This window comes from Antechinus flavipes, chromosome 4 (assembly GCF_016432865.1).
Source record: "Antechinus flavipes isolate AdamAnt ecotype Samford, QLD, Australia chromosome 4, AdamAnt_v2, whole genome shotgun sequence".
Taxonomy (NCBI): Eukaryota; Metazoa; Chordata; class Mammalia; order Dasyuromorphia; family Dasyuridae; genus Antechinus; species Antechinus flavipes.
Window position 1 is genome coordinate 374,547,786 of NC_067401.1, and position 288,358 is coordinate 374,836,143.

Sequence of the window (288,358 nt, forward strand, 5' to 3'; positions counted from 1 at the left end):
ATATGCATAGGTAATTTTACAGCATTAACAATTGCCAACCTTTTGTTCCAATTTTTCCCTTTCTTCTCCCGACTTCCCTCCCTAGATGGCAGGATTCAAAATAAGTATACATGTCCAAACCATTATTTTGCTGTACAAAAAGAATAGGACTCTGAAATATTGTACAATTAGCCTGTGAAGGAAATCAAAAATGCAGGCATAGGCCACTTATTTTTAAAGATGAGAGGACTAAGACCTAAAGAGGGTGATTTTTCCAATATCACACAAATAGGAAAAGCTGGTACTCAAATCCAAGTTGTCTAACTCTAACTTCAGAATTTTTCCTGTCCTCAGAGATCATGCACTGGACAAATGCAAGAAAGAGACATAAGAGTTTTTGCTCCCAAAATATCAGCCTCCTCCTCCAGAGGCAGTATGATGTCTTAGAAAGAATGCTGGAGGCTTAAGTACACTGATGGATTTAATGTTCAGCCATTATTCAATAGGATCAAGAGTGAAGTAACTTCTCTCACCTCTTGGCAGAGAGGCCATGTACTATTTTCTATGAGATTATAGGCCATTTTTGGATGTGGTCAGATACGTATCTGTTTTATGTGATTGTTGATTTGTTACAAGGAAAAGTTTTTGTTTGGGGGAAGTGGAATTGGAGAAGAGGATAGTGATATTGAGGAAGGAAGGAAACAAGGAATAAAAAGGGAGGAAAGAAGGAGGAAAATAAAGGATAGGAAGGAAGGAAGGAAGAAAGGGAGGGAGGGAAGGAGGAGGGAGAAAAAAGAAGTAAGGAAGGATAGATGGAAATAAAAAAAAACAACAATATCAAAAAAAAAAACATTTAAAATTCATGTAGAACAGAAGGACGTTTACAAGCAGGATGGCTTTTAGAATTTCCATGTTGAATTTTGTATATATTTAAAAATAAAATTTGTGGCTTAATACATAAAACTCTATCTGTATATGGAAAAATATACAGGATTATGCAACGAGTATATTTTTATATATGTAAATGTTCATGTTGGTTGGTGTTTATCAAATTCAGCACAAAATAATTTTTAAGTATTTCAAATTTTTAAGTAATTTAAAATTTAAAATTTTAAACACCTACTATGTGTCAGGAACTTTGCTAAGCTCTAGGAATATAAAGAGGCAAAAAACTGACCCTTAACTTCAAGAAGCTCACAGTCTAATGAGGAAAGGAAACAAACTCCATGAAGTCTAAAATAAGGAAATATAGTGCCTTGATAAAGTTCATACAGCTAATAAGTGTCTGAGGGAGATTTTAAACTCAGATCTTCCTAATTCAAGTTCCTAACTTCCTAAGTCCAGTGTTCTAACCCCTACACCCCCCAGCCTCCATTTTGTACAAAGGCACTGGATGTAAGTATAATCACTTGTGGGCAGTGCCAGTAAAAAGGACAGAAGAGATATAGCAGTACTGGAAAGTTAACTTTCAAAATTTAAGTCAATACTTGGCTGGATCTATGATGGAGCATCAGATGTGGATGCTCCACCTAAATATTAGATCATAACTCATTCTTGCTTTCTCATCCTGGGTAACTCTTGTTCACTACCATAAGAAAGATAAGACAAAAATAATCTCTCACACGCAAAAATATCCTCATGTGCCTGGAATCCATTTTACTCATATTCTATCATCATCGCTTTTCTTTTCTTTCTTTTCTTTCCTTCTTTCTTTTTTTTTAAATTTTTTTTGGGTGGGGAACAAAAAAAGAGATCAGAGAAAGACCAGATTTGCTGCTTAGGATGGAGGGACCCATTATCTAAATGATAAAGAGAAATCAATCCTTATTTTACTTCTTTTCTCTATTAGGGAGAATGATCTTTGACATTAGAAAAATAGAACAAAAATGGTTAACTTGCAATTAAACATCCCCTCCCCCCCCCACAAATAGAGATAATAGCCAGAGAACAGCTAGCTGTTCCTTAGCTAAATGCAAATCACCAGACCTGAACCAACTACATCTGAAGTACTGAAAGACCTTCTAGATGTGGCGGCTGAGCTGCTCCTGATGATCTTTGATGTTTTCTCAATTTTCAGAGAGGGAATGAAAACAGATCGTTAAAACTATAAGCTAGGAGTTTGTTTCCCTTGTGGGCATGGGGATCAGGATATATGGAAAGTGTTATTAAAAGCTTTGTTTCAGACTATTGAGAAATAGAAAAGGTCACAGTGAAATTAAAATGCCAAGTTTGGTGCCAAAGAACAGATTTGAGAAGATAATTCTTCCTGATAATTTGCAAAAGTAAGGGCAGTGGTTTTGAGTCATTTTAGTTATGTATGATTATTTATGATTTATTTGGGGCTTTCTTGGTAGAGATGCAGTAGTGGTTTGCCATGTCCTACGCCAACTTATTTCACAGATGAGGAAACTGAAGCAGACAGGGTTAAGTGACTTGCCCAGGGTCACACAGCTAGTAAGTATCTAAAATCAGATTTGAACTCAGGAAAATAAATCTTTCTGATTTCAAGCCCAGTGCTTTACTATAATGCAATTCAGGTGATGTCAGATTTTTTTCAGTTGTTGGTTAGTTTTGCTGAACTTCTCCCCTCCATCCCTTATTATAAGAAATGGCTTTTTGGAAGGGTAAGGGATAGTAGAATGAGAAATGTATGGGTCATTAAAACAAAATGTCAAAAAATTATTCATTTTTTTTTGCTGAGGCAATTGGGGTTAAGTGATTTGCCCAGAGTCACAGCTAGGAAGCATTAAGTGTTTGAGACCAGATTTAAACTCAGATCCTCTGGACTTCAGGGCTGGTATTCTATTCACTGCACCAACTAGCTGCCCCTAAAAAAATTATCTTTAAAGAAAGAAAAGATGTGATAGAAAGAGTCATACGCACCTCGAGAGAGGGCTATGGGGACTGAATGTGGATCACAACTTAATGTTTTCACTCTTTTTATTGTTATTTGCTTGCATTTTGTTTTCTTATTTTCTTTACTTTTTGATCTGATTTTTCCTGTACAGCAAAATTGTGGAAATGTGTATAGAAGAATTGCACATGTTTAACATATTGGATTGCTTGCCATCTAGAGGAGGAGGTGGGGAGAAGAGAGGAAGAAAAAAATTGGAGCACAAGATTTTGCAAGGATGAATGTTGAAAAAATGCATGAAAACACGCATATGTCTTGAAGATTAAAGAGCTTTAAATTTAAAAAAGAAAGAAAAGACAGTGATGACTAAGAACAAATTATTGATTTCCTTTTTTAAACAAGACTGAGAGATATAGTTTAGTATATTTGGATTCCAACAAGATATTTGACAAAATTTCTTCTAATACGTTGGTATAAAAGGTGAACATGTACTTATATGGATTCGGAGCTGGGCAGACTCAAAATGTTGTGATCAAAGGATCAATATGGAGGGAGATCATTAGTTGGATGATTCAGGGATCTTTTCTTAGCCCTGTTCTGATTAACAATTTTTAACAATTATTGAATGAAGATATGGAAAATAAGCTTATGAAATTTGCAGATAAAATGAAGCTGAATAGTACACCTAACTTCTTGGGAAATCAAATAAGGTGTGTGTGTGTGTGTGTGTGTGTGTGTGTGTGTGTGTGTGTGTGTGTGTGTGTAAAACAAGAGTAGTGACGATAATAATAGCTGGTATTTATATAGCATCTACTATGTACCAGGTACTGTACTCAGTATTTTACAAATATTATCTCATTTCATCCTTACAACAACTCCAGGAGATTGATACAAAATGTGCCCTCACTTTACGGTTGAGGAAACTGAGGCAAACATGTTAAATGATTTAACCAGGCTCACACAGCAATAAGTGTCTGAGGCAGCATGAGAGTGATGCGGGAAAGCTTGCTTTCTAGATTCCCACCCTCTCCTAGTTAATAATGTAAATTGCCCTTTAACTCACAAATCCTGGTCCCTTTGAATTTCAATAGATCTGACCTGTTCCCAGCCCCACCCGGATATGAGCCAACTTTGGGGCTACACCCGAAAGCCCCGCGAGCTAAGTCTCCTATTATAAAAAGGCCACGCTGGGAACCCCTCTTGGCAGAGATTCCAAACATGGCTACCATGTGAGGACCCTCTGTCCACTGGACCCTCTGTCCAGTGCCCTCCTTATCTCTACCTTCGCCTATACCTTAACTTTGCTTATATAATAATAAACCTCTTTTATCAATCTAGCTCTCTGGGCCAATAAATGCTTTTATTGGGAACTCGCGCCGCTACTAGATCACCTTGCACTGAATCTGTACCCCAAACCTGCCACTAGACCTTAACCCTAATTTCATTTAGGTACCCCAAAGCTAGACCTCAACAAGAGCTCAGGCCTTTCTGACACCATAACCAGTACTTTATCCACTATGCCAAATGAGCTAAATCCAATAGGATAGATTTTAATAGAGATCAATGTAAATTCCTATGGGTTTGAAAAATCAACAACACAATTATAGGATGATTGAGGGAAAAGTTCATCACCAAAGAGACTTGAGGATTTAAATGAAGTACAGATTTGATATGAGTGTGATGTAACAGCTAAAAAAAAAATCAAATTGAGCTTCATTAAGAGAGACATAAGTTCTTAGACAATGAAATAGAGATTCTCTGTATTCTGAATTAATAGTTGTGTTCTGCCTTGGTTAGACTAATTTGGATTATTGTGTTAAGTTCTGAGCATTTTAGGAAGGATATCGATCTATTGGAGTCTATTCATGATGTGATCAGGATTGTGAGATATACAAAACTCACCATAAAGGATTCATTGAAGGAAATGGGGTTGTTTAGCCTGAAGGGGACATGCTTAGCCCAAAGGGACATGATGGCAGCCTTTAAGAATTCAAAGGGCTTTTCTATAAACATTAGATATGTTCTATTTGGTCCCAAAGAATAGAATTAGTACTAATACCTAAAAGAGGTCAGAATGAAGATTTTGGTATTAAAAAAATTCTCTCATTGCTGCCCTAGGGTAAAATGGGTTACTTAAAAAAAAAGTAGGATCAGCAATGACCTTCAGAATTATCCAGACTCATACCTTCATTTTATAGATAAGGAAGCTGAAAGTCAGAGAAGTGAAATTATTTTTCCAAGGACATATACTCACAACAGAGTTGGGATTAAAAACAAGCCCTTGGATTCCTAATATTAATAATAATACTAATAGCTAACATTTGTATGCACCAAGTACTTGACGATTATTATCTCATGATCTTAACAACAGCCCTAGGAGGTGGTTATTATCCCCATTCTAAAGGTGAGAAAATTGAGACAGAGATTGAGTGATCTTGCCCAAGATCATACAACTAATAAGTGTCTGAAACTAGATTTGAGTTCAGGTCTTCAAGTTGTTGAAGGAAAAAAAAGGGATCACTCAGGAGTTGGGCCAAATAAAAAGTTCAGGCTTCCTGTTACCACACTAGCTCTGAATCTGCTGCCCAGGAAAAGTGCAAAATCCAGAGAAGACATTTTCTGTGTCAAAGGAGTCATTCCTTCAAAGGAATAAACCAAGAATATGGTAACCTAGAATAGAAGCCTCTCTAAAAGAGGAAAAAAAAAATAACTAAGAATAGGAGAGAGTGTAATTTAGAATTAGGGAATTACACCTAGAATGGGGGGGAAAACCACCTAAATTCAGAATCACCTAGGATTAACAGAGAGACTTTTCAGTGGAATGCTTGCCTCTGGGGCTTTGGGGGAGGCTGTTCCCAGGAAACTGATATGAATCAAAGATGCAGCTCCCATGGCTCTTTGGTTGGGCCAGGACAATATATTTACTGTATAAAACAGAATTTTCTCTTTTCACTGATACTGCACCATTTACTATGTTTGTTGCTAAGGAACCACTTGCTATTTTCATATATCCCCAGGTGATAGGGTTGGTGAAGCAGAGAGATTTGGGTGAATGAACACGCCTGAACAGGAATAGGGACAGGAAAGGACTCCACTGTCATTCTTCATCCCAGATGTCTTCAAGTAGATAGAAAAGAAAAGAGGATCCTATGTTTAGTTCTAGGTCTCAAGACTGAAAGGCAGGAGGATTCTTGGGAGGAGGATATACCAGTGACCCACTTCATCCTGGGGCAGGTAAATAGGATGATCTCTCCCAATCAGGCAGCAAATTCCAAGGAAGCCAGGCTACTGAGCTGGCTTTGAAGGAATTTATGGCAACTGCTTCTTCCCTTCCATTAGAGGCATAAAAAGTGCAGGAAACATAGGTTTCCCGGCCAAAATGATAATAATGATCTGATTATGGATAAGAGAAGACTTTATTAATAAAAAAAGAAAGAACATTGTGGGATTTTATATGGATAATTTTGCTTACATTAAAATAAAAATTATTTGCTTTTTCATTTTTTGCTGAGGCAATTGGGGTTAGGTGACTTGCTCAGATCACGCAGAAATGATTTGCTTTTTAACAAAGCAAATGGTTACTTCATTCAATTTATAGACTTAAAGAATTGCCTGGGGGAAAGGAATTGCTTGAAACAATGAGGGTAAGAAACAGAGAGTATGCATGGAAGAATATAAACTCAGATCTTCCTTGATTCTGTGGTCTACACACTTCCTCAAGCTGTAATACATATGTTGAGATAATTGTTGCCTCTCTTATGTATTTCCTATTAATGATCATTATATCAAATATGTAGGAAAAGAAGTCTCTTACCACAAGGGATGGCCAAACACTAAGACTCTCCCTACCTCTTATTCAGTGAAAAGAAATGGTCCAGCGTTCACTAGCCCAGGATTTTCTAATAACATTTCAGCTAGAGTAAGAAAATGGGGGACATGCTACTAGAGGTGGTGTGGTTTAGTAAGACAAAGATAATTCAGTTGGCTTCAGGTGAAAGATAATTCAGGTGAATGTGAGGATTACTTAAGAGAAAAGATGGATATTTAAAATGTTTTTAGTTTTCTTGGAGAAGGCAGCCAAAAGTGATGGAGAATAATAAATAAAGAGAGCCCCAACCCCCACATTGGGAGATAGCCAGGAGAAATGCTCATCAATGAAAACTGAATATGAATAATAGCTCAGGACAAAAAATTAAAAAGTCTTCGTGGAAGTGAGTGAGCACATTCCAAAAGAAACAATAAGCCCTAAAGGGAGACTTCTAAAGACAGATTGAGAAGGTCTAGATCTAGGACAGATAAAGGAGTCTTTCTCTTGGGCTGGTCCAGTGAGGAGCAAAACTCTTCTGAAAAGAAGGCTCGGGCTAATCTGCACCCAGAGAAAGCTCTGTGGGGACTGAGGATAGATCACGTCATAGAATTTTCTCTCTTTTTGTTGTGTGCTTGCATTTTGGTTTTTTTCTCATTTTTTTTTCTTTTTTGATCAGTTTTCTTGTGCAGCAAGATAATTGTGGAAATATGTATAGGAGAACTGCACATTTTAAACATAGATTGGATTACTTGTTGTCTTAGGGGAGAGATGAGAAGAAGGGAGTAATAGGAGGAAGAGAAGAGAAAGAGAAGACCGTGTGTCCTCCCTGTGTAATCCTGGTCAAGTCACTTAGCCTCTGTATAGATTAGTTTCTTCATTTGTAAAATGGGGATAGTAATATCCACTTTTCAGGGTTGTCGTGATGATCAAATGAGATAATGTTTGTAGTACTTTGCAAGATGTAAAACAGTGTATTAATTCTAGCTATTATTTGTGTAGATAATAGTATTATGTTAATAATAAAATTATCATATATTAAAACAAGTCAGAAGCTAGGTGAAACAGTGGATGTAGTGCCAGGCCTGGAGTCAAAAAGACTCACCTTCCTGAGTTCAAATTTGGCTTCACACACTTACCTGAGTGACTCTGAGCAAGTCACTTAACTTTGCCTCAGTTTCCACATCTGTAAAATGAGCTGAAGAAGGAAATGAGAATTCACTCCAATATTTTTGCTGAGTAAACTAGAAATGGAATCACTATGAATTAGTCATGATTGAAAAACAACAAAAGAAGTCAGATTGAAGGAGAAGCTAAGAGAAGCTAGCTTCGGACACCTGTCATGCATAAAAGATCAGGATTAACTGAAATATTGTCTCAATCTCCCAGTATATTCTCCATAGTACTTTTAACAAGCAAGTCCCTTGAAGTTACTGCAAAGAAATGTAGGCTGTTTTGAATATGAAGAAGGATTTATTTGCTTCCATATAAATGAATTGGGAAGGCAGTTAGATGATGCAGTGGACAGAGCATCTGAAATCAGGAGTTCAAATCTGAACTCAAGCACTTAACATTTTCCATTTGTGTGAACCTGGGCAAGTCACTTAACCCCAATCACCTTAGCAACAAATAAATAAATTGAGTTTTGCAAAGAAAGGGTGGGAAGGGGTGAAAGATACCTGAAAATGGAAGAAGAAAAAATAGATGACTTCAGGTTTGTAATCATCTTTCCTAGAGTCTTGTTTTGTCAGATTCTCCAAGCAGTGACGGAAACTCTCACATTCTGACCACTTGCATCAAGAAAGCTGAACTAATTTCCCAAAAGCCAAGCCAGAGAGTGAGAGCCAAAGAGGCATTCACATACTCATAGATTTAGAACTCAAAAGAACCTTAGAGATCATTTCGCCCAAACTCCTTATTTTATAGATGGGTAAACAGGGTCAGACAAAATAAATCAGCCAAAAAGGTTGTATGGATAGTAAATTTCAGAGTTAGGATTTGAATCCAGATCTTTTGATTTGGGCATGCTGGTGGTATAATGTTTGACTCGGAATCAGGAAGACCTGATTTTCAATCTTACCTCAGATACTTAACCAGTTATGTGAGCTGTGTCCACCTCAGTTATCTCATCTGTAAAATGGGAATAATATTACCTACCTCAAGGAGATAACATATGTAAGGCAAATCTTAAAGCACTATTATATTAAAATATATGTTTCCAAATCCATCACTGTTTGTATTATACCACACTTTACTTCCATCCTCCACTGTTTCTCCCTTCATTCCTAATAACCCCATGGACCACTGGACAAATGCCTATCCCATCCCAATATGAACCATGTGTCTCAAAATCCAAGAAACATTCTGGTTCAGAAAGGGAAGGAACAAGAGTAAATTAGATAAAGTGTTTATTAGGAGCTTGTTATGTACCAGGCAATGTGTACCAAGGGCAGAGAAAGTAAATGCTATTTAATGACATTGTAGGTGATAATCAGATTTGGGTCACTAAATAGAGTTCTTTCTGCATTCATGAACCAGGCAGCTCTGCCTGACAAGTGAGAGCATCCAGTATTTCTACACAATTTAAGGATAATATCCCTTAACTAACCTGTGGGACGATCTTTCTGGGGAGGCCATGTGCTATCTCAGTTATATTTGATAGAGAGAGACTCTGAAATCTTTAGAGATGCTGTCAGCTAGATAATTGGATTCTCTGGGGCTAACTAATAGTGTGTGATTCTGGATAATCTCAGGGGAGGAAATGTACTTCAGAGATATAATATCATTGGCAACTGGACTTGGCATTCATTCATCCTGCTCCTGTCTTCCAAATATATCTCAATGGTCTTAAGATGCCCTATGGGCTCACTTTTGCCAAGACTTGTAGAGCATCCTTTGGAAAAGATGTAAATGTGGAGGTGGATGTGGTTCAGTATTTGCTTTACTAATCCTTCTAGCTTTTTTCTTCCCACATGAATTGTGAAAAACCTATTTTCCAACTTGTCAAATGCTGAAATATTTGGCCAAAGTTTATAGAATCTTGATCCATGGAGAAATTCCTAAAGAGAATAATTATCCTTATTCAAGAGATTGAATATATGTCTGACCAGCGGCAGAGGATTAGACCATATGACCTCCCCTGGAAGTCCTCTCAAAAATCCAAACAGAATTAATCACCCTAAAATTCTCATTAAACTCCTCTGTTCCTACTCTCTGCCTTACCTGGGAGATCCGTTACTACAGGTCCCTTTCCCTACTTGGCAAGGCTTGACAGTGGGTTTTTTCCTAATGCTGGTCATGCTTGATGTTTCTGCTTTCTTGTTTCATTTTGTGAAGTTTCATTTTCCTCATAATAAAAAAACTATTCTGAAATGCCAGCTCCAGCAGGTTGTGGGGAGGCAGTCATATCCACACTGTCAATCCAAACATCAAGGCTGCTCATTCCCTATGGCCAGGGTGACATCTCTCGAGACCTGACCCAGCTCCTATATCTCTCCTGCTTCCCACAAATTAAATCTCTCAGTCAAAAAGTTCCTCAAGGTCCAAAAAGAAAAACTTGGAATTTTCGCACACACATACACGTCCCTCCATTCCTTGATATTTCACCAATATTTTTATCATTAGAGGAACTTCTGGAGTTCTCTTTGAGCTTCCAAAAGAGATGACACATGTTGCAGATGACCAGTACATTAAAATGAGTAAATTGAAGCCCAGACAGTGGGATACATTTGTCTAGGATCACACTGGGGATAAAGGACAGAGTAGAGACCTAAGTCTCCTAACTCAAAATCCAATGTTGTTTCCACTAAAAAACACTGCCTTTTGTGATCTTTGATCTTTTGTGTAGGTCCGTCTTGTTTCGTCAATAAGACTATAAGCTCCTTGATTACAGGGATGGAGGCTTATATTTCTATGAAAGAAAAAATATTAATACTATATTCCAAGTTTTGGACATGTCTCACATGCCCTCCAATAACTCCAACAAATGGGGTAACATTTAAAGGAATCTTAAATAAGACAAAAGATCATGATATGAGGAACCCAGGAGAATTCATGGCTAGAGCACTGGGTCTGGAATCAAGAAAACTTGAGTTCAAATCTAACCTCAGACACTTCCTAAATATGTAACCTTGGATAAATCAATAACTTCTATCCAGATCAGTTTCCTCAGCTGCAAAATGGAGATCATGACAGCACCTATCTCCCAGAGTTGTTATAAGGATCAAATGAGATAACTGTAAATTGATTAATTGATGCTTGATAAATAATAACGTAGCTCCTTCTCCTTATCCATATTTTGAAATGAAGTTTGGAACTAACATTCCAAAACAATGATCTTTACTGGATTCCTTCCTTGACCACTCTCTCTATAGGCTGAAAAAAAGATTCCTCCTATGATTAATATCAACAGTCTTTTTTGGATGGAGGATGGGTGATACAATAGTTCTACATCATCACTTCAGGGGATGAGAAAAGAAACTGCCCTTAGTGAATCAATAGCCTAAACACTTCTGAGAGTAGGAAAAATGTGATTCTTAAATTGGAATTAAGGGGTTTTGACTGAAGGTTAGTTTCCATTCTTAATATAATTTTTGGAATTAGTATATTTTAATATACTTTTTGTTCTTGACTTAACATCATAGAAGACAAATTGAAAAGTTTTTAGATTAAATTGAAACGAGCTTACTTCTTAATAATTTTGATTGAACTAAGGGGGTTTTTAATATGTTTCCACACTTCTGGTGTCACTACCTCAAGCCTAATAGCTTTTATATAGTAGATAAGGGATGTATTGATGATACACTACTATTGACTGACAGAAAAGGAGAGCACGTTGTCAAGGAACATGGGATAAAATACATTTGAGAAGATAAAATGCATGTGTAGAGATGATCAAGCTGAAAGCTAAGCACAATATCGATCAATAAGTAAGGAGATGCATGGGACTTGAATTACTCAAATAGAATGGACTTAAGGGAAATTGTCATCTCTTTTTCTCTCAAAAATCCAGGGAAACTTCAAGGCTCAACTAATCCTTGCTTTCTCTATGAAAGAGCCAGTGGAAGAGGGACTTGTTGGATTTGAGGAAGAACTTCTTAATGCTACCTGAAACAGAAGTAGTAATAAAAAACACAATTATCTAGTGCTTTTAGAGTTACAAAATAATGTGTTGGGAATCGTTATCTTGAGCATGATCAAATTCCTGTATTATTCTTTCTTGCCTACCCTTTCACTCTCTGATCCTCTTCTCATTCCTCAGCCTTCTTTTCTTCAAAGTCCAGTTTTCCCTTTTCTTTATGATGTTTTCATAGTTTTCATTATGTGCTGAGTGAAGCAAGTGAAGAAAACATTGTACAGAATAACAGCAAGATTGTGTGATGATCAACTCTGATAGACTTAGCTGTTCTCAGCAATACACTGATCTAAGACAATTCTGATAGCCTTTGAATGGAAAATGGTATCTGCATCCAGAGAAAGAATTAGAGATGGAATGCAAAGCAAAGGGGACTTTTTTTTTCACTTTTTTGTTTCATTTGGGGAGGAGGATTTGTTTGTTTCTTGTGGTTTTCCCTTTTGTTCTGATTTTTCTTTCCCAACATAACTCATATGAAAATATATTAAAAATGAGTGTACATATATCGCCTAGATAGATAGATAAATAGCTGGATGGATGGTGGATGGATAGATGGATGGATAGAAAGAAAGAAAGAAAAGAAGAGAGAAAGAAAAGAAAAGAAAACCAAAGAAAAAAAGAAGTTTTTTACGTCTGTGGTATCCTCCAAGGAGGCACTGTATTTATTGATGCTTGTTAAGTTCCTAATACAAAGAGAGAATAGTGTGGTAAGCCAACAAAGTCTCTATCATCACAAATTATTGTTGTTTGTCCTTCCTTTTCTAAGAGAACCAATGACATCAGAGGATATTGTCTTGACTTGTACATGAATTGGATTTAAGTGAGGCAGGATCACACAAGTGTCTCCTATCATACAGTATGGCATAGTAGGAAGTGTGCTCTTTTGTTTCATTATACAAGAGACTTGGGTTTGAATCAGGATGTACTGGAGCTTTTACTTGCTCAGGAGAAGTGATTGTTAAATTTCCAGTGTGAGCATTTACATTTCAGAAACAGACAAATATTACAAATCAAGTCTTGAATCAAATTGTTTTGTTGATTGTCTCTAAACATGAGAAAGTGGAGAAAATGTTAATAATCCAGATTGAATTTAAAAAGGTGCCCAGCAATATTTTTTTCTGAGACAGCCTGTATTTAAAAATTGATCAGCACTGTTCTAGTTTGACTAATCAACTCCGATATTTGTCTTGTGACTTCGGGCAAGTCATTTTATCTAGACTCAATTTCCTCATCTGAAAAATGAGAACAATAATATATGCACTATCTCCTTCCTCGCATTGTTATGGGGAAGGCAATTTATACATCTTAAAATGCTGGAGCATCAGATTTGTTACTAAAAGACCTTGGTTGAAATCCTGGTTCTGCCGATCAGGATTGACTGACTATATGACTTTGGGGGCAATTAGATGGTACAGTCAAAAAAGTATGGGGGTCTGGAGTCAGGAATCCAGCCTCAGACATTTATTATCTGTGTGACCATGAGCAAGTCAATTAATCCTGAGGTATCCCCATCCCTCTCATTAATCCTGAGGATACCTCATCCCCTGAAATATTCAGGATAATAATAGCATTTAACAAGGTTTGTTATGAGTAGCCAGTGAAATAATAGCTAGGATTTCTTTCTTAAGGATTATGCCTTCAACCCAAACCAAACTGATCCTCACTGGTCAACAATAAGTCCTAGGCCAAGCCCCATTGGGTCACTGTTTGGGTCCTGATGGACTCAGATTGAATGTAAATCGCATTCTTTTCTGTTTTGGTCAGAAACCCTGAAGATCTACCTCTCCTGCATTAATTTTCTTATTTATTTAGATTTTTTTTGACTGGGTGAAAGAGGAAATTTTTTTTGTCTTAATTGATTGCTACTGGTCTTAATCACTAAATGAGTGCAGCCTCAGACAAACTGAGACCCGACTAATCGACTCTGATGTTTGTCTTGTGACTTCGGGCAAGTTGAAGACCTCAGCTTAAAAAGGTCAAGGTCTCCTATCTTATCCAGGGCCATCTCCAGTCCTCCTCATTTATATCTGGCCACTGGACCCATGGCTCCGGAGGAAAACGTGAGACAGATGACTTTGCCCTGCCCTTTCTCACTTAAATCCAGTCCCCTTTCATGTCATGGCATCCCCTCCCGGAAGTCACAGTTTTCTTCAAGAAGCAAGGACAAACAGGAACAAAGAAATAATAGTGCCAGCAAAGTGCCTGGCACATAGTAAGCATTAAATGTTAGCTGCTATTATTATCATCATTATATCTTTCTGAACTTTAGCTCCCTGGTCTGTAAAAGGCGCTGGCTGAATTAGCCTGCTTCCAGTTTTTTCCCCCAAGTCTAATTCCATGATCCTATGATCTCGTGTTCTACTGTAGAAATGTGAGTCATCATCATCATTATAATGGGAATCTAAAAGCAAATATATCAATAAATGTTTGTTGAACTGAATTGAATTTCAAAGGAACTGAATTAAGCACAGAGCCTTTCCTGTTGTCTGTATGTAATTCGTTAGGGAACTAAGAAGATTTTGCCACCCCCGATAAGTCTTTAAGCAATATCTTTTCTCTCCTTTTTTGGATCCTTTTGGGTTGATTTTCGTCACCACTGGATGTTCTCTTCCATTCAGGCCCCATATTCCCTATTGTTTAGCCCATGAATCATACAAAGCTCTTTGCAGAAAGCAGCAACAGTTTAACACCTCATGTTGAGTCAGTTTTAACAAAGTACAGCCTGAAATACTGTGAAACAATCATGAAGGTGACTCTTCCTGTACTGAACAGACAGTTTTTTCACACAAAAGAATGGGGCCAGAATGAGAATAGGTAGAATAGTGTTTAGAGCCCTGGCAAAAAGTCAAGAATATCTGAGTTTACATTCTGCCTCAGATGCTAACTGTATGATCTTTGAAAGTTTTTTTTTTTTTTTTAATCCTTAGCAGTCTGTTTCCTCATCTGTAAAATGGGATAATAGTAGCCCCTACCTCACAGAGTTGTTCTAAGGATCAAATAAGACAGCCTGTATAAAGCATTACATAAATGCTTTGTATGAAAAGTGCAGAAAACATAGGTCATGGATGATTAAAAAAAAAAAAAAAAACCAGAAGTTAATGAAGCTGAGCCTCTGGAGTTCACATTTTTAAAAGGAGGACAGAAGTAGATTAAGGAGGAAATACTTGGAAACCACCTCATGGCCTGGCAACAGGCCATTTTCCCAGTGAAGATCATGCTGCCCTTCAGAAAAGATTGAGCCTTCCTTGCAGAATTACTTCCTTCTCCTCTAATGTTACTTGGTATCTACTCTATAGACGTAGCTATTTATGTACAAATTGTTGCCCCCAAGAGAATATATGCTCCTTCAGGGCAGGAGCTCTTTTTACTTTTTATTTTATAAAACTAAAATTCCTCCTTCCCAATTCCCTGCCTCCATTTTTTCCTGGATGATTGCCCTGGAAGAATTGAAACAACCCAGAGGCTTTTGCCCAGTGATATTTATAGGCTATACCAGATATCAAGGGAATGCCAGATACCATCTGCACAGCTCCAACTCAAGCCTATCCACTGGGGATATCACAGATAAAGGAAATAGTGAAATCCTTCCCTTTTCTATTTGTGTACAAGAGAATGAATCGTACGTGAAGGTATGTATGGTGGGTGGAGATAAAGATAAAATGTGGAGTACAAATGGAAGGGAGAAGAATAAGAGCTAGAATAGAATATGGTCATACCCAGAAATTTATAATCTGGAAGTTTTGCTTTTTTAGTATGGGGGAGATATTACTGAAAGATTGGAGAATGAGAGCCAGCCTCTCCCTGCCTGACAATCTGAATATGGATCATATGGACCAGCAGGAAAGGTTGGGGGTGAGGGGTAGGAAATCATTCTCTCTCTCACTAAAGTCAGCAGAGAGCAAGAGATGATGATAAGACTTAGGAATGAGACTCTGCCAAAGAAGCCCTTTTATTAGGATTGTAAGTGATAGAGAGAAAAGGCCAAATTGGAGAGATTCCCTACAAATGATGAAGTCCTACAGAGGCCATTGATTGGGAAATGACATTGTGCTAATTACATGAAGCCCAAGAAAACTGCAAAGCCTCCTAAACTGATCCATAACTAGTCAAAAGAGTTTGATCTAACTACCAAGTAGATGAAGAATGCCTTATTGTCCAGACCAGTTAGATGGACAACCCACAGCGCTTGTTCATCAGTTCATGTCTTAGGAAGGCAGTGTTGATGGATAGTAACAGAGGTGTTCAAAAGAGGGGTGATTTAAAGTATATTGCTTTTGGACTGTTGAGTCATTGAGTTGCCTACTGGAATCCAGTTTGTTAAAAAAAATATTAGCTGGAATTTACATGGTGTTTTAAGGTTTATAAAATAACTTTACATTTATTAATCTTATTTGATCCTTAAAATTACTGGGTGAGGTAGATGCAATTTTTATTACCATTTAATAGATGGAGAAATTGAAGTTGAAAACTTAAGTGCTTTACCCAGGGTTACATAGCTAAAAAGTATCTGAGCTAGGATTTAAATCCATGTCTTTCTAACATCAGGTTTGACACTATATCCACTTAGTAGGTAAGTCTGTCTTTGAGAAAGGTATTTTAACTTTTTTAGATCTCAGTTCCCTCCTGTGTAAAATAAACTTATCCCATGAGTTGATTTCTAAGGCTTCTTTCAGCTCTAAACACTATGATCTTGTGGGTGAAACATGCAAACAAAAAGAAGAATGAAGAAAGAGAAAAAGGAGCAGGAAGAAGGGGAAGAAAAGAGGAGGAGGAAGAAGAACAGGAAAAAGAGGAGAAGGAGGAGGAAGAGCAGGAGGGGGAGGAGGAAGAGGAGAAGTAGAAGAAGAAGAAACAGCAGCAGAAGAAGAAGAAGAAGAAAGAAAGAACAAGAACAAGAAGAAGAAGAAAAAGAAGGAGGAAGAGAAGGAGGAAAGCAAGAAGAAGAAGCAGGAGGAGGAGGAAAGGAAGGAAGGAAGGAAAGAGATAAAGAAAAAGAAAGAAAGAAAGAAAGAGAAGGGGGGAGGGAAGGAGGAAAGAAGGAAGGAAGGATGAAAAGGAAAGAAGAACTGTTCTATGTAAAAGTTCATTTTATTCATATCAAAAAGTGATTCAGATATTCCAGAATGGGACACTTTGAGTACTTATGATGTATGAAGTCACTTCTCTCATTCCTCAGCTAATGCAGAAGTCTACCAAGTTCCCTTTGAGTTCCATCTTTCCATCAAGGGATTCCCTCTAGCAGACTGTCAGAACTCGTCCTTAATGTCAAAATGGGGCTGGTCCTCAGGCTTGAAGTTCCGGTTAGGGCTGCCATCATCATTTAGGATACGACGTGCTGTGTAGCCAACAATAGGATATTTGGCTTTGTATACATTAGTAAAGATATCATCCAGGGACTTCAGCTCTTCTTCTGTGAGTCCAGTCTGAATGAGGAAAAATACAAAAAATAAGACAGTTTAAAGGAAAAGGACTGATTTTATGTTGGGATTTCTCCTTTCTTTTTTTGCCCTCTCCACAAATCAATTGGTAAGGAAAAGAAACGTTTTGACAAAACCAAATATAGAAAAATTTTAAAATAAATGGCCATCCTTCACAGGCTAATTATATAGTATTTCAGAGTCTGATTCTTTTTGTACAGCAAAATAACGGTTTGGACATGTATACTTATTTTGTATTTAATTTATACTTTAACATATTTAACATGTATTGGTCATCCCACCATCTAGGAGAGGGGGTGGAGAGGAGGGGAAAAATTGGAACAAAAGGTTTGGCAATTGTCAATGCTGTAAAATTACCTATGCATATCACTTGTAAATAAAAAGCTATTAAAAATTTTAAAAAAATAAAAATAAATGTCCACTCCAGGATGTAAATAGTTGATATGTATAATATTGGGCTGGATATAAGATTACATTGTCGTAGAGAGTTCCTAATGAGGAAACTCCTTTTTACCAATGAAGACTATAATCTGTTTTGCAACTTACAGAGAGGATGGAGAGAAGAAATTAAAGCCAAAGTAAATGAATAATAAGGAATGGCTGAACAAAGTGTGGTATATCATTATATACAACTGGACTTTAACTAACAGGACAAAATAGAAAGTACATTGAAAATCAGTCTAGGGACTTAAAAGAAATTAGATAGTGGGCACATCCTCTGTTCTGAGAATTAGGCTCCTTTTAATGAAGTCTAACATCACAACTTATACTAATGGCTTAAAGAGATACTGGAAAATGAGGATGAGAATTGATGAAATTTTTGGAGAAGCAGCAAGATTTCTGAAGATGACAGGTTTGGGAAAGGGGATCTCAAAAATGACTTACAGTATCATGTGTGAGGTCTGCAGGATCTAAAGACATCTTGGCCACTCCTCTTGTAGAGTCTTTCCCAACCAGGGCATTGTATGGTGCTCCCCTCCCATAGAACTCTGTACCAGGAAAGAAGAAAGATTTACTGAACAAATAAATGTGTATCCTGAATGAGGTCAAAACTCATCAAAAAGAAATTATCAGCCTAGAGGTAGGGAAAACACGATATCCCAAAAGCAATGTACTAGGGAACATTTTGAACACTGTTGAAATAATAGTGTCTTATTATTTTATTAATATAGATTATATTTATGTCTATACTTATGTAATATTTTATACCCACCATTTCAAGTATGGACTAAGTTGAGTTTACATCTGAAACATCTACCAATCAATAAATTCAAAAGCAGTTATTAAACTTCTACTTTATTCCAAGTACTATGCAAAGGATTGAGGATGGAAAAGTGAAATCGTTCCTGCCCTCAAGGAGTTTGCATTCTAAGGGCAAAGAAAATATGCACACATATAGACAGATATTTAGAATATATTCAAGATAGTTTGGGGTGGCAGGGTACTAGAAGCTAGAGGATAAGAATTCCTATAGAAAGTGATACTTGATTCAAGTTTTAAAAGAGGCTAGAAGTTCCAAGAAGCAAAAGAGAAAAGGTAGAGTATTCCTGGAATGGGAGGTAACCAGTGAAAAGGCATAAAGATGTACAATATAACATAAGATAAAAAAAAAATATCAAGTAGGTTGTAATGGCTAGATCATAGAATATGTGAAGTAGAGGAAGAGGCTAGGTTGTAATGCCTGAGAGAGGAAGTCATATTTGATCCTATAAGTAAAAAGGAGTCACTAGAATTTATTGAGTAGAGGAATGACATAATTAGATTAATGCTTTAGCCTGGAAAATTTTATATTAATTGAAGCAAAGTGCAGTGAGCAGAACCAAGAAAACACTGTATACAGTAAAAGCAATATTGCAACAATGATCAACTGTGAAAGAATTAGTATTTGTTGTATTTATTGAAATAAAATCAATACAATTATCAATGACAGTTTCAAAGGACTCATGCTGAAAATAACTATTCATATCTAGGGAGAGAGCTGATGAACACTGAATTCAGATTGAAGCATACTTTTTTCACTTTATTTTTCTTGCCTTTTTTTTGTAACATGGTTAATATTGGAAATATAATTTCACAAATAGATTCTTTACCTTCTAATATATCACAATTTCTTTATAACATTTTCACTCTATCTAAGTACCTGAAATAAATTACATTCTATGAAGTATGTAGGTGATGTGGTAGACAAAGAACTAGATCTGAAATAAGGAATATCTGGGTTCAAATCCTGCCTTAGATACTTACTAGCCTGTTTCCTAATCTGTAAAATGGAGATAACAGTACCTTCCTCTTAGGATTGTTGTGAGAATTGAATGAGATAATATTTGCAAAGCATTTTGTAAACCATAAGGTATAATATAAACCTTAGTTTTTATTATGTATATAATATTATTATATTATTATATAATAATTATCAGACAGTTGAATTATGCCCCTTTTCTAAGGCGCATACACACACACACACATACACATGCGTACACACACATATATACTAAAGCAGATAAGTAAGGGTTAACTTGGATTGATCAAGTTAGAACCTAGTGTGAAAAAAATACTTTATTATTTATAAATTATATTATTTGAACTTAGCTTTATGTGATTAGAAAAGCTTACTGTAGAGGTCAGAGACATTTCTGGGAAGGCAGATTGTTCCAGGTATTTTTTAATCTTACTCAGATCTAGGGTCAACCCAAAGCTTGAGTTTTGAATTCCCTAAATGTGATTGTTTAAGCTTAGATTTCACTTTTGACCTTAATTTGATGTTAATTCTTACTGATATTCATCTCAATGAAACTCACCAGGAAATAGCCCCCTCTACAATATAGCTTAACTGCTGTGTGATTTATGTCATACTTGGAACCCTAATGCAAACCTGGCAGAGACTTGACTGAGTGTGTTCTTCTCTCTCCCCTAATAAATGATCCAAAAAAATTCTACAATTCTTTCAGATTTGGGAGTTTGTTCTTGTGACTAACACTAGCAAAGAATAAAAACTGAGTCTGGTCATGGAAGTCAGGAATTATAAATGTATATGGTACTTTATAATTACACAAAATTCTTTCATGATCCTCAACTACTATGGGAGATAGGCAGAGCAAATATTACCAACACTCCCATTTTATAGATGAGGAAAATGGTGGCAAGGTGGAGTGATCTGCCTATAATCACACAGCTGGAGGAACGAAATTTGAACTCATGTCTCCAATCTCTAGATCTTGTCCTCTGAATTATAAGTAACTTCCCAGCTCTTCTGTTGATTCTGTCTTCCAGCCCCTTCCCCCTTCTACTTCTATCTCCCAAAATTCTCATGAAAAGAGAAAATGCAAGGAACCATACAACTCACCCTTTCCAGAAGTGACATCAAATACTACCCCCTTCACTGCCAGGTAAATGGGCTGGTCTTCCTAGAAGGCAAGAAGAAGAGGTGAAAACCTTTTCCTGAAAAATCTAAGGAGTAGACATAAGATTTTAAAAGGTCTCACACCTCCATTGGCTAGGAAGGGCAATCATGTTATTCAGCACTCATCGTACATGTAAGAAATTCAATATGAGTATGACCAAGAATCTCTTCTTAAGGAACTCAATTCTAATCAAGGAGCTCTCATATATAACCATGCGTCCAGAATGATTGAAAAACACATGAGATGTTCTAGTGAGTACAAGCATTGAGTCTCTATCAGTGTTTTTTGAAAAATCATGGACAATGGAAAAAGTACTACAGGACTGGAGAATGACAAATGTTGTCTTGATTTTCAAAAGAGGAAAGATACCAAGAGACTGCAAATTATTGACCATTAACTCTGACTTTGTTTTCTGGTAAAATTCTAGGCCATTTAATTATAGGATTGACTAGTGGACGTCTGGGGGTGGAAAGAGCATAGGAGAACGATGATCTAAGGAGCTAGCATGACTAACCTTTTGGTAGGTAGGTGGTGCAATAGATAAGAGTCTCAGGCCTGAAATCAGGAAGACTTCTTCCTAAATTCAAATCAGACCTTAGATTACTTACTAACTGTATGACCCTGAGCAAGTCACTTAACCCTGTTTACCCCAGTTTCTTCATCTATAAAATGACCCGGAGAAGTAATAAACACAATCTAATTTCTTTTTTTTTTTGATATTACTAAATGAGTAAATCAAAAGAATATTGTAGATAAATATCTTAGCAAAGCATGAAATCTTTTTTTTCTATTCATTTGGACACAAGATAGAGAGATACGGGTTAGATGACTAGTATTGTTAGGTAGATTTGGAATTATTTGAAAGATTGGACTGCAAGAGTCATCATGAAAACATAAAGAATGCATGATTTTTGATGGTGTAAGGCTTTCTGGGTGTTGGAACTCCAATTCAGGAAGCTCAAAACTTAGTCTATTAGGGAGCTGCCTAAAGCACACAGAGGTTAAATGTAGTGTTATAATGAAGAAGAGCAGAAGAGAGGGAATGCTAGATGGCCCAGTGAATGGAGTACTTAGCTTGGAGTCTTTCTTACTCATCTTCCTCAGTTCAAATCTGACCTATGACACTTACTAGCTGTGTGACTTTAAGTAACCCTATTTATCTCAGTTCCTCATCCAACAAAAAAAAGGAGCTGGAGAACCAAATGGCAAACTACTCCACTATCTTTGCCAAGAAAACCCCAAATAGGATCACAGAGTGAAGAACATGATTGAAATGACTGAACACAACAACGAGCATAAGAGATGCAAGTAAAAACCAGTTCTTCTGAACTTTAAGCCCAGTGTTCTATCACCAATACCACACTGCCTCTCAGAAAGTTATTAATCATTACATGTAAGATGGGAAGTTAACCTCTACTGGAATGTCCAAGGGAACTGTCCTTGGTCCTAAGCTGTTTAACTACTTTTTTTGGACTTAGGTAAACACACTAATAATTTGCCTTTCAAATTTATAGATGGCACAAAGCTCAGAAAGATTGTGAACATGTTGGATGACACAATCAGAATTCAAATAAGTTTCAAGGGTTTGAATGTTAGATCAAATTTAAGAACAAATGTAAAGATTTCCACTTGGGTTCAAAATGGGATACTGAGTGGCAGGGAGGAGCCAAGGTAGTGGCTATAATGATCCTTTTAGAGCTAAAAGAACCAGGCAACCTGGATGAAAAAGGCCTCAAGATTATGGCATACAATGATAGAAAGTGAAGTGAATATGGAAAATTAAAGTCCTAAGGAGAAAATGAGAATAGTTTTCAGATATTTAAAGGACTATAGCCAAGAAAAGAGATTAGCCCTAAAAGGGAGAACTAGAAGTGATGAGTGGTGCTGCAGAAACATAGATTTAGGTTCAGTTTAAAGAAAAATTTTCTAATACTTCAAGCTATCCAAAAGTAGAATGGGTTTCCTTGAAGGTACTGGACTCCTTTTCTCTAGAGGTCTTCAAACAAAGAAGGATGATCACTTGTAGGGATGTGGTAGATAGGGTGCTAACAAGCAGAGAAGCCAAAATCTTTGAACATCACTATTCTTCTCTGTTAAATGTGAGAGGTTGTACTGAAGGATCTTTTGAGTCCTCTCATTTTATGAAAACCGTTAAGATTGAGAGTGCCTAAGAGCGAAAGTAATTACAGTGGGATTAAGCCAGAAAGTTTCTTGCCAGAGTGTGAGCTTGTGAAATTGATAGACATTAGGAGCAAAGCAGCAGGAGAAATGATAGACAAAGAAAAGAAGGTAATGTGATCTTTGATCAGGGGCTCACATTACATAACTAGGCCCATATAGAAGCATATTAAAAACAACTTTTTAGTTCCATGGAAATTATTAAGAAATAATATTTCTAAAGTTCTTTATAGACTTTTCCCTTTATGGAAGTCTGCAGAAGACTTAGCATAATAGCTGACAGTCCAGAGAATGGATCACGAGCAGTAGCCCAACTTAGTGCAATAAGTATCTCTTGCCTATCTCTCTAAGATCATTATTTCTCTCTTCCCCTAAAGGGTAAGATCCATGTCTTATCTGGATCTGATATATGCTTCTAATTTTCTTTCCCTCTGTTTCTAACTTTCTTTTCCCATTTCCTGAAAGGATTAAGGTATTAATTAAGGTAATAATTAAGGAATTGATCAGAGGGAGAAGGTTCCTTTGATTATTTCTGGTGAAGCTGTGGATAGAGCACTAGACTTGAAATTAGTAGAGCAAAGATGAAATTCTATCTCAGATACTTAACTTTTTGTGGTTCAGTCCTTTTTAAATCATGTCCAACTCTTCAAGACCTCATTTGGGGTTTTCTTGGCAGAGATCCTGAGATGGTTTCCATTTTCTTCTCCAGCTTATTTTACAGAGGAAGAAACAGGGTTAAATAACTTGCCCATATCATCCAAATAGTAGGTCAGATTTGAACTCAGGAAGATGAGTATTTTTGATTCCAGATCTAGTGCTCTATCCACTAGAGACTCCTTACTAGCTACATCACTTAACTGTGTGACAAGTCCCTTACAACATTTTAGCTTCAATTCATCATCTTGAAAACAGAGATAACAACAGCACTTATTTTTCAGGGCTATTGTGAGAATCAAATGAATTAATATATGTAAAGTGCTTTGCAATTACAGAGATGCTAATATGATTTAGCTTATGACCATGTTGAGGGGGGGGTGTCAAAGAAGGAATAATTTTAGGAGAATAGTTCGCAAAGTGAGTTTCCCAAAAAGATTAAATGAATATCAAATTGCTTACTGTCTTGGGGAGGGCAGAGGTAAGACGGGAGAGAGAAAGGATTTGGAAATCAAAATCTTAGAAAAATAAAAGTCTAAAACTATCTTTACATAAAATACTATTAAGGGGAAAAACAGTTTTAGTGATTATTATTCTATCAAAAAAAGTTAATCCCAAATCAAGGGGGAAAATGCTATTGTGATCTTTTCCTTATTCAAGATTCCTTTAAAAAGTTATTTCAAATGGTATTGGAAACATGTCCAAGGATACAGGGATTATTCTAGGTTGGACACTTCTCTCTTTACCCTCTTCTCTACTTATCTATACATCTTTCAATATAGAATAATGTGAAATTAAATTTTTAGAATTGTGTCTGTACAGGAAAAGATAATAACAAATGTTAGAGGGAATGTGGGAAAACTGGGACACTGATGCATTGTTGGTGGAATTGTGAAATTCTGGAGAGCAATTTGGAACTATCTCAAAAAGTTATCAAACTGTGCTACCCTTTGACCACCAGTGTTTCTATTGGGCTTATATCCCAAAGAGATCTTAAAGGAAGGAAAGGGACCCACATGTGCAAAAATGTTTGTGGCAGCCCTCTTTGTAATGGGTAGAACCTGGAAACTGAATGGATGCCCCTCAGTAAGAGAATGGCTGAATAAGTCATAGTATATGAATGTTATGGAATATTATTGTTCTGTAAGAAACGGTTAGCAGGATGATTTCAGAGAGGCTTGGAGAGACTTACATGAACTCATGCTAAGTGAAGTGAGCAGAACCAGGAGATTATTATACATGGCAACAACAAGACTATACAATGATCAATTCTGATGGATGTGGCTCTCTTCAATAATGAAATGATTCAGAGCAGTTCTAATTTTTTAGTGATGAAGAGAGCCCATCTATACCCAGAGAAAGGTCCATGGAAATGAGTGTGGACCACAACATAACATTTTCACTCTTTCTGTTATTGTTTGCTTGCATTTCTGTTTTCCTTCTCAGGTTTTTTTTTTCTTTCTAGATCCAATTTTTCTTGTGCAATAAGATCACTACATAAATATGTATACATATATTGGATTTAACATATAATTTAATATATTTAACATGTATTGAACTACCTGCCTTCTAGGGAAGGTGGGGGGAAAAGAGGGGATAGTTTGGAACAGAAAGTTGTGTAAGAGTCAATGATGAAAAAATTATCCATGCATATGTTTTGTAAATAAAAAGATATAATAAAACATTTTTAAAAAATATCTCTGATATTTAACATGTATAGGACTGCTTGCCATCTGGGGGTGGGGATGGAGGGAGGGAGGGGAAAAATCAGAACAGAAGTGAGTGCAAGGGATAATGTTAAAAAATTACCCTGACATGGGTTCTGTCAATAAAAAGTTATTTAAAAAAAAGGGGGGGGGGAGGGCAACATCATCTCTAAAAAATAAAAAAAAATTAAAAAAATAAAAATGTGTCTGGAAGACGGGTCTAAAACGCAGAACATAGCAATCATATTTTTTTCTTATAATATCCAAGAAAGTATGATGGAGAGCCCTATCATCACTAATGACATGTGATTAATTACTTCCTTTCTGACTTATGCCTGAATTCATTTCTGTATTCAGTAAACATTAATTAAGTACCTACTGCATCTAAAGCACTAAATGTGTGATCACTCCTCCCAATTATATTTATAACAACATCAACAAGTCAAAGAACAAGCATTTATTAAATGCTTCCTAGGAACCAAGCTCTGTATTAGGTGCTAGAGATAGAAAAATAGAGTAAGTCCCTGATCTGTAGGAACTTACATTTTACTAGAATAAATGACTTGTATACGTATAAGTATATAGAAGTCATATGTAAAATAAACACAATACAAGGTAATTTGGGGGACAGGACAATAGTTAACTAAGGGATCAAGAAACATGGGAGGTGATACTTGAGCTGAACTTTAAAGGAAATTAGGGATCCTAAATGACAGGTATAGGAGCGAGGTAGATGTAGACATAGGGCTTGATCATGGGGCTCCAGAAAAAGTCCATGAGACAGAAACAAATCTAAGATAAATCTATTAAGTTATATAGTTACTTTGAAGAAAGGAATTCTCATACCAACAAAATTATAGGTCTTTGACACATTGACTTATTATTAATAGACAGCCAGGTGTGCAGTACATAGAGTATTCAGCCTTAAGTCAGGAAGATGTGAGTTCAAATCCAATCTCAGACACTTAGTAGTTGTGTGACTCTATGTCAATGAGCCTTTAATCAGCCTTAGTTTCCTCATCAATAAAATGAGGATATTAATAGTAGCCACATTCCAGGTTTATTGTAATGAAGTGAGGATATTTGTGAGGATAAAATGAGCTATTTACAAGTATTTCATTTTGCAAACTTTTAAGTGTTATATGAATGCTCTGTTGTTCAGTCATTTATCTGGGTTCAATTCTTTGTGACCCCATGGACTATTGCACACCAGTCCTTTCCATGGAGTTTTCTTGGCAAAGGTCCTGGAGTAATTTACCATTTTTTTCTCTAATAGGTTAAAACAAGCTTGTCTAGGGTCACTCACCTAGTGACTATCTGAGAATGAATTTGAACTCTGGTCTTACTACCTCCAGGCCCAGCTCTCTATCCACTGAGCCAGTTAGCTGATTACATAAATGCTAGCTATTATTAATAATTACCATAGTTGTGGGTAAAATAGAGGATGTTGTTCTTTCCTTTATGATTAAAAAAAAATCACAGAGGAACCAAAATCAGGTGCCTAAATCGTTAGTCAGAGAAATCAGTGTCCTCTGAAAATAAGTAGACCTCTCAAATGTTAGAGCTGAAAGGTGATTTACAGACTGTCATCTAGTCCTCTCATTTTTGTAAAAATGAAAATTAGTCAAGTATATTTAATTTTATAAGGACCATTCCTGACAACCACCCTGAGTAGAAGTATTATAATTCCTATTTTTCATCTGTGGAAATCAAAGTTCAATGTTAAATGATTTGTCCATGATCTCAAAATTAATAAATGACAGAGTTGAAACTTGATTGAACTCAGATCTCCTGATTTCAAGATCAGTACCAGCATTTTAGAATATGAGAGCTTTCTTTTTCTAGGATGGGAGAGTTCCCTGATTCCCTAATCAAGGGCATATAGGCTTTCCCCAGAGAAGTATTATCATGTAATGTACTACACATTTTGTCTGCTTAAGACAGTCACAAATCCCTAGGGAACAATCACCCTCTCTCCATTCTCCATACCTGCATTTAACTACTAAAGTTTATGTCCTTGTTTGACTAAACTGTCAGTAGTTTGTACCAACAGTAGATTTGGCAGCCCTTTTCTCCCTCTCCAGCAATGCCTTGGGAGGGTAAGTAAAGAATGTGGTGATAGCAGGTTGAACAGTGACAAGATAGAATGGCTACAGGCCAAGGTTGAGGGGATAATGGCTTAGTACAAGAAAGAATACAGGAAATAATGGGGTGAAAAAAACTGATTCATTGATACTAGTCTCCAAAGCATAGTCATAAGAGAGAGATATTGAGACAGGGGCCTTGGCAAGGACTCACAAATTGTAGGCACTTTGCCTCTTGATGTGTCCTCAGACAGGCCCTAACCACTGACAATTAGTGTATAAATCTCATACTCCTCTTTTTTCCTCCTCAAAAGAATGGAAATGGAGCTTTCTACCCCTTCCTCTTCAGAAATTACTTAATTTCTACCTAATGTAGAATGCAGATATTTATTCTCACTTTTTTTTTTTTTGTATCTGATTTCATCCTGCATTTTATCACTGAATTTGCCTTATGCCTGTCCACAATAGTACTTTCTGAATAAATAAGCCTTTATTGTACTAGCTAAAATTCAACTTTGGAAAATTTCTAAGTTTTGTTCATTTAAACAAGTGACCCTTTCCCATATTGCTGGAGATTTCAGGAAAAAGGGCAATAAGTACAACCAGAGAGTGGAGTTCCTAGTTTGAGATAGACAAGATCATAGTATAGGAAAATGCCATTTACTCAGGATAAATATTTAATTGCAATATTAATTCAGATATTGATGGCTAGTTTCAGTCAGCCTCCCAGAACCATAAGATCCCAGAATTAAAAAAGATGTAGGATATTGCACAGTCTAACTGACACAATTTACAGATGAAGAAAACTGAACAAGTGATTTACAAGCCAGGACTTGTAAGCAAACCATGTTGCTTCCCTATTATACCAACTCTGCTTATTTCAATATTATAATACATTATCCACTAGAACTAGACCAATGTCAAGTCAAATCATTAAGAATATATTAAGAATGAGGGCAGTTAGGTGGTGCAGTGAATAAAGCACCAGCCCCAAAGTCAGGAAAGAAAGAAAGAAAGAGAGAGAGAGAGAGAGAGAGGGTGGGGGTGGAGGGAGGGAGGGAAGGAAGAAGAGAGAGAGGAAGAGAAAATATTAAGGACTTACTATGTGCGCTGGATTAATTTAAGCATGGTCCCTGAAACAGACAATTGCCAACATTGACATTTTTCTGTCAGAAGTAGGTTGGGGAGAGAAGATCTAATGTTGAGAAGCCAGAAGTTAGGCCAGAAATAATCTATTTCTCTGACTGGGTAAATGCCACTTCATGATCCCCTTAACAAATTCTATTCATATTTAGCTTCCTGCAAGATGATTATAGCTGTAGTTCTACTCTCTGCAGATAATGGATAATATCTTGTCTTAGGATGAAAAGACTAAGAGGGTAGTCAGCAGGCTTTACTCCCCCAAATCTAATCTCTTCTCAACATCTGTTTTGCTTAATAGGCTGATTCTTCCCTCATCCTTTTTTCTCCACCATCTCACTAAGACAGGAAAAATATCATTCATCAGTCAGTGACATATCAAGTGAATCTCCTACATCTGGGGAAATTGTTAAGAAACTAAATAGCCTGCCTATTCACCAAAGATCACTACCACTGGTAATTTGCAAAAGAAGCACTTCCTACTCCCTCCCCCTTGCCTTCACTGTTAATATTCCACCCTTATCTTCATTAGCACATGAACAATTGGCAAATTTAGAAATTATCCTGTTAATCATATTGTTCTTCAATTCCAAAAGCTAAATAATTAATAAAAGTTATGCTTTCTCCTCTGATCAAAAAGCACTCACTAAGCTTGGTTAACTGATATGAAATGCAAGACTTATCAGATGCAGTTTCATGGGTGAAAAATCTACTGATTCAAGTTTGATAGGATTCAATTGAAGTCAACCATTTATTTTTTTTCCAATAGCATTTCATTTTTCCAAATACATATAAAGCCAGCCCTTTATTAAATGATTTCTAAATGCAAGGTACTGTTCTAAATGCTGGGATACAGAGATGAAAAAAAAAAAACACAAGAAAAAGGACAGTCTCTGCTTTCAAAGGGACTACAATTTAATAAAGGATGCAAGTCTACAAGTTTCACAATGTAGAAAGTAATGAGAGCATAAAAGAGATCCAATAAAATAGCAGTAAAAAAGGATTACTTTCACCAAGGAGATCAGAGATTATTTCTTTGAGGACTCAGAATTGTTTCCAGCCTAAACAAAGAAAACTTCATGAGTTTGCTAAATGTTCTTCCCAAAGAGATGCATTAACTCTAGCCCCAGACAAATGTAAATACCATACAATCCTATTGCCAAGGTGAATCAATCAATCAGTCAATAAGTACTTACTACTCACTGTGCTAGGAACTAGGAATACAAAGACAAAAGTGGTACAAAAGCTGATATGCCAGTGAAGCTAATTATTTTAGATACCCAAAATGAAAAGTGTATTCAATTCTATAGCAGAACTGATCCAGAAATTTATGATGATAAAATAAATAACAGAACCTGCCTAGTACCTTTAATCCAAAAGCAATTAGTTAACACACATTTGTTAAATGCCTAATGTGTGTCTCACAATTAACTCTCACATCTAATATTCTTCCAAGACAAATGTCTCCAAAAGTTATTCTTATATTGCTATCATTCCACTATTTCCAAATGTGACCTTATCACTCTCTACTATACAAATTTTTAATATCTTGCCAGACTTGTCCTTTATCTAAACTATGCTCACTTCTGCCACTTAACTTGCTGCTTCCCATTCTCATCCTCCAACATCCATAGAATACTAATCTTTTATCCTCAACTCCTCTCTCCTAATCCAAAATCTTTCAAAAACTAACCCAATTCCTATCTTTGCCATGAAGCATTTTTGTACTATAATATTCCTTGAACTTACCCTTTTCTGAATTCCTATTGTATTTATTGTCTAAAATAGTGGTTCTTATTTTTTTATTGTTGTTCAGATGTTTTGGGAATTTTCTTGGGAAAGTTACTGGAGTGGTTGCCATTTCCTTCTCCAGCATCATTTTACAAATGAGGAAAGTGACTTGCCCAGGGTCACACATATCTGAGGTCACATTAGAATTCAGGACCATATCTTCTTGATTCCAGACCTAGCACACTATCCTCTATACTACCTACATGCCAGCCTTAGTGGTTGCTTAAACTGGATCATCAAACAACTTTAATTTGTAATTTAACGTCCACTCACCCCCCCCCACACACAGATCCAACATTACAGTCTGAACCAATTCCTAAAGTATAGTTATATGTCATTATTGTCATTGTTTTTCTGTACACTGCACTACAGCTGCTCCTTCCATCTCTTCTGTCACTATATAAGCATACTTGTCAGCTGTGTGATCAAGTGATGGAGATATTAGGAATGTTTGTGTTCCAGGGCAAATGTCAGATGGTTTGAAAATCGTGATCACTGGATGCATGCTCCTTAATTAAAAGTCATTTTGAAACTATCACTGACCATCAGAAATGTTCTGTATAAGCAAATCATATATTATCTATTGTAATTTTAAGTTGCTATCAGATTTAAACTTAGGTTTGGCTTATTAGTTACTTAGTTACTATTCATGCTTTGCTTATTAATTACTGTTGTGTGAATTTTTAAGTGATCTATTTGGCAACATTAGTTAGTGAATTTCTATAAGTATACAGCTGGGGTGCTAGTGGTAGAAAAGAAGAAAATCATGTCTGATGAGATTCTTTCCTTATATAGATTAGCTTATATTTAAACTGTTAAAATGCAGCAATATCTGCAATTTCACTTTAAGAGCATTTATCATTTAAGGCAGTGTTTGTCATTAACCAGTGGAAGAGTATGCATTTTATATATTATAAATCATCTGGTAAGGTAGCTAAAAGCAAAAAATAAATCTCCATCTCTCAGCAAGAAATTTTCCTTTTGTAAAAATTTCCTATCATTTTTTATCTCATATACAAGAAAGGATTTTCATTTTATTTTTGCTATAAATCAAAATACAGAAACAAAGTCAATGTAGAACCAGATTTGACTTTTTGTTGTTAAACCAAATATTGTAAACTTCTCTTCAAATAAAAGTCTAACATCAAAATTAAGTTTACAAGTGATCATTGTATTATTTTAAATATCTTTAAAGTTATAACATATCATTAAAATTGATATTTATATTCAACAAAATTTGTAAAAAAATTAATATGAAATCTCACAGATAATACATGAGATTTTCTGAATTAATTCTTTTAATTCTTATAGGATGTCTCAGAAAATATTTGTAATTACTTTATAATTTGTTTTATAATTTTATATTTAGCTTTCATAATTATAAATAGAACAAATGTTACAATTCATATGCTATGCTATGCAAATGCAGAATTGAATTAGTCCAAAAGAAATGGAACATGTGCAGAATTAGAGAAGCCACCTCAAATGTTCATATGGACTACTTATATCCGACCTGTGGCACAGCTTAGGTTGGTCTGATCAGCCACAGTTGGATACACTGTAACTTTAACATAGTGATGTCATTTTGGGCCTTTTTGAGAAGGAAGGACGGACAATAATCAGCCAACCAACCAATTATATGTAACATAATGTACATTTTAATTTAAAGCTTTGGAGGGCAAAAGATAACATTGTGGGGTAAGTACTTGATGAATAAATCTAAAAAGACAAACTGCATATTAAATTACTCTAGAGTTCACAGCATATTTTTGTTATTATTGAAAATAGTTCATGGAACAAACAACATTGGTAATCACTGTTCTAGTTCAGGGCCTTGTAGACGTACGTAAATGTTTAATCAATATTTGTTCAAATGAATATAGGTCTTAATTTAAGGTGCTACTAAGTCCATTTTATAGATGAGCAAACTGAGGCTGAGAGAGGTTAAATGATTTACCCTGTAGCCAGTGGCACACATCTGGTGTCTAAAGATAGATTTGAACTCAGATCTTGCCCTCCCCATGTCATTGCCTATACCTTTCCAGTACTGAACACAACTTTGTTAGGAGCTAAGTTTGGATGACTTAGGCTGGATCACCCAATGCCTTGGCAGGACAGTCAGCCTGTTCTGGAACTCTGGCATTACCTACCACACCAAGAGATGGATTGAAGATTTACTGGGAGATTGGGGGATTGCAAGGAGAGCCTGAATTATAATAAAAATCTTAAGCAGTTATTTTATGGATGTGTGTATATTATTATGAATCAGTTTAAATGATAGAGGAGGGAAGAGGCAGATAGTCCCCCCAAATTCCATGTGGACAAAGCATTTATTAAGCCCCAACTATATAGCAGGCACTGTGTCGAGGGTTAGGAGATATTAAGAAAGGCAACACAGTCACTTCTCTCAAAGAGCAGAATCTAATGGACATTCAAGTCTAATGTACACACGTGGAGGGGGCAACATGCAAGTAACTATGTACAAACAAAATAGTCCCAAGACAAAACGGACATCAAAAACAGAAGGAAGATATTAGCTTTAAGGCTGAATACGGAAAGTTGTTGGGTGTTTTTTTTTTTTTTTTTTTTTTTAATACAAGATGGGATTTTATCCAGGACTTGAAGGAAATCAGAAAAGTCGGACGGCAGAGATGTTGAACTCCCCTCATTTAAGTGAGGTCCAGAGAAAGGGGCGGAGCTACTTGCCCAAAGAATTCACCCAAGGAATTAGTGATCCCGGACCAGAGGCCAGGAGATTACTGAGGTTTCACCAGGAGAAGAGGATTTCAGACACAGAATGAAGCCTCCCCTAGAAACAGATTTGCTCCTTCTCCTTTCTCCCTCCCTTAGGGGCCCGGGACTCAGTTTATGGCTAACAGTCTCCTCCTCCCTAAGTCAGCCGCGGGAAGTCCCGCCTCTTGGTTCTCGACTGGACCCAGCCCCAGCAGCTCGCTGACTCTCTGTCACCTCTCCCGTAGCCCCCAGTCTCCCATCCCCTCCCCCTTCCCCACCAGGACCAGGAGCCCTGGGCAGGGCTGTCGATCAGTCTGTCAGTTCTTGGGTCTGTCTGTCTGTGCTCACTCCCCTCGTCCGGTCCCGTCCCGCCCCCTCTGCTACCTCCTCCCCGCCGTAGCGGGCCAGCTCCTCCTCCGTAAAGAGTCGCACCGGGGGCCCGCGCTCCGGGGTGCGCGGCGTCTGCTGGGCCTGGACGGAGGCCAAGTTCAAGGCCAGCACCGTGGGCAACAGAAACTGCCAGAGGCGCGGCCTTCTCCGCAGCCCCCGAGCCGCCATCGTGAGGAGGGGAGAGGTCAGGCTGGGAAGGAGAGGCTCAGGCTGGCCGAACCGGGAGAGCCAGAGGCTCCCAGCCCCGCCCCGGCCCGCCTCTCTCGCGTCCGGCCCCTCGCTACCTCCCCACCTTAGATCTGGCCCAGCTTTCCACCCCGCCCCATCCCGAGCTGGAAGGAATTTAGATTTCAGCTGGTCCCAAACCCTCCCAACCCTCCCTTTCTGTTTCTCACACCTGGAAAGGCCAGAGACGGGACTGGGTGAGAGAGTCTGTCTGGCATGCGGGATTCACAGTCTGAATGAGTGCCTTTTATTTAGTTTCATTTAGTTGTGTGAAGTTAGTTGGACCAAAAGATCTCTTAAGTGTCTTAGTTTCTCCACCTCCAAAATGAGGATAATAATGGTTACGAGGTGTTGTGAAATAATAAATGCTCTTTACAATTGCTATATAAATGAGTTAATATTGTCCAAGGTCACACAGCGAACTATTGATAAACTCAAGATTTCCTAACCTCAGTTCTGTGTTCCTTTCACTTCATCTCTACCTTTGCCAAAGTACAAGGAAGTGAAAAGATTACATAGAAGAGTAATGCATTGAGATATTGTGTATATTAAAAGAATATGAAAATCTATCTCTTTATGTTTTTTAATACACTGATATAATGTTTGTTATGTTGGATACTTAAGGTATTTTTTTTTGGGGGGTGTCTAGATTTGTGATTTCATTGGTACAAGGTACTCCTAGGGAGGACACTTCCTCTGCCAATAGGAATTGACCATTTTGCAACTTGAAAACCTAAGAGTTGCCTTCAGTTCACTGAAAGGGTTAAGTGATTTGGCAAGGAATACATAGCTAATGTGTCTCAAGCAGGGCTTGAATGTATGGTTTCTTGCCTACAAGGTAGGCTCTCTGTCCATTACCTGAATAATATTCTGTATGATAGTCACATGTTTTATACATGTGTGTATGTATACATACATACAAATATGAGAGAGAGAGAGAGACAGACAGACAGACAGACAGAGACAGAGACAGAGAGACATTCGGTATATACAGTATATATATATACACATCCAGATATACATACATATATGTATGTGTTGATAGATACACAGATCAGATCAAGATTTATTCTCTATTTGGGGGACTATTAAGTCTTTTTTAGAGAAAATAAATCGTAGGTTTCTGTTACCTACCTCCCATCAATTTAGGATCATTCATTCTGTATCTGTCACTTACAGGTCTATCACCTCTGTCAGAAAAGGTGCTTCATCATTGGTTTTGGGGAATCAGTGTTAGTCATTGCATTGACCAGAGAATTCTTAAATCTTTCAAAGCCATTTGTCTTTCTGGTATTGTTGTTGTATACATTTTGTTTTCCTGGTTTTGCTCCTTTCACTCTGGATCAGTGCATACAACTTTTTCCAGGTTTCTCTTTCATTAATTCTTCCAGCACAATCGTTTTCCATTACATTCCTATGCTCATTCCCCAATTGTTGGGGCTTGTGAAATTTTTTACCTTTGTCTAGGCAGCAAAAATAACTTCTTTGGGTTTTGCTCACAGGGTAGTTTTGCTGTGTAAACCTGAAGGTGCTATGTAAATATGAGATAGTCCTATTATTTTCTCTTTAATAAAACAACTACCTAGTTAAATGTAGAGTCCTTCATATAAGACTCTAAAGGCTACTTTGTAATCTGGAACTGTTGACTTGAATGATTTTATATAACTAGATCAGTGGAATTTCTGGATTAAAAAAAAAACAACAATCAGCCTCAAAGTCATATTGCCTGAAAATAAAATCTTCCCCTAAGATATACTGACTGATTAAGGGCTTTGTCAATGTCAGTCTTCTCTCAAAGGGTCTGCCTATTATTGATTTTCATATTTGATTTCATTAGCTACCTGCTGTGCAAAGAGCTTATGGTATTAAACTGAGCAATTTCTCTGTCCCACATGCTGTCCTTGGCTTTATTAAAAGATATTTTTCTATTATAAACTTAATAACCACTTACAAAAACAATCAAATAAACATACAGAACAAATAAGCATAATTAAATAAGCCAAATAAATTTAGAAAACTAGAGGCAAATACTCCCATAAAACCCTTGACCTTGAATATAGAAGACTCAAAGGAATGAAAAATGAACTCAAACACTCAATAGGTCCTGTGATCTCATTAATAACTTCCGACAATTATGCCATGCATTAACCAACCATGATTGACCATCTGTGTTTTTGACTCTTGTGTGTGAATGTTCATTTAAATTTGCCACTTGGGGGTCCACCCAATATGCTAAATTTCTAATGACATCTAACATTCTCAATATCTAATGACAAAAAGAGGATACCAACAGCATCTTCCCAGGTTCACTAATCCTTCTTTTCTTCCTATCATGCATTTCCTTGATGACTGACATATTTTACTCCCATTCTATAAAGTTCTTCATTGCTAACATTTGGCAGACTTCTTATACCCACTATCTGTCTCTCTCCATTGCCTTCTGATAGAAACTATTTTAATTTTTTGGAAACTATTAAATTTCTTGTTCTTTTGTAAAGGGCAAGAAAAGGTGAATAGAATAAGCATTTATTAAGCACCTAATAAGTGTCAGGCACTGTTTGTACAAAGAAGCTAAATAATTAACTACAGAGAAACTATATACAGGATAAAATGGCAATAATCAACAGAGGGAATGCATTAGAATTTTTTATTTTTAATAGCTTTTTCTTCCAAATACATGCAAAGATAGTTTTCAGCATTCACCTTTACAAAACCTTCTGTTCCAAATTTTTCTTTCTCTCTCCCCACTACTTCTCTCACAGACAGAAACAGTCCAATATAGGTTAAACAATATGAAATTCTTGTACATACATTTCCATATTCATCATGCTACACAAGAAAAGTCACATCAAAAGGTGAAAGAAAAAAAAAAAACAAGCAACAACAAAGTGAAAATATTGTTTTGAACCATAATCAGTCTCCATAGTCTGTAATGTCATGGTTAGCTTTCTGGAGGTCTCGGGACCAGCTTTGGTCTCAGCAGAATAATCACCACAAGAATAGTCAGGAGTAAAGTCCATAGTCTTTATTATCTCCTTTGCTTGGCTAGCTTTCTGGGGACCTTCAGATGGGCCTTGGTTTTCTTAGTGGAGGAATATAGAAGGAAGGAGAGCCACCAGAGGCTGGTCAAGTCTTCTCTGTCTCTGGCTGAGTTTGTCCCCAGCTTATATACTCTTATTACAATTTCATTGTTGCAGTATACCGAGGATAAACCAATCATTATATCACTAGGGAACCATTATTTGTTGTAAGAGTAAGTCAATTATACTGAACTAGAGAACTATTAATCACCAGATTAACTAGATAACCATTGTCTTATCAATTCCACTGAGTTAACACCTTTCTTTTGTTTTAGAACATAGGTGGTCATGCCCTTCCTGACTTCTCAGAAAGGGAGATGAAAAGACCAAAAAGGAGATGATCACACCCTTCTGATGTCTCAGGAATGGAGATGAATACACCAAAGGGAAATGGGGAGTCCAACCAGATTTCGTTAGCGGGTTTTTGAAGGATTTTTACTAGAAACAGATATGCACAAACCCATCAGCATGGGAGGTATTACACAAACACATAGCAATAATGCACAGACTCTTAGTGATGACTCTCCCCACAGCCAGTGCAGGCTCAATGTGGTGTAACAAACATGAATTGTACATGCAAGCACTGATATAACAAACAATATAAATCAACATGGTTTTGTAAAAGATTTCCAGAAGTCCTAGATTCTCAACATTCTGAGGCCCAATGGAAGCCTCTGTTGCATTTTGGACATGGGGTTTTGGGTCTTATTTTCTCACCCTGTCTTCTCACTTTATCTCTATGCCAGCATTGAGTTTTCAGATGCCCTACTTTACCACACTGAAAACATCAATGAGTTTCTCTGGAAGACCTTTGCCAAGAGGGATCCTGTCTTTCCATGTTCTGCATCATAGCCTGAGTATAAAAGGCATTTGTGTCCACTGTGGCACAGCATCTTATGATCTCTTCTAAAGAAGTATCTTTGTGTAGTCCCCATATAATTCTTCTACAAACCTCATTAGCACTTTCCTTAGCCAGTTGTCTTATCATAATTCCTGTAGTTGCATTTTCTCCAGTTGTTCATATGACAGCTGTTTGCAGACATCCTACAAAATCAGCAAAAGGTTCATTTGGACCTTGCTCTATTTTCATGAAGGCTTCCCCTCTGTCTTGCTTACCTGGGATAAAGCCCCATGCTTTTATAGCAGTAGAAGCAATTTGCTCATGTGCTGCTATAAGGTAATTTGTGCTGAAGCGTCTGCATAATGACCTATACCTCTAGTTGATTAAAGGTGACTGGTATATTAACCCTAGTTTGCCCATTTTGTTGGGCTTGTATTCTACATAGTTCACTATATTCCAAAAGCCACAACAAGTTTTGTCCAGGTTCTAAACATGTCCTTGATATAGATTTCAATCACTAGGGGGTTAAAATTTCAAAAGCTAAATTCTTTAATACCACCTTAACATAAGATGATGTAGCCCCATAAAGAGTACAACCCTTTTTCAGGTCTTTGATAATTTTCAGATCAAAAGGAGTGTATCTTCTCCTGGCTTGACCTGAAGAATCAAATTCTTCAATCACAGGATATGCTTTTATTCTTAAATCAGATATATCCTGTCCTTCTTTTTTAGCTTTAACAAGTACCTTTTCTAATTGTGTCATAAGGGGTGGACAAAGCTGCTGCATGGGTGGTGCTGATTGTGTCACTGCCCCTCCCCTCCTCCTTCTCCCTCCACCCATGAAGGGTTAATTGAGGGAGGAGAGTCAGGGGATAGGGAATGCCCTCATGGCTCCTGCTGTGAAGCACCACACTCCTTAATTTCATCAGCATTGTACTTAACTCCTTTCTTTTCTAATTCTTTATGCTTTTCAGTTGTTTTATCAGTACCATCCCCCTTCTCCTCTTTCTTCTTTTTCCTTATTCTGTAACTTATGTAATTCCCTAAAGCCAATTGTATTTATTATGTTGTATATATAGAATGTTTCTTCAGGAATTGAATCAGGACCATTATCATTGTAATATTCAATTAGTTGCTCTCCTACTGGTTTCCATTTATCTCCCTCAAATTCTTCTCCCTTGGAGAACCAAGGAGATATGTATTGTAAGGTTTCTAAAAGTCCAATGATCTGCTTCCAAGTTACAATCAAACCTTGGTTCTTTATTAGCTTAACTATGCATTCTACACACTTCCCTTGGGATGGGGAAGGTTCTTTTCTAAGCTTTTGTCCCATTTCCGATGAAACACTAGTTTAGCCCTTTCCAAAGTTTCCTGCTTGTCTATTTTTGTACTCATCCTATTTCTGGGTCATGGGGACTTCTTCTCTGAATTCATGATTGTTTCAGTCAAATTGCTGAGTGTAAAATCCTTAGGTCCACATTCAGGCACCAAATGTAATGTTCTGGTTAGCTTTATGGAGGTCGCAGGACAAGCCTTGGTCTCAGCAGAAAAATCACCACAAGAATAGTCAGGAATAAAGTCCATAGTCTTTATTATCTCCTTTGCCTGGGGCCAGGCTAGCTTTCTGGGGAACTTCAGATGGGCCTTGGTCTTCTTAATGGAAGAATGCAGGAGGCAGGAGACAGGAGAGCCACCAAAGGCTGGCCAAGTCTTCTCTGTCTCTGGCTGAGTTTGTCCCCAGTTTATATACTCTATTACAATTTCATTGTTGCAGTATACCAAGTATAAACCAATCATTATATCACTAGGGAACCATTATTTGTTGTAAGAGTAAGTCAATTATACTGAACTAGAGAACTATTAATCACCTTGCTAAACTAGATAACCATTGTATTATCAATTCCACTGAGTTAACACCTTTCTCCAGAGTTCTGGCCCTTTACAATAGTCTTCTCTCTGGATGCAGATGGCTTTTTCCATCAAAATCTATTGGAATTTCTTTGAATCACCTCATTGATGAAAAGAGCAAGTCCATCACAGTTGATGATCACAAAATCTTAGTTGTTACTATGTACAATGTTCTGGTAGTTCAGCTCACTTCACTTATCATCAGTTCATCTAAGTAATCAGCTCATCATTTCTTATGGAACAATAATATTCCATTACATTCATATATAATTTATTCAGCTATTCCCCAACTGATGGGTATCCACTCAATATCCAATTCCTTGCTATTACAATGCTCAGACATTTTTGCCCATATGGGTCTTTTCCCTTTTTTTTTTTTTTTTTTTTAATGATTTCTTTGGGATTCAGATCCAGTAGAAAGACTGCTGGATAAAAAGGTATACACAGTTTCATAGCCTTTGGGGCATAGGGGAAGGTATTCAAATTAAGGAAACTGGGAAAGTAAATAAGGAAATTTAGGAATTGGGGAAAACTTCTTGTAGATGGTGGAATCTTTACTGGAACTTGAAGGCAGTCAGGTTAAAGGATGCAGATGAAGAGAGATAGCATTCCAGGCATAGGAGGCAAATGGGAGGATAGAGATGGAAGATGGTCTGAGGAATAGCAAGGTGTGCAGGGTCATGAGATCTTAGAAAACAAGAGGGTGGTGGTATAAAGTATAAGAAGAGAGAAATGATATGGAGGCAGATTTTGTAGGGTTTTGAATTTCAAAGAGCAGGTTTTCTATTTGATTTTGGAGGAGATAGGTAATTACTGAAATTTATTGAGTGGTGACCAGGAGGGAAGAGTGACATGAGCAGACCTGTACTTTAGAAAGATCACTTTGACACTCAATGGAAGATGAATTAGATAGCAGACACTTGTAGACAGACCAATCAAGAGGCTATTTCAATAGCTGATATGTGAGGTGATAAATCAGGGTGATTGGCAGTATCAGGAGGAAAAAGGGTATATATTTGAGAGATGGCATGAAAATAAAATCCACAGGCTTTGACAACAGATTAGATATTGGGGGTAGGGAGTAGGAATTTGAGAGTAAGAAGTTAAGGATGACCCCAAATTATCAGCCTAGGTGACTGGGAAGATGGAAGTACAATCAAGAATATTAGAGAAGTTAGAAACAGAGGGGTTTTTTTGGAGAATATAATGAGTTCAGTTTTGGGGATGTTGAGAAGTAAAATTATAAATTAGTAGAGAGATAAGGGTAGATGAATAGATTTGAGATGTACAAAACTTAGTCTTTCTTTTCCTCTCTTCCTCTGGCTCTAAACAACATGCAGGTCTATTTCTTTTTTAAAATCTATTTACCTATTGTTCCAAATTCTGTCCCCAGGGCTCAAACAAAATGTACAAATAGACTGGGCAATGAGTAGCAGTAACTGCCTTAAGAACAAATTCAATTAAGGTAATGTTAGGGTAAAGGACAATTAGTCCCTGGTTTTACTTGGACGAGATGGCCTATTTAGAGCCAAATACCTTCCAATTCCTTTTTCATATAACTGCCCTTTAAAAACTTGAAAATAATTACAATATTGAATTTTTTAAAAGTCTTCTGTTTTTCAGACCTCCTCTGGATATTCTTCTAGCTTAACAATTTCTTTCTTAACTCAATTTAAAAAAGGAATATTTAAAATTATTTTTACATGTAACTGAGGAAAGAAAATATTATTTAAAAAAGAAAATGTTAAACTTTCTTGCCTAAACTATGGTATCTTGAACTGAATACAGTATTCCACTTGTGATCTTTAACCAGGTGTCAGTCACAGTGCTAAGTGCTGGGGATGTATAGAAAGGCTAGAGGAAGTCTCTGCCCTCCAGGTAGTATCACCTCTTTATTTAGAGTCGCCTAAGAAGGAGAAAAGATATAAAAATCAAGGTCTACTAGCTTTGTGACATCACTTCTCTTGAGACCTTCCTCTGTTGATTGATTTACTTATTTTAATAAAATGGGAAGTCGGGGTAGAAAGGATGATCTCAAAGAGCCTTTCCAGCGCTAACCTTCTGCCATTTCCCCAAATTGTGCTGACTGCTTGTCCATTTAGAAAGGAAGAAGCTAATTCTTGTTGTGCATCCAAATGTGCGCGGGGCAAGGGGAGTTGCCTTCCCACACTGGAAGGCGCGGGGATGCAGGTCTGCAGCTGCAGCGGGCACAGAGCTGCATTCATTAAGGTATAAGCGGCCAACTATCTGCGGCTCTTCGGTGAAGCCTCGGACAAGAACACAAAGAAAGGCCATTCATTCCCCGCTCTATGAGAGCGCTCGCTTGTTATCTCTGAGGACTGAGGCGGGAAGATGTGGCCACAGAGTTTCAATGTAGCCACAGGGGCAACCTCAAAGTTCTCTCAGAGCAAGTGAGACTCCAGAGTTAAAGCTTGCACCCTCGGGGCACGCTGAGGTTTGCAGGCATTTGAAATTGCAAGATGCTAACATACTTCCGACTTGGGTACTCCCTTTCCCTCCAGCGCGCATTCAGCTCTCGGATTTCTCCGTTCCCCTGCAAAAAAAAAAAAGTGTAGAAGGCCTGTCCTTGCGCAACAACTGACCCAGTTCCTTCCTGTGCGGCACTTAGCCTCTGAATCTCCACCCCCCCCCCATGGAGGACTACATTTCCCAGCAGCCTCTGAAATCAGTCCTCCTTCAGCCCCGACAGTCGCCTTCAGGCGAGGCGCATGCGCCTCAGAGCTTCCCGGGGGGCCGGCACTCCCGGGAAGGTTCTGTTGAACCCGTTTACCCGGGCACTGTTCACTGTTGCTGCTGCTTGCGGTCCTTGCGGTCCTCCTCCTCCTCCTCCTCCTCCTCCTCCTCTCCTCTGGGGAGCACTGCTGGCTCCGGGCTTCAGCATCTCTTTCAATCGATGCCATGATCAGGGAGGAGCTGTCTTCATCTTATCAAGAGGTACTGGGAGCCGGGGCGAAAGAAAAGTTTATGTGATGGCGGGGGAAGGGGGGGGGGGGTTGTAGGTTTCACCTTCTGCAGCACGAGTTGCCACGGGAGTGGGGGGGAGTCGGGGGGGAGCTGGGAGGAAGGACGAAGAAAAGTGCAGAAGAACTCCGTGTGTCCCCGCTTGCTGGGACAGCTGGGGAGCTCCAGCCCTAAGAGCATAACCAGCAGGTGAATGATTCACGCATCTCCGGCGCGGAGAGAAGCTCCGCGACCTGCCGTCGGGGCGGGATGTTGGTGAGAAGTGCCCTTTCCTCTGCTGCCATTGGGACCAGATGGCGTGCCCCCTCTCCTCCCAGGACCTTCGGGCTCCTGGCCAGGCTGGGGAGGAGGGGAATGAGGGGAGCACCCTGCGCCCGCATTAACTTCTTGCGAGAGCTTTCGCCCTTACACTCCCTCCCTCACGGGAGACACCCACACACCCAGCTTTAACTACCACCTCTGTGCGGGTGATTGCCGAGTTTTGTTCTTCAGCCCTGGGTCTTCTTCTTGCCTTCCTTCCCAGGGTCTGCTGGAAGGACTTTTTCCCATTTGGATGGCTCAGCGGCACTGCAAGCTTTCCGGAGCCACACTCACCATCCTCCCCTCCCCCAAACCTGCTCATCCTCCCGACTTCCCTTTTTCCACAGTGGTATCACTGTTCTGAGGGTCACCCAACCTTGAAACCTCAGTGTCAGCCGTGGATCACTCCTTCTTTCTCCTTTCCCCTCCCTCCCCTCCTCCATCTGTAGTCAGCTCGTGGCCAGGATCTCTTAATTAATTTGTTCTTCCTCCCAAACATCTCTCTTCGTGGTTGACTTGACTTTTCTTTTCCCATTATCCACATCCATGCCTCTTGTTACTTCATCAGAATGTGGCTCTCTAGCCTTTTAATTTCAACCCCATACTTCGTCCTCTCCTTCCCCCAATCCATCCTTCACATTACACGTGCAAGATTGATTTTCCTAAAAAGGCAGGTTGGTATGTTTTGACACATACCTGGTATGATTGTGAGCAAGTCCCTTAATTTCTGTCTATTCTAGACTGCTCCGTAAGACTTTAAGTTACAGAAAAGGTAAAACTCTGCTGTGATAGAGAGAATTTCCTTACCATGGAATTCATTATTAAAGAAATTACTGGTCCAGTTTATTTTCCTCTGCAGATCTTATAATTTTACTTCTATGCTCAAAAAACTTCAATGGCTAGTCATTACTTCTTTTATATGTATGTGTATACATATATATACATATGCATATACATGTTATTAAAGCGTTTTATTTTCAAAACATATGCATGGATAATTTTCAACATTCACCCTTGCAAAACCTTGTGTTCCAAATTTTTTTCCCTCCTTTCTCCCCACTCCCTCCCCTGGATGGCAAGTAATCCAATAGATGTTAAACATGTGCAATTCTTCTGTACATATTTCCACAATTATCATGCTACACAAGAAAAATCAGATCAAAAAGGGAAAAAATGAGAAAGAAAAAAAAATTCAAGCAAATGATAACAAAAAAGGTGAAAAATACTATGTTGTGATCCACATTCAATCCCCACAATCATCTCTCTAGACACAGATGGCTCTCTCCATCACAAGTCCATGGGAACTGCTGGCCATTACTTCTTGAACAAAATTATAACAACTTGCCTGAAATTCAAGATGTCCTTGCCAAGTCAACCTTATCTCCCCATTTCTCTACACATATACATTCAGTTCAGTTTTAGGCAAATTGATCTGCTGGTTCTTCCTCAGAGATTCTTGTTCTGAGATTCACATAAGAGAAAAAAACAATTTGGAGAACTGTCTATATAATTTTTGCCTACACTGAGAGAATTTAGCTTGAGGTTACAACATTTGCTGAATGCAGATTTCTTTGGGCTGGGTCATATGAATGAGTGAGTATGTTTAGAACTTGCTTTCAGAAAGTGTGTGTAGAACTTTGTTGGGGGTTGGGGTCTAGAAGATTGTGGGAGAGGAAAGGGGCCAGCAGCTCTTGGGCAGGTCCTCCAGTGCTGCTGTGGCCGAGACCTAAATAAGCAACTGAAACCCTACTATTCTTTAGGTGCAGTGTGAGATGGAGTGTGATCTACCAAAGAGAGAACCAGTCTTGGAAATTAGGAAGTTCCTTAACAATTGAATGTCTCATACTATGATTTGCTAATCTCATTAATGAAAAGAGTTTTTATACTTCTATGGATCCAGTTCTGTTCTGATCATTAGACAGACAACCATCTCAGCTGTTTCCTTAAGTCTCTGTAAATCCTCAGCTGTGGGCAGGCCTTCTTTCTGTCCCAGGCCCCTCTTTCTATCTTCCTTAATCAGCCTTCCTAATCTCTTTTCAGTTGCTCTCATACTTTGTTTCTCATTTTTAAAAATAAGTAAAAATTGTCAAGGTGACTTGAATTCATGTAGAATCTTAAAAATTCAGAGAAATTTCTCATGTCATTTTGTCATTTTGATGAGAATCAATATGATATGGGGACTAGAGAGTTGGTCTTGAAGATCCAAAGTCCTGCCTATGATACATAAGTTTGTGACCTTAGAAGCAGCTGAGTGGTGCAGTGGATAGAACTGGGCAAATGACTTAACTTTTATCTGCCTCTGTTTCCTCAACTGTAAAATAGGGATAACAGAACCTACCGCCCAGGGCTGTGGTGAGGATTAAATGAGACATTTGGAAGACACTTAACACAGTTCCTACTACATAGGAGGGGCTTAACAAATGCTTGTTCACTTCCCTTTCATTCTCCTGGGCAAGTTATGTAACAGCTTAGTGCTCATTGCTCTAGGCAACTTTAAGTTGCCAAGAAGGTGCTGATTGGAATCTGTAGAGGGAGTTTCCTCACCTGGGAATTCTTTATACTAGTGAAAACATCAGTCCTTATCCCTATCCTTCTGATAGCCCTGCAGTATGAGAAGGGAAGTTTTTTGTCTGTGTCATATAAAGAATTCAATCTGGAGAAAATTTTTGGGGTACATGATAGCTTTTTTAACATGTAAAGAGCTACCACATATTAAAAAATATATTAGACTTGCTTTATATTATTAATCCAGAAACAAGCCTGGATAGGAATTTCTAAGAGATGAAATTCAGCTTAAGATAAGAAAAAACTTCTGTCTTTTAGATCTGGCCAACAATGGAATGGTCAATTTGTACTGAATGGTGATCCCTTGGTCACTGGAAATACTCAAGCAGAGGCTATTCCAATATATATATTTTAAATTTTAAACTTTTTTTCTTTTTTATGTAGTATTTTATTTTTCTAAATACATGCAAAGGTAGTTTTCGACATTCACCTTAGCAAAACCTTCTGTTCCAAATTTTTCTCCCTTTCTTCCCACTCTTTCCCTCCTCAAAACAGCTAGCAATTTGATATAGGTTAAACATGTGCCATTTGCAGAAGATATTTTTGCAATGAGTAATTTAGAACAGATAATTTCTAAGAATCCTTCCAATTCTTAAGATTTTTTTTTATGACATAATGCATGGTGATATATTATGTACCTATGGAAAAATCTATGTGGTGCATTGAATGGAAAAAACACTGAATTTGGGAATTAGATGATTGGAAGAGAATATCTGCTCTGGAAGTTACTAGCCAGATGACTGGAAAATGAGGATGATAATATTTGTTCTACCTATCTAATTAGACTGTATAAAAGTCCCTTTTTAGTATTTTAAGACTGACATAGTAATGCTGGGGGATTGGTAGGGTATTATTCCCATTTTGCAAATGAAAAACTGAAGCTCAGAATTAAAGTGCCGAGTTCAAGGTCATCCCATTAGAGCTGGGATTCAGTCCCAGTGCTTCTAGCTACACATCCAATGCTTTTTGCACCATTACAAGGGTGAAGGGGAGGGGCCCTCAGGCAGGCCACTTGTGAGATGGTAAGTTTCCTCTCACTATAGATCCTTTGCTTGATGATATTTCTCTCCTAGCTAAATGAAGATCTGGATCAAGTGGTTGAGAACTCAGACAGAACGGAGGAAAACGAAAGGAAGGAATCCAAAGACAAAGGCTCAGGCATTTTGCCAGGTGAGTTGGGGAATGATAAGGGATATCCAGGATAAGGGACAGGTGTCTTTAGGTGTCTTTATGACTTTGTTGTGAAAAATCTTCACTACAGCCTGCAGAAGGCATTGAGAGCAATAGGAACCCTGGTTAAGACACTAGGGGCCAGGCAGTGGCTCCAAGTGGATACCTGAATATCTTCACCTGCCTCTGGTGTCTGGTTGCTTCTGTCCCAGATGGGGCTCTTGTTACGAGCCCCATTGGGGAGATCCCTGTTCCCCTATTTCTGAAGCTATACATATTTAACAAAGTTGTGCAGACATGGGCAATGCTATCCCTTTTGTCTAGCTGTGTCTCACACTCAAGGTTGGGTTGATCTTCCCCAAAGCCATATGGGGAAACTCAGTGATACCAGGCCATTTGGTAGAGTATCTAGAAATTCAGAGATTTTCCACTGCCTCCATCTTGCTAATGGGTTACTCCTCAGCGTGCCTTTCAGGGCACATGGGCCAATCCCCTTTAATTCTCTTCAGACATCACTCAGTATCAGAGTTCTTAACCTTCTGTAAGTCATGAACCCCCTTGAGCAGTCTGGTGGACTCTATGGACCCCTTCTTAGAATAATGTTCTTAACTGTGTAAAATATATAGAAGGTTACAGAAAAAAAATTATATTCGAATGCAGTTATTTAAATATTAAAAAGAAAAAGGCTCATGGACTCCAGGTTAAGAACTCCTAAGAATAGGAAGGGATCTGGCCTTGGAGTCAAGAGCTCTTGTTCAAATTTTATCTCTTGGCACTAGCTGTGGGATCAGGTCCTTGAGCCCTAGTTTCCTTATCTTATAACGTGGGATAGTAACCCTGACACTCTGTATCTTACAGGGTTGTTGTAAGAAAAACTGCTTTGTAAACCTTAAAGTGCTGGAAGAATATGAGTACTTATCTCTCGGATGGGTACACTTGCAGCCTGCTAGGCAAGTCAGTTGACATGTGATAGTCTTGGCTTTTCTTAAGTTTCTGAATAAGTTTAAGCTAAACTTGATGCTCTTTCTTCCTGTACCTGAATCAGGGAGGGTAGTGAAGTGGCAAAGTCTATGAAGTCAGTGGCTGTTATGCCCTTAGTTAGGAAAGGCTCTCTAGAGGAGGTACGCCTTGTCCACTCACTTTCCTGAAAGGAGCAGGATCCATTGGTTTCTCAGGGACCTGAGATACAGGAGAGAATCACAGAATCTCAAAAGCTCAGCATTGAAAGGGATCTCAGAGACTGTCTAGTCCTGTACTAGATGCCCAGCACATCATCATGAAGATCTCCAGTAATGACAAACTCAACTGCCTTCTGGGACAGCTTGTTTTATTTTTGAATAGTTCTAATTGTTGTGAACTCTGGCTTTAAATTAAGCTCCAAATATATTTTGGCTTTCCCTTATTAGTCCTAGTACTGTTCTCGTGACCAAAAAAAAAAAAAAAATCAAGTTTAATCCTTTCTTTTTAAAATTTTGTTCTTTCATTTGAACATTAGCACTAGAAAGAATGGAACACAAAAAGAGGATTGGATAAGAAACCATGAACCTTCATTTTACACACACACACACACACACACACACACACACACACACACACACACATTATTCCATATCTAATTCTCTTTCCAGCCCTTCAAGTACTTGAATACAGATAGCATATTTTCCCTAAGTCTTCCCAAGACTAACATTATTTATTCCTTCAACTGATACTTAAATGGTATGGTTTTCCAGTTTTTTCTTGGTCACCATCCTCAAAGTCCTCCAATTTATCCATGCCCTTCTTAAAATTTGGTGCACAGAAGTGAACAGAGCACTCCCAAATGTACAAATAAACTCTCAAGCTCCTCTGAAGAACTGGAATCGACTGTGAGACACGGGAGACACTGGGGTAGGACCATCCAGCATGGTGAGCCCGCATGAAAGACATTGGACCAAACCCTGAAGCCCTTTCTTACACTAAATTGCCAAGTACTGCAGAGAGCACAACCCCAGTGAGTTTGCCACATGATTCTAAAGCCTTTGCCTAAAACGCTGTTTTATGGAGAACTTAAGTAAAGAAGATGCTCACGCAGAGGGCAGAAGAAGTGATACAGTGCCATTCTTCAGGGCATCGATTGCTTGACAGGGGAGATGCTGGCAAAGGACCATCCAGCATCGCACACCTGCATCAAAGAAGGTATTGTTTTCTGTGAGCAAAGCAGAATTGCAGAAGCTCAAAAGAAAGGAGAGAAGAGCAAATTTAGAGACATCTTTACAATTTTCATCTGGACTATTTGTGCCCAATCTGGGGGAAGAGCCTTCCGTGCTCATTTTGGTCTGATCAGCCACATATTGGACACACTGTAACTCAACCAACAGAGTAATGTCATTCTGAATCTCTTTGAAAATGAAGGACCACAGCTTACCAGCCGACTCCCGATGTGATCTGAGCAGGTTAAAAGCGAGTGTCATTATTACATCCTTTAGTATCCACGCTTCAGAGCGTCAGAGCAGCCTAAAATTTAGCCCTCTCATGACACTTAGGCTATATAGCATAGAGAGACTCATACTGAACTGGCAGCTACATTAAAACAAAGAAAAAAATTCGACTTGAATTGCTCTCCAAATACTCCTCATCCTGTTTGTATGAAAGGGACATTTTTTTTTAACCCACTAAAAGAATGTGTGAACATGCTAGGCTGAATCCATAGGAAGGTATTTCTTTTGTGTTTTCTTTTATTGAAGGGACAGACTAGTCAGGAAGAGATTGTAGGGAATTTTAGCGTCTGTAGCCTTCAGTCTCCATGTTTAAGGTTCCAGGGCACTATACAGACTGTCAGAGCAGGAAGTGAAGTCCCAGGCTGACATCTTCTACTTTCAGATCTGGAGTGTTATCTAGGAAGTTCCACTGACAGCCAAGATCCCTGTTTCCTGCCTTTAGGAGACAAAAGTCTGCCTTAATTTTTTTTTGGAGAATAGAAGTAGACACTATCAAGATTATTGTCAGAGATGGGAGACTTGGAGATCAGAGATGGCCGGGAGGTTCTTGGAAGGATGTGGATTCTTTCTGAAATGACTTTGTATTTATTTTCTTTTAAAAATATGTTTTTATCCAAATTTAGAAATTAAAACTGAGTCCCTAGTGTTGAATATAGAAAAATAGTTGGAGAATTAATCTACTTAATTAACCGTAGAGATAATGGTCCTAAAACATTTTCCAGGTTACTTGAATAAAAGTCCTTTTTGGTCTTCTTTAAAAAAATTGTTTTTAGTTATTTCATTAAACATTTCCTAATTATATATAAAAAGTTAACATTCATTTAAAAAATCTTAAGTTTCAAATTCTCTTCTTCCTTCCCTGAGAAGGCAAGCAATTTGATACTGATTATAATGTGAAGTCATGCAAAACATATTTCCATATTAGCCATGCTGCAAAAGAAAACACAGACAAAAAAAAGAAGCCAAGGAAAAAAAAAATAAAAATTGGATCCTTCAATCTGCATTCAGAATTCATCGATTTTCTTCCTGGAAGTAGATAGCATTTTTCATGATAGGAAATTTGAATGGTCTTCTATTTACTTTCAGAAGGCTCCATATTTATTTATCTGTGCATTTCACTGTCATCCTTTTTCACCAAATAAAATGTGAATTTTTCTAGAGTAAGACTGTTTCATCTTTGAGCCTCCAGCATTTATCACAGTGCCTTGCATATAGTAAGTGCTTAATAAATGCATGTCAGATTGAATCTAGCAATTCAGTTGTTGTTTATTCTTTTGTTGCTATTGTTTAGGGAGCTATTTCTTATAATAAAGATTTTTTTTTAAAGGAAAAGAAAGTTCAGGAAAACTAATTGACATAATAAAAAAATTCTGATATTATATTCAGTGTGCCCCACCTTTGTACTCTACATCTGAAGGAAAAAAAAACAGCAGATCTTTGTATGGATGGCTTTCCTTTTTGGGGGAGCTGAGCTTGATCACTATAATTTTGAAGCATTCAGTTTTGATTTGGTTGTCACTGTTATTATTGCATTTACATAGTTGTTATTACATCAACATTGTCACAGTCATTATGGATGTCATTTTTCTGGCTCTGGTTGTTTTTTTTTTTAATATCTTTTTAAATATTCCCATATTTCTTGGTATTCATCATGTTGATGGTTTTTTACAACATAATAATATTCTATGTCATTGATACTGTGTATCTCTCAGTGCCACCTAAACTATTCCTCAGTTGATAGGTATTTGCTTTATTTCCAACTATTTGCTTTCACTAAAAGTACTGCTCTCAATATTTTGATATATATGGGACCTTTCTTTAATTATGGACTTGATTTGGGTCAATTGTCTAGCAACCTCAAGGTCAAAGAATATGGACATTTTAATCATTTTCTCAGCAATTAAATTTAATTAAAAAAACTTTTCTTATTTGAAACTTTTTGTTATTGGGTCATTTCACTTATGTCTGGATCTCTGTGTTTTTTTTGTTTTTTTTGTTTGTTTGTTTGTTTTGTTTTGTTTTTGCCAAAGATACTGGAGTAATTTGCCATTTCCTTCTCCAATTCATTTTACAAATGGGAAAACTGAGGCAAATAGGGTTAAGTGACTTGCTCAGAGTCATACAACTACTAAATGTCTCAGGGCAGATTTGAACTTAGGTCTTCTCTGACTCTAGAGCTGGCACTCTATCCACTGTGTCACCTAGGGCCCCTATTTGAAGCTTATAAATATTAGTAAAATATACATTTCTGTATATAAAATACAGCATCAAATTGCAAATTTCTATCATTTTCAGTTTGATTTTCTTTTAAAATACACAAGTTCAACATATATCTTTCAAAATTGTCCTACTAATTTGTGATTCTTTTTGTCTCCTCTGTGCATTTTTCAAAAAGACTTTGATGAGTTTTCCTTCATTCCTTCCTTACTTTTCTTCCTTCTTTCCTTCTTCGCTCTCTTTCTCCCCACCTTCCTTTCCCTTTTTTCTACCCCATTCTTAATCCTGACTCTCTCCCATCTTTTTACACACACACACACACACACACACACACACACACACACACCCCATCCAGGTAAGAAATATTTAGCAAGTCAAATGAAGAGATATTTATCAAATGCCTACTGTGTTCATTGCTCTGTGCTAGGTGCTGAGAGACATATAGAGATACATTATAATGACTATAATAGTTGACATAATTGCACATATAATTTGCCATGTTGTTTTGCATACATCATCTCATTGTGAGATAGATACTATGGGTATTATTATCTCCATTTCCTATTTACCCATTTTACAGACACAGAACATTTTCTAGATGAAGATGCAGATGAGTAGCTCAGAGAAGTTTATATTATTTTCCCATAGATGAGATTCAAACACAGATTTTCCTAACTCTCCATCTTGTACTCTCTCCACTGTGTCATTCTCTATGATTTAACTTTTCTGGATCTTAGTTTCTTCAACTGTAAAATGAGGGGGTTGGACTAGTTGGTCTCTGTGGCTCCTTCCAGCTCCAAGTCCATGAATTTGTGATTCATGTTGCCTCAAGAAATAAAGACAATCAGAACAATGTATGTAATAATCATCAAGCTCATGTTCCCGACTTTGAGCTTCCCTTCTGAGAATCTTAGATCTCTTTACTCCCACGAAAAAGAGATTCTTAGTTTCTGTAGTTATAATCAAGAAGCATTTACATAGCTTTGGCTGTTGGTAGATGATACAATACAATGTTTGCACTTGAGAAACTTTCAGTCTTGTTTGGGAGATAAGATAGGCTACAAAATATATACTGTCATAGTACTGGCACTGGCCATAAATGCTATAGGAGTTCATCGGGTCACAGATTTAAAACTAGAAGGGACCTTTTTAAAAGGGACTATTTAGTTTACTCCCTACATTTTATAAATGAGGAAACAAAAGTTAGGTGAATTACCAAAAAAGTTCCAGTTTGTACTCTTAAGTCCATCCATCACCTCTCTATCAGGAGATCTGTAATATTTTTCAACACAGTCCCTTTAGAATCATTGTTGATAATTTTGTTGATCAGAAACCCTAAATCTTTTGAAGTTAATTGTTTTTATATTTTTAGTGCATAAATTCTCCTGGTTTTTCCTCATTTCACTCAGCTTCAGTTCATACAAATCTTTCCAACTGAAACCATCTCCTCTGTCATTTCTTAAAACATTAATAATATTCTATCACATTTATATTTTTGTAATCTGTTCAGCCATTTCCCAATTTATGGCTAATCCCTTTGTTTTCCAATTATTTGTCACTAAGAAGAGTTGCTCTAAATACTTTTGAATATATGGGTCATTTTCTTCTTTCTTTGATCTCTTTGTGATATAGACATATCATAATGATATACCTCAAAGAGGTTGCACAATTTATGTTTTGAGATCAGAGATCTAAATTACTTTCCGAATGGTTGGACTTATTAATCATTAGCTATTATTATTATTTTTAAATAGTATTTTTCCAGTTACTTGTAAAGACAACTTGATGTATTGTTGGTTGAGATAGCCACAAATAAAGCTATGCTTTCCATATTTCTTTCTTTCTTTCTTTCTTTTTTTTGATAAATAGTGTTGTTTTTTCCAATTACATGTAAAGATAGTTTTCAACATTCATTTTCTTTTTTATTTATTTATTTTAATTTTGATTTTTTTTATTTTTTTAAACTTTTTATTGACAGAACCCATGCCAGGGTAATTTTTTACAGCATTATCCCTTGCACTCACTTCTGTTCTGATTTTTCCCCTCCCTCCCTTTACCCCCTCTCTCCCAGATGGCAAGCAGTCCTTTATATGTTAAATAGGTTACAGTATATCCTAGATACATTATATGTGTGCAGAACCGAACAGTTCTCTTGTTGCACAGGGAGAATTGGATTCAGAAGGTATAAATAACCCGAGAAGAAAAACAGAAACAACATTCATTTTCAATAAAATTTTGAGTTTCAGATTTTTTCTACCTCCTTCCCTAAGACAGCAAGTAGTCTAATATAGGTTATACATATGCAGTCATGTAAACATATTTCCACATTAGTCATGTTGTGAAAGAAGAAACAGAAAAAAGGGACAAGAACACAAAAATCTCACCCAAAGAGAAAAGGGTATGCTTCCATCTATATGCAGACTCCATAGACCTTTTTCTGGATGTAAATAGTATTTTCCATCATGAGTCTTTTAGAAAAGACAATTTTCAACATTCATTTTCTTATGAGATTCTGAGTTCCAAATTTTTCTTTCTCCTTTCCTGCTCCCCCGCCAAGACAGCAAACAATTTAATATAGGTTATACATGTGCAATTTTGTAAAACATATTTCTACATTAGTCATGTTGAATCACTAGCTATTAATATAATTTTTATTAACTAGTGAGAAAAAAGCTTGGCAGGGTGGTTTGTGGCCAGGCTGTGGGTGGTCTTGAATAGTTAAGGATTTGGATATTATCCTGTAGGCTAGAAAGTGTAGCATTGAAATGGCTGACTCTGATCCTAGGTGAAATCAAAAGGAAGCTGTTGGCCTGGGAACATAGAAAGGCATTTGGTGTTGAGGATAAATGGTAGGTTCAATAAGTGGGAGAAGCAAAAAGTTTGGAGGTTAGAATAAAAGCCTTCACTTTCTTGTCTCCTTTCATTTATTCAACAAGAGTTATTAATTAAAAAAAACTGTTAAAATGTCTTTATATGTCATTGGGGACGTGAAATATTTTTTTTAAAAAGAGTTTATTAAATTTTATATGGTAGGCACTTGATGCTTGGGTTACAGAGACAAACACAAATAGCCTAAAGGAACTTGTAGTGTATTGGAATGAAACAACAGGTACTCAGATAAATAAACATGAAGCAGCGTTGGATGGAGGAGGGGAGGATATTAACTACTGATCTTGGTGGATCATAGTAGTCCTTATGTAGGAGGGTTTGAGATAGGCCATGAAGGAAACTAGGAATTCTGTGAAATTGGGTGAAGAGGGAGCATTTTGGATGGATGGCAGCCTTTCCATGTACCAGGCACTCTGGTGGAACAGCACAGGTACTCAGGACAGTAGAGGGTCTTTGTGTACATGGAGAACATGAAGAAAACTAATCAATGTGTAGTGAACATAGAAGTATAGGCCCTGAGCCAGATTGTCAAAAGTTTTGCTACTCAAAGGAGTTTTTATTTTATCTTAGATCTAGTAGGGAAACCATTGGAGTTTCTTGAATAGGGGACTGGAAAATCAGTTGTTCCAAGTAAAGAGGAAGTCTCCAGAATGACTTTGCCAATAGGTGGCTAAAATGAAGCCAAGATGAATAATAATGACAATAATTTACATTTACATAGTGTTTTAAGGTTGACAAGGAATTTTCCTCACAATCACAGTGTGAGGAAGGTAGTTTAAGTCTTAATATCCTCATCTTACAGATGAGTAAACTGAGTCTTGAAAAGTGACTTTTATGTGACTTGTCCATGGTCATAAGCTAATAAGCATTGGAACCACAATTGGAGACGACAGTCTCCAGGTTCCAAATCCAATGTCCTTTTCACTAGCCCACTAAAGTTAAGGAGTGACTGTCATTGATGGGTTTTTGAAGCCTCAGAGAATGACAGCAGGAGACAGGAAGGTATTAAAGAAGGAAAACTCAAATGGGAAGAGCTCATTCATCAAAGCTGCCTTTTGGTTCTCCCTAATCTTTAACATAATAAGTGAGGAAGCTTCATCCAAAGTGCTGCTGCTGCTACCTCTAGGAAAGGAAACTTTGGGGAGCCTCACTTCTCTTATCTCAGATATAGGGGAAAACGCTGCTTCATCCCTTAGCTCTTCCAAAACAAACTTATGATTTCCCCTGAAGAAACTGTACCAGATAACTATGGAAAAATAGAACAAAACAAAACAAAATGCAAAAGTATAGAAATGGTTGAATTTATAGAGCATAAAGATCTTATCATCCTATAATTATGATGGATTATAACTGGTAGAGTTCTATGTTCTGCGGCATCTCTTTCTGTCTGCATTCTTATCAGATTTCTGTTACTGGTATTTTTAAGAGTCACAGTGTGCAAGTCATTGTTTTGATTTTATTTTCTTTGATCCATATGTATTTTCTCACATTTCATTGTATTTTTTACATTTATTATTTTTAAAATAATGTTGCATTAATGTCACAATTAATTCTATCCATCCAAAATTCTCTTCCTCCTTTCCTGACCTCACAGAATCCCCAGTTTCCTTCAAGGCCTAACTCAAGCCCTCCTAAGGACCACTATTATCCACCAAGATCAGTAGCTAGTGTCATCTCTTCCTCCATCCAAAGGTGCTTCATGTTTATTTATCTGAGTGCCTGTTTGTTTCATTCCAACACAATGCAAGTTTCTTTAGGGTAGAAATCATTTTGTGTTTGTCTCTGTTACCCGAGCATCAAGCATGTGCCTAGCATATAAAACTAGCGTCTAGTTTTTCATTTTTAAAGTAAGGTTATTATATTGATATTTTATAATAAATCATTTATTTCCTTTTAAATGACATATTCAGGAGACTGACCTGGTAGTGAAATCACTTACTCAAACGGAATAATCAGTTTTGTAACTCACTGCAAGTTAGCTCTCAAAAAGATTGCAGAATTTGTACTTCCACCAACAATCTAATAGTATGCTTTGACCCCTCCAAAGTTTATCATTCTTAGCTGTCTTTGCTGGTTTGAGAGTATTAGGTAGTTTATTTTATATAAATTATCCTGGTTATTACCCCCCAAAATCTGAAGTTTTTCTAGAGATTTCCTAAATCCCTGCATCGTAGGTATGGAATATCCAAAATGCCTTAACTGTATCATGATTAAAGATAGCTTATATCAATGGTTCTTTTAAACCCCAAGGGTAAAAATTTCAGTCCTTTTGAGGGCTAGTTACTTTTCCTCAGTTTTTATGGTCATAGGCTTTTTGCCTATGTATTATATACATCATTTTTCATATGGAGAACCACATGGGTAAGTACAAGTGTATCTGTGCAGTTATTCTCTACAGTTGGGAAGATGACTCACAATTGAATTACCTTATGATTAGGTGGATTAGGAGTATCTTTTTCTGTATATGAGGGACAGTCTTTTCATCATGACTTTGTCATCTCCAGTCCTAGACAGCGAATCTGTCATCAACAGCATCCGCTTCAGCAAGGCCTGCCTAAAGAATGTGTTTTCAGTGCTGTTAATCTTCATTTACCTGCTGCTCATGGCCGTGGCTGTCTTCTTGGTCTACCAGACCATCACTGATTTCCGGGAGAAGCTCAAGCATCCGGTCATGTCTGTCTCCTACAAGGAGGTGGATCGTTACGATGCACCAGGTAAGGCTTGTTCCCAACTCTTGTTGCCAGTTTGTCATTTAGTTCCCTAATCTCAAAAATATGATTGAGCTGAAAGATCTTTAAACAACTAAAATCTGACACTAAAATTCTGTGGTTTTCCTATTGAGTGCATAAGGAAGTAGCTTGGTATAATTAAAAGATCATTGAATTTGGATTCAAATTTTGGCTTTGTTTTTACTCTTTCTTGATTTGGGGCAGATTATTCCACTTTTTGTGCCTCAGTTTTCTTATCTGTGAAATGAGAAGATTACACTCTATGTGATCTCTAACATTCCTTCTAGTTCAAAATCTCATGATACTAGGGGTACCAGAGATGAAGGGAATCGGTATGTTGGAGGTAAAATGTTACATAGAGAAGGAAAGGAAGAAAAACCACTATAAATTTAAACTAAAATCACTTATGACTTTTTTATGACTCTTCTTGAAGAGGAGAGAGGTATTTTGGAGAGGAAATATTACTGCTTAACTTTTAAGCAATGATGATAGAGCAGAGCCACAGGTGCTGTCCGATAAGTAAGGGTAAGAGAAAAGAATTATGGTGGTCAGTGACTTTCTGTTTAGGGTATTGATGATAACAGTAAAAGTCTGCTACCTACCTGGATGCAAGACTGATAAAAAGCCTCCCAAGGCCTCTCAGAAGAGATTACTACATTATAAATGGCAAAAATGCTGCTGGAAGGAACCTACAAAGCATTGCCAAGATGACAAAGTTTGGGCCAGAGAAAGAAAATCAGAAGAGTTCAGCAGGTATTTTCATTAGCGCTCACCACTGAAAGTAAAGGTTACAAGGAAAGAAAAAAAGATCTTACTTGGGAAACAAACAGGCTAAGATGATGATGTCTGTGAATGAGATTCAGATTTCTGGAACCAAGGCTTAAAATAGAGCTTTGACAGGCTACGGGACACCTGTGTGGTGCAGTGATTAGAGTACTGGACCTGGAGTCAGGAAGACTTTTCCATTAGACATTAGATACTTAACAGCTGTGTGATCCTGGGAAAGTTCCTTAATTAACTCTGTTTGCCTCCGTTTCCTTGTTGGAGGAGGAAATGGCGAACCCCTCCAGTATCTTTGCTAAGAAAACCCCAAATGGGGTCACAAAGAGTCATATATGATTGAAAATCTTTGAAAACCAATGGCAAATGATAGGCTACTGACCAGAAACGAAAAGAATAAAAAAGAATAAATAATAATTAAATGCAAAGTCATGGGAGGAGGGCACTAGAAGTTGGGGGGGAATGGAGAAGTGCTTCATGTAGGGTCTTAAAGGAAGGGAAAGCTCAGTTGAAGCAGGAATCAAATCCAGATATGGGGGATAGCCAGTATGAAGGTACAGAACTGGAAGATAGAGTGCCATGGGTTAGGAACAGAGACAAGACAAATTGCATTGGATTAAGGCAGGAAAGATAAATTGGGGTCAGACTGTGAAAAGCTTTACAAGCAAAACAGGAATTTGTGGTTTTTATCCTAGAGGCATTAGGGAGGAAGAACAGAGAAGTTAATAACTTCTAGACTTGTTTGAACAATAATTTCATCCTTCACTAGGTGGGGGAACAAACAAGGGAGGAAATTCCATACTAGATCAGTCTCACTAACTCATCTCCCTTACATTAGAAGCTGGGACTCTGCCCCTGTCACCCCCAGGCTCTGATAGTTGAACTTTTCCTTTGTCTTGTCTAGAAGCAGACTTCTAAGTTCTTTCTGCTATTTTTCATACCATATCCACTCACTCTCTCATCCCTTTTTTGTGTTATTTCTCTCCTTAGAATATAAGGTCCTTGAAGATAGGGACTGTCTTGCTTTCTTATTGTTGTATCCCCAGCCCGTTGTAGATAGTAAGTGCTTGGTAAATAGTTTATCTACCTATTTATTCCAGGAGAAATGCTGTAGGCAGTGGCGCTCAGCCTCTGTCCTAGACTTTGCCTTTGTCTTGTTCTGGTTAGGCAGCATGGTGTAGTGAGCAAAATGGTGATAGAGTCAGGAGGAAGCGTAGATTCTGCCGTAGATCTCTAACATCAGTAAACTCTTTTAACAGCCTCGAGTCTCAATTTCCTCATCTGTGAAATAATATTTACACTATTTATTTCACAGGGTTGTTGTCAAAGAAAAAGTAAGTTTTAAAAATTTTTACATAAATGTGAGTTATTGCTATTTGGCCACCTCCCTCCCATATCTACCTTTCTTCTCCTCCTTTCTCTGCCTTTCTCCACCTTTCTCCTTCCTTCTTCTTCCTTTCTCCTTTTTTTTTTTTTTTTTTTTTGGCTTGCTTATAGTCACACAGTATTTTTATTATTATTTTAATCAAGAATGCATCCTTTTTTAAACTGATAACTATGTCTCTTTCCATGAGGCAAGTAGACAGTTCTGCTCCACTGTGGCAGAATGTGGGGAAAATCTGTGGCCTCTGGAGCTCTTTGGCTCTTATGTTCAGTTAAGGTGTATTACAATGATGTGGGAGACAACTTACAAGTTCTTGAGTGCTGATTATTGAATTTTTAGTGTGACCATGTACATTTTGTAAATTGGCAAATGCTACAATCCAGGAATTAATTTATTATTTTGTTGATTTCTAGACTTAAGAAAGTGATAGAGTATATGTTAAACTTAATTTGATTAAAGTTAAAAGTGTGTTTTGTTGCAGTTTTTTTTACCCCTAGAAAACTGATTATTAAACATTTACCAACACACCTCTGATGTAATGCCAAATTACAGGGCATCAACTTTTCAGGCAAAGTGTTTGTATCTGATCCCATGACCAAATAATTTTGGAGAAGTCTGAGGCAACTTTTATGCAGTCCCAAGATCATGGATTTAGAATTGGAAGGGATTTCCATGACGAGCTAATTCACCTCCTTCTTTTTGGAGGAGTAACAAATAAGTCAAGCACAATTAACCCCCAAGTTTGATCATATCCAAAAATGTGAGTTTCATTCAGCATATTTAGTCTATTGACTTCCTTTTGGGAGGAGAGTACCATTCTTTATTATGGCTGATTTTTATAGCGATCAGGGTTCTTAAGTTCAAAATTGCTCATTTTCATGTTATTATAGTATCAATTGTTCTGGTTCTGCTCACTTCATTCTGCTTCACTCTTCTCAATTTTCTCAGAAACTGTTCATTTTGGGAGCACAATACTATTCCATTACATTATTAGACACTAATTTGTTTAGTCATTTGCTAATAGATGGGCATCTCCTTAAATTTCAAGGTTTTGCTATTACAAAAAAAGTTAAATATTTTTATATATATTGATCTTTTCTCTCTTTCTTTGCCCTTCTGAGGCATTGGCCTAGCAGTGGTATTGCTGGGTCAAAGAATATTGACAGTTTAGTGACCTTTTGTGTATAGATCCAAATTGTTTTACAAAATGACTGGACCACTCACTCCATGATAGGAAAGGTGATGAACTAAAAATACAGAGACATACATTTTTGGGGTGGTACTGAGAATTTTGGGGGGCTATGTAGGGCTTTAATTTGAAGGTTTTTAGTTTTTGGTTTGTTGTTTTTTGGCTATCATTTGAGTGTAAAGTAGGACTTTCATTTGAAAAGTTTTTGTTTTTTAATTTTTTCATATTACTGAATGGAGATTTGTGGGAGGGATAATTTTTTTTAAATGCTTAAAAAAAAACCAGACTGTTTAAATCAATTCACAACTTCACCCACACAACACAAGTATGTTTGCCTGTTTCTGGCCTATTTCTGACATGTGCCATTCTCCCCATTTTTCTTTTTTTGTCAATCTGATGAGTATGAGGTGGAGCTTCAAAGTTTCTTTAATTTGCATTACTCTGATTATTAGTTATTTTGGGCATTTTCCCATATAACTATAGATAGCATGGATTTCTTCTGAACTTTCTGTTCATACCCTTTTTATATAGATGAAGAAACTCAGGCCCAGGAGGTAATTAAATAAGGTCATAAAGCTGACAAGCATCAGATAATATTTGAACTTTCCTGGGTCATGAATGACATCTCTCTCAGCATTTGTAGAAACAATAACTTAATGGAAAGACTGTTAGATTTGGAGCTCAAAAGATGGAAGTTTCAATGCTGTCCCTGATACTAGCTGTCTGTCCTGGGCAAATCATGTAGTTTCTTCATCTGTGAAATGGGCATATTAATACTTGTACGTATATCACACTAGTGCATCATGGAAAGCATTGTCATCCTTAAGGTGTTTTGGGAATTAGTGATGGTAGTAATAGCAGTAGGAAGGGAGTTTCTTCAGTTTCAGACCCTGAGTCTTTCAGGCAGGACTGTATTTTTTGATTTTTCATAGGGTTGTTCAATATAACTTGCTGATAGCGAAAAGTACAAGAAAATTAAGGGGCCGAACCTGGGGCCCTGAGGATTTCTGATTTTTGCTTTTCTCCATTTTATCTTATTTTTCCCAATTCAGGTATTGCCCTGTATCCTGGGCAGGCTCAGTTGTTAAGCTGTAAGCACCATTATGACGTCATCCCCCCTTTGAACAGACCCGGGCAGCCAGGAGACGTGGACTGTACCACCAAGAGGATTAATTACACGGACCCTTTCTCCAACCAAACCATGGTAACCCTTCTTGGGGCTGGTTCAAGAGCCAAGTCAGCCTGAGAAATCCAGGGAACCCTTTTTCCAGTCCAGGTTCTGAGAGGCTGATTTCTCAGGTTTTGTTGGATGGGCCCCTGTTTTCCTAATAATGTCCTCCATGAGGGCAGAAAATGGAATTAAATGGGCATGTAGCTCCAGCAAGACCCCTAATATTGGGTGATGAAGGGAAATTTGTTCCAGGTCTCTCCTAACCATGACCAAATAAACTTGTGAATGGCTCCTGATGAGATACCACCTTGTCTGAGGACAGGTAGAAAGGGCTTCCCTTGAGAATACAATGTTCTTTTGCAAATGTCATTCCTCTGCCTCAGTGGTTAATTCTTTAAAATGTCAGTGAGTGTGTTGGAGAAGGGCAGTGGTGAGAAGATTTGGACGTCATTGAGAGAAGGACTTAAAAAATGGAGGCTGATTTCTTGGGATTCTTTTGGGTGGATTTCCTCTTAAGGCATTCATGGACTTATTTGATTCTCATAACAATTCTAAGAGCTAGATACAATTATCATCTCCATTCGACAGTTGAAGAAATGGAGGCAAATAGCAGATAATTGCCCAGAGAGTCACATAGCTAGTAAGTGTCTGAGGCTGAATTCAGATCTTCCTGATTACAAGCCTGGTTCTTAATTTATTGGACTTCCCAGGTTCTAGATGTCTAGATTACAAGGTATTACTATTATTTAGTACTTGTAGCACCTAGTACTACATGGTATTAATATTAAGGCAAATATTTTTCTTATCTCCATTTTACATGTGAGAGAGAGTGAAGGTGCACAGAAGTTTTAGGACTTTCTTATGGTCACAGCTTATGTGACCATAATCAGTTCTTTTCCGACTGTTGCCTCATGTATATATTTTTATTTCCTTAATAAATTGTCCATTCTTTATGTCCAATGATTGTTTAATATTTCTATTTTCCTGGTGGTTAACATAGAGCTCTACCCACTATAAATATACAATAAATATTTCAAATTGATGTCTTTGGTTTTTACATCACCTACATCAATTTGCCAGTCAATAAATATTTATTAAACACTTCCTATGTTCCACTAGGAATACAAATACAAGTAGAAAGAAAGTCTTTCCTTTCAAGGGGGAGATTCTCCTCATTTTACAATTTACAATACAGAAATAAAAGCTAAAAAGGAGAATGGAGGTTCCTGGGAGCATAGTAGAAAAAGTCCAAAGGAAAGAAGACATGACTGAAATGGATGTTCTGGGGGGAGGGCAGGAGGAGAGGCATCCAATTGGAGGGAGAGGCAAGAGGGAAAGGAATGAGCTTCCAGGATGAAGTAAAATCTACATTTACGAATGGATTTCCCCCTTGTCTCCCCAGAAAGCCGTCTTTTAAAATAAAGAATATTAACTGACATTGTCCTAATCTGATAGAATGTGCCCTATTCTGCAACCATAGTTCCCCACCTCTATGAAATAGGGAAGAAGGCCCATTTTCTCCTTCCTTCTTCAAGGCCAAACTTGATCATTCCTTATAATTGTATAGTTTCCCATTTATTGTTATTCTTTTCCTTTATATTGTTGTGATTTGGAGGTATACAGTTTTCTAATTCATAATATCACTAGATGTTCTAGAAGAAACCTCAGATGCCTTGTAGTTCAACACCCTCATTTTCCTCAGGCAGAAACTGAGGTCCAGACTGGGTGCCTTGCCCCAGCTCACACAAGCGTGGGCAGCAGAGGCAGGACCCTTGAGAGTCGTGGCTGAGTTCTTGACTTTACTTCTGCTCATAGAAGTCTTTCTTTGCTTCTCTTTGTATTCATTGCATCTGATGGGCCAGAAATATTCCAGTGCATTCATGTGTTGTTTAGCAATTCCAGGTTTAGGTAGGCTTCTGCCAGCTGAGTAATTTCATGTGCTTCCTGACTTTACTTGAATTATAGGGATGAAGTAGAGAGGGAAAAGTAGGTGGATAATTCCTGAATGGAGTAGGATGTTGCCTGAAGAAGGTAACGGAGAAGCAGAAGAGCCATAGCTTTCTTCTCCATCCCCATCCTCTCACCTTCATCTCCTCCACCTCTGACTCCTACCTTTCTTCCTTTCTTTGCTCTAGAAATATGCTCTGATTGTCCAGGGACCCCGGGAAGTAAAGAAGAGGGAGCTGGTCTTCCTTCAATTTCGCCTGAATGAAACCAGTGAGGACTTCAGTGCCATTGATTACCTCCTCTTCTCTTCTTTCCAGGAGTTTGTGCGGAGGTAGGGCTGTGCTGGGCTCTGCTAGGTTTGGTGGCTGGGCTGTGGTGAGCTGGGTTGGGCTGCATTGGATTGGGTTAGACTGGGTTGGGCTGGGTTGGGTTGGGTTGGGTTGGGTTGGGTTCAGTTGAACTAGGCTGGGCTGGGCTGGTAAATTAGACTGGGCTGGGCTGGGTTGAATTGGGTTAAGTGGGAGAGGCTGGGCTGAGTTGGGTTGGATTGAGATGGGTCAGTAAGTTGAGTCTAGGCATCTTCATAGCAGATCTGGTGCCCTCCATGAAATTGCTGGATTAAAAACTGATCTGGAAGTGCTAGAAGGAACAATTATCTGGATGAGCAACTTTTCTTCTTCTTTTTTAGCTTTTATAAGATATGTGCATGGGTAATTTTTCAGCATTGACAGTTGCAAATCCTTTTGTTCCAACTTTTCCCCTCCTTTCCCCCATCCCCTCCCTCAGATGGCAGGTTGACCAATACATATTAAATATGTTAAAGTATATGATAAATACAATATGTGTATACATGTCCAAAGTTATTTTGCTGTACAAAAAGAATTGGACTTTGAAATAGTGTACAATTAACCTATGAAGGAAATCAAAAATGCAGGCGGACAAAAATATAGGGATTGGGAATTCTATGTAGTGGTTCATCATCATCTCCCAGAGTTCTTTCGCTGGGTGTAGCTGGTTCAGTTCATTACTGTTCTATTGGAACTGATTTGGTTCATCTCGTTGTTGAAGATGGCCACGTCCATCAGAATTGATCATCATATAATATTGTTGCTGTATATAATGATCTCCTGATCCTGCTCATTTCACTCAGCATCAGTTCATGTAAGTCTCTCCAGGCCTTTCTGAAATCATCCTGTTGGTCATTTCTTACCAAACAATAATATTCCAATAACATTCATATACCACAATTTATTCAACCATTCTCCAATTGATGGGCATCCACTCAGTTTCCAGTTTCTAGCCACTACAAACAGGGCTGCCACAAATATTCTTGCACATACAGGTCCCTTTCCCTTCTTTAATATCTCTTTGGGATATAAGCCCAGTAGTAACACTGCTGGGTCAAAGGTTTGATAACTTTTTGAGCATAATTCCAAATTTGAGCAACTTATCTTCTCTGGCTTTCTTTAGAAACAGAATTCCAAGGCCAGAGGAGGACCTTGAGAGGTCCATTCCCCTTCCTCTACACCAAACCTTCTAAAAATCTGATCTTGGCAGTGACTGTAATCACAACTAAACTACAGAGTTGTATACAGGTGACAGGGAAATTAGTGAGAAGTAGGATGCCATATTTGTTCTGCCAAATCCAGTAGGATCCTTGATTGGCTCAGCCACCCCCTTATTCCCAAGTAACTCTTGTCATATTTCTCAACAGGTGTGAGGAAAGAATACATGGGGGGAGATATCTATTTTATTTTTTCCCAATTTTAGAAAGTTTTGAACTTAATTATCAGCTAAAATAAGCACTTCCCTGTACATAATAAAATGGAAAGAGATGGTTGTCCATGAAACTGGGAATCTCTGTCATGTACAACTTATTTTCTTTTTACATATATAAGTTTGACATGTTATTTTCAGAGCTGTCCTTCATGTCTGTGATTCCTTCTGGCTTCCCTTCTGTTCTCTTCTGTGCATTTGAAAAACATGTTTCAATGTCCCTCCTTTTCTTTTCTTTTTGGTGATTCAATTCCTAGCTCTTACCATTTTTTCTCCTATCCTAATTGAGAAAAAAAGAAAAAGAAAGCCTTAGTAACAAGTATCATATTCAGGCAAAACAAATTCCCTCAGTGGCTTTATCAGAAATCTGAAGATGTTTCACATTTCATAACTTGAGTCTGTCACCTCTGTGTCACAAGGCAGGTAGTGTATTTCATCATTGGTCCTTTGGGATTATGTGCCATGGAAGTAAAGATGTCCAGCAGAAGTTAGAACTGTGGGACCAGGGTTTAGGAGAGAAGATATAATAAAGATCTGAGAGTCATTTTGGTACAAAGGATAATTAAATTCCTAGAAGCTGATGAGATCACTGAGGAAGACATCCTGACAGTGCTCTGGAGTATAGCTACATGATAAAAAAAAAATTAATCAAAAATTCTGTAAAGGAACAATGAGACATGTAGAAGACAGGATAATAAGTCCTGAAATCATGCTGTGTGAGGATCAGCTTTAAAACAAAACAAAACAGGGCATATGTAGCTAAGTGGAGAAAAGAGAAGACTTGGCAGGAGCCTTGAACTATCAGATAGAAAAGAAATTAAACTTGTGTTTGACTACAGAAGACTGTACTAAGAGCACTAGGTGAATCTGAGAGAAGTAGATTTAGATTTAGAATTTAATTTGAAGGATCTTAGAGTACATCCAGTTCAGTCCTTTTATTTTTACAGGTCAAACTGGTAGAAAGAGGGAGAACCAGCATACAAAACGAGTTCCTCTAATTCCAAATTCAGTATTCTTTATACAGTATCATAGTTGAAGTAAGGAAAAACTCCCTGTTAAAGCCATCCACAAATGAAATGGGCTGCCTTGGAAGGGACTAGAAGGAAGGGAGAAGGAGTTTCTTTGGAGTGGATATAGGTTGTTGGTTCTGGATGCTTCCATTTTTCTCTCAGGAGTAGAGATCAAGTAGGAATTAAAACCTGGCTTTGCTGTTGAGTGGTCCTGGGTTATTTATATAATTTTTTTTCTCTGTAAAGTAGGAAATTTGAATGAGATGATTGCCAAAATCCTTTCTGTTTTTTAATTCTATAAATAAATCTGGCCATTTTTCCCCATCTCACTTTTCCCCTTCCTTCCAAGCCCAGACAAAGTACGCTTCATGCAGGACTGTGAGAGTGCCTATTCCAGCTGGAAGTTCTCTGGAGGTTTCCGGACCTGGGTCAAAATGTCACTTGTGAAGACGAAAGAAGAAGATGGACGGGAAGCTGTGGAGTTCCGGCAGGAGGTAGTTGATTTTAGGTTTCCTTCAGCACGGATTCTGCCTTGGGCAATGATAGGGGCCTCCCTGGTAGGGGACCTCTGGTGGGTGACCATGTGCACTTCTTACCATTTGGCCACTGTCATCAAAAACAAGTTACCAGTGTAATTGAGAGATCTCAAACCTATTAAAGAGTCCCTGATAAAGTCCCTGATAAAGAGAAAAAAATATACCTCCTTTTTTTGCAAAGGTAGCAAATGATATAGAATATTGGATATATTGCCAGGCTCAGTTGATTGAACTGTTTTTTTTTTCCCTCACTTATAAGAAATGGCCTGATGTGGAGAATAGGGAGGGATTTATGTGCAAATGAAAGTGATGTAAAAGCAAAAGATATTGTTAAAAAAATTTAAAGTAATTAATATTTTTTGCTTTTTGCTCATTATGGTTTCCCCCAGTATCTTTTCCCTCTCTCTCTCAGAAAGTTATCTGATATAAAATAGTATTTTTAAAAAATAAAAAAGGGAAATGAAGAGGGGAAAGAATCAGCATAATATCAATGGATTGAAGATAGATGTAGCAGCACCTCTGGATCTTTCACCTTATGAGGGGTGGAGTGGAAGTGTTCTCTCATCTCTCTTCATTCAGGTCATGCTTGAGCTTTATAGTTTTGCTACATTCATTTTTGTGTGTGTTTGTGTGTGTGCTTGTTAAGGTTCTTTCCATTTACATTGTTGTTGTCATCATGTCTGTTGTTTTCTTGGGTCTGGTTACTTCATTCTGCATCAGTTCATGTAGAAATATATTTCCATGCTTCTCTATATTCATCACATTCATCATTGTTTATAGCACGGTAATATTCTATTACATTCATTTACAACAATTTAGCTATTCTTTGTTTCCAATTCTTTGCTATAACAAAGTATCTGAGGACTTCTTACAATTGCCATTTTTGTCACTTTTAAGAGTATGAGGTATTTTAATTTGCATTTCTCTTATTAGTGATTTGAAGTATTTTTTGCATTTCTTCTTTTAAATAGTGTTCATGTCCTTTGATTACTTGTCTTTTGAGGAATGAATGTTAGTATTATATACATACGTTTTTTATACACACACGTATGTATAAATTTATGGAAAGTGCGTATATGCCCATCAACTGGGGAATGGCTAAATAAGTTATAGTATATGAAAGTAATAGAATATTATTGTTCTATAAAAAATGATTTTAGAAAGGCCTGAAAAAATATACATGAACTGATGCTGAGTAAAATAAGTAGAGCCAGGAGTACAGTATACACAGTAGTAACAAGATTGTATGATGATCAGCTATGAAAGATTTGATTCTTTTCTCAGAAGTTTAGTGATCCAAGGCAATCCCATTAAACTTTGGATAGAAAAATGAAAAAAAAAGTGTATATATATATATATATATATATATATATAAACATATATTTATATATAAACTTATATATTTTATATATTTATAAATTTTTATATATTTAAAATTCTCAGAAAGACTTGATACAAGTTAAGAACAAAACTTAATATAAAAAATCCATGAAGGGTGGGTTGCAAATGTTTTCTCACATCTCTTCATTCAAATCATGCTTGAGCTTTATAGTTTTGTTCCATTCATTGTTGGGTGTGTGTGTGTGTGTGTGTGTGTGTGTGTGTGTGTGTGTGTGCTTGTTAGTGTTCTTTTCATTTACCTTATTGTAGTCATCTTGAATATTGTTTTCTTGGCTCTGCTTACTTCATTCTGCATCATTTCATGTAGAAATATATTTCCATGACTTTCTGTATTCATCACATTCATCATTACTTACAGCACAGTAATATTTTATTACATTCATTTACCACCATTTATTGAGCTATTCTACTTTGTTTCCAATTCTTTGCTACAACAAAAAGTATTCTCAAAAGAAGAAACCAGGACAGACTTTTTGAAGGAAATGGCACTTAAATTGAGCTATGAAGATCACTGAGGATTTCAGGAAGTAAAGGGAAAATATTTATTTCCAGCAGGGGATATAGCAAGGCAAAGGCATGGAGGCAAAAGTTGGACTGCTGTATATGAGAAATAGCAATCAGGCCAGTTTGGCTAGGATGTAAAAAATATATAAAGTATTAAAGTTGAGTGAATATAGAGTCAGCAACAATTCAAATATCTTCTTTGTGTCAAACACTTGCTAAATTTTAGGGAGTAAATCAAAGTGTGGAGTAGAATATAATCAACTTGAACAAATAGACCAAAACCAAATTCTGCATAGCTTTCGTTGTCAAACAGTGGAACGTATTTTATCCTTGTCTATAAGGAATAACCAAAGCTTCTTGAACTAGAGTGTGATATAGACAGACCTGTGTTATAGGAAAACCAGTTTTTCAGCATCTTGCAGCCATGTGGAAGATGGATTGGGCAGGGACAACAACTGGACACTTGACTGCCCTTTCCATACTCTATAATCCAGTAACATTAAGCTGGGCTTTTCCTTGAACAAAACACTCATCTCCTGACTCCATGCCTTATCGTTGGCTGTCTCCTCTGCCGGGGATACTCTCCTTCCTCTTCTCCCCATCCTGGCTTCCTTCAAGGCCTCAATTGATTCCTCCTGCCAGAAGTCTTTCTTAGTCTCTTGACAGCCTACTCTTCCCTCTGAGACTCCATTTATCCATTCTCTCATCCACTGGAATGGGAGTTCTTTGAGAGTTAATCAAGTCCGTGTCTGCTTTTCTTTCTATTCCCAGTGCTTAATGCTGATCTGATATATAGTAAATCTCATGTTTGTTGACTGACCCCAGCACTGTATGGAGGGGTGAATCTGATATGAGTAGAGGGACTATTGAAGAGTTGAAATCTCTGAGATTTGGCTTCAGTTTAAAGATTGTAATAATGCAGATTTTAGCCTGGCACAGTGCTAGCCTGTAACCTTTGCTTCTGGGGAGGCTCTCTTGACCCTGAGCTCTGGAGCGTTAAGTTGTAGTGGGCAGTGGGTGATAGGTGTCCATACTAGGTAATAATTCATTCCTAGGAAAGAAGGAACCACAGAAGGGGCCAAACAGCCTGTGTTAGAAACAGGTCAAAGTTTCTCTGTTGATCAGCAGTGAGATTGAACCTATGTTGCAGCATATTGGGCCTGGGAGAGAGGGGGAGAGCCTGAAAATTTGGATTTTGAATCCTTCTGTTGTACTTTACTGGGGCTGAGATGAGACGAGATACTTAAGAGACCTCAAAAGTAGTAGGAAAGGAAAGGTGAGGGAGAACCCGAGGGAAGAAAGGTGCATAAAGAGATAGTAAATATTAACTCTGCTTTCTGTCCTTCCAGACAAGCGTGGTGAACTACATTGACCAGAGGCCAGCAGAGGAAAGAAGTGTCCAGCTGTTCTTTGTGGTCTTTGAGTGGAAAGATCCCTTTATTCAGAAAGTCCAGGATGTAAGTCATGTTTGATTCACAGCTCTCTGTACATGTGGGGATGCAGCTTCCTTTCCTTGGGCAAAATGGTCTCATTTTGTACTTTTTATATTCTAACTTCATCCTGTTGGATGTAATCTAGAAAACACTAGGGGAAAAAATCCAAAGTGACTACTGCCTATGGCAGAGCAGAAAAGTACAGATCATTGAGTAGAGGTTAGGGAGGGAGCAGAAGCCAAAGTTTTGCTTAAATGAGAGATTATGAACCAGTGCCCCTCGTCAGGGTTGGCTGAGAGTCCAGATGCTCACCTCTGGCGTTGAGCGAAGATGGGGGGAGGATGGATGGGTGCTGAAGCTGGAGCCAGGAAGAGCCTTACAGCTCCAAGTGTCTGATGCCTTCCTCACTCACAAGTTGTATGACCTGGAACAGTGCCATAGTGTACAGTGTGCTGGACCTGGAGTCAGGGAGATACTGAGTTCAAATCCAGCCTCAGATCCATCCTAGTTGGGGTGATCCTGGGCAAGTCACTTCCTCCTGCTTGCCTGTTTCCTCATCTGTAAAATGGGCTGGAGAAGGAAGTGGCAAATTACTCCAGTATCTTTGCCAAGAAAACCCCAAATGGTGTCACAAGAATCAGACATAACTGAAATGACTGTGTGACTAGAGCAAGTCACTTCACCTCAACGTGCCTTAGCTTCCTTCTCTTTGAAACAGGTAGAATAGTAACACCTATCTCTGACTGTTGTAAGGATCAAATCAAGATAGCAAGTGTCAGTTATTTTGCAGCAGACGCCATATTATCATCATCACAGCATCTCTGAGTTCTCACTTTAGCATTTGTAAAGTGAGGGAGTTTGACCAGACCAATCAGTGAACACGTATTTATTAAGCTTCTACTGTGGGTCAGAAGTACTGTGCTAGATTCAAATATAATGAATCAGACAATCCCTACAGACAAGGAGCTCATAGTCTAAGGGAGATGTATCTATATAGTTTATGATTTACAAAGCTTTTTTCATACCAAGTTTCATTTAATTCTCTCTACTTCTTTGTGACTTAGAGTGTCATTATAAACTTAATAAAAATAATCTTTAAAGTTTGCAAAATACTTTACATATATTGTTATCCCACTGATCCTCACAACACTACAGAAAGGTAGGTGTTATCATTCCATTTTTATAGATGGAGGAAACTGAGGTACATTGAGATTAAGTGACTTGCTCAGGATGTACACAGGTAGGAAGTATCTGAGGGGAGAGAGGAATTTATTCGGCTCTTCCTGAATACCAATCCCATTCTTTATCCACTGTACTTACCACCTGGCTGCCCGGAGAGTTTCATCCAAGGATTTGCTACAAGAGGACAGATCAATTCTCAGAGCAGTCCCCAAAGAAAACAATTGCTAGATCAGAGAGAGACCTTCTACAGACCGCTCTGCTTTCCTGAATTGTCTGAGCATGATGTGTCTCATCTTGTGCAGTCAGCAGAAGCAGAGCCATCCATCCATCAAAATAGAATGCTTGATGGAGAAGTTAGAATCTTAATGGTCTAGAAACAATGAATGTGCCCAGCAGCATATTATGTAGGTCAATAGCTTGGCAGAAGGTGTGAAAAGTAATCGGAATGTTTATATGCATAATTTTTGAAAAACTAATTATTTTTGGAACCAAATAATGATGAGTAATTGGGCAAATTTGGGAATCTTAGAAAGATAATAAGAAAGTAGGTTGTGAAGACTGAATAAACATTTGAGAACCAGTTTGAATACCAATTCCTTTATGCAGAATAGGGCCTCGACCTTTAATTTCATTAGTACAGGGAACTCCCATGGAAAAACTCCTAGCCCATGCCTTCTCTGTAATTTATAATCTTATATACGTGTTGCCTGCCACCTTTGTCTAGGGTCACACAGCCCTTTGTGTTTGAGACAGAAGTTGCAAGCTGGTCTTCAAAGACGGGCTCTTCATTCATGATGTCAGAGTGCCCTTCATAAAGAAATGCTGTTATCTGCAGTACAGATTTGCTCATGGTGATCTCGACTCCTCTAGTTAACTAAATTCCAAAATTGTGATCCATCATGTTAATCAGATTTAAAAAGTAGTTCCATGTCTCGTTAAATGACTTTAATATTTAAGCAAGTGGTGTGTGAACTGAGACAGTTTGTTCTAAATATGGCTTAAGGGAAAAATGAAAATTGGTTGGACCAAATAAGGCAGAAGTGGGGAACCTTTTTTCTGTCAAGTACCATTTGAGTATTTATAACATCATTCACAAGTCATGCAAAATTATCAACTTATAGAGAAACTCAAGTAGTAGGAGGTGCTCGTATCTAGCTTTCAGCTTATCACTGCCTATAGTTACCTTGGCAAATCATTTATCCAGTCTTTCGTGACTCATCAACTGGACTTTCCCCACCCCTGATATAAGGAGAGCTATTGAATCAAGTACTATTCCAAATTAGAAAGCATTTATTAAAAAGCAATTATATCATTCTAAGTTTTAGCTGTTACTCAGACTAAAATTTACTTTTAAAAATCAGTCTTATTTGTAACAATATTAGGTGGCTTGACTTTTTTTTTTTTTAAATAATGTATCTCAAAAGTCTTAATGTAATGTTAAGCTTTAATAGCTTCAAAAGTATAAATGCTATATTAAAAAATATCCTTTGGAATTTTATTTAAATTTCTTTTTAAAAATTTTTTTGGATAATTAAATTTTAATAAGAGGGTTTACTTCCCCCCTCTGTCAGTATATTTTGACATTTTCTTCACCTTAGATCAGAGACTGTGAGTAGAGTAGAGGAGGTCCTTTTCTCTGGGTCACTTCATTCATCTGATATGTTCTCAATTAAAACTTTTTCTTGTAGGGTCAACATTCAAAACTGTTATCTGTGTGTCCAGAGATCATTCTCTTGATAATCTTAAGGTTATGATTACAAATTCAATCTTTTCAGTCACTGAGTAGCAGCTGATGAAAGTGTTTATAAAGTTCAAAAATCAACTAGGGAGGGCCACATAGAACACAAAATTGTGAATAAGTGGAATTTATTAAGAAGCATTAATATCTTAAAACTTTGGATGATTTAGTAGTCAATTTTTAAAGTTTATGGTAAAATAATAGTATATATATTACATTATATATACTATATATTATATTATGCATCATCACATACTATATGTTATATATTACTATATTATTATGTATTACACATGCTATATTATATATACTACATATACTATATATGTCATATATACTGCATGTTATATTACTATATTGTATTAGCATATACTATACTTATCACATATTATATATGTCTATATATTATGGTATTGTTACTGTATACTATACAATATGTTATATATGTTACATACTATATATTATATATTACTACATATGCTATATGCTGTTATATACTATGTATTATATTACTATATGCTATGTCATATTACTATACACTATATCATATACTATATATGTGGATTATATGGTTATATATAATATATAGCATATAACATAGTTATATACTGTGTGTTACTTTATACTATATGCTACATAATATATATACATTTACTATATAATATATATAATACTATGTACAATATATACATATATACCATTTATTACATACAAATATTATATTGTGTTATATCATGATACTATGTTTTGTTATATACTACATTCTACATATTACATGATATATACTATATATTACATATTATATGTGCTATATATACTGTTATATACGATATATTATGTGTACTATATATAATATGCTATCGTTATATATTATATACACATATACATGCACTATAATTTATAGTATTAACTTTTGAAGTTATTTAAGCTTCAAATTAAGATTTTTAGGACACCCTGTACAATACAGTTTCACTCTAAGGATTTTAAAGTTTTATTTAAAATAAAGTGTTCCATTATTGCAGAAAATTTGCTAACCAACTATATCAAGCTCAACAATGTTGAGTGGTGGGCCAGCTTTACAAAGAGCTCTAACCATCCCACGTAACCTCATACCTGCTGCTGTAGCGCTGGTTTACCCACGAGTTCTTTTTCCTTACCCACGAGGCTCTTTTCAGGGAGTGTCCAGCAGACCATCGTGGCCAAAGTGTCTGGTGTGAAGTGCAAGGGGATGAGGGGAGATTTGCCAAGGGAAAAAAGCAAAGGTGAAAGCCAGACTCAGCGCTCAGCCTGCTGGATTAGCACCAACTTCAGGAAAGTTTTCAGAGGCCCTTACTTAATGAGACATGCCAAGGATTGTAGAACTAATTTAAAATTTTAATTAACCTTACATTAGGGCAACTAGGAGGAGCAGAAGGTACAGTGCCAGCCCCGGCATCAGGAAAACCTAATTCAAATTTAGCTTCAAAGACATTAGTTAGTGGTGTGACCCTCGAGGCAAAGCCCTTCCTCTCTGGTTGCCTAAGTTTCCACATCTTTAAAATGGGGATAACAGTATCACCTACCTCCCAAAGTTGTTATAAAGATCAAATGAGATGATATAAAGTGCTTTGCAAACCAAATGCTACATAATATAAAGGACTATATTCTTTTTATTGTCTTTATATTTGAAGGGAGCTAGGTGGTACAGTAAAATGCTGGGCCCGAGTTCAAATTTCGCTTCAGATACTAACTCTCTGATCCAGGTTAAGTCTTCGACCTGATTACCTCAGTTTCCTCATCTGTAAAATGAACTGCAGAAGGAAATGGCAAACCGCTCCAATATCTTTGCCAAGAAAGCCCCAAATGGGGTCACAAAGTCAGCTATGTCTGAAGCATTAACCAACAATTTTCTGTTTTTTAGATCATCACTGCCAACCCATGGAACACAATTGCTCTTCTTTGTGGGGCCTTCTTAGCATTATTCAAGGCGGCAGAGTTTGCCAAGCTAAGTGTGAAGTGGATGATCAAAATTCGAAAACGCTATCTGAAAAGGAAAAGTCAAGCAGCCAACCACATCAGCTGAAAGTGCGTCTGCACGATGGTGTTTACACACTGGGTAGAGCTGTGAACTTGAGGGATGCTAACACCCCAGCTGTGACCCGCCAGCTGGTCACCACTAACTCTGCATTTGCCTGAATGGATATTTGTTATGCTTAAGTGACAGTTTGGGAAAACCACCCTTCTGATTTGGCCCAAGAGGAGGCTGACTGGTGCTGAGGATAGATCCAAAGGCAACTCCTAAAGTTATTTAAATGTTTTAAGTTATTAATGAATCATCTAAAAATTGGACCAATTTGCAAATTGAGGTGGGAGTTCAGAGAGCTCAACCAATGACCAATTAATTGTGTAAGATGCTGTGACATGTCTTTCTCTGTGTTTGAGATGCACTTCGACACTCCTCAACGATTCTGATGGAACACAACTGCTTAAAAAGCCTGTAGTGAATTGGGGTCTCATTACTTAAGATGGTTATAAGTGCTCTGAGAAAATCAGATTTTTCTTTCCATTCACAAGAACAGCAGTTCTTAGACCTGAGTCTATGCACTTGTCCTACAGTACATTATTTCCCATCAACATGAGAATGTCAGCAGCTGACAAGCTTTTTCATGTGAAATATGAAGTGACATATTTTTAAAAGCTACTTGAAATGAGTGATTAAATATCTTCTGAATGACCATTCACTTAATTGTCTGAGCATTATATGACAATAGCTATACAAAAGCTTGAGGAAATAACTTTTACTTGACCCACAGAGACCCTTCCATGTAGTGAGGGAACAAATATTGTGGGGAGGAAGCAAACCCAGACAGTAGTGGGCTTTGAGGGCTAAATGCACAATTTGCTCAAACCACTCATTCATCTTGGGACTTCTCAAAAAAAAGTGTCAATTTCTTTGCTGATGAGGGAGAAATAGGTAACACTTTACCTTTACTTCCAGAATGATCCATTTCTTAGCTCAGCTACAGCCCATCCATGTCAGGAGGGAAGGGACAGTGACATCCTGTTCAAGCTGGCCCCCAGCAAGGCTCTACCAATGAACTGTGCTAACTCTATTCTCTGTATCCCTCACCATCCCATCTGTTTAAAATTCTCTTTACTGGTCTGGTCTGTGACTTTTAGTGCTTCTACTCCAGTGGATTGGGTCTCAGTGTTTAGTAGAGGAAGGGACTAAGTATTTAATGACATCTACTAGGTGCCAGTATCTGTGCCATAAATACTTTACAAAAATCCCGTCTGATCCTTACCAAAGTAGGGGCTATTATGATTCTCTTTTTACAGCTGAGGCAGACAGAGGCTGGCTGATTTGCCAAGGGTCACCCAGCTAGTAAGTTGTCTGAGGCTGGATTTGACTTCCTGACTCCAAATCCAGTGTTCTAATCCACTGTGCTACCGAGAAATGAATTTTACGAATAGACAATATCCGCATGACTTCTTGAAGTCTCTTCTAGTTACAAAAGAAATCATGGATCAAATTAGAACAGTTTCAAAATTTTCACCTTGCTATTGCCCTTCAAATGGTGAGAGGGAAGGGTGAGGAGTTCCAAATTGATGATAAGTGGGTCACATTTGTCTAGTGTCCAAAAAGAAAATGAATTCTGTTTTTGACTAAGGAAGCCCATCTAAAAGAAACTATGCCCTTGCAATTTGTCTCCTCTACAAAAGCTTAAGAAAACAATCCCAGCTATGCTTTTTCCCCTACATCTTATTTTAAGGCAAACGCAGAGCCAAGCATACAATTTATTTCAAAAACACTTTTGAAAGCTTACATTAAAAGTACTAAAAGTAGCCTTGTTAGAAGTATTTTAGAAATAAATATCTTTTAAAGATGACAGTCACTTTAGTGTTGCTTAAAATTTAACAAAAACATGTTTCGAAGGCCACCTTGAATTGTGTTGCTGATATCATATAAAGTTCACAGAGACCTTTTAAAATGCATTTTTGATAGAATAAACTCTGGAGAATCAGGAAAGGGATACAAGCATCTTAGCTATTTAAAGAACAACACTGTTAAAACAATTAGCTACATAGCCAAGCCTGTACTGTAGTCCCTCTTCAAGTGGGGGGAAAAAAGTACTCCTCTTACCCTAAAATAGAAACTTTATAGAAAGGGAGCTTCCCAGCACGCAGAAGGATGAGGCTGCCTGCCTACCCTTTCTTCTTCTCTTGGAAGGTGGCTGCTGCTGCTGTTGCTGGCCCATCTCCTTCACACACACTTCTGTGGTTGGGAGGCACTCATTGAATTTTACTGTTAGTGCTGGTTGGCATTAAATGGGTATCTTTAGTTAAAACACTGAGTAAAAGCATTTTTAAATTTTACAAAGAATTCTACTCATAACAAGTGGACAGTGCATATTATTCCTATTTTACAGAGAGGAAAAAAGGGGAGAGGAAAGAGGGAAAAGATATTTATGTCCTACCTACTATATACCACACCCTGCTAAACTGTGAAAAATGGAGATTCAGAGAAGTCATTTGCCCAGGCTCACAGAGGTTCATGAGTGATGTGAGTGGGATTCAAATGAGACAATGGGAATTTAGGAAGACTGTTCTGGGACAATGAGCTGACTAAGAGAGGATGCCTGACACTTTCAAGAATGTGTTAAAGGGGACTGCTTCAGCAGGAAAAGGCAGCATCTTTTAAGCATCTGAGGGAAATTCACAAAGAAAGTTCACAAAGAAAATATGGCTTTTTATATGGGAAAAGGGGTTTTCTTAAGTCTTTTTTTGTGTCATGAACTCTCAATGTTTTAGCAGAAAGGAAACAAGTATTTATTGTCTTTATGAGTCATCACAAGGCACTGTACTAAGTGCTCTGCAAAAATTATTGCAATTAATCCTCACAACAATCCTATGAGGTAAGTGCTATGACTGTCCCCATTTTACAATGTCAGAATACTAAGGCAGACAGAAGTTAAGTGACTTGGCCAGGATCACACAGCAGTACTAGAGTATTCTGACTCTAGAGTCCTGTATTTTATCCACAGGGCCACCTAGCTACTATCCTTTAAATGTGTCAAACAAAATACATAGGATATTACAAGAAAAGCTAATTATATTGAAGTATGGTTATCAAACTATTAAAACAGAAATAAACATTTACATAGCATTTATTACTAGGTGCCAGGTACAGTGCTAAGTACTTTACAATTATTTCGTTTGATCTTTACAGTCACCTTGGGGACTAGGTGCTATTATTATCCTCATTTTGCAGTTGAGAAAAATGAGGCAGAATGAAGTGACTTGTCCACACAACTAGCAAGTGCCTGAGGCCAGATTTGAAATCCAATCTTCCTGACCTCAGCCTCAACACCCTCTTCCTCTGTGTCACACCTAGGTTCCCAGACTTCCAGTTAAGAATGCCTAGGAAGAGAATAATGGATACTTGAGGCAATTAAATAAAAACAAAAAAAATGACTTCTTATAAAAACAATCTGTGTTAACAGGGGAGCAATGGTTTGGACCACAACTTGTCTTCTATAAACACTAATTTTCAAATCAATTCATAGTCTCTTAAGTTCACATGGGCCATCTGAGGTGCTGGGGAGGGCACTGTAGGATTTTAAAATTTCCTACACATCCATTTACCAGAGTAAGCTCTGGTTGACAGCTGCTGATTACTGGCTCTAACTCTGACCCTTGGCAGCCAAATTTTTGTTTTGATAAACAGTATATATACCCACATGCTCCATCATCATTTTATCTTCTTACTTGTGTTCAGCTATTTTATCAAATAAATCTTGCTAGAGAATTCCAATCGGCAGTATTTCTAGAGCCTGGTGGAGTAGACAAAGATAACATACAACAAACTACAAACATAGACTTTATTAAATGCTGCTCAATCCCCCAGTGAAGATCTTCCATTACAAAACAGCTTTCTATGCAACCGCAAGAGATTGGAATGGTACTCTGATAACAAAAGATGTGAGAAATATCTGATCAAGTAAAAATATACGAGGCCCCCTAGAATCAATTTCTTGAATCTTCTATTTAGGAAGCATACTGCATTTCTTTTAAATAAAGCCAGGCAGTGATCATTAGAGCTCTGCACCCCCTACTGAGGGACCCCCCTAAGCCTCCATCAGTGTGATGGGAGGGGGAGAAAATGGAGAAAGGCAAGGAGGAAGGGCTCAGAGGCCCTGCCTTCAGCCCTGTGCTTCATGGGGAAGGGAAGAGGAGGAATGAATGAGAGGTAATGTCAGAGATCATGTCATCATCACTCTTCTACGAAGCTGCCTGCTGACCAGTGAATGTCATTAATGGGATGGCAGGTAAAAGGGGGATTTCTCCAGCTGACCACAAGGAACATTCTGGAGAATTTTGGTTTATTTTCCCAGCTTTTATTTCTAACTTGTGCTTTAAAAATATCACAATTTTTTTTCCTGGAAATTTTAAGTTTTTCACTCAAATTCCAGAATACAGTAATATCTTTAAGGACAAAAGGTAAAAGGGCAAGTTAGGCTATTCCTCCCTTTGTGTTACTGGAAGGAAAAAGAAGGAAAGGAAGGATTGTACCTTAGTTTTATTTTAGGAAATACTGCCTTTCCTATAACTCAACCAAGGTGTGCAGCAATGTGAAAAGCACATTTAAAAAATGTACATAGCTACTACATCTATGTGCAATGCAACACAATCAAAAAAAATTCAAGTCATAATTCTCACCACTCCCATAATTATCTCACTCATATCATGTATAATAAAAATTCATTCATTTCTGTGAAACTTCAGAAGTGACACAATAAATCAATGATTAGACAAAAAAGTTACAATATACTGTGGTCATGATGTAACATATGGCTATGTTTAGTCCACAAATTTTTCATTTACAGATGCCAGAAAAAAAATTGGCCTTTTAATTACATTATACTGTTGAGGTTTTTTCCTTTGCAAATTTTTACATATTTCAAAAAAGTGTATACAAAAAGTCTGCCTTTCAAGCAGAAGTCGTCATCATTTCATTTATTTGGCACTTGTACTGTTGAGTGCATTGTGCACATTGTGAGTACTGTTATGCTTTTCAGTCAAAGCTTTCTTTAACTTTAACTCCTCCAATTTTTTCCATAATTCTTCACGTTCCAATTCCTTTTTTTTCTCTCTGCAGAAAAGATAAAAAACAAATGTAAGCAGAAATGTTTAGACCAGTGCTAAGAGTAACATACCATGCATCAATACACCAATGATCAGAACAGACCTCATCCATGTTCACTTAACTGCCCTTTGATAAAGCATTTGAGTCCTATTATTTCCCAAATAAGATGCATCTGCCTCATCCCAAGCAACAAAAAAGTATGTGTGCTCATCTCATTTTTATAGCCCCAAAATGAAGCTTTTTTGGCAATGACTTATGTAACTTAACTGTCTTTTCTAGAAAGGAAATGCCCATCAAAAAAAAAAAAAAAAAAAAAAGGAAATGCCCATCTACTCTATGGAAGCTCTAGCTAATTTATCCCATGTAATTGTTTGTATGCATTTGCATGTTGTTTTTCCCATTAGACTGTTATAAAGCTCCTTGAAAGGAGGGCTGCTTTTTGACCTTTGTAACCCCACTGTCTAACATAAGACAGGCATTTATTAAATGGTTGTTGAATGGGTTGACTCAGAGTTAATGACATATCTGAGTTCCAACTTCCCAATAATGAATGGTGCTGATTTCAAAATATCATTTGTTAATAATTGATTTACTAAATCAATTACAAATAACTGCAAGAACAGTTCGAAAGAATATCCACGTTAAGCATGATGGAGAAATAGAAACAATCATGTGATGAGAGTATATTTTAAAGCATTCAGCTAGAAGGAAGAAATGGAAGATGATCCAAATAAATGAAAAGCAAATACAGTAAGTAAGTAATGATGGGGAAGCTTTAACTATTTGGGCATCAAGTTAGATCTCTTTTTCTTCTTTAAAAAAAAAAAAAAGCAAAACAATTGGGATAACTTGCCTTGCTGATAACTCCAGGATTCAGAAAGCAAGGCAAACCATGAAAAAGAAGAAGTTTTATTCTGGTGTTTCTAACCAGTAAGGAAACATTAGATACCAAAGTAAAAAGAGCACTATGGGTTCATTGAAAACACATTATTTAATCTTTCTGTGCCTCAGTTTCCTCATTTATAAAATTAGAATTAGACTAAATTGAAAATTTCTTTAAGCACTAAAGCAACGATTTTATATCATGCCAAAATAATCCCTTAAAAAAAAATATAATGATGTTACTAGACTGGATAGCTGTTCAAGGAAATGACAAGGTTAAGAGATATTAATGACAAGATGCAATATGGTGATTAATAAATCAATGTCAAATTGAAAGGTAGTTTTCTAGTGAAATATTTCAAGGATCTTCCTCTTGTTCCTGTTTAACCTTTTCATAAACGACTTGGCTGAAGGCACAGATGACACAAGAGCTTAGCAAATCTGGAAATGACCCAAAGCTCAGGAAGAGAATTAGCATCCTGGATGACAAAAATTAAAATTCCCCAAAAATTTTAGGCTAAAATGAAACAAATCTTATACAATGATATTTCATAAAGATGAATGTAGTCTTAGTTTTTAAATATTTAAGATGCTTAGAAAATCAATAGATTATATATAAAAGACCTGGAGTTTTAATGTATTAGAAATTCAACATGAGTCAACAGTGACAAACGGCAGTCAAAAACTAGGTTGCATTAATAGAAGCATACTGCTCCTGAATGAGAAATATGCTCATTTTACAATGCCATTCTCTAGTAGTTCACATTTCCACCAAAAAAAGGGGGCATTCCATCCTGTATTTTAAACCCAAGTTTTCTGTGGCCAAATTATTTTGGAGAAATGCTGACCTGTACACTGAAGTTTTATCTCTTCCAAGATATGACATAGTTTAGCTATTTCTAATTAGCATAAATTTATTAAAGTGAGATAGCACATGTGAAAATGATTAATGGGTGCTGTTTGGATAATTTTCTTTAGCTGAAAGTTCAAAATGCAACTAACTTTTCCATAAATACTATAAAATATATCTTCAGTACTCATTTTGGTCAGGATTAAATAGCATCCTGATATTTTCAATATGAGACACCTGAGGCTATGGAAACTTCAGTCATGTCATTTAAAATAATAAATACCTTTGCCTTTCAGCTTTGTATGAGCTCGTAAGATCATCAAAAAGCTTGCCATTCATCTCCATCAACGTTTTCAAGACATTGTATACTAGTGCCACAATAGTCCTAGAACAAAAAAATTCAGATCTGTTACTGATGTTGATAGATCATTTGGTTGAGTTAAACATGGTTATTTTCATTTCTGCTCTGTGTTTCATTCTGCTTGAGACACTGCACTTTCAGGAATAAAGGTGGAAGAAGTGAATTAAAAGTGCCCCCCTTTTCTAGCATTCTTGAATTCTACCATTCTAACCCATAATGCAGCCACTAGGAAGAAAAGAACAGTACTAACAAAAGGTTATTGAAGTCAAGAAGCTTATTATACAATAAACAAGAGACCTAATGTCAAACCTGAGACTTTGAATGGCCCATGTATGCTTAGAACTTAGGTAATATTGCTTCAAAAGTAAGAGAGAGGCCTACATATAATTAATTTTGATTTGTTAAAAGTTTTCTGTTCCACATACCTTGTGCTTTGAATAAATTAATAAAGCTTTGTTATCATTTTGAAGAGATAAGCACTCTATCTGAACATCCATCGAGCACCTATTAACTAGAATAGAGTGAATGTTGGATTTGGAGTTAGGGGATCATCAACTTAAGAGCTGAATGTGACCTTATGTGTCATTTCATTCAGTCCCTTGATCTAAAATCCCAATTTCACAGATTGTCTAGGATCATACAAGTAAGGCAATGGCAGAGCCAGTAAACCAGGCCTTCAACTCCAGAGATCTTTCTACTATTAGCATGCTTCTACTCTCAAACAATCTGGGGTTTCAAATCCTATTCTGCTTATAAGTAGCAGTGTGACCTTAGACAAATCCCTTCTTAGAGCATTAGTTTCTTCATCTGGAAAATTAAGAGGTTGGATTAAGTTATCTCCTTTTAACCAAGAAATCTATGATTCTATCATTTTAAAAGAGTATGAGATAATTCCTGCCTTCAAGGAGATATAATTACAGCAAGAAAAAAGACTAGAACATGTTAAAAAGAGACATACACAAAAACATCCAAAATTTTACAAAGATACATGTACAAGAAGAGGAAAGAAATGACTAAGATAAGCTGTGGTTAAAGAAGGTATACCAAATTTGATTAGGTTTTAAGTAAAATTTAAAGGCCAAATTAGAAAAAATACAAAAAGAAATACATACGGATTCCAGTGTTCTTTGGAAATTTTGTATAAACTGGCAAACATGATTGGAAGAATTTTATCAATATTTTCCTCAATCAAACTAAGAATATATTCATTATTCCAGAAGTACAATGCCCTTTCTGCAACCTGAAACAAATATATGGCAAGGTTAGAGCCAGAAGAAACAAAAAGGGCCAGCTTTTACATGAAATAGATTCACTGAAAATAAGTCATCAAACCTGGAAATGAGAACTTGACACACACTTGGATATCTGCTTAAAGAGAGGTTCTTCAATTTTTTTGAATTGTGTTGGCTCTATCACATCTAAGATTTCTTCAATTTCTCCTAAAAACATTACCTATGAGAAAAAGAAATAGTAAATATGATAAAACACTGACAATTAGAAATCATACCATTGACAGCATTCACTTATCAAATACAGGGGGAAAAAGTTTGAATTGCATTTACAAATAGAGGGGTAAATACAAAACCTAAAGAAATATTTTTATGAAGTACTGAAACTAACTGAAGACTAGCTAATGAAAAGACACAACTATTGGGGGGGTGGGAGTGGAATGGAATGTTTTTTGTCAAAATAAATATAAACTTATTGAGGTCGAAATATATTTTCTAAGATTTACCTCCTTCTGACTGCATGTTTTTGGCCAAAATTTCAGCAATCCTCTGATCACCTATGAAAAAGAAAAATTTTAATTGTAGGCAAATTTTTTTTTTAAACCAACCTAACAAACAGCTTCTAAATGGTACAATGAACATATTAGTACCAATTAACCATAAAAATTTTAACATGTGCTTAGACACAAATCTGACCAATAACACTCTTTTTATTTGTTTAATAATTTACAGCTAATTTGCTTTTATACATATTATCACATTCGATGTACTTAGAACAATCCTGTAAACTTGGTAGGGTAGTTGTTATTTTACACAATAAGAAAAACTCAGAGATTTTAAATGTTCTCCCCAAGCAAATAAACAGAAAACCAAGGAATTAAAACAAGGCTTTCTGACTCCAAGATTCCATTTGCTTTTCACACAACCTTTTCTGTGACCAGTGTGCTACCATTACCATGATGATGATGATGATGATGATCATACTAGTGTCATGATGGATAAACATATCTCAGTTAAAGACTTAATATATCACATGTTCCCTTTCCAATAAAATATCACTATGATCCTTTTAAAGAGATATAGAAATCAAGATTAATTTTAAGAATAAAAATTTAAGTTACTTAAATTTCAAATACAAATGTTTATGACAGCATCATACTTCATTTTCATTTTTTTGGCTCAAAATTAATTGAAAACAAGTGTCTAGATTTATTGGCAATTCACATAATATTGATATACTGGGGGGTTTTATGTAATTTTCCTTGAAATTTTCAAGCTCTTTACCAAAGATCAAATTTAATCAATAACCTTTTCTGCCTTTCATTTTTTTCCTGACTTGTAGTGGATTTTTTGGGGGGAGGATGAGAGGATAGCTGTTCAGTTATTGTAGTAAACCAGACATGGCTTTCTTTCACAGATTTTTAAGTACCTCCTTCCCTATCCCTACCCCCCACCAAGTTTCATTATGTCTCGCCAAAGATACAATTTGTTGAATCTTAATTTGCACCAACAAGCCATGTAATCAATTATCACTAGATATATCTTCATTCAGTACATGATACTAATTTGAAGACTTTATTAACCATAAGGCTTCATAAACATCATAACTTTAAAGCAAAGTAATATACCTTTGCTTTTTTATATGCAAAATAAAATTTTAACTAGATTGAGTTAGAAATATTTTTGCTGTTTGTATATACATTCTATTCCTTTTCCTTAAACCAGTTTTAAACTTCAAGAAGAGATCTCATTCTTAAACATTTTCATATCTTGTGTAGCATCTAGCTCAGTGATCTCTACATAGCAAACAAGTTAATAAATATTTATGAAACTACATAAAAATAAATGAAACTTCATTTTGAAACAATCTTTAAAATACATATATGCTACAGTCAATAAATATTTATTCTCAATCCACTATCCCTAGCAGCTGTTTTGTCTCCCTCCACCTTATCTTTTTTCCTCCATATCTCAAAATCATTTTCTTCAATCACCTCTTCTCCCTCCAGTATAAAAAGTTAGAGGGGGCTTTCTTCTTGTCAAACAAAGACCTTTGCTTGTGACTTTAGTCCCATCTTTAATCCCAACTCCTCCTTTAAAGATCCAATATTCCCCAGATCCTTCTGTTTTTCTCTTTCATTTTCTTCCTCTATTCTGACTTCTATCATTTTCCCTGTAAACCAGCTCATATGTTTTATCTTTCCTAAAAACACAATCCTTTGATCTTCAGTTACTTTTTTGGGTATATTAACACATTTTTCTAAGCTTCTGTTCAGTAGTAAATCTGTAGAATGATTGTCTCTAATGCTTCACCACCCACTCTTACTCTGATCAGGAATCTGGATTTCTTCCAGACCCATCACCTCACTAATACTACCCTCTCTCCAAGGTCACAAACGACTTTTTAATTGATAAATTAAATGGCCTTCTCCCCTCCCCCAGTCCTTATTAATCCTTGATCTTTCAGCAGTATTTGATAACACTAATGGCTCCTGCTTGCTACTCCTTAGATAGGCACTTAAGTATTTTTTATACATGAAGAAAAAACTTACAATTGGAGTAATTTTCATCATTTGAATTAATTCAGAAATATTCAAGAATAAAAAACGAATAGGATTATGCCCTGAGACAAACTTTGAAATCTACCTAGAGTAATATAAATAATTGTAACTTTTTTGGCATTTTTAGACCAGAAAAATATTTTTCTTAATGGGAAAGGAGAATGGAATCATATAAACTACTAAATAGTATTAAATAGCCTAAAATCCTCTATTTAAAACACACTATTAAAACTGTTTAAAATTGTACAAGTATAGGTGGAGGAGGGCACGGAATCTTTTCTTTTTTTTTTTTTGCTGAGGCAATTAGGGTTAAAAGTGACTTGCCCAGAGTCACACATCCAGGAAGTGTTAAGTGTCTGAGGTCAAATTTGAACTCAGGTCCTCCTGATTTCAGGGCTGGTGCTCTACCCACCTAGCTGTCTGTCCCAGAGGGCACAGAATCTAATTCTCTCTTCTCATTGATTAACCAATACTGCATCCAAACTCCAATATGATGATCCATATCTCTAAAAGTGACATTTGGTATTACCTTGAACCATATTTTGGGAAGGAAAGTTATGCTGTTTAAAACAGGTAATTACCTGTTTCTATTTAGAAAGGTTGCTGATAAACAGGAAAGATTCCAGAAGATCAATAAGGTTGATAAAAGGTCTTGAGGCCTTCTCATATGAGAACTGATTGGACGAATCAAAAATTTTTAATATGGAGGAGAAAAAGCTTGGGGAGGGTTGGGCCAGGGGTGTTTACACACATATTTTCAATTATTTGAAGAGCTGTCATATATAAGGATTTAACTTGTTCTCCTTGGTTCCAGTGGGGTTGACGTTGTAGAAAAGATAATTTGGGGCTCTGTAAAATGGTAAATTTTCTTTCCAAAGCATCCAAAAAAGCAGAATGGGACACCTTTGAAAGAGAGCTAGTACCTTCTTACTGGAACTTGGATGGATTAGATTTGCAATTATTGGTTAGGTTTAGGTACCAAATAGATGATTTCTGAGGGAGATCCTTTCCAATTCAGATTCTAAGATTCTGTACAAAATGTGCCCAAATATTATCCAAGCCCTACAAATAATGGGTTTTGAGAACAGCCACCAAAGGGGTGGGTTTTTTTTTTTTTTTTTAACAAGAACTCTATTTGACAACCAACAATGGGTTTTTAAATTTTGACATGGAAACTGGAATTTAAATTTATACAAATGCTTGCTACAAATTTCAAGCAAGGAAACCTAATTAAAGCCTGTGACTACAGATGGCAGCACTCCTAGTAAATATTAAGTATTTTTAAAACACATTAAGAACAAACAAAACCCTACCCTATTACCCCCACCCACCCAAAGAGGTTTTACACACATTAAATGAAATTGCTTTCTCTACTATTAATCCAGCACAAGGCTTGCTTTACTATGTGTGAGTGGGTGAATAGCTATTTAAAAGGTTTTCTCACTGTGAATGCTCTTGTGGATTTGGGTAAAGCACAAACCTCATAGTTCATTGCTGAATTTTATTTATATTCACACTGTATAGTTTATGTGGACTTAAGTGTATTTGTTAATATTTTTATTTTAACTTGTCATTTTAAAAAGTGCTTTTAGCTGTCTCCAAGATGAATTCTAAATAAAAAAAAAAAGTGGAGGTAGTAGAGAAATGATTCCTGTTGTTTTATGATGACAGTGTTAAAGTAATAATACTCAGTACTTTTAAAAAAATACATTTCAAAGTATACCTTTCTTTATTACATAAAGAAAAAGAAAATTCTAGTATTTTAAATACTCTTTTCCATAACCTTTTTATCTTATATGTTTTTGAATATAAAACACCAGATTTGCCTCTAAAGGTCAAATGGGTTTGCTGATTAAAAATAATAGGTTTGTCTTCATATTTGTTTTTTTCTTCATGTGTTTGAAAATACTCATATTTTTCTACTTCATGTTAATTATGTAGCTCTTGAATCAGAAGTAATTTATGAATTTAGTAATACAATATTATCAAATCCCATGACCTTTATTCCACCATCAATGTGCATTAGTTTCATTTTAGTCACAAATAGTAATTGAGATTTCTTAGTAAATACTGTTTAATTTACAATTAGAAATAGTACAATACTATCTCCATCAAGGATAAAAAATGTTTTTGTCTCTAAAGAATTAACTTGAATAATGGGTTCTGATTACAGAGGCAGGGAAGAATGCCACATTTTAAAAGTTACTTAAGAATTAACTGTAACTTAAATTTTTTTTTAAATTCTTAATTTCACTAATTTCCAATATACTACACATCACAATCACTTGATATAACCATCTAAAGGATCTTATTTTTTTTTTAAATCTACATTTTCATTATTCACACTAGTTGTTGCAAAGTTTTTAACTTTACATACAATTTTCCAGAAAAGTAAGCTTCATGTGCATTGCTAGCACCACACACAAACAATAATGTTGTTCTACTGAACACATAAAAATAGGTGAAACACTTACTGGTTCTGTTAGTGTTGTGTCCTTCTCCAGGAACTGTACAACACAATAGGCTAGCTAAAACACAAGTGACAATTATATGAATATTACTGTGCAAAAATATTTAATGATGTTTTAGAACATGAATTACTAAAAAGTATTATGAATTAACAGATGTTACTTTATTTTTATATATGCAAACTTCTAACATAACTAGCCACTTAATTTCTCAATCTCTGGAAATAAAAGTATTTTATACTATTTTCAAAGACACATTTTTCACTAAAAAAAGATTATGTTTTCATATTATATAGAAAATATTGAATTTTTGTCTGACAATATTCTATATATTATATTTTCTATATGACAAAATAAAATATAACAAAAAAGGCAAATACGAGATTTTAAAATACATTTCTTCTTAAGCCAATATTTCAATTTTACAGGCCATTTTAGTGACACGAGTATTTTGATTTCCAATATGTTTCAATATGCACATTTACCCAGTTTTTATGTCTTAACTGGAGGAGACCTGAGAAGCTAAGAAAAGTTAAAAAGTTTGTTCAACATTATATAACAGAGATCCCAGTAGAGATAGGATCTTGAACACAAATCTTTCTCATTTTAAAGCTGGCTCTATTCATTAGTGATTAAGTTGCATTCCATTATTCTGTGTGATATAATATGTGTGCATATTATAGGGCAATCTACCAAACTAACTAAATTTACTTAACACATTTTTGCTATCTATGTTGTACTTCAAAAGTCTATTATTAATTCATTCCATTTTTTTTCTTAACCTACCTGAGCATGAAACAAGGACAATCCTTTAGCAGTGTGCATAGGAATTAAAACCTTCATTAGAAACTGTTTGTGTTCTGCTTTCAGAGGCAGGGCAAAACCGTTGATAATACTGAAAAATATAAGCAGTAAAACTATAATAACTCTATATTCACATACGTGTAGTTTCATATATGTATAGTTAAAGTAGGCATTCATGTTTTCCAAGATAACGTCTTTTAAATTTACAGATTCGTGATTCAGTAACTGACAAATTACAAAGATTACTACTAACTTTGCCTTTAAGTCACTCAGTAATGTTTGATGATTGAGACTTGAAATTATCTTCCAAACATGCGCCACTCTCATTTAACAGATGAGAAAAATGAGGGTGAAGGAAATGAAATGTTTTACTCAAGGTCACATATGTGGTACTCTCTAGACACAATTTCCTTTTCTTAAAAACTTTTAGGATAATTAGTAACTTAATTTCTACTTGGACACAAATTTTGTTTCTTCAGAAATAAATAGGGTAAATTTTCCTTCAATTTTCAGTAATATCCCAAAATGATAAAATTATTTTTCTTTACTTTTTAGTTAATTTTTTTCAAAAAAAAATCTTTCATCTTTTCTTCCCTTCATCTTCTTCCCTACTCTTCCTCCCCACTACTGAGAAAGCAAGAACAACAAAATCCCTTTAACAAACAAGTACAATCAAGCAAAACAAACTTTCTCATTGGCCATGTCCACAAAAACAAAACAAAACAAAACAAAACAAAAATGTCTTAATCTACAATTTGCCTCATTAGTAGGTAGGTAGTTGGTCACTTCACTGATGATCCTGAGTAGTTCAAAGTTGATTGTCTTTGTGATCCTTTTGTAAGACTACTTCACTAGCAAAAAATTATAAATGCTGGAGGGACTATGGGAAAATCGGTACTTTGATGCACTGGTGGAGCTATGAACTGGGTCCGGCCATTTTGGAACTATACCCAAAATGCTATTAAACTGTGGCCCAATGATATACACTAAATTTTTACCCCTCAAAGAGATCCAACAAAAGAGAAAAGGGACGCATATGCATAAAAATATTTATGGCTGTTCTTTTAGTGGTGTCAAAGAATTGAAAACTGAGATAGTGCCCATTAACTGGGGAATGACTAAATCTATTATGTCATATAAATATGATAGAACACTGTTGTATTGTAAGAAATAAAAGGAAAGTCTTCAAAAATCCCTAGGAAGACTTATATGAAGTTATACAATAACAATAGTGTAAAAAATCAGTAACTTTGAAAAGACTTTGCAACTCTGAGCAACACAATAATGAACCACAATTCCAAAAGACTCATGATGAAGCACACTACTTCCAGATAGAGAAATGATGGCCCCAAAGTATAGACTAAGGCACTAATCTCTCCCCTCCCTTTCTCCTGTCCCTGTATAATTTGGCAATTATACACACACACATATACACACGTATGTACACACATACATTTTAAATGGTTTTTTATTGCTTTCTCAATGGTTGAGGGAAAGTAAACGAGGGAGATAAATTTGAAACTGAAAGTAAAATAGAATTTTAAAATACTGCTCTTATTATATAAATTGTTCTCCTAGTTGTGCTCATTTTATTCTATATCAGTTCATAAAAGTCTTTTTCAGTTTTTTAAAAAGGGTCTCCTCCACAATATCTTATAACAAGATATTACATTTATAAAATACAATTTTTTAGCTATTTTCCACTTAATAGTAATTCCTTCAGTTTCTACTTCTTCACCATCACAAAAAAAGATCCTATAATTATTTTTTTATATATAGGTCCCTTTTTCTTCTTTCTTTCATCAGAGTATCTTTAGCTGTGAACTACTTCCAAACATTGGGCTAAAATCCCCAAATGAGAAGAGCTATAATATTTATGAAATGAAAATAGAGTAAGTTACTTAAATTTATGACTTTAAGGCATTCCTATATCCTGCTGGATTAATATAGATTTTGATATATCTTTATTATAGTTGCAGAAGGAGATATATTTTTGAACATAGCCAAAAAGGGAATCTGTTTTGCTAGATTATATATATTTGTTACAAGGATTTTTTTTTCTTCACCAATGGGATAAGGGTGTAGGAAGAGAAAACAGATGTTAAAATTTTAAAAATACAATTTAATTGTAAAAATCTCCATCAATATTCTCTATAGTTCATTTTAATTCCTCCCCATATGCCTTTAACTTTGAATGAAATGATAGCATATAGGAAGGAGTATCTGGCAACTTAGAGGCTCAGGAAGGAAACATACCATAACCTCAAAAGCTAGATTTCTATTCTGCAACAGATTTTCTTACATGACCATGTTTCAAGTATCTGACCTCTATGATGCTATGTAATTGAAAAATCATACTTTGTGCCTTATTTTTAAACATGAAGCATTAAATTACTCCCTACTCCAATTTAAAATCATATTTCAAAAAGCATTTAAGATCTATTAATAAAATTTATCAAAAAGTGACATACCTTCCTAATATCTCAAGAAGTTCAGCAACACCATTAAAATGTTCTGTTTCATATATAAACCTGCATTTTAACAATTAAAAAGGAGGTATTATTAGTCAAGTAAATCAACAAAGTCAAACTAAAAGAAGAAAGTAGCAAGGAAGAAATCAATCTCTCATCAAAGACAATTAGTTGAAACAAATATGTTTCATCTTAGTGACATTATTTAAGACCAGTTGGGAGACCAATAGTCCTCTTATTATCAGAGAATATTCAAATTTAAATTCCTTCCAATGTTAAATGTGAAGGAATTCCTGATTTGGTTAAGAAATGTCTCATTTCTTATTAAATCACATCTATTTTTATCTTGATTCATTGAGAGAGCTATATCAACTTTAGAAGAAAATTTTAACTGAAATATTCAACTTCATTTAACAATGAAGAGGGAAGGATGAGTTTTATCAAATCAATTTTCAAAACAGGCAAGGAAATAACCCACAACTCAATATAATATCAGTTGCAATAAAGGCATTTTAAAACTCAATTGGTCTAATTCACAAAACTCAGGTTTCCACCCTATTCAAGTTAGGAATAAATTTAATTCCTCCAATATTTATTTATTGAATACCCTATACCCTCAGTACTTGTAAGATGTCGTAGATTCTCAAGAAGAGATAGGCATCCAAACTAAGAATGTCTTTGAGGAGTCGATATAACCCCCATCCCTCCCTCCCACCCCCCGGCTCAATTCTGTTCTTAGAAACTGCAAAGTGAAGATACAAATGTTTAATAGCAGGTAATTACTCCTCCATATTTAAAAAAAAAAAACAAAAAACCTCCCCAAATTCTAGCTTAGCACTAATTTTCCCCCCATCTATGATATCTTTCTTTTTTTTTCCTCAACAGATTTTTATTTTTCAAAATACATGCAAAGATAGTTTTCAACATTCACTCTTGCAAACCTTATATTCCAAATTTTTCTCCCTTCCTCCCCACTTTCCCCCTTCCCCACATAGCAAATAATCCAAGATAAGTTAAACTTACATTCTATTTTAATAAAATGAGTCACCCATCACCAGCTTCCATTTCTAAACAGTAGCAATAGAAACTTTTAATATATTTCAGTACCCATGTTAGAAAAATTAAAGTTTAATTTGATGTGGCCTTTACTTAGATGTCTAGCTTACAATAAAACATTAAGAATTCTTTTTAAAAAGCAAATATAAAGGGACAGTGAGGTGGTGCAATGGATAGAGCACCAGCCCTGAAGTCAGAAGGACCTGAGTTCAAATCTGGCCTCAGATACTTAACACTTCCAAGCTATGTGACCCTTGGCAAGTCACTTAACACAAATTACCTCAGCCAAAAAAAAAAAAAAAAAAAAAAGTGAATATAAAGTTCACAGGAAATTCTCATACTTATACTTTTTTCTGTTTAAATTGTACAATTAAAAGTTAGGGCTCTGATATTCCGTTATATAACAATATAACAAACTAAATACTTTTTATTTTAAATTTTATTAAAAATTGTATCAAAATAAATTATTGAATGCCTTGTGGCTTAGAGAGACTACTAAAAACTTCTTATTGTGTGTCAGAAAATTCTCTGGCTTTAGGCCTAATCTCTCTGTCCAACAACCTATTCACATCTTCTGCTTGGTATGTCCTTTCTACCATACCCCTTGTCTCTAGAATTCCCACAGCTGGAGTTTCCTTTCCCAGCCTTAAATTTTCTAATTTTCGTAATGACCAGTCTTCTCTCCCTATTTATGATATCAGAGGTAGGATATCAAAGACCACAAGTAAAATGAAATTCTTGATTCCCTGGCACAATTTCTGAATTGTCCTGAAAAATGGAGTGAAGAGGCCTCCAAGAGCACCATGGAGTTCCTCCTGCCCCATAACTGGAGACTGTCTCTTAGGCCTCAGTTTCACTTTGGAGGTTTTAGTCATAGTCCCAGTGTTGAGGGAGAAAGTCAGCATTTTCTCCTTCCTCCCATCTATACTCCTTTTAAGCACGATCTTCAACACTTTATATAAATATTTCTTAGCCAAAAGGAAAAAAGACTAAGTTTAAGAATTAGGGCTAGGATAGGTAATCCAAATATTTATGAGACTATTCTACTAAAAAGGTGAAAGGTAATATAGGAGATACATATGTGGATATATATTACTACTATAGTGAATTTCAAATATGACAAATATTAACATCACATTACATCTTCATTTTATCAAAAAATTACTTGGAAGCTATTAATTTGTATTTTTTTAATGCTCAAAAATTAACCTAAATGAAGTCTTAAGTAAAACAAATACTGTGCAAAGAAAGGAATAAGTTGTGCATATAATTAAGCATTTACCTGAGGAAAATGTTGTTAATCTGTTTTCTGATGAATGCTCTTAATCCAAGGAATTTCCCATAAATTCGATGCAGAACCGTCTTCAGGAAGTCACGCTCTCTGGGATCTTCACTATCAAAAAGCTCCAAGAGCTTTAAAAAAAATCTGAGAAATTACTTTTTAAAAAATAATCAAACTAAAAATTAACTCTACTTTTAATTACTAGATCATATTATTTAAGCAGAAACAATTTTCACACACCCCCCCCCACCTCCCCACCCCCCACCCCTGGGCTCAATTCTGTTCTTAGAAACTGCAAAGTGAAGATATACAAATGTTTAATAGCAGGTAATTACTCCTCCATATTTTCAAGAAAGGAAAAAAAGAAAAACCTCCCCAAATTCTAGTTTAGCACTAATTTCCCCCCATTTACGATATCTTTTTTTTTCTCAATAGATTTTTATTTTTCAAAATACATGCAAAGATAGTTTTTCAACATTCACTCTTGCAAAACCTTATGTTCCAAATTTTTCTCCCTATCTCCCCACTTTCCCTCTTCCCCACATAGCAGGTAATCCAAGATAGGTTAAACATGTACAATTCTTCTAAACATATTTCCACATTTATCATGATGCACAAGAAAACTCAGATCAAAAGGAGGAAAAAACGAGAAAGAAAAAAACAAACAAACAAACGATAACAAAAAGGTAAAAATACTATGTTGTGATCCACATTCAGTTCCCATAGTCCTCTTTGAATGCAGATGGCTGTCTCCATTCACAAGTCTATTGAAATTGGCCTGAATCAGCTATGATACCGTTCTATAAGGGTATGGTTTTTTTTTTTTTTTCCCTTATGCAATGCTGAAATCTAAACAAACCTTTTTTTGTTGTTGATGTATTTTTGAAGATAAGTTAAGACTATCTCTAGACTTAATGGATTTTTAGATTTAAAATTACTAAATAAAATTGTTTTAAAGTTTAGAAAATCTATACATTCAATCATCAAATTTATTGTAAAGTTTTATACATATAATAAAGGAAAGTAAAGGGGGGTACTGGTATAGGTATCACATTAGCACCTATTCTCAATTTTAGGGAGTCAGGAAGTCCCTGTGAATTCAGGATATAAGACCAGGGACAAACAGCATATATAACAAGTCTTCCTTACTTCCTTCCTTTCTCCCAAGGATGTCATACCCCCTCTAAGAGCTGTCAGAATTACACTAGTTTTACAGAAAAACATGAAAATGGCTAAATTTGTGTTCAAAACAAACATATTCAAACTCAAATTCCTGATGCAGAATCTTACACTAAAGGTAGGTACCTAAGGTACTAAGCAATGTTTACATTTTATTTTATTTATTTATTTGTTTTTGCTGAGGCAATTGGGGGGTTAAGTGACTTGCCCAGGGTCACACACAGCTAGAAGTATTAAGTGTCTGAGGTCAGATTTGAATTTCAGGGCTGGTACCTCTATATACCTGTACCATCTAGTTGCCCTGTAATGTTTACATTTTAGCAAAAAAACTACTAATATAATCACTAAGGTCATAAATTATTCCAAATCAACTGTAGATTTTATTTACACTTTAACCTCCTTGACCTAGTTATTCATTAAAACATGGAACTTTTTTTTTTTTCCAGATTATGAACATGACAAAGATGAGCTAGGTAAATATGTCTCTTCAGATATTTACCTATTAGCCTCTAAGTTTTATGAAGTTCTGGGTCTTAAAACTTGCCATATCTATTCACCTAGAATAGATACTTTGTTGTAGAGACTCACTAAAAACAAACATTCGAATTATGCAAATAAAGTTTAATCTCTATTTAGAGGGTACAGAGCTGAACAAAAAGTACCTCCCCTAAATGAAGCCAAATTCTGTTATAAACATCCATTCCTTTATATGAATCTTCTAGTATCATGTGGGTATAATACAAAGAGCCCTGGAAAGACCTTAAATCATGTGAATGATTTTATTTAAAATAAAGAAAAAACCTAGATGAGTCAGGAACTTCATGGGTCAGGAGATAGGAATTGACCAGAAGGCATTAAAAATGTCACCAAAGACTAATTTCAGGATCGTTCATAATGAAACGAACAAAAAAATAAATAAATCAAAAAAAATCTTTCATAATGAAAAAGATATTTAATCTCATTTTCACTTAAGACTTAAACGCTGAAAATATCTTTACATGATGGGTAGTTTCTAAATTTGGTTGACTTGTCAAACTTTTAGAATATAAACTATCTAGCCTTTATCTAGTCTTAAAACAAAAATGCTTAAAGCTAGTTTTAGATTGTATATAAGGTTCTTAGTTAATGTTACAGAACCAACTATCTTGTACAAATCCCAGAGACAAAAGATCATTTAGTTCAACTCCTTCATTTTAGAGATAGGCAAAGTGAGGAAGGAGAGAGAGAGAGAGAGAGAAGAATGTAACTTGCCCAGCATCACACAGGTTCTAAAGTAGCAAAGTTACGATTTGAATCCAGGTACTCTGAGACTCTACAATCTGGTGCTTTCCTTTACTGTACCCATGATGAATTCCAGGTTTTGAGTGAAATTATAATGGAGCCTGAAGTTAGACAGAGATATACAGTAGAAATTGCAAAAAATCAAGGTCTAGGTGAAAAAGAGGAAAGATTTGTTATTCAATGGAAAAGATAGAGATGAAAAGGAAGGAGAGTGAGTAGAGGAAAAAAGGGAGATAGAGGCAGAGCTGAAGAAAGAAGGGGGGAAGAGAAAAAGAGAAAGAGAGTCACAGAGAGACAGAGAGAGACAAAGACAGAGACAAAGAGACAGAAAGAGAGATGGGGAGGGGAAGACACAGAAAGACAGAGAAGGAGAAAGTCATAAAGCAACAGAGACAGGGGGGGAGAAGAAAGAGATCAGAAAGCAGGTGGGACTGACCACAAAATATATTTAAGGAAAGTTGAAATTACATTAAAGTTTTCATTTGGATGGAGGGGCCCAACCTGCCTACATAATAAAGGAAAGGTGTTTGTATATTAGTGTTTGGGTGCTGTTTTTTTCTGCATTTGTGGAAAGAAGTGCTTTCTGGCTTGGGAAGTAAAACTAACCTATAGCTATCACAGCCTAGCATTGTTCTTTAAGTTGGATGGGACAGAAAAGTCCTGCAATATCAGACTCTTATGTTAGATATGAAAGAACTACAGGAACTTGAGTTAATTTGACTCATTTTACAAGAAGTTCACCCTTTGTTCAAAGCCTTGCATTCTCAGACACTATTTTCCATCTGTTTCAATGATGAAATATCTCAGAACACAAATTTCAAGAAAGGGCATAACAGTCTTGTGAATAAAAAATACTATACCAAACTAATGTTTCTGAGAAACTAAACCAATCTTCTTGAATATGGTGTATATGTAGAGGGGAGTTTGAAATGTCCAAGTATGGACAGGAACATAGACCAAATGAAGTCAATTTACTATAGTATATATTTCACCTTATATTTAATACAACAATGTTAATTTCTAACCATCAAATGATTTAAAATACAAGAGTTTCTTACCTGCTGTACAAATTTCTGGTCAATATATCTCTTTGCAATACTTGGTTGGAAATCAGGACTCTCCAAAAATCTTAAGAAGAACTCGTATACCAACTATGACAGAAATTTAAAGGACAAGCAAGACTGTTATACAACTCCATTAAGATTCTATTTAATAGTAGAACATGCATGCAACACACGTAGCCTGGAGTGAACTTCAGAACTTAAAGATTCTAAAGAGAGAACAGAAGCTACCAACATGGATACACCAGGAAGCAATTAGAAGTAGCAGCAGGTATGAATGGAACCTGAAGATCATCTAGGTCATTAGTTCCCTGGAGGCATGACCACAAATCATTTTAAGAGATGACTAGTTATACTAAAGTTATACTCTCCTCTCCCCCCAATCCCTATACAGCTGCTACAGAGCCAATGAAATCTGTCCAGATCAAAGAACAAGCTGGTTGGGCAAGTAAACCAGAATGGGTACTTTTCAAAAATGTTGTAATATCTACTATAAGAGTTATTGGACCTACTTTTTAAAAGCAGCCTTTCATTCCATCCCAAAGGAAGACTATAAATACATATATCTTTTGAAAATCAGCAAGCTAGTTCGCCAATTGCATTAAATGGCAGGGTATTTATAAATATATAGTTGTTGTAAGAACCACATTTTTTAAATTATATCTTTTTATTGATAAAACATATGCATGGGTAATTTTTTGACATTGACCCTTGCAAAACCTTCTGTTCCAAATTTTCCCCTCCTTCGCCCCATCCCCTCCTGAAGGCAGGTAGTCCAATACATGTTAAATATGTTAAATTATATGTTAAATCCAATCTATGTATACATATCTATACAGTTATCTTGCTGCACAAGAAAAATCGGATCTAGAAAGAAAAAAAAAACCTGAGAAAGAAAACAAAAATGCAAGCAAACAATAACAGAAAGAGTGAAAATGCTATGTTGTGATCCACACTCAGTTCTCACAGTCCTCTCTGTGGGTGTGGATGGCTTTCTTCATTACTGGACAATTGGAACTGGTTTGAATCAACTCATTGTTGAAGAGAACCACGTCCATTAGAACTGAAGAACCATATATTTTTAAAAAGCAAATTTTTAATTAGGGTTTTATTAATATTGGTGTGGTTCTGCTTATACATTTATTTCCAGAAGTAAAACAGAGTTGTTTAAGTTGTATCAGTTTAAAGTTGAAAAAGAAAATTTCATTAAACAAATATTAGATATTAGTTTTGCCCTTGAGGTTAAGTGACTTGCCCAGGTTTATGGTCATTTCACTTCAGCATCATTTGTGGTTTTCTTGGCAAAGATACAAGAGTGATTTACCATTTCCTTTTCCAACTCATTTTAAAAATAAGGAAACTAAGGAAAACTGAATTAAGTGACTTGCACAGGGTCACACAACTAGTAAGTGTCTGAGGCAGGATTTGAACTCTGGAAGATGAGCCTTCTTGATTCCCAATCCCAGTGTTCTCTCCATTGTGCCACCTAGTTATTTGTTAATAATATTTTTTTTGCACAACTCAAGATGCTTCTGTATGTAAAAGAAAAAATTAATTATGTACAAGCTCAAGATCCTTCAGCTTCAACATTTTCCTCAAGTCACACATGCCCACTCAAGGGGAAAAAAATAATAGTTGAGAGGGAAATGCAGGAGGGATGAAAGATAAAGCATGGTGGGAAAGACTTTAAGGAACAGAATTCTCAATAATTGTTTCTTTAGAAAACAAGAAAATGTTAAGTGGGCAAAATTTTAAAGTTATCTATGAATTTAATAATCAGAATCTAAAAGATACAACAATGAGCAGAGAAAAAATATCATCACTTTGAATGATTCATAAATAGAATACAATTCTGTTTCACACCTGTATGTGAGGCCATGATGCCTCAAGAGTAGGCTCATCTTCTTCAGGATCAAAGTCTGGATTATCACTTGGAGGAAGAGTCCTGAAGATATTGACACTGATCTGTAAACAAAAACACATTTATAGACTTTAATTCTGTTAGATAAGTACAGTCTTACAATCAAAGGAGACTTATTTTTTAAGATTACTTTTAGATAACTCAGAAATTAAAAGCAGCTAGGTGGTACAGTGGATAGAGCACTGAAATTGAGTCAGGAAGAAATTCAAGATCAAATTGAGCTTTAACTATGCACCCCAAGGCCAAGTCACTTAACTCGGTCAGGTCAACCTTCCAATCCTGAAAATGGGGATAATAAAAGAACCTATCCCCAGGCAGTGTTAGGGACCAAGTGAGATAGTATTTCTAAAGGGTTTTGCAAATCTTAGTGGTAAAAGCTCAGAGTTAACTCCACAAGTTTATATGAAATTTAAAAAGAAACAACTTTCTCTTTTGAAAATCAAGATATCTTGCTTTCTTTTCCTCATATTTCTAATTTCTTTCTTTGACTTCATCAGATCTCAGATTCTAGACCCAAAGAGGTCTGGCCTTAGATTCTCCCTCCTATTCTCTGAATTACTACCACTTTCTTTCATTGTCCTGAAAAAGATGACACGAATCTTTAAAGTCAATAAGCATTTTATTAAGCACTTGCTAAAAACATGGGTATAATTCTCCAGTATGCCTCCTACTTCTCAAATATTTGACAAACTTTTTTCAGTGAACAGTATCATTCTTCAATTTGTACAGATGTCTAATTCCTATTTCTTTGAGAGTACTAACTTGGCTCATTTCCTTTGTCTCTCTTGCATCTAGCATAGGAGGCAATTTGGTCAATTAAATTCAATCTTTTTTAAACAGGAAAATTTCTTTTGTATCTTACCTCTACATTCACAAAGTCCTCTAGGGAAACAATATTTGGAGATAGCAAGTAAACTTTAACAAGAGATCAGAGGCTAATAAAATCCCCCTCCCCCAACCCCAAAAAAACAAACAAACAAAAAAAACCTTTGGTTAAGTAGGCAGATTAAATTACATAGTTATAACACCTCTCCTCCCTCCCCCCCCCCCCAAGTACAGACAAAGAAAACTAAACACCAGTGGACAGCACGGGCAAATAAGTAGAAGACCATGGATGCCAAATTCACTAAAAATTTCAGATGGATCACAATAAAGCAACAGGTCCCTGAGACTCCTGTTATTATTGATGAAGCATTCAATAAGTGACAAACACTCCAATATTGTTGCTAAAGAGATGGGATCATGAAAAGTCAGAGTCAATTGAAAACAACATCAATGGATCTTTTCCCACTAAAGTCAACAATATTAATGGAGAATATAGCTGTCTTCTTAGAAGCTATAAATATTTGCAAATCAAGTTCACTAAGACAAGGGAGAAATTTTTATTTTCTTCATCAGATTTTTATGAAAAAAATATAAGCAAAAATTACAGATCACAACATTTAGGACGGGAAGATCTGGAAAATACCTCATAGATCCGTCTATTCCTTTTATTTTAATAAGAATAAGAAGTTATTACTGTTCATTCATTTCAGTGGTGTCTAACTTTCCATGACCCCATTTGAGATTTTCCTGGCAAAGATAATGGAGTGCTTTAACATTTCCTTCTCCAGACCATTTTACAGATGAGGGAAATGAAGCAAACAGGGATAAGTGACTTGCCCAGAATCATACTGCTAGTGTCTGAGACTATGATTTAAATTCAGGTCCTTTTGACTCTAGGCTCAATGTTCTAAGCACTACACCACCCATTTTTACAGTTAAGGAAATGAGGCTCAGGGAAATAAAATAACTTGTTCATAATCACATAGTAAATAAGAGTCTGGATTCAAACATAAATCTTCTGAAAAACAAAAGCCAACACATGTTCTGGGACACCATGTTGTCTTAAATCAGGAAATCTTAACTTGAGGTCCATGGACTCCCCAAGAAGTCTATCGATAGATTTTGGGACAATCTATGAATGTATTTGAGAAAAGATTACATCATCCTGATTTTTCTGTAACCACTAACTAAAATTTAACCTTTCCTTCAATCATCAATGTAAGCATTAAATCATTATTCTAAGAAGCAGTTCACAGGATGCAGACTGTCAAAGAGATCCTTGACAGAATAAAGGATTAGGAACTCCTGCCTTAGATTTAGCTTTAGAATGAGTTCCTTATAAAAGATAAGAACAGTGCCTTTTAACAAACTCTTTGATAGAACATAATGCATAGTGAAAGAGTCCTTTCTAAACACACAGCAATTTTTATCAGATGTTCAATGAGTATTTTTATGGCACAAAAGTACATTATTATCACCAAAAGGCACATTTCTAAGGCAAAAGATTCGATTAATATTTATATGCTTTCCTTTTTTTTTTTTTTAAACCATCTTTGGACTTTAAGAGGGTCAAATTAATTTGAATTGGCATCTCTTGCCTCCCTATCTGTTGCTATTAAAATCACATTTGGGACATTTCTCTCCAATGCCAAAATGAAGAATTATTATTTAAGACTTTTAAAAAATTAAACTTTTTTTCTTTTTTAAAGAACAAAGATCTATTTTCTCTGTCTCCTACTTCACCTGCTCCACTGGAAAAAGAAGGGAAAAAAGAAAACAAAAAACAAAAACAAAATCTGTGCAACAAATATACTTAGTCAAGCAAAACAAATTCCTGCATTGTCCATGTCCAAAATAAATGCCTCAATCTGTACTATAAGTCCAATACCTGTTTTCAAGGGATAAGTAGCATATCATAATGAATCCTCTATAATTGTGTTAGAGCTCTTAAGTTTTTCAAAGTTGTTTGTCTTTACAATGTTCTTGCTTTGGTAAAAACAATTTTTCTGATTCTACTTAATTCACTCTGCTGTAGTTCACATGAGTTTTCTCAGGTTTTCTGAAAATACTCCTTTCATCACTGCTTATACTAAAATCACATGCTATTATATGTGTGTATTCATAATTTGTTCATAATTCCCAATTGATGAGCACCTTTTTGCAGTGCCCCTCCTGTCCTTCTCTCCCCCCAGAAGATGGAGATATTTAAAGATGGGAAGAACTTTGAAGACTAATATAGACTTTTGTCTCCCAACTTATATGCCTTATATTGTCTATGTGGTCTTTTAGCTTCTAATCTCTTCTTTTTTAACTCATTCATCTCTTTTCCGTTTTAATCTTTAAAAATGGAGCTGATGCAGCAACTGTTCTGATCAAAACTCTTCAGTGGCTCTTTATTGTGTACTGAATTAAGTACACTTATGCCTGGCCTAGTATATTCAAGGCCTTCTGAAATCTGTGGCACCTTACTTATCCATCTCTTTCCCATTATTGACTATCAAATCTCTTTCCCATTATTAACTATCAAGCCAAACTGTACTAAAATTCACTATGCACCAATATTTCTTGAGGTTTTCCCTTTTGTGCCTATGATCATACATTCCCTACGCCCAAAGGGTCCTATTCTACCTCTCATCTCTACCTGTTGAAATTGTACCAATTTTTCAAGATCCATTTCTGATGCCACCTCTTTCATGGAGCTTTCCTTGGTCACAGATAGAGAGACTTTGTCTTAAAAGTCATTGAAAGCACTTACATTCCAGCAACACCTAAACAACACAAGTTAGCATCTACAAGTTAGCAAGATTTGTATAAAAAGAAAGGAATCAGCTTTCTTCTCCACCCCACCTCCTCCCCCAGATAAATCCCTCCCTGATTGGCCTTTCCTCCTTCCTCAGGATTAGTTCTGGCAGCCTAGATGAGCTGGCATATGAGAATTCTATATTCTCTCCAATTTGTCTTAAATTGATTTGAGGATTCATACTATTGTTTCTATCTATATCACCCCAAAGTCCTAGCCAGGAGGCTCATTTCTTTCCCTCCACCATAAATACCAACAGGATGTCTAGATCTCTCCCACCCAATTATTTCATCCCAGAATTGACTAGATTAGATGATGCCCCCACAGGGAAGGGAATATTTTGTTTTGATAAACCCAATGCCAAGCACAGTAGATTAGCATATCATACTTTATCTACTTATCTTTCTAACTCCTTATCTCATGCACAAAAATTTAAGAGAAGATTGGACCAGATTATACCCAGCAAAAATTATTTTATCACTTCTCACACTTTTCATGTGCATTTATATTTATTTTGTAATTTACTTAGTGCTTGTTTTATATCATCCACCTAAGTGGGGAGAGGGAGGATGTTGGGATCTTTTACCAAGAAGGCACTTAGTGGGTACTTGATCTAATATCTAGTCTGTGAATGTGGATCACAACATAGTATTTTCACCTTTATTTTGTTGTTTGCTTGCTTCTTTTTTCTCTCATTTTTTTTCCTTTTTGACTGATTTTTCTTGTGCAGCATGATAAATGTGGAAATATATTTAGAAGAATTTCACATGTTTAGCCTCTATTGGATTACTTGCTGTCTAAGGGAGGGGGAAGGTGAGGAGGGAAGAGAAAAATTTGGAACACAAATTTTTGCAAGGGTGAATGTTGAAAACTATCTTTGTATGTATTTTGAAAAAGAAAAAGCTAATATTATTACAAAGAAATCTAGTCTAGTGTTTCCTAATTATTTGTCTTAAAGACGATTCATTATATCATAGTACATATAGACCACAAACAAGAGAGGAATCTGAATTAAGCCAGATATTAAAAGAGGCATTGTCACTTAAGAATAATCTAAATTTTAATTTATTTACATCTACTTGCTGCATTTAAATAACATATTTGAATTTAGGATTAAAAAGCACATCTAATTAACTGATAATTAATAGTCAATACTAAATAAGATGCTCAATAACAAAAGCAATATAATCCCATTTTGTTGATTTTACTCATTTAATAAAGAAGGAAGTAATCCAATGTATATGTATTTGAGATTTTAAGTTGCATGCTTTCAAAAATATTTCTTCATGCCATTTAGTTACTACCTGTTAATACTATTTAGTGTAAACAATTTCAAAGAAGCAGAGATCTTGGAGTTGGAAGGGGTCTTAAATCACATAATCCAACCAGTATTTGAACAAGAATTCCCCCTTTGACACATACTCCACAGGGTTACCCAGTTTTGGCAAGAAGACCAAAGACAGAGCAATACACTATATCTCAACAGGCAGCTCATTCCAGAATGTGGGGCTCCAAGGGTTAGGAAGCTCTTCCTTAAATGCTAATATTGCCCTCAGAGGCAAAGACAAAAAGCTAATCGCTTTTACATAAAACAGCCATTCAAATACCGGAAGACAGCCATCTCAGCCAGCCTCCCTCCCCATCCACCACTATCTCATCCTCACTCTTACTTTTCTTCTCCAGGTTAAAAATCCTCAATTTCTTCAAAGAACTTCATACAAAATGAACTTTACTATCTTGTCAATCTTTCTATATGCAAAATAAGAAAAAAAACAAGCAAGCAAACAACAAAAATGAAAATAATATAATATGATCACATTCATAGACTAGATGTTAAATCAAGCCCATTAAGTGCCTTCTTCGTAATAGATCTCACTCCTACCTCTCTCTTTGGTAGATGATACAAAACAAGCACAAGTTTTATGTTTCAATAATGATATTCTTTCCTTTCTCGTTTGGGTCCGAGTTCTATAAATTGTCAAATGAAAGAGCTGGACTAGATGGAAGTACTTTCTAATTTTAAAGTACTTGATGAGAGCTCATAAAATAGGTCCTAAGGACATAGTTACTAGGGGCCCTTAGAGATTAAGTAACTTGCTTGTGGTCACTCAGTTTATACTTGTCCGAGGCTGGCCAACCAGAAGTCTGACAAAAATTATGCATAGACACCCAGCTCAAATATACAGGAGGCAAAAATGAACCCAAGCTCTTTAAAACAAAAACAAAAACAAAATTCTAAGGACAAGCAGATCTTCATCCATTATAATTATTACTTATACTTTTTGTCATTTTTGTCCCTTTCCTCAATGTCCTAAGATTCTGGAGAAGTCAGAGGTCAAGTCTTCTTCAATCTTTGTAACTTCAGGTCATTTCGACAAATATTCAAAAACACAGAGATTCTTTAGACAAGGATCAAAGAAAACAGACTCTCAGATCAAGAAATTGACACTGCACTGGTGAGATGGGAGAGAGATAACCTATACAAGAATATGAAAGTACATACAAAATATGCAAAAAGTTACACAGAATAATTTCAAAAGATAAAGCACCAACAAATTAGAGGCTATTTTAAAGAATGTGGCAGAGCTGAGCAGTTATTTTAAAAAAACAAACAAACCAGATTCCATGAAGTACAAAGTACAGGTGAAGAAGGAGAGCAATATAGTCATAAAAGATCATCTAGACGCAAAAGTATGAAGGATCATGGCATGAGGTCCTGGGTAACTAGGTGGGGTTGGCAGAAGAAACCTGAAGTACTAATAAGATTAATCCCTGAGATAAATAGGGAAGGGAACTGATACAGATCAATTCAACCTTACAGTCCCATCTTCTGTGGAAGTCTTGTGTAGTCCCACCTTGCTGTATCCAGTCAGAAACCCAAGTTATTTCAAACTCCCAAGGTTAAATTTGTCAATGGGCTTAAGCCATTTTTGCTGAATCCCTTTTGGGTTAGCCCATCATTCTTCCTTATGCTATTTCTCTCCTCAACTCTCTCCCATGCCTCATGGTGGTGTTTCTCGTTCTTATAGCTAACTCTTAGAGTGCTAACTTCCTCCATGGATCTAGCCTGCCAATCAATGGCATACTCTTTTTTCCTTGGTCACCCTACTGCCCTCTCAATTCTATCTCATATTTACCATTCCTGGTATCTATTGTATCTTTTCATTTTTGTCTGAAATCTTTTTTCATAAATAAACCTACCTTTTGCCAAAGAAAACGGACATTGTGAAGTCTTCACATGACCAAAACCCATCATTTGGTGCCAATTGCTCTTCTCAATCTCAACCTTTGGTATTTGGTATGCCTATATCACTCTCATCATTAGTGCTGAACCACAAATATATTAACAGATGGAATGGAATGGAGGAATAACCAGTGGGCCAAATTGAATGGAATATGAGAATATGTGAAGGGAAGGAAAACATATAGTAAGCTTGATAAATGCTCACCATATTTTTCACTGAGGACAAAAAGCCTCTTTTTAAACTTTTGGCTTAGGTACCTTTAAACAAAATGTTCCTAACAAAATTTCAGCTAAATTCTAAAGAAGAAAATCTTATATTTTACAAGTAAATTATTAATTGAGCACTTCTTTTATTTAATAAATAGAAGTAAAACATGTCTACAAGATGAAGTTAACTTTGACAAACTCATCTTCAACTTCTTTTTTTAATGTTTTAAAATTTAAAATTTATTTTAAAATTAAAATGTGTATTTCAATATACACAGTATATAAAAAAGATTGTCTGTTAAAACTATGTCTCACTATTATGTATAACTTGCTTTTCTTAATCATTAAAATAAATTCAATATGTAACTTTCAAAGTTGTCCTACTTGTCTGTGATTCTTTCTGGTCTTCCTTCTGTTTTCTTCTGTAGCTGTAGCCAACTTCCAAGGTGACTGTTTGGATATATAAATTCTGAGATATTTGCTTTTTAAAAAAGGCAACTTTATTACTTGGGGCAGTTATATAGACATATTCATTTTAATCAGGGGGTAGGGTAAATATAAAAGAACATAAATCTAGGAGCTTACCATTTTCACTATATTAGAATATGTTGATTCAACAAGCACACCACGATTTGTTGAAACATACTCAATCAGTTCGTTCAGTGTTGCCCTTTTAATTTCTTTGCTTTTCAAGTCTGCAACAGAGTCCATGAAATCAAATAGTATGCAACACTGCTCTAACTTCTGACAGAAAAGTTCTTGTTGTTCATTTGAAGCGGCATCTAGAAACAGAAACAAGAAATTTCATCATCAGAACAAATGACAACATGATTATAAATAGTATAAATAAAACTCTAATATTTCAATGAAAATGGAATTTCAATTCTGAACTTTACACCTAATAATAAACAATTGAAATAACCAGCTCCATGACTAAAAGTTTTCAAGGAATTTTAAAACTGAATTATTATTTTCCATAGTACAAATAAGCCAATGAAACTATTCAGAATAATTAGAGATTTTAAAAGGTACTATTTTTCATATTGTCTTCCTACAAATGGTTTTCCTAGCAATGCAAAAGAGGTCTGTAGTTTTCTTAAACAGTCCAAATTTTTTCAAATTGTTAAAATTTCTTATGTGTTATTTGTAAATTGGAGGCTAGGGATCATGTCTTTTACTTCAAATAGTAGATTATTTAATCTAAAAATAATCATTCAACCCTTCCTCTTTACAGATTAAAAAAAAAAATGAGGTCCAAAGGTATGAAATATCATACCCCTCTCCACCTCATACAAGCCTATTGCTAGCTGGTCTTCTGACTAGTGGTAGAGATCTCTAACACCACCACAAGTACCTTTTTTTGATTCAATGAAAGCCTTTAAAATGATCTATTATTTCATTTAAGACAATGTAGTCTACAATCCCCAACAAGTGACTATCTTTCGCTTATCCCTACTGAATGAGAAGGTTTTTTCTTTTCATCAAGTCTAACTCTATATCTCTCAAAGTTCCAATTCACAGTCCAAGTTCACCTATTGACATAAAGTAAATGGAGTCTAATTCTCTTTTATATATGTCTTTCAAATAGCTAAAAATAGTCATCACAATGTACCCTATAGGTCTCCTCTTCTTTGAACTAAGCAGTCCTTCAGTGGATCCTTTTATGATGTGGTTTTCAGTTCCCTCACTAGCCTCACTGTCTTCCTCTGGATGCATGCCAATTTATTAGGGTCCTTCCTGAAATGTGTTATCTTGAACTTCAGTATAATATGTGGTGCTGAACATGGCAGAGTAGACTATCACTCGATATTATGCCTCGCCCCTCTTAAAGAAGATAAAGATGACATTGCTATTTTAGCTGCTGTATCACATTGATGACTCATATTGAGCTTGTAAGTCCATTAAAATCCAAATATATTTTTTCTCCATGAATGGTTGCCTAGCAACATTCTCACATCATGCACTTGGGTCCAAAAAACAATCACACAGAAAATTTTACATTTCTCCCTTTAAAAATTTCATTTTCTTGGATTTGACCCATTGTTTTAGATTACACAGGTCTTTTTGGATCCTATATCTGTTGTTCAATGAATTAGCTCAAACGTCCTATCTGCAAATTTTTTCTTATCTATATCTCATCATCCAATTGTTAAAACAAAAAACAACAACAACAACAACAAAAAAAAACATTGAGCAGAACACTGGCACATTCTACCACATAAACTCAATTAACATTCAATTAATCATTCCTTTACGCTGCTCATTCAACTACTTTTGAACCCACTTAATTCTAATACCATTCAGTCCACATCTCTCCATTTTGCCCATAATGGCATAATGGGAGTCTTTGTTAAATGTTTAAAAGTCTTGAATAGATTCTCTCCATCCTAGTTTTTGACAATTAAAGAGACTTTATTCCCCACCCCACAGCTTCCACCAGGGTATAATACAGGTGCCAATTTTATCTAAATTTTTTTTTCTAATTCATTTATTAACCCCCCACACACCCCTCTCCTCTCATAGCATTGTTTCATTTATATTTATACTATTTTAATTTATATTATATTTATTACTATAACATCTTTAGAATGGTGACTATATTTCTTTATCTTTCTATACCCAGCCCTCAGCACTAGTACATTGTGAATGGTTTAAAAATAACTATTACAAATTGAGTTTATGGCATCTGTGGATGAGTTCAAAAGGGAAAACAGAAGCTATAAATCTAGGACTTAGGATAGACAAAACTCCTGTGTAGTTTTCTTCCTTGGGTCTTTAGCTTCCTTAATCAGGTGCTCTTTTTGCATTCCTTTTTCATTCTTTTTATATCCCAACATACACAGGTTCCCTTAAAGGGTCAAAGTTCTTTTCATAAATCCTTCTCCATCATAGTGGAAACTAAGTGTCACAGAGGATTTATCTCCATTATACATGTCTAGCTGTCTTCTTCTGAGAAATAAAACGTAGCTATAACACCACTGATCCCAGGCTAAAATGGAAGCTTTCCAATCTATAATTTTCAAAAGTGGTTTTTAACTATAACATGAAACCATATAGTAAATAAACACTTTGTAGTCACCTCTGAAAAGCTGCCAAATCCTATGTTACTAAAATGTAGCACTTTTTCCTATATATACCCCATTTTATAAGTTGAGTAAGTGTGTATTAAATATCAAAAATATTCAAGCAGTCTTAGACACTAAGGGTTAGTAAAAGATGTGGCCTTTTTTTCTCATGGAATTTACAAGTTACTTGGGGGGGGGGGTGAGGTGCACCCATGGGAAAAGATTCTAAGCATGTAGCAAATTACTAATGCTAAATAAATTCGTGTGATAGGACTTTAGAAGGAGGAAATACCCACTTCTGATTGAAACAACGAAGGCTTCACACAAAAGTAGAATTTGAACTGGGCTTTAAAAATGATTGAGATTTAGATAGGCAGAAAAAGCATTCTAGGAAGGGAAAAAGCAGGGATAGAGGTACAAAGCATAAGGAATGTTCAAGGAATGATGAATAGACTACTCTGGCTACAACAGAAGGTTTACATAGGAAGAATGACATCAGAAATCTGATTTGTGGAGGGTTTTAACAGTTGGCTAAGAAAAGAGTTTGGACTTCAACTATGGGTAATGAGGAAGACAATGAAAACTTCTAAATAGAAAAGCAACATGATGAAATTGATTTAGAAAGATACAGTCATTCCAACATTCAATAGTTATACAAAAGGGATTAGATTTAAGTAAGGAGATCATAAAGTTATTGCAATTTATCCAGGCATATTATTATAAGGGGTCTAAACTAGGATAGTAGTAGAGATAATGGAAACACACACACACACACACACACACACACACAACACACACACACACACACACACTCACGCAATAATCAAAAGGTATTTGCCACCAATTGACTATAAGGATATTAACAAATAAAAAGTAAAAATCAAAGAACTCAGTTTTAAAGTGAGGTAATTGGGAGAATAGTGATAGCATTTATTAATGAAAATGATGAGTTCAGGAAGCTGAAGGTAGTTTAGGAAACAAGAGTGCTAACTTTTAGAAACTTTTAAAGTGACTACAGGACAGACAACTCAATGGAAGTTAATTAGCAAGTATCTGGAAATGCAAGGATGACATGTAGATTGGGATGAAGGATTTTAAGTACACCTTTGGGGATTTAAGAGAAGGATTTTGAGTTAAGTATGACTGACTAAAATCATTGAGGATAAAATAGAGAGGGTACAGAAGGCCAAGGCTTGGATGATGTCTACATTAAGAGACAGGAAAAGAAGGAATAATCAGAGAAATAAAGAACAGATATTGTATTATTGAAAGCAAGGGATGAGTTTTCCAAAGTTGGAGGATGGTCAATAAGACAATTACCATATAAAGACGTTAAGGAGAGAGAATGAGGGCTAAAGAACATTGCATGTGGTGATTATACTATCAGGGGCAACTTTTAAGAATAAAATTTTAGGAAAAGAGAAGAGTCAAAACACAAAGGAGTTGCTGAAACTGTAATAAGAACTGGTTTTCAACTATTGCTAATTGGGAATATTTCTCTGAGGTTCAAGACGTGCATAACAAAACAATATGGATATAACATTGGATATGAGGCTACAAATATAAGGTTCTGACCACTACCACGAAACTATAACTTTCCTTGGTCTGAACAAAGAATCAGAACACACATGATTTTTCCTAATTGTCTGTAAATTGTTTATAAAACATCATTAAAGGATTCTTTTAAATGGTGAACAGAAAATTTCTGTTCTTTTTGAAGATATGTTGCGGTGGCAGTTACTATTTTAAAAAATTCATATTATTTGTTCTTTTACATTGTCAATTTTTTTTTTAAATAAGACAGGAAAAAATTCATCAAAAACAACCAACACATTAAAAAAAAAAAACCTCATATTACATTTGGTGTTCTACATCTATGAACCCCTCTGTAAAAGAGTGCAGAGGTATGTCTTTTGATTTTTTTTAAATGTCTCTTCTTTGAGAACAAGTTTGATCTTTGTAATATTCAGTTTTAATTATTTTATAGTTCTTTGTATTTATGTTGTTATATATTGTCTGCCAGACTCTGCTTATTTTTCTTTTTATCAGTAATAATTCATTATAGTTTTAGACTGCTATTTGTTTAGCCATTCCCCAATTGACAGGTATTTTACTTTGTTTTTTTATTGGGCTACTACAAAAAAGTGTTACTTGTAAATAATGTAGTATATGTAGAACCTCTCTTTTTAGTTAATAATCTCCTAGGAATAAAACTCTAGAAGTGAAAAATTTAGGATTAAAAGGTATAGACATTTTAATCACTTTATTTGCATAAATTCAAAATGCTTCCCAGAATGGTTATACCAACACACAGCTCTCCACCAAGAATGCCTGCCTGGAATTCCATAATCCTTCCAGCACCAAGGTCCCTTAAAACTCTAATTCTATACATGATATTACATATTTGTTAAACAACCACACATTCATGATACCTTGTAAGATGGTCTCAGCTTTCTAGGAATTTCATTATCAAAATCTGTATCTCTACCTTTCAACAAATCTAGCAAATTTTTTTCAACTTAAATTATTTGCATCCTCTACACCAAAGCACCATTCTGACACTTCAGCAAAGTATAGAGGTCTCATGACCATGTCATTAGATTACAAGGTCTAGGAAACACCAGAAAAGTAAAAAAAATTTGAGCAATATAGTAGATAGGTAATAAAGTTTGGAGGAGTTTATCACCACAATAGTTGCTACTAATCTGAGCTAGAGCAGCCCGTGAAGTCTATAAGACAGATTGGGACTGTGAAAAGGAAAAAAAAGAAAAGATACTCATGGATAAAAATCACAGAATTTTAAAACCTCTGCTATTTCTAAGTAAGCATATTCATAATTACCCAGTAAGTGTATTCTTTACAAAGTACATATAAACTGGATTTCTATTTTTTAAAAAGTTAAACATCCAAGGAGTTCACCATTAGAAGACTCCTATGGTAGCAATTTATAAAGCAAAAATTTAAGTACCAAGAGGAAAAACCATCTGTGTCCTAGTCTCTTGATAATGGTAAGGCCCCTGTGTAGAACCTTAAGTCCAATATTTTATACTGTAAATGAATATTTGATGGGCTACAAGGAGATATACTCTTGTTATAACACTTTGTGATCATACTTCCTGATGATCATATTTGACAAAAGTAGATATCATCTCTAGAAGACATTTTCTTCATCTATAGATATCTAATCTCCCCTTCCAGATCTAAATACTATGATCCTCTGACATCAAACCAAATGCTGTATTTAGTTAACTATCCACTTTGAAATCAAAGCACTAAAAAAACAAACTAAACAAACAAAACAATTGCCTGTTCAGGGACCCTAATGCCCAAATGAAGGGAGGAATAAGACCTAAAAGGGGGCTTTTTCCCATCCTAGTAAATTTCTAGGACTTAATGGTATGGCCTCTACCTTAAAGGATTCCTAGGCTAGAAGACTTTTAATATATTACCTAATAAGCCAGTCCCACTAGAGTTCTTTTCAGCCAAGAAAAGAAAATCTTTCCTGGTCCTGGACTATTCAAAAAGCTCTGAGCTACATATTTCACTTTATTGTAAGTTCCTGATGGTATAATTCATCCTTTTAGGAAAGAGATCCCCACTTATTTCTAGCCTCAATTCAGCCACCTCCATACCCTCTTGATTTCTCTGATTAGAATCAGACTCATTGTTCATCATCCATCCATCCTTTTTCTTCTATTCCTCTCATCCCATTGCTCCTCTTCAGCTTGACTACTTCTCCTAGGATGTTTCAGCTCCCCTTATTTCATCTTGTCCTATAGAGTTTTATTTTCCTTCATACTGTATGATGCTCATATCTCTCAGTAACAACTTCCAAGCTGTCCAGTGCTAGTCCAGCTCTAATAAGTTGAAAGAAAAATATAGCTATACCAATACATTTCTAATATCTCCTGGTCCACTCATGCTCACACTCTACCTTGACAAAAAAGTCCTGAATGATGATGATGAAAATGTCAATGCCTAGATATTTGAGGAAATATTTGAACTCAGATCTTCTTTACACCAGCACATTAGACTACATAGCTGATAATTTAGTGTAATGGATAGACAAATTCTAGCCATTCTCAAAACTGGTGTGCCAAAGAAAGTACAGCTAGTATCTACTCTTCAGGCACTGATCACACTTCATTCATCAGAATTCTTCAGTGGTGCTTCAAATAAGCTGCTTCCACAGTCTCCTCTCCATTCCATTCCATTCTTCCCACAACTGAAAATCTGATATTTCTAAAGCATAAATAAGAACACTTCATTCCCCTGCTCAAATAGCTCTACATATTTCCTATTGATTCCAGGATGTGTTCTCAACTTGGAGTTTGTGAACTTTAAAAAACTTTTTTGGGGGGATAACTTTGTAATTTCACACATTTAAACAGATTGTTCTGAAGAGTCTATAGGTTTCAGGAAACTGCCAGAAGGGTCCAAAACACAAAACAGGTGAAGACCCCTTGCTCCAGGATAAAATACAAACTAAACATTTATATCAACATATTTTGTATATACTTAAATATTTAATGTTTTCTCCACTGATCCAATTTAAATTCCTTAAGGGCAAGGACTACCATTTTTGTCTTTATAATCCCAGTTCCTAGTATAGTGTGTCTGGGATATAGCACATACTTCATAAACGGAATTATATGTTCAACTTTATTATTGTAGTATCATCAAGTAATCAATGTTTCTTCAGTGATTATATATTTGGAAACTTACAAGGTACTTTGCTAGGCTGAGCATTTAATAGATGCTTTCAACAAAGGCCCATTATATAAAAGAAAACTGAATTTGACCACAAAAATAATGAATATTCTAGGAACAGTTATGTCACAGGTATTTTTCCTCAAAGAAAAAAAGATACCAAAGAGTCTGAAAAGTTAATTTTTTAAAATAGCCTAAAAACCCCAAAACAATTGTTTCACTATAAATATGAAGCTGTGTTTCATTTAAAAAATTCTTGTCCCAAGAATATGATGAAAACCAACATCCAAGCCTAACACATCTTTGAAATGTAAAAAAAACCAAAAACCATACCAAAACAAAACAAAACAAAAAAACTTTCTGGTGAAAGAATTATTTAAAAGAAAATCACTGGCCAATAAAACAAAAAAGAAAAGTGAGAAATGTTGGAGAGGATATGGGAAAATCGGGACACTATTACACTGTTGGTAGAGTGTACTATTCTGGAGAGCAATTTGAAACTGTGCCCAAAGGATCCCTTTCTATAGTGACAAAATATTGGAAATTGAAGGGATGTCTATCAACTGGGATATGGCTGAATGATCTGTGGTATATGAAAGTAATGGAGTACTACTTTGCAATAAGAAATAATAAACATGCAGATTTCAGAAAAACTTGGAAATATTTGTATTAATTAATATAAAATTAAATGAGCAGAACCAGGAAAGCATTGTATGTAGTATCAGAAACGATGTGGGATGACCAGCAATATAATGATCCAAGACAAGTACAAAAAACTCACAAAGGAAAATTCTATCCATAATCAGATAAAGAATTGATGGATTCTGAATACAGATCAAAACATTATTTTTTATTTTGTTCTTTTTGATCCTCCCCTCCTTTTGATCTGTTTTTTCTTTCATAATAGTGACTAATATGGAAATGTGTTTCTACATAGTAAGTAGTATATTATAAATGGGGAAAATATTTTTTAAAAAAAGAAAAAGAAAGAAAATCACAAAATAAAGCCTGAAACAGTTTTCTTACCCCCATATGAGAACCCTTAATATATCCAGCTCCCTCTATTATTAACATCCAATTCCCACTTCCCTCAGCAGACTGTTCATTAACATACTATCTGTGCTGCACAATTTAATGTTTTAAAATTATTTGACCAGGTAAGCTTTGATTCCCCCAAATATAAGATTAAAGATAAGGAAAGTGTTATTACTCTTTGTATTTTCATATTTGTTGAATAAATGTTATGTAACTGGGGGGGAAAAAGTGACACCAGAAACTACTTTGTCAGGTTCAATATACTTTACCTACTTTATAATTAGTTTTAAAATGGCTATAATCAAAATTAGAATTTTAATACATGAGTATTTAATATATGGGTGAACTTTATTTTAGTAGCATCGAGACAGGGAAGATCTAAGAGTAGGCTGAAACAGACCAAATGAGACAGACATAGACTAAGAAGAAAGATAAAGTGAAGGGCACAGAATTTTAGCTACCAGGCTGTTGGTCATCACTTTCAAGTTCATCTCACAAAACTCACAAACTTAAATTTGAATTATTTGGTAAGATCATAGAAAAGTGCATGAAGAAAGAAGTGTAGTCTTATAACCATTAAGTTTGGTTAGAGCTAACAAAGCAACATTTACTGAAATTCCATACTTTAAGCCAGTTGGTGTCAAATTCATTAGGTCTTTATCATTTATAAAGATCATTTATCATTTATAAAAAATTTTAAAATAAAAGTTTATGAAGATGGCTGGGTATTCACTTGTAAGAAGACAGAATTCTGCATTTTTATACATCAATAATTAAAGTCAAACATTCATTAAGGCCTAATTATGTGCAAGGCACTATGTCACAAAGGGATACTACTCCTCACCTGACTATTTTCAGCCACATATGGACAGAATCCTGAGCTTTCGCTCTTCTTTTATAAAGCACCATTTGTCACAGCAGCACTGCCATTTACAGACAAGAAGGGAACTACTGATAACATTCAGGCTCTGCACAAGCACATGATCAAAAGAACTAGCTTTTGAGGTAACCTAAGACTCTATGTTGGTCATTTTGGCTTTAAAACATCTATTCCTTCCTTCTCTAAAAGAGGTCCCTTGGTCTCTCATTCTGAATTAATGTATCCCATTCTTATTCTTTAGAAGAAAAACCTAAATATTGTTAGAAACAAACTCATTAGACAGTTACTAAAGGTCATAGATCAGACAAAACGTTTATTTGCTTCCTCTGAACTAGTTACAGTCCTTGAAAAAAAAAAATTTCAACTGTATTTGCCACATTAGTTAGTATAATATATTTCTATTCAGTTAACTCAAATTGATTTCTTGATTTTCCACATAACGACTATTTGTAGAATGCATATCAAGTGATTTAGGCTGCAACAGTTTGGTGATTTTAGACAATTAAAGCTACCCTAACTTAGCTGGGCCAAGTTTCCTATGCCCTGACTTTTTAACTATCTCCAAGGTTAATTTAGTCTTGCTACTCTGTCAATCTTTGGCACCCTTAAAAGTCTCAGCTAAGAGACCAAATGTGATACGGATTCATATGACATGAACGAGCCTTTACTAAGAACTAAAACAAAATTAATTCATATGAGCTATGTAATTATAGATATTTCTTAAAAAAGCAGTCCTTAATTTTAACTAGTAACTTAAAGGCATATGAAGTTATAAATATAACTATTAATTTCCACTAAATCAATATTATTTAGGTTTTAAAGATTTAATCTAAGTATTTATTGAAAATATGATTCTAGGCACTACTATGGAATAACAGGAGAAAAGAAATGTCACCCAGCAACTTAATGTAGTTAGGGAAAAGTTAGGAAGAAACTTCTGGATAGTCACAAAGCATCAGTTATCAAAAAGAACAAAATATGACAATATTCTGGGAAAAGACTTTTTTCTAAAGAGGTTTGTATTAATAAAGATGAGAAAGACATCAGAAGGCCCTGAATATTAGGCTCAAAATCTTGAAAATTTAAGATTCAAGCTATGCCAGGAGAAAAGGAAGTGTGTTGGGGGGGAGGGGAGAGGGGGGAAGAAAGGAGGGAGGGAAAGAGGGAGGAAAGGAGAGAGACTCAGAGAAGGGGAAGTGATGAGAGAAAAATTTAGCGTTCAATTTTTTAAAGTATGCCATTTAGAGAAAATACATAGAATCAAGGCCTACTTTAAAAGACTACTATTATTTAATATGTGATTCAACAGCATATTACATATGCATGATTGCAAGTGACAGAGGATTTTTAAAGGTTCACAGACTCACAGCTGGAAGGGACCTTAAGAGATCATTTAGTCCAAATCTCTTATCTTACAGATAAGGAAATGGTAGAAAGGTAAAATGATGTGCCCAAAGTACTACAGACAATAAAATTTGTAGAGCTTGGACTGGAACTCAAATATCCTATTTTCCAAAGTCAACTCTCCTTTGTTTGTTCCATGCTCCTTCTTACACATCTCTACTAGTTCTATCCAATTCACTTGCAAATCAAGACATTGCCTTCATTATGTCATTGGTCCTCTTCAAGAATAAAGGAAGAACAACAAAAACTAGTTCTATCTAAACTGCCTTTTCACTTACTCTTATTTGAATATATGAAGTCTGGTACCGTGTATCACCTAAATCTTTTCTCTGCCAAACCAAAAGTAACCCAATTGCTTTAAAAGAGTCTACTATGGTACATCCTTTCATCTTTCACCATTCTAATCTTCCTTTTGTGCATCCTTCTCCAGTTTACTTATGTCTTTCCAGAAAAGGGGACCTCAAACTGAAAACAATACATCAGATGAAACCTGATTAGGTTTCTTAACCTGATCCTCCTTGATTCTCATTCCGAATACTGTGCCTCTCAATTATACTCTAGTTTTAGTTTAGAGGTTTTTCAGTTTTATTTTTTGCTTCCATGTCACTATTGATACATATTGAGCTGTAAAGGACACCTCTCTCCCCTAGAACTTTTTCACAGGAACTATTTATTAGCCACATTTCATTTCTTCCATCTTATGCTTCTTAATATATGAAATGTACATTTCAATGGCACCTTGCAACAACTCTATGGGGTACATACTATAGACATGATCTACATTTATAGATGAGAAACAGGGACATGATCATATAGTTTGGCATGTAAGAAGCTAGATTAGAACTTGGTACCTTTGAAACTAAGTCCAACCTTTCATCCATTCAGTTACTCAAATAAAGCCTGTTCCTGTTCCTGATATATTGAGCAAAGAGCTTGGCATACAATAAGCATTTATATATTTGTAGAATATGCCATGAAATGATAAAATATAATTTTAAAAATTAAAACTTACATACAACATTTTATCATTTCCAAACCATTTAATGAATTTCTTACTATCAGCAAATTATATGTTAGATATGAATAAGTGCTATTCTTGCTCAGTCTGCTTTCCTATTAACAGAATCCACAATTGTAGAATGTGAAAATACTTAATTCCTTGCCAAGCAACAGACTCCTCCTCCAAAATTAAGAGATACTGAACAAGACAGATTTGTCACTTTGGAGGTGACAGAAGTAGTATAGTAAAATGAAATTTATAATAACTGACACAAAAAATTAATGACTTGCCAAAGGTCATTCATGAATTAATGTGAGTGAATCTTCAGGTTATACAAAGAAGATTCCTGAAGTAAATAACCTGCTTTCCTTAAGCAGATTTCCTTTGGTTTGTTGAATAAACTAGGGGAAAAAAAAAAAAAAAAGAATTTGTTTCAGGAATCTGAATTCATGCGACTTGATATGGCTCCCCAGTAAAGTATTGTGTTGAATACTTTTGACATTCTGCTCATGTTGAGGATATCCCAATGGTACTACTTCAGGTCTTGCCATTTTGGTAGCAATAAACCCCAGAGTAGTTAAGAGATTAATATCTGCTAAACCTATTTTTGCAACTAGCTGAGAAAATAAGAATATATTAAACATGATCACTAGAAGCAATAAGGTCACAGAAAGTAATAACCATAAAGTTCATAAAATTTCCTTATTAAAGTAGACTTTCTGAATTTCAAAATCAAACTGATATTTATTAAATATCAACACATAGATCTCCAATGCAATGCTTCTTTTCCAGAGGAAAAAAATTCTATTGATATTCTATAGTATTCTTAGGCTTGAAACTCAGTTTCTTTCATATTTGTCACTATGTATATGAGATTTACTAATGACTTTCAGTTTATATAAAATAATCTATACTCCCCCCAAAGGAACTTTATTTTTTTCCTAGTAAATTTATTTTTAATACACATTGCTTTATGAATCTCGGGAGAGACAAATCAAAGCAAATGGGAAAAAAACATGGGAGAGATTAAAAAAAAAAAACACCAGAAAAAAGAAGTGAACATAGCATGTGTTGATTCACATTCCAAGGGAACTTTTAAATTAAACAAAACTTAAATCACTGTCATTCAGTTGACTGTTTTGCTATAGGCAATTTTTTATTATACTCCAGCTTTAGTGACTAAAAAGTTATGTTTGTCAAAAATTTTAAAGAACTCTCTTCTCCCTTACCATAAATAATTATTTGATGTATTCTGAATTGCATATGGACTAAGCATACATAGTGCATCAAACTACTGGAGTTAAGAAAAACATTTATAAAGTATCCACTTGGAAAAGAGGTAAAACATACCAAAGAGAGAGAGAGAGAGAGAGAGAGAGAGAGAGAGAGAGAGAGAGAGAGAGAGAAAGATGCTCTCCCTATCCCCAAGGACATTGATAGGAAATAAAACATAACTAGAAAATAATAGATATTACTAAAAAGCAATGTGTGTGACACGATACAAACAGAATTATACATAAATGCAGGGGAAATGCACAGTAATTGTGATGAGAACTCAATGAAATTAACAGAGATTTTATTAATTAGAATGAATATGTATTATTTTACATAGACATTTTCTTAAATTCTTTTTGTAAATCAAATTATATTTGCTAACATACATTCCTTAATATAACTGAACACCAAAAATAAAAATAAAAAACACAGTAATTCCTTTAAAAAACAAATATATATCTATTTTTATAATTCTGTATTTTTTAAAAAGAATATAGTTTTTAAACCATATGATTCATTTATCAACTTTTATTCAAAATATATTCACTGAGTGCAACCTATATACAAAACAATGCAACTAATACAGGAACACACATTGTTAGAAGGGCCATTGATCTGGCTTCCAATAAAATAACAAAAACAAAAATAAACAAAAACAACACATACCCACATGAACACATATACTCTTACGATAACATACATTGGGTTATTCAGATGTTATTAATCTAATTTCTCTTAGTCTGATATTTAAACATGCAATTCCAAATTTCAAAATAATTTAAAACTAGTGTATTCAGGTTTGTTAATTTAAAAAACATGGCAAAAATAGAATGGCATTGCAAAATTATCTTGAGATTTAAAAAGAATGTTGGAGGGGGAAACTAAAGCAAACAAATGAAATTCTTTCATTTTTAAGATATTTGGGCCCTTAATTTGAGAATATCATTGGGAAGGATATTACAAAGTAGACTGAATTCAGCACTTTATCCTCAGAGTTTGCATTTTAGATAGGGAAGTGAAAGGAACATTCATGAAAATATTATTAATAATATATTCTAATTACATAAGGACTTGGTAAATCCAAAAGCTTTTTTCTATATTCTTGTGTTAGAGCAAGTACTATTGCATTTTTTTTACACATGTAGATAATGAGAAGTTAGGTGATTCCCCCCCACCCCCCATTGTCCTGTAAACCAGGACAAAAAATTTTGCATGGTATTAAATCAAAAGTACAGATAATATTTGAAATCAAAATTTTGAGGAAAAGAGAGATCACACTCTGGGAAATCAGATTAATAAGAAAGGTTTCCCAAAAATAGTTGCTAAACACTAGATCTTGAGAGAGGAATAGGATATTTAATTGCCAACAAGAGAGGAAAGAGAGCAAAAGTAGGGAAGTGAAAGAATATTGGATTAGAAGTAGGGGAATACAAAAGGGTAATAAGAAAAGCTTTAATGAGTAAAACAGGGTTAGATGATAGAGGGCAGACTCAGGAATTTGAATTTTATCTGTAACCAACTGGAAGCATTTTTTCTAAAACACAGAAATAACATGATTAAGCAATATTTGCAGGGATGTTAATCTAGCTAAAAGACCTTCAAAAATCTGACTTGCCACAAAGAGAAGATGAAGAAGTATCTTTCTTTCATATAGATAGATGAATATATATCCCTCTTCATTCCTACCTATTCTCTATATGGCTTATTTGAACACATTAATTTACTTATTAGCTCCTTGAGGGCAGGAGCAGTTTTTTTTTTTTTTAAATCTCTCCAGAGTTTAGCACAATTTCTGTCACCTATTAGGCACTTTAAAAAGTTTGAATGTGTATATGTGTATTATGATATTATTTGATAAAATTGGTGATCTTTTTCATCCTTTTGGAATTTTTAATACTCTTCTCAAAAGCATTAAAAAAGGGAGCTTACAAAACAATGGAAAATATTATAGACTATTGTACCACAATTGTATTGTGACAGAATAAATCTTCACTTACTGATTAATAAGGCTCTCTCAACCGTAGAAATATTTTGCAAAAAGTGCTCTATGCCCACATGTGTAGACTTAAACAAAAAACTTTGACAACTATAGAATGTCTACTTCAATGAACCATTGTATCATGAAGCTAAGAGTTGAAAGAGGCAAAAGACCGGCTTCAGCAATTCATGAAATATGACAAAGGGGCTGCCTTAATATTAGCAGTTTCCCTTTTACTTTGACAGTGACTAGAACAAAGAGACACAATACATAGACTTACTATACCAAAACACAGTTTTACTGATGGCATTCTTAAACTGTAGTTTTCATCCAGCAATGAAGAAGCCAAATGCAGGTACTAAAAAGACCATAAATACTTTGTTTTCAGGAGAGTGACAGTCTTAAACCTGTGTTTAGGAATACCTTTTTTGGGAACAATATGTAGCATTGGAAGGGGAGACTTGAGGAAGGGAAATAAATGAGGAGGCTAGCCATAGTCCTTGCAAGTGATTATGAGAAGTTGGGATTATAAATATATATAAATTTATATGTAAATATATAAATTGTTTCTTTGTATTTATATTCCTAGGTCCTACTCTACAGAACAAAGTAGGTATTTAATAAATTCTTACTGACTGAGCAATTGGGGTATTGGCCACATGAGTGGATATCAAAGGAAAAATTAATTAGCAAGATTTATTAACTGTTTGGATATATGGCATAAGGAAGAGTAAAGGATTAAGGAAATCTTAGTTTATGAAAAGAGGTGAAAGAAAAAATGATGGCATCCTCAAAAGAAATAGGGAAGTTAACAAGTGAGGTAGTTTTAGTAATAAAGATGAGGAGTTCTGTTTAGATCATGCTGAGTTTGAGAGAGAATATTAAGACATAAAAACTATCTCCAAAAGGCAGTTGGTGACTACAGGACTACAATTTAGGAGACATTGGGAAGCTAAAGATAAGAAGATTCTATGTACAACCCAATCTAACATATATAAATATTTTGGGTTGGGTTGACAGAGTTTAAATAAGCTACTGACTGCAAAAAAGCAAGATTAGAAAATAAACAAGATATACTTTTATCACCATTCAATCATTTTTGGGGGGAGAAATTTAGAAACATAAAATAATTGTAACAAGGTGGCCCCCCAAAAAAAGCCCCAAACTACCTCAACCAATTGTCATTTGTTCTCCTTTCTCTTTCTTTTTTATAGGGAAAACCAAGGCAATCATGAGCATCATTGGCTTAGCATACAAGCTTATTTGCAAAACATTACAGAAGGTGGTCACAGAAGACTATCAGAAATATTGTCTCAGAAAATAGCACAAAACTGTTGAGGAAAGAATAAGCTAATTGCATATCATATGACCCTGATAAATCCATTTATTCCCAGAACCCAAGATTTCGTGAAATTTTTGTAGTGACCTAGTCTTATTAGTAATCTATATTATATATAGATTCTTAGTGTCTCAGTACTCTGAACAATGTGAAAAAATGGCATTGATTTTTTAAGTATGAAGCTAGAAAAAGTAGCTAGATCTACCAAGATATAGACAGAGAAAAAAATCTTTGCAGAAGGTGACATAATTTTAAAGGTACTTGAGGAGTGATTTTCAAGTTCTCCCAAAATGGATAAGGTTCCAAAATAATTGGAAAGACCAGATGGTATTCTAACTGAAAAAGCAAACCAAGAAGATGTCAGCAACTACTAACCTATATGAATACTTTTCATTTTCATAGAAGCTTTGTCAGAACAGTCTATGCATGCATCAAGGCTATCCATGCTTCAGGGGCATATGCTGCATGAGAACAAGGAAAAAGGAAGATTTTATTTCTTTCCTTTAAAAAAATTATATTGACGCTTTTGTTTTTACATCATCTTCATTTCCAAATTATATACTTTCCCTTGCTCAGTGTACCAACCTTTATCATAAAGAATAAAAAGATGGAAAAAAGCAGTTCAGTAAAAGGAACCATTACATGAACAAAGTCTGACAATATACACAAAGTTTTGTATCGGGCTCTTATTTTATTTTTGCAAAGGCGGCAAGGAGGGACATATTTTCCTCTTTGCTTCAAGGACAAATTTGATCAGAATTTTTCTATAACAGCCATCTTTATAATCATACTATTGATACAGGCTTTTGAAACTCATTATGTCCAAACATTCATTTTTCCCAAACCTATCTCTCTTCTCAACTTCCCTATCTATTATAGGTGAAGGCCTTACTATTCTAATCACCCAGGTTAATAATTTTGGCATCAATTTTGTCTTTTTACTCTCTCATCCCCACTTTTCTAATGAGTTATCAAATCTTTTTTGATATCTCTATAACATGTGGTGTATATTCTCTTTCCCACTCACATAGCACCACCCTCCATTCATGAAGGTATTTATTATTTCTTGCCTTGATTACAGCTATAACTTCCTATCTGGTCTCTCTGTCTTAAATGTGTCTGTATTTCAATCCCTTTTCTATATCAAAATGGTTTTCCTAAAGTTCAGGTTTGACCATGTCACCCCCAAATTCCACTCAACAAACTAATATCAAATCTAAATTTCAGAATTTAAAGCTCTTCATAACCTGATACACATCTCTTTACCTTCCCAGTCTTTTTATACATTACTCCTTTTCTATGTACCATAAAGTTCAATCATTCTGATCTATTTGCTGTTTTTCAAATACCATACTTCATCTACTCTTCTTTGCACTAACTTCATGTCCAGAATGTTAAGTTTCTGTCTTCCTTCATAACTCAGTTCAAATGTCATCTTCTGCAAGAAACCTGTATCAGTCTCCCAGATGCTAGTATCTTCTAAGATTATTTTCCATCTATTCCCTATGTAACCAGTACGTACCTGTTCATATAGATTGTCTCCTAGTAAAACATAAACTCCCTGTTGCAATGATTATTTTTCTTTTTGATTTTTATTCCAGCACTTAGTAGTCTGATACATAGTACATCATAATTTTTTAATACTTGCTGAGTCATAAAAATAATATTTCTGCATTTATTATTGATTTATTTTTTAAATTAGTTAATACAAAATAAAGCATATACCTCATCATTTGCCTCACTTGATGTTTCTCTGACATGTTATCTTCATGATAAGTTTCATGACATTTAGTATAAACATTGAATAAGGCATAAAATAGAAATAGGTAAACTCTTCTAAGATATACACCAGTGTCATGAAAACTTTCTTGTAAAGAGTCTAAACAGAAGGATTCTCTATATAGCAATACTCTCTAAATACCTTTACTCAAAGATAACATGCATAAAATATTAAAAATCTCAATGGATTGAGTACTATATGGGCATTTGAATAGTTGGCATAACCATACACATTAAAAAAAAAAAAGCAAAGTGAATGGAAAATAACTATCACCCACTTTGTTATTCACATAACAGAATGATATGCAGAAAACTCTATAAAATTTAATATGCCAAAGAAATGGCATAAGAAAAGGGCATGGGACAAATCAGAAAATGTGTGAGGCCAGTTATGGAACAACAGATGGAGAATCTCATTCTTGCATTGGTGGCCTCTCAACATTAAAAGAATTATTAGAAAGTCTCTGATACATTAGGAAGTTCCTTTATGGTAGATTTATGGAATGATAAAATCAAAAGGAACAGGAAAGTTGTGATCTTCCCCATGTTGAGAATATTTACATCAATATCACTAATTCATTCAAGTATCATCCTTGAAAAAAAAATCATTTCTAATTACATTAATATGTTAATATGTATAGCACTAATTTCACTAAAGTTTTTTCTTGTGATTATTTCCAAGAGATGAAAGTTATCTCTGGATTCCTGAAAATTATGCCAATTGAATGCAAACTCTAAAAAGTTCTACCAATTTAGAAAGGCTTCAAATATGTGAGATATGTACAACAATTTAGTCTCTGTTATCTAACCTAGCTAAATTCACAGCAGTTCATAATCAACCTGGCTTTGATGATGAATTTTTCTGGTCACCTGAATTCAAGGGGGGGAAAATACTATGACACAGAGGAGTTGCAATCTGCATCAATGGAGAGAGAATCCACATTGATAAAATTGCACATCCTTCAAATAATGAAGAAATGATCAGCTACCACTATCTCCTTTTATTGTTGTAATTAAGCTAAACTAAGGAATTTAATAACAATAGTGTATGTAATACAAAAGAGCAAAAGCTCTGGCAGTGCAGAACAGAAAAGTGACAACCTGTATCAGGGGCCCCGTCTACCTAACTTCAACCCTAAGGAAAGGTCAATGAATGTATTCAATTTACAAATATATCCTTTTATTTCCACTTAGTGTCTCAAAGATCTTCCCTGAGCTTCTTCCCTAAGTACTTTGGGAATCTCAAAGTACTAAATAGAAAAACATTTCCATAGTCTAAGGGAACATAGATTTCTTCAACAAAGATATCCTAAAACAGGCTAGAGGCCAGAAAAGATGTAAAAGTAAAAATTATGGAGTAGTTGCTCCACCAAGTACTGCAGTCATAGTTACTCAAGTCCCAGACAAAAAAATTAATAAAGTTCTAGGCAACAGCAAATGGTTCAATATCAGAAAATATTATCATTTTATCAGTGGAAATGACATTAAAGATACATTGTGAACTTCTCCTGGCTCTGCTAAACCCTAAAAACTATGGGACTTTTTCATTTGACTTGCAGCTGAAACCTTCTATGTGTTTGTTTCCCTCTATTAGAATGTAAGCTACTTGCAAGCAAGAGCTGTCTTATTTTTCTGTTTGTATACTTAGCACAATGGCTCACATATACTAAGTGCTTAGTAAATCTTTTTCATTTGTTTATTCCAATCCTCAGGGAATTTACAATCCAGTAGGGAAAGACAAGGCACATTTATACAGTTAAAGGTGATATAATAGTAAGTTTATTTCCTTACCATACTTTGTTTTATTGAGTTGAGGAGATAGGGAAAGCGTTATGAAGAAACATTAGAACTAAATTTTTTTTTGGTACTTTTTTTTCCTTTGCTCTAATAAATGCTTTAATGAAGTCTTAGCTCTCTGCCAATATTACAAAATTCTGTTCTCCAGAGCCTAATGGTACTTTTTTTTCTTTTAATAACTTATTTTCAAAATACATGCAAAGATAGTTTTCAACAATCATCCTTGCAAAACTTTGTGCAGAACCAAATCTTGAAAGATGGTGACTATGTTAAAAGTCAGAAGTGAAGCAATGCAGGTATTCAGGGTAACAAATAATGGAAGCAAAAGGAAAGGCATAAAAATGCAGAGCATGTTCACTAGACAGCAAATAGTCCATCTTGTTTGGAGTATAGACTATGTGAGGGGAGAGAAGTATTAGATGCAATCGGAGAGCCTTAAAAATAGAATAAAAGTATCAAAATCTAATTTGGAAGGAATCTCAGAAAATATTTTGTATAATTCCCTATTTGAAATAGGGATCACTTCTACAACTGAAGTGATTATCCAGGTTCCCCCTACAGATATCCAGTGACAAGGAACCCATTACCTACCACAAAAGAGGACAAATCCATATCCTTTTTCTGAACAGCTCCATTTGCAAACTTTGCCTCACTGGAAAAAGAAAAAAAAAAAAAAAAGAAGAAGAAGAAGAATCTGCTTCCCTAGAACTTGCACTCACTGGTCCTACTTCTTTCCTCTTGGACCAAGTAGAATAACTCTAATCTCTTCTTTAAAAGAACTGTCTTCAAAGTGATAACTAAATATTTGAAAACAGCAAACATATCTTTCTGAAGTCTTTCTTTTCTCAGGATCAATAAGCCTTGGTATATGGCATGCATAATTTTTGTCACCTTCTTTTAGCTGTACATCAGCTTGTGAATCCTATTCTTAAAATATGGCACTTAGAACTAGACCCAAAATATGATCTGATCAAGTGCAAATACAGTGGGACTTCACCTACAGTTCTAGGGAAGCAGATTCTTCTTTTTTTTTTTTTTTTTTTTTTTTTCTTTTTCCAGTGAGGCAAAGTTTGCAAATGGAGCTGTTCAGAAAAAGGATATGGATTTGTCCTCTTTTGTGGTAGGTAATGGGTTCCTTGTCACTGGATATCTGTAGGGGGAACCTGGATAATCACTTCAGTTGTAGAAGTGATCTCTATTTCAAATAGGGAATTATACAAAATATTTTCTGAGATTCCTTCCAAATTAGATTTTGATACTTTTATTCTGTTTTTAAGGCTCTCCGATTGCATTGTTTTGGACTCTATATTTTTAGGAATGCAGCCTAAAAATACCTTAATTTCTTGATGTCTCATGTCAATTGAGATTTTAGCCCATTACCTCCCCACTGAATTTTTTCATGTCTAGTCATGTCTTCTTCATTCTGTATTTGTGAAGATGATTTAAAAAAAAAAATCTATTTACAGCAGTGAATGTTTAGCCATTAAATATTCTCTCCTTAGAGTCAGGCTATTGTTTTATGTTTTCAAGATCTGAAAAAGGGGGGCAAATGGCATAGGCAGCTAGGTGGCACAGTGTATAGAGTACCAGTTCTGGAGTCAGATGAATCTGAATTCAAATCTTGTCTCAGACACTTAATACTTACTTCATCAGAGCATGTCACAATATCACCCCCCAAAATATCTTCTGATTCCTAACTGTCATGTGATATATTCATTATTCTTCCAAATTTCCCATCAATCAATAAGCACGTAAGTTCTGCTTTTATTAAAATCGCTGATATCCATAAAGCACAAAACATCAAGATTTGGGGGGACCTTGAAGTTCATGAAGTATGTTACAAGATGTACTCTAACATATGCTTGGCAAGTAATTATTTAGCCTTTGCTTTAAGACCTCAAATGAAGTCTTTCTTGAGAGATAATCTATTCTCCATTTTGGAACATCTAATAATCTGGATTGCTATAAATAAAAACTTTCTAAGTCTGTTTTTCTAAGACGACCACATGTTTTATCATTTACGTCAAGTGATTTTAGCTATTTGGTAAAAATATATTTATTAAACTCTAGCATCCTCCTAGGACATTCTATAAAATTGTTTTTTTCTCAAAATATAACCCAGGCAAGCAGAACAAGTTTTAATTTTTAGCCAGGATGACAGCCCTTGAAAAGAGCTGTTGATTCTCTGTTGCTTTTTCCCTTTTTCTTCAATCAATCCTTATGTCACATAATTTCAAAGCCATTCATCATTCTGGCTGCCTTCTCTTGGATGTTCACCAGTTTATCAGTGCCCTTCCTAAAATGCGGCAACAGTAAATTTTTTATAGAGTTCTAAAGATGACAATCTTTAAATCAATAAAGCTTTTTTTTTTTTAATGTCACCTATGACAACATTAGCTTATTGGGCTACTATATTAACTACTAATTTATAATCTACTAATCTACTATCTCATATTTATGAAATTGATATTTTGATCCAAAGGTAAGACTTCATACTTCCACCCCAAAGTTTTATTTTTTAATTCATTTTATCATTTTAGTTTACATTATTGTTTAGACTGTTAAGAGAAATTAATTGTTATGGTCTAGAAAGATGATAATTCTACCATATCCTGTTGTAGTTATCCAATATCTGGACGGTTATATTCAATTGTTGGCACATTCAATTCAGTCCAATGTTCTAGTCAAGATTCTTTTGAATCCCAGACCTTGCATTCAAAATGTTAAGTTTTCCCCCTCCTAGCCTTCATGGCTTTTGCAACTTTTCTCTCTAGGAAAAGATAGTGATTTTAGCTATTTGGTGTGAAGGTATTCATTACACATTATCCCAGGAAATTCTAAAACAGAGATTAGTTCTTCTAGCATTCTGACACCTTTACATATTAACATTGGAAATTGGCTAAAATTATTTATTTGAAGGATCTCCCAAACCCTTGATTATAAACCAATCTTGTTAATAAAGAAACAATCATTAAAAGTGTGCCTCCTTCAAAACCATTTCTAGTTGGGAGAGGAAATGGCTAAAAAACCAATTACTACATTCTACCCACAGTTCTCAGGAAGCCAAGGACTTCCCTCATATATCCTTTGCCTGTTCAATGACTAATGAATTCTTAGATCTTTTTTCAAGTTATTTATGTTGGAGGAAAGAGGCAGCAGGATGGAAATAACTAGATCATCCCTAAAACAGGTTTATAGAGGCATGACTTAAAATAAAATAGTATTTTTTAACTGAAATGGTACTTGGAAAGCCTAACACACACTTTCAAGATTTGATTCCCTTTCTTCCCTGGGCAGCTATGTGAAATGGGTTACAGATCGCTATTTTTTTCTTTTACCAGAAATTATGAAAACATCAGGATGTGCCTCAAATAAGTCACTCAAGGTTTTGTTGGATTTTTTTTTGGTTAGATATTATGAGAACTCTTATTTATGACTGCATTTAACCAGAGGAGGAAGAAGAATTTTTAACTTGTCTGAATAAAGCTATTCAAAATTTTGTGTAAAAATGAAACTTCTTATAAACTTTTTTGGAACCTATCTTCATTATCAGACTTTTAAAAACACCAATTATACATATAGATTTTATTTTAAACATATTCTAAGATATTATGGGAATGGGAGAATGACAAGAAGATAGCTAATACAATGTCTCAACTCTTAGGACAACTATGCTGTCAAAGTTTCTAGCCTTATTGCAGCCAATTCCCAATTATTTGTAGTAATAGGCCTGGGGCATGTGTATAACTAAAATTTACAGAAAATCATAAAACCATCTGTTGGGTACAATCTATATGTTCTAAGGAGATAGAAACCTAAAGCAGTTCCAGTCAATTACAATTTGTCCTTCCAGTCTTCTTTTTCATGTGGTAAATTTACTTCAGTAAAAGACCCTAAAATTCCTAAGTGCTCTCCTTCCTCCCACCCTTCATCCTTAACTTTTGCATAGAAACCTAATAATTCAATATGGATGGCTTGATTTACTTGGTAAAATAACCACGTTTTAAATCATCTGTTAGGAAATGAGGAAAAGGAAGAGAGAATAGGCAAAAAAGATACAAGAGGAAAAAGATAAGAGGACAAAGTGATACATGAAATAGTAAGTTAATAGGTTTGATAAGAACAAAAATCTGCAACCAATTTCACATTTTACAATCCTACAAATGATTTGCTAAAGTCTATTACATTGTTTAGGTGGGAAGAACTCAAGTATAATGATAAGACTAGTGTTTGAATCTAACTCAGATAATGACTAATTGGCTGTTCTCCCAGGCAAATAACTTCTCTGAAAACTTTTCCTCTCAAGATGGTGGTAAAAATCAATCAAGAAAGAACTTACCAGTGAATGCTCTATAAATGTTTGAGGCCAGTCATACCATTATTTTATTGTCTTTTTGTAATGTAAATTTAAAAACAGGAAAACCTTCATAACAAAATGGCCATATTATTTTAAAAGCCTAATCTTAGTTTATTTTATATATTTTACTTAAAGTGCCTAGTAGAGAAGAAGGCTGAATTGATGGGCGGAAGACTTAGGTTCTAGCATCCATTGCCACTGAATGGCCATCTACAAAAGGAAGAGACTGCACTAGAACCTCCTAGTATTCAACTGGATTAATATTTTTATTTTTCTACCTTTTGATTTGAAAATTCAACTATTACCAATCAATATAAGTGAAAATGTAAAAAAAAAAAACATTTTTTTAAACTAAACTTTTAATAATCTGTATTTATTAAGGAGATTTAGAAAGGTAGCCTGAAGAGCTTGGCCTTGAAGCCAAAAAAACTGGATTCAAGTCCTCCTCCAGATATCTGCTGGCTAATGAGGAATTTCTAATGAGAAATTCACTGAACCAATGAAATCATACATCTAGGATCCATTTCCAATTAAGGAAAGTAGTATCACAGATAATTTAGACAACAAACTCTCAGAAAATAAGATAAAGGCTTTAAATTTGGCTTTCAAATACATAAGGAATCTGGGGATTATCCTTAAGATTTAAATTTTACATAGGCAATCAAATTTGTTGAATTTTTAATATTTCCTTAAGATTTAAATTTTACATAGGCAATCAAATTTGTTGAATTTTTAATATTTATACCAATTAGTTTCTGAAAGTAAACATCTCAAAAAGCAAGGAAATACTCGGATTTAGTAGTATCATCAGCACAGAGAAGTGTTTTTGAACAGAAAGGATATATATTTTCCTTAATATCCTTACAAAAAAATTTTCACCGAATTACTCATTTCCAACTGATACTCAAAAAAAAATTATTGTTTCTTAAACATAATATCCCATTTTTTTCATCAAATCTTCTCATTCTCTATCTCACAGTGAAGATTGAAATTCCCTACTCCAGTCATAATTCCCTATCTTTATGGTATCTTTATGGTAACTGGAAAGGGGGCAGGAAAGAGGAGAGAAAAAAAGACAGAAGGGAAAGAGATAGTGAGACAGATAGAGAAAAGTATACTGTAATGAAGACTGCAAAAATCCAAATAAATAATGCCAACGATATTAGAAATACCTTTTGGATATACATTTGAGAGTGTAAATAGCTGCCACATAGAAGATCCTGTCATCTTTCCCTAATTTATACTATCAGATGAGACACAGAGGGGACCTTACTTACAAAAGTTTAAAAATATATAAGCCAAATATTTAAAAAATGTAACTTAAAAGTTAAGAAGTACAGATTTACTAATGCAGCTGCTTAAGTATGGTGTGGGGAAACAAAGATAAAAATTCTCATACAATAAAGAATTCAAAATTTTTAAAACGAGTCTTTTGTGAACACTATTACCTGATTTTACACACACACACACACACACACACACACACACACACACACACACACACACACGTGTTAAAAAAACAAAACCCAAATCTAGTATATATAATCTCTCAAAACTTTTAAAAACAGGAAAATTTCATCAAGACATAGAAAGACTAAGATTTTATCAAGGCCATTAACAGATAAAACTCATTTCCTTCTTTAAAAAGTTAATTAGGTTGATTTCAAAGAACTGTAACAGTGATAATTATTAGAAACTGTTCTTGCTTAATTCTGTTTTACATTTAAGAAAAAATCGACAAATTTAATTCAGGATAATAATGTGATAGAAGAAAGAGAGTTAGTTGTTTGACAAGTATAATTTTACTTTTAAAACAAAAAAGGTACCAAATATTCCAAATGCTATTGCTCACATATTTGAAATTTGAAGTAGGATCTCCTATACAATTCATGCTACAAATTTTAGAACAAGCACTGTATCATAGCAACCAGCAATACCACCACAGTGACACGCTGAGGATGCAATCCAAGATTCTAATTTAAGAAACTGGCACGGAATATAGGACATGTCGCTTTTTTTGGCATCACCCCTAGAACGTTAATAACCAAGAGTCTAAAATCAGCTTTTATTTGATACTTTGGTGGATCAGGTTATAATAAAGTAACTTAGTGGAAACATTCAGTCTCAGATATTTTCTATGATTTTGATTAATATTGAAACTCAGTTTTAAGGCTTTTTTCCCTCACAAGTATTCAAAATCATTACAATTAAAAAACTATTGAATCTCACCAATATAGCAATTAAACTTGATGGTATCCAACCATAAGAAAACATGAGGGCAGTGTGGGACTCCCTATCACCCTAAACAAACTTTCCAGGGCATAAAATTACTAATTCATTTTATATTTTAAGTTTACTGCTGTAGGAAAGTTCAGTTTATGGTTTGTTTAAATTAAACATTCCATATCGTATCAATTATTTTAAAAAACAATTAGCGTTAGGCCTTTTAGACCCTGGATCTGCCACCATCATTCAAGAATCTCTCATTTTGCTCTTGATGTCAAATGAGATATTTTTAAGGCTCAAAACTAACCCAGTAAACTAGCACATTTATAGTAGGTACTATACAAATACTTATTCCCTTCCCCCTCAGAGTATGATACTATTTTCCATCCCCACTGTCCTCTGGTCCATTGACTTTTAACCCTTTTACAACCAATTCCCAACATTTTCAGACTCATTCATTCACCTGCCTCCACATTTTATATTCAGTAAAACTGACTTTTCTGTTCTTTACACAACAGCAATTAATTTCTCTTCCATCTCCTACCTCTGTGCTTTTGAAATGAAATCTGATGCCTGGAAAACTCTCTCCCTCTCACCACCTCACCAGTGAATGTCTCTTCCTTCTACAGACAGTTTCAAGGCACTACCTTTTATATAAGCTTTTCCTGATCCCCTTTTTCCACCCACCATTGGTCCCCACCCTCCCTAGCTACCTTGTATTTTACTACTTTGCTTGGATTTTGTATTTCTTCTCTTCGTACAATTCCTTGAGAGTAGTTTCATTCTCAGTATTTGTATCTCCAGCACCTAGTACAGAGAAGGTAGAAAATACTTGCTCATTGGCACAGTCATCTCCTGACCTACAAAAGCCAACACCTTGCTCACAATTTTACTCTCTCTCTTTTCTCTTGTCATTTTCCTGGTTGACTTCAGCAGCCTCATTTATGATCTCAATACCTTTGTTCCCTCAATTCAACTCCCATGTCCTCACAATTCTCCACTCTACTTCATGATCAAAATACTCACGCTTTCAACCTTACAGTTATTTGAAATTGCCACAAGTCCTGATCTTGAACTCTGAAGTTCAATTCTATAGCCATAATTCCCTATTTTCAGGATAGTGCCATTTATCATAATGCTTCAAAGTCTGCAAAAAAACATACTCTATATTACACCTCATTTAAGCCTCACAAAAAATCTGTGTGTATTATTAAGTATTATTATTTCTAATTAAGTGGTACAGTGGAGAGAGTGCTGGACTTGGAGTTGGGAAGATCCAAATTCAAATCTGAGCGTGAGATAACTTATTAGCTAAAATGTGTAACCCTGAGCAGGTCACCTAAACACTACCTGACTAGGTTTCCTCAACTGTGAAACAATAGCAAGTACCTCCCAGTGTTGTGGAGATCAGATGAATAACATTTGTAAAGCACTTAGCACAGTGTCTAGAAAACAGTAGATACTTTTAATGCTTCTTCCTTTCCCCCCTTCTTATTTTAGAGTTAAGTAAAGAAACTTACTCTTGGTTACACATAACTACTAAGTTTAAAATAGGTTTTTGAACTCAGATCTTCCTAACTCCAAGGCTAGCATTCTATTGCTACATACTACACTTCCAATCCCTAATACTTAAGAATATATCTTATATACAGCAGTTACTTTTAAAGTGCTGGTTGAATTAAAATGTAAGAGGTGGCAACTGAGTTGGGATTTGAAGGCAAATTTTAAAATCTTTCTCTGTGTTGGGAAAGACAAGCAGTCTAGTCTCAACGGAAGATGAATAGTGTATGAGGTTAGAAAGACAGATGGAGTAAAATTATTGAAGCTTTAAATATTATTCATTTCTAACAAAATCTCCATATCAAATTTATCCATAGAAACAGTTTTAATGTTCTAAATCACTATTGATTAAAGAAATGCAAATTAAGATATACTACTTCATAGCTCTCAAATTGGCTAAAATGATGTGAAAAGATATATTGGAGGAAAAGATATGTGGGAAAATTGAGACACTAATGCATTGTTGGTAGTTGTGAAATAATCCAACCATTCTGAAGAGCAATTTGGAACTATGCCCAAAAGGCTTTAAAATTGTGTGTACTCTTTGACCCAGCAGTGTCTCTCTGGATCTGTAGTTACATGATTGAATCTATATGGTAGTCATTAATGGATGAATGGCAAGGTGGAAAGAACTTAGTGGTAACACTTCCAGTGATCTGCACTTAGTTCTGTGCTATTCAATATTATTTATCATGGCAAAGATGAAAGGGTTTGTAGCGGTAAACAGGCTTGATTTAAGGAACATTTTCTTGTAAGAGCTAATATTTTGCAACGTGCTTTACAGATATTCTTCTGATTCTCATGGCAACCCTACAAAGTAGGTGTTATCATTATTGCCATTTTGCAGTCAAAGAAACTGAGACAAAGATTATGTGACTTAAGCAAGATTACCTACCTAGCAATTGCTTGAGACAGGATTCAAAAAATCCTGCAAATATTCTGTCCATTGCTTTTCTAATTATTAGAGCTATGTACGAATAGAATAGGATGTTGAGGGAGGTAGTGAGTTCCCCTCCATTACATGTCTATATAGAAAGTTACATATCCACTTATTGGGAACAATGAAGAGAATTTTTGTTCGGTACTATTTGGACTGAGAAATGGATTGGTATATGGTGTACCAGGTTTGGAGTCTGAAAGATCTATATTCATATTCTACCTCTAACATTTATGATCATGGGTAAATCACTCAGACTCTTAAAGCGTAAGGCAACCCTATTAGTAATACATAGATGGGATATAGATAAGTTGTGACCTGGTCCAACCCAATCAAAAAAAATTTTAAATTAAAAGCTCATATATGGAGCATTGTATTTGATATGAGAGGTACAAGAAAAAAATGCAAATACTCATGCTCTCAAGGAACTTATATTCTACAGAAGGATACAGCAGGTAAACAAATATATACAGTATAATTTCAAAGCTCAAATATCTCAAGAGTTGAAAGGGGGTCTTAGATCAGTAGAAATAAACACAAGCTGTAGCTTGCTATGGTCATTCACATTTATGTTCCTTTTTTGTCTGGGATTTAGTTCTCAAACTAAGTTAGTGGATATTTGTAATTATATATCTTGACTTGCATTCACTCGCATTCAGTCATCCACAATGGGGTCTCATAGATTTAGAGCTCAGAGGTGATTTGGTTTATTTCCCTCACTTTACAGATGAGGAAATTAAAAAAGTCTAAATTATTTGTTCAGGATCATAACAAAATAGTGGTAACAGTAATGGAGAAATTATAACCCAGATCCTTTGACTCAAATTCAGGATTTTTTCATTTATCACCACAGTGATTCATAGGTATTGTTGGGAAAAATATTTATAGGGAAAAGAAAGAATACAAATGGACATACTCTGTTATATGAGCTGATCAAAGATTGATTCTAAACCAAAATGATGTGAACTTCTTGTCACATGTTGCATTCCCACCAATCTCTGGCAGTTAACAACACTGACTGAACATACATCCTGTACACAACCCAGACCACAAAGCAAATTAGATTCCTGTACTCACTCATAAACCATCATAATTTTTTTTTCTCAAGGAACCCCTTGGACTACTTCACATAACCATAAAATCTCACAAAATGAAGTCTAACAGTTGTTGTTTTAATGAAATCAAGGTTCTTTGGATCAAGTGAAAAGATAAACTGCTATCCACTTCCTTCTACCCTATAATTTTTCTGTACCAATTTCTTCAGTATACACATATTGAGTGTTAAATACTCTACTGGGATATTTTTAAAAATTTCTTAAATATTCAGGATTCATTAATCCTTCAAGAATTGACATTTCATTAAATAATTCACCAGATTAAAAAAATCTAAATTTCTAGATATTACTCTCTTCCTCTACCACTATCCTCTAATTTTTATACTTGACCCAGAACTACCCTAAGACCTGTTCTATTTTTTCCCCATCAACTCCTTCTATCCTGCACCAAAATTACCTGCTCTCAAGCAGACAGCTCTGCTGCTACTTCTCATCCTGCTCCTTTTCTCTCAGTCCAATTACTGTAACACATCTGCAACATCAGTATTCTCTCCCCCAAAATACTGATACTATTTGAGCATAAGAACTTTGCTGTGATGACCAGACTATTAAGAAAACTATAGGAACCATAGGAAATACTCTTTATTCTTTCTTAGACTTGAATAAGATGTTTAGTTATTTCATGTCTGACTCTTTACAACTCCATTTCTTGGCAAAGATATTGAAGTGATTTGCCATTTCTTTTTCCAGTTCATTTTACAGATGAGGAAACTGAGGCAAATAGAGTTAAGTAACTTACTTGCCTAGGGTCACATATATAATAAGTGTCTGAGACCAGATTTGAACTCAGGAAGATGAGTCTGTCAGACTTCAGCCCAGCACTCTATATTCTATGCTACCTAGCTGCCAGTCAGGTGGAATGGGAACCCTTAAATGCAACATTTTGAAACCTAATAAACCAAACATTTTAAGAAATCATGATAATTCATTTAACATATTTATATTAACTTACTAGAAACAATATTCCAAAAGATGACTTATTTTTAAGTGGAATGACTACTAAATAGAAATTTAAATATGAAAGAAAGCTGAAATTCAGAGAAATAAAAGTCAATAAGATATCCCAGATTCCACAAAGAGATTATCTTTTTTCCCAGAAAGAGAAAAATGGGGCCCAAGAAATATGTTCTAGATTCTTAGAGAGAGAGGGATAGATTTAGAAAGAAAATTTTAAGTTGAATCCATAGGAATCAATCACAAGGGTAGATTACTTTCTACTTTTGTCACTTTAACAGAAAAATGGCCTTAAAAAAAAATCAAACTATGGGTCAAATGGCAATATCATGATAGCAAAACCTTTTTTAAAAATAGCATTTGATATGAATTATAAAATACACGAAAACATAGGATAACTAAGTAAATCCCTCTCTATTTCTACATTTTAAAAAATCATCCTTCTTGACATACAGATCTGCTACTATAGTTAAAAGATATTATTCCAACTGCATAATAGCTGTTAACATCTTCTAAGAAATATTTTCTCCCACTGATTTACGGAATTTGAGATTAAAGTAACAGGATCATGAATTTTGAGGTGAAAAGGAATTTAAGGGGCAGCAAGATGGAGGCCAGTTCTACTTTACAAATAAACAGAAATACAGCAATCACATATTCACTAAGTGTCTAAGGAAAGGCAGGATTTGAACCTGTTTCTTCATGATTCCCAATGTAACACTATTCACTATTTCATATTGCCTTTGAAAGAAATAATTCAGTATTTCCTAATAGGAAATAAGCCTTTTCCCATGTATTTGATATTTTACTTTTAGAAATAGTAACTGTAAAAATAAGCTTTCTCAATTGCAATAAAAAGTATCAGTACAATTATATTACAAAGTAATCATGAAAAAGTAGATCTATTCACTCAAATAAGAAAAAGCCTAAGATTCCAAGAAGTTACTCCTGTTCTGCCAGGAGAAACTCCCCTCCCCCAGTTATTATTACACTGTTGCCATATTGGCCACAGTATAACATTGTAGATTTTAGTTACAAAGCTACAAAGACCATCTTCCTAATAATTCTGTGCTGGATCCACTATAGATTGTAGCAGTCTAACCCACTATAAATTATGTAATCTCAATTAGGCCCTTCATTTTTATTACTCCTTAGCTGACTTTTTACAAACTTTCTACAGCTGCTGTTTCACACTTTCTTTTTTTCTAGTCTTCTATAGCACATTGGCACTCTCTCCTTTTTAGCATCTCACCTTTCACTTTACCAAGAAAAAATATGACATTCATCCCAAGAACCTTCTTCCTTGTTCTATCTTAATAAAACCCCTCAATGATGTCCCACATACCCACTAACAATTCTTTGTTACTTTGTTCCAGTCTGTAACAAAGGCAGCAGATTCGAATCCTATTCCATCTTTTCAACCATCCTCCTCTCATCTTTCATTCTTCCCACCTACTGGTGAATTCCCTGCTTCCTTGTTCTCATTCTTAAAAATACAAATGGAAAAAAAAAAATCCTTCACTTGACCCTACCATCCTATCAGTCTCTGATATTGAACCCATTCCTAGCTAAACAGGTAGAAAAACTCATCCAAAACTCTGAGAAGACTTATATGAACTAATGCAACTTGGAGAACACTGTACACATTAAGAGCAATATTGTAACAAAGATTAACTGTGAAAGATTTAGCTAGGCTAATCAATAATTATCTAAGTAAATAATCAATAATGATGAAAAATTCTATTGGCTTCCAGTGAAAGAGAATTAATAAACTCAAGAGTATAGATTAAAATCTAATTTTTTTCACTTTACTTTTGTTGCTTTTATTTTTCCAATATGGGTAACATGAAAATGTTTTGCATGATTTCAAAAGTATAATTGATGTATTACTTGCCTTCTTGATGGGTGAGGAAAAATTTAGAACTAGAAATTTTTTTGAAAAAGAATATCTAAAATTAATAAATTTCTATTTTTAAGTTAAAAGAAAAAGTCATCTATTTCCCCCTCCCATTCATCTCTCTCAACCTTTTGCAATATGGCTCCCAGCTTCATCACTCAAATAAACTTTTCTGAAGTTTATCAATAATCTCTTTACTGTTAAATCCCAATAGCCTTTACTCAGGTTTTCACCTCTTAGAACCATCAAAGTTAATAAACAATTATTAAGAGGCAGCTGGTGACCCAGTGCACCATCTTTAGAGTCAAGAGGACCTGAGGACTTGAATTCAAATGCAGCCTCAAACAATTGATATTTATTAGCTGTGTGATCCTAGGCCAGTTTTAACTCCAATTGCCTGGGGGGAAGGAGGGGAGAAGAGGAATCATTAACCATTAGTATGCAAAGGATGAGGGCAACTAGACAGCACAGTGGATATAGAGCACCAGTCAGGAATACCAAAGTTAAACTCTAGCCTAAGAAACTTAAGAGCTGTGTGACCCTGGGTTAAGTCACTTAATCCTGTTTGCCTCAGTTTCCTCCTCTGTAAAATAAGCTGGAGGAGGAAATGACAAACTATTCTAGCATCTTTGGCAAGAAAGCCCTAAATGGGCTCATGAGAAGTCAGACGTGACTAAAACAAATGAAAAACAATATGTACCAGACACAGTAATAAGTACTGGGGAAATAAAAATAAAATATAATAATTATCATTTGGGGAGCTCACAATCTAATGGGATAGATAAAATACAAATAATTTGTAAAACAAGCTATATACAAGGTAAATAGGAAATAATTAACAGGGAAAGCACTAGTATTAAGAGAGATAGGAAAAGGCTTCCTAAAAAAGGTAGGATTGTAATTGGGTCTTTGGAGATGAGGAGGGAGAACATTCCAGAAATTCAGGATAACTGAAAATAAATGCTTAAGAGCTTCTTGCTCAAGGAACAGCCGGGAAAGGTTGGGGGGAGGGCAGGGTGGAATAGGTTTGAAAACCAAATAAAGGATTTCATAATTAATCCTCAAGGGCATAGAGAAACACTGTTTACTGAGTCCAAGGAGGGGGGTAGTAAATGACCTGATTAGATCTGAGCATCTAAAAGGTCACTTGCCTTGTTCCACAAGGCTCTCTGTTCCTGGTTGATTTCATCAGGTCCAACTGGTTCAATTATCACCTCTGCATAGATGATGCCCAGATATAGATACCAAAGATCCATATATAGACTTGTAACTATCACTGTATCAATATCTAGATAGTATCTAGTGCTAGTCTCTCTCTTGAGCTCCAGTCTAGCATTACTAACTGCCTGCTGAATATCTCTACTTACATGGCCTCTAGGCATCTCAAACTCATGTTCAAAATGGAACTGGTCTTCACCAACTCCTAAGCATGTCACCATACACCTTCATCTGTTATCTTTCCAATTGCCTATTTGTAAACTCTTGTTTCATCTTCTTGTCCCCACCAAATCGAATCAGTTTGTCCAAGTCTTGTTGACTACTTCCACATCCAATACATCTTCTTTCTTTATAACCACATGATTACTACTCTGGTTCTGGTCCTCTCCCCTGGGTGACCAAAAGGGTCTCCTCCTCTAATTTCTCAATTCCTATTCCATTCTCAATCAATTTTCCACATAGCTACCAAAATAATCTTCCTAAAGTACAAGTTTCACAATATTATTCCTCAGTTCAATTTTTAGTGATTCTTCAAACTAGTATCTTCCCTCTCTTGACTATTTCCAATTTATCCTGTTTGTACATGGTTGTTTGCTTGTTTCCTTCATTATCCTCTAGGACTCCTTGAGGAGATGACATGTTTGCCTTTCTTTTATCCCCAGCACTTAGCACAGTGCCTGGTGCAGAGTAGGCGCTTTATATTTCCTGATTAACAATACAAATTCCTGAGTTTGGCCTTTATAATTTAAAGCCATTCACAATTTGGCTCCAGAGGACACTTCTAGACTTATTTTACACATTATGTTCCAGTCATATAAGTCTATGTGCTTTTCTCAGAACTTGATACACCATCTCCCATATTCCACATTCCCATGTATGAGACACTGCTGTCCTTCATATCTACCACTTAAGAGTCTCTAGCTTCCTTCATGGATCTCCTTCTATTGAAACCATTCTTGATTTCTGTGTGTGTGTGTGTGTGTGTATGTGTGTGTGTGTGTGTGTATGCACACACACACACACACACACACACACAGACAGAAACACACCCTGTTAGTGCTAGCTTTTCATATTGTCCTGTACACAAATATCTCTGTGTACAGCAAATATGTTCTATGCTCCCAAATACCCAGAAGAATGTAAACTCCTTAAGGGGAGTAACTTCATTTTGCCCTTTTATCTCCAGCACTGAGCAAGCATGGTGTTTTAAACATTTTAAGACCTTAATATATTCTTGACACAAATCAGTAGCTCAAAAATTCAAGGAGTATGGAAGAGAAAATCAAGATATCTCTGAATCTCATTTCTTTCTAATTTGTTTTGTTTTTAATTTTTTCATGGTACTATCTAGAGTTCTTATACTGTTTTGTTTTTGCAAGAAGACAGTCAAAGCTACAACTTAATCTACCCAATTTTTCCAAATCAAAATTCCTAGTTATTGATGATTAAATTCAATGATTTTGTCAGGTGACCCTATAAACATCTGAACACCTCTGTCCTATTTCTCCTTTTAAAACTGAATAATGTCTTCTCTTACAAAACATTCTGGTGGTAAAATTCAGGTTATTTCAAAAAGAAAAAAAGTAAACATATAAATAAAATAAATCAAGATCAAAATGGAGACATAAAATACCAACCACAATTTTGCCTGAAACAAAGAGAATGATATGTAGTAATAAAAATATATATGGGGCCAAAACCAAGAGGAAAATTAAGATATTTTGTTTTATAGTCTCTCAGTAAAACTTATCTCATGTTCATTGTTATAGCATAGAAAAAGAGCTATTTGATTTACATTATTGTTGGAAATGCAAATGCTCTTCATTTTCATGCTGATAGATGCCAACAGCAACTTTAAAGGATGAGATCAGTAGTAGATTATAAATCTGATATTTCAGATACAATTAAATAAATGATATTCACAAGAATAAAACTTCCACACAGGTAGATTTTTCTCTCTAAAAATTACACTCTACTTCATATTTAGCTGGAAATAGTTTCCAACTTGCAAAATTGCAATTTTAGTAAATATGAACATCAACCAGAAAGTTTTCTTTTAAAAAACACTGAATATGTTACAAATCTAAAGAATCAATTCTGTAAGATTTGAGAAATACACATGGTGTGAAGGAAAGATCAGGGCAATGAAAAGAGTACTGGATTGGAATTATGTTGAAATCCTTGCTTTGCTACTTACTACCTATTTGACCTTAGGTAAATTGTTTAATTTTTCTAGGTCTCATTCTCCTCATCACCAAAATAGAGGATAAATTAGATGATCTCTAAGGTTCCTTCCAGTAATCCTATGCTAGGATCTTACTCATAAATTTGTTTATGTTGTACCTCTGATTATATTAAAAAAAAAACATATAGAACAAGCATATTATGGTTTCAAAAGGAAAAGAAATTCACATCAAATTGCAAAGCTAATTTCTCTCACTTTGGTCAAGGAGAAAAGCCTGAAAAGTGCAACTGAAAAAACAGCAGATTTTATTCTGCTATAAGTTACACTTTACTTTTAGCTGGAACACATGTTCTTCATATTAAACAATAAATACCATGTTTTAAGAAATTACTTCAGTTAGCCAACTTAATAGATATGCAGTCAGTAGAAGAAATACCCTGTTTTGCTAATTCAAAGATAAGAACCTCTCTGTTCTGAACACATTTGTCATATATATTTTAAAGACAAAAATGAAGTGGACTTTAATAATTTAATTTTTCTTTTGATTAGGAAAGAAAAGTTTTAGAACTATCCTTACAATTCAATCTTTACAACATATTAGAAACAATACTATAACATATAATTTAAACAGAGATTTATTATTCCTATGCTGTGTATTTCTAATCCTATAGGATGCCGCCATAGATATGTAGTAACAAAAAAAAAAAAATTAGCATAAAAATTTAATATCTTAGCTAATCTTTAAAAGTAGATGTCTGGATCAGTCTGTTTATTGCCTAAGGCAAAAGTTTTTGAGTACCTAAGTTCACAAATTTAAAATGTTCTTTTCCATAGATCTTGAAAGAAGATTTTTATTAAATAAGAAAATAAATTTTTATTGACAAGTAAAATAAATCACTGAATCAGTTTTTAAATTATATATGAAATAATAAAGCATGCTAGTAATGCTGGTATGGATGCAACTAACAGCATCATTCCACCAGGAGGAGTTTGTTCCCAAGGAATTCTTTATTCACCTTAAGTATCCAAGTCAGTAACAGAACCATAATTTTGATTCTGTGAATATATTATTTTTCAGCAATTAAAAACAAAAACAAAAACCTTCATGAAGGTTGTTTCTTTGGAAAATTAAAAATTCTTTAAAATTCTATTTTATTTCCCTCTCATCCCAAAACACATGTGAATTATTACATTATTTCCTTCAGAAAAGAGAGTTCAAAAGATATGCATAATGAGTAGGCTTGAAACTGCTTATTAGTCTGTATCCTGCACAGACAAGTAAAGCCCATTTTGCATAAGCCTAGCTTGTCACATAAAACTTAAGAGAAAAAGCACTCAGTTCTCTTGTTACATAATGGTGAACTTACTACAAGTGATTATATATTTTAACTCTGTTCTCAAGAATGTTCTGACAAAGAATTCACTTTAAATATGACAAATCAGTGCATATTGCTCTAAACTGTCTAATTACAAATGTATAGTACACATTCAGTATCAAAGTTACCACAATAGAAATAAATTATTTTCCTAACAAAGGTACCGAATTCCTTTTTAGTCACAATGTAATAAAATTTTTAATCAATATCACATGTCACACATCTCAGAGAATCAGGGAGTCAACAATCTCTTACTTTAAATCTGTACTTGAGTAACATTAACCTGGACTTCATTTTCTTAATATTAGTGCTCAACTTTAACTCAAGGATGGTAATTTCAGTAGAGATACATCTTCTATCAACATAGAGTTTTTGAGGTGAAAATTCTTTAATGTTCTGGTGACGAAACTCTGTTATCATAGACTTTTCAGAACTCCATGTTTTCATCACATCACAACGAGATGCAGGAAATGACTTCAGTAGAATTTTGGTCTTAAACACTAAAACTTATTGGTGTTCATTGGCTTTTTTCCCCAAGTGTTTTTTATTTAGACCATGACTAAAGATCTTTCAAGGATACAATAGCATCAAAAACAATGAAGAGATTGAAAAAACTTTGGGTTGTCGGGATAAAAATTGATTAAACTACCAAGACAGATAAATTTATAAATAAAATATCCAACTTTGTTTAGGTTATATCAACTGATGGTAACAGTATATGAGTTCCTTGCTATATATAGCAGGTCAAAATGTGTTGCAGAACATTCTAATAAGAATTATATGATGCAAGAGTAGAAAAGCTGGTTTCTACTTTCTTTGAAGTTGAGGGGGTTGAGGCATAGCATTTGTATCAGATAGAATATTGGTGAAAGAAATGTCCAAAAAGATGAAACTAAGGCTCTTTCAGTCAAAGTAAAGAAGCAAAATGTAAACTCCAATATATTCATGAAAAAACAAGAATATGTTAAAAGAGCAACAAAGCAAACCATGTAACTAGAGGGAAAGGATTCTAGATCTCGTATCTTCTTTAAAAGAAAAAAGCTTAAAAAATAAATGTGGTGATGATGTGACAAAAATACACTAGGAGGACATTTGAAAAACTCTTATAGAACTGAACATTGATGATGAGTATAGTATAATGAAATGAGTCCTGGGTCTGGTTTCTGTTTGCTCTACCTTCTTTATTCTGCTAGTTTGAATTAAATGAGATGTGAGGGGTGACCAGAAATTATATGTGTTTGAAAAGTATCTGTTAAACATTTAGTGTGCTGCAGCCTATTGTTGGGTAATGATACAGATAAATTTGCAATGTTAAAATTGTTTTGAATATGTGACCAAAAAACAAAAACAAAAACAAAAAAACCAATTAGTTCCATCACTGCACCTTACATAGTTTAAAAAAAAAAAAAAAAAAGCTTAAGTCAGTTGAGATTCTACCATCTGGTCTGTCCTAGCCCTGACTTTACCAAATCTCATGAGCTAAAAATAACTAGCATGACTGCCAAATGGAAAAAAAAAAAAAAAAAAAAAAAAGTTGGATTTTCTTTTTTTCTTAAATCCTGAGAAGTAAGGGAGGAGGAGGGGGGTAGGGAAAAGGAGAAACAACAACAAAGCTTGGGATCACTTCCACCGCGTCAAACCTGAGGGCTAACAAAAAGTCACTATTTCAAAAACTAGCATGTAAGAAACTAATAAGCCACATGGAATAAGAGAAGCTTGGAAGAGAATAGTAAAAGTAAGAGAAACAGCAAAATATACTATAATCATCAAGAACAAAAAAATGGCATAGGTATCAAAAGAGAATAAGATCAATAGGGAAAACAGCTCAGTTGTGGACTTAAGCTAATCTTTTAAATGAAATAATGAAACTGGTCTCTCTCATATACTTGAAAATGATTTTAAAGGTAATAAAAAATTTAAGTATAATTCCACAAACATCTCATTTATTCTTAATCAAAGCCAATCTTGTTAGCAAGCAATACTTTCAATTCCAAAATGACAATGCTTCAATTACATCAGCTTTTATGGTAATATGAAGGTGGGTGAGTAAATATTGATAAATTTTAGAAAAAGGAACTGAGGGGCAGCTAGGTGGCACAGTGGATAGAGCACCAGCCCTGGAAATCAGGAGGATCTGAGTTCAAATTTGCTCTCAGACACTTAATACTGCCTAACTGTGTGATCTTGGGCAAGTCGCTTAACCCCAATTGCCTCAGGGGGGAAAATTTAAAAAAAAAAAAAAAAAAAAAAAAGGAACTAAAGTTCAAAGACAACTTGTTTGAGGTGACATTGAAATCTTTAGGGGGATAGGGAACAAAAAAGAAACACTTATAAATAAAGGAAAAAAGTCTTTCATTTGTCCAAGCTGGCTAACCTGATATTTCTCTAAATAATTTTTTGTTTTCTAATGTGATTTGTTCTATTCAATTAGACATTTACAAAATAATTCTCATTAAGGAATAGAAAGAGCAATGAACTGGAAAAACAGAAAATTGATCCTAAATAGGCACATACAAGGCTTTAAATAGAAAAGTCTGTATGTGAGGACTAGCAATGGATACTATATTTAGGAATTACTCTTACATGCATATTCTAAGAAATAAAAATCACTGTGTTCTAGAGATATATGACAGATCTTCTAGAACAAGTTTCTAACATGAACAAATTAAATGCATGTGTATATATGTGTGTGTGTTATCTACATTTATAAACTTTTTAAAAAATCAACAAAATATAAACATTCCTATATTCATCAACATTGAAGCAATTTAAATGAATAATTTAGATGAAATAACTAAGATTTATAGACTGTATAAAACTTCAGAAAAAAATTGGAGGAAAGGAGGGGTTGTATTTTTGCCAACAAAATTATAAGAAAATCTTCCAGATTTCAGATAAGAAGAATTTTAGTCTTGGAAGACTGCATTTTCTGGAATATTTCTCTGATAGTTGGATGGGTGGTTTATCCACAACTCCCACCAAGGCATATGACCCTCCAGTCTCCAATTTCTTATTTTATCAGTCAACTTACTGAATGTCTTTTATACTCCCAAGTGCTAAGTCACCATGCCTTTAATAAAGTTTTTCAGCTTTTTTCCTTAGTCTATACCAAGGAAAGTGCTACACTTATGTGTGGCTTCCATTTTTTCGTAAGCTTACTCTTTAATCTTACTCATTTCTATACAGATGCATGTAAAGAATGTAGCATTTGTATTGGGAAAATGTTGATTTACCAAAATTAAATTTATATCCAAATTATATTTTAGAAGTACAGGTAAACTATGTAAATTAACCAGATTTAAGTAATTAGATAAATCTGAGTTCTTATTTGGTAAATAAGTTATGAGTAACTTTCAAATCCTTTTGAAAAGCAAATCATTTCCTAACTTATTTTAAAACTTGAGTTTTCACAAAAGATAACAAGTTTAAAGCAAGTGTTCTTAACCACAGTCCCTGGTTAAATTTCAGGGGACTGGGGAAAATTATAGCTTTATTTTCACTAACATCTAACTAAAACTGAGCATTTCATTCAATTACTTAACATTATCCTGAGGGTTCCATGATCCACAAAAGGTTAAGAACCCTCAGCCTTACAATTAAGCTACAACTATTATTAATATAGACATTTTGTTTGATATGTTTTCACACCTACTGAAGGCTGAATCCTCAACAAATTTGATAATAATGTCTGCAATACATTGGAAAAGTGGCTCCTTACTCGGGTTGGAGAGAAGAGGGAAAATTTTTCTCTGGAAAACTAATTATACTTTGCTCTGAAATAAATTCAAATAAACAAAAAAAATTGTATATTATTGCCACATAAAGTTTAAAAGTCTGTCAATTTTATTACTTAGGGTCATTGGGAGACTCAAGTGAAACCACAAATGTTTTGACAAAAGTTAAGTGCCATACAAATTCAAAGTGGTGGTGTTTTTCAGGCCCCATATTATTTTTTAAACATTTGCTTACTCTTTGTGATAACAGATTTACTAAATACTTACATTTTCCCCATAAAACACCAAAATCCATTTTAGAAATCATTTTAGCAAAATGAGCTTCTTACAGAAATAGACTAAAGATTGGATTATTTAGTTAAATAATCCCTGCACATGTTATACTGGGGAAAGCTGGCTGGCACTCTGCCAGCATTGGGCCTACGTGAATAAAGTTGTAACTTGAGCAGGTTGGTACAAACACATAAGAGTTTCTGAATGCATATGCATATTTCATTTTTATAGTAGGATAAAATCTGGGGGCATGGAGAAATATGCAATTTCTCACATATAATTTTTTCTTTGTTTATTAGGATTACATATAAGCATGAGAGAAATTGTAGTATTTGCCAAGAGAGAAAATATTACTTACATTACCATATCACTAATTTGTTATATTAATTGAGTAAAATAATGCTAAGAGAAGCAATGGGTTAAAATGTCCTTTCTCCAAATTTTAGAAATGCTATTAAAATTAACCTAGTTTTCCCTATTGGTGTAAACAGAGCAAAGAAAGATTAAACTTGCTTAGGTTCATTTTATTAAAAAGCACTTTCCTTAAAAAAAAAAAAAAAGTTTGTTTTTTCAAAAAATGATCTTGGTTGAAAAATCCAGGCATCAAACCTACATTCACTGCTATGTTTACTTGCTAAATTGTTCTCATTTTGTTGTTTCCTTCTATAAAGACCAAACAGTAAATAAAATGAATAACTCTTTTCGTTTGTTCAAACTATATGCCATTATAAAGAACACACTTACATTTGACCTTGAGCAGTAAGTAAGCTAGCACCAATCATATGAAATGGAGCAAACATCTCTCCAATTACCTTTTAGGACAGTATGAACAGCACTGAGGGGTTGGGGGAGGGGAAAGTTGTAAAGGTAGAATTTCCAACTTTATAGGATAGTCAAGAGTTTTTATTTTCAACTTTTCTTTTTTATTTAGCAGTTAAAAGTGGATATAATATTTAAAAGGCTGAGACTAATTTACACTGTACTTTAAGCTTGCCTTTAAAACAGTAAAATGAAACTATTTCATGCTCTTTCTTCTAACTACAAAATCAAATTGATAATTTAGGATTAAATGCTTTTAAAACCCCAGTTTTGATTATTTAAGCTAAACAAAAGGACCAGCAACTCAAGTTTCTTATACATGTGAATGACATCACTCGAAATGCCCACCACTGAGTTGAACTCAAGTGCCCACCTGATATCTAGGCTCCAATTAATTTTTCTAACATACATATAAGAAATAAACTTAAAGCTAATAACAGAAGCAATGTGTCACTATTTTTACTGGGAAAAAATGCCTCCTATTTAGAGACTAAGAAACAGAAATAGTTCTAGAGATTTCATAAATACTATAAAGGTTTTTTTCTGAGGCTTTTTCTTTCAGCCTTAACTGGATTCACACAGCTGGGAACCAGATTGGTTTTAGGGCTGGGCAAAAAGGGGGGGAAAGATTTTAAAATGTACTTTATGCATTTCATAATTAAATATCTGAGTGTGAGCTTTACCTTTCACTCCTTAAAAAAAAAAAAAATCTAAATTTTTACTGAATTTCTTCTTTGGTGACTAACCAGTCTTTGTAACTTTTATCGACAAGTTTTCTAAAACTATCAAATGAAACCATACTACAATCTCAGACAGCATTCTTACCCAATAAATCGTCAAAACTACATGCAAAGTATTTGCTAGAGAAAAAGGAAATGCAAAGTACTTTTTTAAAGAAAAAGGAAAGTTACAGTATTTCTCAATGACACCAGGGAAAACTTATTAAAAATCTTTTAAATTTAGAAGAAAATCCAATGGGATTGCTAATCTCACTCTGAATTGCAATATAAAGCTATATTCAACTCTGACGACGCACTCAACGGGAGAAAATTCCATAGCACGTTGTATTCTCTTTATTTTATGCCTTTCCCAGTTTACTCTTCGTGCATCTGGAGCCCATAGGGATTATAAAGTCTTCCTGTCCACAGGTTAGAAAAATCTATTTATTCTATCCAGTCAAAAGTTTCACTTAAAAAGAAATAATACCTAACTTAATTTCCTAAAACCCAATTAACGAAGACAGCTGTTTACATTTAGTAGTCTTCATCAATATGGCCTCTAGGAGTAATAAGTGGGAGGGCGAATTTGGCTAGTGGGGGAGGAGGGGAAGGTTGCCAGGTGGGGGTGTAACGAGAAGTGGGCAGCGTGTGTGTGGGTGTGGGTGTGTGTGCGTTTTAAACGAGGTTGTGTGTCTGTGTTGCCAGCCCGGTAGTTATCTTAGAAAGTCAAGGGAAAGGCTTAGAGTAAGTAGCAGCAGAGAAAAAGTAAGAAAACCCGAGGAAAGCGAAAGTCAGAAGAGAAGAAACCCGGACCGATAATTAAAGCAAGGAGACAGGCGAGCTTGACAGAAGCACACTTAAATTTAACCCGAGTTCAAATCCGAACCGCAGGCAATCGAAGGACCCCAAGGGCCAAAGGAGAACCAACACCAGGAAGGTTGCAAACTCCAGCTCAAGAGAAAGGGGAGACCAGGGCAACTTTCCCTCCAGGAGGCCTTCAATACTTCGGGGGCTTCAGAGATTTTATTTGGAGCGGAGGTGGGGGGGGGTGGTAAAGGATTGGTGAGGAAGGGGGGGGGTGTGGCGAAGAGAGATGGAGGGGAAAGGGAAGGGCGTCTTTATCTCGGTACCTACGAGGAGGTGAGACCAACACCACCTTTTGCACTCCGAGGGCTCAGGGTTAAGTGTGAGGTGGCGGGATGGGCAGTGACCCCGACCAGGGAGGAGGAAGGGAGAGCTTGAACAGGGGCCCGAGCCCAGGGGCCAGCAATGGCAGGGACGACGGTGAGGACTGCGGTTACCTTTAAGCTGGGGCAAGGGCTGCAGCTCGGGCAAGTTGGTCTGACAGCGGAACTGCGACGAGCCCTGCGCGCGCTTCTGCCTTAGAGCCTTGCGCACCGATTTCCGGGTGAAGCCGTCCACTTTCTCCGAGGCTGAGATGGCGGCGCTCGCCGGGGACGACGACGACATCGCGACCGCTGAGCTTGGCAGCTCAGGCTGGCGCTGCATGGAGGCGGTGGCGGCGGCGGTCACGGCAGAAGGAGAAAGAGGAGCGGAAGCCCCCCCTCCGGGCCCCGTCACCCCCAACTGCCCGCACCCTCCCCGCCTTCAGCTCCCGGGAGAAGGGGAACCAGCTCCCGCGCTGCCGAAGCACCACGTTCCTTCTCCTTCTCCTTTTCTTCTTGCTCCTCCTGCCCCGGGCCAGCCGGCCGCCCCGCGCCTTGCCCCCAAAGTCCTCAGAGCCCCATCTCGGGTCGGGTTCCCAGCGCCGCACGCGCTCTTCCCGGGCTGCAAGAAGTTGGGGGCTGCGGGCGTCGAAGGCGGGCGGAGCTGGAGGGAAGTTCCTCGGAGTGCAGGGAGGAGAAGACTTGAAGAGCCGTCCAGGAGAGCGCTTCAGTTGCTTCTGCCGCTGCTGGTGCTCCTGCCGGGAGGCTCCCCCGCCGCGGCCATCCCGGGGCTCCGCACGGCTCGAGCTGCTGCTGCCGCTGCCACCGCCCGCTGCTACCGCGGTGTCCCTCCCACCCTCTCTGTGTCTCCTTGCTCCTGGTCAGTGGCAGTCCCTCATTCCCGGAGCAGGAGGTGGACCCGCAGTCCCTGACCCTCCACACCACTCCCAGCTCACCGCCGCTCCGCTCCGCGCCGCCAAGTTCAAACCCCCCTCCCCCACCCCGCCCGCCTGCCAGTCTACAGCCCACGGCCAACCCCCGCAGCGCAGCGACCGCTACAACTTGAGAGGGTGGTGGATACTGGGGAGGGTGTGCGCGCCCGCTCTCCTAGCCAGGAGTTCGCAGAGCGAGAGGGAGGGGCCTGCGGCGGGGGAGGGGAAAGAGAGAGAGGAGGGGGAAGAGGAGCTTGTGTCACTGACGAAAACCGTGAAGCTAATTAAGGCTCCTAGAGGGGTGGGGTAAAGTGGGGGGTGGGGGGGGTGGAGGGAGGAGGGAAGAAACCACTAGGGGACAGAATCTAAAAGGGGTGGTGAACTAAACAAAAGTGACAGGTACTACCGGCCAATGCAAGCCGAAGAGAGGCGGGACACGCCTAACAGTCAATTAGGGAGCTTGGGGTGCCACTTGGAAAAGCTCCGGAGAGATTGAGGATTGAGGAGGGAGGGCAGGGTAGGAGAGGAAAAAGGGTGGGGCTGCTGTGTGACGGACATCTCTCTCATCCAATCGCCCATAAGGGGGGAAGGCGCACTGCTAGCGTCATAGAAGTGGAACCAACACTCCAGAAAGGGGAGGTACCGTCACCCCCAACACACAAACGCACATACACACATACAAACACACGTGTGTTCGCGTGCGATTACTTAGGTTCCGTTAATTTTCCGGTAGCCAATGAAAGAACTGAGAGACCAAAAGGAGGTGGGGGGAATTAGGGTCGCCGAACGCTCTCCTCACTCCCTCCCCGCCCACCTCTTAGGTCTGCTGGCCAATGAGCGATTGAAGCGACTGACAGCAACCATGGGGACGAGCGCGTACAGGAAAGAACGCCAGGTGATCTGTCAGTTAGAAGGGCAGAGTCACGGTCCAGTCCGAGCAGAGCGGGCACTGATTGACAGCCTGTGGGGCTCCTGGGGGAACTCGAGGGGAGGGAAAGAAAGGATCCTAAAGGCGGGAGTTGGAGACAAAACCCTTCCCCAAAGTTTTTTACGTGTCTTCGAGAATGTAGGCACCTCCCCCCTCTCTGACTCTTTATGAGCGTAAGCTCTAGGTTCTAGCACATCTTTCCAAATGCCCCAATACTGACCCCCAGACAGATCTTTTAGACTAAACGAGCGTTTTTTCCCCCTTCCCCAATTCAAGGCCTGCAAATATTAACCAACCAGAAGTACATATTCACTTTTTAAAATTGGTTTAATTCAGAAACTTGTCATATACCCTTGGTGCGACCTTTCTTCCTACTTGGTACACCCTTTCTCTAAACTATATGTTCAATAAAGTGCAAACTCTTTAGCCAGGGCTTCAAAATCTGACTTGTAAAACCTTTCTAGTCCTGGTGGTGTCATTCTCTTGGGAGGGGCTCTTTCCCTAAGAGTCATGTCTAGATTTCAGGGGTTTTGTGAACTTGGAAAAAAAGTATTTTCACTAACTTCTAGCTGAAATTAAATTTACCTTTATGAGAAGGAATGAAATAGCTTTACTCAATAAACCATCAAATGGGTCTATGACACACACAAAAGTTTTAAGAATTTTTTATATGAAAAATCCATCCATTAAAAAGACCAATTATTCATTTTCTCCAAAATATACCTTCTTGATTTTCCCACCTCTTTGATTTTTCTTTTGAGTCTGAAGTAAGGAAAATATGAATTCAAATGTGGCCTCAGACACTCGTAATTTTGTGACCCTGGGCTAGGCACTTTTTACCCTGTTTGCCTCAATTTCCTCACCTGTAAATGAGCTGGAAAAGGACATGGAGAACAACAGTATCATTGCAAAAAAAAAAAAAAAAAACAAAACTCCAAATGGGGGTTACACATCAGAACTTAACCTTAATATAGGGTTTTTTAAACCCAGGATCTGTGAAATTTTCTTTTAAACATATAGATATATAAACAAATACTTGAATTGCAACATAATTGGTTTCCTGGTTCTATGTATTTTATACATATAAAAACATCCTAAAAAGTAGTCCAAAGGATGCACAAAGGGTATATGATACAAAAAGTTAATTCTTGGCCTAAAACCTGTTCTTTCTTCTCTAACTCATAGGAGCTGGACCTGAAGATTAAGACTTTGATTCAAATCAAAAGCAGCAAAGTAGTACAGTGGATATAGGGCTAGGCATGGAGTTGGAAAGTCCTGGAACAAATCCAGCCTCAGGCATTTAATGTTTCTGCAATCCTTAGTAAATCATTTAATCTCTGTCTGCCTCACTTTCCTCAAATGTACATTTGAAATAATAGTCTCTTTCTCCTAGAGTTGCTGTCAGGATCAGTTGAGATAAATGTACAACACTAGCACATAGCAGATATTTAATGCTTATTTCTCATCCTACCAAATCCCAGTTAAGCCACTTTTCTGTGAGATCTTGTGCAAGCCTTCAACTTCTTTATTTGTTAAATGAGAGGGGTTGACCTATGACATCTAAGATATCTTTGAATTCTAAATCTATATATGATCTTTTGAGGTATTTCCAAATGCTTGCCTTTTTTCATGACCCAGGTCAAAACCTCTAAGAAAACTTCCCGGATGAGCCTTCCTCCTTTTTATGACTTTTTTACTTAATTATATGTGACACTCATGCAGCAGTTAAAAATTAATTTGTGTTGTAGTTAGCAAGAGTCTGAATACTATAGTATAATACTTTGGATCAAGAATAAGATGGCCAGAGTTCAAATTTGACTGTGCTACTTACTATTTGTCAGACCTTAGACAAGTCACTTGAAGACGTCATTGCTCTCACCTTAATATAACATCACTTTCATTCCAGGGTTAGGGCCTTAGAGAATGGTGGTTCTATTGGGTGAGGCTATACAAATGTGATTTCTGAGACCCCATTGGTGTGTTTTCTATAAATTATAAGCCAATAGATACAATAAACTCTTAGCACAGGCATTTGCTAACATGATAAAAGTAAAAATACACAAAACATTCATTCCATAAATCTGGAGTATACTCTCCCACAAATACTCCTAGTTTCAATGAGGAAAAAATAGGCTTAAAACTTTAGCACAATGGTAATGATACCCATATATTAAGAAAGTCATAAAAATCCTGTGATCTAAAATTATTTTTCCTTTTAGACTGAAATCTTAGAGGATGTTCATATTCTCTTCATCATGATTTAATTTCTTGAACAAAGCATTTAATGACTTCCAATGACTGATCACTATTGATTAGAGAAATGCAAATTAAGACAATTCTAACATATCACTTCACACTTTAGATTGGCTAAAATGACAGGAAAAGATAATGATAAATGTTGGAAGGAATGTGAGAAAACTGGGACACTAATACATTTTGTGAACTGATACAATCATTCTAAAGAACAACTTGGAACTATGCCCAAAGGGATATAAAACTATGCATGCCCTTTGATCCAGCAGTGTCTCCACTGGGTCTGTATCCCAAAGAGACCATAAAAAAGGGAGCAGGACCCACATGTGCAAAAAATGTAACATCCCTTTTTGTAGTGTCAAGGAACTAGAAATTGAGTGTATGCCTATCAGTTGGAAAATGGCTGAATAAATTATGGTATGTGAATATTATGGAATTATTCTGTAAGAAATGATCAGCAGGATGATTTCAGAGAGGCATGGAGAGACTTACATGAATTGATGCTGAGTGAAGTAAGTAAAACCAAGAGAACTTTGTACACACCAACAAAATTATGTGATGATCAATTCTGATGGACTTGGTTCTTTCCAAAAATGAGGTGATTCAGATCAGTTTCAATAGACTTGTGATGTAGAAAGCTATTTGCTTCCAGAGAGAGGACTTTGGGGACTGGATATGGATCACAACATAGTATTTTCATTTTTTGTTACTTTTTTTCATTTTTTCTTTTTTGATCTGATTTTTCTTTTGCAGTATGACATGTGGAAATATGTTTAGAAGAAATGCACATGTTTAACCCTATATTGGATTGTTTGCTGTCTAGGGGAGGGGGAAAGTAATGAAGGAGGGAGAAAAAGTTGGAACACATAAGGTTTTGTAAGAGTGCTGAAAACTATCTTTGTATGCATGTATTTAGAAAAATAAAAAGCTATTATAAAAATCAGTGGTTCTTGGTGTACTTTATAGTATTTGTTTTCATTTAGGGCTTTTTAGATTTTATTTGATGTCAGTTCTAAAATCACTACTATATAAAAAGGTAGTATCTTTTGGTAATGAATTATTGTCATGAATTTAGAACAAGGAGAGAGCATAGCGCTCATTTAGTCCAATCTTCCTCCCCACCCCCCACCCAACCCCTTAATACAAGTAAAAGAAGTGAGACCTAGAGGAATTAAATGATTTGCCTATGGTCATAAAGATAGTGAATAGCTGGTTCCATTTCAGCCCTATACTACCAAAGTTGGAAGAGCATTCTACAAGGAATCAGAAGTCCCTCTTATGTCACTTATTTTAGCCAACTCACTGTCTTTAGTCCCTCCCTGGAACTTAATTTTTTTTTAAAATGTGATCTCTTAGGCCTATGAATTTTTATTATATTTCAATAGAATATAAAAGGCAAAACATGTTCAAGAGAGGCAAAAAGAAAACTTCTTAAAAGGAAACGTTGGTTTAAATCCTCCTTTTGTCATTTACTGACTGTAGATACAGGCAAGTCACAAAAAATGTTGGAACTTCAATTTCTTCATTTTTAAAATGGAGATGATAATATTTATTCTGCTCCAGGGTAGTTCCAAGGAAATTGCTTTGTAAAACTTCAAGCACTATCTTAATCTGAGTTGTTATACAACAGAAAACAAACAAATGTAGTACATAACTAGTTGCAGATGTATAAAGCTACATTTATGAGTGTCAGGATGAGGTGGCTGGAAAAATTGGAGTAACTAAATGATTTGGAATGAGTCTGGGAAAACTTTTTTGGAAGACACGATTTTAAAGGAGAATTTTAAAGGAAGAGAGATAGAAAAAAGTCAAGATTCTTTTGGACAAAGTTTGATAATTAGTGATTACCCAGTAGAGAGAAAATTAAAATCCCTGGACATAAGTGAAAGTCTGGTGAGTGTATGTGCTTCCATGTGTAAGCACATTAAGGAAAAATATTCTCCAGCACCCCTCCTTCACTTATCCAGCTTTATAGTTTTTCTTAGTCTACTTTCAGGACATCTGCTTCTGTAACAGAACTATTTCATTTATACACGACATTTCCCCCAGATCTGATCCTGATTCTGATTAAAAAAGGATTTTAGATGGGGTGGAGGGAGGGGCATACCAGTGTTAGCAAATACCTATAGCATATTCCAATTTATGTGGCAGTTTGAAAATAGGGAAATATAACAACAACAATAATTTGTATAATACTTTATGGCCACAAAACATTTTACAGTATATTATTTGATTTGTACTACCATCCTGGAAGGCAAAAGTTGTAGGTCTTAGTGTAATAAGATGCATGATATATGGAACATTCTCAGAGATACTCTTCCTGGGGAGGGGGGTAGAAACACCTTATCACTTTAGTATGATATGGAAAATACTAAGAAGTATAATGGTTGTTTCTCTATCCCATGACAGCAGCAATGATATAAGACTGTCAGTTGAGACAAGAGATTGCTTTTCCTTCAGTTTCCTGGCTTCTATTCTCCCATATGATAAGTAAATTTTTCTGTTTTTTAAACTTCTCTAAGGCAGGTAAAGAATTAGACAATGGATAGAGCACTGGGTCTGCTGTGTAATACTGGACAAGTCATTTAACCTCTATCTGCTTCAGTTTTTTTTCAAATGTAAAATGGGGATAATAATAGTGCCCATCATCCAGGATTATTTTGAGGATCAAATGAGACAATATTTGCAAAGTGCTTTGCACAGTATCTAGCATGCAAATATTAGGCATTTAAATGCTTGTTTTATTCCTTTCTTTCTTGCACCCCTACTCCCTCTGGGAGCACAGACTTAGCTAAGTGAACTTGGGCCCTTAGCTGTCTTTTTCACTTGGCATTTCCTTTTCTGAGTAGGTGACATCGACTTCAAAATATAACCAGCCCATCTCACCTTTAGTAGCTTTCTTATTAAGAAGCATTATCAAATTTCTGAAAAGCCTGGAAATACATGAACTGATGCTAAGTGAAGTAAGCAGAACCAGGAGAACATTGTACACAGTAACAACAAGAATATGTGATGATCAACTGTGATGGGACTTGGCTCTCTTCAACAATTAGGTGAATCAAGATAATTACAATAGAGTTGTGATGAAAAGAGCCATCTGCTTACAGAGAGAGAACTATGGAGACTGAATATGGATCAAAGCATAATATTTTCACCTATTTGTTGTTGTTCATTTGCTTGTTTATTTTTTTTTTTCTTCTAGAAGTATTTTTCCCTTTTGGTCTGATTTTTCTTGTGTAGCATGACAAATATTGAAATATGTTTAGAAGAATTGCACATGTTTAATCTGTATTACATTGCTTGCTCTCTTGGGGGAAGGGAGGGAGAAAAAAATTGGAAAACAAGGCTTTAACAAAGGTGAATGTTGAAATTATCTTTGCATGCATTTGAAAAAATAAAATTCTATTTAAAAAATGCATTATCAAAAACAATTCTAGTACTATTATGTTTTCAGGATTTGGTTTTTTTAAGTTTCAAATGCTTTTTCATAATATCTATATCTTTCTTTCCTCCTTCTGCAAAAGAACAGCTGGAAAACAAGAGAAAGTTTAAAGGAACTGAATTTCTTTAAAAAGGAGAAAGCTTAGGGTTATTTAATTTCTGTTTGTGAGTACAGTGTGTAAAAAAAAACCTTGATGAGGATGATAAAAAGATTGTCCTTGTCTGTGAAATACTAAAGAAGAGGAAATGAACTTTAAATTAAAGCAGAAAATATTTCTATTAGATATAATAAACTTCTTTCCTGTTAGGTGACAAGAAGGAGCTACTGAATCAGGATATGGAATCTCCCTCTTTGAAAACATTCAGCAAAAGAAAAAACTATCACTGATCCTGATGATTAAAACTTTTATATATTTGATTCACTAATGCCCATCTACTATGTATATAAGGCACTGTGCTTTTTAAAAAGAGCTTTTTATTTTTCCAAATACATGCAAAGATAGTTTACAACATTCATCTTTGCAAAACCTTGTATTCCAAATTTTTCTCCCTCTCCTAGACAGCAAGCAATCTAATATAGGTTAAACATGTGCAATTCTTTTAAATATATTTCCAAATTTTTCATGCTGTACAAGAAAAATCAGATCAAAAAGGAAAAAAGAAAACCTGATAAAGAAAAAAAACATAAAGAACATAACACAACAACAAAAGATGAAAATACTATGCTTTGATTCACATTCAGTTTCCATAATTCTTTCTCTGTATGTGGATAACTCTTTCCATCAAAAGTCTGTTGGAATTAACTTGAATTACCTCATTGCTGAAAAGAGCCAGAACTATCACAGTTGGTTATCAATAATTTTGTTGTTACTATGTACAGTGTTCTCTTGGTATACTTCACTTAGCTTCAGTTCAGGTAAGTCTTTCCAAGCTTTTTTGAAATCAACCTGCTCATCATTTCTTAGAAAACAGTAATATTCCATTACATTCATATACCATAACTTATTTAGCTATTCCCCAACTGATGGGCATCCACTCAAATTTCCATTTCCTTGCCACTACAAAAAGGACTGCTACAAACATTTTTGCACATGTGGGTCCTTCCTCCCCCCTTTTTTATTTCTTTGGGATACAGACCCAGTAGAGACACTGCTGGATCAAAGGGTTTACACAGTTTGATAGCCCTTTGAGTATAGTTCCAAATTGCTCTCCAGAATGGTTGGATGAGGTCACAATTCCACCAACAATATATTAGTGTCTCACTTTTTCCACATTCCCTCCAACATTTATTATCTTTTCCTGTCATCTTAACCAATCTGAGAGTTATGAAGTTGTACCTCAAAGAGCAAAAGCACTCTAAATCACTATTGATTAGAGAAATGCAAATTAATTTTTCTAATCAATAGTGACTTAGAGCACTTTTTTCATATTAACATAAATGGCTTTAATTTCATCATCTGAAAATTGTTTGTTCATATGATTTTACCATTTATCAACTGGGGAATAGCTTATATTCTTATAAATTTGAAACAATTCTCTTTTGGAAATGAGGCCTCATTACTGGATATGAAAATTGTTTCCCCAGCTTTCTGGGAAATTGTTTCCCTTCTAATCTTGGCTACATTGATTTCGTTTGTACAAAAACCTTTTAATTTAATATAATCAAAATTATTCATTTTGCATTTCATAATGTTCTCTAGTGCTTCTTTGGCCATAAACTCTTCCACAGATCTGAGAGGTAGATTATTCCTTGTTCTCCTAATATGCTTATAGTATCACCCTTTATGTCTAAATCATGAACTCATTTTGACCTTATCTTGGTATAAGGTGTTAGGTATTGGTCAATGCCTAGTTTCAGTCATTGTGCTTTTTTATTCCAGGGACGGGAGAGGGGGAAAGGAAGGGAAGGAATAAGTCAAAAAGTACAAATAGAATTTAATTGCCCTTACAGAGATATATGGCCTAACTAAGGCAAACTGTGGAGGTGTTTGGAGAACATTCTCCCTCCCCCTCTAGGAGACTGGGGTTAAATAACTTGTCCAGGGTCACAGAGCTAGTATTAAATATCTGAGGTCAAATTTGAACTCAGGTCCTCCTGATTTCAGGGCTGGTGCCCTATCCATTGCACCATCCAGCTGCCCCATGGAAAATATTCTTAACATGACAGTATGATACGAAGAGCAACCACAATGTTCCACAAAATGTTCTCTGATAAGCTCTTTCACACAAAAAATGTTTGTATTTACCTGCCAGAATGGAGGGGATTATTTGCAGAGGTCTCTGAGTCCTATGACTTTATGTTCTCTTTTGTGTCTGACTTGAAGGTTTTTCATGATAATCCATTTCACCTTCAGAAATGGTTCCTTGATTTGCAATCACTTCTAGTATTTCCCATTAATCTTTCATGAAGGTCAATGTGCAAGCCATTTGTTCTCTCCATTCCCTTTTTCTGCTACCTTTTCTAGATTTTTTTAAATGGAACTAGAAAGCAAGGGACTTTCAACATCAAGTCTTTTCCTAATCAGCAATATGAATCCTCATAATGTTACCTACAATGTTCAAGGAATATGCTATGTTAAGCATTGTACAAGGCATTATAAGAGATATATAAAATGCAGTCCCAACTCTCAAGAAACTTAGAATATCATTGAAGAGCTAAGACATGTACATGAAAAGACAATTATGAATGTGAGGAAATAGATAATATGACTGAGAAATAGTTTAGACAGAAGTTCAGAGAAGGGAGATAGCATTTTGGGTAGAGGAGGCTAGGATGTCTTCCTGGAAAAAAAGCTAGTAAGTGAGCTTTATGTGGAAATGTGAATAGAATTTTAATAGACAGAAAGGAGTGGGAGGAGCATTCCAGGAGGACCAAATACCCTGACAGTGATATAGCCGATATGGGCTATATATTTGTATGCTCTTTGGTATTCTTTTTGGTCCAACAAGAATATTATTAGGATTATATGACATTAGCTAGGCACCTACTTAGGCTGCATACCACGGAGTTGGTATGCACTAAAAAGTATTGACTTTGCCCTTCTCACTGTGTTGGATGGATTGTCCATTGTTCAAAGCAGGGCTAAAGGAGATACAAATGAGGAGAGAATTTTTTTTCTTCATACAGCGTTAAATATTAAACATTCACATATGTGAGTGAGTTTGTGAGGCTGTTTGGTGCCATTTTTAATCCTTTTGGGGGGCTGGGCCTCCTACCTCCACCCTTGTCCTGGAGGGAAATATCTTTTTAATTTTATCTCATCAAATATCCCTTTCCTGTTTCAATATTGGTTCATGTAGGGGATTTTCCTATCTATCTGCATGAAAATTTCAAAAGACTTAAAGCTGATCAGCACAGTGATCAACTCTATCTACTGTATCATGCCTTGCAACCAATACACTGGAGTCTCTGGCTCTTTTAATATTTTGTCATTACTAGTACAATATCAGGTTATTCATTCCTTCTTTCTTGACTTAATTGCAGACTCTCTACTCCTCAGTTCTCTCCTGAACTATCACTTCTTCACTAGCCATACCCTCCCCATTTCTATTTCTACCCCTTGATGAACTAATTCAACTTTATGCTAACTTTATCACTTAAATTCCTTGCCCTCTAATCATAAAGCCTCAGCTTTGTATTATTCCCACCATCTACAACCTTCACTTCTATATACATGGGCTGCTGAATGAAAAGTGGAAAAAATTATACAACTACACATTTATACCACATAAATTTATACTGCATGATATCAACTGGTGCTTCACTCCTGCTAGGCAATCCTTTTACATTTTCATAATCAGCTCCTTATTCCATTCTCCACAGTGAATTTTCCAAATCTTTTCATCCTTCCTCAAACCTCCAGTAGCTCCCTTCCCCCCCATCTTTTCAACTTGAGAATTTTGTTTTACATTTTACTGAAAAAAAAAATTGAGGTCATTTGCTGAGAGCTCACTCTCTCTCATCTCCTTTTCACCTCATATCAGTCAGATGCCTTCTACCATTATCTCTTCCTTCACTCCAGGCTCTCCTTGTCAAGGCAAAGCCCTCTATTTGCACAAGTGATATGACTCCATCCTGCCTCCTCTAAAAGATTGCCCCTCTCTATCATCCCTACTTTTTCACTTATCTGCAATCTCTGCTTCTCTGCTGTCTACAAACATACCTATGCCTCCTTCATCCTCAGAAAGCCTTTACTTGATCCTTCCATCCCTGCTATTTTCCCATATATCTTCTGCTTTTTTTGATTAAATTCCTACAGAAGGCCATCTACCATAGGTGCTTCCACCTTCCCTTCTTCTTCTCTCAACTACTACAATTTGGCTTCCAATCTTATCATTTAACTACAATTACTCTTCCAAATCTATTAAGGATCTTTTAATTGCCATTTCTCATGGCCTTTTCTTCAATCCTTGTCTTTTTTACTATTCTGCAGCCTCTGATATTCTTTATTACTCTCTTCTTGATATTCTCTTTTCTCTAAATTATCAGGACACTGTTCTCTCCTGGTTCTCCTTCTGCCTTTTTGACCACTCCTCAGTCTCCTTTTCTGGATCTTCATTTAGATCATGTCCACTAACTTTGGGTGTCACATTAAGATCTATTTGTCCTGGATCCTTTTCTCTTCTCCCTCTATATTGCCTTACTTGGTGATTTCATCAGTTCCCAGGTATTCAATTATTAACTCTATGCTGATAACTCTAAAATCTACTTATTTAGCCCTATCTTTTAGTTTTGCATCTCCAACTGCTTATCAGACATCTTGATCACATTTCCAGTAAGATATTTTAAATTCAAAATATCCCAAACTGAGCTCATTATCTTTCCTTTCAAACACAACCCCCTTCCAAACTTCTATTACAATCAAAGGCGCCACCATACTCCCACTCCCCCAGGTTTGCAATATAGGTTTCATCCTCTACTTCTCACTATCTCTCTCCCCATAGTGTATCTATTGTCAAGGCCTTTCAATTTTATCTTTGCGAAATGCTTTATATGATGACGTAAGAAACAGAAGTGAAACTTTTACAAAACTTATAAAATTCTAAACTTTATAAACTTTCTTTAAAAATTTTTAAAAATCTTACATTCTAAAGGCAGCCTCTCCCAAACTCTTTTAATTCTAGCATCTTTTCTATGTTGATTATTTGCTATTTATCATATGTGTAGTTTGTTTTTAATGGTTGTATGCATATTGTCTTTCCCATTAGATGAGATGATGAGCTCCATTACAATAGTAACTGTTTTTTGCCTTTCTTTGTATCTCTAGAACTTAACACATTGCCTGTGCAAAGGCACATAATGGGAGTGCTTCAAAAATACTTATTGACTGACTGACTTTCCTGGCCATATGTATTCTTACTTGATGATGTCTTTCATATTACTTCATTCTCAAAAAAAATTTTTTTTAAATAACAGGTTACTGCCATACATATGCTGATGAATACCTGTTTGCTTTCTGAAGTTGTCCAGACTTGATTAAAAGTAATGATCACATACTAGCACAAAAAAGGAAAGATTTGGGAATAGAATAGTGGTCAACACCGAGGATCTACATCCTAGAAATGGTGAAGTTGAGATGACAATTAAATATTTGGATGGGAAAGGCAGATAAAAAAAGTTTAGAAAGGACTAACCAGAAAGAATGAAAGTTGAATCTATACAACTCTATTTTATGGTCTTTGATTCAGTAGATGCATAGATAAGTTAATCACACTGAAGGGAAGAAAGAGTCCCTGAGAAAGAGTTGTGAGGTATTAAAGGGTCTGGGAACAGAGCCCTGAGAGATGCCCACCCACAGAAAAAGGGAGAATGAAGTGCTGATACAAAAAAAGCTAAAGGAACAGATGGGTTGCTAAAAAGAAAACAAGGAAAATACAATTCCACAGATGCCTAGGATAGAAGGGAAGATGGTCTATGTCAGTATAAGTGAAATAATGATAAGAAAGAAATTTGGTTTGACCAAGAGACAATTGATTATTTGAGTTTAGAATGAGAAGTTTCATCAGCACAAAAGTCAAACAGAATAAAGGTCACATTATGAATGAAGGCATTTTTTTTTTCTTAAATAGGAGATACCAGGATAAGCAGGAATGCAAAAAAGCAGAAATCAGGAGAGGACTAGGAGGGAGAAGAAGAAAATAGCAAGAGCATGATGAAGGGATAGAGCATTTGAGTGAGGAAAAGTGGAATTTGGAGAAAAAGAAGTTGGGAATAAAGCGGAGGAAGGCAATATAAGAATGAAAAATGATGATGATTTTTCTTGTATCAGTATACCTTTCTCTTCATTCTAGTAACAACCTCTAAAAAGGCTTTGACTGCCACAAAGACCCTGGAAAGTATATTTCTACAACAGTCTTCTATGAGTAGGGCAAAGTTTCACCAGAAGTTTTTATATAGTTACACCTTCCACATCACAGAAATTAGGGGCACAGCACCCTCACAATCTGGGAAATCTATGGAAAATTTTTTGGCTCTCCCTTTATGCCAGTGAAGAAGTCTCAGTTATTATGGTACTAAATGATAAAATATATTGATATTATACTATATTAAACATATATTTATGCATTTCTTATTTTCTAAACTTTTCCCATGTCATCTGCTAGCCTTTGTGAGTGTATGTGTGTGTGTGTGTGTGTGTGTGTGTGTGTGTGTGTGTGTGTGGCTTCCACAAAACTTTTCCCAAATTCTCATTTAATGTCTTCTGTCCATCCATGACAGTTATTCCTGTATTAGAGTAGGACCTCATTATATTAGGTCAGGAGTATTACCTCCCAGATAGTTTCACTGACTCAATTTAATTTAATTTTATTAGTTTTTAGAAAAGATTATTTACTAAGCTGGAATAGTAAAGACAGTTGGTACAAAACATTCCCCTCCCCCCAAAAAATCCAGGGTACATTGTCAGCCTGTATATCTAAGGACTCTAGGGAAAATGGGCTCAAACATCAAAAATAAAAATAGTGAGATTACTTTCTATATATGTAGAATGTATAGGAAAAAGAGATATCCCACAAATCCTAGCACTATCTTTTTTGTGTGAAACAGTCATGACATTAGGAGAGCTCTCTCTTGGGTCTTGAGGAGAGATTCTTTTTTAGGGGACATACACAGCAAGCCATTCTCTCCACTATTTACCTGGATGGGTATGGGGAAAATCATACGTCCTGAAACTTCATTCTGCCTTGGGTAGCTATCCTGTTGTATTCATTTGTATTTGTATTTGTGTCTGTCTCTGCTAGATATATTGTCTCCAATCGGTCCTTTCCCTGTGATGACAGTCAAAGTAAAGAGGTCTCTTTTCTTCAATCTTAATCTGTCTACTCCATCCTGCACACCACTACCAAATTAGCCATCCTAAAAACCACTTTCATCATAGAACAGCTTCTCTCAAAAACTTTGTGGTGCTGGAATAAACCAGGGAAGGCTGAATCACTATCCCACTGAAGCTCTTGGGCAAACAAGTTGTTGCTGGCCCTACCTGGGAGGACCAGTTATTAACATCTACTAAGAGGAGCATATAAAATTTCTGGCTTAGAGCATGTTTGACACCTCATATTCTTAAGACCTCTTTGCCTCTGGTAACTTTTGTCCCTTCTTTCCTCTTTCTTGCTGTGAGTTGTGGTTCCTGTTTGTGATGTGTGATTGCTTTGTGACACAGGTCTTGCCTCATCTTGGAGTTCTACTTGTTAGTAAAAATAATTGGCTTTTTGTAGTCATTACAAGAAAAACGTGCTCTACATGCATTATCTCATTTGATTCTCACAATAACTCCAAGATGAAAGTAGCACACCCTATCCCTCCTATGGATTAGGAAGGAGGCACAAAAAGGTGAAATGAATTACCTATGTCACCGATCTAAGGTAAAGATAATAATGCTGAGATTCAAACCCAAAGCTTCTGATGACATCCTTTAAGTTATATAGCCTTATCCCAAACCCCCATCCTTAACTGCTTACTTGGACTCACCTGATTCTGCTTTATGGCTCTACTGGTCTTTTTTTTTTTTTTCCACTTTATTTATTTTATTCTTAACTTAAGAAATAAAATAAGCATTTCCATAACATGGTAAAATAGAAAAAAGAGGACTGTATATGAAACTGCAAATCTCTTATGTACAACTTGCTATTCCTTTAAAATACCTAATAAAGTTATCATGTAACTTTCTTTTTTCCCTTTTTTTCCTTCCTCCCCTCACTTCCCACCTTAGAGATAGTTACCATTAGGCACAAATATGTGTATGTATGTATGTGTGTATGTGGATACACATACATAGAAACATACATATATTATTGATTTTGTAAACTGTATGCTCTTACTTCGTGAAAGTGTCTGTTTTTTTCTAAGATCGAGCTCACCATTTCTTATAGTACAGTAGTATTCTATCATATTCTATCTACATAACATACTTGTGTCTTGTACCAATTTTATGCACATCTGAACCTCATAGTGGTTAGAAATTTTGCAATAGAACTATTCAGGAAAAGGAAATTATCCTTTGTGAAAGTCATCTAGAAAGGAAGAAGTAGGAGAAAGGAGATAACAATGAAGGTCAGAAAAGAGTTGATGTATAAGAAAGGAAGACAGAATTGTTTCATTAAGGTAAGAACAGGGATCAAGGAGGAAAATATAGAACTACTGCCCCAGAATGTTCTCAGAACTCATTGATGATTCCTGTTCTTCCAAAAAACCCCAACAGTCATTTCCAGTCATACTCATCTCTAGAAAGTGATACTTATACTTCATAAATATGAAAAATTATTTTATAATCAGTAAGCCTTCCCCCTGGCATCTCAGGCTGCTTATTCCAGGACATGAGAATTTCCTTCCTCTCATTCTGCCAGCCTTTTCTACATACAAATGTTTAAAGACCTTTGGAGACTTCACCTCCTCCAGGAAGCCATTCCTGCCTAGCTAAAAATAAGGTAGCAAACATTCCCTCAGCCTTTCTGTTTTCCGAACAAGTAATGCAAATACCTCATCTTCCTAGTAAACAATGAATACTAGTTCTTATCTTGCAGAGCAATTACACAGTCCAAAGTCACAGGTCTGTTCCCTGATTGGGCCAATTAGTCTTAAAGCTGCAATGGTGGAGCCACAGGTCCCAGAGGGGACAGAGCCACAGAACATGCAAGTGCTCCTCATCTCCAGGATAGCCCAAGTTCAGCTCTCATCCCAAGGTTATTCTTTTATTTCCGCAATACAACAAGTGGCGAACCCATCTGGCGCAGTGGCAAGGGAACTGGAAATAGGGATGAGACCTTGATTCTAATCCTGCCTCTTTGATTATCTAACAATGTATGCCTTTGGTCAAATCACAATCTTTCAGGATCTTAATTTCCATGTCTGTAAAATGAGAACATTGGACTAAATAATTCTAACAGCTTCTTTTGATCCCCCAAATTCAATATTCTAAATGTACTATGTTGTTAGCTAATTAGCTAATTCTGAAATCACTCTTGGACAACAACTGAAAACAACTCAGAAAACAATTTACTGTAGGAGCTCAAGAAAATAGGCTATCCCAATCTCTGTAGCATTAGTAAGAACAAAGAATGGGATTGAGAGATGTCAGGGTAAGTAGAGAAGAAGCCGGTTCCTACTTTTCTCTCTCTTCCTTTTCTTTTCCTGAAAAGCAGACTGAAATGATGGAAGAAGTAAGGAAAACCTGGATTTACACTTCTAAAAGGTTTACTGTGTGACCAATAAGCAAATTATTCTCTCAGTGTCAGTTTCCTTATCTACAAAATCAGGATAATTGTGAATGTAATGCCCATATCAATGAGCTGTAAAAGGCTATATAAATAGTAGTTTTTAATTATTCTCTATCTTTTTATTCTATCCTTTTTCAAAAAACGTTACAATTTCTCCAACCCAGAGTCATATTACATAATTAGTTATTGAATAAATGTTCTCTGATGATGATTTTTTATGAAGTTGGCCAAATGCCACTTCCTGTTTTGAAAGAAGCAAACCCATTTAGAAAGGCTGTCCATTCTTCCAACCCCCACTGCTTCCTGGACATTTAAAGAGGGTATTTTAACTGTTTTGGTGGCAATGAGTCAGATATAAAAGTTAAAGCTTTCTGAACAAGGGTATGCCTTTTAAAGAAAGAAGAGGAATTCCCCACAAACAGAATAGATTTACATAGTCTAAAGAAGTATGAACTTTTCCATCACTTTCAAGGTTGTTTTAAAGGATCAGTTTAGGGAAAACAATTAGTCCTCTGCTGATAACTGAGGCCTGTCTCTTTTCAGTTATTTATAGGAGGCATTTAAAGGACGTTGAGGTCGCACTTCTTTGCACTTTATGAGGAGTTTCTCCTCTCCTAGAGTCACCATGTCTCCTATCTGCAAGAGAAACCATAAGATTTACATGGAGGAGTAAAAGAAGTAAAATACAATTTCTTCTGTATTTATTATATCCTTGGCACTTCCTAAAGTCTCACAGATACTTGATTTGAGTCATGAATATTTAATTAAGGAACTCTAGATTTGGAGTCAGCAGATAGGTTCAAATCCAAGTTCTGCCACTAACTTTCTATGAGATCCTGGGCAAACCATTTAAACTCTCTCTATTTCAGTTTTCCCAATGAGGGAACCAGACTAGATGATCTCTAAGGTCCATTTTAGTTTGAATTATGTGATGTATGAATATCTTCTTCTTAAGCCATATCCTTTTCTTTAAAAAAAAAAAATGCTCCAAATTTGTCCTTTCCTACACGATATTAGCTTAGTGTCATGCAAAGAATGCTGAACTTGGAGTCAGAGGACTTTGGTTTAAATTCTACCTATGTCATTTATTAACTGTTTGAAGTTGAATAAATTACTTAAGTTCTCTGGACTTAGTTTCCTCATCTGTAAAATTGTATGATATTGTTATGTTACATTATGTTATTTTCTTTTGTATTGTGTTCTTTGTAATTAAAATATCTTGAAAATAAATAAAATAAAATGAGGGGACTAGAAAACCCCTGATGTCCCTTTTAGCTCTTTATTTGTGAATAGAATTTTTCCATCACATTTCTATGTTCCTTAATATTTGTGCATAGCATAGATTTTGTTATTGTTGTTGTTGCACTTATTCTTATATGGAGCTTTATGACTTTTTTTTTTTTTTTTTTTTTTTTTTTTGCTGAAACAATTGGAGTTAAGTGACTTGCCTAGTGTTACACAGCTAGGAAGTGTAAAGTGTTAAGTGTCTGAGATCAGATCTGGACTCAGGTCTTTATGACTTTTTACAAAAATATATTGTCTAATCCAACCATTCTGGAGAGCAATTTGGATCTATGCCCAAAAGGTTATCAAACTGTGAATATCTTTTGATCCAGCAGTGTCTCTTTTGGCCCTATATCCCAGACATCAAAAGAGAAAAGGACCTATGTGAGCAAAAATGTTTGTTGCAGCTCTTTTTATAGTGGCAAAGAACTGGAAGCTGCCCATCAGTTGGAGAATAGCTAAATAAGTAATGGTATATGAATGTTATGGAATATTATTGTTCTATAAGAAATGATCAGCAGGATGATTTCAGAAAGGCCTGGAGAGACTGACATGAACTGATACTAAGTGAAATGAGCAAAACCCAGGATATCATTGTATGTAATGGCAACAGCAAGATTATAAGATGATCAATTCTTACAGACATGGCTCTTTTCAATAGTGAGGTGATTCAGGCCAGTTCTAATGGTTTTGTGAGGAAGAGAGCCATCTGTACCCAGAGAAAGGTCTGTGGGTACTGAATGTGGATCACAACATAGTATTTTCACTGTTTTAAAACTGTTTTTTGCTTGCATTTTGTTTTTTTCTCACTTGTTTCCTTTTTCTTATGCAGCATGATAATTGTGGAAATATGTATAGAAGAATTTCACATGTTTAGCATATATTGAATTACTTGCCATCTAGAGGAGGAGGTAGGGGAAGGGAGGGAAAAAATTTTTGTAGCACAAAGTTTTGCAAAGGTGAATGCTGAAAATTATTTATGCATATATTTTGAAAATAAAAAAAATTTAAAATTATGTTGTCTGTCTTATGTCTCTAAAATTCCAAAGAAAACTGTGAGCCATAAATTCAACAAATACTTTAAGTACCTATGGTATGAAAGACACTGTGATAGGCACTAATGATATAAAGATTAAAAAATTGTCATGTCTGTTCTCAAGGATATGTAAAGTGTCGTGGGGAGAGGTTGGGAGGTAGATCCAACATGTACAAAGATTAAAATTCAATGCAGGGAGCAAAGGGGGCAAAAATAAATTGAACTCCAGATAAAGTGTTCTAAGAAGATGTGAGGAAGAATAGTTTTAATAGGGAGGGGAGGAAAAAGGGATTACTGTAGGCTTTATACAGAAAGTGGTACTTGACATAAGCCTTAGCAAATGGAAATCCACAAACTATTGTAATGAGCACCCTAAAAGATTTTCAAGTCATAACTCAAATTACTGGACTTAATAGAAGAGTTCTGTGAGATAACTCTAACCAGATGTTTAGTCCAGATTACAGAGTGGAACCGAGAATCCTTCATACAACTATTAAAGTTCTCTTATGTGCTAAACTCTAGCCTGTTGGGAGTTACAACGATAGCAAAAAACATCATCCTTCCCTCAGGGAGAGAAAATTAGTTGATCTCTATACATTAACTGAGTATATTTGTGAAAAAAAAGTTAAAATATATTTCATATAGTTGGACCTATGATCAGGGCAAAAACCTAGAACAGGTCCATTTTAATTTGAATTCTGTGATGTACGAATATTTTCTTTTTTTAAAAAAAATGCTCCAAATTTGTCTTTTCCTACTTGAGCAACCTGAAGAAAATGAATATGTTTTTAGGTGAGACCTTCCAATGACTGTTGTTTAGTGATACATAGAATTGTCATTAATAATGTGCCGTTCCCTTCATTAAAAAAAAAAAAAAAAAAAAAAAAAAAAACACTTCTCATTTACCACAATTAGGATAAACTTAGATATATAAGTCCACCAGTGACTTAATTGTGTTGAGCTTTTCTCTATAGGTACAAATCACAATATTGTCTCATTCTATTTGCTTATGTGCCTTTCCTTTGACTGTTACAAAGAGAGCCCACTCCAGGTCTCTGGAAGTCTTCCTCTTATTCTGATTCTTTTAATATTTGGAGAATACCAGCAATATTACTGTTCTTCTTCAGAATTGCTATGTGACTGGTTTACCTATCCTTCAAGATGTCTTTTGTGTCAGAAAGCAAGGGTGTTTTAAGTTGGTTATTGTTGTTATTTTGTATTAGTGGTGATTGACTTGCTAAGTTGTCAGAGGCATGAATGGAAATAGCCAGGAATAAAGGTGCTGTCTGTGGAAAACAATTTGAAATTAATGGGGCGCATGTGGAGACCAAGCTATGACATTGGCCCTATTAACATTAGAATGACTAGGATCTGGGACAAGAGGCATAATAGAAGTAAATCTTGGCAAACAATCCCCTGAGAAACTGCAGCTTGCCTTGCAGTTGACTAGGCACAGATCCACATACCTCTTGGGATAGCCTGGCCCTAGGCCCCCAATTCACCAATTCTCTAAAAGTAGCTCCTAGCCTTTGATGATCTGTCTGAGACAGCAGGTGGTAAGACGCCAACCTTCCTACAATTTAATAGCAGCCTAAAACGCTCACAGTAAGCTATGCAAGACTATTTCCACAACTAGAATTCTCTCAGCCCATAACCCTTATTGAATCTTGCTAAATCTTCACTCACGATTATCCTTTTTTCTAGTATAGCTGTAGAGCTGCTGGCTTAGGGGATCCACTAGGATCAGGCAATCAGAGCATTATATCTGTGAGCTTTTTAGAATAAGAGAGGAAGAAGCCCCGTGGTAGTGGAGAAGTGACAAAAGAGGGTAGATGAGTGGGCTGGGACTCTGGGAGAGGAAGTGGGTTTGTGGTGGGGTTTAGGAGGCGGAAAAAGAAAGGATGGGCAGAACTTGAAAGCTTCTTAGCCGGAAGGAAGACAGTTGAGAAAATATAAAAACCATTTCTTATTGGTCTTAAATGCCAATTTTCAGATGATGCTTTTTTTTTTTTTTTTTTTAAACAGGGTGAAAAAAAATGAAGTCAGAGAACAAAAAAATAAAAGTAGCTTCCTAGGGTATCCCCAAAGCAACTGAACCTGCTAACTTTAGTTTTTTATTTCTTTACTATTAATAAATACAAAAAAGGAAAAGAGAAATGGATTGTCTCTTTATAAAATAGTTGAACAGACTGAGGGACCAAGACCCGAAGTGTCTTTTTTCACCCCTTAAGTCATTTGTTGCATAATATTATACTGTTTCCCCAAGCAGCTGAAGTAACTTTGTTCTCGAAATCCTGCCCCATTGGACCTTTTTCCCCTTTGTTTGCTCCCCTGTTATAAAAAAAAAGTCATGACAGAGGAATCTTCCCCACAATCTGTGGGGCTGAGACAGACAAGTATTCAATTAGTCAGTTAACATGCAACATTTATAGGGTCAGGATATCATAGATTAAGGGCTAAAAGGAACTTTGCAAGTCTTCTCGTTAGTCCATCAAAAAACATTGATTAAGCACCCAGTATGTTTCAGGCACTTAGAACAATATGTTCTAAGTGAAGTCTGGAGAAGGTGTCATTTGTCCAAAGTGATAGATCCAATATTTAAAACCAGGTCTTCTGAATTGAAATTCATAATTTTGGCCACAGTACCATTGTTGCCTTCCCAAAGCAATTATAGGGTACGTGTCTCTACTAGTTGCTTAGGGTATAGAAAAATGGTTCCTAGACTTTCTTGGTTGTATACATATATCAGTAAAAAAATTTTGAGCAATCATCCCTAAAACATTATATATGTATATATGTGTGTATATAGACATATGTATGTATACACATACTTATTTACATGTGGATTAGCACCTGATTACTTACATCATCAAATATATACCAAAACTTTTTTTCTCTTTTTTATTAAACCTTTTTATTTTTCAAAACATATTCATTGATATTTTCTTCATGGATAATTCTTCAACCTTTGCAAAACTTGTGTTCCAATTTTTCCCCCTTTTCCCCATCCATCCCTGCCCCTACATGGCCAATATATGTTAAATCCAATATATACATACATATTTATACAATTATCTTGCTACACAAGAAAAACCAAATCAAACTGGAAAGAAAATGAGAAAGAAACTAAAATGCAAGCAAACAACAACAAAAAGAGTGAAAATGCTCTGTTGTGGTCCACATTTAGTTCCTACAGTCCTCCCCCTGGTGTACATGGCTCTCTTCATTACTGAACAATTGGAACTGGTTTGGATCATTTCATTGCTGAGGATGGCCACGTCCATCAGAATTAATCATCATATAATATTGTTGTTGAAATATATAATGATCTCCTGGTCCTGCTCATTTCACTCAGCATCAGTTCATATGAGTCTCTCCAGGCCTCTCTGTATTCATCCTGCTGGTCATTTCTTACAGAACAATAATATTCCATAACATTCATCTACCACAATTTACCCAGCCATTCTCCAATTGATGGGCATCCATTCATTTTCCAGCTTCTAGCCACTACAAACAGGGCTGCCACAAACATTTTGGCACATACAGGTCCCTTTCCTTTCTTTAGTATCTCTTTGGGGTATAAGCCCAGTAGAAACACTGCTGGATCAAAGGGTATGCACAGTTTGATAACTTTTTGAGCATAATTCCAAATCGCTCTCTAGAATGGCTGGATGTGTTCACAATTCCACCAACAATGTATCAGTGACCCGGTTTTCTCACATCCCCTCCAACATTCACCATTATCTTTTCCTGTCATCCTAGCCAATCTGACAGATGTGTAGTGGTATCTCAGAGTTGTCTTAATTTGCATTTCTCTGATCAATAATGATTTAGAACACCTTTTCATATGATTAGAAATGGATTCAATTTCTTCATCTGAAAATTGTCTGTTCACATCCTTTGACCATTTATCAAATGGAGAATGGCTTGAATTCTTATAAATTTGAGTCAATTCTCTATATAAGTTTTAGAAATGAGGCCTTTATCAGAACCCTTAAATGTAAAAATGTTTTCACAGTTTATTGCTTCCCTTCTAATCTTGTCTATATTAATTTTTTTAGTACAAAAACTTTTAACTTAATATAATCACAATTATCTGTTTTGTGATCAATAATGATCTTCAATTCTTCTTTGGTCCCAAATTCCTTCCTTCTCCACAGATGAGAGGTAAACTATCTTACGTTCTTCTGATTTGTTTATAATATCACTCTTTATGTCTAGATCATGAACCCATTTCAATCTTATTTTGGTATACAGTGTTAGGCGTGGGTCAGTGCCTATGTACACCAGGGGAGGACTGTGGGAACTAAATGTGGACCACAACAGAGCATTTTCACTCTTTTTGTTGATTTTGTTTATTTTAGTAATTTAGTGTTTGACAAACCCAAAGAACCTGAATTCAAGTCTGGCCTCAGACACTTATTAGCTGTATGACCTTCAGGAAGAAGACTGATTGAAAAAGGACTGAAAGACAAATTAAAAGTCAGTTATAACATGAGAAGTGATGTGGGATTGAACTAAGATGGTGTTTGTCACCAAATCTTTCAAGTTTCCCCTTTCCCTCTCTTTCTTTCATTTTAAATTCTTTCTTCTTATGAAACATCTCTGGCATCTATCTCATTTTTTCTATTATCACTGTGGCCACTGACCACTATACCACCTTCTTATATCAGGCCCTCCATCACACTTAGACAACTAAGATACGCCTACACCCATCCTACATACTGATTGCAGGAAAATATTCCTGAGTCACTGATTTCCTAAGTGCCTGGAGGAGAGGCAGTGGAAAGCTCTCCCTGAGTAAGATCCTCCACTGGCTCCACATTTCTTATTGTTTAGGCTCTGAACTCTTCAGCCTAGCATTCCAGACATTTCTCCATAATCTAGCTTCACCCTATCTATCTAACTTGCCTCTACTGCTCAAGAGGCTGATCTCCTCACTGTCCCCCAAACATTCCAGACTCAACAACAAGAAATTTGCTCATGCAGTTTTCCATGTCTTGAAATGTCTTTTATCTATTCAAATCTTACTCACAATTCAGACTTAATTTGTGTTGGTGTTGTTCAATCATTTCAATTGTGTTCAACTTTCTGTAACTCCGTTTGGGGTTTTCTTGGCAAAGATACTAGAATGGTTTGCCATTTTCTTCTCCAATTCATTTTCCAGATAAGGAAACTGAGGCAAACAGGGTTAAATGATTTTGACAGTGTCACACAGTAAAGTAAGTGTCTGATGCTGGATTTGAACTCAAGTAGATGAATCTGTCTGACTCCAGGACCAGTACTCCATTCCCTCCCTTTCTGCAATCAGAAAGATCTTTATTCAAATTTGTCTTTAGATACTTCCTAGATATCTAACCATAGGCAAGTTATTTATCCATCTTTCTTTGCCTCAGTTTCCTCAACTGTAACCCTTTGCCATCGTTACTGTGAGGATTAAATGACATAATAATTGTATGGTACTTACTTAGCACAGTGCTTGACACAAAGTGAGGACTATATAAATCTTTGTTCCCTTCCCCAGTTCCCTTAGTGACAAGAGCTATGTTTAATCTAAATTTTGTGATTGGTCTAGCATTTAAAATGTTCTGAGCACACATCACGTCCTTAATAAGCATTTGCTATTTTTATTGCCTCCTGCCAACTAGGTGACTCAGTGTATAGTGCATGGCGCTTGGAAATAGAAGTTCAAATCCAGCCTCAGACACTAGCTGGGTGATTCTGGTTAAGTCATTTAACCCTGTTTGAGTCAGTTCCTCTTATGGAAAATGACCTGAAGAAGGAAATGGCAAACCACTTCAGTACCTTTGCCAAGAAAACCCCAAACAGGGTCACAGAGAGTCATACACAAGAAAAAACATAACTGAATAACAACTGTCACTTGTGTAGCAGTTGTTGAAAAACAGTCGGCAATGTCTATGATCATACATTATGTGCAGGGTATTGTGATGGGTACCATGGACAGATACAGGGGAAAGAAAAGACAAATGGAAGCTTTACATATATTATCTCATTTGATAACCAAACAATCTGGTAAGGTAAGAGCTGTTATTATTATTTGTGTTTTACAGCTGAGGAAACCATGGCTACAAGAGGCTATTTATTCACTAAACTTGGACTTTAAATTCAGGCCTTCCTGAATACAAATCCAGCTCCACGAAACTCCAGAGTAGGGCCTGGACCAGATTAAAATGTAATTGGGAAATATTTAACACAATAAAATTTAAAATATAGTTAACTTTATATTTTAAAACTAAATCAGTAGGCAATCCAAAGGGATCCTTGCGTAAGCAAATCCATTTCTATTTGACTTTGACACCACTGGACTAAATCTTAATTTGTTCAGGGTTCCTAATCCTTGAAGCTTTCAATCTCATTAATTATATAGGACAGATACACATAAAAGACTTGACTTCCTTCATACTTGGCTTTTTGGATTAACTCCTTTTTTTGTCTAATTTTTTTTCTCCTTCTTGCAATGACATTTTGTAACACTAAGAATTCCATGTAAAAAACCTATGATCTGCCTCCTTCTACCAGAATTTAACTTAGAACTAGCTTTATTCATTTAACAAACATTTTATCCTTCCCCTCTCCCTCTTCATCCATCACTCCTTCTGGGAGGGCAGAAACCTGAGATAGAAACCCAGTCTCAGATGTGATCCATATTCTAGGTCACATTCATGAATAGGCCTGCAAGAAAAGGGGAAGTAAGGATACTGTGTATGGGCTGTCTTTGGCCTTGCCCACACAGGAGGAACAGGCACAATGCCAGATTCTGAACAAGGAAATGACATCCTTATTCATCCAAATCTTGCAGAGTAAACACTCAATCTAGTCTGGGTCTCTGGAGACAGATTCCCTTATGAAATCCAGGTCCTCAGAGGAGTAATGTAATTGTGATCATCTCTTTAAAGGGATCAAGTGGGAGTGGACTAGTTTGAAACCATAATATAGAAATTGTTGAACAAAATTACTTTTTAGGATGTGGATATCAAGAAAGAAATGATTATGAAAAAACTCAACTTGTAATCAAAGATACTAAACTCAAATGTTTGCCACTTAATTAATACCTGTGTGATTTTGAGTCAATAATTTAACATTCTGGACCTTGGTTTTTTCCTCTAAAAAATGAAGATGCTGGACTAAATTACTTCTAGCCTTCTATCTAGAATCCTGTGAACTCAAGATTCTATTTTAGTAGGCTAGGAAATGAAAAACTTGCTGTAGGTGTCTGGGTAGAGTAAATTTAAGTTTCAATTAAACAGAGAAAATCTTCTTTCCTCTGGAATTTCCCCTTTTGGTAACTTTGAATGGATTCCAGTGAATAGAATTTAACCTAACATGGATTTAATAGACTCATGGACTTTTTAAAACTAGAAGGGACCTTAGAAGCCCTCTTCCTAGATCAACATGCTCATTTCACAGATGAGGAAACTGAGGTAAAAGGAAGTTAAGCAATTTGTTCAAATTCACAGACCTATTTAAAAAAAACAACAACAATTGACTCAGTCAAAAGAATCTGAATTTTCATAGTCATGTTGCCACTAACTACATTGGGCATGCCATAACCTCTCTAAGCTTTGTTGTTTTCAGTCATGTCTGACTTTTCATGACCCCAGTTGAGGTTTTCTTGGCAGAAATACTGGAGTGGTTGGCCATTTCCTTCTCTAACTCATTCTACAAATGAGGAAACTGGGGCAAATATGGTAAACAGGGTAAGTGGTAAGTGATTTGGTAAGTATCTGAGGCCAGATTTGAATTTAGGAATAGGTTTTTTACTTTCTTTAGGTCTGGCATTATGTCTACTGAGCCACTTAATTGCCTCAGTTTCCTTTAAAATGTTAGAGGGATTGGAAAAAATGATCCTTCCAGAAGTGTAATTCTTTTAGTTTAGTCTATCTTGATAAAAAGTCAAATTGACAACTTTAATAAGTTTAATCTCTATCAGAAATAAATGAATGAATAATTGAATGATAAAGCATTATCAAGTATTTTACATCTACCAAATACCATGCTAAAAGCTAAGAATTGGGAATTCTGATGGAAAGTCAGTCACTATCCTAATAAAGTGAATAATATTAAAAAGGGAATAGGGGCCATGGAGAAGCAATTTGGTCCAGAAATTTACATGCATAATAAGTGGGGCCACAGGGGAGTAAATTGATATATCTCTTTTAGGAATAATGGCCAACTTGATCATAGTTCCAAAACTGGAAGGGAAAATTATTGAGGAAGAGAGAAAAAAGGGTGCTCTATGGCTGAAAAGGCAAATCAAACATCATTATCTTGTCTGGTAAAATAAATTTGCTTTCTGGCTGGAGAAGATGAGTGGCACTCAGTATCTCAGTCATGGGTCAGGAAATTTGCTAGACATTCCTATATCCCCAGATCTTTGTAATATTGTGAAACAAAGATAATGAGATCATCATCAAATAGAAGAGTGCCCCATCCATGATCAGTGACCTACACAAAGCAGGTCATGTTGGCAGCCCTAACTCTGAGGATCACAAAAGGGAGGTTATTGCTCAGGGAGTCTTCTGAGAGCAAGGACTGAAGCAGATGTCTTTGCAAACTTTTGCTGCATGCTAAAGATTTAAATGTGGTGCTATTTTCCTAGATTCTGGTAGCCTTGTAGTCTTTGTTATGCAATTTTATACTTGATGTGCAGCCATGTTGTTCTACAATCTCATTATGTTTGTTAATTTTATATTCCCAATTAGACTGTAAGCTTTTTGAAGACAGAAAGAAGCCCTGTCTAAAATACTTATTAAGTCATATACTTCTTCTACATTTCCTAAAGTGTTAAGTATGACTGAGCACAAAGTGAGTACTTATTAAGTTGAGTGACCAAATTCTTCAATTCCGTGAGTAATTATTTTCATATTCAGATGTAAGGAAAATTTGGTCCTCTTCATCTAAGTTCAGTTAATGTATTCATTGGAGAGATAACCAAATATGTTGTTGTTTGGTTGTGTACAATTTTTTGTGACCCATTGAGGCTTTCTTTGCAAAGATGCTAAAGGGATTTGTCATTTCTTTCTCCAACTCATTTTACAGATGAGGAAATCAAGGCAAATAGGGTTAAAAGACTTCATCAGGGACGCACAGCTAATAAGTATCTGGAGCTGGATTTGAAGTTACGTCTTCTAAACTCCAGGCCCTGTGCTCTACTTACTGTGTCATCCAGCTGCCCATAATCCTAAATGGCAATGAATTAATATGGTGGGATGGTGTTAACACCTGGTAATCTCTTGATGAAGTTTGAACCCCTTTTTTCTAATGAAATTAAAAGGAATCTGGCCATTGGATAAGCAAAGAATCTGGCTATATCCCTTGCAATTTGGGGTATTTAAGCCTTAGAGATTATTGGACAATCAAGTAGCACTAATGAATTACAAAGCCAGAAGAAGATGGAGAAAAGCCAGCTCTTCACTTTTTGGATGAGAAAGGGGAATTTATTTTTCTCCTCTTCCCTATACACACTATCATGGTATCAAACAGCAGTGCTACTGGTCCCAAAAGGCATAGCTTGGCCAGGAGATAGAGAGCTCATGAATTCATCAGAATTCAGGCAAGGAGCCACAATTAAGCAGACACACTCCTTCAGACAGACACTAATGTAGTCACATTAGATTGGAAGCAACTTTAAGGACTGATCTCTGACATCAGAAAAGAGAGCCAAGAAGAGAGCATTACAAAATACAAAATAGATATTTTGATTATATTAAATTTTAAAACTTTGTACAATGCAACCAAGATCAGAAGAAAAGCAGAAATCTGGGCAACAATTTTTACAGCAAGTGACTTTGATAAAGGTTTCATTTCTCAAATATATAGTTAACTGAGTCAAATTTATAAGGATACAAGCCATTATCCAAATAATAAATGGTCAAAGGATATGAACAGGTAGTTTTCAGATAAGGAAATCAAAGCTATTTACAGACATATGAAGAAGTATTTTAAATAACTTCTGACTAGAGAATATAAATGAAAGCAACTCTGAGGTACTACCTCATACCTGTCAGATTGTCTATTATGGCAAAAAAGGAAAATGATAAATGTTTAAGAAGATGTGGGAAAAATTGGAATACTAATGCATTGTTGGTGAGGTTGTAAACTGATCCAACTATGCTGGAGAGCAATTTGGAACATGCTCAAAGGGCAGCCAGACTGTGCAAATCCTTTTCATCCAGCAACACTCCTACTAAGTCTGCATTCCAAAGGGATAATAAAAGAAGGGAAAAGGAATTCCATATGCAAAAATATTTATAGGAGCCCTTTTTGTGGAGGCAAAATATTGGAAATTGAGGGAATGCTCATTTATTGAATAAACTGTGGTATATGAATGTAATGGAATACTATTGTGCAATAAGAAATGATGACCATCCAGAAAAACCTGGAAAGACTTATAGGAACTGATGCAAAGTGAAATGAGCCACACAAGGAAAACATTGTACAGAGTATCAGCAACATTGTGTAATGTTGAACCATGATTGACTCAGCTCTTTTCATCAACAAAATGATCCAAGTACAAAGGCCTCATACAGGAAAATTAAATCTACATCCAGATTAAGAATTGATAAATTCTGAATGTATTTCAAAGCATACTTTTTTCACTTTATTTTTTTTTGTGTGTTTTTTTTTCCCCTTTTGATCTGTTTCTTCTTTTCTAACTGTAGTTAATATGGAAATATGTTTTACAGGATAATGCATGTATAACCTATATCAAATTGCCTACCATTTTTTGAAGAGGGGGAAAGAAAGGGAAAGAGAAAATTTTGGAACTCAAAATCTTGTAAAAATGAATGCTAAAATTGTCTTGATGTATAATTGAGGAGAAAATAAAATACTATTAAATATAAAGATTAATCAACTAAAAAAATAAAAAGAAAAGAGAACCAACAAGACACTAGAGAGAAAATGCCATCACAACTGAATTGGATTACAGAAGGAACTGAACAAAGAAAGTACTTTGTTTCTGCATTGCCAGAGTTGAATTATCTTAGCCACAAACATGTTCCCTATGTCCAGTTCTTACAAGGCATCGTGTTTGTGTGTATATGTATATGTGTATTAATAGAAGAATGTTCCTTACATTTGTGAGGGGTAAGGGATACTTTGCAGGTACTATTCTTATTCTGTTTTTATTGTGAGCTAATTTGGATCTGCTGGTTGTTAATGGGAAGCATGATTATGGGGTATAGTTTACCCTACATCCTATGAGAACAGCAGTCTCTCACTTGGGATCCAACCTGTGAATGTGAACATCAGTTTGGGATAATTACCCATAGGGAATTTTATGTAGAAAAGATCTGAAAAAAAAAATCATCGGATGAATATATTGTCTAAGTCTCCAGTAATCTAATCTCTATTAAATATAGTAAGAAAACTGAAGTTCAAAAAAACTGGGTTTTTGTTGTAAAATGAAAATATAAATGTTAAATGCAAATCTTGTTTTATGATATACAATTCTAATCAAAATAAATAATAAAATAGTAATAAATAATAAAATTCAATAATATATTCAAATTTTGATGTAAGAGATTTAAGAACATGTATTTCTCACTTTAAAAGAAGTATATAAAACAGAGCTCATCACAGACTATAGGATAGATACAGTGTCTTCTGGGGTGTCTCTCTGACAACAAGAATATATTCCCAGTAAAAAACTCTTCTTCTTACTTTTTTTGCATTTTTCTTTTTTCTTTCTTTCTTTATTTAAAATTAAATATTCAATAAGAAAAAAACAAAGTAGAAAGATAGAAAGAGAAAGTACAAAAAGAAACAAAAATTGTCATGTGTCTAGCAGAAACTCAGGGAGAATTCAAAATATGTGACAATAAATTTCCATTTCAAGAAAGCATATATAATAATACTCCTCCTATTTTTTTTTATTTCTCCTTTTCTCTCTGCTCTCTCCACTCTTCATGCTTCTATCTCATCAAGTTCATGACTTTTCAAGAGGTTTCCAACAAATCTTTTTCATCCTTAGTCACTTCATTTATAAAATAGAAACAATTTCCTTCCTAAATTTTATTTTCTTAATTTTGAGCTCTTTGAGGGTAGGTCTTTTGTCTCTTTTTGTATCCTCAGTGCCTGGCATATTAATAGAAACTTAACAAATACTTATTGAGTAATTCATTATCATTATCAGAAGATTTCCTAAACTAAATATGTAATTTCTATTTTATAAACAATATATATTTATTTTATTATATACTACATTATATATGGAAATAACAATTGCCATTTTAAAATTGTATTTTGTTCTGGTCCCTGTGATCACCTCCTTAAAATTTATAAGTAGTCAGTATAAAATGGCAATAACAGGAAGTAAGATTATAAAAGAGGAACTTGGAAGTCACATACAAACTGTCAAAAAGATCAAAGGAGCATCATTTACAGATTATATGATATATTAACCAATATAATATCTGATAAATCAGGGGAAACCATCTAAGCTTTGTTGTCAGGGATTTTTAGTCCTGTGATATAAATCTTATGTCCTATGTAAACTTCAAACAAGTTCAAGATTTTAACAGAAAAACTAGACGATAGTGTGAACTTTGAAGTGACTTAGATATATTAATGAACTAACCCTAAGATGGCACAGAAACGAGTTAAGTCTGTTTCCTCCATAAAATGCTATAAAACTGAGACCTCAAATTCCTCTTCATGTGATCTAGGCTGTCTAGTGGTCCCAACTCTAATCCATGGTTACCTCTCCCCATTTTGTTATTGTTGTTATTCAGTTATGTCTGACTCTTCATGATCTCATTTGGGGTCTTCTTGGCAATATCCTTCTTCAGCACATTTTACAGATGAGTAAAGTGAGACACAGTGATAAGTGACTTGCTCAGGGTCACACAGCTAGTCATTGTCTGAGGATCTGAGCTGGATTTGAATTTAGAAAGATGAGGCTTATTAACTTTACTCTCAGCACTCTCCCCTGCACCAATTAATTGCCCTTCCTCCCTCCCCAGCCTCTTCTCCATTGCTAAAGCTTTCCTCTACCACCCTATTCCCTTTTCCCAGGCTATCTGCCGCAATCCTGCCTTCTGCTGCCTTTGTCTGTACTTTCTGTGCTGTTTGCCCTGATGCCCTCTGTGCCTTATTGAGGTCTGATTTCAGACCCATTTCTCACTGCCATCATGTCTTTCCTGGTGAGTACTCAAAGAACCAGGAGTGCCTGCTTCTATTTCATAATTTCATAAATTAATTATCATATCACTTGCCTTGGCTCTTTCACAAGGTGGTTATGGACATCAGCTGAGGTTTGAAGATGCTCTAAAAAGTGTAGACAGGTAAGAGGTATTAACTGATATACAGTATATATGGCCATATACATTAAGATATTTATATATATTAAAATATGTTAAATATATATTTCATTTATTGTCCATTTGGAAAACAGGCAGCAGCTGCTGTGACAGATTCCAAAAATTTAGGCAAAGAGGATGTAGTACTTGGATTCCTTCACAAGGAAGTCTTGGGGAATCCCAGAAGGAATGAGCCAAGGCAATTAACAAGTGTCCATTAGCCTAGGGATTGGGAATTCTTTGGTCCCCAAGGCCAAAATCAGGACTCAAGCTGTGGCTAGAGCTAAACCATCCGCTAAGGAGAAAGGGGAAATAAGGGAAAAGGAGGAAAAGGGTGGTCCTTGAATGAGAATTCTAGAGGGTCTTTTGCTTCCGTAGCACGTGGCCCCCCATCTATATAACCAGTACCTGCACTCCATTACCCTTAAGACCCAATCTAAATGTAAGGTTCCACTCTCCTACAGCCCTTGGCCAGCCTGGTCCTAGTGAGACAGAAAATTCCGATAAGACAGTTCCTATGCTCTAGGGTTTGTTACTTGAAATTATTTAAGGCTATGTATGACACAGCTGGCCCTTCCCCCGGGGACTGGGAAGCTCAGGCCAGCCACACCCTCCCTGCAGCCCGGCCCTAAACGGTCAGGTTTCCTCTCCCAGTTCATAAAATCCAGGGTGAGGCTTCCCAGGTCCCTCTGCTGACCTTCTTCCAGGCTGGGTGCTGAAGATGGCTGAGCAAAGCCAGGAGACAGCCTCCCTGCCCAGCAAACAGAGAAGCCTCAGTGAACGTGGCAGCCTGTAAATTGTCCTTTTGTTTTCCAGGAGTTACGGAACACAGCCTTATTTCATGTGACTGCTATTTCAGGAGGAGTAAATATTGCCGGCGGTCTATTTAAAAAGACCAATGACCTGAATTTCTTTTTTTTTCCTTTTCTTTTCCATTTGAATTATCTCCAAGAGGCAAGGCCATCTAATCTTTGTGCAGATTTAACTCATTGGTTTGGGGGTTTTAACCCAACAGTGCCAAGGGGCCCAGTAAAAAGAGACCCGTCCTGGGCCCAATGGGGCCTTAGGTTAACTGTGGTCAAGAAATCAAGGGAAACCCTTCTGGGTTTAGCCCAAGTGGGGGCACAGAGCTAAAGCTAGAGCCATGGGAACCCCCACAACCTGCCATGTTTTCTGAGCCAGTATTTGACTTGCTGTGACAGTCTCTTTCCTTTGATTACTTCTGTGAAAATAGCAACCTCCTGCTAGGTTGAAAGTAAAGAAAAAAGGGGGGGGAGGAACTAGACAAAGCTTCCGAGATTTACAAATATAGTTTAAATTACAGGATTGTTTTTCCACACAGTTCTTTTCCCCAAAATTGGGGTTTGGGGGAGGGAAGGATAGGTCTTGGAACTTGCCCCAGAGAACAAAATTATTTGCCAAGCTTCTTTGTTTGGGGATTGAGGGGAGGGAGAGAAGTTGCAGTGGAGAAAAAATTAAATGAGGCAGCACTAGCTGCTGTTCTTCTCTGAGAATTCCTGATTCTAGGTCAGGAATATTTCCCTTATTCCTTGCCTTTTTCCAACTTAATCCAAAGTACATAGCACAACACATTATTTGTTAGGCAGTGTAGCTTCAGGAAATTCCAATTCTGCCTTAACCATATTTTGGGATTTAAATGTTTCCTCACTCACTTATCTGTAAAATGGGATTATAGGATAGTGCATGTCTTTCTCCAGACTCACTCTTCCAAAGCAAGCTAGACCATATATTTCCTAAAGGGTTCTAGAGGTATCTCCTGAGGACTTAAGAGTTTTTCTCCTTGAATATCACTAGCTTGAGCACTTCTGATATGCTCCTCATACTCTTAACTACTAATGACTAACATCCTAGCTCCATTTAATAAATTATCAGTCAACTCTTACAAAGGAATAGTTACTTTAAAGATATATCATTTCTCCTAATATCTTGAGGATATACTCTTCCCTCTTATCTCAGGTTCTAGGGAGAGTGAGCTCAGACTTAAAGCAGTTTGTTTTCTACATAGCATTAATTCCACCAAGTTTGGGTCTAAATTCATTATCTCTGCAGATGAATCTTCCTCTCAATTATTGTTAAAATGGGTCACAAAGGTTGATTCTCAAAGTATCAGTGCTGGGCTGGCTCCAAATTCCAGAATCTATCCAGCTTCTAAACTCCTGGGTTGTAGCCTCCAACTTAATATCCTTCACATAAAAAAACAAAAAACAAATAAATAAAAACCCAACATCTATGGTAAGTGAATGTAATGGAGTACTATTGTGCTATAAGAAATGATGAGTACTTGAATTTCAGAAAAACCTAGAAAGATTTATATGAACTGATGCTGAATGAAGTGAGCCAAACCAGGAACACATTATACACAATAACAGAGAAGTCTTTTGAAGTCACTTCTAGTATCAGCCAAAGGGCTGCCATTTGTTCAGGGATGAGTTGACCAGAGCCAATTAGGGAATATTTCCATATGCCCCAAAGTCTCATTAGGGCATTTCCTTTACACATTATTACAATTCTCTTGAAAGCAGACTCCCAACACTCTTCTTCATGGGGAATCAAACCAGCCAAACATGCTGATGCTCTCTGCATATACCTATAGGGACTGGGTCCATTGGTTCTATGGTTCTAACAAAGGAATATTACCATTGTACAAATTACAAATGTTAACTAATAACATTTTTTAATGTTTTAATGTTTGCTTCAACAAAATTTCAACATTGCACAAAAGTTAATTGCTATTTGTTTTTGTTCTTTTGTTGGAGGAGTGAGGTGGTGGTATTGGGAATGCTCCTGTAATTTCATTGGTATAAGACTTTCAATAAGTCAAGTCAAGTTAACAAGCATTTATTATGCTCTTACTGGCACTGTGCTGAGGAAATGTGCCAAGGAAATGCCCTTCACCAATAAAGATCAATAACTGCTGCTATTTACAGATTTAGAGTTTCCAAGGCCTCTGAGAGATTAAATTACTTGCCCATGGCCACACAAACAATATGTATCAGAGGTAGGACTTGAATCCAAATCTTTCTCTAACTCCATTATTTTTTAACCATTATTACTGAACGAACTTCAGGAAAAATAGATATTGGAAAGAGACACAAAATTACTCCCTAGCAGGGTTTGTAACTCTTAACAATAGCAGGTCAGGCAGAAACCTTAAGGGCACTTGACTTCAAGTAGAACCCTACTTAAGATGTTAGAGAAAACAGAAACCTCAAAACAAGAAACTCACATCTGTTAGAATTTCTGATTTCACTTTGTTAAAATCTTGGGTACAAGATTCCTCATTTTTCAACAGACATGTTTGAAAATTGGTTTGCTAGTTTTGTGTGCTTGGTGAAATCCCCCTGCCCTCCTTTTCTAAAGTTTCTTCTCCTATAAAGTTCCTTATTCTATAATCCTGCATAATTTTTGACACATCATTGTTCATTGAAAATAATTGCTTTCCCTAAATGACCTCTTGAATACATTTAAACCACACCAAACAATTAGGAAGATTATCCTGACTTAAAATCATCTGGTGACACATCTTTTGTGAATATGAACCTGGTAGTACTGCAAATAAGTGGTCTAGAGGTCCCAGAGCTTCCCCTACCTCTCTTCTTCAAAGTACCCAAGGATATTTCTTATTTTCTTTTTTTCCTTCCCACTTAACTATAAGAAAATTGTCTCATCCTGTCTTAACATTCAACCCAATTTCAGACCTTTGCTCATAATGAACTCATAAATCTCTTGCTTTTAGGTTCTATTTTCATTTTATAGCTCTCTGATCAGTCTGTTCCCAAGCTTGATGTGGGTTTGCAAAGCCAAGTTATATTGTTAGACAGTCTTTATCACCATCATCAGCAAGTATTTAAATGTCTAACTGCCTGTAGCCAACAATTTTGATTTTCGTGTTTCATTTGAGTAAAATTTCCCAGTTCTGCTACTTATTTGTTCAAGTGAAAGACATCTTCCTTAAGCTTCAGTTTTCTTTTCTATGAAATCTGAAATATTAATATCTATATTATCTATTTTCATGATGTTTTGCTATAGAAATTTTTTATATGCATAGTGTTTAACTTTTCTGAATCTTAATTTCCTCCTTGGTAAAATGAGAATATTAATCCTTAAATTATTTTATATCAAAGGACTATTTGGAAGATAACACTTCTAAACTTTCCAATGTTATATAAATGTGAGTTTTGCTTATAATCATTAATATGAGTTTTTATCATTTTAGAAAAAGGATGCTATTGATAGAGCCATAACAAGGAACACTTGCACACAGGACAAATTCAATCAGGGATGCTCTGGTGAGGAGGCAATTCATTTGTCAGAGATTCTGGTCAACATCTTTAGATCATAGTTGATGGTCCTTCATCTTTTTTTCCTCTGGAAGGAGGCAGAAGATGGTAGCAACAAAGAAATCTTGGGAAAACTATACCATAGGCATAAGAACTTTGGTATGATGGCCTGGTATTGGGTGAGGGAAAAGAAGACATTTGGGTACATAATGTGTGCTTAAGGGATGGTGAGTCCTTGGAGAGGAAGCTCATTACCACCATCACCATGTTGTCATCCTAGAGCAAAGTCCCAATTGTGGTACCCAAAGTAAGACTCTAGCTATTGACTTGCTTTCTGTAGAACATGAGCTTTTTTGGTTATGTGTCCAGGAGTAGGAATGAACTATGCTGAGTCATCCATATCTTTTCTCCATCACCCTTGTGACTAAGAAACACATTTAGAAGCTAATTGGAGTTCAATTATGTGTTGAATTTTCCAGCTCCATCACTAATTAGCCTAAGTAAATGACAACTTTCTTAAGCCTCAATCTATAAAATGGGAATAATAATATTTGCATAGTGAGTGGTCGTGGATCTCAGTGTACTAAGTTGACTAAATTATTAAAAGAGTGATCTTACACTTATAATAATAGTAGGTAGCACTTATATAGTGCTTTATGGTTTATAAAACCTTTTTACAAATATCTCATTTTATCTTCACAATAACCCTGAGAGGTGCTATTATTATCTTCATTTTACAAAGGAAGAAACTGAGGTAGACCTTCTTGTTATAGGAATAGATAATTGAGTGAGATGATACAAGGGAAAACAAGGTAACTCTAGAGTCTGTGGGAATGTATTTATGATCCTATCACTGATATTTCCAGTGTAACCTTAGGCAAGACATAATTTCTCTCTGCCTCAGTTACCTCAACTGTGGAATGAAAGGAATGGAGTAAATAGCCCCTGAGTTCCCTTTTCAGGGATTTATGCTCAAATTTATGATTCCATAATTTTGAAGATAAATTTCCATTAGTAATTAAGTTAATCTTGCTGTACAAACTATATTTTAAACTCTTCATTTGCAAAATACTTTGCATTGGTATCATTCAGCCTTTCCTATTTTAGACATGCCTAAGAAAGAAGTCAGAAGCAATGCTTTTCAAATACAGATCACTTAATAATCTTTAACACCTAAAGGTTAATAGAGGGAAAAGGTTAATGCTCATCTTTATCCTCCCTGAGAGTTTATCAGGAGGAAATAAGATAAAATATATCTATGGGATTTAGGTTAAATAGAGGAAGAACTGAGTAATGGAGACTATTAAACATTGGAAGGCTTCTTGAGAGAAGAGAAGGTATGATTTCTTTCTACTGACAAACAATTTTTTTAGTTAAACAAGTGTCTGAAAAGAGGATTTCCTATCTCAGTTTCTTCTACGGAACTTTTCTTACTATGTTCTCATGCAAAAGTATTAAAAGGTGATCACGTAGAAAAACTGTAAGGAATGAAAAGAGAAAAAATATTTGGCGGGTAAAAGAGGAGCTTGGAATACAATTTTCAGGTTTGGATGGAACTTATTTCTAAACGGATTTTGTTCACTTTGAAGTTTTTGCTCATTGGAGGGAACCGGAGGTCTGAGTAATTGAACATAGGGAGAGAACACTTTGTGGACTGTTTTATCTGGGAGCCTGTAGTGACCTTGTACATAATAAAGATGTTGCACAGATATACTCCAGGCTTATGCTCACATTAAGAGGTTGGGACCCCAGAATCAAACTACTATTACTCCTTCCTTTAGTATCCTATGAGTAACCTGAAGAGTTTGGGAGGTATTGTCTCTTGTACTATACTATAGCCCAAAGTCCCCAATTGGGATATTCCCCCTAATAACATTGCCAGTTACTATTTCCCCAATAACATCTAACCAGTGGTTACTGACCCAATATAATTTTAACTAATTAATAAAAATTGGCTTTTATGAAACGATATTTATAAAGTAGATATCAAAAACTGGCTCATATTTATAATCCCTGCTATCAGTGGGCTGTGTCTTTACAGCCTTGGGTTTTGTGAATTGTAGTGGGCTAAGGCAATTGGGTGTCTCAGCACGAATATAGTGAGCTCCTGGGATTAGGTGCCACCAGATTGCCTAGGACAGATAGAACTAGCCCAGATTAGAACATAGGGCAAGTCAAATCTGTTGAGTGATCAGAGTGGGTAGGGACCCATGAGTAGCCCCTGTACTTCTAGCCTGGGAGAAAGAGCAAAGACCAAAGATATCTTTTTTCTACTATCTCAGACCTTAAGGAGAATGGATTTGTGCTTAATGTGGTAACTACCAACATCTTCCCGGTCAAGTTCATTTCTGAGTGTAGTGTAAGTCAAAAGCTGCTAGGCTAGGTCTAGCAAGTTGCTTTTCGGGGCTGGCTCCTTCTCTGGGCTTGACTGCTACAACCATGTTCAAATTTTTCTATGGACTCATGTTGGGGGACTTCTGGTGGCTCTGCTGACCTTGCAGAGCTCACAAAATGAAACATTTAATCTCTAATTCTCTTACGATAAGAAAGAATGGACATGAGGAACAGAAGAATAATAGATGGTCATGAGTTCATGACCACAAGGTGGTCTGGATGATAGATAAGACAGCTACCATTCCCACCCCCTCTTTTTCTCTGGCTCTCGGTCTGTCTCTCTGGCTCTCTCGTCTCTCTGTCCCTGTCTCTCTCTCTGTATCTCTCTCTGTCTTTGTCTCTCTCTCTCTCTGTCTCTGTCTATCTGTCTCTCTCTCCCCGCACCCCCCCCCCCGTCACTTCTGTCTGTTTGTCTCTGTCCACAATTTTTTTCTCTCTCTTTCTCCCTCCTTTTTCTCTTTCTGTCTCTCTGTCTCTCTCTCTCTGTCTCTCTGTCTCTCTCTCTCTCTCTCCCCCACCTCTCTCTGTCACTTCTGTCTGTCTGTCTCTGTCCACAATTTTTTTTCTCTCTCTTTCTCCTTCCTTTTTCTCTTTCTCTCTCTCAAAGGCTGCCAGGGGCACAGAAAACTTTAATCTATAAGTGTTGTATGCACACTCAATTTAGGCACAGCAAAGCAGGAGAAAACTGTCAAAGACCAGACATTACTTGGGCAGGATGCCTTCGGCACACACAATCACACATTTCCAGAGTCAGGTTCATCCAGCTTCCATTGGGAATGCCATCAAGCAAAACTCACAGCACGCTAAGGGTTGGAACTCTTATTGGCCAGTCTCCTGTTTCATTATACTAATACAAAGAACTCATTAAGTTCATTTTCCTCCTCAAGAGATCTTTGACCAGAAATGATTACGTGAAACAATGTAGAATATTTATGGTTTCCCTTTGAGGCAATGAACTAAGAAAAAAAAATTTAAGTTGAAAATCAAGCGATCTTGGAACTTGGCTCTGAAGAGGCCTCTGGAAGATTAGATTTTCCTTTCCAGGTCTCTCTTTTGAGGTTGCAGCACATCCCACCAAAGATGTTGAAATAACATTCAACACTGGCGTAAGCCATGAATCCCTATGGCAAATTCAAAAGAGACCACATACTTTGTTTTTATTACAGATACTCCCACAGACTCGATGATCTACCCATGTAGGAGTGAAATAGGTTGGGCAAATCCCATGTTTCTTCAGGGTGCTAAGAACTAGGTTTTGTGTTTAATTTTTTTTTTAGGGTCAGGCTATATGTCCATAATGTGAAGAGCACTGGTCAGTCAGAGGAGTTAGGTTCAAGTCCTTCATCTCCTGTTAGAAGTATGACCACTTCTCTCGGCCTCAGTTTTGTTACTTGTAAAATAATGATAATTCTATCATCTTCATTGGATTGTTGTGAAAAATGCCCTTTCAGACACCTCAGAGTATTGTGGAAATGCATTAATGTGGTTGCTATTGTTATTGTGCTTGTTTAATCTTCAGATGATCCACAGATAACACAGGAGAGAGGTGATCCACATATTCCCTTGCAATAGAAAATCCATAATGTGAGGTCCTTTTCTAGGATCTTTATCAGCAATAGAATAACAACAACAGTAAGAATAGGATTAAAATGTAATGTATATTGTGCAAAAATGTTTGTGGCAGCCCTTTTTGTGGTGAGAAGGAACTGGAAACTGAGTGGATGCCCATCAGTTGGAGACTGGCTGAATAAATTGGGGTATATGAATGTTATGGAATATTATTGTTCTGTAAGAAATGACCAGCAGGATGGATACAGAGAGGCCGGAGAGACTTACATGAACTGATGCTGAGTGAAATAAGTAAAACTAGGAGATCATTGTACCTGGCAACAAGATTATACAATGATCAATTCTGATGGTGGCACTTCTCAACAATGAGATGATTCAGGATAGTTCCAATGATCTTGTGATTAAGAGAGCCATCTACATCCAGAGAGGGGATTGTGGGAACTGAATGTGGATTACAACATAGCATTTTCACTTCTTTTGTTGTTTTTTGCTTGCATTTTATTTTCTTTCTCATTTTTCTTGTGCAGCAAGATAATTATATAAATATGTAAGCTTATATTTGATTTACATATATTTTTACCATGTTTAATATATATTGGATTACTTGACATCTAAGGGAGGAGGTGGGGGGAAGAGAGAAAAATTGGAACACAAGGTTTTGCAAGGATCGATATTGAAAAATTATCCTTGTATATGTTTTGAAAATAAAAAGCTTCACTTTAAAAAAATGTAATGTAGAGATTGAGGAGCCCATCGGTAAAGCCATTTACCAGTCAATCAATCAATAAACATTTTTTTAAAGATCACTTATAATGTGCTTGCAGATATTGTGTTAGGTGCTGGACCCTCACAGGGACCATTTTAGAGGAAAGAGTGGTAATTCAAGATGTCCACATGTAGTACATTTTAAAGAAATAGGCATTTAATACATGGTTATTGAGTTAAAATACATAGGACATACTTCTGTGCAATCTCATCAGCACAGGAAAATAATTTGTTAACCATAACTAATATATAAAATATATAAATATAACAAATAATTTGCTGTATGGAGCTAATGTCCATATTATTTTAAATCCCTGACCAGACTGATTTTTCTGTATTGTGAATATGTGTATTATATGTACATATATATATATATATGTATTCAATATAATTATAATTCAATATATTCAATTCAATCAAGTAATGATGTTGTGGGCAAGAGAGGCAGTATAAAATTGTGGGTAAAGAGGACTCCCTGTTAAGAACACCTGGATTCAAGTCCCATCTCAGTATAATTGGCTGTGGAACCCTGACCAGTCATCTCACACTGCCCAGGCAGCTCTTTCAGATGCTAAGTTGCAGAGGTGCTGATCTGAATGGTATATGGAGTTTTTTCATCCAAAGCTCCTTATCCCAGTGGAATCTCTTAAAAACCCATCCACATATCCATCCCTCACCCCTTTTTTATGGAGTATACCTTGTCTAGATTCTATTTACTATATTTACTAAGGCTCCCAAAGTAATCTGGAGATTTGTTTTGTTTTGTTTTCAGAAATTATTCCTACCCTACTAGAACAGAATGTTGTTAAGGGGTATAGCACTCCTCTTTTCCCTAGATCACCTTCATGGCTGCTGGAGTATGGATATTCATGAAATTGTCATTTAATCCATAGTATTCACTGACCCCAACTGATTTCTAAATTCATCAAAAAAATCAAGTTTCCAGAGAGACCAGCTCATTATTCCTTGTTCTTTCCCTAAATGTTCTCCTTCTAATCTATTAGGATTGTAGATTATAAAAATTATAGATTCAGAGATGAAAGGGATCTGTTAAAAATCAGTTAGATCAATTCTCTCATTTTACAGAGGAGAAAACTGAGTCCCCAAAAGGTTAAGGGACATAATTGCACTTAGTGACAACCAGGATTTAAACCTAATATTCTCTGATTGCAATTCCAACACTCTTCACAATGCTTCTCATCTTCCAGTTCAGACCTCAGTATAGTCACATGCACCAAGTACACCACAAATCTCATATCCTTTGCTTAATCTTATATCGCCAAATAGGAGCAGGTAGATGGTGCAATGGATGGAGTACTGAGCCTGGAATCAGGAAGACTCATCTTTCTGATGTCAAATCTGATCTCAGACTAGTTATATGACCTTGGTCAAGTCACTTAACCCAATTCTCCTCAGTTTCCTCATCTGTCAAATGAATTGGAGAAGGAAATGGCAAACCATTTCAGTATCTCTGCCAAAAAAAACCCTAAATAGGGTCATAAAGAGTTAGACTTGACTGAAAAATTGAACAATGACAATAAATGTTGCTGAATACATGCTGTGCTCCAAAAATAATCTTTCCCTCCTGCTTAATCTCATTTCTACCAAAGATTCAAAACTGTCTTGGAATTGACAATTCCAGAGGGCATGTAGGAATTCACCTACTGGTTTATAAGGCTGGTCACCCACATCTTCCTAATAAGGGAAGGGATACTGATTCACTTTTTTTTTCTTGTACTGTAGTTCCATAAAGTGATTTCATGAGCACTTATAAATCCCTGGAAGACTTACTCAGAAGCTATGTGACAGCTAGGTAGTACAGCAGACAGAATTCAAGACCCCAAGTCAAAAACATCTGAGTTCAAATTCAGCCCCAGACACTTACCAGCTGTGTGATCTGGGCAAGTCACTTCTATTTATCTCAGTTTTTTCAACTGGAAAACAGAGATAATAATAACATCTACCTCCCAGTGTTGTTGTGAGGATCAAATGAGATCAAATGAGATAAATTGTTTAGCATAATATCTCACATAAAATAAGCATTATTACCACTGCCTGCCAGAATCCCTACACAGTTTGTTCTGCCCAGGAACCTAGCATTATCATAGACAATGCCTTGGAAGCTGGGTGAAGGTTATGAACTTTGAACCTCTTAAACCAAATCAGCCTTAATGAATGTATGGAGTCAGAGAAGGAAGAAAACAGTGAGAGCATCTCAGGAGTAATCCTGTGGAATACAAACCCTCAATTCTTAAAATGAAAGAACTGAAAGATAGCCTCCTCTTAACTTGCCCCTCCATTTTTATCTCTCTGTTGTTAACAGAAGAGTTGAATGTACTTTGGAAGACTCATTTAAAATGATTAACTAAACCATCAAGATGATTTCAGAGTCATTGACCAACAAAGAATGCTTTTTTTTTTTTAAAGGCCAATTCAATAGCAAAGTTTTAAAATCACCAGAAAACAAAAACCCTATGTTTTTTCTTGATTGTAGCCTTCCTCTCCACTCTGAGCTGAGGTTAGGACCACCCACTCATTGCTATTGCACATAACTACTCTCTGTTACACTTATTATTCATACCCAGGGGAAAGATATCTCATCCTAGAGATGGGTCCTAGTGGCTCCCTCCTCCAAGTGGTAAGTCCCTGCCCAGAACCACCTTTTCAGGAAGCACCTAGGCCCATGTTCACTTCATTTATTTCCACTCATGAATCTGGACTTTTCCACCTTGTTCTCATGTGGATACCTTCCTCTCCCAAACCTCCCACTTTGCAGTTCTCCTTTCTGTGTTGTCTTTGCCCATTAGAATGCATACTCTTGAAGGAGAATAGTTGGAATTTGGGGAAGTATTGCTATTCTTTCCTTCAGTCATGTCTAACTCTATATCCATGGGGTTTTTTTGGACAAAGATAGTGGGATGGTTTGCTATTTCCTTCTTCTGTGAGTCCTCATTTTTATATCAGGAGCTAGGGCAAATAGGGGTTAAGTGAATACCCAAGGTCACACAGCTAGCAAATGTCTGAGATCATATTTTGAACTCAGATATTCCTGGCTTCAGGTATGGTATTCTATCCACTGCACCATCTAGCTGCCTTTTTGGGGAGGATGGGGGGAGTGCTAAAGGGCTTATATTTGTATTCCCAGTGCTTAGGAAAAGGTTCTCAATAAGTGCTTGGTTTAAAGGGAAACAAGGGGCTGAGAATTCCATCAGGAATAGATGATTATTTGTATAATTTGATCCTTTTAATGATGGGGAAAAGTGGTATAGATCATTGATTTGACAAGCATTTATTAAGTTTCTACTATGGAATATAAAGATGAAAATGCATCATCTCCTGCTTACCTCTTGCTCTCAAAAATCCCTGGTTTCCTTCAAGACTGTTCAATTTATTTAATATTTTATGTTCCCCCCAAAAAATTACATGTAAAAACAATTTTTAACATTTGTTTTTAAAATTTTGAGTTCCAGATTCTCTTCCCTCCTTCCTTCCCTACACCTCCTCATTGAGAAGGCAAGTAATTCAATACAACCTGTACAGATGTAGTAATGCAAAACATTTCCATAATAGTGAAGTTGTAAAAGAAAACAGACCCCAAAAAAACTCAAGAAAAAATAAAGAAAGCAAAAAGAGTATATGCTTCAATCTGGATCAGTTCTTTCTTGGGGAGGTATAGTATTTTTTTTATTTTAAGTCCTTCAGAGTTGGCCTGTATCATTGTATTGAGAATAACTAAGTCATTCACAGCTGATTATCTTATAATAGTGCTATTATTTTGTATTTAGTATCAACTTAGTATCAACTCATGATAGTCTTTGAAAGTTTTTCTGAGAGCATCTTGCTTATCATTTCTTATAGCAGAATGGTATTCCATCATAATCACATGCCACAATTTGTTTAGCCATTCCCTAACTGATGGGCATCCCCTCAACTTTCAGTTTTTGCCTCCAGAAAAGAGCTGCTATGAATATTTTTGTACATATAGGTTTATTTCCTTTTTTAAAAAAATTTCTTTTGGAATACAAATCTAGTAGTAGTATCTGCATGAGGCCAAAATTCAAACAGGGATACATTTCAAAAAATGAAAAGGGATTGTTTATTATGTAGAAAAATATCATCAAATACCAACTTATGTAGGGTCAAATATGCCAGGACACATAAAAAGTGAATTGGGGAATCTTGTAAAAAGAGAAAAGTTAGAGGAAGGGTAAAAGTTTGAACTAGAGCCTATGGTCAAATTAGAAACTTTTGGGGAAGTAAAATCAAACAAGGGCCAACCAGGCAGTCCTCAAAAACAGTCAGTAACATCCATCAGCTGAAGTTTGGACCTCTATTCCAGTGGGAATCATCTGATAAGAAAATGATACCAATTTCCTTCTCCCCATCCCCAAGACATTTCCATCCCCATTCCTTCAATTAAATTAGATCCATCTTTAGGAATAACCTTACATTATATGATTTCAGAACTCCCTCCATTCAAAAACGATTCTACTAAGTTTGGATTATTTAGCCAGGTGTAATGTGGATCCTATCACCCATGAAACACAAATGGAGAAATTCTAAGTTTCCTTTGGCTACTTCTAGGGATGCTTAGATGATGCAGTTATCTCTCTGTCTCCATGACAACATCAGGAAGAGAGGGCTCCATAGAGAGGAATGGTCACTGATAGGAAGAATTACATAATAAGTAGACTTTAAAAGGAAAGCCAAGTTTTGCTCTTTTTTCTTCCTGGATGTATGGCATGGAAGTTTTTCTCTTTGGGACTTTCTATGTTAGCTGCTCAAAAATGGCAATGAGCACTGGTGCTGCCCAAAGTGAACTGAATCTGGATCTTGGGTCCTCAGTTGCTCCATCTGCTTTGTGTTTAGTTCTCTGAAAAATATCTTCCCCAAAAGCAATTCTGAGGTGGATGTTTCCAGCTTTGGTAGCAATCTTTGGATGGAGAGTCTGGGAGCTCTTGAGTTCATCAGATGGAGTTGACAGGAAGAAGGAGGAGTTTTTGGCAACCACATCTTTTTCAGAGAAGATGAAAACTGACAGGAAGAGAACCCAAATCGTACTCTGGCTTGCTAGGAAGTAGACCTTGATGAAATTATTTGTACACTGCAAGCTGGGGTGAAAGCAAAATGGTTCATCGAAGCAGTACATCTACTTATTAACATATGTAAGGGATGAGAAAATTTAGAGAAGAAGTCCCTCTATCCCACTTAGGAAACCCAGAAAAATAGTTCTATCTACATATCCTAGAGAAAGAAAGATGAGATCAAGAGGATGTTGGCTCTCCTTTTAAAGTCTACTTTGTGAATGGCTTTTCCAGTTTTAGTGGCAATCATCTTTGGTACAGTTCCTTACTCCTCTTGCTGATTCTCAGACCAATGAATTGATCATCAGTCTCAGATCCTTCAGTCTTGAGCATATTTACCTCCAGAAGTGGCCAGAAGAAATTCTGTTTAACTTCACCCTACAACTTCTGTAGGGTGTGTGCTATCTTTGTGATACTGGGGAAAAAGCTTTAACTTCTCCTATTAGATACATTATTTTAAAAAGCTTAAAATGCCAATGCAAATCCCAGTTTGAATATTGTTAGATGACAAATATAAATGACTAATATTGCATCTTTTCCTGTTTTTGTAAAGTGGAAGGGTTTAAAGGGCCCTGAGATATAGAAGGAGGACAAATAGTTGGAAGGAAACAAGAAAAGCCAGGGACCGAAAAGGGAAACTGAGGAGGATAGTAAATTTTTTTTACTTTAAAGTTCTGTCCAAGGTTGGCCTTTTTACTTTGTGATTACTGGGGACAAATTGAAGTGATTGAAAGATACATAGCAGCCTTATATATCTGCTTATGTTTTTTAAGATAGATTTTAATGTAGATAAATTTTGTTTTTGCATCTGCTAGACTTCTTCCCCCATTCCCTTCCCTCCTAGAAAGCTACATACCAATTTTTTTTTAATGAGAAAAAAGAGCAAAGAATTAACTTGAATGGATCCTAACATTTGCATTCTTTTTAAGGTAAATTTGATGCTTAAACTTGAATTATGGGGATCATTACATATAGGGATTAGGTGTTATGATTCATCAAGGCGTAGCTGTAGTCCATCAAGGATAGCCATGTGTCAATGGCTGCTTCAGACACAAGTAGTTTTTCCCATTCACTCTTCTTGCTCACCTTGAGGGATAGTTGTACTTTGTCCTATACATTTTTCTGAAGTCATAGGCACCATGTCATTATAGTTATATAGTTTTATCTTTATTGATGACTTAGAGTTTAGTTTCTATCATAAAAGCTTGTTTAGAATTAATGTAAGGGGAAGAGGACAGCTTTGCAATGTACAATGTACTTCCTTTTTAGTTTTTGAGTAGACTGTCTTTAGTTGGGCAAGGCAACAAAACCAACAAGCCTGGATTTTTATGTTCTTGGAAGTCTCCCTAAAGAGTCTCACATTCACTTTCTAGGGAGCCATCTTAACACTCTTGTAACTTAGTAAGTGCCCAAGAAATTCTATTTCCTTTTTTCCAACTGATATGTTTTTTTTTTCTTTTGAAAAATTGTCTCTGATAACTATCTTGTTTTTATTGATATATTTTATTTTCACATCACTTTTATTGCCAAATATAGATTTACTATATCTTTTTCCTAGCATTCCAACCTGTATCATAAAGATTAAAAAAGAAATAAATCAATTCTGCAAACCAACTGACATATCAACTATTATCTGACAGCATATATAATATTCCACACCTATAATCTTCTCTCCACTTCATGAAAAAAGAAAAGGCACATTTTTCAACTTTTTTTCTGGAGCCAAAAAAAGCCATCATCATTAAACAATACTTGGTTTTCTTTTGTTCTTTCTCATATTGTTGTAATTGCTTCTTTGATTCTGCACATTTCCCTCTATCAGTTCATACATTTCCCTATGTTTCTCTGTATTTTTCACAGCATAGAAATATGTTATCACATTCATTTGCCACAATTTCTTTACAAACTGGGGTTTTAAAAAAAACAGTATATATTTAGAAAGAGTACTTATAAATGGTCAAAGGAGTTTGAAATGTTCCAGCCATTCTGAAAAACAATTTGGAACTATGCCCAAAGGGCCATAAAACTGTGCATACCCTTTGATCCAGCAGTGTCACTACTGAGTTTGTATCCCAAAGAGATCATAAAAAAGGACCCACATATGCAAAAATGTTTGTAGCAGCCCTTTTTCTAATGGCAAGGAACTGGAAACTAAGTGGATGTTTATCAATTGGGGAATGGACGAATAAATTATGATGAATGTGATGGAATATTATTGTTCTATAAGAAATGATGAGCAGACTGATTTCAGAAAAATTGTACTTACATGAAGTAATGTTGAGTGAAGTGAGCAGAACCAGAACACTGCACACAGTAACAACAAAATGATGTGATAATCAACTATGAAAGACTCTTCTCAGCAATACAGTGATCCAAGATAACTCTTGCAATGAAAAATGCCATACTCATCCAGAGAAAGAACTATGGAGATTGAATGTGGATGAAGTATAGTATTTTCACAATTTTTTTTTTTTGGTTTGTTTGTTCACTTTTTCTTTCTCCTGGTTTTTTCTCTTTTGGTCTGTTTTTTTTTTTTTTTTTGTACAACATGACAAATGTGGAAATATGTTTAAAAGAATTGTACCTGTTTAATCTGTATCAGATTGTTTGCTGTCTTGGAGAGAGGAGAATAAGAGAAGAAGAGAGAAAAAATGTGGAACACAAAATATTTAAAAAATGAATGTTGAAGACTATCTTTGGGATATTTGTATTTGGGGAAAAAATTCTATTGAGAAAAAAAAATTGCTGCTTTTCCCAAGGCCCACAAGTACTTAGATACAAAATTTTCAGTGATTATATGTGTTGGGAGTGGATATAATGGAGGAGAGAAAAGAGGACGGCAATCAACAAGTAGTCAAGCTCTGAATAGTGAAAGGCTGAAGTGGAACATCCATTCAAGTAGATTGATTACCGTAAGATCCTAAAATTTTCCATTTCCTTGAACATTAAGCCTGCTGGATGCTGGATGCTGGATGCCCTGGACAACTTTCTAAAACTATAAATTATAAAAATGTCCATCTCTCTGTATACAGGGAGCTCCCCACACCAAAGAAATTACTGGTCACTTGTCTTTCCTTCCCTTTTCCAAATGTACAATATGTAAATATGGAGAAAATATAAAACAAAGAAAAAATCTCAGCCCTTGCTTTGGGGGAGCTTTCTATCAAGGACTGGCATTTAAGCAGATATAATATGTTTTGAGGAGGAAAAAACATTAACAACTAAGAGGAGCAGGGAAGACTTCCTGCAGGAAGTAGCTGCCAACATGAGTCGTGGGAGAGAAACTAAGAATCTTAAGAGGTGGAGTTTAAGAGAAAGGGAGTTCCAACACACGCAATAGTCCATGTGAGTCACAGTGACAGAAGAGATAACATTAAATTGAGGGAGCAGTTAGCTGATCAGTTTATCTGAAATAGTTCATGAATGAGAGTAATGACAAATGAGTTTGGAGAGGTAGACTAGAGCCAAACTGTAAAGAATTTTCAAAGGTCAATCTGTAGAGTTTATAGTTCACACTAGAAACAATTGGAAACCACCTAAGATTTTGCCATATCAGAGGGTGATATGGCAGACATGATTTAAGAAGATTAATTTAGCTGCTGTGTGGAGGATGGATTATAAAGGAGAAAGTCTGAGAGGGGGCAGTCTAATTAGGAAGCCACTGTAGTAATCTATTACAGGGGTGTAAGATCCTTAATTTAATTGGTGGCCAATGCTAATGGAGAAAAGGATTACATTGACATGATCTGGCAATTTGTTATATTCCCTATGATCTAAATGATACTCTATACAATATCATGTGATCTGTTAGGTATAAGAGAGAGTGACAAAAGTATGTGAAGTCATCAGCTCGGGAGGAACAAACTGAAAATCAGAAAAGGCTTCTTAAAGTAGGTGACATATGAGAAAAGCTTTAAAGAATAGTTAAAGTTTAATTTCACCAAAAGCAAAGAAAGGAGAGAACACATTATAAGCTTAGAAAATAGTGAGCAAAGTTAGAGAAGCACAGGATGTGTTCATTGAGGGAAGCACATATGAAAATGATATCTCTGTTTGACCTGAATTGTTTCTCTGGAAATACTGGGAAAGACACTCAACTTACCTAAGATTACCTCATCTGTAAAATGAAGGAAATCATCATTTGTAATATGAACTAGATGGACTCTGAATCCATTTCTAGATCCAATTCTAAATCTGTTATTACATGACAGCTAGATGGCAGAGGGAATAGAGTACCGAGACTGGAGTCAGGAAAACTCCATGAGTTGAAATCCAGCCTTAGACATTTAGTAGTTGTGAGATCCTGGGCAAATCACTTAATCAATTTGCCTCAGTTTCCTCATCTGTAAAATGAGCTGGAGAAGGATATGGCAAACCACTGCACATCTTTGTCAAGAAAATCCCAAATGGGGTCAGGAAGAGTTGAACACAACTGAAAAATGATTAAACAATAAAACATCTTCTGATCCTAAATACTGGAAAAGAGATGTGAATCAGGCTCTTAATTCCAATGCCAAGGTTCTTTCCTCTGAGCCAACAGGTTTAATTTATGAACTGGCTGATCTGAGTTAGATATATAGCATGTTATAATAAAATAGGACTTTACTCTGTGCAATGTTAAATAACCCTTGTAGGGATATAAACCTATGACTTTGACCTCATTCTCGCTTTTCTCTAACTACCTGAACTAACCTTGCAAACTGGCAAAACTGTCAAGCCTAAAAGTTGACATGACCTAGTGTCAATAAGCTAGAGTCAAGTTGTTTGCTATTGGTCAACATTGGGGATATTGAGTTCAGGACCTGAGCCTTTGTTCCTTGCAGCTAGCCTTTGCTCTTGGGGGGAAATGTAAGAGCTGGAGAAATCATGTAAAAAGTCAAGCAGCAAACATTATAAATACCAAACTCCCTAGAGTTTGGCAGTGAAACAAGTTAGTTCCTTTAATGCCCATTCCTTACAAAGCCTGCTCTTCTGTGGGGAGAGATCTCCAAGGGAGCATTGCCACAATTCTCTCACAGCCTTGGAGAATGAAGACTAGTTCTCTTTTACTCTGGATTAACAACTTTTTTTTTTTTTTTTTTTTTTTTGGTAAACAATCTGGCTGGAACAAGGAACCTCCCCCTGGGAATAAATATAAGGACCTGCATGGAGATGAGAACCAGCTAACTACTAGAGAAGGAAATCTCTTATTATGCATGGTTGTTTTAGCTGATCTTATGAACTTTCAGAAATCCAACACTTTCCTAATGACATCCCCTCAGTCTAGTAACCAGACCATCTAAGGCAGTTTCAGCACACTCTGAAAAGAGGCCTTGTAAAGATATAAAGTTCAAGTTGTCTCTGATGACTTTAGCTAAGCAGAATAAATGGAGGGGGAAATAAAAAATCTTTCCAAAACGTTCTAACAGGAAACCTCAGAAATCCTGAGAAATGACAAGTATTTCCAAAATTAAGTTTGACTTAAAAAGCCGGAGGTGGTTCTGAATGAGGCACTGGAGCAATTGGAAAGTATTTGTTAAAGTAATCAAGTTTAAAGGTGTGGGGCCAACGAACTACACTCCCCTGGCTCTGGTCTTTCCCTCTGCCAAGCCAAAGCTCTCCTCCGGCATACCAGGACAAATTAACCTTCCTAAACCACTTAAGTATTGGACCTGGACCCTGGAGAACTGGATATTTGTCCCAACTCTAATATTAAATTGAGGTGAGACTTTGGACAAGTCATTCCCTTCTCAGTATTGCTTTCCTGACAGGACTGAAGTTTTTCTGGATTCCTCTCTCTAACACTTAGTGTTTTCTCTTAGTTTGCTTTATATTGCTGGAACCTGTTAGAATCTTATATCCTTAAGAGCAAGTTAAGTTTCTGAACTTGTATCCCCACCACTTAGCACAGTACCTTGAAAATACTAGGTACTTGTAATCAGTTTTTATTGAATTGAACTTCATTTCATCTGCCAGTTTTGTTACCTGAAAAAATTAGGTAAATGGATTCTTGTTGTTGACTCTTCATGACCCCATTTGAAGTTTTCTTGCAAAAATATTCGAGTAGTGTGCCTTTTTCTTTCTCCAGCTCATTTTACAAATGAAGAAACTGAGGCAAACAGGATTAAGTAACTTGCCCAGGGTCACACAGTAACTGTTTGAGAATGAATTTGAACTCAGATTTTTCTGACTCCAGGTCTAGTTCTCTATCCACTGAAGACAGCTATTTTGTTCCACCAAATTCTTTTTTCCATTTTAAAAACTTCCATCTCTATCACATTTCTATCATTTACTTAAAAAGTTTAAGCTAGAGTGTCAGATGCATTGTAGATATTTCACAAATACTTATTGATTGATCCCTAGTTCCTGTAACCAGTATTTGAATGTGCAATTTCTAGTTTATTATAGTCCTATTCATCACATAGATAACTAATAAAAAATAATAAACTTAAATAGGCCAGTGACAGGAAAATCTGAATCACCTCTAAGTTACTTAATCAGGAGAGGAAGAATCTAAGAGTCAAAGATAGGATATTCAAATACTCAATTGCATATAAAACTTTGACAATGTGCAGCAACAGCAGCAGCAAATGTTTCTTCCAATGATGAGGATCACACTCCACTTAAAATGAGTCTATCTTCTGTGGTTCTACAAATTCAGCAGAGGGTCCATCTAACTAGTTTCTCCTAACATCCTAAGTATCGAGGGTAACCCATAGGCTGTCTACTAGTTAATTATTTCTTGGTCTTTCTCCATGACCTGACATTGCCTTTCTGATTATCCTTTTCTCTGATGAGGTCCTTTATTCTGGTTCTTTTTTATAGTTCATATTTTTATGTGTTGCAACCTGCTCACATCCACAATAATGTACCCCTGCCTTACTATCTGTGTGATATTCATTTTTAATTCTTTGGAAACTACAATGTTCCAAACAAGAACTAGACAAAAACAATAGTAAAATATTGGAATTAAAATGATAGGTTTTCATTTGGGGGATGATAGGGTCATTAAAAGAAGTTTTCTGCTTCTATAAGGCAATCTAGCCTTCCTTTATTGTATTTAATCCTATGCCCAATTTCTTGTTCATTTACACTCTTTGTCTGAAATATATTGTTGAATGAGCTCAAAGGGCTCTTGATCTAACTATACAAATAGCATTTTTTTATCCACTTAGTTTACTCATGTGGATAATTAACACTCTTTGTTGGTTATAAATCTCTTCCAACAATATTCCAGCAGTTGATACAACCAGATTATTATCATACACAAATAGGAGCATCTGGAAGACTTATTCTCTGTAAAGAATTCCTGTTTAACTTGGACTCTATGATGGATCCCCTGTAGGAGAATGAAGAACACATTTGTTAAACATATATTTCCTCAATAATGCTTTCCCTGAGATTAACTAGTGTTGTCAGAATAAAGTTATTTCTGCTGTTATGGCTTTCAGTGAATGCTGAATAATTTTAATGTGTAATTAGGATGTACCTTTTGGGAAGAGAGTGTTCTTCTATCACATCAAATACTTTCTCATAAACAACAAACAATAAGTACAATGGGATCTTGTATTGTCTATATTTTTCAGTCAACTGTGTGATGGTTAAGATGTGTTCTATGTGGAACATTGCTTGCAATGCCTGCCTATTCTCTATTAATATTCTTTTTGAAAATGTTTGGGTCAATAATTCTAATAAAAATTTAAATAATTGGGAAAGGAGGCATAAAAGAGGTAATTCTTGTTCTTTCAGTTGTATTAATAAGGTCCATGATTTTGCACACTCTTGGGTACTTATGTTCAGTATCTTTCAGAAACTTTGTGAATTGATTCTCTGATACTTTCACAATTGTATGGAACTACTCTATGTATATTCATATTAAACTGCATCTTTTTCCCATAATAATAGCACTAACTATTCTTATCTCCTCTATAAACAAATCTGGTGTTGCCATATTAAACTCCAAAGTGATGTAAGCAATATTTTAAGTCCTGCCCCATACAGACTTGACCAGTTTTTGTTTTAAAGGATTTGAAACCATTCTCTTTACTTCATTGGCTCTGGAACTAAAGACTTTATTGCTTTAGCTTTTTCTCACTGTCCCAGATATGTAATACAAGGTGTAAGTAGTAACCGGATCTTCCCTCATGCCTTCTAACTGAGGACCATTGTGGGTAACACAGAAGCAAGGAAGCTATACCCAGCTGAATCGATACTGTATCCTTGCTGAATATCCTTCACCTGCTATGGCAAAGTAAACTTATTTTTTTAAGTATTAGATGTTCTACAAATACTTCATTTTATTCCACTCTTAATCCTGAGTTACAAGCCTTGGTTGAAATGACTGATCTATTAATTACATAGTGACTCTATATAATGATGAAAAGATATTTTCATTAAAATATTTGCATTCATTAAAGAAAGGCTTCAGGGATTTATTTTTTCAGTTTTCTTACATTTGCTGTCCTGTTTTATTATTTAAATGCCTTCAGACGACTGTTCATCAAACTTTCTTTAAGCTAGATTTGGTCTCCATTCCCTCCTATTGTTTTATGAGCAATAAGATCTTACAATTAAAGTTATTCTAAACCTAGTGTTGGTTGTCCTTGGCTATCGAATCCCTTTATCTGTATTTTAATTAAAATGTTTGTTGATTAAGGTACTGGGGATGTTTTGATCTCCTTGTTGTGATGATTGATTAATATTGGTTAAACTTCTGTGCTATTGTTGACGAAACTGAAGTTCTCACTTTTTCCTGGAGAACTTACATGACTTGCCTAAAAGAACATAGATGATAGTCAAGATCTGTTTCACCCCAAGACTTTTGACTCCAAGCCTAGTGTTCTTTACAATACACTAGAGTTTCTTGTTTATATATGAATATTTGTTGATTAATTGGTCTGTTGACTGATTAATAAATATGAAAATATTAAGTTCCTGGCAGCTAAGTGGCCCAGTGGTTAACATGTTAGACTTGGAATTGGGGAGACCAGAGTTTCAGATATTTTACTAACTACATGACCTAGGACAAATAACTAAATTTCAGTTTTTTCATCTGTAAAATAGAGAAAAAATAATAGGACCTCTTCATTGGGTTATTGTGAGATTCAAAGGAGATAATAGTTGTAAAGCACTTAACATAGTACTTGGCATATAGTAAGCACAATGCAAATATTAACTATTATTTATATTTATTCTTACTGGATAGCTTATGTAAAGTGCTTTACAAACATTAAAGATATACATAAAATGAGCTATTATTATGATGATGCTTTTTGTGGATACCCTGAAGAGTAATATCAGAGACTGAATCTTCCCCTCAAATCAAAATCACTTTCCTGATAAGTGGAAAGCAGGAAGCTACAAAACTGTCCTAGTATCTATTAACTTTCCCTTTCCTGGACACTTTCCCCAGAGTCCATCATTGGCCTGTCTCCCAGGCTGGATTCTGCTCTCCCTTTTCTAAGCCAAGTGACTCAGAGGCCACTTCAGTCACATAGCTAAATGTGATTGGTCTAAAAAAATGCTTGGCCTAAAATATCCAGTTGCCTCAGAATAATCCCTGTGGGGTATGCTTCTCTTAGAGTCACTGAGTTCATCTAAACTGTAGCCCCACTAATTTACAGTAGACTTGGTAACCATTGGTGGCTATAATTATCAATATATGCAGACATCCATAGTGACTTTTGGAATTGTTTTCTTTGCTTACTTAAAAGCTTCAGAATTAAGAACCTTTTGAATTGAGATTTTGGAGTTTGGGGAGGAATAATGTCTCACTTGGGATTTTTAGTCTCCTATTGTTCCAAGGTGCCAATTGCTTAAGAAGTTGTCTGGATGGCTGTTGACCAGGGTTATTATGTACAAGGTCCCTACAGGTTGCCAGCTAAAATAATCCACAAAGTGTTCCTTCCCTATGTCAGATCAATCTCTGGAGCATGCTAATATATGACCTATAGACTGTAGCATGAGCTCCTACTTTTTCAGCTGGACAGAATAGTAGCAATTAACCACAGACCTTCACTCTTCTTATCTCAAATGATAACATGCAAGAAGCTCTTCACCACTATCATTATTCCCTTTGCTTAGAAGTCTTTTCCAATGACCTATGACCAGATTGAGATCCTTGCAATAAAAATCCAATGCAATGGTAATGGGGTATCTTTCTAGCAATGGTTCTTAAATGCTTCTCTCTCATAACCCAACTTTTACAGCTTCAAATAGGCAGGGTTCATATATTCTCGTCCTGGTCTAACTCACTGTAACAAGGATTCCTTTCAGCCTCGGCTGGATCAAGTAAGGTTTGTTTTGATGATAAAAGAGACATCAGGGAAGCAATCAGGATGAAGAGAGATTGAAGATTACTGAGAGTGAATTTGGTGAAGGCATCCATCTTTTGGAGAAGATAGAATGGAATGGGAACATGTAGAGGGATTTGCCTTAATAAAAACAGGAGCAACTTCTTTATCTGAGACAAGAGTAAAGGTAGTAGGGGAAGACACATAAATGAGAGAATGATCAACAAATGTCTCACTTTTTTCAGTAAAATATAAAGCAAGATTCTTAGCTGAGAGAGGAAGAGAAGGGGCATGGAAGGAAAATTTGAGGAAAGATGAAGAGGTTTGAAAAGTTTCATGAAAAGGGACATGAAAAAGTTGTGTAGGTGAATGGGGAATGAATGAAATGAAGAATTGGGAAATTAGAGTTTAAGACTATGCAAATTAACTTGAAGCATCCTTGCATTTCTTCTATTATGGTGAAAGTCTTTGTCACCCTTACATTAACAGGCAAGCAAATTTCTCTCTATATGCCTCAGTTTCCTCCTCTGTGAAGTAAGGAAATAAGCTAGATCAGGGCTTCTTCAACTTTTTCCACTCATGACCCCTTTTCATCTGAGAAATTTCTATGTGATCCTGGGTACATAGGTATATAAAATAGGCATACAAATCAAACATTTGCTGATAACAAATCATAATTTCATGACCTCCCCCCATATTCAATTATGTAACCCCATATGGAGTTACAATCCACAGTTTAAAAAGCTTTGATGAAATAATCATTAAGATCCCTTCTAACTTTGATAGTTTCCCATTATGACCATAAGCTGGATTTTTTATCTGCATTTGTGATTCCATTGTTATAGGTATCTCCCTATGCTGGAACTGTATTCTGCCAAGGAAGAGTGGCATCTTCTCTGCAACTGATAATTTTGGATAATTGACTGGACTCTGAAAAATATTACTTGTCCAAGATCACACAACCAGTATATATAAGAAGGAGGATTTGAACACAGATCTTTATGATTCTGATACCATAATGGTCAGGGAAAGTTTCTAGGAAGACTGAGAATTTGACCTGAACTTTAAAGATTAGGTAAGAATTTTTCAGATGGAGGCGGAAGAGAAGAGGAATGATGCTTCAGACAAAAGAAATATGCAAGCAAATATTTTAAGATGGTAAAGGTTAGGACCTGTTGGGCAGGTGGTCAGTTAGGACAAGTCAAGGAATTTAAATTTTGTTCCATAGAAGGGGAAGTCATTGTAGGGATTTGAGTGTAACTAAATGAATGGATAAGGAAGGTAAGGCTGGGAACTATATGGAAGGATAGTTTGAAAAGAAGAGAGGGTAAAAGAAGGAAAACCTGGCAGGAGATCATTTTAAGATAGATCACAAAGAAAACATGTACTAGAGTGATAACAGAAGGAGTACAATGGACAGAATTGTTTAAGAAATACTGAGGAAATAGACTAGATATCCCTTGTCAACTTGTTGGTAATATGAGATGAGATAGAGGGGAATAGTCAAAGATTACATCAAAGTTTCAAACATGGGAGAATGGATCAATGTTGGTATTGGTACACGTAATGTTTTAGATTTTGAGGAACATAGAAGTTTGGGTTGGTACTTGCTAAATTAAAAATATTGGTAGAACATCCAGTTAGAGATATATTATAGGCAGCTATAGATATGTATACATACATACATATATATATATATATATATATATAAACTTTAATTGAGGCAGCAGGAATGAATGAAGGGAAAAAGAGTATAGAAAGGGAAGAGCAGTGGGCTAAAGACAGAACTTTGGGTGACATCCAAATTAAGGCATCAGGAAGCAGGCAGAAAGGCTTTTTAGAAGGTAAGGGGGGAGGCAGCTAGTTGGTGCAGTAGATAGAGCACCAGCCCTGAAGTCAGGAGGACCTGAGTTCAAATCTGGTCTCAGACACTTAACACTTCCTGGCTGTGTGACCCTGGGCAAGTCAACCCTATTTTCCTCAGCCCAAAAAAAAAAAAAAAAAAGGTAAGAGGGGAGCCAAGAGAATATACTATCTTTGAAGTGAAAGGAAGAGAGAAAGTCCAAAGGAATAGGGATGTTTAAACTTGTCAGTTCCTGCAGAGAGATCAAATAGGATGAGGACCTCCTCAAAAAAAGGTTTTTGGATGAAGCATTTAGAAGGACACATCCTAGGGATGGGAACAGAAGCCAAATTTATAGGATTTGATGAAGGAATGAGTAATAAGGAAGTAAAGGTATTATACACAAGTTTTTCAAGATATTTATAAGTGAAGGGGAACATAGCTAGATAATTTTGAAGAGTTAAGGGAAGAGTTTTTTTAATGATGAATTAGAAAATCCTTTGAACATTTTTATTGACTATTAGGAGTCTATGGATCAAAAAAGACTAAAAGTATATGAGAAGGTATATCTTGGGATAAAGAGAAAGAGCTAATATCAGGAGCACAAAGAAGAGGGATCAGCTTTGATAAGGAGTTGAGATCTATATTCCTCTGGGACAGAAGAGAAAGAGGAAAGTGAGTGATAATATTAAAATGTTTTAAGCAGAGGAGACTGGCAAAGTTAGAAGCAAAATCATGATGCTTCTAGTAGTCTATTTGTATCACACGATTTAGTGGAATTTTTCCCACCTCTAATTGTTTTGTGAGTCATCTCTGTTAAAAGTTGGAGCCGGTGTCTTAAACATACTTCCTTAACACTCTTCCCACTGTGGTAAGTACTGCCTGAGCAACTGAAATAAACATAAATATAATGTCAGAAATGGCTATTTCTACAAGAGGAGAAGAGATGTGACCTATGGGTTACTTTGATCTAATTTAAATAGTAGAGCTCTCCTTAAAAATTTGCTGTGTTCCCCTCTAGTCAAACATTTCCTTAAAATTTTATTTTATTTTATTTTTTATTTTTGGGATCAAAACAAGCATTTCCATAATAGTGAAATTTTAAAAAATTATTACACATGAAACTGCAAATTTCTTATGTACATCTTGGTATTCTTTAAAAAATTATCATATAAATTCCTATTTCCTCTTTTTGTCCTTTCCCCCATCCTATAGAGAGCTACTATTAGACACAAATATGTGTATTATATATAAAACATACATATTATACCTATAAATCATTTCATACATACTTCTCTTTATCAGTTCTTTTTTTGGATGCAGATAATATTTTCTTTTTTTTGATTGCTTGTTTTTGAGGCAACTGGGGTTAAGTGACTTATCTAGGGTCACATGGTAAGTAATTCTTAAATGTCTGAGGTCAAATTTGACTCTGGGGTCAGTGCTCTATTCATTTCACCATCTGGTTGCTTCAGTATTTCCTTTTAAAAACTCTGGTGGCTTCAACTGAAAATCATTGGCCATATATGTTCTAAAATGTGCATGTTCTTTACCTCATGTTTAGTAGTTGCCTGTAGAAATTTTCCTATTTTCCTTTTAAATGAGTTTTCTTCCTTTATTTACAGCTTTGCTTTTGAGGATATACATATACATATATATATATATATATATATAATATTAACATGGCTTCCTTTTATAATAATAATATTTAGATAGCACTTTAAATTTTGTAAATACTTTAGAAAATTTTAGAAATATTATCTCATTTGATCCTTACAACTATCCTGGAAAGTAGGTGCTATAGTAACCCCATTCTACACATCAAAGAAATGTAGACTTGCTTACTTAGTAAGTATCTGGGACTGGATTTGAACTTACTTTTCTCTAGCCCTCTATCCATTTCAACACCTAACTTTTTGCAAATTATGCTAGTAGTAAAGGTGGGGGAGAGGAAAAAGCACTGATCTTCCATTTGTATAGTCTTAATGAATTATATTAAAACATAATAAGTTTTAGACACAAAGGAAAGGCTATTCTGAATTTACATAAATAACAAATAAGAATTGACATATTTTTTGTGCCTTTGTATGTTGGCTTCCAACTTTTAGACACAAGAATCTAGGTCTGGAAAGCATTTTAGAGAATTGTCATTTTATTGAAAAGGAAACTTCGGTCCAGAGGAAAAGATTTGTCTTGCTTAATATTGCGAGCTATGTTAAAAATAGTCACAATCAGTTTTAGTATCACAACAGTTTCATTGTACAAATTGTACCTTTCTATGTTTTAGTAGAAATAGAAGTCCTGAGGGAAGGAATGGAATGGGTGAAAGGATAGAGACTAATAATAGTTAACATTTATATAGCCCTTTAAGGTTTGGAAAGTACTTTACTTTTCTTACCTCACATGATCCTCACAACTCTGAGAGGGTAGGTGACATTATTATCCCCATTTACAAATTAAAAAAAACAAACAAAACCAAACCTGAGATTAAATGACTTGATGAAATTCACAAAATTTAAGTGCCTTTTGGCATGATTTGAATTCAGGTTTGAATCCTGAATCTAAGTGTAACACTATCCACTTCACCATCTAGCTGTTTCATTATTAGATTTGACAATGAAATAGCTCAATTAAACCAAACCATTTTATTCTCTAGATGGAAAAAGAAAATGATATCCAGAGAGTTTGAGTGATTTATCCTAAATAACATAGCTACCTAATGGATAAATTAGGATCCAGGCAATTCGGATTGCTAGTTTAATATTCTTTTCACTATACCACAGAGATATTTATCCTGGAAAACCGTGATACAAGGTAGGAGCAGGGGGCCCCCTAGCACAGGCTTATAACTCCAACAACTGGGGTTACTGAGGTTAGCAGATGTCTTGGGTTTGGGAGTTCTGGGCTATAATGGGCTTTGATGATCTGATATCTGCAATATATTAAGTATTACTATATTAATATAATTATTCTGCTCCTATGCCTAACAATAGTGGCTAAATTTTCAACCTGAGAGAATTAGAAAGTCCCAGACTTTAAAAAATTCAGGAGCTCAATTATTGATAAAACAACATGGCGGCAGTATGGTATAGTGGAAAAATGTTACCGGAAGAATGCAACCAGAAGACGTGGATTAGAATTCTGCTTCTGCTTGTACTGTTTGTGACCTTCAATAGCTTGTTTCTCCTCTAAAATGAGGAACTACCTGATCTTTCGGGTACTTTACAGCTGTAAATCTTTTGATTCTAGTAATGGGCCCAAGATCAGAGTGAAATCTGTAGCATCATCACATCAGCTGGTGACCCGATGGCTATGACCTCTTTATTATTACCCCTCCTTTGATCATAATTGGTCCATGAGGCATAGTGGAACCTGTAGGTGAAATTTAAATGCCTCCAGGTACAAAGGGTGGAGAGGGGGAGGGATCCAGGTACTAGGAACCAGATACTCCTCTGTACACCATCCGTCCTACCTACCTCCACCTCATAATTAATGTTTTGGCTATTATCCCCAAAAAGCTATTGGTATTTTTGTAGCTACAGTATCCCTCTTAGAATCCCAGCTTATCTTGGGGATGGGGAGTTGGGGGTGGGGAAGGGGTAGTAGAAAAGAATGACTCACAGTCTATTCACCTACAAGGTAAGTTCACTCCTACGACTTGCGTCAGCTGTTTCATCATGCTATCACTCTGGTCTGTGTGGTCCCTGAACATCCAATGGGCAATTGCTATCAATAGGAACTAATCGTATACATGACTCTCATCCTAAGCTAACTCTTGCTCCATTTATTTTATCTGAGCTTTATATGGGCTGGGTTGTTGTCATGGAAATTGCCTTCTCTGGGGACCAAACAAAATACAGAGCAACAAAACATGACCATATTGACTAACTCCCAGGGAGTTAGTGTCCACAAAGTCCGTATGTTGTCCATCTGATGGAACTTATCCCTAAGGACTTCCTCCCTCAACTTTTTTTTATTCCCTCTCCCTCCAACCTCACCCTCAGTGACAATCCTCCTCCTTCCTCCACTCTTGGTTAATTCTTATTTTTTTTTAAGTGCTATGGAGTAACAAAGAATGGGAGATTTAAGAGATTCATATTATCTTTCTCCTTCAGCTGATTCAGCAGAGTTGATTATGAAATGATATTTCTTCTTTTTCTCTTATTCCTGCCTTACACTAGCCTCACTCTTTTTTGCAACAGTTCATTTCTGTCTGGCCCCAGACCCTTAACTTCATATGGGTCCCTATGGACAGGGTTAGCACACACTGTTAACAAATAGAATTCATGGATTCTCAATCGCTTCATGGATAATTGTTAGGGACAATTGCTTTTGATAGGAAAGTTCTTCCAAGCCTTAGTGCTATTTTTAAGCAAGCACTTCACAAGATCTATACGATTTAATCAGTTTGTCTGTTCCCTCCACTAATTCAGATGACCCTCCCTCAGTGCCTCAGTTGCATGAATTTTGTGACCCCTGAAACTCCTCCCCTAATGGCCAATTTTTTGATGTTGAATCTTTTTTAGTGCAGCTGGACCAGTCCTCAGATGGCAGATATACAATACAGTCCCTTATTGAGGCTGTCAAGTGTGGCAGGACCTTTTAGATTTGGGCTCAATTTAGTACAGCCTCCTTGAAATGAGGACTCCAGTCTTGGTGCTCCATCACCAAGACCAAGAGGTCTTAAATAGTGCTATTCAAGCTGTACTAACTCTTCTGGGAAAAGCCTGTATTATTAGTTATAGACATGTGACATTTCTTTATATATTGTCTCTGACTTTTATCTAACACATTTAATAAAAATGTTTTTCCCAATTTCTTTTTTTAATTTTAAAGATATTTTTATTGTACATAATCCTTTTATTTCTGTATGAATAAATCTATCAACTTTTTCTTGACATTTCTTTTATTTGATTACTGAAAAAATGCCCCTTTCATGGTTGAGGTAATTTGTAGTGATTTGTAGTTAGGGCTGTTTCTCGAATGTAGCATGAAACGTCATTGCACATCTCAAAGGAAACTAGAATAGACATCTCTAGTTTCTTCTCTCCTCACCTTCCTCCAAAAGAGACTTTTATTCCTGCTAGGGGGAAAGCAAGAAGTTGAGGCCAGAGGTTGCCACTTTGCTCTCATGTGAGAGAGGAAATTACTGGACTAGAATCACATCTGTCTATTCCCTTAGATACTGCTAGTCTAGGGAATGTGACTTTCAGGTTCAACTCACTTCTGGTCATTGTTTTGTATTGGGGAAGCAGGACCCCAAGTTTTATATCTATGGCTATACCCGTTTCCCATCAAATATCAGTTTCACAATGAATATGTATAGTGAATAATAAAGAAACTCCAAATCTCAAAAAATTAGGAATTAGAGAAGGAACTCATAGGAAAATATATATGGGTAATAAAAAGTGAAGGAACTTTCCCATTGGGACCAAGATAACTCATCTCAGCCAGGAGAGAGTCTCAGATCTCACCCAAGGGGAAAATCCTAAATCTGTAATGTAGCAAGCTGGAGGGAGAGACATACATACATATACATTACACACATATATATTAGAATTTATTACACACTACTTATAAATCTATGTTATTGGAAGGGCAGCTAGGTGGTGAAATGGATAGAGCACTGGATTGGGAATCAAGAAGACTCATTTTCCTGAGTTCAAACCCAGACTTAGATAATAGATATGTGAACCTGAGCAAGTCACTTAACTCTGTTTAAAATCCTCAGTTTTCTCATCTATAAAATAAGCTGGAGAAGAAATATCAAACCACTCCAGTATCTTTGCCAAGAAAATCCCAAAGGGGTCACAAAAAATTGAACATGACTGAAATGATTGAACATAGTATTGGAGGCAGCTAGATAATACAGTGGATAGAGCACTGGACTTAGAGTCAGGAAGTTCTAAATTCAAATCCAACCTGAGACAATATCTGTGTGATCTTGTACAAGTCACTTAATCTCTATCTCAACTCCTGCATTTGTAAGATGAATATAATAATAGCTCCTATTTTCAAAAATTATTGCTGAGGATCAAACAAGACAATCTTTGTTTTTTTTTTTTAATAATAGCTTTTTTATTTCCAAAATAAATGCAAAGAGAGTTTTCAACATTCACCCTTGCAAAACCCTGTATTCCAAATTTTTTCTCCCTCCCTCCCCTAGATAGCAAATAATCCAATATATATTAAGCATGTACAATCAAGATAATCTTTGTAAAATGCTTTGCAATCTGTAACTGTTAGCCATCAACATCATTAGATAGCAGGAACAAGTTATAGATGGGGATAGCAGTTGCTGGAAAAGGTTTAATAATTTAGGGGTTCCAGTGTCAGATTTGGGATTTAAAACTAGTGTCCAGACACTGAAGTCTAGTGTTCTTCACTTTAGAACACAGTTTTTCTGTTGTTTGTTCATTTTCTCCAGCCTATTTCTTGACTCAGAGTTGGGCTCTGCTCAATTTCTGGTGGCAGGGATAGCTTGCCTGTGCTTCTGCAGATTGATCTGGGGGCTTGTATGTGCTTTAGTGTATTCTGATGTGAACTCTGGCCTCCTAGTCTATACTCTGGTCCTTACACAAGTAAAGTTAAACCCTGCAACCAGGACCTGCGTTAATAAACTACATACAGCCAAACCATACAGATCCTGTGTCCACTGTGCAGGGATCCCCTGGAATCTCCTTCTGATCAGACATTAAATCTCTTTACTTTCTTTGTTCATTGAGCACACTCAGTATCCTCATCATTTTTCTTTCCTTAACTCCCTATAGATTCAGCACACTGCAACTTCTTGCATTTAATTTGATCCCAGTGAATTAGTCAAGCCCATCATAAACCAGATTGCCTTCTTTTTTTTTTTTATCATTACACCCACATAATTAGGACCTATTATGTGCAATGCATCCAGAGGGATGAAGCTCAATACTTTCCTCTCTACTTTCAAGCCTTAAATCCTTAAAATTTAAGTGAAAAAATTCCCCTTGTCAAAGGAGGATAGTTGACAGTGGTGGATAAATGTTCAGTCTTTAAATTATAAAAATGAAGACCATTTTTAGAATACAGAGATTCTTAGGACTTTAAAACTAAATCCAGGCTCCCCATACATCAGTAATGAGGTGAGAACATTTTCTTTTCTTCCTGCCTTTTTCACCCCTTTGTGTGTGCATGTAGTTTTCTATTTCTGTCTTTCTAGGTCTGTTCTTTGTCTGACTCTACTTTTTATTTTTACTTTGCTACTTAGTTCATTTCATTTAAAAAAAAGAGATAGGCCTGGGAGGTGTCCATCAATGGAGTGGAAGCTTGGAATCCTTCCAGTCTCAGGTCTGTGCCCCAGCATGAACCCTCCCTCTGCCAGCTAGGAGATGGAGCCTGTTTAATAAGTCCCAAACATTTCTCTTCCCTGCCAAGAAGTAGGATATCAGCACAACAGGGCACTCAGTTCAGCAGGATTAACTGGCCAATCTCATAGCTTCAATTAAGAACCTTTCTGGTCTGTGCCTGCCACCATACAAAAACTACCTGGGCCCCAGCTTTGCCTCCAGGTACTGCCAAGCTTAAGACTGTATTGACATACATAGACTGTTTTAAAAAACACTTTTTGGATCCAAATAGCTGATTACTAATGGAGAGATCTAAATAACTAGTTGAATTAAAATCTTTTCTTTTCTAGACCAATTTGTGGGGATAGTATCCCATACCATACACAGTGACAGGAAAAGTCTGAGAGATGGTCATAAAAACAATAAATGAGCTTGTGATAAAGATAGCTTTTAAACAAAATAAAAAGGCTAAATATTTACATTTAGTTCAGTAACATAACCCAAGTTCAAGGTTTTTTTTTTATTATTGGGTTTTGTTTGTTTGTTTTTGAGAGTAGGTCTCCCCTATCTTGCTCAAGCTAAAAATTCAGCAAGGTATTCCTGTCTACCATGATCCACGTGGGAGATGTGCCCTGTTCTATTTCTGACTTGGACTAGTTCAATCTCTTTAGGAAGCCTGGTGGCTAGTGAAAACACCTGATAGTTAATATCTGCTTCCTGCAGCAGAACTCCCATATTCCCAAGCTCCATTGGCCTCGGAGTCCCCAATAGTGGAATCTGTTATGAGCTGATCCTTTTTCCATGGTTTGGGATGCTCAATCAGCCTCTGAAAGCAACCTCCCTCTGGAACCCCATTGTTTCAGTTCTTCCTTTATCTGTTCTCTGGTTCTTACAGGTTCCTTGGTTGGGAGCCACACTTGAGTGTTCTGGTTTTAAAGTCCTTCTGCTCGGCTCCAGTCTACAAGAGGAGTAAAAACAAACAAGGGAAAGTAGCCAGTGTAAACAACGGTCTGAGTCCCAGCAAAAATGTCAATAAGAACTTGAAAGGAAAAGGGAAAAGAGCAATAGAAAAGGCTGAGTTTGGCCTTTTAGGTTTGACTCACTTTTTTTTCTTCACAAACTACATCCCACCTTCATGTCTACCTCCAAACCATTTTGGGATGGTTTTAGTTTTAAAGTCCTAAGAATCTCCATATTCTAAAAAGTGGTCTTCATCTTTATAATTTAAAGACCAAACATTTATCCACCACTGTCAACTCCTTTGACGAGGTGAATTTTTTCACTTTCACCTTAAGGATTTAAGGCTTGGAAATAGAGAGGAATTCCAAGAAGTAACTTTTTACCTTACCCTGTGTCTCTATAGGAGATTTGCTCCCTTCCTAGATCTCCTCACGTGGTACAGGAGAAGGGGAGAAAGGGAGGGATCATGGTATTTAGAATTGTGTTGAGACCTTAGCTGGAATTTTAAAATGGTCCTTAGAGATAACCCTCTCTATATCCAACCCTCTCATTTTTACCAAGGAAGGAATTTAGTCTGGAGGGTATGTAGGAACTACACAATTAGTAAATAATAGCAGAGGTTTACAATTTGAATCCAAATCATCCAACTTAAATCAGGTATTATTTTTACTACCCTAAATGTCCCCTATGGCTTTAAAGTTAGAAGAACTGAGTTTATATAATTCTTCCACTTAGTGTTTATTCACTCAGATTTTTGCCTCTATCAAATGAGAAGATTGAGTTAGAATAGATAATCCTGAAGGTTCCTTCTAACATCAAAATTTTGGGTGGTCATAGTTATTTTGGAATTGCTAGTTCTCTATCATCTTAGTTATCTTTGTGTAAAAAGGACCTTCCTTAATCCCTGAACCACTTCCTATGGCTGTTTGTTGTTACTGCTTTAAAATGCCAGGGCTTTATTTCTTCTATTACATGAAGGCTGTAAATTTGGTGGTAGATAGAATGAGACATTAAAGAAATTCTTTCCCAGGGAAGCAGCCTGGCTTCCTCTTTTTAGACAGGACTTTCTCCCTTGTGGAATGTTTTTCCTCCCTAGTTGCCAGGTAAAGGTTCTCAATCATTTTGTTGTCTATTCCTGTTCAGGGACTAAAGGAGATCCTAACCGTTACTCTAAAGCCCCATTATCTTCTAGAGGATCTTCCCTCTGCTTTCCCTCTGCCTTTATTGATTATAAATCAATGGGATTTAGACTCCCATTGTCACATAAGAAAACAGAGATGGGGGAAAGAATGGCAAGGAGGCTTCATGAACATAGATTTCTTGTCTTGTGCTTGGAGATAAACTACCCAAGAAGAATGCCCTATTTGTAGCATAAATTCCATTTTCCTTAGGAGGAAAAGGAAGCCTTTCTCCTGCCCATGCTACCCTTTGTCTCTATTCCACATTAATTCTTTGCCTGGATTGCCTTCATCAAAGCTATCCCCAATCCTGGGATTCTCTGTCTGCCATAAACCTCAGCCCTATTGTTCTAGGAGCTATCCTTTGCTCAGGAAGCCCGATTTTGTTCAGAGCTTTAATATGAGTTCTTTATGAACAGCTCATTTGCTGTGGGGGCTGCTTCTCTTTCTTTGGAACACTCTAGCTTTCATTGACGGAGTTTCCATGACTCAAGGGTTGCATCCTGTGAATCATATAACTTTCTTTTTTTTTTTTAAATTAAAGCTTTTTGTTTTCAAAATATATACATGGATAATTTTCAGCATTCACCTTTATAAAATCTTGCGCTCTAATTTTTTTCCTTCCCTTCCCCTCACTCCCTCTCCTACGTGGCAAGTAATCCAATATAATCACATAACTTTCTATTATTTTTAGTATCTCATGAATAAGGACACTAACCAGTTCAATGCAATTTACAAATAATTATTTAATATCAATTAAGGGTTCACCACAATCCTAAGAACCAGAAGATCAAACACAATATATTTCTTGCCCTTGGGCAAGGAACTTATTTAAAATACTGTACTAATCTCTAGGGATACATGAAGAAAAGGAAGTTGGTCCCTGCTCTCAAGGAGTGCACATTATAAAGAGGGAAGCAGCACATGCAGAATGGGAAGCCTCAACTGCAAGAAAAATTTAAAGGCTTCATAGTTGTTGGGCTGTAGTAGCAAAGCAGATGTCATACATGTTTCTTATTAATGTTATTTCCATAGATAAAACCATATTGACGTCTGATATTGAACCATTTAACACTGGTGGTGAAAACTTTTTTTTTTAATTTCCTGGTCTTCAACAGCTGTCACACTTGCAGAGATAGTTTCCACAAGGATTGATTCCCTAACTATGGTTTACTTTGGTGTTGAGATTCTCCTAGGATTTGCTCAAAGAATGGGGAGGATTGGGGTGTATTTCTCAATCCATCTCTAAATTCCTTCCATCCTTTAAGAGGAAGTATACAATCTGGTTGTCTATGGGAGGTGAATTGGGGAGGGGGGGGTCTGCAATCCCAGAAGGGTCAAATGACTTTGTTCAAAGTCAAGGAAGATAGGAAAGGAAGGAAGAAGGGAAAGAGGAAGAAAACTAGCATTTATTAATATGCTACATGCCAGATTCTGTGATAAGCATTTGCAAATGCCTCATTTGATCCTGGGAAATAAGTTTATTATAATCCCCATTTTATAGATGAGGAAACTGAGGCACACAGAGGTAAAATGACTTGCCCAAAGCCAAGGATAGAAGTAAAGAAAGAATCAAGAGAAACTAGCATTCATTAAGCACCTATTTACATACCAAGACTATGCTAAGTATTTTTACAAATATTACATTGTTTGATCTTCCCAACAATCCTGAGTGCTATTATTCTCCCTATTTTACATCTGAGGAAAGTGAGGCAAGGAAGAAGTTAAAAGACATGCCCAAATTCTGAATCTGAACTCAATTCTTCTTGACATCAGTCCCAAAACTCTATCCATTGGGCCCCCTAAAGCTCAGGTTGAGCCTTGGTCTAATTCCAAATCCAGTTCTCTATTTCCTTCTGCTGTGTCTCTTCTTTGTATGTCTATCTCTTTTCCCCCAAACATACATGAGAAGCAGCATGTTGAAGTGGATAGAAAGCCAGCATTGGAAGAAGGATAACCTGGGTTCAAGTTCTGCCTTTGACACAAAGCCACCCTTCCTAAACACTCCTGGGCAAATTGCTTAATCTCTGGGTGCTCCAGGCAATTTTATAAATCTACAGGTTGCTGACCAGTTGCTAATCTCCATTAGGAGAGGGAATTTCTTTCCTAGGGAACTCCCTACATTGATGAAATTACAGATTTAAACAAAATAATAATACCTTAACCAATAAATATGCTACAGTGTGATAGGAGCAAGGAGGCATCTAGGCAAATACTCTAAGAAATAGGAGGGAGGCGTCTTTTAACTTTTATGATCAATGATCGAAGAGGAAGAAATGGCATCTGAGCAGTTAAAATCACCAAAGCTGAAAAATAAAATCAAATGAGAAAATGGAGCTCAGGAGGCCAGGAGCAGGGACAGAGGAGCATGGAATTCAGGATGCATAAACAGGGTCAGGGACAATTGACAGTGATGATGTTGACATTTCTCTCTCACCACCACCCCCAAAACTGCCTTTTTATCTTTTGTTTCATAATCATAAACTTTACTCTGCAGTCTAGCCAAACTTGGGAAAATTAAAAGGAAAGGAAATTCAAAGAGAACTGCAGAAAATAAGAGAACAAAGATTATGAAAGCAGATGAAAACAGGTTTGGGGGAAGAGGGAGTCAGCTCTCCCCAAGTATAGAGGAATAGTTTGGGGGTGAAAGCAGAAAGCACAAAACCAAGAGCCATATGACAGTTATATGTTGTCAGCCTTGGGATGCTGCTGGTCTTGTTACCCCAGGACCAAAAGTGGTCCTCAGTGGCTTTCACAATGCTCAGACCTTTCTTATTCTCCATGCTTATCATCCAACCAATCCAATTTAGTAGTACAGATGAGAAACTAGGAGCCATTTGTTATGGGTCCAACATTGGCCATAGACAAGAAAGACCAAGACCAGATTCTCCAAGATGAAGTTTTTATCAGCAAATTTCTCTCTGGAAATGGACTTGCCACCAAAGCTGTTATAAAATGGGAAGTCAGTACCCTAGAGCATGACTCCAGGAATAATTATGAGAAAACAGGGAGTGGGTAGTAGTATTCATAGGGCCCAAAAGAAAGCATGGGCTCCAGACAGTAGCATCTGCAAAGACAATGATTAAAAGGACAGGAGTTTTGAAGACCCAGATTTTGCCTCTGCAGGAGCTCACTCTGACTCTCCACTTACAAAACCATCTTTATTTTCTTATCCAACCATCCAACTAACCATTCAATGAGCATTTATTCAGTATTTACTACTTAATATTCCAGGTATTGTGTTAATTAAGGATTGAGAAAATAAAAGAGAAAACAAAAATAGTGTCTATCCTTAAGGAATTTATATTCTAATAAAGGAGACAACATATATGTCAGCACATGAAAGAACTACAGAATTAATCCCCTTAGACAGGAGAGCACTAGCAGCTAGGGGGACCAGGAAATGGTCCCTTAGAGGAGATGGTAGTTGAGTAAGGATTTTAAGTCAGGTTGGGAAGGAGAGCATTCCAGGTATAAGGACTAATTTCTCCAAAGGCAAAGAAACTGAAAATGGAGAGTTTTGTGAGGAAAAAACAGGCCTTTTTTACTAGACCAAGGGGTATATGGAGAGAAATAGAATATAATATTAGAAAGGCAGGAAGGAGCTAGGTTACAAAGAGCTTTACATGACAAACACAGAACTTTGATCCAGGAGGTAATAGGGAACCACTCCAGTTTATTGCAGGGGAGGAGGAGTGAGGAATGCCATGGTTAGACCTCAACTTTTTTTTTTTAAATCAATCAGTATTTGTTAAGCATTTACTTTGTGCTAGATACTGTGCTCAACATGGGAAATGCATGCTTTTTTAAATTTTCAATTTTTTAATAGTATTTTATTTTTCCAAATATATGTAAAGATAGTTTCCAACATTCATTTTTGTAAGACTTTGTGTTTCAAGTTTTTCTCCAAGACAGCAAGCAATCTGATATAGATTAAATATGTGCAATCCTTTGCATATTTCCATGTTTGTCATGTTGTACAAGAAAAATCAGGCCCAAAGGGAAAAAACTATGAGAAAAAAAAAAGGAAACAAACAAAAGATAAAAATAGCATGCTTTGAGCCACATTGAACTTCATAACACTCTCTCTCTGAATATGGATGGCATTTTCTATCTCAAGTCTACAGGAACTGTCTTGAATCATCAAATTACTAAGAAAAGCCAATTCTATCATAATTGATCATCACAATAATCTTGCTGTTACTGTGTACCGTGTTCTAGTTCTGCCCACTTCACTTAGCATCAATTCATGTAAGTCTTTCCAACCTGCTGATCATTTCTTATAGAACAATAATATTCCATAACATTCATATACCATAACTTATTCAGCCATTCTCCAACTGATGGGCATCCACTCAGATTCCAGTTCCTGGGTACTACAAAAAGGACTGTCACAAACATTTTTTGCACATGTGGGTCCTTTTCCTTCTTTTATGATCTCTTTGGGATACAGACTCAGTAGTGAGACTGCTAGAACAAAGAGTATGCACAGCTTTATGGTCCTTTGGGCATATGGCTGGATCAGTCCAGAATCCCCCCAACACGCCTTAGTGTCCCAGTTTTCCCACATCCCATCCAACATTAATCATTATCTTTTCCAGATCTATACTTTAGGAAAATCACTTTAATAGCTGTGTGGAAGGTGGATTGGAATGGTAAGGGAAGGGTTTGGGTAAAGATAATGAATTATGTTTAGTTATATTCTCCTTTTCCTTTGCCCTCCTCTAATGCATAGCACCTTTATGCTTCCTTCTGGTTTGGTAAGACATCAACTTTAGGCTTCCCTAATAGTGACTCCATCCTTTATGCTTTTGCTAACTTACTACTCTATATCAAAGATTATTAGTCCCATTTCTATTTCTACAAAGCCTTAATCTCTACCATGTAACATAAAAATTAATCTACTCTTAAGATGTTAATGGCTATTATTGGTTTAATATTTTGTCCCTCCCAGATAAGATATGTACATTTTTAACAAAATCTTTGGGAGACAATGCAAAATCAATAGAATAACTCTAGTGACATGAATTCCAGATACCAGAGAAAATAACTAAGTGCTGGGAGATCAACCAAGATGGCAGAGTAGAAAGAAGTAATACAGCTGATCTCTTTTCTGCATATTCTCCACAAAGATCTAGAAAACATTTTATTTCCAAACCAGACTGAGCCCTGATTTGAAAATCTAAGGAAAAAAAATCCATAGTGAGCCATTTTTCCAGACTGTGTTAGCCTAGAGAGACAGATAAGGTAGTCTGTGAACATTGGAGCTAGGATCTAGCCAGAAATATACTACATGGAGCTTCCAGCTCAGAAAATCAATAAGGCTCTGTCTAGGTCTAGGCAAGCAGTCCTAGATCCAGTCCAGAGGGATCTGATCTCATGCAGAGAATTGAAACAGGTTCTAAATGACGGCAATGTCACTCACTACCCACTGTTCGGTCACAGCTTCAGAGTTGCCTGAGAAAGGAATTTGTCCTTAAGAAGGAGGAAAGTCAAGTCCAAGGAGTGGTTGAGAATCTTAGATTGTTTATTGAGTAAAAAACTACTGAAGTAAGGAGCTTGTGGCTCTAATCTTAGGAATGGAGCAGGATCTCAGATCCTACCTTAAGCCTATCTGAAACCTATAGTGGACTAGAACAATGGAAAGCCTACAGTTCTGCTACTCTGCATATACTCAGCTTTCCTGCTGGCTCTTAGTATCTGAGTCCAATAGCAGTTTGCTGAAGCTCCAATCAACAACAAGCCTACAAGTAGTATTCCTCATACTAAACTCAGGTCAGGAACTTGTAGCAGATTTTACTTTGTATCAGACTATTTTGGAAGGACTGAACGCTTTCATATCCTCAACTGAGCTATTTCTAAAATTCTAGGATAACACAATCCTCAATATCCCCCAAAAGCAGCAGCAAGATACAGGAGAACAAAACATAGGACCAAGAAAAGGTTAGTCTTTCTTTTCAGGGCTATACAGACCATGATCCTAAAATGAAGTCTAAAGTGAGTAAGTAAGGCTGGACAAAAAAGCAACAACCAAAAATCCCATGATTAAGAACTATTATGGAGAAAAGAATGCTCAAGACATAAACACAGATGTGTAACTTTAAAACATCTACAAGCAAAACTTCAAAGAAAAATATAGCTTGGTCACAAGTTCAACCAGAATTATGAGAAGAGATGAAGCAAGAGAGTTTGTGTGTTTTTTTTTTTTTAAAGAAAGCTAAAAATGAAATGGAGTTGAGAGTGCTAGAGGAAATAATTGGAAAAAATGTTTAGGGGGAATGGGAAGAAAATGAAAAAATCTGAAAAAAAAATTGAAAAAAAAAAGAAAAGAAGTTGGCTTAAAACTTTGCAAAAGCATCAAAAAAAATTTTTTTAAATTAGGATGGAACAAATAGAAGTTTATGACTTCATATAACAATTAGAAACATTAAACAATAAAAAGACTGAAAAAGTATAATAAAGTATAAGCAAAACAATTGCCCTGGGAAACAGATCAAGAGGAGATCTTTAATATCTGTCTAAAAGACATTACCAAAATGAAAAGAGTTTACATGTCATATTTCAAAAGAAGGAAGAAAGGGAAAAAGGGAGAGAGATAAAGAGAGGAGAAAGAAAGAAGAAAGAAGAAAGAAGAAAGAAGAAAGAAGGAAGGAAGGAAGAAGAAAGAAAGAAAAAAGAAAGAAAGAGAAAGAGAGAGAGAGAAGGGGAGAAAGGCAAGAAGGAAGGAAAGAAGGGAGGGAGGGAGAAAGGAAAGAAGAAAGAAGAAAGAAGGAAGGAAGAAGGAAGGAAGAAGGAAGGAAGAAGGAAGGAAGGAGGGAAGGAAGGAAAGAAGGAAGGAAGGAGGGAAGGAAGGAGGAAGGAAGGAAGAAGAAAGAAAGTGAAGTGTCCAAATATCTTAGAACCAGAGAGTGAAATGAAAGAAAGAACCATCAGTCATGAATTGGAAAAAACCTTAGTGGTAGGAGGAGGGCGATTTCTAGGTCGAATAGGAGGAATGTAATGGCAACTAGGAAGAATTTTATTGAGAATGGAAGGTGGGCAGAATCTAAAGGGTCAAATCCACATTCGTAAGGACTAGATTTTTCTAGGTATAGATAGAGTTGTGGTAGTCAGAAGATGATGATATTCCCAGGAGCATCATAGCCCAAATCCAGAGCTTCCAAGTCAGAGAAAAAAAATACTGTAAATAGCCAAAAAGAAAGAATTTAAGTTCCAAAGAACCATGGTAAGGATTATTCATGACTTAGCAGCCAATGAAAAAGGAATAGAAATCTTGGAAAATGAGTTTTCAAAAGGCAAAGGACATAGGCTTATAACCAAGAATAACTTGCTTAAAAATCTTTGTGGCAGCCCTTTTTGTAGTGGCTAGAAACTGGAAAATGAATGGATGCCCATCAATTGGAGAATGTCTGAATAAATTGTGGTATATAATGTTATGGAATATTATTGTTCTGTAAGAAACGACCAGCAGGATGATTTCAGAGAGGCCTGGAGAGACTTACATGAACTGATGCTAAGTGAAAGCATCAACCAGGCAGGACCAGGAGATTATTATACAACAACAATATATATATCAACAACAATACTATATGATGATCAATTCTGATGGTCGTGGTCCTCTTCAACAATGGGATGATCCAAATCTCCAGTTGTTCAGTAATGAATAGAACCAACTACACTCAGGGAAAAAAATATGGGAAATGAGTGTGGACTACAACATAGTATTCTCACTCTCTCTGTTATTGTTTGCTTGCATTTTTGTTTTCCTTCTCAGGTTATTTTAACCTTCTTTCTAAATCTGATTTTTCTTGTGCAGCAAGAGAACTGTATAAATATGTATACATATATTGCATTTAACTTATACTTTAACATATTTAACATGTATTGGACTACCTGCCATCTAGGGGGGGGGGGGGAAGGAGGGGAAAAAAAAGAATAACTTGCTTAACAAAACTAACCATAATCCTACCAGAGAAAAAAGATGAATCTTAAATGAAATCAAGAACTTCCAAGCATTCCTGATGAAAAGACCAGAGATGAGTGGAAATTTTGAAATACAAACAGAAAAGTCAAGAGAAACATAAAAAGAGGTGGGAAATTAATTGCTCAATGAGCAATCTCTATTCCAGAGGATTCATAATGAAAGATATCATCTTCCTTCTGATAAAGAGGTGTCAGACTTAGGAGTGCAGATTGAGATTTTTTTTATATTGTTAATGAAGGAATTTTTAAAATTATGCATATTTGTTACAAGGGTTTTCTTTTTCTTTTTTCAGTTGGAGTAGGACTTAGAAGTGAGGAAAGGATGATTTTTATTTATTAAAAAGAAACATTAAAAAATTTTAGCCAGGCAGTTGGGGTTAGATGACTTGCCCAGGATCATACAGATAGTAAATTTTAAGTGTCTGAAGCTAGATTTAAACTCAGATCCTTCTGACTCCTGGACTGTTGCTTTATCCACTGTGCCATTTAGTTGCCCCAAGAAGTACTTTTTAAAAAGACAAATGTAATCAGGATTAGAAGTTAAATAGATAACTGGATCAAAATATTTGCAGCAAGTTTCTCTGATAAAGGTGTGATTTCATATATGTCTGTATATGAACAAACATGTATTGTATGAAAAGGTCTTACATGTCATATTTCAAAAGAAGGAAGGAAGGAAGGGATGAAGGAAAAAAGGAAGGAAGGAAGGAAAAAAGGAAGGAATATGTCGCAGACTACCCAGGCAAAATACAAATGTGGAGGCGCTGTGGCAAAACAAGCATATTAATGCACTGTCAGTAGAGCTATGAATTGGTCCAGCTATTCTGGAAAATAATTTGGAACTATGCACCCAAATTTATTATACTGTACATATCTGTTGATGTAGCAATTCTACTACTAAATCAATAACCCCAAAGGAAAAAAAGGAAAAGAAAATGATGCTTCTGTAAAAGCAATATTTATAGCAACTCTCTTCTTGGTGGCAAAGAACTGGTAATTAAAAGAGTGTCCATCAATTGGGGAACAATTTAACAAAATTGTTATATGAATGTAATGGAGCATCATTGTGTCATAAGAAGTGATGTAAAGGATAGTTTTAGAGAAACCATAACAACTGATGTAAAGAAAACATTGAACATTGAATACAATGATAGCAACAATGTAAAAACAAAGACTTAAAGACTTGGAACAATATAATTGAACATTTATAATTCCAGAGAACCAATGGTGAAATATACTAACAGCTCTTGATAGATAGGTGATGGACTCAAGGTACATTTTAACCTGGACACTATGGGAATTTATTCTGCTCTATAATAAATACTTCTTATAAGGGTTTTCCTTTTCTTTTCCATTGGGACTTAATAAAGAAAAAATGCTTATTCACTAGAAAAAAATAAATCAAATTAAAAGTGAATGAGTGAGATTGTTGATGTCAAGACTTTGAATATTCTTTATTCAAAATTCATAGGGGGAAGTGAAGAAGTTTGGCTATGTCATCATTTGCTTTAATACACCAAAAGTTTAATATAACCAAAGGTTATTAATAATTAGCATGTTTCCACCTTTATAATGTACATAGCAACTCATTCATCTTTTCCATTCTGTATGACTTATCTGTGTCATTCAATCTCAGCCAATTAAAGCACTGCCCAGTTTTTTCTAACGTACATTTCCTGCCAAGATTATACAAATATTTTGTAGTTCCACCTCATTGCTTAACATGGAGAGTACCAGAGGAAATTACTAAATCATCGGCAAGTCATTTCCCCTTTTCTAATATTCATCTCTGCTGTGTTCCCATCCTTTTTCTTCTATTTCCTCTCTTAGAGTCATTTCTATATCTGTACACCATTTAATTAGCCAAGATTAGTCATTAGAAAGACTTCCAGCTTGTGATAGGATAGAATACTGGCAAATGTTTGACACTCTCTGGTAGTAGAGTGGAACTGGCTGCCTCTTTATCCCAACTAACGTCATTCAACACTGCCCCCCCTAAAGTCCAACAAAAAAATCAAGAAGCACAGTTGTTCATAATAATAATGTTACCATTTCTAGTTCCAAAATGTCCTATTAAGTCTTATCACCTCTTGCCTGCACTTCCTCCCTAATTGGTCACTTTGCTTCCCCTTTCATTTATCTCTCAGTGTTTCCCTACTCCAATTTGCCTTCCACACAGCTGGCAAAGTGACTTTCCTAAAGTGCCAGTATAACTTTGTCACTTTTCTATTCAAAAAGCTACAATGGCTTCCTAATATTCCCATGATCCAACATGAAATCTTTGGCATTTAAAGCTTTTTATGACTAAGCTCCTAATGACCTTTTCAGTCTTGTTATCTATTGTTCTCTTTCTTGTACCACAAGATCTAACCAAATTAACCCATTTCCCATCTCCATACCTTTGTTCCACCTGTTCCCCATTCCAAGAATGTCTTCTCTCTTTACCTCAACATCATAGAATCTGGAGTCTCCTTCAAGATTCAATTTAATTCAAAAAACATTTATTGTGCAGTATATTATATATATAGCACTGTGCTAAGATTCAATTCAAGGGCTACCTTCTGCATGGAGCCTTTCCTGATCTCCACAACTACCAGTGCCTTTTCTCACCCAACTTACCTTATATTTCTTTTGTATACTCCTAGCTAGTGAAAACATTTCCTATAGATCTACTTTTTGATTCCCTTGATAGAATGTAAGCTCCTAACAAGCAGGGAATGTTTCCCCACTTTCTAGCAATTTCCTGGCACATGTTATTTATGGAGTGCATTAAAATTTGTGAAGTGATTTATAGAAATTATATTATTTTTCTAAACTTAAATTATAAAAGCACATAATAATAATAATAGTAATTAGCATTTATATAGTGTTTAAGATTTGCAAAGAACTTTACAAATCTACTTTGACATCTCACATCTTATCTTACATCAATCCTGGAAGATAGGTGCTTTTATTAACTCCATTTTATAGATTAGGAAACTGAAGCAGATTAAGTGCCTTGCCCAGAGTCAAATACCTGGTAATCATCTGAAGTTGCATTTGAAATCAAGTCTTGTGCTTTATCCACTGCACCATCTACCTGCCTCCAAAAAAGAGAAATATATGTAATAAATATAGAGCTAAGTGAGGTTGACTTCCCCCCACCTTGTGAAATATAAAATGAGGAAATATGGGGATTTAGGTTCGCCCTGGTTCCTTACATGTAATTTTGCAGAGATTAGTCTCTTCCAGAAAAACTTATAGTAATTCCATGGGAGATGAGTATAACAATAGTTCATATACCGACAAAGGAATCTAAAATGGGATTCAGTTGGTACTATGGGAACATCCCTCTCTCCTCACTCCAAGACTTCTCACCAAAAATGAGCAAGAAAACAAGCAAAGAACTAAAATTTCAGCTATTAGCCGAGGAACCATTTCTTTGATTCTCTGAATTTCTGATTTCTCTGTGAGTATTTCTTCGCCGGCTCATCTCCTTGAGTAAGAATACTCTAGCAGAAGAGCAAGCAACACCGGGTTTGGGATCTCCCAGGGGAGAAATCTTCACTCTGGAGCTTGTCATCTCATGCATCATGCTGGCTGCCGCCCGCCCCGGCTGCCTTCCTCAAGGCTTCCCCCTTTCCCAGCCTTTGGTGCAGAGTTAATATCAGATAGGAGACCAGGCTTAGCAAATTTTACATAAACGTGGAATCCGCCTCAGCAAGGAAAGGGCAGAAAGAGAAGGGGGAAATAGGGGCGGTGTGGAATGTCTGACTGATACAGCTAGAAATAACAGCGGCCAATATAAAATGTTTCTGGCAGCAAGAGGAGGACAAGTTTCCCGTGCTCAGTCTCTCCCTTATGGGGAAGAGATCAAAGCGATTTCAGAGGAATAGTTTGGTTAAGGGGGAGTGTACTTTCCAACTCTGGGGAAAGAAGGGAAGAGAATTCATCTCATCCAATCATCACTCTGGCTGAAACTAGACCTCAGCACAGCAAATAACTCTCTCGTTGCCCCACTGTTGGCAGCTCCAAATAGCAGCTGCCAAAATCTTTATAGAGAAGGGAAAAGGGGCACAAATGCTCATCCTGCCAACTTCACATGGCAATGAGATGGAAGACAACTACAACAAGAACAAGCTTTTATTAAGTGCCTACTAGGTGCAAAGCGCTTGTTAAACGCAATCCTCCTCTCACAAAAAAAATACCAGTTTCAGCTCTCAAGGAGTTTACAATCTAAGGAACCCTTTTTCATCGTTTCTTCTTCCCCTATTTCTTTGAGAACATACCCAGACAATCTCTAGGTTCTTGTTGTGAGTGATTGATGGAATTCTGGGAAAGAGTATCCCCCCTTCCCTTGAACAAAAGGCAAACTCCTATTTAAATTAATTATTTAATATAATAAGATATAATATAATATAAATATAATTATATTTAATATAATTAAATTTATTTATTATAGTTTATTTTTATAATACATTATAATTTATTTATAATTTTTATATTTTGTATTATTTTATATTACATTATTTTTATATCACAATATCACATAAATAAATTTAAATAATTAATAAGTATACATCAATGGATAATTAATAAAATATTGATTGTTGCATACTTATTAATTAATTAAGGGGCTGTTTTAGTTTTGTATTGGAACCCCCAGGTAAGTATCACGGTAATTTTTATTCCCATTTTCCAGAGGAGTATTCTAAGGTCCAGAGATGTAATTAAGTAACACTGCTGGTGACATAGGTAGCATTAATCCAGGTCTTCCTGACCCCAAGTCCAGGACACTACCCCTCGTTGCCTCTCAGTGACACATTAGGCAGTCTGTTTCCTGAGGACTTTTTTGAAATACTAAAGTAACAAGTACTTTGTGTGGGACACGGTCACCAGCCCCAGACCATTAAGGGAAATCCTGTTGAGAATGGGAAAAGGTCTTTCATTGTTAAGATCACTCCCACCTGGTGTTTTCCTTTTTTTGGTGGGGAAGAAGGAGCAGCCAAGCTTTTCATGCTTTAAAACCCTTCTTGGCAATAAGGATAATGCAAAGGTGGCCTCTTGGCTGCCTCCTTAGGAGTTTGGGGAAAGGCTTCCCTCCACTGTGGAGGTTCCACTTTTCTGTGCAGCCAAGTCATTCTCTGTAAAAAGCTAATTTAGTTAATTCCAACAAGAAAGACAGCAGGACTTCTTCCATGCATCTGATGCAGCATCAGGGAGCAAAGGGGATTTCTTTTTAAACTTCTGATAAGACTGGTTCTTAATGTCTTTTAGGCAGCTAAGATTTAAGGTAGTTTCTTAGCTTTCTCTAATCTTGGAAGAATCACTAAAAAAAAAAAAACCTGTTCTCCATTTTATTTTGTTTCTGCAGGGCTTTTAGTAGGAAAGGGCTGAGGGGAGAGAAACACACTACCATTTTTTGGCAGAGTGGCCTCCTTGTAAAACTTCACTTTTAAATTATTTCTGAGCTCAAGGAAACAGAAAACCTGCCACATGTACTGGGCAAAGTTGTAAGCCAGAAAGCCCACTGTTCGATTTCTTCACATTTTTGGAGGGGGTGAAAAAGGGATTCCAAGAAGGAAGTCTGGCAAGCTTGACAAGAGAGAACTGGGGAGAGGGGAACAGTTCTGCTTAGGGATCTAATTCTATTTGAAATAGTCAGGAGGCTGTGGCTTATGGGACCAACCAGAATGGAGAAATATTAGAATTAGAGGCAAAAGCCTATAAATTTCCATTTTCTAGCTTTTTCTCCTGCATTTAGCCCAGTGCCTCCCACAGAGTAGGTGCTCAATAAATGCTTGTTTCCTTCCTTCTATTTTCCTGCATGTCTGCAACCACAGAGTTATGCTAGGCTTCCACTTCCTTACTTTCTATATCTAACAACTTGTTTTTTCTATAAAACATCTTATACACACAATATTCTTGTCTCTATCACAAAACCTCTACCTAAGTTCAGGTCCTCATTACCTCTGGATTATGAACTAGTTTCCCAACTGATTTCCCTCCTTCTAGGCTCTTTTTAAATTCATCCTATATACATTTGTTGAACTGACATTCCAAAATGACTGGGTCATCCCCTACTCAAAAATCTTCAGTGACTCACTATTGCCTCTAGGATAAAATATAAAATCCACAATTGGGCAGTTAAAGCCCTCCATAATGTTGCTCCCATTTACCTTACCCATCTTTATAGACTTATTTTCCTACCTCCCAATTCCAGTCAAACTGGCTTGTCAGCAGTTCCCCTTAGGTACCATTCTATCTCCTAGCTTTCTGGTTTGCACAGGTAATACCCCTCGCCTGGAATACACTCCCTCTTCGTTTCTTTGAATCTAGTTTCTTCAAAGCCCAATTTAAATGATTCAAACATTCTGGAGAGCAATATGGAGCCATGCCCAAAGGGCTTTAAACTGTGCATACCCTTTGATCCAGCAGTGTCTCTACTGATTTTGTATCTCAAAGAGGTCATAAAAAAGGGAAAGGGACTCACTGTGAAAAATGTTTGTGGCAGCCCTTTTTGTAGTGGCAAGGAACTGGAAACTGAGTGGATGCTCATCAATTGGGGAATGGCTGAATAAGTTATAGTACATGAATGCTATGGAATATTATTGTTCTGTAAGAAAAGCAGGATGATTTCAGAGAAAGCTAGAGAGACTTACGTGCTGTGTGAAGTAAATAAAATCAGGAGAACATTGTACACAGCAGCAACAAAATTATATGATCATGTATATCAGATTACTTGCCATTTAGGGAATGGGGTAGGGGGAAGTAAGAGTAAAAATTTGGAACACAAGTTTTCACAAGGGTAAATGTTAAAAATTATCCATGCATATGTTTTGAAAATAAAAAGCTTTAATAATAAAAGATTGTATGATGATCAATTCTGATGGAGGTGGCTTTTTTCAACAGTGAGGTAATTCAGGTAATTTCCAATGGTGATGGAAAGAGCCATCTAGACCTAGAGAGAGACTGTGGGAACTGATTGTGGATTACAACATAGTATTTTTATTTTTAAAATTGTTGTTTCCTTGCATTTTGTTTTCTTTCTCTTTTTTCCCCTTTTGAACTGATTTTTCTTGTGTAGCATGATAATTATGGAAATATGTATAGAAGAATTGCCTATGTTTAATATATTAATATAGGAGAAGGGGGAGGAAGGAAAGGAAAAAAATGGAATACAAGGTTTCGCAAGGGTGAATATTGAAAATTATGCACATGCTTTGAAAATAAAAGGCTTTAATTTAAAAAAACAACAAAGTCCAGTTCAAGGTCCACCTCATACAAAAGACTTTTCTTAATTTTCTCAGCTATTAGTGCTCATCACTGAATCCATTAGATATGATGGAGAGTGGAGCAGCTAGGGAGCAAAATAGATAGAACTCATCTTTCTAAGTTCAAATCTGGCTTTAGATACTTACTAGCTGGGTGAACCTAAGCAAGTCACTTAATCCTGTTTGCCTCAGTTTCCTCATCTATAAAAATGAGCTAAAGAAGGACATAACAAACCACTAAACTTTCCTTTCCAAGAAAATTTCTTAATATTGGAATTAATCGTACTTTAAATGTTTGATAGAATTCACATATAAATACATCTGGCCCTGGAGGTTTTTTCTTAGGGAGTTGATTAATAGCTTGTTCTCCAAGAAAATTTCAAATAGGATCATGAAGAACTAGATATAACTGAAACAAGTAAACAACAAAATGATTGCAATTCCCACATGGTTAAAGAGGCAGTATATTTCAGTAGATTTGGAAACTATAGGACCTAGATTCCAATTCTACCTCTACCAATATGTGAACATAGAACAATCATTTAACTTCTCTTTGCCTCAGTTTTCTAATCTGCAAAATGAGGCACATTGAATAAATAGCCATTGCTTCCCTCCAGTCCAAACGTTATGGTCTTCCCTGGTCTGACCATTTATAATCCTAATCACAGATCCTAAAACTGTGATTTTTTTAAACCTCAATAAGGTTTAGAAGTGGGAGGTAGCTTGGGATATTAGACAGACAGCTTTGAAGCCAAGAAGAGCTGAATTCAAATTCTGATATAATCTATTTTCTATACAGTCAATCTTCAGCATTTAAGTGTTTAACTTTTGGAACTTCAAGCAGTCCTGTGATTTTATTAGTAACCTCATTTTCCCTTTCATGTTGGCATCCATTGTGCACATTAGAGAAAAAAATGAGAGGCTTACTGCACCTCTCACAAACATTTGCACAGCTGAGTGAGAGTCCTGTCCCCACCTCCCCACTCCCCATACCAGGCGTGGGAGGTGGAGGAGCCTGAGCATCCTGACCAGTTCCTAGCTGAGGGTAGGGGGCAGGGATTCACAGGGCACATGCTTTTTATTGCAGAACAGTTCAAACACTGAGCCAAAAGAGAGATTAGAGACAACTTGTTTTCCTTTTCCCTTTTTAACCTAGGGATTCTTCTGACATCTATGCCCCTGCCCCTCCCTATTCACTCTTACATTGCTTCTCCTGTCGCCTGCACTAAATGGGTTATTTTCATACTGTGTTAGGAAAAGCACATGTGATCAGAATTAATATTGTGTTATAAAGAATTATATGTAAAAAAGTATATTTTCAGCAATATCTAGCAAAAGATTAGAGTCTTTATTGGTCATGGAAATTAACTCCCTATTTCTCATAGCTTATATCTATATCAACATTCACATTTTTTACTTTTAAGCCATTTCCGTGAAAGTTGAGGACTGATTGTATTTGCAGTACACATGAATAAGGCATAAGTGTAGAACTGAGTCAAAATAATCAACAAAAGTAATATAAATGCTGGGTTTCTTCCACTAATCAGTTTGTTCAATAATTACTAGCTCAATGATTCCCCGATTAACTAAATAAATTATTATTATTTTTTATCTCTTTGGGTTTTTTTTTTAATGTACTGCTTTTTTGCCTCAGCCAACATAGTTTTCTTGTATTTATAGAATTTTTTAGTGATACAAACTGTGAATGCTTTGTATGAAATATATAAATATGTAGATGAGACTGAAGTTCTCATATTTTGGTAATAAGGATAAGCTGTGGGACCCTAGAAATCAATGCTTTCAAATTTTGCAGAAAAACTAGAATTTCAATCATCTCAGTCACCTCTCCTGATGTCAACTATTTTGCCATTCATTATATCACTATCCAACATTTCTATTCCTCCTTTGACTTAATTTGTATTTTCATTGTTTAGAATTTCCTTGGGCTATTGACATAACCAGAAATATCATATATACTCCTTCTTTGGATATTCTCTTTTGCTTCTAATTGCTTCAACTTCTCAAGATTTGGTATGAAGATTTTTTGACTGAATTATTTATTTTATGCTTAAGATTTATCATCTTAATCTTTTGACTTTTGTTTTCAATTACTAGAAATCTAGGGTTTCTGATATGTTAGCTGCCTAATCCCTTTATTCATATATTTGTTTTTTGTTCCCTTTAATTGGGCTATGTGGTATTCATGTTTTCTGGAGAGATTTAATAGAATAAGTAATTGTACTGGTGTTGGACACGTAGGAATTGCCAGTTCTGACTCTGAAGCTTGGTTTCTTTTTCTGTAAAATTAGAAATTCAATTAGACATCCTCTGAAACCCTTTCAGCTATAAATCTATGATTATATATATATAGTTGTCTATATACAGATATGTTTGTGGGTGCTTTATTATGCTGATAAAAATTATAAGTTCAGGCCCTACTACCTTAGGGGGGAAAACCAAAGGAGTAAATTCAATCCTTCTCTATAGTATTGAATGTAAAACTGAACTTGGAATCACAAAGACTTGAGTTCAAGTCTAACTTCAGATTCTTATTAGTTGTGTTCTCTAGGTAAGGTCACTTAATCTTTTTGTAAAATAAGAATAACAAATGCACCAACCTGCCAGGAATGTTGTAAGGATAAAATGATGTAATATTTATAAAGTGCTTTGCAAACCTTGAAGTGCTATGTAAATTCTAATTATTCTTATTATTTCTGTTATTTTAGTTCCTTGGGATTTTATATATAATTAAAACATAAGCTGAAAATTAAGGAAATTAACTTATCACAGTGGACCAAACTAGAGAGGAAAAAATCATTGAAAAATACAAAACCAGCACATGGCTTTGATATGAATTTGATGGAAACTTGATAACTTTTTTTAGATATAGCTATTGCCCAATAGGTAGTTTAACAAATAAAACAGCAATGACCCATCACATAATAAGTGGTATTATGTGATATAGGAGAAGGAAAAATAGGGAAAAGCAAAGAGAAAAAGCTCCAAAAATGGCAAGTTTACTGGATGGAATGTATACAAGTAACTATTAAAGAAATGATAATAAAAAATGTTACAAAGGAAGGACAATCAAATGAGATGATGTTTATAAAGCACTTGGTGCATTTTGTTCTGTAGTTATTCAATCATATTCAATTCTTCATGACCCCGTGGACCATTGACTAAGACTGCCCATGAGATTTTTTTTTGACATTTTTTTTATTTAACTGGAATAGTACTCCATTTCTTTCTCTAGCTCATTTTACAGATAAGAAAACTTGAACAGGGTTAAATGATTTCTAGGGTCCCACAGCTAATGTCTGAGGTCAGATTTGAACTTAGGAAAGTAGTCTTCTTGATTCTCTGTCTGGCATTGTATTAGATAGGACTGAAAAAAACCACTTGACAAAAACAAATCATCTAATCTAAGCAATTCTCTAAGAAGGAATTCAGGATAAAACATCAACCAACATAAAAGCATTATATTTATTTGAAAATTTCCTATGCCAATGAAATCCCAGGGATAGTTCCTAGGTCTTAGTATTATAAATATATGAAACAGTAAGGCATTGAATTAAGAAGATCTGGGTTAAAATACTGCTTCTTTCACAGATTCAGTAACTCCTACCAACTTAGAATTTTTGAGGTGCTGATCTACATTAGGTGATGAAATTCCTTATTTGATCTCCCTGAGTCCATAAAAATGGCAGGTCCTATAAAAAATTATGAAGGCAAAATTTTAAAATTGACATAAACCATTTTCAAATTTTGTGCTTATATAGTTTTTAAACAAACATTTTAAAATTTTTATTTATTTGTTTGTTTATTTTTTGCTGACATAACCTTCTTCTTCTCTGGAGTGGCTAGGTGTAAATGGAACATCAGACCTGTAGTCAATATAGATGTGAGTTCAAATTTAATTTCAGATACTTATTAGCTGTGTGATATTACACAGGTTACTTAAGTTTTGTTATCTGTTTTCTTATTTGTAAAATGGGAATCATAAAAGTATCTACCTCCCAGAGTTGTTGTGAAGACCAAGTGAGATAATAATTACAAGTCACTTAGTACAGTGATTGACACACTGGAAGAGTTATATAAATGTTAGCTATTAATATTACTTTAATGTGTTGGTTTTTACCAAATTGCTTTTTTTCTTTCTCTTTCTATTTTTTTCCACTTCTATCATAGGGTATGGCTTGCTATATAAGGAACAAGAAGAGGGTATATGTGGAAACAAATGTGACATAAAAATAAAAGGTATTAATATAAATAAAGATATTATTAAGTCCACCCACCCACTGATGGAACCCCACGTTCAGGGAAGACTCCTAGGGATGACAAACACTTGCCACGAAGCCCAGTAATGGGGAAGAAAGGCTCATCTCTTCTCTCAAACCCCTGTCAGGGGCTGATTAATCTCTGAGGCAGAGCTGAGTCAATTGATAACTTCACAACAGGAAGACAATTTAATAATTCTGTCCCAAAGCCAAGAACACAGCTTCCTTCCCACAATGAAGGGAGGAAAAGTCCGCCAGACTCAGTCCTAGAAAGGAAGAAAGATCTTTAAGAAGGGCTTAAAATGTGCTTGCTGCCATCTCTACTTTATCCAAGGAAGCCCTCCATCGTGGGTAGATGCTGTGTTCTCAAAGGGTGGGGGGAACAAAAAAGCAAAATAATTTGGAGCACTGTTTCTGGGTGCATAGGATGTGGACCTTAGAGATTATCCAGCACAACACCTTCTTTTGAGGGAACTGAAGCTCGAAGGGATCAAATAGCTGGTTCAAGGTTAAGATCGGGATTTAAACCTAGGGATCCTTCCATGTGAGATCTAATGCTCTTCCTATTCCATCACCCTTCTTCCAAGGCAATGGATTTTCTCACTATATAAATCTTAGAAACAACTTGGAATATCACAAGAATATTTTTCATGATATTTGCAAGCTGTGGTTGCTTATATGTATGTGTGCTTATATGTGTATAGAAAGAGATTAAATATATCTATATCATCCATATCTGTATCCATATCTAAAATGCATAACCATTTCTATATCTGTATCTATCTATATACCCATACCTATATCTATACATCATTATATATCTTTATTTGTCTATATCCATCTAAATCATCTATCATCTATCTATTTGTGTGTATATGTTCAAATTTTCAGTTGTGTCTGACTCTTCATGACCTAATTTGGAGTTTTCTTGGCATTTGCCATGCCCTTCTCCAGGTCATTTTACAGATGAGGAAACTGAGGCAAACAATTAAGTGACTTGTCCAGAGTCCCACAGCTAGTAAGTATCTGAGACCAGATTTGAACTCAAGAAAATGAGGAGACTTCCTGACTGCAGGATCATCACTCTGTCCATTGTGCCACCTAGATGCCCTCAGTTTAGTACCAGGTCTTCCACAATATTATTTAAATGACAACTTCATGATATTTTTAAGTATTTTTGTCTTCTGGTCCTCACAATAATCTCATGATATAGGGCATTATGATTTATTTATTATCATTATCCCCAATTTACAAATGAGGTGACTGAAGTTCAGTGCTTGATTGACTTGGTCATTGTGATAGGGGTAGAATTCAAACTCATCTACTTTTTCTATTACACCATGAAACACATGAAATAAGAAAAAAAAACAAATTTCGAGCACTATATCATGGTGTAGAGATTACTTGGTTGGTACAAGCCATGGGATCAAATACAAAAACATTCTAAATGTATAAGAAATGGAAATATTTACTGCCTCTTGCTTGGAATTTTATAGAGTACATTCACAAGGAAGTAAAAAAAGATATACTGGGCTTTTGTTTCTTTTCAATTAGTGGATTCAGGGCCTGGTAAATGTAATTGTAAGAAGAGGGAACAGGGACTGCCTGTTCAAGGTGGGGAAGGAGGAGGGAGTTAAATTGGTAAATTTAACAAGAACTATAACTACGGATTTGTGCCTGAGGAAGCTCATTTGGGGCCCAGGTTGGGAGACAGAGAAGAGATCCAGCCAGTGACAGGCACCAAAGAGTTTTTTACATTGTGGAAGGATTTGCTGATGAGAGATTGGATGAGAAGAGGAATATTGGTTAGTGCCAGGAGGGAAAGGAAACTTTTCCTCTAGAAGTCTAGAAATCACAGTGAATTCTGGGAATACTGGGATCTATCAATATAATAATAACAATATATAATTTTATAAATAATATAATATAATAATAACAATAATATAAGAAACATCAACAATGATTGCTAGCATTGATATAACACCTTAGAGTTTGCAAAGCCTAATAAATACCATTATATTCTCTTGGGAAGTTGATATCCAGTCCTGTCTTACTTTTCATGACCCCATTTGGGGTTTTCTTGGTAAAGACTCTGGAATGGCTTGCCATTTCCTTCTCCGGCTCATTTTCCAGACTAGGTAAACAGAGGCAAACAGGGATAAGAGCTAATCCAAAATAGAAGAAGCAGCCGAGATTAAAGATGAGAGACTTTCCCAGTATCACACAGCTAGTAGTGTCTCAGACTGAATTTGAACTCAGATCCTCTTAATTACAAACCCTGTACTCCATCCACTTTTACACATAGCTGCCCAAAGGATGTTGATACTTAAAAACTTTAAACCATGAAACGCTTTGTGAAATTGCTGAACACCCATGTCATCTTTAGCTTAGCTCTCCACTGTCTGAATAACTGCTTCACAATCCATCTCTTTGGGGAAGCAAGATCATTGCTTAGGCTTATTGTTCCGTGAGCAGGCAGCTTCTTGGAGAATCACTGTAGCAGCTGTAGGAAGCCCCTCCCTTTAGACAACTTGTTAGATGCTGGAGGATCTCCCCACCTCACAAACCCACCCCTAGCCGTGCCCTGAGGTAGGAACATCCATTGTAGGGTTGTGGATAGATCATTTAGGAAGAGAAATCCAAAGCAGAAGAGGCAGCCGTTCTTAAAGATGCAATTTTAGGGTAGCCTGACAAGTACAAGCTCTCACTGCTATGTGTATCTAGCTTGTGAAAAAAGAATAATTTTCTTTCATCCCATTCCATTCATTCCCAGATAGATCATATTTCCCACTCTATCCCCATTTGTCCCTCCAAATCCATTATCTTCCTTTTGCCTCTGGGATCAAATACAAAAACAGTCTAAATGCCAGAAGGTCCTTCAAAACTATAATGAAACTTCCTCCTACCTTTTCAATCTTCTTACAGCTTCCTCCTTCTCCTCCCTCTGCCCCCCATCTCTCATATGCTTCAATCTTGTGACCCCACTATCTCTCAGCTCTGGGCTTTCTCTCTGGCCGTCCTCCATGTCCAGAATGCTCTCTTTCCTCTGCTCCAACTACTGATTTCCTTGAAATCCCAATTAAATGCTCACCTTCTACAGCAGGGCTTAAACTTTTTCCATTCATAGCCCTTTTTTTGTTAAGAAATTTTTATGTAGACAAGTATATAAAAGAGGTATACAAATCAAACATTTACTGATAAATTAAAATTTTGCAACCCCCACATTCAGTTGAGACTTCATATGGAATCATGATCCACAGCTTAAGAAACTTTGTTCTAAAAAAAAGTCTGTACTTTAATTCTAATGCTTTCCCTCTATTCTTTATTTCCTATTTTTCCTAGCTATAATTTACTTTGTATATATTTGTTTGCATGCTGTTTTCTCCAATTAGATTGTAAGCTTTTTGAGGTCAGAAACTATCTTTTGCTTTTATAAATCCTTAATGCTTAGCACATTGCCTGGAACATAATAGTAACTTAGATTAATAAATGGTTATTGATTGATTGCATAAATGGATGATGAAATCAGTACCTTGTATGGATCCATAGCCAAATCCAAATCTCATATATGATGATCATTAGGTGAACATCATGTTGATGATGAAGTGTTTTGCAGTTATTCTGGTCCTCATGAAGCATAAATAATCTTTTTGGTTTCATTCCAAGCCTTTCCAACATGACAAACCATGTACTTTATTGTCAAAACCTTTGAGGAACCAGGGTCATCTCTGTGCCCTGATGAATCATCTGTCTATCACTTTTGTGATAGTCTATTAAGGTAAACCTAAAAATAGCATCTTGTTGATTTAGGTTTGATGTTGGAATATAGCTAATATTAGTCACATACTTTTTTCTTTTTAATAAAATGATTTTTAATTTATGGAATAAAAGAAGCATTTCTATAAAAGTACAATAAAATATGATTGTGCATGGAACTATAAATCTATTATGTACAACTTGCTTTCTTTCTTTCAAATATTCAAATGAAATTATCATGTAAATTTTTTTTTCTTTTATTTCCATCCCATACCTCACCCCCACCCAAGAGATGGCACTCATTAGACACAATTAGTCATACATGTATAAAATTATTCTATACAAACTTCCATATCAATTCTTTCTCTGGATGAAGATCCTATCTTTCTTTATATGTCCTTTATAGTATTTTTTTAATATAATTCCTTTGTTGTTTTTTTTTTTTGTGTGAACACATACTAGGTACTTAATAAATTTGGTTGATTAATGATAAAAAATAAGTAAAATGAATAATTTTAAAAACTGAATGTATAACTGTCTCTTCATTTATAGTGGAAACTTCCTCATAGATAAGACCCTTACCCTTTATTTCTCCTTAATATCCTACTGAGTTGACCCTAGGCAAAATTGTGAAGGATGCAGATTTCTCCTCTTTTAGGATCAGGTGCTCACTTGGGTACCCCATTATTTTCAGTGTGTCCACTTTAATTAGTGTCCCATACTTCCTTCTACCATCTAATCTAGCATTTGACCATATCCTCTGGGGCTTTCTTCCTTTTCCATCCAGCACTCTTCCCTATCCCAAAATATCAGAATGCTATATCTCACTGAAGAAAGCAGGAATATATTGGTTCAAATGGTAATTGGCTAATCTGATAATTGCTGAATTTATCAACAAAAAACCTTTACTAAGTGCTTCTTATATGCAGAGTAATCAATCTTTACTATTGTGCTCATAAAGGGCTAAGCTTTTCCTTCTCTCAAGCAATAAATTTATTTTAATCCTGATCTTTCTTTCCATGAGATAATTGTCCCTTTGGCTACTATCATCTAGGGGTAGTACTTAGAAGTTGAAAAAGGGGGTCCACACAATGGTAGGCAGTTTTAGGGGTGAACCTGGCACTGGCTAAGTGGTCACGAGGCATCCTTCCAGTCCCACTCAGTAGGAAAGAGCCTGCCTGGTCTGTCTATAAACAGGGTTCTGCCCATAGTGGGTGCTCTCTAACTATGATATTCTTGACTGACAGAAAGAGGCCAGGCTATATTTCTTTACCAACAGCTGTTCTTTAGGAGGGCATTCAAGGAGAACCACAGTTGGATTCATTTCTGAATTAGCTCTGTCTCTCTTTCACTCATGGGAGCCACATTTGAGGGCATTGCCTTAGGCTGAGCTGAGCTAGGGTTCTACTGCTCCTATAATCAGGAAATCAGAAAATGGATTATTCATCTGGGTTGCCAGAAAGATAGACTTCCACAATTCTGTGGGATTTAGGGTGTAACTTCTGTGGTACTGGCCCTGGGCTAAGTGCTGCTCTTAAGCTTTAAAATTGTTAGCTGGGCACTTAGTAGGATATTCAACAAAGACTTGTTGATGGATTATTATGTGAAATTTTTGTCTCAATGCTAAATCGCTGCATTAGAAAATCTTGAAATGTTTCCAACCCTGAAGATGAATATGAAATAGGGAAAGTTAAGGATCTAGAATAAAGGACTAAGGATGATGGGGGCTTAGAGAAATAGGTTGGGGTGGGAATTGTTGGTTGGAAATATCTTGCTCATACTCAGGAATAGTTAGATAGAGATGGAATAACTAGCATGAAGAAGAAGAATACAGGAGCACAAATAGTACTGTTCTCTGGGCAGATGACCTTTAACTCTCTGTAGTACATGCTTCCTCAACCTTCTTCAAGATTACAGTAAGCAAGCCCTCTCAAAACAAACAAAAAAACACAAAGATTAATGAACTATTAAGAGATCTTCTAAGTATTGGAAGAAAATAAAAATTATCACAAGATCCAGATACCTTGCATCCCATGGTAAAAATATATATAATAATAATAATAAATAAAATATATTTGATATGATCACTTAGCCAGTCAGTGATTTTTTAGGGGGGAAAAACATGAAAATCAGGAGAGATGCCACAGGAATACAAACAAATGAGTCTAATTATGATGGAAGGAAAGAAGGTGGATTCTTTAAACTGTACACAAGTGAGCTTTCTTTAATTCTTAGTAAGATCCTGGCAGGCATTGTTAAAAGGGATGGATTGTGAACATTTAGAAAAGGAATTAATGATCATTGAGTCATCACAAACTGGATTGGTTTTGCTGAACTGCTTTTATCCTCTATATTTTAAAAATTCTTTGTTATAGGTTTAGCACAGGTCCTACACTCCGCCAATCCCTACTTGTTCTGACAGGTTGGGTCCCCAAAGGGCAAATGATTATTGCTCTTGGGGGTTTATGTAGGATATGTGCTGCCCATGATTTATATATTCACATGGGATGTCTAAATGTATAGCCAAGCTCCTTGAAGAGAAATTTTTTAAATGATATTTTATTTTTTCCAATTACATGTAAAGATAATTTTTAATATTCATTTTAAAATAAGATTTTGAGTTCCAAATTTTTCCCTTCCTCTATCCCCTAAGACATTAAGTAACTTATAGATGTACAATCATATTTCCATATTATTGTTCTTATTTGTCCTTCATTATCAAAGAGGACCATGTATATTAGTCATGTTGAGAAAGGAGAAAAGAACAAAAGAAAAAAAATAAAGTGAAAATAGTATGCTTTGATCTGCATTTAGACTCCATCAGTTCTTTCTCTGGAGGAGGATAGCATTTTCCATCATAAGCCTTTTGAAATTATTTTAGATCATTGTATTGCTGAGGACAGCTAAGTTAATCTTAGTTAATTATTGCTCAACATTGTTGTCACTGTGTATAATGTTTTTCTGATTCTGCTCCTTTCACTCAGCACCAGCTCATGTAAGTCTTCACAGGTTTTTGTGAAATCCAACTATTCACCAATTGTTTGTTTTGTGAGGCAATAGAAGTTAATAACTTGCCCAGGGACACACAGCTAGTAAGTGTCAAATGTGGTCCTATCCACATTTGGATGCTTTATTTAAACTGCCCAAGTTTGCTCATCACTTTTTTTTTGTAGCACAAGAGTATTCCACTATATTCATATACCATAAATTGTTCAGCTATTTTCCTAAAAAGAGTTGATAGGAAAGGAGTTTCTTTTTTTTTTTAATTTTTATTTAATGATTACTTTATATTGACAACATTATCCCTTGCACTCGTTTCTTTTCTGATTTTTTTTCCCCTCCCTCCCTCCACCCCCTCCCCTAGATGGCAAGCAGTCCTTTATATGTTGGATATGTTGCAGTATATCCTAGATACAATATATGTTTGCAGAACCGAACAGTTCTCTTGTTGCATAGGGAGAATTGGATTGAGAAGGTATAAATAACCCGGGAAGAAAAACAAAAATGCAGATAGTTCACATTCATTTCCCAGTGTTCTTTCTTTGGGTGTAGCTGCTTTTGTCCGTCATTTATCAATTGAAACTCAGTTAGGTCTCTTTGTCAAAGAAATCCACTTCCATCAAAATATGTCCTCATACAATATCATTGTCGAAGTGTATAATGATCTCCTGGTTCTGCTCATTTCACTTAGCATCAGTTCATGTAAGTCTCGCCAGTCCTCTCTGTATTCATCCTGCTGGTCATTCCTTACAGAACAATAATATTCCATAACATTCATATACCACAATTTACCCAGCCATTCTCCAATTGATGGGCATCCATTCATTTTCTAGTTTCTAGCCACTACAAATAGGGCTGCTACAAACATTTTGGCACATACAGGTCCCTAGGAAAGGAGTTTCTATGAAACATTTTCATACATAAGGATCTTTTTCCTTTTTTTATGATCTCTTTGGGTTACAGACCTATTCATGGTATTGCTAGACCAAAGTGTATGCATGGTTTGATTGCTCTTTGGGCAAAATGCTCTCCAAAATGGTTGAATTAGTTCACAACTTAGCCAACAGTGTATTAGTGTCCCAATTTTCCCACATCCCACTCCAACTCTTTTCTAGTCATGTTAATCATTCTAATAGATATGAGGTGGTGCCTCAGAGTTGTTTCAATTTGCATTTCTCTAAACATTAATGATTTAGGACCTTTTTTTATATGCCAATAGATAATTTTGATTTCTTCATATTTAAATTGCCTATTCATATCCTTTGACCATTTATCAGTTAGAGAATGACTAGTATGCTTACAAATTTGACTCAGTTGTTCATATATTTGAGAAATGAAGCTTTCATTAGACACTTGCTGTAAAAGTTCTTTACTAGATTTCTGCTTTTCTTCTAATCTTGGTTGCATTAGTTTTGTTTGTGCAAAAACTTTAAAATTTAATATAATCAAAATTATACATTTTGCATCTCATGATTCTCTCTATTTATCATTTGGTTATAAATTCTTCCCTTTTCCATAGATCTAACAGTAAACTATTCCTTGCTCTCCTAATTTGCTTATGGTATCACTCTTTATGTCTAAATAATATACCCATTTTTCACCTTATCTTGATATATGGTTTGAGGTATTGGTCTATACCTAGTTTATGCCATACTATTTTCCAATTTTTCCAGTAGTTTCTGTCAAACAATGAGTTCTTATCCCAGAAGCTGGAGTGTTTGGGTTTATCAAATAGTAGATTATTATAGTCATTTACTACTGTGTCTTATATACCTAATCTATTTCACTGTTCCATCATTCTATTTCTAGGCTAGAACCAAAGAATTTGAACAATTAGCATTTTATAATATAGTTTTAAATGTGGTATGGCTAAGTCATCTTCCTTTGCATTTTTTTTTCATTAATTCCCTTTATAGTTTTGACCTTTTGTTCTTCCAGATGAATTTTGTTATTATTTTTTCTAGTTCCACAAAATTGAGAAGAGATATTGACAGATATCTCTGCAATCTTGCTCATCCTTTTCCAAGAGAGACTTTCATTCTTGCCTAAAAGAGATGAAGGGACTTTAAGACTGGTCATTCTATTCTCCTCAGAGAGTAGGTATTAAACTAACATTATGTTTATCTAGCTTCCACTGAATATTACTGATCTGGGGACACAATTTTTTTTAGGTTCAAAAGTTACAAAACCTCTAATTTCCAAGGAAAAGAGTACTCTGAAGTTACAGCCATAGATGTGCCCTTTCTACCATATACTAGTTGCACAAAAGACTATCATAATAATGTTCTTGTTATTCAGTTGTATCTTACTCTTTATGACCCCACTTGGGGTTTTCTTGGCAGAGATATTGGAGTGATTTGCCATTCCCTTCTTAACTCATTTTATAGATGAGGAAACCGAGGCAAAGAAGGTTAGGTGGCTCACCCAGGATCACATAGACAATAAGTAACTGAAACGAGATTTGAACTCAGGAAGATGAATCTTCCTGATTTCAGTCCATCACCCTATCTATCTACTATGCCTTCTAGCTGCCCAGCCACAAGTAGTGATAAACAAATTTATCCAAGCAAAGAGTAAACAGAAATCAGAGAAGTTCTACAGATTACAGCACACCAGAACATATAGAGTGAGCAAGCTCTTTAGATAGGAACAAGCAGAACTCTTACTCAACTAAGAGACCCTGATCATATCTAAGGGGAAATTCCTTAAAATCTGTAGTAGGCAAGCTGAAAATCATGTTCATATTGAGAAACTGGCTTTCCTTTTTCTTTTTGCTACTTTCCAAAGTCTCTTTTCTCTATTCCTATGGGTCTCTCCCCAAAGAGATGCTAGAACTGTGTGTGTTTTTCTTAAAGAAGGAATGAAAAATGTTTTTCTTCTTTGAAACTCTCATACCATTTCTCTTCTCATGAAAGGATGTACTGTCAAGTTATCATTTACACCATCAGTTAGGATAATATTCTGCAAAATTCTCTATTTTTGAAATCTAAGTTAAATTTCTAATATTAATATTCATTAATTATCCAATATCTTCCACAAATATTCAAAGATCAAATACCACCTTCCCAGGATCATCATTTTGCCAATTTTATTTTTTAAGAGAGCTATTTTCTTTTTCCTATTCTCTAATTCTGTTTTCCTTAGAATTGTTTACCTTTTCCAATTCACTAATTCTGTTTTTCAGGGATTTGATTTCTTTATCCATTCTATCTTTAAATGTGTGGGATGACTTATCCAGACTATCTTGCTAAGCTTCCCTTTCCTTTCCCCATTTTTCTTCTAGCTCTCTTGTGAGAGCCTTTTTAATTTCTTCTATGAAAGTCTTGTGTGGTGGGGATCAGATCATATCCCCTTTTGGGGATTCATCTGCCGACACTCCCAAAATCATTTGTCCAGTTAAATCAATTAACTTTTACAAAGGGGTGTGTGTGTGTGTGTGTGTGTGTGTGTGTGTGTGTGTGTGTGACTGAAACTCAAAAACTTCTCCATCCTAAACTAAGAGGTATATCCATGGAATATGTTTAATGGAATGGAGTCAAATTTAAATTATTTTCTTATAAAACAGCCTTCCTTACAATGGGGTGGGACTTTCTGGATTTGGGAGTCCCTTTTTCCTATGAGGAGACATTACTGAGTTCACTTCTTGGTGTAGTGTAGACAATAGGTAATTCTCTTGCTTATGAGACTTACCTTGGCTGCCAGGTCAATTCCTTACTGGGCTAGGTCAAACAAGTCATTCCTCAGCATTGGCCCATCATTCAAGGGACAAATGTATAAAGCATTTATTAATTATTTGCTATGAGAAAAGTACTGTGCTAAGCTCTGAAAATACATGGCAGAAAAGTAAGACAGTCGCTTTTCTTAAGGAGCTCACATTTAAATGACAGGAACAACTCTTACTGAAGGTTTCAGCTGCAAGTCAAATGGAAAGGTTCCACGGTCCTTAAGGTTTCAGCTGCAAAGCAGATGATATGCCTCTTCTAAAATGTCATTTCTACTAATGAAATCATAACAGTTTCTCATGTTGAACCATTCAGCAGCAGAACCAAGAAGCATCTTGTCCAAAGATTGGACAAGAAATTTTGGTGCAAGAACTTTATTTTCTGGATCTTTTAGCACCACTATATTTACTATATTTGCTACATTTACTATTTCCTAAGTAGTAGCATTTATGATGGTTGCACCTATGAGAGCAGTTGCCAGACCCAGAACCCTGGACTGTTTCCACCAAAATCTGAAAGAAGTAGTGGTGATAGTTGGTATTCCCCATTTCCCATTATCTACATTGATTTTGGACTGTTTTGGACTTCTCTGTTGTTTTTTTATTTAAAAAGAGGTCTTGGCACATTTTTTCCTCTCCATTTCCCTTCAGCTACACTACTTTTGGAGTTCTTTGAAACTCTCCATCAAATGCCTTGAGTCCCTTCTTCCTTCCCCTTTTGCTTAATAAATGTCCATTGACTGACTAAGTTGCCTGGCCCATGCTGCCTCCTCTCTCTCCCTCAGGTTAATTTGCAGTTTCAGCCTTGCTGCTGTTGATTGGAAGTTGGTGATCATGGCTGGCTCCTTTACAGGAACCATTGATCCTATTACTGAGGATTTATTTGAGAGCTACTTCAACCTTTTGAAGCCCATAATTTTTAACCTGGTCTGTTCTATCTTTGATATTCTTTTATTTAAGGTCAGAAAAGACTACACACAAAAGATCCAAAGGAAATAGTAACAGCATGGAATCATGGTCAGCTGGCCAGGTAAAAGAGAGGTCTTAATACCCATCACTGCCTGGATGCTTACAACATTTCACTTGTTTGTCACCAGAGAAGTCAGAAATTGAGCTTGTCCATTCGAGACTTTTTAGGCACACTCAGTTCCAACTCAGCAGACAACTGAAAGGCTTTTTATCCCTTCATGGTAAGCTGACAGGAAACATTCAGAGGATGTCTGCTCGTACTTGGAAGCAGAAAAGGAAAGAGAACTTCTATCACACATTTCCTGAAACTGGCCCACTAAGCTTACATGGGAATTGGCAGGTAGCAGAGGATATTAAGCATGTTCTAAAGATCTGGGTCTTCATAGGTCAGTCTCCTCGTAACCAAAGTGGTAGCTCAATGAGTAAGGAAGAGAATAGGGATACATTTGGAAAAAATGGTGATACAGAACCAGAGGTTATCAATAAATAAAAATTTAACTAATCCATTGGGGAAACCCTTTATAGATTTAAAAAAAAATAATCATTTATAAATCATGTGAACTAGAAATAATTAAAGCCTAACCAAGTATTTTATAAATCCAATAATATAAATTACTAGGAGACAAACCCTTATTTGACAAGAAAAATTAGAAAACAATTTGGCAAAAGTTAAATTTATACTATATCTTGACCTCTCTTTCAATTGCTACCTAACCTTAATCACTGAATGGATGTGACCTCAGTCAAACTGAGATCTTAGGAAAAAGACCTTAGAAAAAAAGACCAAGGTCTCCCATTGTATCCAGGGCCATCTCCAGTCATCTTCACCTAGATCTGGCCACTGGATCCAAATGGCTCTAGAGAAGTAAGTTGGGGGTGACCTTGCATAGTCCTCCCTCACTTAAATCCAATTCATTTGCATATCATGGTATCATCTCACTGATGTCACAGTCCTCTTCAGGAACAAAGGACAAATGACAACCTTAAAAGGTAGTTTAGTTTAGTAGGTAGAGTGCTGATCTTGACATCAAAAAGACTAGGGTTCAAATTCTGACTCAGATATTTACTAGCTGTATGACCCTGGAGAAATTACCTAAATATCCTTCTTAGCCTTAGTTTCCCCATTTGTGAACTGGGGATAAAACTATCTATCTTAGAGGGTTGCTAAGTACTTCATAAATTAAAGTAGCCTATAAATATGGGCTATTATTGTCTTACATCATATATCACAATTAGCTACAAATGGATATTCAGCATAAAAGATTATATAATTTAAAAAATTAAAGAAGTACAAGAAGAGGTACTTTTTACAACTCAGAAGGAAAATTATTTTTAAAATACATTTTATATTTATTAATATTTTGTCAATCCATTTTTAAATTTTTCTTTTCAAAATTCTGAACTTAAACACTAAATAAAATGGATATTTAAAAAAGATTATATGTAAATATATAAAATAAAATAGATTTATATGTAAACATCTATTGTAATATTCATTTCTGAGCAAATTTTTTCCCTTTGCTATATCTTATAAGCCATAATAATGGTTGAGAAGAAGGAAACATTGCTCATCAAAATCAATGAACACTATAATCATGTCCTATAATATACTCAATTTTTCAGTTGAGTATTTTCAATACTCAACATACTCAATAAAATATCAATATATTCCTGTAATAAAAGGAGCTGGTACATTTTCCCTAGGGTCAAACTTGATCACTATAATTATCCCATGTTCAGGTTTTTTTGGTTTTGCATTTTTTTGTGGTAACCATCATGTTATTATTTGCCTAGTTCTCTCCTCTTCACTCTTCATAGTTCATGTACATCTTTCTATGTTTCTCTTGATTATCTATATTCAAAATTCTTTATGGCATAATGATATCCCATTTGTTTAAACAATTCCTAAATGATGAACACCTACTTTGTTTCCAATTCTTTGCTACCACAACAGTGCTGCTCAGAATATTGTGCTATATATGGCTAGGGACTTTTCTTCTAGTGACAATGTATTAATGTTCCTCTCTTTCCTCCAGTTCTTCCAAAATTGACTGTAGCTATATTCCAAACAGTGCAAACAATAAATAACATGAAATAACACATTATTCAAATTTTAATTGTATATTCCCATTGAACTGAAAGCAAGGCTAATATTTTACATCAAAATAATTTTGAACAATGTGAACTAAAATAATGTGGCCACTTCATGGAATTTACAATAATTGTGATCTAGCTGTATTTTCATTTTTTTAAATCATCTTTGACAATTTTCTGGGTATGAGAGGAAATCTCAAAGTTGTTTAAATTTGCATTTCCATTTATTATTTGTAATTTAGAACAATCTTTTATATGTCTATTAATAATTGACATTTCTTTAGAAAAATGTTCATAATCTTAATTACTTTTTCACTGGGAAATGACTATTAGATATTAGTCATATATGTGCATGCTGTATATGTGTATGTGTTTGAATTAGTTTTAATTATATTGTGGTTATCAGAACCTTATCCAAGATTCTGGATGTAAAGATCCCCCCCCCTCCCCAATTGTCAGTTTCCCTTCTTATCCTAGCTAAACTGATTTATGCAAGCAAAACCATTTAAATTTCCTGTAATTGAAATTATGCCCATTTTGGTTTTTGTGATCATTTCTGACCTTTAGTTTCCTGAGAAGTTGCCAAAGATGACTTCTGCAAATTATAAATTAATGATCCTATAATTCTATTAGAAAAGTGATTAAACTGGTCATACCCTTTTGGTGACACAGTAATCCCCTTTTGGGATACATAATCCAACAAGAAGAAAGATAATCACTAAATGTTGTTAAGCATTTACTAAGTACCAGGCACTGATCTAAGTCCTGGAGATAAAAAGAAGAAACAAAAATCGTCCTTGTAGCTAAAACTTGAAGTTGTAACAGGGGAGAGATCAGCTATACAAGTGGGTAAATACATGATACATGCAGCATAGATATAAGGCAACTAGGAAGGAAAGTCAATAATAGCAGGGAGGACCAGGAAAACCCAAGAACATGGAATTTGAACTGAAGAGAGAACTGGTCCATTCACTAGCATTTATTAAGTACCTATTATTAGGCATTATGCTAAAAATTGAAAATGCAAAGGAAGACCAAAAAGTAAATATAAAAAACTTCCAAGGAGCTCACAGCTAAGAGGGGAGACAAAGTACAAACAAGTCTATATAAGTGAAATATAAATAAGATCTATTGGGGAACAATCTTAAGGGAAAGATATTAAGATTTCAGAGAATTAGGAAGGGCATCTTCCAGAAAAGGAGACTCTCCCCCCCACCATTAGTACTTAATTTTTCCAAATACCTATATAGTTTCCAGCATTCATTATTATAATACTTTGTGTTCCAAATTTTTCTCCCTCTGTCCATCACCTGCCCTGTCACCGAGACAGCCAGCAATCTGATATAGGTTATTCATGTACAGTCATTTTAAACATATTTCCATATTTGTCATGTTGTACAAGAAGAATCAGAACAAAGGGGAAAAATGAGAAAGAAAAAACAAGCAAACAAGCAAATGAAAAAGTTGAAAATATTATGTTTTGGTCTGTATTCAGTGTCCATAGTTTTCTCTCTGGATGCGGATGGCATTTTCCATCCCAAGTCTATTGAAATTGTCTTGGATCACTGTATTGCTGGGCAGAGTTAAGTCTATCATAATTGAACATCATATAATTTTGCTGTTGCTATATACAATGTTCTCCTGGTTTTGCTCATTTCACTCAGTTCACGTAAGACTTTCTGTGCTTTTCTGACATCAGCATGCTCATCATTTCTTATAGAACAATAATATTCCATTACATTCATATATCATAACTTATTCAGTCATTCCCCAGCTGATGAGCATCCACTCGGTTTCCAGTTCCTTGCCACTACAAAAAGGGCTGCTACAAACATTTTTGCGCATATTGATTCTTTTCCCTCTTTTGTGATCTCTTTGGGATACAGTCCAGGAATCAATAATGATTTAGAACATTTTTCCATATCATTATAAACGGCTTTAGTTTCTTCATCTGAAAATTTTCTGTTCAAATCAAAAAGGTGGACTTTAGCTGAAATTTTAAGGAAGCCAGAGAAACTAGGAGGTAGAGACGAGAAAGAAGAGCTTTCAATCATGAGAAATAAAGATAGAGTATCTTGTGCAAATAACAATGGGGAGGTCATCATCATTGAATTGCCGAGACTAACAGTAGAGGTGGAATTAAGGAGCAAGGTATAAGAAGATTGAAAAGGTAGGAGAAAACCTGGTTATAAAGACTTTAAAAAACAAATTATATTTTATCATGTAGATACTAAGAAGAATTTATTGAAGAGGAGGATATGGCACAATCAGATTTAAATTTTAGGAACATCCATTTGACAGTTGAGTGGAGGGCAAAGTGGAGTTGGTAAACATAAACAAGAAGTCCAAGCAAGAGGCTATTGCAATAGTCAAGGTGAGATGATATGTTACAAAGGTGGCAATTATAGGACTGACCACTGATTAGCTATGGAGAGTAAGAGAAAGTAATGAGTCAAGTGTAACATTTAGATTGTAAGCCTAGATGATTGGGAGAATAAGGGTAACCTCAACTGTAATAGAAAGCTGGAAGAGGGGAAGGTTGGGTAGAAAAACAACGTGTTCCTCTTTGGATATGTTGAGTTTAAGATGTCCATGGGATATCCAGTTTAAGATGTCCAATGAGCAGTTAGAGATTCGATATCTAAAGTCAAGAGAAAAGATAGGATCTGAAAGAACTGATAATCATATACACAAAAATAATCATTGAATCTGTGGGAGCTTATAAGATCATCAAATGAAATAGAAGGTGGGAGAAGAGAAGAGGAACTAAGGCAGAATCTTAGGATTCCCCATACTAATTTTAGACTTGCAGGAACTGATGCTAAGTGAGTAGAACCAAGAGAACACACATGTATATGATGATCAATTCTGAGGGACTTGGCTCTTTTTAAAAGTGAGGTGATTCAGGCCAGTTCCAAAAGTCTTATAATGGACAGAATCATCTGCACCCAGAGAAAGCACTATGATAACTGAGTATGGATCACAATATAGTATTTTCACTTTTTTGATATTGTTTGCTTACAATTTGTTTTCTTTCTCATTTTCCCTTTTTTATTTGATTTTTTTCTTGTATAGCATAATTGTGGAAATATGTATAGAAGAATTGCACATGTTTAATGTATGTTGGATTGCTTGCTGTCTAGGGGAGGAAATGGAAGGAAGAGAGGGAGAAAAAATTTTGAACACAAGGTTTTGCAAGAGTGAATGTTGAAAACTATGCATATGTTTTGAAAATAAAAAGCTTTATAAAAAATAAAACTAAATTTTAAAAAAAGGAGTATGAAGCAAGATTCTCAACTGAGAGGATATTTCAATATATAGCAAAATATTCACAACAGCACTTTTTGTGGTTGCAAAGAACTGGGAAGAAAAATGGATGCTATTTATGGGGAATAGTTGAATGAATCAACCAAAGAATGTGATGAAATATTATTCTATAGTAGGAAATCATGAATATAAGGAACTCAAAGAAACTTGAGAAGATGAAGTGATTCAGAGTAAAATAAGCTCAACTCTACATCACTACAAAAATGTAAATTACAAGATTGGTAAAAAGGAAGTTCAATTCTTAAAAACTTAAAAAATGAAAAATAGTCTCAGAGAACAAATAATGAAGCACACCTCCTTTCTCTTAGCAGACATGAAGAACATTGTATATGTTATTTAACATGGTCCTTGTACCTATTTTTAGTTTAATTGTTTTACTATGTTACCAGAGAGGGGTTAATTCTGAAGTAGAAGAGGATGAAAAAAGGTACTGTCCTGAAATTATAGTGACATAAAAACAGAAGGCATCGATAATTTTTAGTGATAATAATGATGATGATAATGATAGCTAACATTTATATGTAATATCTACTGTTGCTAGGCACTGTGCTAAGTGCTTATTATTTCATTTGACACTTAAAAGGACCTTGTGAGGTAGTAGGTATCATCCCCATTTTGCAGTTGAGGAAACTTAAGGAAACTAAGGCAAACAGAGATTGTGCTACTTGTCCAAGGCTATGCTAGTAAGTGTCTATGGCTGTATTTGAACTCAACTCTTCCTGACTTTAGGCCTTAAACTCTATCCACTGAGTTAAATGGTTTAATTATTTTAAAAGAATAAATCATGAGAAATTATCATTATTTCCATTTTTGACACGTTCCTAGTTTGATAGGAAAATAGCATTGACATAATAGATCTATACTACAAAAGCTTATTTGAATAGTCTCATATCCTTGCCAACCAAATAAAGAGATTTCTGTTTGTAGGTGGCTTTTGAACTAGTTGAATGATCAGATCCAAAGAGTGGGGATTACTGAGCAATGTAACACAGGAAGGAATTTATAGTGATATGCTACTGGACTTAGTTTTCTGCCTTATTCTGTTCCAGAATGATTTAGAAAAGACATAAAATTACATACCTATAAATAACATTTTAATAACTTTTTTGATGATATGAAACTGGGAGGGTTAGCTAACTTGGATGGCAGAATTGAAATCTGAGAATATTTTTTAAAATTAAAACAATAACAAACCTTCATTTCATCCCTACTAATTATTGTCTAATTTTGTGGCTAAATTCCTTGAGATTTCTTGGACTGACTCATGAGATAAATTTAAATAGGAGTAAATATTAAGTAAATGTTAAGGTTTTAAAAGTCAATTGTATAAGTGTAGGTTAGGGGAGATATGGGAGGGAATTTTAATGTTTCATATGAAAAGTGACTTGAGATTTTTAATGGGTTATAAGTTCAAAATGAGTCCACAGAATGACATGGCTGCCCCCCAAAAAGCAATGTTGTTCTTGGCCAAATAACTAAAACCATAGTGTCCAAGGGACAAAAAGTTGCCTTGGTTATACAACATCAAGAATATTATGTTCAATTCTTGTCACCACATTGACAGGTTGGATCATGAATAGCTTGTTGAGAGGCCAGAAAGCCATTATTACATGAAGACTAACAAGAGGCACTGAAGATATTTTCTAGAAAAGGATCTGAAGATGTGGAAGAGCAATTAATTGGACATATATTTATGATCTTAGGAAAGAAAACTAGGAGCAATGGATAGGAGTTGGAAAAAAGTTTGATTTCATATTTATGTAAAGAAAAATTTCGTAACACTTCAAGATGACTCAACATTGAATGAGCTATTTTATTAAATAATGAGTTCCCCCTTATTGGAGATCTTTAAGGAAAAGGTGATTACCTACTTGTTAGGAAAGTTGTAGAAGGGATTCCCCTTTGGCTAAAGGTTGAACTGGATGGCTATGTGGTTTCTTAATGCTGTAAGATTTTATGACAAATTGCCTTGTGGAATAAGCCAGCCTGCCTAGACACACACACACACACATACACACACAGAGAGAGAGAGAGACAGACAGATAGAGAGACAGAGAGACAGAGACAGATAGAAAGACAGAGAGACAGAGACAGCGAGATATACAGACACAGAGAGATAGACACAGAGATATGGGGGAGAAGAAATAGAGGGGAGAGAGACACAGAGAGAGAGACAGAGAGAAATGAAGGGGGAAGAGAAAAAAATGGGGGAGTAAAAGAGAGCGAGAGAGAGAGACAGAGACAGAGAGACCAAGACAGAGAGATAGAGAGGAGAGACACAGAGATACAGCAGACAGACACAGTCAGACAGACGGAAACAGAGCCAGAGAAACAGAGAAAGACACAGACATAGACAGGGAAATGTCAACAGAAAGTTAATTTGGATAGTTTTTTTGGAGTCAACTTAATATTCTACCTGGAAAAAAAATCTAGATGTTCAGTTAGTCCTTGTTTCTCTAACTTCATCCCTGAATCCCTCCCTCAAAGAATCTCTTTTAGATAAGGAGCCTGTAATGGAGTTTTCAGAAGAATTCTTTCTTGAAGAATTTAAACAGATTTTTGGAAGTACTCAAAAGTTCTTCTCCCAAGAATTTCTGAAGGGAATGAGATTATGAATCATTAACAGTAGACCCTATCCTGAGAAAGACGGATGTGTAGAAAAATCAATAGGTAAGATATACTGTAGTTCTCAAGTTCTGTGCCATCTCCAATTCTTAGCTATTTTGGCATCAGAATAGTACTTAGTAAGTGTTCATTTGCATGTGGTAGTCAAAAGTTAATAGTTGAGAAATATCAGTTAAGTATTCTGTGCCAGACACTGTGCTAAGCAATGGAGATACAAATAAGAAAAAGAGAGTCCTTGTGCTCAGAGAGTTTACGCTCTAACAGGGAATACAATCCACAAAAGGAAGCTAAAAAGCAAAGGAGAGGACCAATAGAAGGTACTTGACATGAAGAAGTGTGATGTTCATAAAGCTGAAACCAAGCAGAGCAGCTGGTAGAAAAGGAAGAGTTAGATATTCTGAGCTTTAGGAGACATTGCTGTTGTTTTTCCCTTTTCCTCAGCCCTCCAATCAAGGGAGAAGCAATGGAGAATACTGAGAAAGTACTGAGTAGCCAAGCTGAAGCGTTCTCCATGATGAGATTTCTGATGATAAACCTGTCCTGGGGGAAGCATGATGTTCACAGAGTGGGAACTAAGTAGAACAGCTGGCTGTAAATGATTGGTGTGTTCTCTGTATCCTATCTATCCTTGATATACAAAGATGATGCTCTTGGACCATCGTGGGTGGGGTGTGTGGTTTGAATTGGTTTTTGTCAGAATGAAGGTGAGACAAACTGATTCTCACCACCCACCCTCCAGTCCTGGCTGCATAGAAATGAGGAAGAACTTGATGCTAGCAGAAGCACTCGCACCCAAATTATACCAGTTCATTAAGTTCTGTCTCCCATTTTTTCAAGCAGCACTCCACCCTTGGCTATTCCATGAAGCCTTACCAGACCAATTGGAAAAGAGGTAGGAATTCTGCCTCCAGAAATAATTTCTATTTCCACACACAACACTTACTCCTCCCCCTCACTAGCTGGCCCCAAGGAGCATTTCCCCCTTACTGGTACAGAAGCGCCATCTGTCTATTTTCATACTTTGTGTCTAACAGAATGGTGTCTCACAGGATCCTTCCAAGTCTACAGAGGTGGGAGATTGCCTGAACTGGCATGAGGATAGAACCATTCTTCCATCCCACTCTTGAAATCTACAAGGCAGGTTGGGATGGTCCGTGTCTGGGAGCATCATGGGTGATCTGAAGGATATTTTAAGCTTAACTTGGCTGCTTTCTCCCAGGTTTGCTTTTGGATTATATCTTTGAATTATTCATACTATTGCTTCTTTCCGTTTGTACCAATGTGTTAACTATAAGGGAAAATATTCATTTGCTATTGGAGCTAAGAGACAGAGTGCACCTGGAGAAATAATATTTTAGGGAATTGTTACCTTGCACAGGAAGAGGAGCGTGAGGGATGCTATGTGGGAGAATATGCCATCTATGTGAACAGGAGTGTTAAATTCAGCATTTGCAAGCTCTGACTCAACCTTCCCGCTCCTTTCCATCCCAGTGTTATGTGCCAATGTGACAGAGCTGGGCAGCTTCCCAAGGCAGAGTCACCTAACTTGCCCAGAGAGCTCATTAATCCTCATTAAGGCACCGATTACCTTACAGCAACCCAAGCACCCAGTGGGCATGAATGCAGAGCTGAGATTCCCATACCAGAAAAGTGGGGGTCAGCCTTTGGCTGCCTCCGTGGACTCCATACCTCTCAGCCGATAAAATCTGGGGCAACCAGATCTAGAGAGAGAGAGAGAGTCGAGAGAAGAGGTACCAGCATGGGTAAGAAGCAGCAGCTGGTACCCTAGGACTTAGCCTGTGGCTATTGCCACACCCACTGCATCTCGGTGTATTCCTGTGTGGGGGTGAGTTGTTAGCCATGTCCACACTTGTAGATCTGTTGGCACAATCCCTGGGGAATGCTTGGAGAGAGAAATGCAGAAAGATCAGAGTGCTCAGCATAGTGATGGGCATAGGGAAAGAGAGTAATCAATGCTTATGAATTGACTGGTTGACTTATTGACTTATTAAGACTGTGCTTTTCTATTTAATAATGCTAACCACATTTTCGCTATGTGAAAAAATAAGTTTATATAGTAGCAGATTTTGGGAAGAGTTGCAAAGAATGGAAGATAATATTTTTCTTGGAAAACTCTATTTAATGGGGAAAATACAGTTCCTGGCTTTGGGAGATTCTAATTTAATGGGAAGAACATAATCAAGGATTAAGGAGAGAGCACTTTGTCTAACTGAAGTAACAGAATAGATATCATAGATGGTGGGATAAAGCCAGGGACTCACTTGAGCTCTCCTCTCCCTGCAAACAATTTTAAAATAAAGCCTCAAGATGAATCCTGGAGCAGTAGAACCAATAAAAGAATGAGGTGAAACAATTTTCCAGTCCAAGACAACTTAGGTCAGTGAGAAAAGTTCATCTCACTGGGGGAAGAGTAAAGTACAGTCCAGAACAAGCTGTACCCCAGCAAACCAGCAGCAAGCCTTGGGGATGACTGAATTAAGTAGCAGCAATTTCCAGACATCTCAGCCCACACATAGTAATGAGGTTGGACAATTGTTCCAAAAGAGATTATCAGAGACTCTTTGCTGGCACCGGATGTAAGGCTCTGTTGCATTGCCCATATATAGTTCAGAGTTGCAGTTCCAGGGTGAGGAGAAGCACAGAGACCCTGATCACTATTCCAGGGTTAAAAAAAAGAGTGCTTGTGGTTGCTCACAGACCAGAAGAGCAAAGATCACATCTCTCCTTAGATTATACCACCTTGGAAGAACTGAAAATTTACAGACCTAGCTCCCTCTGAAAACAGCAACCTGAAGTTTGAAACAATGCTTTCTCTATCCTAGGAGCAGAATCAACTTTAAAATAAAGTTAAAAGTCAAGAAATAGAATGGAAAAGTGAACAAACAATAACAAAAAGAACCTGATGAAAGAAAGTTATTATGGTGACAGGGAAGGTAAAACACAAATTTAGAAGAAGGCAACAAAGTCAGAACAGCTACATGCAAAGTCTCAAAAAATGTGAATTGGTTTCAAACTCAAAAAGAATTTCTTAAAGAAATTTTAAAAATTTTAGAGATGAAATAAAATCAATAGAGCAAAAATTAGGAAAAGAAATGAGAGTGGTACATGAAAATCATTAGAAAATAATCAACTGCTTAGTAAAGAAGATTCAAAAAATACGGGAGAAAATAAAGGTTTAAAAAAACAGAATAGGCCAAATGACAAAAGAGACACAAAAACCCACTGAAAAGAGCTCCTTAAAAAGTAGAATTGGTCAAATGGAAAATGAGGTACAAAAGCTCAATAAAGAAAATAATTCCTTAAAAATTAGAATTGGGCAAACAGAAGCATGAAACAGTAGGAAGCAGTAAAACAAAATCAAAAAGTGAAAAAATAAAAGAAAATGTGAAATAGCATGTTGGAAAAATAACTGACCTGGAAAATAGATTGAGAAGAGAAATTTTAAAAATTATTGGACTACTTGAAAACCATAATTTAAAAAAAATCCTGGACATCATATGTCAAGAAATTATTGAGGAAAAACTGCCCTGATATCTTAGACTAAAGGATAAAGTAAAAATGGGGGGAAAAAATCCATTGATCATTCCCTGGGGGGAAAAAAGACTTCCAGGAATATTATAGAGAAATTTCAGAATTGTGTCAAGGAAAAAATATTGCAAACAGCTAGAAAAAAAGCAAATTAAATATCATGGAGTCAAAGTTAGGATAATAAGATGATTTAGCAACTTCTCACTTAAAGGATTGGAAGGCTTGGAATATTATATAATAGAGGGAAAAGGAACTGGGATCACAACCAAAAATCACCTATCCAGCAAAACTGGGGTGAAATATATATTTAATGAAACACAAGACTTTCAAAAAACTCAAAAGAGGCATAAAAAGACAAACAGGAAAGAAAAATCATAAAGGATTGAATAAAATTAAAATGTTTATATCCCTAGATGGAAAGTTGATACTGTTAATAACTTTATCATTAATAGGGCAGTTGGAAGGAGTATACATAAACAGAGAGCATAGATATGAATTGAATATGATGGGATGTTATAAAAATAAAATAAAATGAAGGATGAGGAAGAATAATGAACTGGAAGAAAAGGAAAGGGAGAGGCAGAAAGAGATAAATTATGTCACATAAAAGAGGCTTGAAAGAGCTTATAAAATGGAAGAGAAGATAGAGGAGCCGAATGGCAGATAACACTTCAATCTTACTCTCATTGGAATTGACTGAAAAAGGCACTCAATTGAGTATAAAAATAGATCTTACCCTACAGGGTATTAGGAGGGGAAAGGGATAAGAAAAAGAAAAGGGTGATAGAAAGAAATAAATTTTATATCTAATAAAGGCCTAGTTTCTCAAATATAGAGAGAAATGAATCAAATTTCTAAGAATACAAGTCATTCTTCAAATGATAAATGATCAAAGGATATGAGCAGGTAGTTTTCAGATGAAGAAATCAAAGCTATTTATAGTCATATATTTTTAAAAGTTAAAAATCACCTTTTTTTTTTTTTTTTTTTTCCTGAGGCGATTGGGGTTAAGTGGCTTGCCCAGGGTCACACAGCCAGGAAATATTAAATGTCTGAAGCTGGCTTTTAACTCAGGTCCTCCTGACTTCAGGACTGGTCCTCTATCCACTGCACCACCTAGCTGCCCCTCTAAATCACCATTTTTTAGAGAAATTAAAATTAAAACAACTCTTGCATACTTCTCTATCAGATTGGCTAATATAACAGAAAAAGAAAATGACAAGTATTGAGAGGATGTGAGAAAATTGGAACATTGAAACACTGTTGGTGGAGTTGTGAACTGACCCAACCATTCTGTACAGAAATTTGAAATTATGCTCAAAGGGATATGGTACTACCTGATCCGTATCTCAAAGATTTAAAAAAAAAAAAAAAAGGAAAAGAAAGGAAAAAGACCTATATGAACAATAATATTTATAAACGTTGAAAATTGAGGGGATGTCCGTCAGTTGGGGGATAGCTAAACAGGGTGGGTCATATCATTGTGATGGAATACTCTTGTGCTATAAAAAATGACTCAGAAAAACCTGGAAAGACTCATAGAGGCTGATACAAAGTGAAGCAAACAGAAACAGGAGAACATTGTACATCGTAACAGCAATATTATATGCTAATCAACTGTGAATGACATAGTTATTCTTAGCAATACACTGATCAAAGGCTGAAACACTTATGAGAAATACTATCCACCTCCAGAGAAAGAACTGATGGAATCTGACTGCAAATTGAAGCATACTTTTTTTTTTTTGCTTTCTTTATTTTCCTTTTCTTTTTTCTTTTTTCTTTTTTTTTTTTTTTTTGGTGGGGGGGAGCTATGTTTAGAGTGTTAGATTATGATAATCTATGATTAATACGGAAATGTTTTTACATGACTGCCACACACAACCGATATCAAATTACTTCTCAGTGTAGTAGTGAAGTGAAGGAATAAGAAAGAAAAAAAATTTGGAACTCAAAAAATGTTTTAAATGTTAAAAATTATTTTTACATGTAATTGGAAAAAAAATTAAATATTTTTAAAGAATCATAAGAATATATAATAATCTCAATAGTTAATATCATGCTTAAAGTTTTAATAGTTATTTACTTCATGACAATTTTGCAAAGTAGATAGGGCCATTATTCTTATATCCTTTTTATATACGAGAAAACTGAAGCTCAAGGATATAGTGACTTTGTCCCAGAATCAGAAGGCTAATGTTGGAATCAGAACTAAAATTCCAGCTTTTGGTCTTTGACACTGGTGTCCTTTTCATTCTATGTAATGGGTGAAAAACACACACTTATTTTGGTGATCCATGATTTCCTCAGGATAAGTCCTTCTTTAGATACAGATTACAACCCCTTTTACAATTAGTAAAGGGGCCTCAAGACCACCCCTCAACAGGTCATCGAGTTAAGCCTATAACTGAAGAAGCCTTCCCTTCCCTTGCCTGAAAAGGTATGGTCATACTTCATTTGTATGAAAACCTTCAGTGAGAGGAAAGCTACTCTTTACCTTCCAAAGTAGCCCATTGTATTTTTGCATAACTAATTATTAGGATGTTTTTACTTGTATTAATTCTAAATGTATTTCTCTTCATTTATTGCTAATTCAATAATCTTTCTTACAGGGCTTTACCTCAAAGTTATACATGGATGATAAATATCATGCTATTAATGTATTAAATTTATACAAAATTTTTTTTTTAAATAGAGGGGCTTCAGGAAAAATCTGTTAGTATGTAAATAATCTGGTGATAAATTTCTACAAATTCTACAAAAAAAAAAAAAAAGAAATGAGGATTTCAAAAAACATTTACCTTGATGAAGAAAAGACTTAGAGAAGACATGAAAGCTAACATTTAAAGAGCAGTTGTGTAGATGAGGGATTATTAAATTAGCAATAAATGAAGAGAAATACATTTCTTAATAAGTAAAAGCATCTTAATAATTAGTCATACATAAGCTGAATCTTGTTTCCTCCTCAGTTCAATTCAATGAGCATTAATAAGGATCTAGGCATTGATTTGGGTACTGGAAATACAAAGGTAAAAAAACTAACCAACCAGTCAAGTACTCTCAAGGAGTTTACATTGGGAAGGGAGTCAGAAATAGAACATCTATACAATACAATACAGAGTTTGATGAGATTAAAAGAGATCAAGTAAAAGGCTCTAGAACAATGCAAGAAGAAAGTGATCACTTTCAACTGGGGGAATTTGGAAGATTTTATGGAGAAGGTATTTTATGCATATTTTATGCAGGGAAGAGCAGACTGAAAAGGCAAAGACAATTCAAGCCAGACAACCTAGATGAGGAATGCCCAGAAGTAGATTTAATGTTGAGTTTGGGACCCATTAGTGCTTTTATTCATTAACTAGCTTAATCTCCAGAAGACAGAAATACAGGCCACCTGCAAACCCATATTTGAAATCTTTGTAACATGATATAACTCACCAGGATTTTTATACCATTGGCGTGGCCTTTGAAAACCCAGGGTTTTCTTCATCCCACAATGAAATATCAGAAGCAGATGTTAGTACAGACTGTATCCTTGTATTTGCCCAAAAATAAATAGCTATGTGTCAACTCCCCATCAGTCTTTATTACTGATAGATATCTGCTTTTCTGGGATCATAGATCTTAAGTTGGAAGTGATCTTAAAAGCTATCTGATCCATTTTACAGATAAAAAAAAATGGGAGGTTAATGACTTGTTCAAAGTTACACAGATAATAAATATCAGATATAGGGCTTAGCCTAAGTCCATTGACTCTTTCTGCTGTACTAATCTGTCTTCAGCCGGTCAAAGTCAAGATCATTGACAATAGGATTGAATCAGGAAGGTAATGGATATAAATAAAGGAAGAAAGACATACAGACAGACTCAGAGAGACCAGAAGGGCAATCGACCTGAACTGTAATCTATTCTAACCTCTTGGAGGCAATCTAATTCAACCTCTCTGATCTTTCATATAAGAAAACTGAGATCAAGGGAATAGTCAATATTCAATAAACTATTTTTTCCTACATGTTCCAGACACTGTGCTATACATAGGGAATACAAAAAAGATAGTTCTTGATCCCAAGAGGCTCACAACCCAGTGAAGATGCTCATAATTTAATGAAGGTTAAATGATCTGCCTGGTTACAGGCGGTAAATTGTAGGGATGGAATTTGGGACTGGGGAGAGAAACAGAAAGAGAGAGAGAATCAGAGAAAGACAAGAGACAGAAACAAAGAGAAAGAGACAGACTGAAAAAGTGATCAAGTCAGAGGCATAGAAACAGAGAGACAGATAGAGAGACAAAGACAGAGAAACAGAAGGGTAAGGAGAAAAGAGGTGAGGGTAAAAGATGAACTTCTGCAATAAGAACAATTTTCACCTCGGGCTGGCAATTCATTCTTTTATCTGGAGGATAGAAAATCCTGATTGGGATTTCCTGGATTACAATACTAAGGATTGTGAAAGTGTGATTCATGGGTTGCCCCCAAGAGACCTGCCCAGGCAAAGATGGGGAAGAAGTCACATCTACAAAATTCCTTCCCATTCTCCAAACATGTTCCCTATCTCTTGGCACTCCCTCCTCTCAGTCTCTTTGCTTTCAGCATGATAGCACCAATGGAGAGTGCCAACAAGAAATTGTCGTGAACTATGTGACTGGATCCTGGAGAGAGTTCATGAGAATTATGGGTTTTAAGAAGAAAATACCCTCAGCTCAATTGAACAGTAAATAAAGATTTTTTATATGTCTCCTATATTAGACACCATACTAACCACTGGGGATACAAATATGAAAGACAGTCATTCCTTGTCTCAAGGAGTTTAAAATCAAATAAAAAAAGAGAACATATAAAAGGAAGTTGAAAAAGCAGGAGTAAGGAATCAGAGGAGAAGGGAAGAATGGTACTGTTGCAGAGATACATGGTGAAGAAGTGAGAAAAGTCCCAAAGTAGGGAAGTCAGGTAAGAAATCAGGAGATTTCTGAGGTGAGTTCCTTCCTTAAATGGAAATTTGGAAATTTATAGTCCCACCCTCTAATCAGAGGGAAAAAAGGCAGCAAGAAGGAGGAATATCAAGGTTGATGGGATTTTTCAGGATGATCCTTTCCTCTTTGCAAGGAGTCACCCAAAGTGACCCTATTGAAAGAGCAAGACACTGACATTTATCAGATTTGGACTTTTTTCTACTTTTTATCTACTTCTAAATAAATAATTTTGTAAGTCTTAAACAAACTATTAAAATACTTTTTCCATTAGTTAGATATCTCTTGAAATTCCTGTCACCATCCTCCAAATACATATCCTTAGACTGAAACTGTTTTCAGCTCAGGATCCCTAAATATACTAAATATACTATAATATACTAAAATAAATAAACTAAATATACTAAATATACTATAATTATCCCTTCCACATTGTGATTTTCCTCATCTTAGTTTCAATATGTCATGAGTGGACATAAGATATTATTTTTTTTAATAATTATAACTTTTTATTGACAGAACCCATGCCAGGGTAATTTTTTACAACATTATCCCTTGCACTCACTTCTGTTCCGATTTTTCCCCTCCCTCCCTCCACCCCCTCCCCCAGATGGCAAGCAGTCCTATACATGTTAAATTGGACGTAAGATATTAAATGAGAATTTTGGGGATGTTTTGCCAGAGCCTCAGATGACACAGAAAAAGTTTAGAAACTCAGAAACTCATAAAATATATGTATAGCATTGTATAATATCAACATATTTTATCTTTTAGTACTATAACAATTCATATTTCTTCTCTAGTATGAAGGGAGGGCCAAAAAATTTTATGTGGATTTTCTAGATTGATGCAGAGGTCCAGGACATGGGGAGACCTCTACAAACTTCAGGGAAGCAACATGGTACAATGGTAATAACATTAGCTTTAGGATAGAAGATGTATTCAAATCCTGTTCTGATACTTACCATTTATGTGACTTTGGCCAAATTACTTCTCAAGCTGAGGTATTCTCTTTTGGACAATGAAATTGTTAGATTAGATGATCTTTGAGGTCCTTTCTAAATGTATATCTATAATCCTACAAACAGATTAAAACCTGTTTGTGTACTTTTTCCAAAACACTTTTATTCCATCTGTATGGCAGCTGTGTTTTTGCCTGTTGGGACTAAATAGCCCATAGGGAATCAATTGTGTACCTTTGCCTTTATTCAGAGCAGTTTATAATGTAGCAAAAAAAATAACCATTTATTTTTAGATGTTTTTCTTTTTTTTGGTCCCTACTATTACCATCCCTCAAAATCTTCTTCTTAAGACCGTCAGAAAAAAAAAACTGTCAGAATAATATTTCTTACTCATACATCTGGCCATATTCTGCCTTTACTCAAAAATGTATGAAGTTCAAAACATTCAATTTCATATTCAAGGCTCTTTACAATCTAGGACCACTTTATCCTTTCAAACTTATTACTTATAGTATTTCCTTCCATGACCTCTTCATTCTGGCCAAACTGGATTATCACTATCTCTTTACCCCCCAAACAAAAAAATAACACCACCACCACCAAAAACAAACAAATAAACAAAAAACCAAACCAGCTGTGCTAGCTGGCTTGTTATCTCCCCCCCCTCTTTGCTGAGGCAATTGGGGCTAAGTGACTTGCCCAGGATCACATAGCTAGGAAATATTAAGTGTCTGAGACTAGATTTGAACCCAAGTTCTCTTGACTTCAGGGCTGGTGCTCTATTCACTGTGCCACCTAGTAAAATTGGTAGACCCAGAATCTCTAATTATTGATTATAATTCACTCTATCTAAAAAAGAAAAAGTAAAAAATAGAAGAACTTCAGATAAACATTAAAAGGGGAATGAAAAAATGCCAGTCATACAAATGCTGGGATACAAAAAAAAGGCAAAAGACAATATGCAAACTAATATATGCAAAGCAAGCTATCTACAGAATAAATCAGAAATACTTAACAGAGGGAAGGCACTAGAATTAATAAAGATTGAGGAAAGACTGTAGAAGGTGGGATTTTAGTAGAAACTTAAAGGAAACCAGGGAGGTCAATAGTTGGAGCCAAGTAAAGTGATCATCTGAGGCATGAGGGACAGCCAGAGAAAATATCTGGAGCGAAGATATAGAATGTCTTGTTTATGGAACAACCAGGAAACCAGAGTCACTGAATTTAATTAAAAAAAAAGTTTATTTCAAGTAAAGTATAAAAAGACTGGAAAGATAAGAGAAGGCTAAGTTATGAAGGGCTTTGAATTCCAAACAGAACATTTTGTATTTGATCCTGGAGGCTCGAGGAAGACACTGGAGTTTGAGAAGTATAATCAGGTAGGTAGGAGAATGAGAACAGTGCCATGAAGTGTAGTTAATAGTGTTAAACTACAGCAAAGACACAAAAGATGAAAAATGGGGGGGAGGGGGAACCTTTCAGAGAGCAGTTGAAATAATGGCCCTGTTATCTGGAGTTGAGGCAAGGTAGTGAATGCTATGATTGGCATTTGAGTGAATGGCAGTGAATTGATGGTCTTAGCGCAGTCCTGCTCCCAATCCTCTAGTCAGGGAAGTTAAAGACCCACCCTTTTCAGTGTAACACAATATGCATTCAGCAGACATTGATGATGATCCTAACTTGTCTCTGTTCCAAGAAATCCTAGAATTACCCAGACTTTTCTTTGCCACTCCTAACTGGAGCAGACAACTTGGTTGGGTTGTCAGTGGTTCTCAAAGGTTAATTTGGGAACAGTCACCAAGTCATCTTTTCTGGGATCCCATGGTCAAAAACTATTTTCATAATAATACTTGACATTTTAATTTCTAATACAGTAAATATCATAGATATATCACACATAAACAAGAATTGTTTGGGGGTCCTTAATATCTTTATATTTTTATATAATCTTTAAATTTTTATATAATATAATATAATATAAATTAATCTTTAAATTTTTAAACAAGTCCTAAGATCAAAAAGTTTGACAACCACTGGGTTAAGCTATATTAATGAAGTAATATTTTATCTCATCTCCTTTTCTTTTGTTTCTTTTCTTTGCCAAGCATTTCCTCAGCATTTCACAGGATGACTAAGAATGGACTTTGAGATACGATACTTCCCTGGACAGCCCAGCTGACTTCCCAGAAAGTCCTTAAGATATTATAAAAAGAAGCAATTAGGTGCTATTTTGTTTAAAAATCTACAGCATAAAAGGGAAAAGAAAAGGTTAAAATTGTGGGAGAGATTTTTTTTAATAGGTTGTAGAGGCTAGAAAAGTCCTGGAGATCCCATGGAAATGAAGATGATAACTGGCATCAATGATCTATTGTACTACTTGGTCTGACAAGTGCCAACTTCAAAGACAAAGTGGGGGAAGGGAAGCCTGATGATCACAGGATGAGATTTTAGAACTCTGAACTTTAAAAAGAGAATACAAAGGAGAAACGATGTGGAAAAAGCAAGGTAGGGCCAAGGCAGAACTAGTGGTTTGTGCCAATGCTAACCTAAGTTCTGCACGGTTTGTTTTGCTTTGATTTGTTTTCCTTTTGATTGAACTTTGTCTAGTAAAGGAAAAAAAGTTTGTTTTGATCCTAATAAGTCTAGGGAGTGCTTCTAAAAAGGAGAAAGGTCAGAGAAAAATTGGTAATAGTTTTTGCTTGGAGATTCTCAAGCCCTAGAAAGTAACTGAGGTTTAATTAGAAAAATTTTAAAAATTAGCATTGTCACCAGAGTTTTTAAAAAAAAAGGGGGGGGGAGGAAGAGGAGCAGAGCAGTTGAGCTATGGGGGTTGGGAAAGTAGCAGCTGCTGGCAATATTCTTAAAACATTCACCAGTCCCCAGGACCAAATGGATTTACATATGAATTCTACCAAACATTTAAAGAACAATTAACTCCAATGCTATATAAACTATTTGAAAAAATAGGGATTGAAGGAGTCCTACCAAATTCCTTTTATGACACAGATAGTACTGATACCTAAATCAGGTAGGTTGAAAAGAGAGAAAGAAAACTATAGACCAATCTCTCTAATGAATATTGATGCTAAAATCTTAAATAAAATATTAGCAAAAAGATTACAGAAAATCATGCCCAGGATAATACACTATGATCAAGTAGGATTTATACCAGGAATGCAGGGCTGGTTCAATATTAGGAAAACTATCAGCATAATTGACTGTATCAATAACCAAATTAACAAAAAACATATGATCATCTCAATAGATGCAGAAAAAGCATTTGATAAAATCTAACATCCATTCCTAATAAAAATGAGAATATAGGAATAAATGGACTTTTCCTTACAATAGTCAGGAACATCTATTTAAAACTGTCAGTAAGCAGCATATATAATGGGGATAAACTGGAACCATTCCAGTAAGATCAGGAGTGAAACAAAGTTGCCCATTATCACCATTATTATTCAATATTGTATTAGAAACGCTAGCTTTGACAATAAGAATTGAGAAAGAGATTAAAGGAATTAGAGTAGGTAATGAGGAAATCAAATTATCATTCTTTATAGATAATATGATGGTATACTTAGAGAACTCCAGAGATTCTACTAAAATGCTATTAGAAATAATTCACAACTTTAGCAAAGTTGCAGGATACAAAATAAATCCACATAAATCCTTAGCATTGTTATACATCACCAGCAAAATCCAACAGCAAGAGATACAAAGAGAAATTCCATTCAAAATAATTGTCGATAGCATAAAATATTTGGGAATCTATCTACCACAGGAAAATTAGGAATTCTATGAGCAAAATTACAAAATACTTTCCACATAAATAAAGTCAGACTTAAATAATTGGAAAAATATTAAGTGCTCTTGGATAGGCCGAGAGAATATAATAAAGATGACAATACTACCTAGACTAATCTATTATTTAATGCTATATCAATCAGACTCCCAAGAAACTATTTTAATAACCACGAAAAAATAACAACAAAATTCATCTGGAAGAACAAAAGGTCAAGAATTTCAAGGGAACTAATAAAAAAATCAAATGAAGGCAGCCTAGCTGTACCTGATCTAATTATATTCTATATTCTATGATTTTATAATCTATAATAAAGCAGCAGTCACCAAAACCGTTTGGTATTGGCTAAGAAATAGATTAGTTGATCAGTGGAATAGGTTAGGTTCACAGTACAAAATAGTCAATAATTATAGCAATCTAGTATTTGACAAACCCAAAGATCACTTTTGGGATAAAAATTCACTATTTGACAAAAACTGCTGGGAAAATTGGAAACTAGTATGTCAGAAACTAGGCACTGACCCACACTTAATACCATACACCAAGATAAGATCAAAATGGGAGCATGATTTAAGCATAAAGAACAAGATTATAAATAAATTAGAAGAACATAGGATAGTTTACCTCTCAGAGTTGTGTAAGAGGAAGGAATTTGTGACCAAAGTAGAACTAGAGATCATTATCGATCACAAAATAAAAAAATTTTGATTATATCAAATTGAAAAGTTTTTGTACAAACAAAACTAATGCAAACAAGATTAGAAGGGAAGCAATAAACTGGGAAAACATTTTTACAATTAAAGGTTCGGATAAAAGCCTCATTTCCAAAATATATAGAGAATTGACTCTAATTTATAAGAAATCAAACTATTCTCCAATTGATAAATGGTCAAAGGATATGAACAGACAATTTTCAGATGATGAAACTGAAACTATTACCACTCATATGAAAGGGTGTTCCAAATCACTATTGATCAGAGAAATGCAAATTAAGACAATTCTGAGATAACACTACATACCTCTCAGATTGGCTAAGATGACAGGAAAAGATAATGTTGAATGTTGGAGGGGATGCAGGAAAACTGGGACATTGAGGCATTGTTGTGAATGGATCCAGCCATTCTGGAGAGCAATCTGGAATTATGCCCCAAAAGTTATCAAACTGTGCATACCCTTTTATCTAGCAGTGCTACTACTGGGCTTTAAACCCCAAAGAGATACAAAAGAAAGGAAAGGGACCTGTATGTGCAAGAATGTTTATGGCAGCCCTTTTTGTAGTGGCCAGAAACTGGAAAATGAATGGATGCTCAGCAATTGGAGAATGGTTGGGTAAATTGTGGTATATGAATGTTATGGAATATTATTGTTCTGTAAGAAATGACTAGCAGGATGAATACAGAGAGACTTGGCGAGACTTACGTGAACTGAGTGAAATGAGCAGAACCAGGAGATCATTATATACCTCAACAACGATACTGTTTGAGGATGTATTCTGATGGAAGTGGATTTCTTCAACAAAGAGAAGATCTAATTCAGTTCCAATTGATCAATGATGGACAGAATCAGCTACACCCAGAGAAGGAACACTGGGAAATGAGTGTAAACTGCTTGCATTTTTCTTTTTCTTCTCAGATTATTTTTACCTTCTGAATCCAATTCTTCCTGTGCAACAAGAGAACTGTTTGGTTCTACACACATATATTGTATCTAGGATATGCTATAACATATTTAACATGTATAGGACTGCTTGCCATCTGGGGGAGAGGGTGGAGGGAGGGAAGGGGGGGAGGGAGGGAAGGGAAAAGTCAGAACAGAAGTGAGTGCAAGGGACAATGTTGTAGAAAATTACCCATGCATATGTTATGTCAATAAAAAGCTATAATTTAAAAAAAAATGCACCAGTCCCTCTCTATTACTAAGACTATAGAGAGGTAGCATTTAAAGCAGAGATGCAATTCTTCCATGTTGATGTTTGAAGACCAAATTATAACGTTCTTCTGAAGAATAGTGGATGCAAGAACCATGAATAACCTTGCAAGAGAGGACTTTTGGCTGGGGCAGTTTCATTTTCTTAAGTAGTTTCCCTTCTGTGTTTCTCTTGGAGTTTCTTTATGTTGACTGAGTCTTTGAGGAAGCCTTCTTTGCTGGGCTGAGCTGAGCTACACAGCAAACACCAATTTGTATCTGTTTCAGAGTTAATGGAAGTGAAAATCTCAATGCACTTTCTTAAAGCATTGTTTTGCTCTGATCTTATGCCAAAGTCATAGTTCCAGGGACCCTAATTATCCTGTGAGAAAGGGCAGATCTAAGTGTTATCTTTTACAAGCAGCTACTATATATTCTAATTGTGTTCTGTGCCAGCTCAAATGTTCCTGGGAAACTTAAGTCTATAGACCGGTCTTACTCTGGGAGGGCCTTCCAAATAAATGTGTAATCTATTTAATTGATTGAATCAACTAAAGCATGTTGGGCTTGATTTTCTGCAGCAAAACAATAACCAAGTAATGAATTTGATGGCCCCTGATTTGGATCATAAATCACAGTATTCTCATCTCATTTCAGGCAATACTACTTTGTATAGATCTTGTCTCATCCCCTCCCACTCTGTCCCTACCCTTACTTTCGGAATTAGGGCAACAAGAACTTGCTTAAGGTGGAGTTAAAGAGAGAAATAATGCAGGAAAGAAGGATTGTTAGGGGAAATGAATCTCAGAATCAATGATTGCAGCACCACCTGTGATTAGGGCTAAATGTTCAGCCCCCAAATTCTCCTTCTCGATAGGCTAGTAGAAGCTAGATGTTTCTTCCAGTGTTTGGACAAGGAGAACTCTGCCTCAATGAGTTCTAGTTCCTATCAGATCTTGAATTTCAAACTAAGCCAAAATCCCATCTCCAGAGTTTGTATCTTCCTCTGTTAACTAAATATGCTGGCATCCTAAATCAAATCCACTATGGAAAGGAACTCTTTGTTTGCACTCTCATTTTCCAGACCAAAAGGAATTAGACAAATTCAAACTAAACATTTCCTAGCATTCAGGTCCAAATCAATCCTCTAGCTGAAAGGAATTTTGGTGTTTAGGAGAGTAGTAGATTTGTAGTCACTTCATGGATGCTTTATTTTATGTATTGTATGCTAATTATTTTATGCTATTTATTTGCTCTTCAAGTCCATACAGAGTACATGACACATACAATATTCAAGCATATTTGCCTATTTCAACAGAGAATTAGCTTTATTATGCTAATATTTCATCTTTAGGGTTCACTTAAATTTAGTATACTTATAAAAGGAGATGAGGTCTGCCAGAAATAGAGGAGGGCAAGAGAGAAAGGAGAATGAAAATTAATTTGTGGTTGGATCATTTCACCCAACTCATAATTTCATGGTTGGAGCTATGTCATAGTATCCTGGCCTGGCCAAAGGCAGGCAACCATCATCATTTCTGGGATTCTTCTCTCTTATTTTAAGCACAGTACCCTTCTGCTACATCTCTCTGTCACTGACACTGTCACTATCAGTCATTGTGTATGCCCCTGACTTTCTGTAGCATTGTGCCTTCTCAGCTCTATGACTCATCAGGACATAATCAAGCAACTAGGGGATTCAGAGCTTCAGAAATAAATAGAATCAGGTGAGTGACTATAACCACCATCTGGTAGCTAAATATCTATATCCTAAAGCCAGTTGTTTAGAATTTGGTCAGAATCTGGAGAGGAACATTTCTGTGTCCTGTCTATAATATTAACAGATTTTTTCCCCCTCTTTTCTCTCCCTGAGACTAGTGAAAGAACCTATCTTGTATGTTTGGGTCAGTGGGAGGAATTAGCATAGGTGAAGATAAAGAATCCAAAAAGCATATAATAAAAACTACAGTTATTTTTCCACATCACAGTGCCCCCACAACCTGGAAAATCCATGTAAAATTTTTGTCCTTCTCTTCATACTAGAATTGTTATGGTATTAAAAGATAAAATATGTTGATAATTACATTCATATCATGCATTCCTGAATTTCTAAACCTTTCCTTTGCCATCTGCTAGTCTTTGTGTATCATCTGTGGCTTCCACAAAACTCCCCCCAAATTGCTATTTAATTTCTGATGCCTACCAAAGATGTGTTGCAGTGGGGAAAGTTGTGTTGTAGTAGGGAAAATTGTGATGTAGAAGGGATAACTATGTGGGGATAAGTCAATAAGTTCAAAAAAGCCAGAAGCAGATCAGAGAGAGAAATAAGGTCAGAAATGGAAGCAAAGTTTAAGAGTAGGGCTAGCAAGAGCTCAAGTTTTACATTACAAAAATCTAATGCTGGATGATAAATTGAACTAGTTGAAGTAGATGAGTCCTTAGAATTTCATGAACCAAGTCCATAGAATTAATACTTTTTTTTATCCTACTCTTTGAAAGAGTAGAAGTGTCTTTGCTTAATTCAATTAAGAGAAATACTTGGTCCAACTTTGGCTAGAATGAGAGATAAATCATTAGATCAGCAATTCTTAAATTTTTTTTTTTGTCAGGAGAATTCTGGGAAGATGGCAGAGTGGGTCAGAAAATTTCAAGATCTTCCAATTTCCCCCAACAAACAAGACAAAATCATAACAAAGGGTTAATATAGAGTGATTTGACAGTGGTTCTCCAGGACAATCAGAGAAGATCTGAAGAAAGATAAGAGGTGTGAGATTTGACCCCTGTGATCTTTGGGCTAGGTCCATTGAAACAGCAGCTTGGTGAGCCCTGGAGCTAGGTGGGTTGAGAGGTAATCTTGTCTATAGGGTTTTTTGAAATGAAAATTTATTGTCTTATATTTTGAAACCTGTCATGTTCTGCTGTGCACATGCAACTTTTTTTTTTTCTATTTTTTTCTTTGTACATTTGGTATCTAAGTTTTAAATAAAATTTAAAAAAAAGAATGGCAGGACAGACAAAAATGAAAGAAATATATCTACCCAAAAACCCCCAATAAAACTTAAAAAAAAACCGAAGCTTTTTTTGTTATGTATCCCTTTGATAGACTCCTCAGAATAATGTTTTAGACATATATAATACAATACATAGAATTATAAAAGAAACCAGTTATGCTGAAATATATATATTTCATATATAAAACATATATATGAAATATATATATATATATATATATATATATATATATTTTAAATTGATGAAGAGCAGTTTAAAAATACTTTCAAGATGGAGTGAAAAGTTTTAGGATCAGCTTCCCAGGCTTCTCCTTGCCCGGTTCTAATTTTCAAGGAATTATTTAGGACTCTGTATCTCTTTTTCCAATTGGTTAATTTCTTTAAAAATAATCTTCTTGTTTTTCTCGGATGGTTTTTTAAAGTTTTTCCTCAGTGTCTCTCATTGGTTTTTACATTCTTTTTTGAATTCTTCTGCTAATTCTCTTTGGGCAGGGAGCTATTTAACATTACTCTTTGAGGTAGAAAAAGCTATTTTTACTTCAGTGTCCTCCTCCTCAGTCTTCCCTATTCGCACAGTAAGTTTCCATGGTTAGGTTTTTTTCTTCTTTGCTAGTTCATCTTTTTCTTTTCTTTTCTTTTCTTTTTTAAATGAGAAGTATTAATGTAAGCACTTCTAATGGTGGGACAGAGAGATGATGACTCTAGCTTCACTTCAGCTGTTCCCTCTGACTTGGAACCCCAAATAAAGACTTCTGCACTTCTGCAAGTGCTGGCAGAGGCTGCCACACTGCCTCTGCACTCATGGGTGTGTTGGTTCTTTCTCACCCAGGGCCACAGCAGGCAGTATGGCTGGTCCAGATGTTCCTATCAGCCAAGGTTCCCTCAGTGTTCCAGTACTCAGACTCCAAACTCCTCATACAGCCCAGAGGTGAAAGTTTCTGTGGTTCTTGCTAAAGGCTCAGGCCAAACCTAGCTTGCCTCAGGGGTCCCCATTTTCTGAGGAGCTAGTCCCTACTCCACACTGCTTAATCCCTAGCCTGGGGATTCAGATCTTGCTGGGTTGTGTCAGGAGGATTCCAGTGCCACTCCAAGTCCTTTTGATCTTTCACAAGTCTATGTTCACCCCAGGCACAAATTTGTTTTTCTGTGGGGGAAATCTAGAGAGTTTAAAACTTACTGGCCTACTCCAACATCTTCCCAAAATCTTCCCTGTCATTAGTTTTATAAGCAAATCAAAACTCCAGACTTAAACTTTGTTCCTTGTTTATATTATTGTAGGAATTTTGTTTCTTATATCATTATGACTATAAAATATAAGATGTTGCTTGGTTAAGGAGAATTTGAATTAGTAGGGAAAACTTTGCCCATTTGCATCTTCCAAGTAGCCACCTTTTCTTTTCTTTTGTTTTTATCTTTAGGTAAACAACTTCTTTTTACCATAAAGATAATTTTGACTTTAATGACTGGCCAGAAGGCTTTGTCAAAAGGGAGAATCATCGGATTATACTTTGAGAAGTGCTAATCTATAGAATGAAATTAATTTCCTTTCAGTTAGTAGTAGTTTAGTATAATGGGAAAGGCCATTAGATTTGTATTTAGAAAACTTGGGTTTGAATTCTGGCTTAAAGGATGGATGACTAGAACTTCAGGACTTAATATTCTTATTCATCTAATAAAGATAATAATACTGTCAGTGCTCACCTTACAACAATCAAGAGAACAAACTGTACTGAATCAAAAACTCTTTTGTACCTAACTCCAATGCATGCATAGGACCATTCAATTGGGGGTCCAGACAATACCTCTAGTTGCCTATTTTTACAAAGGGCCTACAAAAATATTTCCAAGAGTCTCTCATATGTTATCCCCTTGATGATTCAGATAAATTTCCTCTTAATTCTTGTATCAAAGGTGGATATTTAAGGATGTACTGAGTCTCAAATGAAGTCATGGATGGAAAATACTTTGTGAACCTTAAAATATCATATAAATGCAAGTTATTGTTATTATTATTATTATTAATAACTAATTTATAATCACCAGGCATCTAGTTTGATGGTAACTTCATTCTTTAAGTCGTCTTCTGCACTCCTGTTCAAATCAAATAATGACAGGGATATATTCATTGTATGATCTGTCAAGTAGCATTTGGAAGGTTGTAGTGGGAACTTTTTCAAGCTAAGTCAACAATGATTTACTAAATGCCTACTGTGTGATTGGGCACCTAGGTGGTACAGTGTTGTGTCACAGAATATTGTGTCTAGAATTCAAAACTAGCTTCATACACTTACTGTATGGCCTAGGCAAACCACTTAACCCTATTTGCCTCAGTTCATCATTGGTAAAAATGAGCTGGAAGAGGAAATGGTTAACCACTCAAATATCTTTGCCAAAAAAAAAAACCCAAAATGGGATCATAAAGAGTATGACACAAGTCTATAACAAACTGTGTCAGAGTAAAGAAGAGAACACATATGAAAGATATTGTAAAGGTAGAAAACAAATGAATATTTCAATTTGCAGCACTTTGTTATAATAATTTGCTTGTTTAAATATATGTGGCAGTAAAGTGGTCCCTAAAGTTCATTTCTTTTTGGCTTTTAGAAGTTTATTTTAGATAAAATTCTGAATTCAATCATGATTGCTCTGAGCCCCCAGTTAGGAAAACTCCTAACACATGGACATTTATTTTATTTCTACATAACTTGCCTCTTTGTAATTGAGGTAAAATTAAATTTACTCAAAACATTTGGGTAACAGATTGTATTATATAATACACATTATATATAATATATATATCATATACATATCATATAATATATACTATATATATCATATATAATAACATATATAATGATTACAATATATGTCATAGTGTCTGTAGTATGATAGTTATTGGGAAGAAAAATTGGGGAAAGACCAGCCTATTCTTGGGATGTCTGGATCCTTTACTTAGATACTTGTAGAACCAATGAATCTCCTTAATATATCTATCATTGTGCAGTTGAGAGAAATGATTATTTGTTTCCTATATTAATAACAATTATAGAATTAGGACTAAGGTTTTTCCTCTTCCTTTTTCTCATTTCCTCCTCTGTAGGTTAGTCAGGCAGTCTTTTAAAGTATAGGGCCTGATAATGAGATGAAATATTGAGTGGGAACTCAACTGGGAACATTTAGAGCTGATCAAAACATAAAGAAATGTTAGTTTAGGTGAATAGGTCTGTTCTGGCCCATTGTATTTTACTCAGATCTGGGTAGTAAATTCCCCCTTTTGTCTACATTTCCATACATCTAGGTGGTTTGGGAGGACATAAGTCTCTTTGACCAAGACTGAGTGATCAAAGTCATATTCCTTCAGACCCTCATTTAAATAATCCCTCTTCTCGTTATAATATTCATTCTCTCATTACTTATTAACCAGATTTTTTCCCACCCTCAAGGACCCCCCCCCCACTCTTCCAAGGACATATATAAGCATTGAATGGGTTCCATGAGGGATCTTTGGTTAAAGAGAGACATACAAATAACCATCCTTTTATTAATTACTTGCTAGCACAATTAAGAAAATGATTCATTACTCAAGCTACATTTATCAAACTTTTTATATGTCACACAGTTCATTCCTTATTGCAGGATTATTCCAACCTGTCCTAGTCATTCACTCAGAGCTTCTTTTCTTCCAGCTCTGAAGTAGCTTCTCCCTTTTATGCAAATTGTATTTGACTGATTGTATCCTACGCCTGGAATTCTTTCCCCCTTCATTTATGCCTCTTGGCTTTCCTGGCTTCAAGTTCCAACTAAAACCCCATCCTTTATAGCAGAGATATCAAACATACAGCCTGGGGGCCATCATCTGCAGCAGTACTCCTACGCAGCCCAAACCAGATTAAAATGTAATTGGGAAATACTTAATAACATAAATACAAATCCAATAGAGCATAAATAACAATGCATTTAAACACTAAATCAATATGCAGTTATAGGTGCTCCTTAATAAACAAATCAATGGCCCTCATTTCTATTTGAGATTGATTCTTCTGTTATACAGGAAACCATTCCTAATCCCACTTAATTCTAGAGCCTTCTCTCTATTGATTACTCCAAATTTGTCCAAATGTACAAATTTGTTTGTACATAATTGTCTGCATGTGTTTCTTTGAGCCTCTTGAGAGTAGAAACTATCTTTTGCACTGTTTCAGTTGTGTGTTAATAACCAAATCAGCCCAATTATAATATCCTGTATCTATGACTGGGAAAGTGAGTTCCAGATGTTGGTTTGAACAAGTCTTCATATAATACAGAGAAGAGTTTTTGCCTTTATTTGTATTATTTTTTTACTATGAGTAAATTGGTCAACACCACAGATCAATAAGTCACTATGTGGACATTATATGAGGCACTATGGGATAAGGTGGGAAAAAGATACATGAAATTGAGTCATAACTAGGACTTTGTTCCCAGGGTGACATGTAAAGGAAGCCAACAATGCTTGCTTTTTGGGAGAAGGCCCTGAACTTGTCATGTAGTTAGTAAAAATAACTAGATAAAATGTGAAGCTACTGGGTATTTCCCTTTTCCACCATATAGATTATACCTCAAACGAGTAGCTCTCTTTTCCAGATTGTTATCCATGCGTTCCCCCTTTCCCAGCAATATTTTAGGGCTATTGACATGCTGTTTGCCCCAGGTACAAATATTAAACATTATGATTCTGCAAAGAGGAAATATGGTCAATGACTCCCAAGTACTCCCAGTCTAACAGGAATAATATCTGACCTGTTATGTTTCTAATATAAAGGGATGGGGAAGGGGAGATAAAGTACACACACACACACGAACGTCTACCACAGAAACAAAGTATGTGTAATTTAATGTACATGACTGCTGGGAGAAAGCTTGATATAGGACCTGCCTGATCCCACTGGATCTGTAACTTTTTCATGGAGTATATCAGGGAAAAAGCACCCCTAAATACATGCAGGAATTTCACAGATTGCAGGTTGCAGGTGTTTCCCCTTTAGTAAATTCATAATAATGGAACTAAAGGAAGTGTATAGACATAGTAATTCTGGCCCCAAATCAAAAATGGTCAGGAAATCAGCCTTCAAGGCACTCCCTCTGTCCTAACATGACTCTTTACTGCCAGGTAGCTTTAGAGCTGAAAGAGGCCTTAGTTCAACTCCTTCATTACACAGAAGAAGAAATTAAACCCCAGAGAGTTATTTCCCCAAGGTCACATAGGTAGTAAGTAGTAGAACCTGGATTTGAACACTATTGCTTTGATCATAAATCTTTCACTATTTTTTCCTGTGCTTCTTTTGAGTATGGGGTATGGAAGAGTTCTAAGAGAAGTGCATAGATGAAATTACATTGAAGAAATCACTACAACAATTAAAACCCACAAGTATCAAAGCCCTAAAAGAACAAAATAGAAATCATTTAAGAGGGATTGCCCCTAACCTCACAGATTTTATAATTTAAAGATCACTTAATTGTATTAGGAGAGATAGTTGGTATTATTCATTTATTTCAAGTCTTTGTGACCACATTTACAGTTTTCTTGGCAAAAAAAAAAAAAAAATCCATTACTGGAATGGATGGGCAGAACTCATAGAATGGAAAGGAGACAGGATTTTGTCTTAGCTTTTCCTGGCTTCCCTCAGAATCAACACTAGAACAGCTTCTGGATGAGTTTTGGAGTGACAGAACCCACAAATATATGGAATGTAACAAGTTTCCAGCATAATATATCTTGGAAGGACTTTAGGAAAGGTTTGTCTCAATCGGACAATTCAGCACAGGTATAGTAGCACAAGGAGACCAAGATCTAGAGGCTCCACATGGGGAATCTAATATGAGGCTCTTAGCCAAAATACAGCCAATATACAAAATATCCTGGTTCAGAATGTCAGTGGATCAACAGACTGGCTATGAGATCTCCAATGCAATTACAGAAGACAAATAGTGAGCTCCTGAATCCCAGCATAACAGTTGGGACTAAGCCAGGCCCACCCAGCTGAGTGGGAAAACCTGCAGCACTACCACTTCCAGGGCAATGAGAAGCCCCTGTTGCCCTATAGAAGAAACTCGGGACAATCTCCCTTATGCCCTTTAAAAATGAGCAAAAAAGCAAAAAGAGCTCTCACCATAGATAAGTACTATGGAGACAAGGAAGAACAGACTTCAAACCCTGAGAACACTAAAGACAAAATGCCTCCAGATGAAGCCTCAAAGAGGAATATGAGCTAGTCTCCAGCTCAAAAGGCTCTCTTGGAAGAATTAAAAAAGGATCTTAAAAGAGAGTTAGAAGCAAAATGGGGAAAGAAAATGAGAGCTTTGCAGGAGAGTTTGGAAAAGGAAATGGAGAAATTGATTGAAGAAAACTTCTTAAAAAATACATTTGGTGAAATGGAAAAATATATATAGACTGAAGAAATCAACTTCTTATAAGACAAATTTGGCAAAATGAAAAAAAAAAGAAAATGAGTCCTTGAAAAATAGAATTGGTGAAATGGAAAAAAAAATCAAATGAACAAAACAGCTCCTTTAAAAGTATAATTGGCCAAATGCAAAAGGAGGTAAAAAATGCTAACTAAAGAAAATAATTCACTAAAAATTAAAATTATACAAATGAAACTGAATAATTCAATGAGACATCAAGAATCAATCAAACAAAACAAAAAATGGAAAAATAGAAGAAAATGTAAAATATCTTATTGGAAAAATAATTGACCTGGAAAATAGATCCAGGAGAGATAAGCTATGAATTATTGGAGTACCTGAAACCACAATGAAAAAAAAAACCTGGACAACATCTTTCAAGAAAGATGTTTCTTTACCCTTTGATACAGCAGTGTTACTACTGGGCTTATATTCCAAAGAAATCTTAAAGAAGGGAAAGGAACCTGTATGTGCAAAAATGTTTGTGGCAGCCCTGTTTGTAATGGCTAAAAGCTGGAAACTGAATGGATGCCCATCAATTGGAGAATGGCTGAATAAATTGTAGTATGTGAATGTTATGGAATATTATTGTTCCATTAGAAATTACCAGCAGGATGATTTCAGAAAGGCCTGGAGAGACTTACATGAACTGATGCTGAGTGAAAAGAGCAGGAGCAGGATATCATTATATACTTCAACAACAATTACCATATGATGATCAATTCTGATGGAAGTGACTCTCTTCAACAATGAGATGAATCAAATCAGTTCCATTTGTTCAATGATGAATAGAACCAGCTATACTCAGCAACTCTGGGAAATGAGTGTGAACCACAACATAGCATTTCCAGTCCCTCTGTTTTAGTCTGCTTGCATTTTTGATTTCTTTCTCAGGTTAATTTTACCTTATTTTTAAGTCTGATTCTTCTTGTGCAACAAAATAACTGTATGGACATGTATACATGTATTGTATTTAACATATACTTTAATATATTTAACATATATTGGTCTATCTGCCATCTTTGGGAGAGGATGGAGGGAAGGAGGAGAAAAAATAGAACAAAAGGTTTTTAAATTGCTGAAAAAAAAAATTACCCGTGCATATATCTTGTAAATAAAAAGCTATAAAAAGAACTATTTTAAAGGTGAAAAAAAAAGATGCTTCTTTTGAGCATGGGGCATGGGAGGGTTCAAAGAGAAGTGCATAGGTGAAATTATACTGAAGTAACAACTACAACTTGGGAAAAATAGGATGGTGGGAAATATGGAGTTAGTAATTTTAACTGTGAATATAAATGGGATGAACTCTCCCATAAAGCAGAACTGGAAAGCAGACTAGATTAAATCCTACCATATGTTGTCTACAAGAAACACATTTGAAGCAGAGAGATATATACTGAGTAAAGGTAAAAAAAATGGAGCAGAATCTATTATGCTTCAGCTGAAGTTTAAAAAAAAAAAAAAGTAGGGTGGCAATCCTGAATTCAGATCAAGAAAAAGCAAAAATAGTTCTAATTAAAAGAAATAAGGAAACTATATTTTGCTAAAGGATACCATAGATAATGAAGTAGTATCAATACTAAACATATATGCACCAACTGGTATAGCATTCAAATTCCTAGAAGAGAGTTGCAAGAAGAAACAGATAGCAAAACTATCCTAGTGGGGGATCTTAATCTCTCTCTATCAGAACTAGATAAATTGAACCAAAAATAAATAAGAAAGAAGTTAAGGAGGTAAATAAAATTTTAGAAAACTTAGGTATGATAGACCTTTGGACAAAATTACTGGAATGGTTTGCCATTTTCTTCTCCAGCTCATTTTACAGAGGAGAAAACTGAGGCAAACAGGGTTAAGTTACTTGCTCAGAGTCACATTGCTTAGTAAGTCTGGATTTGAATTCAGAGCCTCCTGATTTCAGTGCCAGGGCTCTATCTACTGTATGGCCTTTAAGAGAAACTATATACATTGGTTTCCATTTAGAAGAAGTAACAAGCACCTGATTGAATCTTTTAACTTAAAAGAGATGTCAAACAGGTGACCTGTTAGCCACATACAACCAATATCCTGTGATTTTATTTTAATGGCAAAAGTAGGACTTAATTGAATTAATTGGTTTTAGATTGTAAATATAGTTATTGACCAGAAGGCTCTTGAATGGGAATGGTATTCTCTAGGTATATCTTTTGAATTTAAGGATGTTGTCAGAAAATGTTATTTTTTTGAAATGGAAACTAACACGATGATGGAAAATGATGTAGTACAACATGCTCTGGATCTTCCATTTAGAAGCTGTTATGCTGGATAAACTACTTCCCTTATCTAAATCCGTTTCCTGATTTCTAGAATGAAACATCCTCCCTACCTCACATTTGAAGAACTACATATCTGAATGACTAACCAAAACCACCATGTAAATGTGAGTTTTCTCTTTTTAATATGAATTTAATATGAAAAATTTATTTATTCAGCATTAATTAAAGGCAATAATAATTCATATGAAATGTGATTATTCAGCTGTAGAAATCTTTTCAGAAAAAAAGCCCTAAGAAATGCCTTGTAAGTGTTTTACTAAAGAGATAGGGAGTCTCCTCAAAATCCCTTCAGGAAAGCAAATCTAAAATATACTTAATGCAAGCTAAGTTATAATCTTAGAAAATATAACATGTATATCCGGAGATCATGGAATCACTGAAGTTCTTGGTGATTAACAAATAATATTAAATATAGAAATCTGGCTAGCAAATGAATTTGTCAGCATGTTGTTACCACTGTTGTAAATGTGAGGTGAATTCTACATGACCGCCCTAATTCTTTAGACAGAAGTGGCAAAGAGGATAAATTTCCAGATCTGGAGTCAGGAAGACTCATCTTTTTTAGTTCAAATCCGACTTCAGACACTTACTAGCTATGTGACCCTGAGCAAATCACTTATCCCTTTTGGCCTCAGTTTCCCCATTTGTAAAATAAGCTGTAGAAGAAAATGGCAAAGCACTTCAGTATCTTTGCCAAGAAACCCCCAAATGGGCTCACAAAGAGTCAACCCTGATCAAAATGATCAAACATGACCAAAAATGACCAAACAACAACAAAAGGATACTTGCTTTCACTAGGAGGGAGTGAATAACGTATCATTTGCAATGTGGAAATTAAAATTATCCCACCTACAATAAAAGACTGAGACAGAGGTCTGAGATGACCTCTATTATTTTATTAAAGTATCTACACTCCTCTCTAATAAAGTGGACCCCAGATCTTCCTCACTATTTCTCTCAATACAATGGGGAATGGATTTGAAGTCAGAGAACTAAATTCAACTAGTTTTACCACTTATTAGCTTCGGCAAAGTATTTCACTTCTTTGGGCTTCTGTTCCTCATCTGAAAAATGAGGAGTTGGACCAGATAGCCTTTGAGCCCCCTACTAGCTCACTATCTAATCTTATCTATGAATTGATTTCCCAGAATCTTATCCTGGAGTAAACTAATACAATCCATGTTCTGAATCTGCAAACATGAAAACTAAACCATTGATTCCTGGTGGGGGTTTCAGGGTCAGTCTGAAGAAGTAACAGACTCTAGAGCTGGGGTGGACCTTTGAGCCTATCCTGTTTAATCCATACCAGTGCAGCAATTTCTCATTTCAGCCTTGTCTTGCAGACTTCTAGTGAGAAGCAGCGTCCTACCTCCTATGTCAACCCATTCCAACCTACCAGCCTCTTTCCTAATCATGTTATTTATAATAGGAAACTTCTTAGAATAGGTAGCACATTTACTGAATTATTTGTTTAGTACCCAGTCACCCGTTGCATGCAGATATTTACCAATGTTTTGGAACATATGGTCATGATATTAATCATAGGCCTGTCATTTTATGTTGGAAAACAACCAAAACTATTTATTTAATCTAATCATTGCTTACTAAGGAATTTAACAATTCACCAAATATGAAATATGTCCACACTATACTAGGCTATGGGGAAGATACAAAGATAGAGTAGTTATTTTCATGGAAGTTAGAAGAAAGAAAAACATAAATATAAATAACAACAATATATCTTAAATGCATTAGAGATACAAAACAAAATTCTCTGCGATGAACACGGGGGTAAGGTTGTTAATGACACTGAAAATCAGGAAAAGTACCATTTATATTTACATTTAAGCAGTTGTTTTTCAAGCTAAGTTTGGGGGAATTAGAAGAATTGAAGAAATGGTAGAACTTTAACTTGGGGGGTACGATAAAAGATAACTGACATTAGAGTAAAGGCAGAGCTGCTCAGTTTATAATTTCCTTCTGTTTTCTCTGCAAGAGGAACAATCTATGCAATGGGCATGATAGAACAAAAATGACCAACAGGGAGTTGATACCCAAGTAAAATAAGAAGATAGTAAGAAAACACCTTTGTTCTTTGATGAATTTGATGAATATAATTCTTTGATGAATATGTCACCTGTCCAAATGAACCTGGATACTGAAGAATTAGTAGATGTACTTTCTAAGCTACTGTCAGTGATGGTGGAATGGAAAAACATTTATTAAGCACTTTCTATGGACCAATAACCTAGTATTCTGCGGACAGCAGTGGGAACTCTAGATAATCAATGCTTTCAGAGAGATCATGTTTTAAGTAGGAGAAGACAAGATATGCATGAAAGTTCATCTTCATAACAGACAAAAAGATGGCATTTAGTGTCCAATAAACAAAGCAGCAATGAAGAGAGAAAGGCCTCATGGAACTGAAGGACAATTATAGGTCAAGGAAAGACAATTACATTCTGCAAGGATGAAAAAGAACAAAAACCCTAATTTAAAAAAAAAATTGGACAAGAAGGTAGCCAGATAATGCAATGGATAGAACACCAGCCCTGAAATCAGAAGAACCTGAGTCCAAATCTAGCTTCAGACAGTTAAACTAACTTGCTATGTGACTCTGAGCAAATCATTTAACCCAACTACTTCTCACAAAAAAATAAAGGATCATTTTATCC

General features: G+C 35.8%; 3 protein-coding genes and 1 long non-coding RNA gene across 6 annotated transcripts; 2 read left to right on the forward strand and 2 right to left on the reverse strand.

Moving 5' to 3' along the window:
- Nucleotides 1-16,841: 16,841 nt before the first annotated feature.
- On the reverse strand, nucleotides 16,842-33,537 carry NENF (neudesin neurotrophic factor). Its single transcript, XM_051998418.1, has 4 exons — nucleotides 33,282-33,537; nucleotides 20,554-20,614; nucleotides 18,096-18,199; nucleotides 16,842-17,195 (listed from the first exon to the last, which is right to left on the reverse strand). Exons 1-4 carry the CDS (start codon nucleotides 33,453-33,455, stop codon nucleotides 17,019-17,021), a joined length of 516 nt encoding a protein of 171 aa, XP_051854378.1. The 5' UTR covers nucleotides 33,456-33,537; the 3' UTR covers nucleotides 16,842-17,018.
- An 8,523-nt stretch (nucleotides 33,538-42,060) lies between these two features.
- On the forward strand, nucleotides 42,061-75,441 carry PACC1 (proton activated chloride channel 1). Its single transcript, XM_051998427.1, has 8 exons — nucleotides 42,061-42,296; nucleotides 46,262-46,358; nucleotides 56,446-56,655; nucleotides 61,076-61,227; nucleotides 63,330-63,472; nucleotides 66,277-66,421; nucleotides 69,718-69,825; nucleotides 74,622-75,441. The coding sequence occupies exons 1-8, from the start codon at nucleotides 42,261-42,263 to the stop codon at nucleotides 74,781-74,783; spliced, it is 1,053 nt and encodes a 350-aa protein (XP_051854387.1). The 5' UTR covers nucleotides 42,061-42,260; the 3' UTR covers nucleotides 74,784-75,441.
- A 3,127-nt stretch (nucleotides 75,442-78,568) lies between these two features.
- PPP2R5A (protein phosphatase 2 regulatory subunit B'alpha) lies at nucleotides 78,569-151,544 on the reverse strand. 3 transcript variants are annotated; one of them, XM_051998425.1, is made up of 14 exons: nucleotides 133,888-133,990; nucleotides 123,391-123,476; nucleotides 106,915-107,111; nucleotides 99,196-99,297; nucleotides 97,330-97,422; nucleotides 93,812-93,942; nucleotides 91,474-91,533; nucleotides 88,985-89,093; nucleotides 88,205-88,258; nucleotides 83,676-83,726; nucleotides 83,273-83,392; nucleotides 83,053-83,180; nucleotides 81,863-81,964; nucleotides 78,569-79,853 (listed from the first exon to the last, which is right to left on the reverse strand). In XM_051998425.1, the coding sequence occupies exons 2-14, from the start codon at nucleotides 123,458-123,460 to the stop codon at nucleotides 79,718-79,720; spliced, it is 1,353 nt and encodes a 450-aa protein (XP_051854385.1). In that variant the 5' UTR covers nucleotides 123,461-123,476; nucleotides 133,888-133,990; the 3' UTR covers nucleotides 78,569-79,717. The 3 variants fall into 3 exon arrangements, with proteins under 3 accessions (XP_051854385.1, XP_051854384.1, XP_051854386.1); XM_051998424.1 differs by lacking the exons at nucleotides 123,391-123,476; nucleotides 133,888-133,990 and adding an exon at nucleotides 151,263-151,544; XM_051998426.1 differs by lacking the exon at nucleotides 123,391-123,476 and having other exon boundaries at nucleotides 133,888-134,324.
- LOC127562578 (uncharacterized) lies at nucleotides 116,022-123,072 on the forward strand. The gene is made up of 2 exons (XR_007953711.1): nucleotides 116,022-116,144; nucleotides 122,891-123,072. It is a non-coding gene; the product is annotated as an uncharacterized LOC127562578 (long non-coding RNA).
- Nucleotides 151,545-288,358: the final 136,814 nt, after the last annotated feature.

Coding starts and splice junctions, on each gene's coding strand:
- NENF (XM_051998418.1), bottom strand. CDS start 33,455: ATGGCGGCTCGGGGGCTGCGGAGAAGGCCGCGCCTCTGGCAGTTTCTG. Junction 20,615..33,281: donor CCCGCTACGGCGGGGAGGAG/GTAGCAGAGGGG, acceptor CTTGCCTTCTAG/GAAGACCAGCCCATTTACCT. Junction 18,200..20,553: donor TGATGTCACTTCTGGAAAGG/GTGAGTTGTATG, acceptor TTCCTGGTACAG/AGTTCTATGGGAGGGGAGCA.
- PACC1 (XM_051998427.1), top strand. CDS start 42,261: ATGATCAGGGAGGAGCTGTCTTCATCTTATCAAGAG. Junction 46,359..56,445: donor AGGCTCAGGCATTTTGCCAG/GTGAGTTGGGGA, acceptor TGTCATCTCCAG/TCCTAGACAGCGAATCTGTC. Junction 66,422..69,717: donor CTGTGGAGTTCCGGCAGGAG/GTAGTTGATTTT, acceptor CTGTCCTTCCAG/ACAAGCGTGGTGAACTACAT.
- PPP2R5A (XM_051998424.1), bottom strand. CDS start 151,470: ATGCAGCGCCAGCCTGAGCTGCCAAGCTCAGCGGTCGCGATGTCGTCG. Junction 107,112..151,262: donor GCCCTTGCCCCAGCTTAAAG/GTAACCGCAGTC, acceptor TTCTGTTTCTAG/ATGCCGCTTCAAATGAACAA. Junction 99,298..106,914: donor ATTCTAATATAGTGAAAATG/GTAAGCTCCTAG, acceptor TTTTGTTTACAG/ATCAGTGTCAATATCTTCAG.